The 242,036-nt window shown below is 45.1% G+C and overlaps 2 protein-coding genes and 1 long non-coding RNA gene across 3 annotated transcripts; 2 read left to right on the plus strand and 1 right to left on the minus strand.

Moving 5' to 3' along the window:
• Nucleotides 1–28,954: 28,954 nt before the first annotated feature.
• UBASH3B (ubiquitin associated and SH3 domain containing B) lies at nucleotides 28,955–184,314 on the plus strand. Its single transcript, XM_069554213.1, has 14 exons — nucleotides 28,955–29,517; nucleotides 146,381–146,434; nucleotides 147,175–147,361; nucleotides 148,871–149,069; nucleotides 152,561–152,730; nucleotides 157,274–157,482; nucleotides 161,108–161,240; nucleotides 164,082–164,202; nucleotides 165,016–165,138; nucleotides 166,430–166,522; nucleotides 168,817–168,961; nucleotides 177,119–177,225; nucleotides 178,545–178,654; nucleotides 179,864–184,314. Exons 1-14 carry the CDS (start codon nucleotides 29,357–29,359, stop codon nucleotides 179,999–180,001), a joined length of 1,950 nt encoding a protein of 649 aa, XP_069410314.1. The 5' UTR covers nucleotides 28,955–29,356; the 3' UTR covers nucleotides 180,002–184,314.
• On the minus strand, nucleotides 161,916–168,604 carry LOC138420789 (uncharacterized). Its single transcript, XR_011249316.1, has 3 exons — nucleotides 167,537–168,604; nucleotides 166,321–166,972; nucleotides 161,916–164,704 (listed from the first exon to the last, which is right to left on the minus strand). It is a non-coding gene; the product is annotated as an uncharacterized lncRNA (long non-coding RNA).
• A 15,020-nt stretch (nucleotides 184,315–199,334) lies between the features above and the next one.
• CRTAM (cytotoxic and regulatory T cell molecule) lies at nucleotides 199,335–228,071 on the plus strand. The gene is made up of 10 exons (XM_069555455.1): nucleotides 199,335–199,617; nucleotides 207,421–207,564; nucleotides 210,502–210,654; nucleotides 212,631–212,774; nucleotides 214,174–214,335; nucleotides 217,323–217,403; nucleotides 220,051–220,128; nucleotides 222,499–222,645; nucleotides 224,764–224,850; nucleotides 227,201–228,071. The coding sequence occupies exons 1-10, from the start codon at nucleotides 199,572–199,574 to the stop codon at nucleotides 227,329–227,331; spliced, it is 1,173 nt and encodes a 390-aa protein (XP_069411556.1). The 5' UTR covers nucleotides 199,335–199,571; the 3' UTR covers nucleotides 227,332–228,071.
• Nucleotides 228,072–242,036: the final 13,965 nt, after the last annotated feature.

Consider the following 242,036-nt stretch of genomic DNA (forward strand, 5'->3'; position numbering starts at 1 on the left):
CCCATAATTAACATTAGAGCTAAGCAAAGGCCTAGAGAGGGGGGGGAAAAACTCCAAAAAAAAAAAAAGGGCCTGGAATAAAAATGGGGGCATTTCTCTGGTTTTACTGTCAGGGAACAAAAGACTATTAATTTTTTTGGCTGCATTACATGTCATGCAGGATCTTAGTTCGCTGAGAAGGGACCGAACCCACATCCCTTGCAGTGGAAGTGTAAAGTCTTAACCACTGGACCACCAGGGAAGTCCCCAGAAAATAATTTAAATGTTATCTCAAGAATAGCTTTCAGTTCAGTTCAGTTCAGTAGCTCAGTCATGTCAGACTCTTTGCAACCCCATGAATTGCAGCACGCCAGGCCTCCCTGTCCATCCCCGACTCCCGGAGTTCACCCAAACTCATATGCACCAAGTCGGTGATGCCATCCAGCCATCTCATCCTCTGACGTCCCCTTCTTCTCCTGCCCCCAATCCCTCCCAACATCAGAGTCTTTTCCAATGAGTCAACTCTTCACATGAGGTGGCCAAAGTATTGGAGTTTCAGCCTCAGCATCAGTCCTTCCAATGAACACCCAGGACCAGTCTCCTTTAGGATGGACTGGTTGGATCTCCTTGCAGTCCAAGGGACTCTCAAGAGTCTTCTCCAACACCACAGTTCAAAAGCACTAATTCTTTGGCACTCAGCTTTCTTCACAGTCCAACTCTCACATCCATACATGACCACTGGAAAAACCATAGCCTTGACTAGATGGACCTTTGTTGGAGGTTGCTAAATACTGAATGTATGTGAAAGTGAGTAAAAGTCGCTCAGTTGTGTCTGACTCTTTGCAACCCCATGGACTGTAGAGTCCATGGAATTCTCTAGGCCAGAATAGTGGGTAGCCTTTCCCTTCCCCAGGGGATCTTCCCAACCCAGGGATCAAACCCAGGTCTCCCACATTACAGGTGAATTGTTTACCAGCTGAGCTACAAGGGAAGCCCACAAATACTGGAGTGGGCAGCCTATTCCTTCTCCAGCAGATCTTCCTGACCCAGGAATCGAATCGGAGTCTTCTGTATGCCAGGTGGATTCTTTACCACCTGAGCTATCGGGGAAGCCCTGACTGAAGGTATTGTGTCCCCCCCAAATGCACATGTTGGAACCTAACCCCCCAGTGTGATGGGATTTGGGGGTGGGATCTTTGGGGGTGATAAGTTCATGAAGTAGACCCTCATGAATGAGATCAGTGTCCTTATGAAGGGGACCCCAGAGAGCTCCCCCACCCCTTCTGCCACATGAGGACACAGAAAGGAAACAGCCATGTGTGAACAAAGCAGCAGACTCTCATCAGACACTGAATCTGCCAGAGCCTTGATCTTGAACTTTCCAGCCTCCAAAACTGTGAGAAATAAATTTTTGTTGTTTATAAGCCACCCAGTCTATGGTATTCTGTTATAGCCACCCAACACACTGAAACAGCTGTCAAGGCAGGTGAGATTTGATCTGAAATTATTTGTCTTAGAGGTTTGGATGTCCTGTTTTTAGGTTCCTCTGTCCATGGGATTCTCCAGGCAAGAATACTGGAGTGGGTTGCCATTCCCTTCTCCAGGGGATCTTCCCAACCCAGGGGTTGAACCCATATCTCTTGCATCTCCTGCACTGCAGGCAGATTCTTTACTGTCTGAGCTACCAGGAAAGCCCAGATAAGACTCAGATAATGCTAATTTTTACTGTTTTAGCTCCTTTTTTCTTACAGTCCCAGAAGACCATGTATTAATTCTCTATGATCTGCAAGTCTATTCCCCATTAATGTTAACTATTATAATTTACATTTAACATTATAAATATTTTATATAGTAACATAATATTAATGTTAAATATTAATGTTTAACATTAATTCTGTTCTAGGCTTTTGCTTGGATTTGGGTCATATTCTGATTGTCCTAGGACAGATGTAAAAAAACCTATTTTAGGTGGACTAATGTGTGCATAGTAGAGCTTATATTTGTTTAATCAGATTCTAAGTCACAAGGTAACATTGTCCAATTCTGTCCTATCTGTGCGAAGAGAAGACACGACCATAGTCAGGATCGTGGACCTCTGCACACCTCATTCATACGCCAAATGGGGTCGTCAGAAAGCCAGACACCTCTGTTCACTTTCTAAATCATTTTAAAGCACCTCCTCAGGTGCTCAAAGCACTGAAGAATGCTTAGGATTTTTCCAAAAGTGTGATTCTGAACCCTCTTAAAACTAGACAACATTTAGTTTCGGCAGGAATAGCAGATAGGAATTTTCGCCAAATTGTGTAGGTCATTCTTATTCTAGGGCTATTAAGGCATAAATTATCCACTCCCCCTGCCCTTCTGGCACCCCCTACACACACTCAGCACTTCCGTGCTGAGACAGACACAGAAGAGAAGGAAGAAGTCAAAGTCTGGACTCTGAATCCCTAGGGTGGAGCCCCAGCTCTCATGCTTACAAGCCCAGTGGCTGGAAGAGAACAACCCCTTGCTGAACTGTAGCCTTGTTGTTGTTCCTGTTTTTCAGTCACTCAGCCTCATCCAACTCTTTGTGACCCCATGGATTGTAGCCTGCCAGGCTCCTCTGTCCATGAGTTTCTCCAGGCAAGAATACTGGAGTGGGTTGCCATGCCTTCTTCCAGGGGATCTACCCAGCCGGGTGATCAAACCTGAGTTTCTTACATCTCCTGCATTACCAGGCAGGAACTGCAGCCTGTCACCTGTAAAATGGGGGTAACCACAGCAGTAGCCCTTCTGGGGTCTCACGTGGTGTCACAGACATGGAACAACTGTAAAGGCACCTTGATGTTCAAATACTCCTGAGGTTGCCATTATTTCTTCCTTTTCTTTTCTCTCTGTTTGCATAGCTCAAGTGAAGCTGAGTTGGGAGGAAAGGTGTGCGAAGTGGAAGAGCAGAGTCCGGGGCAGTTCAGGATCAGAGAGCATGTCAGGGAAAGATGCCGGGCAAGCAGAGCAGAGGCCGCAGCTGGGCTCAGTCAGAGGAAAATTAGTCCTCCCTCCTGCGTTCCTTTGCCCCTCCCTCCCACTCCTTCCTTCTGTCCCATTTGGTTGCACTTGTAGAAGGTGATCCAAGAGTAGACACCTTGAGTCTTCCTTTGGGGGTCTTTACAGTCAGCTGAGTAAAGCTAGGAGCACAGAGGGACCAGTGGTGGGGGGCAATGTAGGGGCTGAGCAACATTGTGGACACCCCAGTGAAGACCTGATGCCCATAAGGCGGGAAAGCGCTGGAAAGGCAGGTGAGCTGCACAGGGCGGGGGGATGTATACTTACTGGGTTTGTTGAACCAGAACTCTGCCCATCTAGAGGCCACTCCGACCCTCATTCTGAGACGGGCTTGGGACCTGGGACCCACTGCGGCAATGCTGCAGTGCTTGCAGCTGGACACACCTTTCCTCGAGCAACAAAACACTAAGAAACTGTACAGAATGAAAAGAACTGGACCCCAAAGATACAAAGAGACCAAAAAACCCTAATGCCACTTTTGGGGAGCCTGGAGCAAAAACGGAGCTGAGAGCAAAGGCAGGGTACTGCACATGCCCCCTGTACACACCACCACCTTCGGGGCAGATGAAACTCCTAAACCACCCCTCCAGTCTGGACACACCCCTCCCCTCAGCCCATATAAGGAACAAGCTTGCCCCTTTTTTTCTTGCTTTTCCCTGGTGTCATCAGGGGCATCAGTAAAGCCTGGCCTGAATTTCCTATCTAGCCTCTAGACCATTTCTATTGACTGGGGAAGGCCAAGAGCCCTGGTTGGTATCACTGCCTTCTAGCCATTTCTACAAAGCCCTAAGAACAGCTTTGTTGTTTAGTTGCTAATTCGTGTCCAGCTCTTTGCGACTCTATGGACTGTAGCCTGCCAGGCTCCTCTGTCCGTGGGATTTCCCAGGCAAGAATACTGGAGGGGTAGCCATTTCCTTCTCCAAGAGACCTTGCAGACCCATAGGTGTCTGTGTTTCAGTTTGGAAGGCATTTCATTTCTCTTCAACAACTTGATGCTCTGTGTTGCTGTTCGGTCGCCTAGTCATGTCTGACTCTTTGCGACCCCATGGGCGGCAGCATGCCAGGCCTCCCTGTCCCTCACCGTCTCCCAAAGTTTGCCCAAGTCCATGTCCATTGCATCGGTGATGCCACCCAGCCATCTCATCCTCTGACGCCCTCTTCTCCTTCTGCCCTCAATCTTTCCCAGCATCAGGGACTTTTCCAGGGAGTCAGCTCTGTGTAGTAGCAGCCATTTGACAGGTGAAGAATCTGAGGCCAGTGTCAAGCGACTTCTCCAAAGCACACTGCAGGAAAGCCACAGAACCTGGCCCAACTGTGAAACCCCACGATGAAACCCGGCGATCATAGCAGGACAGCATCCAGCACACTGAGCTGAAACCTTTGGACCTGGGCGAGCAGGGAAGCAGGCCCGATGGGAGGGGGGAGACGGTCTTACTCATCCACCACCTGCTAGATCTCTCCCTGCCTCCTCCAGTCCTCTGCTATCTCCCCCAGAGAGCATCCATCGCCCACGCCATCCCCCTCCAGCTGCAGTTCTTCAGACCACAAAACACTTCCCACTTCACATCCTGCCCCAGAACCTAGAAGTACAATAGCCGCCACAGCAAAAGGAAGCAGTTAAAGGGCTGGCTCTCCCCTCCCTCTCTCTTTCTCCCCCTCCTCCCCTCTCTCACCTTCTCTCCCCCGACCCCTTCTTCATCCCAGCCTAACATGGTCAGGTTTTTAAACCCATTCAGACTACTATTGGGGACCTTCTAGAACTGGATTCTCCCCTTCTGATGGGCCCAGGAGATTTGAAATTGCCAAGCATTTCAAGAAATTTACTTCTTTTCATTCCTTGCAGACCATCCCTGTGAAACCAGCACCAGCTCTCATTTTGTGGTTGTTCCCCTGGGGAGGTGAATAACACACACAGAGGCTTCCTCTGCAGGCTTTCATGAGTAAGAGCAGAAGCACTTAGGAACTGAAGGGGGATGGGCTTGCACTGTTTCTACGTGTATCTATTTTGTTTTCTCTTTTCCTGTCCTCCTTCCCATTCTAAGTCCAGGATTACAGGTAGTCCGCTGGTGGGCTAGACCCAAACCCACTGCAGAGAATGACTTTTCTCTACAGCAGTCATAGGCTGACTGTTAGGGACAGTCTGACTTTCAATATTGTCTTATTGTCAGGGCCTGTGAGCTGATGCTGGGTTCAAAAACCATGATCACTTCATTTAATACCTTTCCCTGGGGACTTTCAAGGCTCATTTCCCAACCATGTTTCTTGGGGAAGACAGCCAGCCTGCCTGTGTCCATCTTGTCTTCATTTCTGTAGCATGTGCTGAACTCCCCTACCCAGTCCCAAGAATTTGGAGGGATTTGAGCACGAGAAGAGGCTGAGACGACAGACCCTAGATGACTACCCAGAGTCCAAGCCCCGATGGATGATGTCCTTGCCCTCACGTGGTCCTCGCCTGGTAGCAGGGACAGTTAGCTGCCTCAAATGTGAGCGCTGTTGCTGCAGGATGCTGTTAAAGGTGATTCCCAATTTGGCCACCTGATGAGAAGAACGGACTCATTAGAAAAGACCCTGATGCTGGGAAAGACTGAGGGCAGGGGGGCAGGAGGCGACAGAGGATGAAATGGTTGGATGGCATCACCGACTCAATGGACATGAGTTTGAGCAAATGCTGGGAGCTAGTGAAGGACTGGGACGCTTGGCCTACTGTAGTCCATGAGGTCGCAAAGAGTTGGACACAACTTAGCAACTGAACAACAAACAAATTTCCTCATCTGTCAAATGGCAACAATACTCAAAAGTTCCCAAGACTACTGTGAAACAATTCATGTGATAACTGGAAAGCACCCTGTAGAAGGCTATTCTGATGCCCACCCAGTTGCAGGCTTCTTAGCAGAACTTCATCAACTCTGAACAAGAATGAGGAAATAATGGAAGAAAGAGTGAATAAATAAATGAATATAATGCTTTACTGTCAGTGTAAGAGTGATGGGCTAAGTCACCTTTTGTGGGATTTGACAGCCTGCAATCAAATGTATACAAACAATTCTATGTGAATCAAATGTCCATACAAAGATGTATGCCCTGACTTCTTTTAATCTTCACATTCCTTTAAGTAGCTTTTCATTTCTTTTCTCTTAAAAAAAAAAAGTTTCATTGCAATATGATTGCCTTACAATATTGTATTAGTTTATGCTGTACAACAAAGTAAATCAGCTATGTGTATACATGTATCCCCTCTTTTTGGGATTTCCTTCCCATCTAGGTCACCACAGAGCATTGAGTCAAGTTCCCTGCACCGTTGCGAAGCTCGCTCAGTCATGTCCGACTCTGCAACCCCATGGACTGTAGCCCACCAAGCTCCTCCGTCCGTGGGATTCTCCAGGCAAGAATACTGGAGTGGGTTGCCACTTCCTTCTCCAGGAGATCTTCCCAACCCAGGGATGGAACCCGGGTCTCCCGCATTGTAGGCAGACGCTTTACCATCTGAGCCATGAGGGAAGCTCCCCTGTAGTTAGGTAGGTTCTCACTAATTATCCATGTTATGCATGCATGCGTGCTCAGTCTCTTCAGTCATCTCCAGCCCCTTTCGACCCTATGGATTGCAGCCTGCCAGGCTCTTCTGTCTGTGGTATTCTCCAGACAAGAATACTGACATGGGTTGCCATGCCCTCCTCCAGGAGATCTTACCAACCCAGGGATGGAACGCACCCACATCTCCTGCATTGCAGGCAAATTCTTTACCATTGAGCCACTGGCGAAGCCCTATCTATTTTATTGAGAGCATCAATAGTGTATGTATGTTAATCCCAGTTCATCCCACATCCTCTTTGGCCCCTTGGAATCCATACATTTGTTCTCTACCTTTGTATCTCTATTTCTGCTTTGCAAATAGGTTCATCTGTACCATTTTTCGATATGACACATATGTGCAATTAATATATGATATTCATTTTTCCCTTTCTGACTTACTTCACTCCATATAACAGTCTCTAGGTCCATGCATGTCTCTGCAAATGGCACAGTTTTGTTTCTTTTTATGGCTGAGTAAAATTTCATTGTATATATATTTCACATCTTTATCTATTCTTCTGTTGATAAACACTTAGGTTGCTTCCATGTCCTGGCTACACTAAATAGAGCTGCAGTAAAGGTTGGGGTACATATATCTTTTGGACTTACTGTTTTCTATGCTATTTATTTTTTCTTTTTGCAAACCAGGAATGTGAGGTTCAGACTTGCCTACAGTGCACTGGGGAAGAAGTAACAGAATAGAAACTTGAACTCAGGTCTTCTCCCTCTAAGCCCGCACCACTGCCATTTCCCTCTGGAACGCAGTCTCAGCTTCGACTTCTTCACCCCTCTCATTCATCCAGTTAAGGTGCCCTCTTCCCCCTCATTCTCTTTCTTGCATTCACCTATTTCCTTCACCTCATGTATTACTTCCACTACTGGACATCATCTCATTTGTTCTTGTTGCTTTTAAGTCTGTCGGCTGTCCTGTGAGCCCGGCTCTGTGCTGAATTTGACCTTCATTCCTTAATAAAACAATCACAACAGCCTTATGAATTTAATATCACTTTTATCTCTATCTTATGTGTGAAAAAATGAAAATTTATAGAGTTTAGGTTATCTTGCAAGTTTTCACAGAGTAGCAGATTTGCTCTAAGTAAGAGAGTTCAGATATTTGGTATCTGACTGCAAATGTTTACACTTTTCAATTCTGTGCTGTCTCCTAAAAGTGCTAGGTGACTGTTTTTTTAGGATAGTGGTGCTTTTGTCACTGTTATCATTGTTTTCAGAATTAATATATAACTTCTACAACATCTCTTAAGAAAATTGGTGATACCCTAGTTTCTACTGACTTCAGGAAGATTGAGACTTACTGAAATAAATGATATAACAGATGTGTACAATAATGGAATGATTCCAGTGTATTTTGCAGACTCTTGGAGACAAGTAGCAGTGTGAGCCTCATTAATATCTGGCTTGAAAATGCATGTCCTTATACTTCTCTGCAGATTTTACCAAAGATCATTACCGAAGAGCATATGCTGCCTGGTCATGAGAAGGAGATGGCCCAGATGTGTATTTGGGGCTGAAAGGAACTTAACAGACTAAAATCTGCTAGCTATCACCTATCACACTAATACTAGCCTTGACTATAAATGGCTGGAGATAGTAAACAGAGCATGGGTTTCATCCTCTGAAACTTCTAACTGTATGGTTTGGGTAAGTCTCTTAGTTCTCCAAGTCTTCATTTCTCAAAATGAGGAAACTAAAAACTTTATTTTCAGAGATGGTATAAGACGTGGGTTTGATGCCTGGGTCAGGAAGTTTCCCTAGAAAAGGAAATGGCAATCCACTCTAGTATTCTTGCCTGGGAAATGCCATGGACAAAGAAGCCTAGTGAGCTACATTCCATGGGGTTGCAAAGAGTTGGACATGACTGAGCAACTGAGCATACACACACACATAAAGGAATAAATGAAACAATTCATATAAACTAGCTGGTGTGCTGCTGGTAATAAGTAGACTTTAGTCTCCTTCCACTATTCTCCTGGTTTATAATGATTTACTAGTCTGTACACAAGACTTGAGTCTAACGTAAAGAATAAGATCAATACTGCAAGTAAAGAGACTGGAATGCTAACATCTAAAGAATGCTGTCCCCAGCATAGCAGTACGTCTTGGGACATTACCCACTTGGCCTAACTATGCTGTGTTAGCTCAAAACATTTTTGGAATGCTTTTCTCTACCAGTCAGCCCTCTGTGTAGAAGACATGCGCAGGAAATGAAATCAACAACTTGCTTATTTATCCATCTCGGATTGTTACTCATCCTGAACAAGTGAATGAATGATTATTTTCGGACAGATAAGGAACAAGCCATAACATTACATTGTTTTGTGGAGTGGCCGACTCAGCTCTCTGGTCAAGCATCGCTCAGCTTCCCAGAACTTTTTCCAGAAATACTCAGAGAAGCACTTGTTAGCAGTTTTACCAGTAGCCACTTTCTAAAAGGGGAAGTGGATTGGCTCCGAGGGACAGTGTGTATTAGTCACAGGAGGCGAGGGATGGTAACATTCTTAAAAACAGAGGGGACCAGAAATAGTATTGCAAATACCTACAGCATTCCTTTCTCTAAACAAAGGTTTAACACTAGCTTTAATGAGGGTGGTGTGTAACAGGGCTGGTGTGGGGGGTGAGGCAACTCCATTTTAGGGAATAGCACTCCCCAGGGAAGAACTCAAAAGCTGTTATTTACAAAAAATTTTGCTTTGATTGTGAGCTTCCTGAACGACTTTACTTAGATTTCAAAGGCCAATGACGTTGATACTCTTCATGAGTAATTACTAGCTAGATGTGTGGATTTATGGGCCTTGGGGCACTTGCTGCCTGTGCCGGAGAGTCTTTGTTGGAAGAAGGCCTGCGTCTCCCATTTCATCTCTAGCTGTGCTAACTCTGCTCCAAGGCCATCGGACCATCCCCTGCTCAGGTTTGCCAGCTTTCTTATAAATGCATCACTACTATTGGACAGAAACCCGAAGTCCTTTGTAATGTGAAAGGCTTAACTGCAATTCCTTCAGTCCAGCTCTCTATATACTTATACAAACCTTTCCCTTTAGCCATATCATCCAAAACTACACTTCCTATTCCATGGCACCTCACCCTTAGAATCTTCAGCTTGCATCTCCCAAGGACAAGAACATTCTCCTTCATTATCACACTTAGGAAAATCAACATTAATATAATAACAGCAGACAACACTGAGTCCGTATTCAAATTTCCCAAATTGTCTCAAAATATTCTTTTAGGATTTCCCTGGTAGTCCAATGGTGAAGAATCCGCCTGCCAATGCAGAGGACGTGGGGTTCGACCCCTGGTCCAGAAAGATTCCACACAGCACTGGGCAACGAAATGCATGTGTCACAACTACTGAGCCCGCACTCTAGAGCTCAGGAGCTGCAACTGCTGAAGCCCACCACCCTAAAGTCTCTTCACAAGAGAAGCCACTGCAATGAAAAGCCCGCACATCACAACTAGAGAGTAACCCCTGCTTGCTGCAACTAGAGAAAAGCTTCAGCACAGTAACCAAGACCCAGTGCAGCCAAAAAATAAATAAATACAAATTTAAATGTCCTTTCATAGCATATTTTTTGGATCCAGGATCCAATGAAGGTCTAAGTATTGCATGTGACTGTTCTGTTTCTCTACTTTTTCCCCATGTAGAGCACACTGCCTTCTCATTCTGATCTTCACGGTGCTAGGGTCTTTAATAAGCCTCAGCTACTTGTCCTGCAGAATGTCCCATGCTCTGGATGAATGACTGTTTCCATGGGATTAGATTCAGGTGACATTTCTGACAAGAGCATCACATAGGCTGTGATGTGTACCACCCACTGATTCTTATCTCAGGAGTCATAAGTCAGTTACTCCATGATTGGCATTGCCAAGGTCTAACTCTTGGTTAAGGTAGAGACCATAAGGTCTCTCTTTTCTTCTTCTGTGAATTAATAAATAAGGTATGGGTGACACTTTGAAACACTGTGAATACACCCTACTCCCCAACAATCCTTTTACCCAGTGAATGTGAGGCTGTGTGCTTAGTCGAGTCCGACTTTTTGCAACCCCATGGACTGTAGCCTACCTTGCTCATCTGTCCGTGGAATTGTCCAGGCAAGAATACTGGAGTGGGTTGCCATTTCCTCCACCAGGGGATCTTCCCAACCCAGCAATCAAACCCACGTGTCTTGCGTCTCCTGCATTGGCAGGCAGAGTCTTTACCACTTCGCCACCTGGGAAGTCTTTTACCCAACGACTTTAACATCTATTAGTGATTCTTAACAGAATCTGCCATTGTTACACTGAAGGTTGCCAAATGGTGATTTTCTAATTCTGTCATTGTTCCTTCACTCATTTGTCAGCATTGTTTTGAGAAAAACTGTTTTTTCTTCCCCCTCCCTTTTCCCCCTCTTCTTTTTATCTTTGCAAGTATCACCATGGATTTATGGGTTTTATTTGCCTGCTATAATCCAATATCACCATTGGAGGGAAGCGAAGGGGGATGTTCAAATTGGATTTAGCTGTGGGAGCTCCATCAATCTGGCTCCTGTATACTCTTCATATAATCCCATTCATTTGGGGACAGTTCAAGCTTTGTGACATGAGATGTTCCAGGCCAACTTTCCCTGCTTGTGACCTGGAATCAGCATCTCTCCATGGAGCCCTGCCTTTTTTTAGTAGGAAACGGTACTTGGAAATCAAAATCTATATGCTAGGAGTGCTTTCAACTACAATTTTAAGATACAATCTTAAATCAAATTTCTAGACCACTGCTAACCAGGTCTGGGATTACTCAGACATTATTATAACAGTCAATAGCAATACGTCATGACCCCAGAGGATGCTTAAACTTTCCTCCTGGGAAAATCTCTGCCTTAGATGCCCTTCTGAGGCTGACGGGTGATCGACGCCTTCATTTGGCCTCACCTGAGAGACTTCTCTACACCAGAGGTTCCCAGCCTCCAGGATATAATGCCTGATGATCTGAGGTGGAGTCAGTGCAATAAGAGAAATAGTGCACAATAAATGTAATGAATTTGAATCATCCTGAAACCATCCCCCATCCCCTGGTCCATGGAAAAACTGTCTTCCACAAAACCAGTCCCTGGTGCCAAAAAGGTTGGGGACCACTGATCTACACTACTTTTAGGAACTTTCCTTGCACTTAAGAGTGCCAAGTCATAAGACATTTTTGGTCCCAGCCCAAGAAAGACAGAAGAAAATTACCAGAATGGCTCTCATTTCTGCAAAACCTGGGTTTAAACACCTCATGCTTCTCTCATGCATCATTGCATTATCATAGTACGTTGCATAATTTTTTTTTTCTGAGCCTCATTCTTTTATTTTTGTCACTAGGAAAAATGTATGTAATGTAACTTCTTAATATTGTTCTGTTTTCTTGGGGGGGGAATAATAATTAAACAAGGTATTATGCCTAAAAGTGCTTGAAAATTGTAAGGAGCTATGTGAACACTATTACTAAAGAGGAAGTGAAAGTGAAAGTTGCTCAGTTGTGTCCGACTCTTTGCGACCCCATGGACTGTATAGTCCCTGGAATTCTCTAGGCCAGAATACTGGAGTGGGTAGCCTTTCCCTTCTCTAGGGGATCTTCCCGACCAAGGGATTGGACCCAGGTCTCCCTCATTATAGGTGGAGCCACCAGGGAAGCCCAAGAATACTGGAGCAGGCAGCCTATCCCTTCTCCAGTGGATCTTCCTGACCCAGGAATCAAACTGGGGTCTCCTGCACTCCAGGAAGATTCTTTACCAGCTGAGCTACCAGGAAGAGGAGGGTAAAATTCTCAGTGGGTGGAAGCAGCATAGATAATAGAAATCCAAGAGTATCTCAGTCCCTAGTTCTTTAATTAAAGTCTTTAACCAAGGGGTGGTTTGCACTTGCAATTCTTCTCTTGGCTTCTCTTTACAGGAGCTTCTAACTAATAAGAGAACCAGCCATGAGGAAACTTCTAGGATTGGTCTGCAGGCTCCATCCACACACATGCTGGACACAGCCCCAGGAGCACCCACAAGTAGCTAGATGGGGGTGGGGGTGGTCGTGGTGCAGTGACTAATGTCAGAGCCAGGGCCTAAAAGAACAGAGTCACTTGTCATTTAAAGACATGTGTTTCCCAGGACTTCCCTGGTGGTCCAGTGGCTAAGACTCCATGCTCCCAATGCAGGAGGCTCAGGGTTCCATCTCTGGTCAGGGAACCAGATCCCACATGCTGCAACTAAAGATTCCGCATGCCACAACGAAGATCAAAGATCCTGAGTGCTACAGTTCAGACCTGGTGCAGCTAAATAAATAAATAAAATATTTTTTAGAAAAGACATGTTTCCCAAACCGTCCTTCCACTGAACATTGGAGGTTTGCCTAAATATCACCTCTCTTCCTGGTTCAGGTCACCTATTCAAAGAAGGTCATTCTTCCCTCTATAACCCCTACAAGCCTCTGGTCACAGAAGCTCCACTTTTGGTGGGTGGTCCTTGACAGACTTTTCCGTAAGGATGGCTTTAAGGAGCCTTGCTTTGAGCTTACTCACAGCATGAACTGGAGATGTGAACTAGGATCTGTTTAATCACCTAGGAAACTGAAGGAGAGAGAGGCGAGGTTCAGGACAGGGCTCTGAGCCAGTCCAGCCAGTGGGGTGGAAGACAGAGTTTCTTAGCCTTGGTCTCAAGATCAGGGAAGCGAGGAAATGCAATTGCACATGTGCCATCAGGGCATCTCTTATCTCAACTGGAATGTGATTCTAGTCAATTCAAGAGCATTTATTAAGTGCCTACTGAGAGCACAGCTCTGGGTAAGGCACATTGAGCCTTATGGAGCTCACACTATCCCCTGGAGGTAAACATTCAGTGTACAAAATGCCGTTCGCTGCGCTTAGTGCTATGATAAAAGGGAAACAGAAGACAAAGTGAGTTGCAGATTTCATTGATGCAGTATGCGCAAGGCAGGCAGGTGAGCTCAGGTAAGTCCCCTTAAGAGGTCAGGGGAAGGAAGAGCTGCAAGCAGGGGAAACAACATAAATAAGGACAGGGGCCTTTTCCAAAACTATTGGGAAAGTATGACTTTTTTACTCTTTTTCTGCCCTTCCCCATTATCTGTCTGCTCCCATTAACCCAGATCATACAGTTGAAAAAGCTTCTCTGTCTCTCTCTTTTCACTTTTTTCTCTTTATTTTGGCTGTGGTGGGTCTTCATTGCAGCACATGGGCTCTTCACTGTGGCATGCAGGCTTCTGTCTTGGGGCAGGCAAGCTTAGTTCCCCAACCAAGAATCGAACCCATGTCCCCTGCATTGGAAGTGAAGTGAAGTCGCTCAGTCGTGTCCGATTCTTTGCAACCCCATGGACACCAGGCTCCTCCATCCATGGGATTTTCTAGGCAAGAGTACTGGAGTGGGTTGCCTTTTCCTTCTCCAGGGAACTTCCCGACCCAGGGATCGAACCCAGGTCTCCCACATTGTAGACAGACGCTTTACCGTCTGAGCCACCAGAAGGCAGATTCTTAACCACTATAACACCAGGAAAGTCCCCATCAAAAGGCTTCTCTTGAACCTTGAAGTTCATCCAGCCTCACAATGAATTGCTCTAAGAACTACTAGTGTAGGACTAAATAATGGCCACCCAAAGGTATCAGGTCCTCATCTCTAGAACCTGTAAAATGTTTCTTTGTGAGGAAAGTAAGAGGTTTCACAGATGGAGTGAAATGAAGGGTTTTGAGATGGAGATATTATCCTGCATTTTCCAGGTGGGCCCTGAATACAATCACAAGGGTCGTTATAAGGGAGAGGAAAGAGGAGATTTCAGACAGACAAGAGAAGGTGATGGGAAGACAAAGCCGAGAGAGATTTGAAGATGCTGCCTTCAAGACTAGAGGGATGCAGCCGCAAGCCAAAAAATGCCAGTAGCCACCAGAAGACGGAAGAGGCAGGGAATGGATTCTCCCCTAAAGGATCTGGGAGGGGTACAGCCCAGCTGACACCTCGATTTCAGCCCAGTGACTCTGACTCAGGACTTCTGGCCTCTAGAACCATGAGAGAATACATTTCTCTTGTTTTAAGCCACCCAGAGTGATAATTTTTCATAGCAGCCGCAGAAATGAACAACATTCTGATTTCTCAAGAGATGGATAATCTGTTTTGCTCAGGGGACTTTAGGAAGAAAGAAAGAGAGGAAAAGAGGGTGGTCTGTTCCTTGCCATATTCATTTTGCTTTTATTTTTCAGGTGACAGTCTGGTCATCCACCCTCAGAGATGGATCCAGAATCCCCACAAGACTAGCCAGCACAGATGGTCTCCACTCTAAAGAGCCACATTTGTGGAAAGACTTGTCCTGTAATTTTGAAGATGACAAGGCTGACTGTGTCATCTTTTCTGGGCTTTTTTTACAACACTGCTCACTCTGGACACAAATTTTCAAGCAAATCTATCTTAATAGACTCTTCAGGCTTATGCCATGCTCCCATCTAGCTGGGAGCTCTTAATTCATTGAGAATTGTCTCCATCAATGACAAACATTTAAGAAGTTCACATGGGAGGTAAAAATATATAATGTCCACATGCCACAACTAAAGACCCTGCACGCCACAACTAAGACTCAGCATAGCCAAATAAGTAAATAAATATTTTAAAAAAGGATATAGTGATAGTGAGCAATCTCCACTCTCAAGTAATTTATAACTAATTTGCCTAGGCCTGAGCATTGATCATTTATTTTACTAAAAATCAATGGAAGAAAATGTAACTGTTGATCACTTCTGTCTGAAGTGATTGTTTTTCCTTCTTTATCTGACTGACATTAATTTTATGATTAAAAAAATCTCGCTGTATTGCTTCTATATTTTATAAAGCATTTACACTTAAGTAGAATGAAAAAGTGAAGGAAAAGAAAGGGTAGGATATTGTAAATTATCCATGAGATTTTAAGTTTGAAATGTGCTCTGAGTTTCAGAATTTGGGGGCCTGAGAAGACTTCTTGGAAATTTCAGTATTTTGATTGAGCCTGAAGAATGAGTAGCATTTTGAGATGTCATGCTGGTTTTCCCTTGGGTCTTCATTTATTTGAGCTGCTGTAACAAAATACCATATACTGGTGTCTTATAAACAACAGAAATGTACTTTTCATAGTTCTGGGGGCTGGAGGTGCAAGATCAGGATGTCAGCACGGTCAAGTGAGAGTCCTCTTCTGGGTTGCAGCCTTCTCAGTGTCCTCACGTGATGGAAGGGGCAAGGGAGCTCTCTGGGGTCTTTTTTATAAGGGCAGTAATCCCATTCATAGGGCTCCACCCTCATGACCTGATTACCTCCCCAAAGCCCCTCCTCCTAATCCCATCACTTTACAGATTAGGATTTCAACTTATTAATTTTGGGAGAACCTGCTGGGAGGGATTGGGGGCAGGAGGAGAAGGGGATGACAGAGGATGAGATAGCTGGATGGCATCACCAACTCGATGGACATGAGTTTGGGTGAACTCTCGGAGTTGGTGATAGACAGGGAGGTCTGGCGTGCTGCAATTCATGGGGTTGCAAAGAGTCAGACACAACTGAGCAACTAAAATGAACTGAACTGAACTGAAAATTTCAGACCATAGCACCATGGTTTCTAAGTGGTTTTGTATTATTCATCCAGTCATTGGATGGTGATGAATTTCCCAATAGGGTATCAAAGCTGGGCTTACATCAGCCAGGGAAATATTACCTATAAAGAAGTCTGGTTCTGCAGTAACCCAAATTCTCCAACCCTGATCTATTATCTGAATCTCTTCTGTTTCCTCCAAGCCCTGTGCTTCTTCCATGCCAGTCTTCCAAGATGATCTTTCAAGATGACCAGATCTCTCCCATCTTTGGTCTTTGCACTTGGCAGTTTCTCAGCCTAGAACATCTTTTCTTTCCTTCTGTTTCTACTCAGCCTCATCCCACCCCTACTTTCTCATTCCACTTCTGATGTACCTTCATTCATCTTTCAACATCCAACTCAGACATCACATTCTCTGGGAAGCTTTCCCACCCACCTTTCCACCATTTGGCCCCTGTCACAATTTAAGGAAACCTCTGTCTCTCAATCATCCTGTTTTCTTATGGTCTGATCATGCCTGTCTCCCACTAGGCTTGGCAAACCTTGAACCTACTTCTATTTTTGAGCCCATTGCATATAGTAGGTAGCCACTTACTGTAGAAGGAAAGAACTACTGAAAGGAAAAATTTTGTCTTTTACTTGTTAGTCACCTGATGATAAGTTTAGCAAAGGTTACTTCAATTCCCAGAACTGCTGCAACCCCTTTTACTCACACATCTTCCAACAGTCTCAAGCAAGTCTGTGGTTCATTTAATAGTATATCCAAATAAATTATCCCCTCAAATGAGTTGCCTATTAAAATGTTTTAATTGATATCAATGAATTAAGGTTAATTGTAATATGCCCTGAAGCTAGATTCTGATGTCTTATTTTTCCTTTTCCTTTTAAATGGAGATACCAGTTGCTTTTATTTTTTTATAATTTTTTTTAGATATTTATTTTGGCTGTGCTGGGTCTTCACTGCTGTGCAGGCTCTTCTCTAGTTGTGGTGTGCAGGCTTCTCATTACAGCAGCTTCTCATAGCATAGCAGAGCACAGGCTCTGGGACACACGGGTTTCAGTGGTTGGCGGCATGTGGGCTCAGTGGTTGCAGCACATGGGCTTAATTGCTTCGCAGCATGTGGGATCTTCCCCAACCAGGGATTGAACCCATCTCTCCTGCATTGGCAGGCAGATTCTTTATCACTGAGCCACCAAGAAAAATCATCTTTCTTTCTTTTTTAAAAAGAATATTTATTTATTTTATTTGGCTATGCCAGGATCTTTGATCTTCACTGTAACATGCAGAATCTTCAGTTGCAGCGTGCAAGATCTAGTTCCCTGACCAGGAATCAAACTCGGGCCCCCTGCATTTGGAGCACGGAGTCTTAGCCACTAGACCACTGGGGAAGTCCCACTGATGTCTTAGTTTTCAATGCCAGTTCACTGCTTAGCAGCTGTGAGACCTTGGGCATGTTACCCAACCTCAGCAGGTTTATCAGTGAATTTCCCATGTAGTTATCTCCCTGAGAGTATTGCTGATGGTGTGAAATAACAACATGTGAGAGTCCTGGCCTATAGTGGCCACTCAACATATGTTTGTTCTTTTTCCTCCTAGGAGCATCATGACCAGATGGTTGCAGGGTAGGGAAGCTGGAGAAGGAATAGGAAAATCGGCAGGAGCAGACAAGTGCTCTGCGGTCACTGAGCACTCCTCCTCCGCCTTGTGCTTTAGATGAACCAACTCATTTAATTCTCACGGTGACACTTTGAGATTGGGTGCTGAGAGGTGAAGCAACTCTTTAACTGTATCTGTTCAGTTGTCTTTTCCCTTCCCCCACCTCACCCTGCCACATGACTCTCAGGGCCATGGGGAACAAGCCCTGGGGAAGCATTTGCCAATTTCCATGGTGTAAATACTCCCACCATGGCTGATTTCCTGCTAATAATGATTTGATGAATGGTTCCAGGTATTCCTGAAACAATGAGCTCTGCCCTGGAAGCGGGAACTGGCTCTGCACACCCATTGCAGGTCTTCATTCTCCCCTCCTTCCCTGTGCTTCAGCTTCTCTGACCTCTTTTACGTGCCTTTGAGTATTTTCACCTTTGAAGGGTTTGCATTTTTCTGTGCCTGCTGCCTGCAAGTCTCCCCTTCCACCTCTTCATTTGGCTGCCTCCCTCTGATCATTCATATCTTAGCTTTGAGGTCACCTCCACACAGGTGACCTTCCCAACTCGCTTTTGCTAGAGGAGTTTCCCACCCTCAGTTACTTCTAAGCACATCACTCTGTTTTCCTTCTTTATAGCCTTTATCACAGTATGGAATTAACATTTACTCACTATCTGTCGCTTCCCACTAGAATGTAGGATCCTTGGGAAGAGAAACTTTGTCTTCAGCACATATATAGTAGGTGCTCAGTGAATAATTGTTAAATGGATGAATTTGTTCAAAGTTACATGGCTCATAAGAAAGAAAGTGAAAGTCAAACACAGAGCCCATACGCTTGAACTCTCTGACTACATTACCTCAAGTTCACCTCAAGTGGTGTGTAAAATAGTCCGGAATACAGAATAATTATGTAGCCACAGGCAACCACAATGCAAAGAAATCTCTTATGTGCTGGTGATGGGAATATAAACTGGTGTAACTACTTTGGAAAACAGTTTTGTATTATCTTCTAGGTAGAAAGTGCCCCAGCTTCTACTCCTAGAACTGAGTTTCCCTGGTGGCTCAGACAGTAAAGAATCAGACTGCAGTGCAGGAGACCTGGGTTTGATCCCAGGCTCAGGAAGCTCCCCTGGAGAAGGAAATGGCTATCCACTCCAGTATTCTTGCTTGGAGAATTCCATGGACAGAGGAGCCTGGCAGGCTATAGTCCAAGGGTAATTCTTGCACAGATATGATTGGAGACTTATAAAGAGTGGTGTTTACAATAGCTAGGACATGGAAGCAACCTAGATGTCTATTGGCAGATAAATGGATAAAGAAGTTGTGGTACATATACACATAGAATATTACACAGCTATAAAAATAATGCATTTGAGTTAGTTTTAATGAGGTGGATGAAACCGGAGCCTATTATACAGAGTGAAGTAAGTCAGAAAGGAAAACACCAATACAGTATATCAACGCATACATGTGAAATCTAGAAAGACAGTAACAACAACCCTATATGCAAGACAGCAAAAGAGACACAGATGTAAAGAACAGACTTTTGGATTATGTGGGAGAAAGCAAGGGTGGGATGATTTGAGAGAATAGAATTGAAACATGTATATTGCCATATTTAAAATAGATGACCAGTGCAAGTTTGATGCATAAAGCAGGGCACGCAAAGCCAGTACTCTGGGACAACCCAGAGGGATGGGGTGGGGAGGGAGGTGGGAAGGGTGTTCAGGATGGGGACACATGTGTACCTGTGGCTTATTCATGTCAGTGTATGGCAAAAACCACCACAATATTGTAATTAGCCTCTAACTAAAATAAATAATTTTTTAAAAAGAGTGGTCATAGCAGCAGAATCAAAAAAGCAAAAACTTGGAAATAATCCAAACATGACATAACAAGAGATGGACTATTGTATAGCAACCAAACCAATGGACTACCCGATATTCAACAGTATGAATATACCTTAGTTATACACCTTAGCTGTGTACTATTGAGCAAAAAACCAAAAAGCAAATCTCAGAAGATTACAAACAGCATTGTACTCTATTATATCAAAACAGCTAACAGTACTATATATAAAATAGATAACGAACAAGGGCCTACTGTATAGCACAGGGAACTGTGTTCAATATTTTGTAATAAGCTATAAGAGAAAAGAATCTGAAAAAATAGATACATATGTATGTATAACTGAATCACTTTGCTGTACACCTCTAAGTAGTACCACATTGTAAATCAACTACAGTACACTTAAAATAAAAAAGTTTCCAAGGGACTTCCCTGATGGCCCATTGGTTAAGACTTCTTCCAATGCAAGGGGCACAATTTCCATCCCTGGTTTGGGAGCTAAGATCCCACATGTCCTATGGCCAAAAAACAAAACAAAACATAAAGCAGAAGCAATACTGTAACAAATTCAATAAAGACTTTAACAAATTCAGTAGAGAGTGAAAAAATTCTTTAAAAATTTTTTCAAAAAAACAGCTAAAAATTTCTTTAAGAATATTCTTTATGATATTTAAAGATTCACTAGGGCTTCCCTTGTGGCTCAGCTAGGAAAGAATCCGCCTGCAATGCGGGAGACCTGGGTTCCATCCCTGGATTTGAAAGAACCCTTGGAGAAGGGAAAGGCTACCCACTCCAGTATTCTGACCTGGAGAATCCCCAAGGACTGTATAATCCATGGGGTCTCAAAGAGTTGGACACAACTGAGTGACTTTCACTTTCACATTCATAGATTCAATAAAATTATATGAAAAGGAAAAGAAGGGAATGATGAACATAGAATATAGAATGAAGCCACCTAGAATATGGGAAGGCAAGGAATAGGCTTGTTGGAGTAGAGTGTGGTCATTTGGTAAGATATTAGTTACTGTCAAGGTCCTAACTTTTGTTTCAGGTGAGAGTTTTGTGGGTGCTTATGGATAGGATCACCAACTCAATGCCCATGAGTTTTAGCAAGTGCTGGGAGTTGGTGATGGACAGCAAAGCCTGGCGTGCTGCAGCCCATGGGGACGCAGAGTTGGACAAGACTGAGCGACTGAACTGAACTGATTGTATTATTCAAAATGAACTGATTAAATAAGTAGCTAGGTGGCTAAAATTGAGCCACATATGGACCATGGATTATGATTAATCTAATTCTACAGTCCTAAATTCTAATGAAACAAAGGAACTGCACAAATGTCATGAGAATAGGAAGGTGAGTAGGACACTGGGATAAGCAGTTTCATTAAGGCTTCAGCAAGCATGTGTCACTTTGGTATGTTCATATTCACAACGCACTTAAGTATCACAAAACCCTATGAAGTATGTCTTGTTATTTCATTTTAAAGATAACAAAACTCTATGAAGTATGTCTTGCTATTTCCATTTTAAAGATGAGAAAATAGAGGTAAATTATGTTTTATTCCCAAACCTTAACTCAATCCTAGAAGGGAAAGTGTCATAAAATACAGCTAAACACTTTCTAGGGTGGCTGGGGAGACAATGGGTCAGGCAACTGGGCGGAGAGGCAGCAACTGGCACTTTTGGTATTTTAACTTCCAGAATGAAGATGGAAGAAATAGCTAACTGGCCAGAGTATTATTCTAAAGATGGCCTGGCATTACAAAACTTCCCCTCTTTGTATAGGTCATAAGTTATTTATGTTGACGTTATGTATTATGCATGATTTGGAAATACATCTAACATCAATGTACACAGCCTCACAAGGATTCATTAAAAAGCATTCTATGAAGTTTTAAGCTTCCATTTTTAAACAGAAATATCCAAAAATGGCATCTTGCAACCCCTGAAGCCATTCTGAATTTTTAAATGGTAAAAATTATTTTTCCAAGTATTTCGGTCCATGGCTGCTGTTTCCATGCTTTTAGGGCTTGGAGGTTACTTTTGCTTGTTTTGTTGTTGTTGTTTCCACATACCTAGGTTTTTATAGCTACTTAATTTTATTCTATTTTTTATAAACAAAATTTCCCCCTTATGTTGCCCGTCGGAGTTGCTCAGTAGTGTCTGACTCTTTACAACCCCGTGGACTGTAACCCACCAAGCTCCTCTATCCGTGGATTCTCCAGGTAAGAATACTGGAATGGGTTGCTGTTTCCTTCTCCAGGGGATCTTCCTGACCCACATCTCCTGCACTGCCGCCAGATTCTTAACCACTGAGCCACCAGGGAAACCTGTCCATTTGTATGTTGCCTATACATTTCTTTTTTTGGATGGCCCACATGGCATGAAGAACTTCCCCAGCCAGGGTTTGAATCCATGCCCCTGCATTGGCAGTGTCAAGCCTTAACCACTGGACCACCAGGGAAGTCCTGTACATTTCCTTTTGTATACAAAAAGAGAAGTTGTGTGAGAAGGGGAATAAGCCTTTTTTTAAGCTTGTACTGTTTATTTCCTAACACTCCTATTGTCACGTGGCGAGTCAGGGACACAGAGCCTTCAGCAGTGACATTTGGGATGAGGCCTATCCAAGGAGGAAGCACAGACCATGGAGTATCTCCTACGAGGATTCCAAAATAGACCCACTGGGACTATTGTTCAGAGATGGATGAAAAATGAAAATAGACTCCCTGTGCTTTCTCTTCCTTTTGCAATTGAGGGAGAGATCTTAATTTTTTCAACATATGAGAAAAATACAAGATTTTTGTTGGGTTTAGAGTGATGCTCCAAACTTTGTTTCAGTCTTACCTTTTCCTACCATATAGCGTGGCTTCGCTATTCAACAACCCATCAATAACTGGGCAAGCATAAGCACTGTGCCAAGTCCTATGGGCAAATTCAAGACTGTGGAGTGGTCACAATCTCCAGGTCCTTCGAGCCATTGTAACTCTGCTTTGGGACACAGTAGAAATGATATGACTCTTTTAAATCTAAATTTCGTTTTTATTGAGATATAATTAACATATAGTATACATTTAAGGTATACAAACATACTGATTTGATACATTTATATTGCAATATGATATCCACTGTAGCAGTCTACCAAGTCACACAACTATTATTTCCTTTAGTGGTGGAAATAATGTGACCTTTTTTTTTTCTTTTTTATTGAAGTATAGTTGATTTACAAATCATGTTAGCTTCACATGTACAGCACAGTGATTCATCCATACATGTATATTTATATATATATCTTGCTTTTCATACTCTTTTCTCATAGGTTATCACAGTGCATTGGGTAGAGTTCCTTGTGCTATACAGTAGGTCCTTGTTGTTTACTATTTTATAATAGTAGTGTATGTATGTTAACCCCAACCTCCTAGTTTATTCTTTCCCCCTCTCCATTTCCCTTTTGGCAACATAAGTTTGTTTTCTATGTCTGTGCGGTAAAGCATCTGCCTACAATGCAGGAGACCCAGGTTCAATCCCTGGGTTGGGGAAGATCTCCTGGAGAAGGCAATGGCACCCCACTCCAGTACTCTTGCCTGGAACATCCCATGGACGGAGGAGCCTGTTAGGCCACAGTCCATGGGGTTGCAAAGAGTCGTACACAACTGAGCGACTTGACTTTCACTTTCACTTTCACTTTCTATGTCTGTGAGTCTCTTTCTATTTTTTAAATAAGTTCATTTGTATCATTTTTTTCAATTCCACACATAAGTGATATCCTATGATACACACCTTGAGTTTTTAAAGTCTGTTTCACCTTAACATTTGACCTGTGTGGACCTGTCTCCTTTGCCCTCACCCCATTCCTCACCTGTCCCTCCCTTCCCAGCTACTTTGGGCCCTCCCACCCCCCGTCCCCCTGGCCGCTGCTCACCAATCCCATTCCATTCCCCTCTGCTTTCTCTCCTGTTAAATTATGGTCTCTCAGAACTAAATTGGGCATTAAAGATCATCTAGTTCAGTCTTTTCCAAAATGTTTTTTGATCCTGTAAACCATCTTCCCATAGAAAACCTTACATAAAACCCCCAAGACATACAACTGATCAAATGTATCCAATTCAAAAAGAGGAAGGGAGGAGAGGACACCATGCTTTGCCCACCCTGACTTTCAGTTGATAACACCATCCTCCTCCCACAAGAGTCCCTGAGGGTCCCTGGGTAAAGTCCTGGGAACCCCCAGCTTAAGTGAAGCCCTCATTTGGCAGATGAGGAAGCTAAGGCCCAGAGAGGGGCAGAGAAAATATCTTAAGTTACAGCCTGACTCCCAGTTCTGGAACCTTCCTCTGGTGCTTCTTTTCTTTCCTTACCAGACAGTGTCAAAATCTTCTGATCATGAAGAATCCCCTTGACCTCAAGGGCCCAGTGGCATCCTAGAGATTCAACATCCCAACTCTGGGGACCAGAGACATTCTGCAGACTTTACTGCCTGTGCTTGAAGGGATCATGTGATCTTTTCTCAAGGGCAGAGAGAAGCAGAAGGGAAAGACACAGGACTCGCTTTCAGAAATTATGAGCTCAGTTATTAATAACTGGGCCCATCCTGGCATCCTTATGGCCATGTCGAAAGGGGTGCCACACCAAGAACAGAAGGGTTTGTGGGGACTTACCTGGAGGTCCGGGCTTTCCCAGGTGGCACCAGCGGTAAAGAACCTGCCTGCCAATGCAGGAGAGGAAAGAGACGTGGGTTCGATCCCTGGGTTGGGAAGTTCCCCTGGGGGAGGGCATGGCAACCCACTCCAGTATTCTTTCCTGGGAAATCCCATGGACAGAGGAGCTTGGCAGGCTACAGTCCATAGAGTCGAAGAGCCAGACACAACTGAAGTGACTTAGCGCGTACACACGCACCTGGAGGTTCAGTGGTTAAGACTCACAGCTTTTGCTGCACAGGGCCTGGGTTCGATCCCTGGTTGCGGAACTAAGATCCCACAAGCCATGTGGCATGACTTAGGAAAAGAAAAGAGAGAGAGAGAAAGAGGTTTGTGGCTCAGGGTGGATTCTGACTCGACTGGTAGATACAGGGGAAATTGACAACTTGCTTCCCTTCTGAAGGAGCTTGAAGCTGATGTGTCAGCTTCCTCACGGTGCAAGGGCCCCTCCCACCTCCCACTGCTGTCAGATACCCTGTCTCATGAATAGTCATTCCTCTTCTCTGTGATATAACAACATGGACTTCTATAAAGCTTTCCCTAGCTTTTCAAAGTCAATACAACTGAAGCACAATGCATCTTAATTGCCAGCACCTTATTCTGTGCAGAACTGAGGACAGCTGTCTTAAATAAAATGATGGCTGGCCCCTGGCTGAAGGATGAGGTCGTCGGATGGAGATGTTGGTAAAAGTGCCCCAAACGCAACTGTCCATGTCTAAGATGCCTGGTTTTCCACAGTGCTTTTCCCAGGCTACCTAAAACTATATACCCATCATTTCCTCTCACAGTTTGCCTAGAGGAGGGAGAAAAACAGTTCAGCTTTTCGAGAGGAAACAGAGATCCACAATTCTGTGTCAAGGGACAGAGGAGTGAAACTGAGTCTCCATAAAACCAAGTTCCCTTACCAAGCAGTAGTAGCAGTGTTAGTTGCTCAGTCATATCTGACTCTCTGCGACCCCATGCACTGTAGCCCATCAGGCTCCTCTGTCCATGGGATTCTCCAGACAGGAATACTGGAGAGGGTTGCCATTGCCTTCTCCATCCCTTACCAAGTTTACAACTAATTTCTCTATACAAAACTTTATTCCCTTTCTCACCCCTCCAACCTCAGTTTTGGGCTAACTGAACCCTAGTCAACCAGAATCTGCTGCTGCTGCTAAGTCACTTCAGTCGTGTCCGACTCTGTGTGACCCCATAGACAGCAGCCCACCAGGCTCCCCCATCCATGGGATTTTCCAGGAAAGAGTACTGGAGTGGGGTGCCATTGCCTTCTCCGCAACCAGAATCAGATGACTAAAACTGCTGTTATTGATAACATCGATGTTGATAAAATCGCTGTTTTATCATTAGATACCATCATTAACAAACAAACTCGGGTTTCTCCAGGGCAAGATGAGCTAAAAAGCCTCCCCCCCACCACCACCCCCAAGCCATGGACCACTTGGCCAGAGAATTGTAAAACAGAGATATCCTGACTCCGAGAAATGCCACAGAAATGTCATAAGATGACGATTAAGCGCAGTATTTTTGTTCTTAAACACAAACAAAAACAAAAAGTTCTAACTCAAAGATCAGATTGGAGTGGATCTGGGGCTTATCTCCCACTCCCTTGCTTGGCGCCTTGCAATAAACGCTATACACTAAGTCCCCTACCTATGAACCTCCAAGTTGAGAACTTTCAAAGATGCGAATGTATGTACATTCACAAGTCCAATCATGTGAGTTAGTTCATGTGTCTGGCGTACATGGTCCCGTGTGTGTATCCTTTATAAGTGGTTGTGCTTTTGTGTACTTTACCATACGGTACTGTATAGACTACATACCCTAGTACAGCATATTTCAAACCCAGGATGTCCAGAAGCAAGAATAAGAGCAGCAAGGATGTAGCTGGTGCTGCTAAGAAGCGCCAACTGTTGTACTACTGTACTTTTCAAGGTAGTGAACTGTAAGATTAAAATTATTTTACTTTTGGTGTTTGTTTTTATGTATTATTTGTATGAGAAATATTATAACCCTATTACACAGTATAGTACTACATAGCCAATTGTATTAGTTGGGTACCTAGGCTAACCTTATTGCCTTATGAACAAATTGGACTTACTCTTGGGACAGAACTCATTCGTATGTCGGGGACTTATTATACTTTCCTTTACCACAACCCAGTGTCAGTAGAATGGCTTGGCTACACGTTTAGTGAGTCAACTCAAATTCAGCTTGGTAACAGGAATCAAAAAGGTTATTATTTGAACATATTATTTTACTGGTTGGCATCTCTTCATCATCATCATAATGGCAGTAAGTGGTTGTATGGACAAATTTTAAGAGTTCAAATCACTTACTGGGCATGCGATCTTGGACAAGATTCTTGCTCTCTGTCTGCTTCAACGTCTTCATTTTGCAAAGTGGCCAATGATAATATGGTGGTACCTACTTTATTGTCTTATCAAGGGATTAATAAATTATTTGTGTAAGAAGCTAAGAACAGCATCAATGTGTAGTGAATTTTCAGTAAATTTCAGTTATTTATGTAGTATCGATACTTACAGTTTATAAACTGCTTCCACAAGACAGTATCGCTTGACTAGGTTTCGGATCATTTATCTCTCAAGCCAAGGTTTTGAAAGAAGTTCAGAATATCAGGTAAGATCCAGTGCCCTTTACCAAACGCATCCCAAGGAAGCTAGTCACTAGATATAGTTTCCCCAGCCCAGTTTTGTCTCTTTGATCTGTGCCCAGGAGAGGCCCTCTACATGGCTTCGGGACACTTCTGCTTAGGCAGAAGCCCCCACCCAGGAAGTATGAACTTTTTCCTCATCCCTTACACAATAGCAGATAGAACTATGCACCTTGTTGCTTAAGCCCCAGTAGTCCTTATCTTCCCACTTCCAAACACTGCTGGATATTTTTTAGAAAACTATATTCTGGGCTAAAGAGAATTAAGCTGTGTCATGTCCCCTGGTAAAACCCTTAGATGCTTTAGAAAGCAATATCAAAAAGCTGCTCCTTGAGAGCTGGTCATCAGCCCTCCCCCCACGCTCCAGGCAGGGGAAGGAACTAACATTTTTGGAGAGCCCAGCCCTGTGTAAGGCTAGTTACTATGATGCATACAGATAAGGACTTGGGGCTGTAGAGGGCAAAAACAACTTGTCCAAGGCACCAAAAGCTCTGGCTCTGACATGTCATCTGTACCATCTTCCTCAACCTCTCTGGGCTGTTTTCTTGTATGTAAACTGGGATAATAATTATACACACACCATAGGGTCATAAAAATTAAATGAATTAATTCATTTATCATCCTGAACACAGTGATTGACACATACAAGAGCCTAATAAACAAATGTTAGGTGGTAATATAATCATTACCTGAAAAAGAGCAGCTATCACTGACTCGATGAGTTTGGACATGAGTTTGGGTGAACTCCGGGAGTTGGTGATATTAGGGAGGCCTGGCGTGCTGCAATTCATGGGGTCACAAAGAGTTGAACACGACTGAGAGACTGGACTGAACTGAACTGAGGGTTACTCTGTGCCTTTTCCATTACACTGAGCAGGGTCCCCCTAGCTAACTGAGGACCATAAATGTGTCTCTGAATGAAACAGCTTTAATATCCCCAAGCCAAGTTCATGGGGGCTGGTCATCAGCTCTCCCCACAGCTCCACAACTTGAGAGCTGGTCATCAGCCTTCCCCCCAAGCTTTAATATCTCTAAGACCAGCTCTCGTGAGGGCTGATGACCAGCTCACAAGTTGTGGTGCTGTGGGGAAAGAGGGGTGGCTAGGACTTCCACCTTCTTTGAGGTAGGAGTAGTTTGGGCAAACCTATGATGCAACTTACTTGTCACTGCTGAGCAGTGATGAAGCGGTCTTTCTTAGAATGCTTTTACTGACAGGGTGCTCATTCGCTATTGAAAATCAACCCATTCGGTGCCGAACACCTCTTACAATTACAAAGTGTTCTTTCTCAGTTCCTGCTCCCCCACCCTCCTTCACATCCCACTTCCTTCCTCGCCTCCTTCTTCCTCCTTTCATCTTCCCCTTCCTCTTCTGTCTGCAGTTTTATCCCTCCCTTGTAGCTCAAATTGTTAAGAATCTGCCTGCAACGCGGGAGACCTTGGTTCGATCCCTGGGTTGGGAAAATAGCCTGGAAAAGGAAATGGCAACCCACTTCTGTATTCTTGCCTGGGAAATCCCATGGTCCATCATGGAGAACACAAAAGGTCTTCAGCGTGATTCCTTGGCCAGCTGATGGGAACTTGGTCTCCAGCTGCTATTAACAATTCTCTGGGTCTTGCACCGTCTCTAGGAAGCAAAACCTTTTATCTGGATGCTATGACTTGGCCTTCTGGTCCATTCATGTCGTCCATCAGTTTGCCCAATTTCCACTAATAACCCCATCTAGAACCACAGGAAACTTGAAATGGGTTGATCTGGCGTCTTGAGGCCCCACTGGCTCCGGATGGAAGCCATGGAGAAGCTAGAGCGCTGGAAGTGACTCTCCTGAACCAGTGTGCACAGGCAGTGCTGGTTCCAATTCTCTGCCCAGAAGCACCTGGACTTTTACAGCCTGCGCCCAGCCGGGAGCAGTCACGGGCCGCGCTGCCGCTTTAAGAGAGGGGCGGGGCCCGGGTACAGGCGAGGCAGAGCCGGCCCACAAAGCTCCTTTTCCTTTTTGATCCATTCAAAAATTACTCATTGCAAATTCCCGGACTGCTGGGAGCGCAGAAGGAAGGGGGCGGAGGAGAGAGGGCTGCTGCGGGCGCCGAGCAGGGGGCACCCGGGGCCCGAGTGGCGGCCGGCCGGCCGGGCAGAAAGCGGCTCGCAGTTTTGGCTCCGGTGGCCTCACCAGGAAGCGTCAGTCTCGACACCAGGGAACCTCCGAGCGCCGCCTGCGCCTCCGCCTGCGCCAGGCTCCGGATCCCCAAGCCCCCCTCCCCTGCCCCGGGCCGGCCCTCCGCCCTCCAGGGCCCTCCGGCTCGGGTGCCTTCCCGGGAGATGGCTGGCCGCTGAGCATGGCTCAGTACGGCCACCCCAGCCCGCTCGGCATGGCTGCGAGAGAGGAGCTGTACAGCAAAGTCACCCCGCGGAGGAACCGCCAGCAGCGCCCCGGGACCATCAAGCATGGATCGGCGCTGGACGTGCTGCTGTCCATGGGGTTCCCCAGAGCCCGCGCGTAAGTGGCCGAGCTCGCTGCCCCGGCGACCCCTCCCGCCCCACGCGGCCAGCCCTCGGCTTCGCTCCGGCTCGCCTCCCTTGCCCGGCGGGAGGCGCGCTCCCCGCTGCCCACGACCTGTTGGGGGCAGGCTGGGCGCGCGGGCGGCCCGGGACTCGGCTCCTCCGGGAGGAGGGTGCAGGGGAGGGCGATGCGCCCGAGCGCTGGGCCAGGGGCTGGCTGGGCATGCCTACGATGAGGCGTGTCCCAGGGCGCGGGATGCCTACGGCAAGGGCACCGGGTTCGAGTCCCCGGGACTGTGGCAGGCGCCAGGCCTCCGCGGGTGTTGCTAAGCCGTTCTCTCCCCGGGCTCCCTGAGGTCTCTAGCGCCGAGTCCCCGGGGGAGGCGGGGCCCCACAGAGGCTTCGGGCACCCTCTGGATCCCGAACGCCGGCCTGGCTGGAGGATCCACTGCTGACCGGGAGAGGGCAGGGACGGACGGCGGGGCCGGGAACCCGGCGCTCCCACCGCTGCGGCTTTCGGCTCCGGATGTCGTTCTGGGTTCTGTCTTCCTCCAGAGTAGGAGCAGCGGGAGCGTAGCGGTTGCTGCGTGTTCATTGATGGGGAGGTTGGAATGAGAAGGGGAAGCAGTGCCCCCAGGGGACCTGGGTTCTCGTCAGTGGTGACGGCAGCGCAGGAGTCTGTGGGTGCCTGAGAGTAAGGGGGGGGTGGGTGCGTCCTCTCTCATCCCTTTTCCTCCTGGAGGGTGGGGTAGGGCAGAGCTGAGAGCGCGCAGGTGGCGAGCCCCGGCAGCCTGCTGGTAAGAGGCCTGGTGCCAGGGCAAGGTGGCAGTGGCCCTAGGAGATTTCGGAGGCTGGCCACCCAAGTCTGGACCTCTGCCTGGAAGGAAGCCAAGGTCGGGTGGTCAGGTCCTTCTTCCCCCTTTATTCCTCGCATGCAGATTTCTTAGGCCGGGACGCAAGGCCTGGGATCCTTGCTTCTTTGAATGACATCACCTGCACAGGGAGTTAGGCAAACTTTATCAGAAAGGGCCAACTTGATTAAAGTGTGGGGTTTTTTCCTTCCTTTTTTTTTTTTTTTTTTAACATGATAGCTCTAGGTTTCCCTTACTTGGCCTCTGGGCAAATCTTTATTCTTACTGACTTGACTGTAATCTCTTATCAAAGCTTATTCCTGATTTTATCATTCCACCTAACCTGCTGGGACAGGTTGGTGTACCCTATGGTTGGAAGGCCATAAAATGGACTTACAGTTCTGCCTCCACACTGAGTTCCAATCACTGGGGCTCCATTTCCTGATGCCAGAGTTACAGGGAGGAGATGCTCTGAGCTTTGCAGGGGTGTGCCAGGCTTGGAAACTGCAAGTCAGGTCCTGCTGTGTGATGGATGTGCATAGCTGTCCTTAAGAAGGGGAGATAGGGGTTGGAAATCTGTGGGTCGAAGCTGCAGAATTAGAACAGCCCCCAGCATTTGCCTTTTCTAAAATGAGGCCAGCATTCAGGACCTAAATTGCTTAATTAAGGGAAGAAATACTTAACTGAATTCTTCAGACTGTCACATTCGCTCTCCGAAGTGTTTAAATAGGACATATTCCTTCCTGTACTGATGGGTCTTTCCTACACAGATGAGTCCAAGAGGCCTCATCTACATCCTGATGGATTAGGATGATGGTTTAATTTTGGCTTGTTCAATCCTTGAGATCTCGTACAACTAGCATTTACTTGTTGTTGGTGGTGTTTAGTCGCTAAGTTGTTTCTGACTATTGTCGCCCCCATGGATTGTAGCCCTCCAGGCTCTTCTGTCCGTGGGATTTCCCAGGCAAGGCTACTGGAGTGGGTTGCCATGCCCTCCTCCAGGGGATCCTCCTTCATCCAGGGGTTGAACCTGCATCTGTGTCTTCTGCATCGGCAGTCGGATTTGTTACTGCCAAGCCACCTGAGAAGGCAACTAGTCTTTACTTTGTGGTGTTCTAATCATTTCATGTTTATTATCCATTTTATCCTCTCAGCAGCCCAGTGAGAAGGGTTATGTGGCCCTTTTATGAACTGGGAAAGCTGTTTTTTAGAGAGGTCACATAACTTGCTTAGGCTCACCACCATGAACAGTGAATCTGGGATTCATGCTCAGAGCAGGCATGTGTCTGCTCATCCCAGGCCTCAGAGCCAGGACCAGGATGTAGTGAATTTAAGTGGATAAAGTACTTAGAGTGGTGATGTCTGGTACGTAGTGAGTGATCTTTAAGTGCTCCCTCGTAGCTCAGTCGGTAAAGAGTCTGACTGCAACACAGGAGACCTGAATTCGATCCCTGGGTTGGGAAGATCCCCTGTAGAAGGAAATGGCAGCTGAATGCGGTATTCTGGCCTGCAGAATTCCATGGACAGAGGAGCCTGGCAGGCTACTGTCTATGGGGTCTCAAGAGTGGGACACAACTGAGCAACCAAGCGTGCACTGTATTAGCTTTCGTGGCTGTTGTAACCAATTACCACACTCTGGGTGGTTTTGGAAAAAAAAAAGCAGAAATATATCCTCTGACGGTTTTGGAGGAGGCCAGAAGGCTTAAATAAGCATCTCTGGGCTGAACTCAAGGTGTTGGCAGGACTGAGCCCCCTCCGGACGTTCTAAGGAGAAGCTGTCCCTTGCCTCTTGTAGCTCCTGGTCTGCCAGCATTGTCTGGCTTGTGGCAGCATTCCTCCAGTCTCTGCCTCTGTGGCCACAGTGCCTTCCTTTCTTTCTCTGTCAAATCTTCCTCTGCCTCTTTCCCATAAAGACTCTGTGATTGCATTTAGAGCCTCCCCAGATAATTCAGGACAATCTTCCCCATTTCAAGATCCTTAACTTAATCTTATCAGCAAAACCCTTTTTTAACCATAAAGTAATATGCACAGGTTCCAGGAATGAGGGCATGAAAATTTTGGGAGGAGCCCCTATTCAGCCTATCAGAGCTACTGTTTCTACTAACATCACCTCTCTTTACTGAAAAGGTGAGAGTGGGTCATGATGAAACATCCTGGGGACGGAGGTGGGTTTACTGTTCCGTCTCCTCAAATTCTCTGTCTCAGGGGTCAGAGCCCTTGGTGATCACGTGATCTAGTCCACTTCCTTCCTGGGCTGACATCTCTTATACTTACGCCCGGGGAGGCTGACGTGGTCAGCCTTCCTCTTCATAACTTAATCAGGCCAGTAAGAAGAGGGTCTTTCCCCGGGGGCATCTGAGGTTCCAGAGAGCAGACTTGGAGCCTCATGTTGGAGCACTGTGAACAAAGGGAGCAAGGGTATCAGACTTTGCTTAGGCTGCCATCTGTGGGGCCGCACAGAGTCGGACACAACTGAAGCGACTTAGCAGTAGCAGCAGCAGCAGCCTCTTTCTTAGCCCTAAGCCTGGAGCGTGATGAAATGGCAAGCGGGAGAGAGCAGCTGGCAGTTCCTTGGATTCAGGAAGAACTGGCTGCGGTGATGCTTCCTGAAGAGATGAGACCGATGGCTGGAACTTGGCCCTTTGGAGGGAACGGTGGCAGCCAGGGCTGGCGGCTCTGGTTTCCCCTCTGGGTGTGACTGTGTCTGGTCTTGTGCAACAGCCAGAAGGGCCCTTCCACTGGGCTCTGGGTGGGCTGCAGGGAGCTCCCACACCAGCAAAGCCCAGGTCCCCTGCCAGCCTGTGTTGCGCTCTGGTCTTGAATAAGTCACCCAAGCCCTCAAGGCCTGGCTGGCTTCCTCTTAGGGGAACAGGATTAATTAACGCTTGCTTGTTAAGTGCTTGACTGAGAACAGTGCTGAGCAAGCAGGGTGACCTCGGGGTATGTTTCTCCAGCTCATTATACCCCTGGAGCTGTGTTAGGTTTTTTCCAGTCCAACCCTGTGACCTTTGGTCCAACTCAGACACTGCTGTAGAAGAACCCCACTGTGTGAGGAAGGATTGAGAAGTGGTCATTTTTATGGCACGCGCGTGTGCACGCACACATACACGAACGCAACCACAATGCGAGGAGGTGTCAGGGAAGCCTGAGGAAGGAAGGTTTCAAGGGGCCAAAGTGACCTATTCCTTCCTTTTTCCTTCTATGTGCTTAGCTCCTCCTTTTCCCCAAAGTTCTAAAAATAAAGTCTCAGCTTTGTCAAGACTGGAGTAAGCTTGGTTGGAAGGAAAAGGAAGAGTGTGTGTGTGCTGGGAAGGCCTGGGGCCAGGACAGGGCCGACTGTATCACCCAAGAAGGCGGGAGGAATTCTGATGGAATGTTGCTTTTATGGTTTGTTTTTGTCTTTTTTATCTTTATTTTTTTTTTTTAACTGGAGTATAGTTGATTTACAATGTTTTGCCAGCCTCAAGCGTCAGCCACACAACACAGAAATCTATCCCCTCCCACATAGGCCATCCCAGAGCTCCCAACAGAGTTCCCTGCACCATACATCAGAGTCCCATTAGTTACCTGTTTTATATATAGTCGTGTGTATATGGCAGTCCCATCTTCCCATTTATCCCTCCCCCTACTCACCCCCTTGGTGTGTTGCTTTGCATTCCCTACTTGCTTTCTGTGGTTCTGGGGGACAGTGAGGCTCTTTTTCTTCTCTCCTCTGCAGCTGGAGGCCAACTCTGGGAGCCGTCACCCTACAAGTGAATTTGAGGAGGCCCCCTCAGTTGGTAAAGAATCTGCCTGCAGTGCAAGAGATGTGGGTTCGATACCTGGGTCGGGAAGAACCCCTGGAGAAGGAAAGGGCAACCCACTCCAGTATTCTTGCTTGGAGAATTCCATGAACAGAGTAACCTGGTGGGCTGCAGTCCATGGGGTCGCAAGAGTTGGGCACGACTGGGCACGACTGAGTGTCTAAACAACCACCACTGATACCACTCTGGCCTTTTGTCTTGGTTCCGTTTATTTGGGGCTGCCTGCGGCTAATGCTTTGTCTAGAGCACGTGGGTTCTCTAATGATCGAGAAATAGAATCTCACAAAAGAACACGAAGGCCAGGGTCTGATGCCCTGAGTCCTAGCCTAGCTTCTGACCGACACTTGGAGAATTTAGGTCTTCTGTGGCATCCCTTTCACTCAGTATCCCGATCATCCTGTTTGGTGTAACTCAAAATAAGGCTTTGTGAAGACCAGACAAGCTGATGGGCAGGAAGGGACTTAGAAAAGTTAAAAATGGAATCTGGACCAGGTAGATAGGGTTGTTGTATTACTGTGTTGTGTTGGATTGAAAGAAAAGGAAAGAGGTTCGATGGTGGTTGGGGTCTCCAGCAAGGATTTACATGTGTAGTTCAGTTATTGCTGTTTGAACAACACCCAGCTAAAGAGCAGGACAGTGGCAGAAGGAAAGAGCTAGACTAAGCGCCTTTGACTTTGGATAGTCAGCTGCGTTAGCTACGCTTCACTGCCCAAAGATAAAAGCAGTTCTGAGCTGGTGACACAAGGAATTGAGACGCATCTTCCAGAACCAATGAATTTAAGTATCCAGTTTCTCTGGCCTTCTCCAGCTTACCTGCTGCTGGACATTGGCTCCCCTGAAAGTACCTGGTCAGCTCAGCATCTCTGTGCGCACGTGTGCTCAGTTGCTTCACTCTGTGTCCATCTCTTTGCGACCCCATGGACTGTAGCCCCCAGGCGCCTCTGTCCATGGGCTTCTCCAGGCAGGAATACTGGAGTGGGTTGCCATGCCCTCCTCCAGAGGATCTTCCCAACCCAGGGATCAAACCATATTTCTTGTGTCTCCTGCATTGGCAGGCAGATTCTTTATCCACTGAGCCACCTGGGAAGCCCATCATCTCTGAATCATGGTCAGTTCTGGGTGGGGGCTGCAGCTGCTTTCCCAGGGACCTTGGGCAGAATGAGGAGACCAATCAGGGCCCCCTTGGAGTGAAGGGATCTTAGAGGTAGATGGGCAAGAAAGTCTCTACTCCACCTACAGTTACCGTGTGCCCACGCACCACCCCCTTGAATTTGTATGTTACTTTGTGGGTGAAAATTGCTCTCCTGTGCCCTCAGCATCCCTCTTGATCTTGAGAAAAGCTTCATTTTAACGATGAGGAGACTAGAGGCTTAGAGGGACTTAACTCTGTATCTGGTTCGTTGCTGTGACAGCCTTAGGCTAGAACTGCAAGTCCAGTGAACTTCCCATACTACCCAGAGCAGGGGTCCCCAACCTCTGGGCCATGGACTGGTACCTCCTGTCGGGTGAGCAGTGGCATTAGATTAAGAAATAAAACGCACATTAAATGTAATGCATGGAATCATCCTGAAACCAGCCTCCTGCCCCTCCCCCCGTGTGTGAAAAAATTGTCTTTTATGAAACTGGTCCCCAGTGCCAAAAAATTTGGGGAGCACTGACCCAGAGGATTTGGCTCCAAAGGAAACATGCATTCTTTTTAAAATTTACTGAGGTCTAATTTATGTACAATAAGCTAAACTTGTTTAAAGATTGATCAGTTTTGACAGGTGAATGAATATACCATATAATCACCTCTTCTCACCTCTTCAAGACAGCTTGTATCCTTCACTCCTGTAAGTTTCCTCATGTCCCCATTGGTCAATTCCTTTTCCACCCTTATCCCTGGGCAGCCACCAGCCACCAACCTGCTTTGTGTCACTGGATATTAGTCTACATTTTCTAGACTTGCATATAACTGGAATCATACAATGCCTACTTCTGGCTTCTCTCCTGATGTTTTTGAGACTCATCCATGTTGCATGTAACAATAATTTGTCTCTTGTTTTGCTGAATAGGTCTTATATATTCAGATGGGCTGGTAATGTAATTATAATTCCTTGGACCCAGCATCTGTGAAAATTCCCTATTATGCCCTAATACTACTTTCCATTTTTAGACCACTTTAGAGATTTCAAGGGGCTTCCTTAGTGGCTCAGACGGTGAAGAATTGCCTGCAATGCAAGTGACCCGAGTTTAATCCTTGGGTCGGGAAGATCCCCTGGAGAAGGGAATGGCTACCCACTCTAGTATTCTTGCCTGGAGAATTCCACTAGACAGAGGAGCCGGGTGGGCTACAGGCAAAAGGAGAAGAGGGTAACAGATGGTTAGATAGCATCATTGACACAATAGACATGAATTTGAGCAAACTTCAGAAGACAGGGAAGGGCAGGGAAGCTGGCATGCGGCATCCCTACGGTCGCAAAGAGTCAGACACAACTTAGCGACTAACAATGACAACAAAGAGATTACAAAGCTGATTTGTACACATAATCGCTATTAAGTTTCAGATATGGATAATTTCATGAGAAAACTGAGGTTCAGTAGATTAAGTGGCCCAGAGAGTGAAGAGAACCCTGCCTCATGACTATCCTGTGGTTTTTATCAGTACCCTGCCCTTGGTGACCTCAAACTGCTTTTCACTGAGTGGATCAGAATGCTCAGAGCTAAGGGCTTTGCTTTTCAGAGGCAAGAAACTAAGGGAACCCTGTCGCCCGCCAGCTCTCTTCCTGCCAACTGTGGTGGTGGTGGAGCTCAGCACCACCCTCATCCCTACAGGGATCTGGTGGGGATGTGTGTGAGGGGGAGTCCCTCTTCTTGGGCAGCCAGGAACCGAAGAGACCCCACTCTTCGAGGGTCTCACTCATGACAGCTGTTGGCACCACCTGGGTTTGAAGTCCAGCTCCGCCTCTTCTCTGCTGGTTTCCTTGGTTGAAGAACACTCTGAGCCTCAATTCTCTGTCTTTATACTGTTGACGGTGTTGACTGGAAAAAAGTGCATGAGACTTCCCTGATGGTCCAGTGGTTAAGACTGGGCACTTCCACGGCAGGCAGTATGGGCTCAATCTCTGGTCGGGGAACTAAGATCCCACATGAATTATAGCAAAAAAAAAAAAAAAAGTATAGCCAGGAGTTGAGAGGTATGTTTTTTGGGGGGGGGGCGCTTGCTGAGAACTCAAGCCCAGGAGGCAGCCTCTCAGATATCTCTGGTGGACCTCATTGAAGAGGTAAGGGAGCACTCAGGATACAAAAGAATTTTGTAGCAAATAACCAGGTAATACGAACATCAAATGGCAGTGAAAGTGTTAGTCGCTCAGTCGTGTCTGACTCTTTGCGATCCCATGAACTGTAGCCTCCCCTGTTTATGGAATTCTCCAGGCAAGAATACTGTAGTGGGTTGCCATGCCCTTCTCCAGGGGTTCTTCCTGACCCAGGGATCAAAACTGGGTCTTCTGCGTTGCAGGCAGAAGACCTGCAATACTGTCTTACAGCTTACCAAAGACCTGCTTACTGTCTGAGCCATGGAACATTAAGAGATCACTATAAATTAAAGAAAATCAGACATCTCAAGTTAATGAATGAAGTGCTTTTCTGTGTATGGGAAGACGCAAGAATCGGGGCTCACTGAAATCATTCCTTTGATGTGCACCTCAGCTCTCTGGGGCTAGCATCTGGCCTTTCTCCATCCTGAGTCCCCTCGGTGCACCGTTGGGGGCAGCTACAGTGTCTGTTGGCTTGATGGCTGTAGTAGCCTTTGTTTACTGATATGGCAGGTGACATTCTTTGTCCGCAACCATAACTGTACTTACCTTGAAGGAAGGACCCTTGTGAGGTTTAAGGTTGCTGAATCTTTGGGGAGTGCCTGTAACGCCTCAGTGAGGAAGGAGAGTGACTCCTGCTCTGGTGGTGATTTCATTCTGCATGATTCCCTTTGTCTTGGGGTTCCCAGTTGCCCCCCACTTTTATATCTCTCTGCTCCTCCCTGAGCTGTGGCCGTGAAGTCTTCAGTGTGGAGCAGAGGTGAGGCGGATAACCACCTTCCTCGGCATCTTGTCTTTGCAGAGCGCCCCAGGGCTGCCAGCCAAGTGAAAGCAGACCTGAGCAGAGCCAGGGCCACCCAAACTGCTGACTCCAATAAGTGGCCAGGCTGGGGATTTGAAGGAGGGCCATATGGTTATCCTCTGATTCATCTCAAATGGAATCAGACTCCAGCCTTGGAGAGAAAAAAAAAAAGCACACTGAAGAATGGCTCCTTCATTGCGAAGTTCTCTGGGTGCCAGTGGAGGTTTTCTTGAGGCTTATGGGAGAATCTCTGGGTTTTCTCTTCCCTGAAGGATGGAAGATAGATGAGGCAGTGGCCTGAGTGCTCTGGATCTTCTGTCAGGAGCTCAAGCTATGATAGGTGTTGTCCTTCCTTGCTGGTCCCTCTTGCTAACTTCCCGTTTCCCTGGTGACTTTGCTATCAGGTTCTTTGCCACCTGCTGCTTAAGAGGTTGAGGCTTATGGTATAGTGCCTCAGATGGACATCCAGAAATTTTCTAGCCCCTACTGTGCACACAGCATCCCATTAAATTCTGTGCAGGAAAAGATGAATGTCAAGTTCTGCCACCTAGCACTCTGAAGTCAGCCGCTGGCTCTAGCTGGCTGCAGATCCTCTATGGTGACCCTCTGAGGAGCAGATGGCCTTTCCTCCACCTGGGTGAATAATCCTCTGCAGATAACTGACAGGCTCTGGGTTCAGTTCACACCCCACAGGGTACAAGAGTAATGCACAATGAAAGCAAGCTCTGTGTACCTTTCTTTCAGACCCTGGCTTTGGGCTCTCACTCTGCTCTCACTTGTTGGCTCTTTGGACTCACATACATCCTTTTCCTTCCCTCGGCCTCAGTGTTCCCACCTGTAAAAGGGGCTAAGGTCAACCACCCCCTCGGATCCAAGTTCTGGTGACACAGTTGATGTGGACAGTGTTTTCATTCTACCCAAGGATGTTTTCACTGCCTCCTGTGTGCTTTTCTGTTCTGGAGGTTTGGCTTCTCTGTTTTGTTTTGCTTTGTTGGTCTTTCCCCAGTGCTATATGGTCAAATTCTTCTCCTTTTCAAGGAAACTCTTTAGGACTATTGATATTCTAAAGAGTAAATAAGTGGAAAGAAAGAAATGAGGCAATTACAATGGTGGGGAGTCATCTCACTAGTATGCATAAGTATAATTTTTAAATTGATAGAATGTGCAGATTCTTGCAAAATACAATCAAAATGCTGGTGAAATGAGAGAGAAGCTTAGTGCCTTGAGTTCAGCCCCCGGGGGCAAAGAAATTGCTCCTTGGCACCTTTTTAATTAAAGGGACATCAGCAGCTGTTTTTGCAACAATTCCCATTGTGTTCTGTTGCCCCAGTGGAAGCATAAACATCCTTGTACAGAAAGCATGCGTGGCAATGAACTCCACTAGGACCAGCTATTGCCACCCACAGTGGGAAGCTGAGAGAAACACCAGCATCACAGCTCACAGCAGTCCGGAGCACGCCAAGGGGAAGCTGAGCACACAGATGGCCAGAGGCAGCCAAATGTTTCTGATTTCTTTCCAGCTTTTGCTGGATAAACCTTCTCTTGAATCAGGTAGCAGGATTGTTTAGAATCCTGCTTCCAGGTCGACGGTGCCCCATTCAGAAATATTTACTGTGAGCGTTTGCTCTCTAAATGTTTATTCTCTTCTCTTGGGCAAGAAGCACAGAGAGAAGGAAAGATACCTTCCTCCAATGGCTGCTTCTGTGTACAGTCCCTTTAAATACAGGCAAATACATGCAGAACTGCACAGGGTTGCTGGGTTTCTGAACCCCAGGCATCTGCTGTCTCCTTTCTTCATCAACCTGTCCTTGAATTGCCTGCATGCCCTTCCTTTCTCCTCTTTCTGCCTAATCAGATTTCCCCCGCCCTGGAGAACTAGTTCAGCCACAGAACAGCTGACTTCCCTTCCCTTTGCTTTCTTCTCCCCCTCCCCGCCTCTTTTTGTCTCTCTTATCCTCTTTCTTTCATCTCTTCTCCCTCAAGCCTTCACCTTGTGAAGTAAACAGAGTAGAGAGCATCATCTTTCCATCACTGATGACGCGCTTTGTCCAAGGTCTTCAGCCACTTCTGCACAGTTGTCTTGGGGACCTCTTATATCTTGACAATCTAAATCTTTGAAAAACAAGACTAAGAAAAAAAGAGTATATGTTTTTATCTTCATGAAAAATTCCTAGTAAAGCCATTTAAATATGTATATATATATATATATGGAGAAGGAAATGGCAACCCACTCCAGTGTTCTTGCCTGGAGAATCCCAGGGATGGGGGAGCCTGATGGGCTGCCGTCTATGGGGTCGCACAGAGTCGGACACGACTGAAGCGACTTAGCAGCAGCAGGAGCAGCAGCATATATATATATATATATATATATATATATATATATATATATATACACACACACACACACAGATATTTCAGAGTGTATTTATGGGCAACTTTTGTAGCCTATTATAAGAGAAGTGGGAGTACAAAGATAATTAGATGTAATCTTTGCCCCCAGGGGACTGATGATCTAGTGTGGAAGATAGAAAATTATAAGATGTCGAAAATGTGATGTAAGTAGTAGATGCAGTATCTAAGTGAGACGAGGAGAAGGTGATATAACCAGACAAGGGGGCCCCGAAGTAAATTTAAAGGACAAATAAGAAGGGAGCAATGCTTTGCTTTGATTTGAGAGGTCGGAGTCAGGGAGATCAGCAGACAGTTCAAATGATTTCATATTACACTACAAATGAAGATAGAGGCAGATTTTAATTTAAATTAGCTGTCATCTTGCCACCACCCCTTTCCCCTAGCTAAGTGAATAACTTGTTACTGTTTAGCTTAGAAGAAAAAGAAAAAATCCTGACTATGAAAAGAAACAGTTGGCCCAATAGTTGAGCCCAGCTTTATATCTGGCATTCTTTTTATTCATTCTTCCATTGGGCATTTGTGTTGCTTCTGCTGTGCTGCTCGGTCACTCAGTGGTGTCCGACTCTTTGCACCCCCATGGACTGTGGCCCACCAGACTGTTCTGTCCATGGGATTTTCCAGGCAAGAATACTGGAGTGGGTTGTCATGCCCTCCACCAGGGGATCTTTTCGACCCAGGGATCGAACCCATGTCTCTTATGTCTCCTGCATTGGCAGGCAGGTTCTTTACCACTAGCACCACCTGGGAAGCCCATATAAACCATAAACATGATTTAATAATGCAATTAGTGCCATGTTAGAGGTTTGGAAAGAAGCTCTGTGGGACCGCAGAGAAAACAATTAGTGTAACTTGAGAAGCTTGAAGAAAGCAGAGGAGGTGACAATTAAGGCAGAACTTAAAGAATGAATAGAGATTCTTTAGGTACAAAAGAGGGAGGAGCATTCTGGGAGAGAACGGCATGAAATTCAGAGCGTAAGGCACCTGGGGGCTGCAGACTGATGAAAAGGAGATAGAAAAGAAGTCATGAGACATGAACGTGGACAAATTATTGGAGCCTGATTGTTTCCTAGAGATTATGGGGAATAACATTGGAAGGCAGAGAAGTCAGTATAAAGTGGAACGGTGCAGAGAAAAACTAGCCATGGAAGGCAGTTAGAAGGCGGTTGTAATAGTCCTGGTGAAAGATTAATAGGACTTGGATTAAAATACATTAAGAGCCAGATGCTAGACAGGTTCTTGAAACTGAAGTGACAGGATTTATGATCTGTGGGGTGTAAAGAGTAGGGGAGCATAAATGTAGCTCAGGATTTCCGGCTTGGGAAACTAGAGAGGTGGAAACGTTATGAATTGAGATAGAACATATGGAAGATAGATAAAGAGCAGGGGTCCACAACCTTTTTGTACCAGGGACCAGTTTCATGGAAGACATGAGTTCATTTTTCCATGAATAGGGAGGAGGGATGATTTTGGGATGATTCAAGAACATTACATTTATTTTGCACTTTATTATTCTTATCTCAGCTCTACCTTAGATCATCAGGCATTAGGTCCTGAAGGTTGGGGACCCCTGGTTTAGAGGATGAGGCAATGAATTTGACTTGAGACATGTTTTAGGTATTACAGACATACAGGTAGAGATGCCGCTGGAGATGGGATTCTGAAGCTCAGAGGAATGGTTATGGCTAAATTTGGATATTTATGATAGTAGAAGGTGTGGAAGTAGGTGTCATGAACCAGGCAGGGTACAAAGAAAAGGAAAGTGGGGTGGGAGGGAGGTTCACTAGGGAGGGGACATATGTATACCTCTGGCTGATTCGTGTTGATGTATGGCAAAAACCAACACAATATTGTAAAGTAATTATCCTTCAATTAAAAACAAATAAAAAGAAAAGGAAGGAAATCAACCCCCATGGGTAGAATTCTAGGGCACCAATTTTGGGGTCGAGGAAAGAAAAAAACAGGTGAAGGAGTCTAAGAGGCATGGTTCAAGGGGCAGGAAAAAACAGAGATGTCCTGGAAGAAGATAAGGAAAGAGAATTTCACATAAAAGATTTAGGTCAACCAGATGTTTCTTTCCCTTTGTGTTTCCAAAGTGAGTAAAAATCATTGGAAGTGAATGCAGTGGGTTGTGAATGAGATGTTCTCAGAGGATTCTAAAACTCTCTGTAGGGTGTCTGGTAATTCCCTTCAACTTCCCCAGACTCCATGACCAGGCCCCTGAGATGCTGCCTAGCTCTTTTGACAGCTCTTTCCACAGAGAGCTGGAATCTGTTCTCTGAAACTGATATCACTGACAAAGCTGACTGAATAGACAGATGATCTGGGATTTCTGATGTAAGAATCATCTGCCCTTTAGAATTCCCCTGCTGTTAAGTTCCACTTGTAGATTCTACCTCCCCTCCTCCCATCCCTACCTCAGTACCAAGCTTCAGCCCAATTCATATGACTGTGGAACTTACTTGTTCTCACTGGAGACCAGGCTGAAGTCACCTGATTATCCTTGCTGGTGTGACCCTTCATTTACTTATTAATTGGCTGCTCTAGGTCTTCGTTGCTTTGTGAGGGTTTTCTCTAGTTTCAGTGATCAGGGACTATCTTCGTTGTGGTGCATGGGTTTCTCATTGCAGTGGCTTCTTTTTTTGTGGAGCACAGGCTCTAGGTGATCAGGCTTCAGTAGTTGCAGCACACAGCCTCAGTAGTTGTGGCGCACAAGCTTAATTGCTCTGCAGCATGTGGAATCTTCCCAGACCAGGGATCGAACCCATGTCTCCTGCATTGGCAGGTGGATTCCCATCCTCTGCACCACCATGGAAGTCCTGACCCTTCTTTTTTCTTTTTTTTTAATTTTTACTTTATTTTACTTTACAATACTGTATTGGTTTTGCCATACATTTTTTCAATTCAACAAATCTTTCCCCATCCTTGCTATGTGCAGGCAATGAATTAAGCACCGTGGATAAAGCATTGAGAAACTGTCTCAGTTCCTCCTGTTTTATATCTCGAGAAGCTGAGATCTCAGCCTGCCATGTGCTAAGCTCGTTTTCTATCATTTCCTCTCTCTGGTAAGTCACTGCCGCCGCCACCTCTCCATCAGGAAGAGCTCATGTCGAGGAATGCTGGGGATCCATGCTCGGTCTTTAAGACCTCAAGATTCAGGAGGTGGCTGTTGGTCAGGGGCTGGACCATCCTCTGTGTCCCCGAGAGAAGGTTTTCTCCAGTCTTCTAAGTCCTTGCAAGTTGTTCTGCATACTTGGGTCTGTCTGTACTCAAGTACACCAACTCAAGTTGGTGTCTGTTGTACACCAACAACCTGGAGATGAGTAGGGAGGTGTGGAATCTGGATGGGTGATGGGTGATTTAGAAGGAAATGATAGGGGAAAGAAGATGGGGGAGGAAATAGCAGAAGATCTTGAATGGGGAGGAGGGAACTTGAATCAAGGTTGGATAAAGTAGATTTACTCCCCAAAAAAGGAGTTGTATTTTTTCATGGTAGGTTATATGTTTCTGGGAATTGAATTTCTAAGAGCTGACAGACCCAGAAGATGTAAGCAAACTATATAGTTGTTTTTTTTTTTTAATTAAAAACATATATTTATTTCACTGTACCGGGTCTTAGATGTAGCACACGGGATCTTCAATCTTCATTGTGGCATGCGGAGTTTTAGTTGAGGCATGTGGGATCTAGTTCCCTGACCAGGGATAAAACCCTGGGCTCCCTGCATGGGGAGTGCCGAGTCTTAGCTCCTGGACCACCAGGGGAGTCCATGTAGCTTTTAAATTTAGGTGATTTGTTGAGTGATGGTTCTTCATGAGTTACAAAAGGTTGTTGAGGAAGGAAGATAAACAATATCCTTTGTGAAAGATGTAGATAGAGACAGGTGCTCAAGAAATGTTAGTTATTATTCATAACTGAGACAGTTCCTAATATTTAGCTGCATAGTAGCAATCATTTGCTCCTGACTTGAGAGTCATCTATGACAGAAGAAAGGTTTTGCATCAGAGTGAAGAAGCTCAGATCAAGTTCCTGACTTTGGTTGAGAATGACTCGATACTCTTACAAAATAGAGTATTTCTACTTGTAAAAAAACCTGCAGAGGCAGAAGCTCAGAAGTGTCTAGTTGGAATTGCTAGTAAAGATTATCTATTCCGGCTCCCACGTTTTACATAGTGTCAAATGAGACGAGCAAATGAAGTGACTTTTTCAAGACCCATATCTGGCTTGTGGCCAAAGCAGAGCTGAGGCCTCTCAGTCTGACCACGGTTTCCTTTTTTTGCATCGGGTTACCTCTCTGAGTCCAGGCTCTGCCTCTAAAAAATCAATTTCTGACAAGGTTGTGGCTCTGTTTTCTGAAGGAATGGATTGGTCCGCTGTCTGGATTAGCCTTTTCATATATTGTGTTGGTTTTTTTTTCTTTCCTTTTGATTCCCCTTCTTCTTCCTGACTTGTTTGCATCTCAGCCCATAGAAGAGGAAGCTGATCTGTGGAGAGGCCAGTTGGCATGGTGACCTCTGAGATGCAGGGTGGGGTGGGTGGGTGAGGAAGTGTCATACCAGGAACATTGTAGGTGTTGGAGGTGATCCTTTGTTGTCTCAGTCACCCACCCATGAGGGGTATTCTTCTCTGGGGGAAAGAAAATTGGCTTTAGAGACAAAAGATCTGGCTCACATTCTGAATCTGTTACTTTCTGAGAATGTGGCTTTTAATTATTAGGTTTTTTTTTCTTTTTTTTTTTTTTTTTTTGTACTTTTGGCCATACTTCGAGGCATGAGGGATCTTAGTTGCCCAGCCAAGGATCAAACCCACACCCCCTGCATTGGCAGCCTGGAGTCTTAACCACCAGACCGCCAGGGAAGTCCCGAGAATGTGGTTTTCGAACAGATTATTTTTATACGTTGGATGAATCAAAATAAAGCAATGTATATAAATGTAATAAAAACCACAAAAAGGCAGGCACATGTAAAGCGATACTACTATTTGTTATCAATGGTTGGGTCCTGGTACTTTGAGGCTTTTCCAGAAAGTCTGTGACCTGTTGGTTTTATGTGACTTCTGGTAGGTTGTTCTAATCTTCACTAACCAAGCTTCATTCTCCCAGAGAAGCTAATTCACAGTGGGGAACCTGAGAAGCCCTTTGAGAGGCCGGTTCCGTCAAAGTAAACACTTCCTTCTGGAAACTTGAGTTTTCACTTGACCTTTTTTAGGAAGCAGGAACATGAATCGTAATGAGTTAGAAAGTGTCTTTTGTGAAAATGAGGGATTTTGTGAAGTAAAGCACATGTGACCAAAGACATGTATCGTAGTTTTCTATCGCTGCTTTAACAAGTTCAGTGGCTTAAAACAACGCAAATTTATTCTCTTAAAGTATGGACAGCAGAAGTCCCGACGGGGCAGTATGGGCTCAACTCAAGATTTCAAGAGAGATGCATTCTTTCTGGAAGCTCTAGGAGAGAATGTTTCTGGATGTTTCCAGCTTCTAGATCCACCTGCATTCCTTGGCTAGTGGCCACTTCCCCCGCTTTCAAAATGCATCACCCCAACTTGTGCTTCAGTCATCATATCTCCCATCGGTCTCTTTCTCCCTCTCTCTTTCCCTTACAAAGACCATCATGAGTACATCTTTCCAGCTCAAGGTCCTTGACTTATTCTTCTGTGAGGTTCTGCTTGCTGTGCAAGGTCTGGAGATGAGGATTGTTGTTTCCCATGGTGGGACCTCTTATGCTGCTTTTACTAATACTCACCTTTGGCCCATGCTTCCTCAACAGGCTCATTACATTTATAAAAGAGTGTATTAATACAGTTCAACTATTTGTGCTTAGACAGCAATATCAAACTGTACCCCAAAACAAAGAGGAAGATTCCTCTATATGATTTAAAGACAGGGGGGCATGTTACAACCTCACCAGAGCCATGACAGGCTCAGAGAGGTGCACTAGGCCAAAAATAATCCCTGAGTCATGCTTCCGGGGCTTCCGGGGATGATAACTCTGGCCAATCAGAGGGATGATAACTGGCCAATCAATAAATACCAGGAAACCCTGCAGCCAATCAACCCTTGCCAACTCCCTGTCTTTATTCTAAACTTATAAATACTGCTGTAAATCTGGGCTCAGGGCTCTTGTTCTACTCCACTGTGTTGGATGTGACAAGAGCCCTGGCTCGAGCTAGCAATAAACCCCTTTATGCTTTTTTGCATTGCTGTGGATGTCTTATTCTCTCAGTTTTGGGGACTCGGACACTGGGCATAACAAGGATATAAGCATCTTTATCTACCATGGCGTGCACATGTGTAAGCACTTTGCGTGTGTCCTTAGTTCATGCTACTTCCCACAGAGCAGAGGTCTGCTTGGCTCTCCTCACCTGCAGTTACTATTGTTCACTCCTCATCTGCTGTCTCATCACCCTCACTATTCCCAGTCCATGCACCAAATATTTATAGCTTACTTTTGCTGAGTGCCTACTGTGCACATTTGTGTTATCATTGTTTAGTCACTAAGTTGTGTCCAACTCTTTTGCGACCCCATTGACTATAGCCTACCAGGCTCCTCTATCCATGGGATTTTCCAGGCAAGTATACTGGAGTGGGTTGCCATTTCCTTCTCCAGGGAATCTTCCCAGTCCAGGGATCAAAGTCTTGTCTCCTGCATTGAGAGGTGGATTCTTTACCACTGAGCCATCAGGGAAGGCCTGCTGTGTACAGACAACATTTTAAACAGATGACGCATGGGTTATTTTGTTTATTCCTCATAACAGCTCTATGAGATGGGAGCTATTATTATTCCCTTGTTACAGATGAGAAAACTCAGGCACAGAGGGTTTTTTTTTGTTTTGTTTTGTTTTTAAAGTTGCCCAAGATCATACAACTAGCAAGTGGTAGAACTTAACTTGGATCAAAACTCCAGGCAGTCTGACTTAGTGTGATTTCGTAACCAGCCCCCACAGAATTGACATGCAACTGATGTATAGTAAAAGTCAATGAATTGCAGGAGGAAAGGAGGTACGAAGAAGCAGTGTGCCATTGGTAGATTACACAAAACTAGGGTCCAGAGGGCAACCTGCCTTGCCCCTTGGTTTGGTTGGGGCCCCAAGTAACTGCAATGTGGTTGACTGTGTAGAAATGTGATCTGGAGTTGCAATGCTGTTATCACCCTTTCTGAAAGAGTGTGTGTGTGTGTGTGTGTTTACTACTCATCTTGGTTCCAAATTGAGAAGACAGGATTATTCTCAGGAATTACGATTACTTGACATCCACCTCTCCCAGCCACCACAGGCTGCTGCCAACTGAACCTCCAAGAGGAAACAGGAAGCCTGCTCCTATTCCTGTGGCCCCCCAGCAGGGCTGCTTGGACAGAGTGCAGAGTGGTTTGCTTTGTACTTGAGTTTGTGGTCAAAGCAACATACATTTGAATTCCTGTTGCACTCTGAGCAGGTTACTACACTCCTCTAAGCCTCAGTTTTCTCATTTATTAAATGGGCATAATGAGACCTGCCTCAAGGGGTTGTTATAGTGATTAAATGAGATAGTAATACATAGAAAAGAGTGCATAGTAAATGGTAGGTATATTGGTTAAGATCAGTAGCTCTAGCGCCAAAGGCCGTGTAGTATAGGAGGCACAAGGGTACTCCAGGGGTAAGTTAACAAACCAACCAACCAACGTGCACAGTCACTCAGTTGTGTCCACCTCTTTGTGACCCCATAGACTGTAGCCAGCCCGCCATACTCCCTGGTCCATGGGATTCTCCAGTCAAGAATACTGGTGTCAGTTGTTACTTCCTCCTCCAGGGGATCTTCTGGACCCAGGGATTGAACCCAAGTCTCTTGTGTCCACTGCATTGCAAGCAGATTCTTTGCCACTAGTGCTACCTGAACTCTGGAGTCAGGGTGTTGTGTAGGGGGCATGAGGGGACTCCAGGGGTAAGGTAATAAGCCGACCTAAATTTTTGGTGAAAGTCCGTTTCCAAGTTTGCTCCCCAGCATCTTCCTTGGGATAATTTAAATAACCTTTGTTCCACTGGGTGAAGTTCTATGGGAGAAGAAGGAGCTTGCTGAGGAATGTGGAATGGCTCTTCTCCTAACCTCTCCTGCGTTCTTCCTGGCTTCACAACTCCGCAGAGCAGCTCCCCTCATCGAGATGACCCCTGACATGTCAGCAGGGTGGGGAGGATGGCAGGGGATGCCAGAGGAGTCCACTTGTAAGTAGGCCTGGAGAATCAATCGATCCATCAGGAGGAGCCTTGTAGGAACCTCGGACCTCACGCAGACCTGCGGCAACTCTGCACATCAGAACATCTGAAGTTCTTATTTCCCTCGGAATGTGAGATCACAGGCTCACAACTGATGGCTGGACAGACAGCCGTACCCCCTTTGCTTTGCTGTCTGGCTGCTTCGAGCAGCAACCTGGATGTCACTTCATCCATCAAGGGAGGTGGCAGGTATGGTTGTCCTCTTAGGGCTGCAGCTGCCCGCCCTGCTGGCCAGTAGGGAGGGGACATGGGGCAGAAACAGAGCGACTGGACACCAGGAAAGCCAGTTCAGCAAGATGGCCAATCTCATATGTGACCGGTGAAGACTTTGGAAGGGAATGACTCTCTGGGGACCTTGAGCAAACAAAGAAGGCTACTGTTTGCTAGACAGCAGGCTTGGAACAATGCGGAGGATAAAGGGAAATCTCAGTGAATTTCTTATTTGTGTCTCCTTTCCCTCTATTGCAGGCTGGCAAACGAGCCAACTGTTTTTCCTTTTGAATTTATTTTTTATTGACGTATAGCTGATTTACAGTGTTGTGTTAATTTCTGCCGTATATCAGAGTGACTCAGTTATGCACATATATACATTCCTTTTTATTGCTCTATTCTTTTCTATGATGGTTTGTCCCAGGATAGCGAATATAGTTCCCTGTACCATATATACAGTAGGACTGTGTTGTTTATCTTTTCTATAACTAGGAGTCAGTCGTCATGGCTGTCTGGGTTGGCCTGGGAAGCAGGTAGCGTGGGGGCTAAATATACTTAGTCTGAAGAAGACCTGAAGGGATAAGGAAGATGCTGAGACAGGGCAGAAAGTGAATGCTATTAATTCAACAAGAATTTACTAAGCGATGACTTTACGCTGGGCACCTGGGATTTGTGCTGGGTGCTGAAGATTAAAAGATGGGTAAGACCCTAGTCCTGACTACAAAGGGCCCCCCAGCTCTTGGGGAAGACAGACTCAAGCAGATGACTTTGATATAATGTGATAAGATAGTGAAGGGGGGAAGATTTCTGGAGGGCTGCCATGTGAGAAGAGGGTGTTTGTGTTGGGGACTTCAGTGGGTGGCTAGAGTTGCTGGCAGGGGCAGGGGGAGGCGCTGATTTCAATTCACCAAGAAAACAACTTTTGCAAACCAGGGACCCAGGTCCGGTATGCTCTGCCACCCAAGGGAGTGCCTTCTGTCTCTGGTTGGGATTGATTGTAAATAAGCTTCCATATCAGCCTCCTCAGAAGGACTCAAACCTTCTAAGTTGGTGTTAAGAGTGGATCTGAAGTCCCTGGGGGGTGAGGTGGACCCGCATAGGATCTGAGGTCTGTTGGGAAGAGTATGGAATCCAAGGGGTCCTTTATAAGCTTTTGGATGGGTACTTTCACACGTGTGATTCTCTTCACAGCTCCAGCAGTTAACAGATAGCTTCTCCTACTTAAAATATGAAAAAATAATGAAGCTCACGGAACTGAAATACACACAAAGCTATTAAAGAGTGTAACAGGGTGGTCCCAGAACCAAGAGCATGAAGATAGAAGGACCCAGAGGCACCTCACTGACTCCCCGAGGTATTGAACAGCCAAGGTGGAGGGAGGCGGTTGGAGGAATCCCACAGCAGAGGTGTGTAGACCTTCCTTCTAAGCCTGCTGTCTTTAAAGTGTCTTGATGTGAAGTCTCTGGGATCATCCTCTGAGCATCCGACTCCCACGCATCATCTTTTGGAGCAATCCCTCCAAGGTTAGTTAAGCATGGCTTATCCTCACAACAGGACTGAAGGAACATGCATTGATGAACTGAGGGAGTGGAGTACAGACCTCAGGGGGGTGAGCCTTGACACTCACTTGCTGGGCAAGTGGTACCCACTGATGGGCATTTTGGGATGCGGAGATGGGCAGAGGCTGAGAGAAGCAGTAGCAAGCAAGATGCAGTGAAGGACATGGCAGATGAGTCCACTGTAATCTCGCAGGGCAGAACAGCGGCTGTAAGAAAGAAGAGAAAGAACTGTTAAGCTGGGGAGAGAGGAAATGAAGTGGCTTTGAGCTTCTTAGATTTGGGAGACTGGAGTTTTCAGCAGTAAATGGAATAGCTTTAGGTCAGCCTTTCACTCCTTACAAGAGAAAATTCCAGAAAGGCTGATCCTCTTCCTGTTTTCACTGCAGTTTCTGGTGATGGAGAGAATGTATATTGCAACACTTTTTTGCTGAAGAATCCAAGGCTGTTTCCTTGTTTGGTCCTCTTCGCTCTGGAATTGCTTCTGTTGCAGAGGGAGTTTGCTTCTTTAAAAGAAAAAGGTTATGATAAAGGAGGAAGTGTTATCATGTCCCGTTAGCCTTTCTCAGCTCACTGCTAAACTCTGCAGAATACTGAAGCACTGTTTTAGAGCCATATGTCAAGGGTTTAGGATTCCTCTCCTCCTTCCACTGATTTTCTTTTAATAGGGTGGTTTGTGCTTGTGTGTATGTGTGTGTGTGTGTGTTTCAACACACATTTATTGGGCCTGCATGGTGCCAGAAGTGACCTCGGGCTGCCTTGGTGCTTTCAGTCTGATAATGAAGAAGAAGTCATCAAATAAGTATGTGGCACTCTGCTGCGTGCCTAGAAATGCAGAGATATGAATGGTGTTTTGGAGGAATCACATAGGAGCAAGAAAATATCTCTACTTGGAAGGTCCTTAGTTCTTCCAAAGCTCTGGATATTGTCAAGTGAATATTGTATTAGGTCCTCAAAAGTGTTGGAATTACATACACTTTTCTTAAGCTTTATTTAGAGTGGTTTTAGGTTCATAGTAAAATCAAGAGGAAGAGCGACTTCCCTGGTGGTCCAGTGGCTGAGACTCCGCTCCCAGTGCAGGGGGCCCAGATTCAATTCCTGGTTGGGGAACTAGCTCTCACACGCCGCAACTATAGATCTCGTATACTGCAATGAAGTTTGAAGATCCCAAGTGTCACAACTAAGACCCGGCTCAGCCAAGTACATATAGAAATAAAAATAAATATAAAAAACTAAATGGAAGGAACAGAGATTTCCCAGCTGCTCACTGTCCCTACAATGCACAACCTCCCCCCTAATCAACGTCACTCACCAGAGTGGGACATTTGTTACAGCTGATGAACCTGCATCAACATATCATAATGGCCCAAAGCTTGTAGTCTACCTTCAGGTTCACTCTTGGTGTTGAATGTTCTACGGGTTTGGAGAAATGTCTAAAGACAAGTGTCCATCATTGTAGTATCCTGCAGAGGATTTTCACTGCCCTAAAAGTCCTCTGTGATCTGCTTGCTGCTTATCTATCTCTCCATCCCCTGCAGCCTCTGGAAACCTTTGATCTTTTACTGTCTCCATAGTTTTGCCTTTTCCCTAATGTCTGGTTGGAATCAGACAATATGCAGCCTTTTCAGATTGGCCTCTCTTATACTTACTAACGTGTTTAATGAGGACCTCCTAGGTGGCGATGTGGTAAAAGAATGACGTGGTAAAAGAATCCCCCTGCCAATGTAGGAGATGCAGGAGACATAGGTTCAATTCCTGGGTGGGAAAGATCTCCTGGATGAGGAAATGACAACCCACTCCAGTGTTCTTGCCTGAAAAATTACATGGAAAGAGGAGCCTGGCAGGCTATAGTTCTCGGGGTTGCGAAAGAGTCAGGTATGACTGAACATGCCTGCATACATGTATTTAATGTTCCATGTCTTCATGGCTTCATTCCCTTTAGCCCTGAATAACATTCCATTGCCTGGATGTACCACAGTTTATTTATCCACTTACGTAACAAAGAATATCTTGGTGGCTTCCAATCTTTGGCAATTATGACTAAACTGCTGTAAACCTCTGTGTGCAGATTTCTGTGTGGACAGAGTTTTCAACTGCTTTGGATAAACAGCAAGGAACATGATGGTAAATACCATTTTTAATCCTCCTTTATGTGCCAGTCACTAGCCTCAGCTCTTGCAAACACTGTCACTCTTCACTGAAAGCCTATTATTAATAAACCTGTTGACAAATGAGAAAATGGGAGCTCAGAAGGTTATCTAACATGCATTTAAATGGCAGAGCTGGGTTCCCAACCTGAGTTTTTCCATTAGAACCACAATCAAGACGCCTCAGTTTCTACTTTACTGGTTTATTTTCATTCCTGGATCACTGCTTGAAACTCACACACAGAGCTCTAGCACCCTGACTGGCAAATAAATCTTACCCGCAACCCAGCCAGCTGCCGTTTCCTGTGTTTATAGACCACATAGCAGGAAAGTGTTTTAAGAGCCGTTTCGAGTGTTGTGTCTGATTCTCCATGCGAAAGTGTGGATGCCGCCGCTGAGAAGGAGGGTGGGGACATGGGATGCTCTGTGTCGGGTGGCAGTTCCCATTTGGTGCACATTTGGAAAGGAATGCGTACGCCCCTGGATGAGATCAGAGTCTTTGTTCTGTTTGGTCTGACACCAAGCGGTCGCAAAAAATCAGTGGACTGTGAGGTCAGAGTTCTAGAACTGACTCCACTGTCCATCTGTCTTGTGACTATGGTTAAGATGGTTGGCATCTGCTTTGCACATCTGTGCAATTGCATTTCAAGGACCTCCCGTAAGCTAAGCACTGTGTAGATCCATGGGCCCCAGAGACTAAGAGGCTTCCTGACCTTCTGAATCCCTGAGATTAGGAAGGACGGAGGTACGGAGGCAACAGATAATCAAAGAGGTGCATTGTGCTGCCGCCAGGCTTCCTCCAAGCTTTCAGTGGCCGTCTTGGAATTGTAGAGTGTTTGGAGCTGCTGCTGCTTTTTAAAATTATTTTTTGGGGTTGCGCTGGGTCTTTGCTTTCTCTAATTGTGGTACAAGGGCTCAAGGGCACTCAGGCTCAGTGATTGTGGCTCGAAGGCTATGTTGCCCCGCAGCATGTGGGATTAAGATCCCTGACCAGGGATTGAACCTGCGTTCCCTGCATTGGAAGGCAGGTTCTTAACCCCTGGACCACCAGGGAAGTCCCTCTGGAGTTTCTTAGGGACAAAGAGACAAATAGCTGGTGACAGCTTACATCTGTTGTGAACCTACTGTTTGTTGTTTACTTTACTCTTTGTTTAATCCAGAGGAGATTTGTAAGTAGTATTTCCATTTTACAAGTGAGGAAAGTGAGACAGATTAATTTTTTAAAATAATCCAACTGGTAACTGACTGCAGCAACATCCCAGAATTCATCTGACTTCAAAGCCTTATGCCTTTCTACCTCACCTAACAGCCCTTTGAAGATTTCATTTCTTGAGTTCCAAGATAACAGCAGTCCAGCATTGTGCCACTATTGAAATGACTTTTGTTTCTTTCCCTTCAGTGTTTCTGGGTATCAGTGTCAGTCAGGAGTTGATCACTGCCTGGCTACTGCCTTTCTTGACCCTTCTCTCCCCCAACCTTCCTCTCTCTTTGACCACTCAGCTGCCATTGACCACTTAAGTTCCTGCATTTTCGAAACTGCTGGGTCTTGCTCAAATTTGTTAATGAATTGACAAATCAGCAGCTATCTTCTTCTTGGGTGCATTTTTCTCTAAGGTGCAATTGTATGCAGTCTCTTCAAGTATACGCTCTTTTGTGACAGTTTATCAAAAGATTGTATCGCCTGTTTCTCATTCCTCCACCCACCTGTCTGCTCTCACATCAAAGCAGAATGTGTGTGTGTGCCTCAGCACATTAGATGTGCCCCAACCCACATCTCTGTGAGAGTGCTTTTCCTATCACATTGTCATGGTTGGTTTACATTGGTCTCCCAGGCTAGACTGCGTCTCCTTGGGGTGATAGTGCCCTGGTTTTTTATTTCTCTAGCACTTTGCATGGTGCCTAGTACATGGCAGGAACTCAGTTCATTCATTCGTTTCTTTATTAACATTTGTTATTCTTATGCCCTGTGCTGGGTGCTAAGGAGACAGTTCAGTCACTCAGTTGTGTCCAACTCTTTGCGACACCATGAATCGCAGCGCTCCAGGCCTCCCTGTCCGTTACCAACTCCCGGAGTTCACTCAGACTCACGTCCATCGAGTCAGTGATGCCATCCAGCCATCTCATCCTCTGTCGTCCCCTTCTCCTCCTGCCCCCAATCCCTCCCAGCATCAGAATCTTTTCCAATGAGTCAACTGTTCGCATGAGGTGGCCAAAGTACTGGAGTTTTAGCTTCAGCATCATTCCTTCCAAAGAAATCCCAGGGCTGATCTCCTTCAGAATGGACTGGTTGGATCTCCTTGCAGTCCAAGGGACTCTCAAGAGTCTTCTCCAACACCACAGTTCAAAGGCATCAATTCTTCGGTGCTCAGCCTTCTTCACAGTCCAACTCTCACATCCATACGTGACTACTGGAAAAACCATAGCCTTGACTAGACGGACCTTAGTCGACAAAGTAATGTCTCTGCTTTTGAATATGCTGTCTAGGTTGGTCATAACTTTTCTTCCAAGGAGTAAGCGTCTTTTAATTTCATGGCTGCAATCACCATCTGCAGTGATTTTGGAGCCCCTCAAAATAAAGTCTGACACTGTTTCCGCTGTTTCACCCCATCTATTTCCCATGAAGTGATGAAACCGGATGCCATGATCTTTGTTTTCTGAATGTTGAGCTTTAAGCCAACTTTTTAACTCTCCTCTTTCACTTTCATCAAGAGGCTTTTTAGTTCCTCTTCACTTTCTGCCATAAGGGTGGTGTCATCTGCATATCTGAGGTTATTGATATTTCTCCCAGCAATCTTGATTCCAGCTTGTGTTTCTTCCAGTCCAGCGTTTCTCATGACGTACTCTGCATAGAAGTTAAATAAGCAGGGTGACAATATACAGCCTTGACGCACTCCTTTTCCTATTTGGAACCAGTCTGTTGTTCCATGTCCAGTTCTAACTGTTGCTTCCTGACCTGCATACAGATTTCTCAAGAGGCAGGTCAGGTGGTCTGGTATTCCCATCTCTCTCAGAATCTTACACAGTTTATTGTGATCCACACAGTCAAAGGCTTTGGCATAGTCAAGAAAGCAGAAATAGATGTTTTTCTGGAACTCTCTTGCTTTTTCCATGATCCAGCGGATGTTGGCAATTTGATCTCTGGTTCGTCTGCCTTTTCTAAAACCAACTTGAACATCAGGAATTTCACGGTTCACATATTGTTGAAGCCTGGCTTGGAGAATTTTGAGCATTACTTTACTAGCATGTGAGATGAGGGCAATTGTGCAGTAGTTTGAGCATTCTTTGGCATTGCCCTTCTTTGGAATTGGAATGAAAACTGACCTTTTCCAGTCCTGTGGCCACTGCTGAGTTTTCCAAATTTGCTGGCATATTGAGTGCAGCACTTTCACAGCATCATGTTTCAGGGTTTGAAATAGCTTCACTGGAATTCCATCACCTCCACTAGCTTTGTTCGTAGTGATGCTTTCTAAGGCCCACTTGACTTCACATTCCAGGATGTCTAACTCTAGATGAGTGATCACACCATCATGATTATCCAGGTCATGAAGATCTTTTTTGTACAGTTCTTCTGTGTATTCTTGCCACCTCTTCTTAATATCTTCTGCTTCTGTTAAGTCCATACCATTCCTGTCCTTTATCGAGCCCATCTTTGCATGTAAATATTCCCTTGGTATCTCTAATTTTCTTGAAGAGATCTCTAATCTTTCCCCTTCTGTTGTTTTCCTGTTTCTTTGCATTGATCACTGAAGAAGGCTTTCTTATCTCTTCTTGCTATTCTTTGGAACTCTGCATTCAGATGCTTATATCTTTCCTTTTCTCCTTTGCTTTTCACTTCTCTTCTTTTCACAGCTATTTGTAAGGTCTCCCCAGACACCTATTTTGCGTTTTTGCATTTCTTTTCCATGGGGATGGTCTTGATCCCGGTCTCCTGTACAATGTCACGAACCTCTGTCCATAGTTCACCAGGCACTCTGTCTGTCAGATCTAGTCCCTTAAATCTATTTCTCACTCCCACTGTATAATCATAAGGGATTTGATTTAGGTCATACCTGAATGGTCAAGTGGTTTTCCCTACTTTTTCAATGTAAGTCTGAATTTGGCAATAAGGAGTTCATGATCTGAGCCACAGTCATGTTTTTGTTGACTGTATAGAGCTTCTCCATCTTTGGCTGCAAAGAATATAATCAGTCTGATTTTGGTGTTGACCATCTGGTGATGTCCATGTGTAGAGTCTTCTCTTGTGTTGTTGGAAGAGGGTGTTTGCTATGACCAGTGCATTTTCTCGGCAAAACTCTTATCTTTGCCCTGCTTCATTCCGCATTCCAAGACCAAATTTGCCTATTACTCCAGGTGTTTCAAAACCAGAATTGTCCCTGCCTTCCTGAGCTGAATAAAGATTCACTGGAGGAAACTGAAATTGATCAATTTATCTGTGAAAGACGACTGCTGTCTTAGTCTGTTTGAGCTGCCCTTAAGACAGCACCATAGCAGGGAGGGATAAGTTGAGAGATTGGGATTGACATATATAACATAGTTAACTAATAAGGACCTATTCTATAGCACAGAGAACTCTACTCAATACTCTATAATGACCTATATGGAAGAAGAATCTAAAAAAGAGTGAATGTATATGTATAACTGGTTCACTTTGCTTTACAGTAGAAACTAACACAACATTGTAAATCAACTATACTCCAATAAAATTTAATTATATATATATATATGTATATATATATGCGTGAGTGCTCAGCTCCTCAGTAGTGTCTGACTCTTTGAGACCCCATAGACTGTAGCTGATCAGGCTCCTCTGTCCATGGGATTTCTTTTTATTTTTTAAGGCAAGACTGCTGGAGTGGGTTGCCATTTCCTCCAGGGGATCTTCCCGACCCAGGGATTGAACCGAGGTCTCCTGCATCTCCTGGCTTGGGAGGCAGATTCTTTACCACTGAGCCATCTGGGAAAGCCTACATACACACACACCATACACACACACACACTTACACACAAAGTAACACAGACTGAGGGGCCTAAACTACATGCTTTCTTAGACTTTGGAGGCTGGAAGTCCAAGGTCCAGGTCTAGGAGGTTTAGGGTTCTTGTGAGGGTGCTCTTCCTGACTTGCAGAGGACCACCTTCTCCCTGTATCTTCACATGGCCTTTGCTGGGTGGGTGCTTGGGGTGAAGAGAGAGACCGGGAGCTCTCTGGCTATCTCTTCTTATAAGGAAACTACTCCTGTCAGATCTGTGCTCCACCTCACGACCTTATCTGACCCTCATTCCCTCCCAAAGGCCCCATCTCCGATTACCATCATGCTGGAGGCTAGGGACTCAACAGATGAATTTGCAGGGCTGGCATGAGGACACATTCCATCCAGCCCATTGCAACAGCTATCAGTGACCTTCTGGAGAGAGTGCCTCAGTGAGTTTAATGATAGGAGTTTGGGGAGAAGAAGAGGTGGGGAGGATGTGTGTAGAGCAGGTGGAGGCACATTACAGGGTAATCTGTAGCTCCCTCTACACACTCTCTCCTCCATACCCCCCTCCCCCAGCCTGGGCTGACAGGGGATCATCCTCGCTACCCTTCTTTCCCTTATAGCTGCACTCAGCCTACATCTGACTGTCTGATCTACCTGCCTGATCTACCTGCCTCTGAGTGTGGGTGGCTAATAAGGAGATAGAAGCCATAAGAAATGAGAAGGGAAATGCACGCAGCCTCAGAGAGAGAAGGTGGTGATGGCTGTATCTCTTTTCCAGGCCTTTCACTCCCCACTTATCCGAGCTTTGCATGGGGCGGTCCCAGGATAACTGACTCACTGTAATGGATGGTGATTCTGCCAATACTGCTGCCGGGACCTGCCCCAGAGAGGCTATAAGCTGTGTCTTCAGGCTCTGCCCCGGGCTTAGAAGTTCTCTCTCCTCCACAAAGTGGCAGCCATGGAAAGGGGCTGCTATTCCCAAACCCTCAGAGAGCCTCAGAGCACAGGCAGGATTTCCCTTTGTTTGAAATGCCATGAGACTAGTTCCTCCATCCATTTATAAGTCACAGCTCAGGGAAAAGGAAACACACACCAGGATTCTGAAAGTATGGGCTGTAGTCCCAACTTTTCACATGATGGCCTGCGTGATCCTGGACAATTCATTTGTCTCATTTCAGATAACATGCGTGATACCCCTGCCCAGGTATCAAGAACAGTGTTTGGTGAGTGGGCATCTAGGAACAAACAAAACTACTTACCTGTTTTTGAATATTTCTTTTTATTTACATATTTATTTGGTTGCACCAGGTCTTAGTTACAGCACATGGAATCTTTTAGTTGTGGCATGAGCACTCTTAGTTGTGGCCTGTGAGATCTAGTTCTCTGATCAGGGATTGAACCCAGGCCCTCTGCACCAGGCCTTAGACCACTAGGGAAGTCCCAACAAAATGACTTCTGCCTTAAGGACGTCAGTGTCATAGGCCATGTGATTCAGACTTCAAAGAGGAGAATGAGGTGGAGACTCAGGGATTGCACTAAAGAACCACTTAGCTCAGCCTCAGGGAATCTGGGAAGGCGCCTTCCAGAGCTGAAGGACAGAAGGTGGAGGGATGTGGAGAGAAGAGGATGTTACAGGTGAAGAGATCAGTGTGTGCACAGGCATGTGGATGAGAAAGGTGGGCACCAGGGAGCAGCGGGCACAGGTGTTCGGACATGGAGTGCGTTTCCTGGTATGTGCGTGAGAGGCACTGGGACCAGCGAAACTGGACAGATGGGCAAAATTCACACTGTAGTAAGGATCTGAGTTAATTCAAAGGCTCTGGAAAGGCACCAAAAGATGTTAAGCAAGTCCACGGCGCAACCACATTTGTCTAATAGAGCCGAGCTTTGCCGCACAAAATGTGGTCCCCAGACCAGTGGCTTTGGCACGACCCAGGAACTTGCTAGAAATGCAGAATCTGAGCTCCACCGCAACTCACTAAATCAGAATCTACATTTTAATAAGATCCCTAGGTGATCTCTAAGTATGTACCTTAAAGTTGGAGCCATACTGAACTATAGTAAGGGTCAGCAAACTTTGTAAAGAGCCAGAGAGTAAATATTTTAGGTTTTGCTGGCCGCACGGTCTCTGTGGCAACTACTAAGCTTTGCCTTTGTAATGTGAAAGCAGACAGACAATATGTAAACAAATGAGGAGGCTGTGTTCTGATACAAGTTTATTTATGGGCACTGAAATTTGAATTTCATGTCATTTTCACTTGTCACAAAATAGTCTTCTCCTTTTGATTCTGTTCAACCATTAAAAAATCTAAATACTTAGCTGGGGGGTTGTATAAAAGTGGGCAGCAGGCTGGATTTGACCATAGCCCATCATTTCCTGACACCTGATCTGTAGGATTCTGATCCTCAGCTTTCACATAATACCTCCTGATCGTTATGCTTTACTGTGAAAGTCCAACAAGCTGGAAATGACACCCAAACCAAACCTTTATTTTTCAGATGAAGAAATGGAGGCCCAGAGAGGGAAAACTGACCTGCTCATAAGAAACACAGCTACTTACTGGTTAGAACTCAAACACAGACTTGCTTATTACCAAGTGCTCATCCTTTGCTCCATATAGAGCTGCTTTGAAAGAACTAGAGCCCTGTTTTTTGCCCCACAACTGCAGCATAAATAAGGAATGCTTAACAGGCAAATTAACTTTTTATTTCTGATAAGTTACAACTACTTAAGGGCTTTTTAATGTCAAAGCTGCTTTGACAAAGCCAAACACTGTGAATGGCCTGTGTTCAGAAAGTGTATTATGCAGAGCAAAACTGTAGACTTTTCAACACCTGAAATAAGATAACAAAGCTCTTTTTTTATTTAGCAAAATTAAAGTTAGATTAGGTGCTGATTCATAACAAAGGAAGTTTGGCTAGACGTTGTTTCAGGTGCACCTATTTGTTTTCTTTTAAAACTTGTTTGTTCGTAGTCTTTGATGTAGTTCATTATAATAGTTATCTGAAAGTATAATAGAATGAGTTTTGTGTTCCATTTGTCTTCTTATCCAAAACTGGAGCAATCCTAAGGGATTCTTAGAGCAAAATTCAAGACACTGTAAATGAGAAGAAAGAGTCTACTGGGAATTCCCTAGTGGTCCAGTGGTTAGGACTCTGCCCTTTCACTGAAGGGGGCATGGGTTGGATTCCCTGCTGGGTGGGGTAACTAAGAAAATAAAAAAATTAAAAAATGATAGTGATGCATTAAAAAAATTGGGTTATGATGTAATTCTGCTGAAACTATTTACCACATTCAAATAACAACAAATGATCGAGGGATAAAAAAAATATATATATATCAATGAATTCCACATTCCCCATAAATACATATCCCCAGCTGTGGCCCTTGGTCAAACAGAAACTGTCACTCACAAAGGAACTGGAGTTTCTGCCTTCTCTACCTCTTGTGATTTGTCTTTGAATGTAGCAAGATGGTGATGAGATTCAGAATGTAAGTCTCACATCCGGCAAACTGAATACTGCTGCTGCTAAGTCACTTCAGTCATGTCCAACTCTGTGAGACCACATGGATGGCAGCCCACGAGGCTCCCCCGTCCCTGGGACGCTCCAGGCTCCAGGCAAGAACACTGGAGTGGGTTGCCATTTCCTTCTCCAATGCATGAAAGTGAAAAGTGAAAGTGGAGTCACTCAGGCGTGTCCGACCCTCAGCGACCCCATGAACTGCAGCTTTCCAGGCTCCTCCGTCCATGAGATTTTCCAGGCAAGAGTACTGGAATGGGGTGCCATTGCCTTCTCCAGGCAAACTGAATACTCCACTTGCAAACAGTACTACAGGGAGGTCCTCCAGAAACATAGCTGAGCACACCTCTAAATAAAGCGGGGCCCAGGCCAGTGTCGTCCTGCCCCCTGTTCTTCCACCGTGGCACTGGGACAGCGCACTGCCCCACTGAGGCACAAGTTCACTTGCATCCTCTTAGACATGCATATACACATACACACAAACACGCGCACGTCCACATGCCTCTTGTTAGCCTAATCCCCGCACAGTTGGGGAAAATGTGCTTCTACTCAGAGGCTGGGAGAAGCCTGTGAGGTTGCCGGGTGCTGCAGGGGATGGGATCACAAAGGATGGTCGTCTGTGGCCATCACACAACGAGGCTTGGGCGGAGCATCCTAGATGCCTGGGCTCGTCTGAGGAAGCCTCTGTCCTGAAGGTGGCAGCGGCAATGCTGATTCATCACTGCCCCTGCCCACCGCAGAGAGGGCGGGCCAGCTGTCAGAACACCATTCTCCTGCTCCTGCTCTCCATCCTGCCTGCTTCCTCCCCAAAGTGACCAGTTGTGAATCAGCCGTGCAGATAGAGACAGGAGGGAATCTCAAAGGGTGAGAGTGAGGAGGACTGGCAGAGCACAAATTCTCCTGCTGAGTAGTGCCCTGCTGACTCACTTTGAGGCCTTGAACAAATTGCTTTTTCCTGAATAATTAATTATGATAGTTTTCATTTATTTACAACTTGACTGTGTGGATGGTAGCATGGAGCCACCATTCAGTGGCCCTGATCTCCAAATCTCTAATCTACCACCTCACACTGCCTCTCATCTTCCCAGAGGAGATCCCCTCTCACTCTCAGCACAGTTCTTTGATATTGAGGTGGTCATAGTCCCATTTTAGAGATGAGCATATTGAGACACTGAGAAATTCACAGGTGCTAGTTGGGGGGTCAGGAGGGAATCCAAATCTTCTGACTCCAAATCTCAGATTCTTCCCAGTCTGCCTTTCCCAGGCTTTAATTTTTTCACAGAAGTGAAGAAATATTTCTTTTCCTTTTCTTGGGTTCCCAGAGCCTGAGATACACATTTCTAGCTAACTGGGAACTTCTCTGAGGAAGATGTGAATCAGGATCTCGGGGTCTGCTCTCTGTGCCGGGCTGAGGACTCACCCAGCCCTGGGCTACCTGCAGCCTGCCTGCCCCTCCAATAGGCCCAGCACAGCACTGTCACGGAGGAGCCTGCTCTGTAGAACTTGCCAGATCAAAAATTCAATAAAGTACTGATTTTTTAAATTTTAATAGAAATCTTCAGATTTACCTAAAGGTCGCAAGAAGAGTAGAATGAAATAACATATCTAGCCATTCCTGCCTCGTTGCATTTCATCTGCACCACATACTTGCCTACCTATTCTCTACCCTCCTCCAGGTTATTTTGAATTAACTCCTAGATATATCATTTCATCTGTAAATAGTTCCATATATGCCACTAATAAGAAGAGATTACAACTCTTCTTAAAATATAACCACAGGATCATAATCACACCTAAAAAATAATCATGTAATGTCAGATATCCAGTCAGTGATCACATAACCTCTATTGCTTGATAATGTTTTTTTTAAATGTGTTTTTGTGTGAACCAGGATTCATATAAGGTTCCTACATGAATTGACAGATATGCTTCTTAGCATGGATACCCTCCCTTCCCGCCCTTCCCTTATTTTGTTCTTTTGAAATTTTTTTTCAAAATTTTTGGCTGATTCATGTCAATGTATGGCAAAAAACCACCACAGTATTGTAAAGTAATTAGCCTCCAATTAAAATAAATAAATTAAAAAAGCCCCACCAAAACCATATTAAATCCTCAGCAAGTAGCAAAAACTATTTCATATTAAATAATATTATTTAAGAAAAGGAATGAGTAAAAAATAAGGAAAATTTTTTTTTTTTGGTCAATGAAACTAGGTCATGTGTCTGTGGTTTCCCGTAGTCTGGATTATGCTGGTGGCAGCCCCAGGACATCATGGGTCCTCTTTTTTTGGTGGTTCTTATAAATTGATTATTATATCAAGATGAAACTACCCTTTTTTAGTGTAGATTTCTTTTTGCTTATCTATTTTATTTATTTTCTTTTTTAAATTTTATTGATTTATCTATTTTATTATTTCTTTCTGGCCGTGCTGGGTCTTCGTTGCAGCGTGAGGACTGTGTCTAGGTGCAGTGAGCAGGGGGTGGGGGCTACTGTTTGTGGCAGTGCTTGGCCTTCTCATTGTGGTGGCTTCTCTTGTTGTGGAGCACGGGCTCTAGGGTGTGTGGGCCTCAGTAGTTGGGCGCAGAGGCTAGTTGCCCCGCAGCATGTGGGATCTTCCCGGACCAAGGATCGAACCTGTGTCCCCTGCATTGGTAGGCAAATTCCCAACCACTGGGCCACAAGGGAAGTCCAGAACTATCCATTTTTAATGTAGATTTTATTTGGCTCAAAACTTCACCTGACCAGGAACTCTTGGTGAGACACCAGGTGAAGCACAAGTCCTTATGAGAGAATCACTGATGACCAAGTGAAGACAGAACATAAGCCGCCTTGCAAAGTGTGTCCTGGAGTTTGTGTCCACGTTCACACTGGCTATAGATACACAGTGGGCCAGTGAGAAGTGATCTCGTGAATAAGCGTGAATGGAGTATCTGTCATGTTTGACCTCCGTGATACTTAGGTGTTGGGAATTCAAGATTAAATAAAGCACAGCCCTGGCCTGGGGCTGCTTCTCCTCTGGAGAGGACAAACCAGTAAATCAGGGATGATAGGTGGGATATTGTTTAAGTGCTGTGTGGAGTTACTAATGGATGCTGGAGCTGCAGAGAAGATGGGTATTCATCTCAATGGGTGATGGGAGGCTCCTGGAGGAAGTGAAATATTATGAAGGATGAAGTATGAACAATTTTTAAACTGAAATTGTTTGGTTCAATGTTCTGCATTTGGAAAACTGGAGAGGAACTCAAAGTGATACAGGCTTATATTCCCTTTTTTAAGACTTAGACAAGGATTCCCAAGGCTTGAACTTATAACTGAAAGATCATTTATCCAGATCTCTTATTCCTAAACATCTCTGGATCATCAATGTTTCATTGTGCTGTTATTTTGCCAAGCATATAAAGAACAAACCTATCTTCACATGTCCCAGGTCTGAAACTATGAATCTTGTCCTGTTGGAAAAAGTAGCTTTTTTCTTCATTAATTCTGGGTCTTCTTGGATTAACACTGAGTTTGCAGCTAGCATTCCTGCATCCTCGGAACAGGAAAATGGGGAAGGCAAAGCCCACTTGTGCCCACAGTGGGAAAACAACTGACCTTATTTTCTGTTTGTTTGCTTGTTTTTTCTCTGCTAACTCTCCTAATAGAAAACAGCTTCCTGGTTACTGCCTTTATCCTTATCACATACCCTTGCCTAACTATATAACCTCGCCCTGTTCACCAGGGAGGGGGACACAGTTCTTGAGGCACTAGCCTACTATGTTCCTCCCTCCATTGTCTATACTCAGTCGCTCAGTCATGTCTGACTCTGCAGCCCCGTAAACTGTAGCCCACTAGGCTCCTCTGTCCATGGGATTCTCCAAGCAAGAATACTAGAGTAGGTTGCCATTTCCTCCTCAAGGGGATCTTCCTGACCCATAGATAGAACCTGTGTCTCCTGTGGCTCCTGAATTGCAGGCAGATTTTTTTACCCATTGAGCCACCTGGGAGGTCCAAAGTGTTTGTTAATCGCTCAATTGTGTCCGCTTCTTTTCAACTCCATGAACTGTAGCCCAGCAGGCTCCTCTGTCCATAGGATTTCCCAGGCAAGAATACTGAAATGAGTTCCCTTTCCCTTCTCCAGGGGATCTTTCTGACCCAGGGTTTGAACCCAGGTCTCCTGCATTGCAGGCAGATTCTTTATCTTCTGAGCCACCAGGGAAGCCCCAAAGTTGCCTGGCAACTTTTTCTTTCTCTTCCATTAGAAAAAAAAAAAATCAGCTTCCTGAGAGCAAGGACCTTGACTGTCTCCTTCGTCACCCTGATCCTACTATCTAGAGGGGTTTGCCAGAGCATGTGCTGCATAAATGTTCTAGAATTAGTGTATTCATCTTTGTCCATTCCCTATTCGTCTAATTCGAAGTAGTCCCCTCTGAACGTCTCCTCCAGGAATGGGCTCATGAGCATGTAATGTCTTCTGGCCAGTTGCATCCCCATTATAACGATGGCACCCGCATTCTTACGTGCACTGCAGCTTGCAAAATAGTTCTGCCTGTATTGTCTTCCTTGAGCTTCGTCTCAGCCTTGTTAAGGTGAAGGCGGAACAGATACTGTTACCACTGTTTCGTGATGAGGAAACTGGGGCTCTGAGTTGCACCAGGTCCCAGGGCGGAGCAAGCAGGCACTGACCCCAGGCCTTCCTGGTGCCCCTGGTGCAGCTCACTGCAAACCATCAAGCCCGTCTCCTGTGTCTGCTCATGGGAAACAAAACCAACAAGGAGTAGAGTTCATCCCAGGCCAGTCTGCGAGCCCCCTGGGGAAGCTGCATCCCAGCTTCAGCCTGATGTGGCTATGATCCAGACTGCTTATGTGCCCTGTGGAAAATCAGCCAGATGAAAGCTAAGGAGAGCCTGGAGAAGCAGACTTCTTCCCCAGTGAGCTGAGTCATGTCAAATTCAAGACAGTAAACGCCCATGAGAAACTGTAAGAAAACCGGCCAACACATGACCTAGGGTAGAAGCAGCAAGACTGGCATCCACTCTGTGAGGACATGCAGGAGCCTGCCTGACTTCAGGGCTTGGAGCCCAGAGCGCTGGTCCCTTTCTTGGAAACCAGGGGCGCCATGCCTGCAGTGGGAGATGTGTAACAGAGGTTGAAAGGGGGCTGCTGCTGCTGCTGCTAAGTCGCTTCAGTCGTGTCTGACTCTGTGCGACCCCATAGACAGCAGCCCGCCAGACTCCTCCGTCCCTGGGATTTTCCAGGCACTGGAGTGGGGTGCCATTGCCTTCTCCAGAAAGGGGGCTGAGGGGCTCTTAAAAGTTCAGAAAACAATGACAAACCATTTGCTAGCTGGATGTATGCAGGGTGAGTGAGGCTCAGTTCTTAATGTACAGAGAAAGAGCATGGCCTTGAAGGAAAGGCCATCTAGGCAGAAGATAGAGCCGGGGATGGTGGATGATGAGGGGAAAGTAGAGACTAGAATGCTCTGTGTTCCTCTCCCTTTCCTGCCACAAATGCCTCGTTGAAATAACCAGTCCAGGCATCTTCCTCCTTCCCTTACAGCCCTTCTCCCCCTGCCTCCACTCCCACATGCCGACTGATCTCAGACAAATCCGTCAAACCTCTCTGAATGAGCCCTATTTTTCCTTAAGTAAAATGAAGTTCTTTTTTTTTTTTTTTTATTCCACCAGTGAGGCAAGCATCTAATAAATAGGAGGAGGTCAGGGCATCTCCAAGTGTTTGTAGCTTAGCAGTTACCATCTGTTCGGGATCCTGCCTAAATCTCAGGTGACTGTTGCTGCTGCTGCTAAGTCACTTCAGTCGTGTCCGACTCTGTGCGACCCCATAGATGGCAGCCCACCAGGCTTCCCCATCCCTGGGATTCTCCAGGCAAGAACACTGGAGTGGATTGCAGGTGACTATTATGACTGATTAAATGGCATGGCACTTGGATTCAAAAACTTTCCATTTAAGATGGTCCCTCACAACTCCAGTTTCCAAGGGAAGGTTTTTGCTCTTCTTCTGCAGTACGGAGATTTTAGAACTTGAGGATGATGGAGTACAGATGTGTTGTGTCAGGGTAAGGATGGGTGAAGAGAAGCTGGGAGAAATATATGAACACATTATTGATCAGAGACATATTAATACATCTTTTGTTACCTGAAAAAAAATGACTCCGCTGGCTCAGATGATAAAGCGTCTGTCTACAATGCGGGAGACCTGGGTTCGATCCCTGGGTTGGGAAGATTGCCTGGAGAAGGAAATGGCAACCTACTCCAGTACTCTTGCCTAGAAAATCCCATGGACGGAGAAGCCTGGTGCAGGCTACTGCCCATGGGGTTGCAGAGAGTCGGACACGACTAAGCGACTTCACTTTCACTTTCACTTTGTTACCTGAACGTTATGGACCAGAAATGTATCGATATCACTTACATAACAAATTGCTGGTCACAGGTGTCAGTTTCTGTAAAAAATTTCCCAGTCAATAATGAGTTAAGCACCAACTACACGTTTCCTACTATGCTTTCAAGAGCCCCTTCAAACCTGTTTCACAGATGAAAACATTAGGGATTTGCCCAGTGTCACTCAGCAAATGGGATCAGGATTCCAACGCAGGTCACCCTGAAACCAGAGCCTGTGTTCTTTCTCCTAGTCCTCAGAGTCTTGGCACTTCTCTGTCACCACTCTCTGGGCACTCCCCGGTCTCTAAACTTAAGAGAATTCTCCAAGTCCTGAAGCCAACTCTGAATTATCTCTTCTCCCTATCCTGACACAAGTGCCTCATTTAAATAACTACTCCTGCTAGAGATAATGATAGCAATAATAATAATAACTGAGCAGAGAGTGATCATGGATTTTGTTTTATTTGATGGTTTCATTTTAGGTTCACTGCCTGACTTCTTTAGGGCATAGTGATCTGGGTAAAATGGCATCACAGGAGCCACAACCTTAAAGAAAGAGTGATTCATCTGCCTAAAAGTTCTACTCAATCCCACACTCATGCCTGAGGAATAAGCTGAGGGGACCTCTTGCTTCTGACTGGGGAGATGTCTGCTGTATAGAAACTGAATTTGTTAGAGTATCCTCTCTAGAATCCAGACACTAAGAAGGATGGGGATGGGCTTCTGGTTATTTGTGATGGGCCTTTGCATAGCCCCACAATTAAAAAAAATGATTTATATGTTTACTGTATAAATTTTGGAAAACACAGAAAAATACAAAGAAAAATAAACAAATACCATAGTATATATAATCAGATAGAACTTAAACACAGTTGGGTTTAGTAGTCATTTGTTGCAAACATTTTTTTTATGTCATTAATTATTCTCACATGATATCTCATGCATTTCTAGAATGCCATTAGATGAATATACCATTTAATCAATTCCCTGTTTTTGGAAATCTGGGTCATTTTGTTGTGATGAACATTGTTAACACAAAAATGTCTATGTCCTGAAAAGCAGAACGAGACGAAAAGCCTTGGTTTTATCTTTTGTAGCAGGGGGTTGACAGTACTCATTTCAAAGCCCTGCCATGAGGATTATATAGTATGTATAAAGTACTTTGCACAGTACCCTGCACTTAGCGAGCTCTTCATAAACAGTAACTTATCATTGGCTTACTTTATGTCTGATTATTTTCTTAACTGCCAAAAAGTAGAATTACATTCTCAAGGTTTTTGAGGCTTGTGTGGTTTAACTGTGTTAGCCTATCTGAAGGTCAGTGGAAAGAAGGTTATACAGGAAGCCACGGTGGCACGTCAGCTCAGACAGTGAGTAAGCTGATCAGTTAAGGCAGCCAACGACCCCCAGATGGGGTCCTGCTGTCCCCAGCATCCCTGACCAAGACCCGAATTTCTTTATTTTTAAGATTTTTTTTTTTAACGTGGACTTTTTAAAAAGTCTGTTTTCGATTTGTTACAATATTATTTCTGTTTTATGTTTTGATTTTTTTTTTTTTTTTTGGCCGTAAGGCATGTGGGGTGTTCGTTCCCTGACCAGAGATTGAACCTGTGTGCCCTACATTGGAAGGCAAAGTCTTAACCACTAGACTGCCAGGAAGTTCCAAGACCTGGGCTTCTAATGTGCCAACATATTGAGTGACCCAGCTGCCGCTCAAATTTAAACATATGCCCAGGAGGGCCATCGAGAGCCAAGTAAGGTTGCCCCTCCCACTGAAACTCATCCTTGTCCCCTTATTTTGCATCTTTGTGCCTTAATTGATAAGGAACAGTGGCTGAGTGTGGTCTTCTAGTCTGTGTAATTGTTGCTACCACTGGGAACAGATTCGCCCCAGGACGTGACACCCTAAGAATAGGTCGGATGTGTCTTCTCGCTCTGTATAACACATTACCGAGTTTCATAGAACTTCAGAGCTGAAAGAAAACTTAAGTGACGGTTGGGCCTGATCCTCTTACTTCTGTGAAAGGCTGAGGCCCAGAGCATTTAAATGATTTGTTCAAGGTCATAAAACAAACAAGTGGCCAAGCCAGAACCAAATCCCAGGTCTTCCGGATCCCTCCCTCTTCCAGGATTTTTCTCCCTGGACCGTGCTTATTTCCAGCAAATTTCATTTGAAACCCAGCACTTGAGGTCACGGTTAACTTGTTGTCCAGATATGTCTGCCTCTCTTCCCCAAACTGAGCATTTCTCCTGCGGGGTTCATCACTGGGAAAATGAAAGCACATGGCTGCGTGTCTCACCGTAGGCCTGTGCTGGACCTTTCCTGCAGAGGATTCTGTTAACATCATCAAGAAGCAGGAGGGGGCTTTAGAAGGTGGCTCTTATTTCTTTTCTTCCCTCCTAAACATTTCGTACAAATATTTGAAACTGATTTTTTAGGAGAAAGTCTTTCTTTTCTGGACCGAAACTAGTGTAGCCAAGCAGCATTTCTCTCACTTCTTTGGGTATGAACTAGAGGAAGCTGGCCTTTCTTACCCTGATGCTTTCAACACAGGACTTTGAGTGAAGAAAGAGCAGCCGTGGTCCCATCTCTGGTGCAGAGGATGCAGTTAGAAACATTGTCCTAAGCCCCTTGCCCTCTCTGGGGTGCAGCTGGATTCTTATTTCACTTCTCAGTCAATTTCAAGTTTAAAATCTTTATTTTAAAAGTTTTTATTGAACTTTCAAAGAAGTCAGTTCATCATCTGTTATGATTGTAGTCACCCCACCACTGAAAAATCCCCAAATGCCAGACTGTAGATTATTTTACGAACGAAAGAGATACCTCTGACATTTATTATTATTAGCCATGCCGTGCAGCATGCAGGATCTTAGTTCCCCAACCAGGGATCCAACCCAAGCCTCTCTGCAATGGGAGCACTGAGCCTTAACCACTGGACCACTAGGGAAATCCAGAAAGAGACACCTCTGGAATCAATGAAAGGCTGCCTAGATTTGCCTTCCGATGGGTGAGAAACTGGTGATTTTGTCCAGCCTCACAGTTCAGGCCTTGTGCTTTGGGCAGGGCCTGTCTGCTGGCTTCATTGCGCTCTCAAACTCCACAATCAAAGCTCCCCACAGCAGACCTGGGTCCGTCTGCCCAGGACTGGACTTCTGATCCTAAAGGAGGGCAGACAAAGTAAGGTCTTAGATCAAGCTGGACTGGTTGTTACAAACATCAGAGCTTTTCAGGCCTGGGTCCATTTCTTGGCTCTGCCACTTATGTAACCTTGGGCAAGTGACTTAATCTCCTTAAGCCCAGGCTTCCTCACCTGCAAACTGGCATCAGTTCAAGTCCCTACATGATGAGGTTGTATAATAATTAAATGAGAGAGTGCTTGTAATGCACATGGCAGATCGTAAGCACTCTATAAATGTCAGCGACCAATGTCATGTTTTCTTGCTTTTACTGACCATGACTCCTGATCTTTTAAAATGGGTAAGAGGAGAGAAGTGATAAGAGGACAAAGCTGTTTTCTTGCTAGTCATCAATTCCTTTCATCAGAAAATATTTATTGATTATGCATCAGACATTCTCTAGACCTTGGGGACCCAAAACCGAGAAGCTTATAGTCTACGGAACTGTGGTGGCATGGAAACAAAGGATTGTACTGAGGGTGGGTTAAACCCTTCAGGAAAGTGTATGGGTCGGGGAGGGGGGCAGTGTTTTTGTGGAAACAGGCAGCAAGGACTGTCACAGCCAGCCTGGGGAATGGGCCCTGAAAAGCTTCTCAGAGAAGGAACATGGAGTTTGAAGATTGTCAAAGGCATTCCCAGCAAAGACACAGTCTATACAAAGACTCAGGAGAGAGGAAGGCAAGTTCTGTCTGGTATAGCGAGAGTATATGGGAGAGTAGCCAGAGACACTTTCATTCAACATCAGGGATAGAAGGCACATTTTTAACCCTCATGGAGTTTAGAGACTGGTGGGGAGAGAAAGACAAGCAAATTAGTGATTATCATGTGATAATTGTGATGATGAGGGTACTCATGTAGTGGGCACACTAAAAAGCATGGTTAGTCTCAGCCTAAAGTGGTAAGGGATAACCATGCAGGGAAGATGACACAACCTGAGACTTGAAGATCTGAGACTAGATGTCCCAACTCTGTTGGAACATAGCAGAGGGAGGAGGAAAAAGATTCCATAAAGGATACAAGTAGAAAAGGGCATGGAGGTTTATGAGTGGGCATGGATTCTTTGAGGAGAAGTAAGCATATAGGTATGGCTGGGATAAACAATGATGAGGCTAAGATATGCATACATAGACTCATTCAACAAATATGTGTTGAGTGCCTCCTGAATTCCTGTGGAATGTTCTAGGCTCTGGGGAGAGGACCAATCATGAAGTGGGCTAGAGAGCACAGATGGGGTTTTTAGTGGACCATGGAGTCTGATTTGAGTGATATGCAGATGTGACCCCAAGAAACAGTGAGTCACACAGTGATCGATGAATCACTTTTCTGATTCTGAAGAACTAATGAAGGATCTTCAGGATCAATGAGCCCTTTTCTGATTCTGATTACAGGGGGAGGGTCTCAGCTCAGTTAATCTTTAATAAGTCATTAATCTATCTCTTTAACAGAGAGCTATAGGCCTTAGCTTCAGAACATTCAGACAAGAATGTATAACAAGATAGTTTTGTGTTTTGTTTTTTTTTAATTACTGGATATTTTCTATTGATGGCAAGTGAGACTAGTTTTCCATTTATAGACATTGTAACAAATTTTCCCTAAAATGCGTTTGAGGGAAAGTAAATGAGCCCAACCCTCCAATCTAGTAAAGTACAGATGCAGATACAGCAAAACTAATGAGCTGATCTAGAAAGAGCTGAGGCCCTGAAAGTACTGCTGATGGCAAGCTGTTGCAAACATTGGGAAGGGAGGGAGAGCTGCTAAGAGATGTGTTTGAACTGGGGGTTCCTTGGGTGCCAAAATTACATGTGCCATATTGATGTTTTTTGGTTGGGCCACGTGACTTGTGGCATCTTAGTCCCCTGACCAGGAATCGAACCTGCACCATCAGCCAGTAAGAGCCCAGAGTCCTAACCATGAGACCACCAGGGGATCCCCAAGTGTGCCGTATTGGTTTTGAGGTCCCAGCACCTGGCATAGAGCCTGGCACTTAGCATGTGCTTAACTTGGGGCATGCCATTCGCAACTAACAAGTTTGGGATTTTAAAATCCAAAACTTGTGTTTATTCCTTCTATTCCATCCACATCTGTCATCACTAACTTGCATAGATGCTTGGAAGGAGCTGGAAACTCTGGCATTATCTGACAGGAACCTGTGGATGGACAGGAATTCCCATACTCGGACCAGCATGCTGAGGAGTGTATGAACCTGGGTCTCCCCTTGAAAACATGTTCTTGCTTACAGACATGGACCTGGGTCTCCCCTTGAAAACATGTTCTTGCTTACAAACATGGTCTGCCCTTGCAAACGGGAGTTCTCCTGACTCTTGTGATGACACTTCCATTTCTCCCGGGACTGTCTCCTGGAATCCTATGGTATCACTTCATTAATCTCAGAGACACGACAACCGGAGATGGTGGATGCTGATAGCATCTAATTCTGTCACTGTTTCAGTAGTTCTAAGAGACTTTTGTGGTTTCTTTCTTACTTCTTAAAAAAAAGTTCTTTTTTCACTACTCATAAGCATTTATGCTTGTCATGTCTGATCCTCTTAGCTCTTTGGATGTGTTGTTTGGACCCTTGTTTACACTGTGCCTCTCTTTCTGGAGGTCTGATGATGTTCAGGAAAGACAGAAAAGAAATGCCTGGCAGCACTTCTTCATCAGTTCATCAGTTCCTGCATCCCAGCCATATCAAAGGGGATTTAAAATGGAGTTTTCAAATACATCATTTAGACCTGCCCATAGTATAGAGTGTTGGGAAGTTTCTAAACAGGTACATTGTGCTTACAGCCCCTGGCCTGATGACCAAATGATTTTTTTTTTTTTTTGGGTCGCTGCTTTGTGGCATGTGGGATCTTAGTTCCCTAATGAGGGATCAAACCTCCGCCCCCTGCATTGGAAGCACAGAGTCTTAACTGCTGGACTGCCAGGGAAGTCCCCTAAATGATTTCAAATTCCTCAGTTCTAAGCATACAGAATTTTTTTAAATTTTATTTTATTGAAGTATAGTTGATTTGCAATGTTGTGTTAACTTCTACTGTACAGCAAAATAATATTATATATCTATACAGCAGAATATATATATATATATATATATATATATATATATATGCTTACTCCTTGGAAGGAAAGTTATGACCAAACTAGATAGTATATTCAAAAGCAGAGACATTACTTTGCCGACTAAGGTCCGTCTAGTCAAGGCTATGGTTTTTCCAGTGGTCATGTATGGATGTGAGAGTTGGACTGTGAAGAAAGCTGAGTGCCGAAGAATTGATGCCTTTGAACTGTGGTGTTGGAGAAGACTCTTGAGAGTCCCTTAGACTGCAAGGAGACCTAACCAGTCCATTCTAAACGAGATCAGCCCTGGGATTTCTTTGGAAGGAATGATGCTAAAGCTGAAACTCCAGTACTTTGGCCACCTCATGTGAAGAGTTGACTCATTGGAAAAGACTCTGATGCTGGGAGGGATTGGGGGCAGGAGGAGAAGGGGACGAGAGGATGAGATGGCTGGATGGCATCACTGACTCAATGGATGTTGAGTCTGAGTGAACTCTGGGAGTTGGTGATGGACAGGAAGGCCTGGCATGCTGCGATTCATGGGGTCGCAAAGAGTCGGACACGACTGAGCGACTGAACTGACTGAACTGATATTCTTTTTCATTATGGTTTATCACAGGATATTGAATATATAGTTCCCTGTGCTATACAGTTCAGTTCAGTTCAGTCAGTAGGACCTTGTTTATCCATCTTGCATATAGTAGTTTTAAGCAGGTAGGATTTAAACCTTAATGATGATTCTTACAAGGCACTGTGTCACTAAAGATATATCTTAAAAAACGGCTACATGCTCGAGTGAGATGCACGTGTCTTCAAGCCACTGTCCGGCCTTCCTGAGGTGTGTTCAGTACCGCAGCCGCATCAGAGCAGCATTTGCAGGTGACTTCCCGTCGGTGCAGGATACACAAAAAGCAGCCCTGCTCTGGGGGAGGCCTGAGTCTGTTGACAGACGTTTCTCCTTATCTTGGTTTCGCATCAGTTGCAACACTGTGTCTGTTCAGAACAAGCGTGGGTGGGGGTTCCTCCTGCCCTGCCCTACACTAGCTGGTAAAATAAGAGGGTGGTTTATCACATTGTTTTTCAAGCTAATATCAGGCCACCTGTAGTTGGTGACTCCAGTGGGTCATGGGAGGGATCTGTTGATGGCTAAGGGAAACAAGCCCTGCTCTTTAGAGGGGTTACATCAACAATGCACTTGATAGTCTTTCGATTTTGGAAATGAGAATTTGGGGCAAGTTTGAGGTTTTGTTTGATTGCTAAGGTCATTGCTAAGTCACTTTAGTCCTGTCTGACTCTTCAGACTATAGCCCACCAGGCTCCTATGTCCATGGGATTCTCCAGGCAAGAATACTGGAGTGGGTTGCCATGCCCTTCTCCAGGGGGCTAATGTCATTAGGTAGCTCTCAAAACAGTTAAACTACATTTTCTTTCTTTCTTTCTTTTTTAAAAACTTTTTATTTAGTGTTGGAGTATAGCCAGTTAACAACATTATGATAGTTTCAGGTGGACAGCAGAGGGACTCAGCCATATGTATATACCTGTATCCATTCTCCCGCAAACTCCCCTCCCATCCAGGCTGCCACATAACATTGAACAGAGTTCCATGTTCTGCATAGTAGGATCTTATTGGTTATCCATTTTAAATATAGCAGTGTATACATGTTGATCCCAAATTCCCTGATTGTCTCTTCCCCTCTTTCTTCCCCACTGGCAACCATAAGTTTGTAAACTACATTTTCAAACTCATGTAATTGGACACATTTTCAAATCAATCACCAGGAATTGTGGCAGGCAACTGACCACTAACACTGTAATTGCGCTTCCTACTCCACAAAGCACCTACATGTATACAATTATTCCCATAATACAGATGAGAAAACTAAAGATCAGAAATACTGAGAAAATTTTGACCGAAGTCATGTGTTTTATGGCTAGTGACTGAGGGAGCTAGAAGTCAGCCCTGGATCCAAGTATCTCTTAGTTCTGGGTCCTTTTACCTTCACCATCCTGCCTCTTGTTTGTTTCCACCTTCTTGTCCAAGTTCATTTTTTGCTGCTGCAGTGGACAGCACCTCAGTGCCTTGATAGTTGAGGTTTAGGGAGGGCAAGGTAGCCATGTAAGATCACTGGGGCCATGTAAGATCACTCATTGGATTGCACCATGGATTCATACGTTCACAGCAATTCAGAGCTAGAATTAAGGAAACAGACCAGTATTAACTGAGAAGGCAGCTGCTGTGCTGGGAGCTTCATGGACCTGTCACTGTGCAAGAGAGAGATACTTATCTACCTACCTCCTCCCTTAATTCCCTACCAGCTTCTTGAGACAAGGTCTCTCATCCCATCTGAGAGAAGAGAACACTGGAGCTTGGGGATACAAAGAAAGTTGTTGAACAAGTAAGAGGAGCCTGAATTTGAGCCTTGGCTTATCTGATTCCAAAGCCAGTCTGGTCCCACCACCACATTCCATGGATGAGGAAACCAGAGCAGTGGAATGTGATCTCATGGCAGTTACAGAGTTGGGTCTCATCAGCCTTATCCCAGTCTTCTCAGCACATCTGGCAGACTTCATCTCTTAGGGTTGGGATTCTCCTCTGTTCCATCAGATGAAAAGTAGTCAGCATGTGGATGACGTCCCTTTCCCCCACCCATGACTCTGTAGTCATGAGAACTTTTGGTTGCAATTCACCCCAGCCATTGATTTCTACCTCCTGGTCCTTGTTCAGAATCCACCATGCCCATCATCCAGGCTCTGACAAAAGTTGTTCATAAGTGATACCATTTGATTCTTTGATTTTTCCCTAACTTGCAAGAAGATAGGAGCCCAGGTAAATGATAAATAGGCATCGGCTTCGAGGATACTAGAAACAGGGCCCTGGGGCATCCTGAGTGCCATGTGTGGAGGTACCCTATGTTGCTACAAAGGCCAGAACCTACAGTTGCCCACACCCCTACCCCTCAACCCCAGTGTCCCCAGAGCCTCCATCCTCTGCTTCTTACACTCTGCACCTTTGGAAATCCATTTGCTTCAGTGCTGTCACTGATGTTCATTTTAAGTTGTGCATAGAAATATATCATGGGAGGAATAACTATAAGATGCCTGCTCTACGTAGTTATTGCATTTAATCCTCACAACTCTAGGAGGTGGGTGTTCCTTCCATTTTCCAGAGAAGATTGGGAGATTCGCACTGGGGTGGGTAGGGAGGTTTGCTTATCAAGGTTTCCCAGCTATCGAGCAGTAAAGTCAGGATTATAATTCAGCTTTCTCTTCAGAACCAATACTCTTCTCTCTTTACTGTGTATCAGCTAGAGCATCTTGCACGGAGGGGATAATACGACCCCTGAACTTGAAGGATTTCTGTGCGTGGCATGTGGAGCCACAGAATGGGGTCTGAATCCTGGTCCAGCGGAATCCTAGCTGTGTGTTCTCTCTGTGCTCTCTATTCTTTCCCAAAATCTCTCAATAATATTTGAAACACATCAGATGACCTGTTTTCCTTATCTCTAATAAGCTCTACCATTATTAATTCCTTGACTCACTCAAGGACCTCATAATGGTACCCACAGGAGAAGGTGGAGCCAGAGGGAGAGAGTGGCTGTCAGGAACTCTACTCACCTGGGCCAGCCTGGCAACAAGTGTGCGGTGTTAGGAATCAGGCGAGGTTGCTAGAGGAGGCCAAGCCGCATGCGCCTTGGAAGCCGGAAGACGCTGTAGTTGCCATGATGCTTCTTGGAGCGGTTCTGCAGTGTGAGTGAGAAGTTAGTCCCCGGTGGTTAGCTGGGGAGCCAGAAGTGATTTTCTGCAGATTTGGTTTGAGCTCTGACTCCTCAAGGCCTGGAAGTAAGTGTGGGGGCCGCAGTACTGAGTGGACAAGAGAACTTTGTCTCCACCTTGGTTTGGGCCCTGACCAGAATTAACAGTTGGTGAGTGCTTTTTTGGTTTTTAAATCATTCTCTAAGTTAAGGATTGTTTGTTAACCTTTAGAGTTTAGCGGATAAACCACATTTTTTTGCATTTAATTTTTTCAATTTAAGTTTTTGTGTGTTTATCCTGTTAGCTCTCGAAATTTACTCCTGACCTTGAGGTAGCAGTTTTGAAAAGTGGTTTGGAAGCGAATCGTTGACAGGTGAGGGGAAGCTTAACCTTGGGGTAAACTGTAAACTGCTCCAAACAAGGGGCTTTGTGCCTTGGGGACAGGCCCTGGGAGATTGTTTGCTCCAGTTTAACCAGAATCATCATGTCTCATCACAAAAGGAACATTAGTGCTATACACCTATGGCACTGTTTTATATTAAAAATTTTTTCTGTTTTATATTAAAAATTCCCGGCTCCCAGAGTATTCTGTCCAGCCCGCGGGCCTGTACAAATCTGCATGGTTGTATGATTCTGCTCCATCTGCGTTGAATTTCTTCGCATCTTTGTTCAAAGGCATTAACAAATCTGGTTGTTTCTCGGGAGGGTCTAAGGACAGGATCCATTGTTTTTGGATTATAAAGAAACAAAAAGATGGTGGGAAAAGTTCTAGTTGGTCTTTTTATTGTGCCCTGTAGCCTGGAGGCTCCCCCATGTCATTAACACAAGTGTGGAAAGTTAACTGTTCCATCTAAAAGGCGGTGGGAGAAATTACAGAGCATGGAAATAATAAAATGAAGTCTTGTTAATAAGTGCAAGGCTGTTGCAGCGGCAAGTTTGCTGATGACTTGATGGGATGGAAGCCTTTTCAGGTGGCTTTTTGGGCAATACTCACAGTTTCCGACATCACAGGGCTTTTCACAAGGAGATCTTCTTCTGACATGCACCTCAAGGCCCTGAGTTGCATAAAGGTTTCCCCAAAGTCACAGGGTTGCATCTACATTCACACCGTAGAACCTACCCACCAGCCCACTGCTGCTCATAAGGAACGTAGGGTGGTCAGAGTGGGAGGGATAGAGGGCTGAGAATTGGACCAGTTCTCTCCTTGTGACTTTCCACTGGAAATGTCCCTCCTCCACCTCAAGACTGTCCTGACGACCATTGCCCACAGGGAGCCATGTCCCTCCTCTGAATTCCAAGGGCACGCGTTGGCCTCTTCCCTCACAAGGCCTGTACCACCATTGAACTGTTTCCTGTGTTTTAATCTTGATGCCCGTGGAGACTGCAGTATCCACAAGGGCAGTAATAGCCTTGCCCTTAGGCATCACATGTGGCTTGCGTACACTATAGTGTACACTCCACAAAGAGACTGGCAAACACCTCATGAGGAGAAATGGCCTGTTTGTTACTTAAGAAACCAAAATTATTTGCTTTAGAAATTAATCCAAGTCTTTGAAAACATTTCATGCAAGACACTAATGATAGCTGCATGGAGAGAGAGGTAAGATTTTAAACTGAAGACGTGGTGAAAGTTCTTACAGGAGGGCAGAGAATATCATCCCATAAAATAAAAAAGACTCTATCCCAGAAGGTCTGAAGACTCCTTGCCTTCATCATTCAAGATCAGATTGGAGACTTCAGAGACCCCCAAATTGCTAAAGATTCTAGAAACCAAAAATGCGGATGGGGTTTGGTAAAACATGAAGCAGGAAGAACCATCATATTTTAACTCAGGAAAATTTTTGTCTGATTCTTTGAACCATATTAATGCAATTAAATGAAGGAGTAGAATTGCTCTCAAACTTACTACTAATCCTGATTTTGCATTCATTTGTTATTTGTGTTCATTTATTCACTCATTCCTTTGGACACGTCACATGCTTCCTGAGGACTGAAGCATGTCTGGTTCATTTTTGGAATGTCCTCTTCCTTTCCATTCCCATGAGCTTGGCTCATGGCAGGTTTTTCTTCATATATAGTTGTTGCATTGGGTTACTTGTAGACATGCCACATACTTCCTTGAAACATCTCTTTACTTTTCAAAACAAATATCATGCAAGTAATTCTTGAAAAATCATGGGAAAATCTGCCTGATTGAGAGTCATGGAAATTTTGAAACTTGGGCAGTTTATTGATTTTAAAAAGAAGTTTCAATCATGTCTAAACAGAAACTTTTTAAACTATGTTTTTAAAAGGTTACGCTCTATTTACAGTTATTACAAAATATTGGATATATTCTCCGTGTGGTACAGTACATCCTTGTAGCCTGTCTTACACCCAACAGTTTGTACCTCCCACTGGTAACCATTAGTTCTCTCTCTCTCTGTGAGTCTGCTTCTTTTTTTGTTATTGTATAGAAACTTTTAGACCTTGAGAATAAGTGGGGCCATCTGAGACTCCAGGGTGCTTGGCATGAGTATAAAGTATTGTTTATTGTTCATTTGAGCCCCTCATTTGTGAGAGCAAGCGTCCTGCCTCTCAGAGCACAGGAAGGGACTGTCTGAGGTGCTTAGAGAAAGAGGACTTGGAATCCTGTTAACTGGTTTCGGGTTGATGGAAAAGCACATATTTCTAGGGTGGAAGAGAGTTGAGCAACAGCAAGGGGCCAGGCAGGTGTACTCTAGGGACCTGGCATCCTTGGAATGAGTCTTTTTTACTTCAGAGTGGTGGTTCTTCCCTGTAGTGGCAGATAGGAGGATCTCTTGGCTCAGGGGCCAATGTCCCCTACAGGCTAACTCCTGGCCTTGAGAATGACTCACTAACCTGACTTGCTCAAGGATTCTGTGGCTTACACTTACTCTTAGAGATCAAAGCAGAGTTTCCAACAGCAGCAAGTGCTTTCGTAAGCTGTGTGTGAACTCAGAGGAACCAAAGTGGGTTGATGTTTTACGTTGGGACTTAGTCCCTTGCTCGAGAAACCTGTCAGTTGAACCGTCTAATTTGGCCGAATATAGAGCATTCTCCACCCCTCAGGGCTTGCCTCTGAGAAGTGGGTGTAAGAAGTTTTGACTTTGAAAACACCTGCTGCGCTTCATCTTGGTGGGCAGTTGTCTTGTGAAAGGTCAGACAGACCAGTGGGGATGAGAACAGTTTACGGGGACCTGATGACAGGGTTCTCTCTCTTTTTTTTTTGGAGTAAAATTGCTTTCCAATGTTGTGTTGGTTTCTGCTATACAACGAAGTGGATCGATAATATGTATACATACATCCCTTTCCTCTTAAACCTCCCTCCCACCCTCTAGGCCATCACAGCGCCCCAAGCACAGGGGTCTTAAGAGGCTTCAGTTGGAGTAGATGTGGAGCCCGATTTTAGGGCTGGTGGAAAGAGGAGGCATTCTCCCTAGAGGGATTATGGACCGATGCCCCCAGAAACTGTTGTTTAAATTATTTTTTAAATAGAGAACTTTATCCCAGGGTTTCTATTTAAGGACCACACTTTCTAGAGGTGGCAGTGGGTAGAAACAGGCCACCTTCAGGGCATAGAAGAAAGGAAAATAAAGCCACCCAGATGAAAAGACCTATGGGTAAAGAATTTGTATTAGGACTCCAAATCTAGTTACTTTAGTGGAGGGAGGAGGCAGGGGCTAACCTGGCTAAGATGACACATTTGGCCACATCTCAGCTCTCCAGCTGAGCCCCACCCAGAGAGACCCAGGCGGCCCTCCCAGCTGCCAGCCAAGCTCACAACTCCTTCCAAAGGGAAGTGACTTTGAGGCTGCAGCTGGCTCAGCCTAAAATCCCCTCCACCACCACCACCACCACCAAGCAACCCAAGAGCCTGCAGTCCACTGTCTGAGGGCCAGTGACCCCTTTCCTCTACACACCATGGTAATTTTTCATAAAAACTGTAGAAGCAAGGGCTGCTTTCCTAGTCCTAATGAAGAGAGACTGTTTGCCAAAGAGCTACCATCCCTGATGTGCTTGTGTGGCCCAGAAGCTTCGTTGCCAATGATCTTGAATGTCACCAACCCAGGGGCCATCGCCATCACCAGCTACCTCATGTGATCTGTTAATAGAGAGGTTGAGAGGCCTTGTGAGCAGGCAAGTGGAAGTGGATTCTTTCTGACCTTTCCATCCACACTGGCCATCTCTGTCACCAGCCTTTGTGCTGCCCATGCTCTGCCCTGCTCAGTCCTCAGAGTCTGTGAGGGGAGCAGATGACCGACTGGAATCCTGTGATCCCAGGTGTGGTGTCAGTCTCCACAAGTCACCCTGAGGCACTGGTGTACAAACTGGTGACCAGGTCCAGGCCTCAGGCCACCGAACACCCCAACGGCTCTTCTTCAGGAATCAAAAAAATGTTCATGGTAAAGAAAAAAGATACAAACACATTCTCTTATTTGCCAAAGCTCTAGTTTTTAATGCTGCTCCCAAATTCAGATCTAAGGCATGGGACTTGAGAATGTGTGAGTTATTTGGAAGAATCCATCCATCCGTTTCTGAACAGAGCTGAAAAGGTAAATTTAAGACCTCTCTTCTCAATGTTAACCTAACCCTTACGGTGGCATCTATAACCTGAGCATTCACAGGCAGCCAGAGGTCTTGTTTGCACATCTGGCCAGCTGTGGGAAAGTTCCTTCCATAAAGATCTGGAGAAGAGGCTTTGTTGCGAACAATTTGGGATATGAAGTGACAGTGTACATTTTGCATTTTACTCTGGTACCCTGGATACACGATTCCCTCAGGGAATTGCTGGTCCTCATCAGAGTGTATTGGGGTTGAGGGGTGTGTGTGTGTGTGTGTGTGTGTGTGTGTTTGGGGGATGGCCTTTTTTGGGGATAGACTTCAGAACAGTGAATTTTAGGCTTGTTGTTCTCTTAATGTTGGAAGCTAAAGAGGAGTGGAAGTCTTTCCGAAGACCTGTGTAGATGGATAGATCTAAAAATCTTGGCTAGAAGGAATACCAAGAAGTCATAAAGGTATAGAAAACTAATAGCTTACAGCTTAGTTCATGTTCTGAAGAGGTACGGTAAGATGGGGAATTTCAGCTGCACATACCTATATATTATTTTATGTATGCCACGCAGAAGATTTTACCATTCTAGATAGAAGAAAATGGTTTGCCTTTGTCTAAACTGGTCTAAATCTAAATTTAGGACTGATGGGCTGTGTTCTTCAACTCTGCCTTTGGTCCCAAATCTTATCAGAGAAATAATGAAGCAAGCACTGGTGGAAAGCTCCCAGCTGGTCTGCCTTGGGTAGAAGTGCCTCTTATTCTGAGATTGTATCCTTCCTCCTTTTTTTGAAATTAAAACCTCCTTTCTGTTATGAATCATGGTGTTAATTGGTCGTGGGGACTTGAGAATAAGATTCTCCGTAAATGAAAAGTTAACAACTCCATGAGTCCACTCAAACCCCACTGGCCCCTGCTTTCAAAACGCATTGGGCCATAAAATGCAAGTATCTGGGACCAACTGACCTACCCATCTTCTTATAAGCCATCAGGCAGGTAAGATTTTTCTGCTCATTGTGCTAAAAGATTCTACAAACCGGTTCTGCGGGCTTTTCCCATACAATTGGCGGTTGACCAGCATGGGGTTTAGGGGCGTTGATCCTCCTTGGATCCATCGATTCAACAAATAACTGTAGTATTTACTATTGAAAAAATATGCTTATGCATGGACTTATGCAGTTCTAACTCGTGTTGTTCAGGGATCAGTTGTGCTTTCTTCCTGGCCCTGATGGGAAGTCAAAGCCTTTTCTGGCTTGTGCCTTCTCTGCTTGATGGCCTCCTATCTTCTCAGTGAAATTCCTGACGAGAGAGCTGATGTGCCCCTCCTGCCTCTGGGCCACTCAAACCCCTTGTTCATGCTTTGTTCTGGCCCTTGCTTAGTCATGATCATGGTCCTACTGATGACCACGTAAATGATCATTGTGCCTGACTCTTCATGACCCCATGGACTGTAGTCTGCCAGGCTCCTCTGTCCATGGGATTTTTCCAAGCAAGAATACTAGAGTGGATTGCCATTTCCTTCTTCAGGGGATCTTTCCAACCTGTGGATCAAATCAAACTGTTGTCTCCTGCTTTCGCAGGTGGATTCTTCACCACTGAACCACCTGGAAATCTCTGCTTACCCTGATAGAAGATAATTATTTGATTGAGCCTCTTTCTCGCTAGACTGGGAGGTCCCTGACAGCTTATCTTTTTGTCTTTTTTTTTTGTCCTTGCTAAATACAATGCCTGATAAATATGTGTTTGTTGAATGAAGAAGTATCCTAAATATCAGGTTACAGTTGGCGTCTGCTAGACTCCTTTGCCTCCCTCGGTAGGGATGAGCAGCTAGGCTCCTTTATAATAATCCTCATGATTCATGGATCCTGTGATGAATCCCCTCTTTGGCCATCACTTCTCCTGACATTATTATAATACTAGTAGAGAGGCACTGGGCCAGGAATCTGCACACCTGGTTTCTAGTTCCGACTCCATGTTCTCTTTGGAGACTCCATGTTCTCTCTGTTAAGGAAGGGGACAGAGAGCCAGGGTCTTGAAGGTTCTCATTATCCTCAACATCCTACAGAAGAGCAGGCGGGAGGGAGGAGGGCCTCAGATGTGAGACACATGACTGTTCTCCAGAAAATTTCCCTCAAGTCATTTAAACTTGAGTTTGATTTGGAATAACCTGTGTGTTCATGCATCCAACAAAATCTATTGCCAAATAGACAGTGCCATTCACTTTACGTCTCAAAAGGCCCAGTGGGTTTTGAAATCAGAACGTCTCAAAGTTGGATGTTCTGAGTTTGGTCTCCATGTTCTAGGAGACATGTAACATGGGATAAGTCTCCATCTGGACTTCAGGTTTTCTCATGGGCAGAGCATGTATAATGATCCCTCTGTTGTAGTTGTTAAGAGAGCGTAATGGGAAAATGTAACGCATCCAGCATGGTGCCTGGGGTACACATGTTTAGCACTCGATCATTCCCCATCCCCTCTCCTGAATGTGGGGAGCCTTCTCATGACAACCCCAGACCCAGCCTACTTAAACAGGAGAAACTCATCCTTGAAACTTTCCACCTTCTTTCCCTGTCTGTACCTTTATGTCTTGTTGTTGTTCAGTCCCTCAGTCATGTCCAACTCTTTGTGACTGCATGGAGTGCAGCACCCCAGGCTTCCCTGTCCTTCACGCTCTCCCGGAGTTTGCTCAAACTCATGTCCATTGAATTAGTGATGCCATCCAACCATTTCATCCTTTGTGCCCCCTTCTCCTGCCCACAATCTTTCCCAGCATTGGGTCTTTTCTAATGAGTTGAGTCTTCGTATCAGGTGGCCAAAGTATTGGAGGATTAGCATCAGTCCTTCCAATGAATATTCAGGGTTGATATCCTTTAGGATTGATTGATTTGATCTTGCAGTACAAGGGACTCTCCAGAGTCTTCTCCAGCACCACAGTTTTCACATCCATGCGTGACTGCTGGAAAAAATGTAGCTTTGACTATACAGACCTTTGACGGCAAAGTGATAGCTTTGCTTTTTAATACGCAGTCTAGGTTTGTTATAATTTTCCTTCCAAGGAGCAAGCGTCTTTTAATTTTGTGGCTGCAGTCACCATCCACAGTGATTTTTGGAGCCCCCCCCAAAATAAAGTCTATCACTGTTTCCATTTTTTCCCCATCTATTTGCCATGGAGTGATGGGACTGGGTGCCATGATCTTAGTTTCTTGAATGTTGAATTTTAAGCCAGTTGTTGTTGTTTTTTTTTTGGGGGGGGGGGAGCAGAGGGGTCTACTTTTTTGTCTACCAGACCTTTGTGTTTACTTTGTAAAATGTAGGCTGCTTGAAGAGAAGCTTCAGTCAGAGGGCAACACTGATATCTATCCCACAAGAATTTGGGAATGATGGGATTTCAGGAGTGGAGGTTTCAGGGAAGAGCAGGGATTCATCACTTACAGGTCAGTCCCAGTAGAGCTGACCAGGTGTGCTGCCTGATACATGAGCTTCAACTTCAGTAACTCAGAATGAGAAGGCCAGCAGGTGTGGATGTGGGAAGGATTAGAGAGTCATCGTGTGTCCCGCTGCTTTGAGTCCTTGTTAAGGGTGGTGAAAATAACTTCAGCGGCTGATAGTTAACATGTCCAGGTGTGTGCCCGTGCTCAGCAGTCACCATGAACTGCTGGCATCCTGAGTGGAATTCTCTAGTCCACGGCTTTTGCAGATGGGGAATTTGAGTCCCCACCCAGCTTTTTCTCCCAGAGACTTGGTAGAGATTATCACAAGGTCTCAGAAAGCTGGAGCTTCACGCCATTTTTTGTGTTCATTCATTCATTCACTTGTCTGGGATTGAGAGAGAATTCTCACTCGTAGATGTCAGATGATGGAAAATAAATGACACAGTCTGGCCTTCCAGGTCCCCACAACAAGGGAAGGTGAGACCAAGAGAAGTAAAGGTAAAAGATATAAAAGCAGTTTAGGGAAGACACCTGGGAGCAGGAGGAGGAACAGGTCGGGGTTGTGCTGTGCGCTGGGGAGATCAGCCTGCGCCGTTTGCAGGCTGATGCCCTGCCAGGCCTGGTGCTGTCCTTCCCATGTGTTTTCTCCCCCTGTGTCCCCACCCCTCTGCTGGGCAGCTACAGCCTCCTCCCATTTTTCGAGGAGAAGGCTCAGACATGTAGCCCCATACCTGATGCTTGAAATCCTTGTCCGGCTGGTTGTAGGGTCCCCAACCTTTGCCTCCAGAACTCTGTGATCTTGAGCCGCAGTAATGGTAGCTGACCTTGGCCAGGCCACAGCTGGGACAGTAAAGGTGCTAAAGCGGAAGTGATGAGGGTGGAGGTGGCCCCAGGAAGTGGATCCTGGGGAAGTTGGGAGGCGGAACTGGTGGGCTCTGGAAACACAAAGCTTGTGCTGCACACCACTCCCCTAGAGCTCATGCGCTGTCTTTCCACAGGCAAGGGAAGCCCAGGAGGAGGCTCTGGGGAGGGGGGAGTCGGGGGAGGTGGTGGAGAGGTAGTGGAAACAGCTAAGCACACCTTCTGGGTTTTTTGGGACAGTCTTCAGCTGTAAGGCTTGCCTTTCGTTGGTAGTCTATAAGGGGGAAAAAATTATCTTGACAACTGCTTCTGAAAATGAAGAGCCCAGTGAAGCCATAGGGTCAGGAAGGAGGTGAAGGCAAGGGGAGGTGACAGTTGATTGAGGGCTTTTGGAAGCAAGATTCATAGAGAGCGAACTCTGAGCAATCCTGACTCCGGGCCTCTGTGTGCAGGCAGGATCCCTCCAGCCAGGGTTCCCAAGGAAGCCCCTGTCCTCCCTCGATAAAATCTCTGGCAAGGAAGCTTCTCAGCTTGCAGTTCAGATTCCAGGAATCTCTGCAGCACATACATTTTAGCAGGGAGGATGCCATCCTCAATCTCAGCCCTGGAATTCTTCATGTTTTTAGTGCTTTAGTGCTTAGGGGAAAGAGAGGAAAGCAATTGGATCCCATTCAAATCCATCTCCTTCCTTCCTTTTTCCTAGCCTCTCTCTCCAGAGAGGTGGGTCCCCCTCCGGTGTCATCAGTGACAAGGTTGTTGCCCACAAGTCCTAGGCAGGCTCACAGGACACAGGCAGGGAGGAGCTAAGATCAAACCAGGATGGGTAAGGGGGAAAGCAGGGCTGAGAGGTGGGCAAGGAAGGTTGGGCGCTGGCAACCCTCCAGTGCATTGTGAGGCCACCTCCTAGGAAAGCATCCACCCAGGACACATTTGAGCACATTCCCTGGAGTTGTCAGCCTGGCCTTGGCCTTTTTGGCATCTCACTCTGCACACTCGGCACAGATGTGGAAAAAAAGCCGAGGTTTCTAACAGAACTGATGTCCTGTGTTTAGGCAGACCCCCTGCTTGCCCTGGTGGCTCAGATGATAAAGTGTCTGCCTGCAGTGTGGGAGACCTGGGTTCTATCCCTGGGTCGAGAAGATTCCCTGGAGAAGGAAATGGCAATCCAGATAGAGGAGCCCTGTAGGCTACAGTCCATGGGGTTGCAGAGAGTCGGACACGACTGAATGACTTCCGTTTTTTCAATTTCTTGTCCTGAGCCTTTCTTCTTCACCTTCTAAAGTGGGAATGGTGGGACTTCCCTGGCTGTCCAGTGGTTAAGATTCTGTGCTTTCAACGCAGGGGGTAGAGGTTTGATTCCTGCTCAGGAAACTAGGCCCCCAGATGCTGCAAGGTCTGCCATAAAATAAATAAAATGGGGAATACTGATCTCGTCCCCAGGGTCCACACACCCTCCCTCTCTGGGATACTGTAAGGACAGAGTCAAAGCAAAGAATCTCAAGGCTAAAAATCACCCCAGGATTCATTTTGCCTATCCTCCCCCTCCAGTCCTCTCCATACAATACCCACAGCAGACAAAGGAATGTGCCAGGGCATAGAGACCACCTCGGAGGAAGAACCCACAGCTTCCCCTTGGTTGGGAGCCAAGTTACAAGTTGTCATGCCAGCTTTTTTGTGTGTGTGTGCTGCATGGCTGTTCATCATCAAGTAATTCAGGCTACTCAAAAAAAAAAAAAAAAAAAAACTTCCCTCAAAATGAGGGAGTGATTTGCAGCATCTGTTACTTCCTTTTTAATTGAATCTGTCTTCTCAGATACCAGGAGCAAGTGCCAAAGTCAGCAGCAGAATTCAGCTGTGTACATTTTGAAGGCGCTGGAAGATAAATTTCTGTGCGCTGTACGGATGCAGATTGTACAGAAACCAGATGGCCGCACTGTCCTCAAGGTCCTCTTGCGGGCAGTGACCACTCTAGGGTGAGGTCAGTTAGTTCTCCTAAGGAGCTCCCTCAGTGGATCCATGCCCAGGATGGACTTGGAAACTTCCTCCAGAGAGCGGGGCATGGCTTCACATGAGACAGGCTTTCTCAGCAGCCCAAATGGACCCAGAGGTGCTCATGCCTCCTTCCATTCTGCTCCCCATCCCCCAGCAATGGGTTGGCATGGCCAGGATCCAGTAGGTTCTCATATATTGATTCTCCAGCCTTGTTGAGAACCAGGAGGGCTACCAAGGTGGTGCTCTGGAATTCTCTGCCCCACAGAGTGTCCCACCTGGAAGAGTTCAAATGCTGGGAGGCAAGGAGTCAGTGGGTCTGCAGGTCCCTTCCCACTCGTGATGTTGAAGACAGGTGCAGACATACATGTGCATTTATATACATGTGCACACACAAACCCCAGAACTGTGCAAAGCTTCAAATACAGCTTCTTAAAAACAGTTGTTTCCGGAAGAATTGGGGATTTTGCTCCATTCAGGAGGGGTGAGCCAGAAACATACAGGAATGTACGCTTTTGAGCTGAGCCCCAGAAAGTTCATTAGAAAGTCATCCTTTTTCTCTATAAGTGGTGACTTTCTGAGCCTTCTTAACCAGAACTGGGAGATCATGATGCCCCAGCAGCTCAGCCTTCTTGTGCTGTGAGACTGGACAAAGGAGCTTGGTCAGTGTTCCCCATTTCAGGCAGGGAAGTCGGGGCTCAGGGTGGAGATGATGCTTTCCCTCGGGTGCACGGAAGGTACGTGGTAAATTCCTCAGCACAGCATCAGTGAAGGGAGGCCTTGTTGTGGGAAGTCAAAGGCCTTCTGGTTGGCTGACGTTATAGCAGCTCTTGAAGGCATGGAGCAGTACCAGCAAAGGTCAAGATCTGTAGATGCGAAAGCCCTTGGGGAGAAATATTCTGTGACAGTAGAAGGAAAATCATAGCCTTAGCATCTGGAGAGTGTATGTTACTTGTCCAGGGAGCTAAGCTTCTTGTTAGCAAACGTAAATACAGACATCCTGCATTTTTCTGAGAGCCCTGCCCAAATTCTTGGTAAGAAATGTTCAGAGAATCAGAGTATTTTATTTTGGGGACTTAGAGTTTACTATTCTAGTCGCTGACTAATCTGGCTACATGTCACAATCACCTGGGGAGTTTTGAAAAAAAATAGTGATGTTCAGAGTGTTCCCCTGAAGACTCTGATGCACTAGGTCTTGGTGGACCTGGGGATGAAAGTGTATTTTGACTGAGTGCACTGGTAACCCAGATGTGCGGCGAGCTCGGTGACCTGATCTACCATGTCTGGCTGGTAACAAAACAGATTCCGTGTAGCTCACTGCACTGGCCTGGAACCTGGATGACCAGGTTCTGAAAACAGGAACCAAGGACCCTGCTGCCGTCATCTCTGTACTTGGGGTCACTCCTTTAAGGCTCCAGGTCCTTAACTGGAGGAGTTGATTTGGCTAAGTCCAGGCCATTTGTCTGGATATCATCTGACAGAAAGTCAGAAGAGAACACCTGCCCTATCGCTTACTTAGGGGGCTCCCCTCTCACCCTTATTAAGATGCCCCCTAATGAGAATGGTGCTCAGATACTGGACAGCCAAAGCAACAGCGATCCCTGCAAGTTCCCTCTGTCAAGGGAATACCACCAAACGTTCATCAGGACTGTGCTGGGAACACCCACCCCGCCATGGTCGGGGAGCTCTCCACCTTTCAAGATTATCCATTCTGTCTCTGGACAAATTCCATGATTAGGAAGTTCTTCACAAATCCACCTCCCTAAAATGGCTGCCGACTGGCACTCAGGTTCAAGTCTTTCTCCAGGTCGCAGCTAAACATACATAAGGGATATTTAAAAGAAATTTCCGAATTTCCTCTTCTACTTTCACTTTAACAGTTGAAGCAGTTGAGAGGCAGATCCCTTCCTCCAGGAGTCTGGTCCAAAGACAGCATGATGAAAAGGAGAAAGCACAGGATCACACTCGGTCCTGACTCTGAATCTGGCTCTGCTGCTGCTTCATGGTGGGACTTGGGACAAATGTATTCAGCAGAAAACTGGAGATACTAATGCTGGCAGATTTTAAGCTCAAACTCTTCACCAATGTGTTTCCTCCTTCTAGCCTTGCTCACAGCAAAGCCATGCCAGCTGATGACAGGGAGGCAGGGTGGGATAGTGGTTAAGAGCAGAAGTGCCAGGCACACCTGAGCCTGACTCTGGGTCCCTCTTATTGTTTGCATAACTGTGAACAAATGACTTACCTCTCCTTTGCTCATCTGTAAAATGGGCATAATAATAGTAGCCACACCATAGAGTTGTTCTGGAGGTTAAGTGAGATAAATGTCAAAGGCTTACATGTTGCTTGGTATATAAATAACACTCAGGAAGTGTTATTTCTTATTGATTGGCAGTTGTGGGGAGGGGGCCTGTATAACTCCTTGACTTGGACTCACTGCTGTTGGGGAAGATGTCTGCCTCTTGCAGGAGAGTCTTCACTCTGCTGTCATTGTCCATGAGGAAGGAGACTGGGCACACACTGGTTTTTTGTGCTTTGGCAGCGACCATCCAGGAAGCTTCTGGATCAGTGGGCACCTGTGACTGGTGGGGTTTTGGCTGAGCTGTTGTTGAGGGCCATTGACTCCATCTTTTGCCAGAGGAGAGACAGCACATCTCGTGGGAGAAACGCTGATCAGAAAGTCCGTGATAACTGCTCCTCTCCTCCTCCTGCTCCCCTCCCCTCCTTCAAAGCGTGCACACTCGCGCACACACACGCACACATGCACGCACACACACACACACACACTCACTCCTTTTCTCCTCTCTCTTTTTTGAAACAGGGAATAATTAAAAAACCCAAATCCAAACATCCAGCAGAAGTTTATGCTTGAATCGCAGAATACAACATATGGCTTCCCAACCATTGCCAGGTTCTGCAAACCACAGAGAGAGAGAGAGGCCTTCAGCCTCTGCCATGGCCTCCCTAGCTTGGGGACCGTTTGCCACAGAGTCAGCACCCCTCCCTCAAAGACTTGGGGTCCTGGAGTTCAACCCCGTGAATTTTACTCAAGATTATATTTCCTGCTCCTTTGAAAACATTCCAAGAACGGCCAGGATTCAGATGCTTTTCTTCCCTGTCTTTACTACTTTCTCACCGTCTGCATGGAGTTTAGAAGCACTGGGGACCTCAGAGAGGGGATTTGGAGGTGGAATTTTATGGTCATGTTCCCCTGTTGGGGCAGAAAAGCTGTGTGGGGGTGGCAGCAAGCTGGAGCTGGTGAGAGCCCATAGAGGAATGGGATTCTGGAGACATGAGGAGGGTTGGTGCTGAACCACAGTAAGGATTCCCTGTCCACCCTGAGTCTTGGGCCATTACGAGGCCCTTTCATTTTCTGAGGCCTAGGGACTCTTCCCTTCCAGTCTTGGCTGCTCCATAGAGAAGTCTAGGTTCTAGACACATAATCTCTTCACTGGGCAGATAACACAACTGGAATATGGCCCGATAGGATAAAATTCTTGTCTGTGAAGTCCGGATATCCAGATCTTTGGGTATCAGAACAGGCTGCAGGCTGTGTCCCAGAATGGTTGAGGGGGAAGGGGATGCGGGTATGGATAAAAGGAAAAACTCCCCCCTTTCCTCACAGTGAAAGACTTAGGGCATGGCTGGCCAACCTCCTCATTTGTGTGGATTGCAGAGGAAGTCAAGTCGATTACAGACTCATGCCTCCTCCTCCTCTCCTGCCCAAGTAGAGAGAGAGGTTCAGCCCAAGTTTCCCATAGCACAGCTGAGGCCACAGTGTAACAAGCTGCGCAAGACTTGAGCAGCCTCTCAGGATCAGGGCGACTCTTAGGTCCAGCCCAGTCTCATGGGGTTCCCTCGAGGCTGCCTCTCAGCCTGGGCCTGGCTGCCTCCATGTGGTAGAGCCCTCTACTCCCTCAGGTCCCAGGATAACCTTCCAATATTGCCAGATTCCCTGCAGTCTCAGCAGAAGCGAGCACAGCCCAGCGACAGGATGATTCTCTCTCCCCTTCCCTCCCCTCCCTTCCCTTCCAAGACCTACTTTCCAAAAATCTTCACTGCCTGCCTGGGAATGGCTACAGCCTGGACTGAGAGTGGGAGTGTTGGGTCCCTCTACCACTCCTAAGAAAGTGATCCTACCCACAGCATCCCATCAGAAGCTAAAGGACCTGTCACCGTGGAAGAAATGTCCTTGCAGGAGCTGACATCTCCGCTCAGGATTCTCGGGAATGGGAATCCTCTCCCCACCCCAACGCCCCACTAGGCCATCTGGATCCTGAGGGCTCTGCCACATGCATGAGCTGTGGCTGGAGCTACCAATCAGTAGAGGGAGAAACATGGCAAACAGCAAAGGCACTTGTGAGTGTCCACTGCCCTCTTTGGGGGTTGGGGTGTGGTGGCTATAATTAGCTTTCTAGCACTCTGTGTTCACAGAGGGGGAATCGCGCCCTTGGAGATTGTATATTTTCCACTGCTCTGCCCCATGATGTCACTACAGGTGCCTTCTGGCCGACCCCAACCTTTTCGTTCTCCAGGAACTGCTGTGACTGTTGGTGGCAGTTTTGTAACTGAGAAGTCACTGGGGGCTTGGTCAACCACCAGCAAATTATTTCCTGTTCCCTTCCCCACTACACCACCACCCCCTGCCCCCCCACCAGTGGCCCAGCCCCCATGACACCAGGCCAGCACTTGCTTGGTGAGAATGAATTCAACTGTAAGTGGATTTCTCACCCAAGTTTCAAATACCTCCAGGAAAGTAGATGTACACGTATCTAATTGGATGTGTAAAATATAAGTCAAATAGAACTCCTTTTCCTGTTCTAAAATGACCTATCAGAAAGCCCCAGGCCCTGGGTTCCTGGCAGCTCCCTGGGACGTCAGTACATGATATCAGCATTGAGAGCTGTGTCGGCTTGTGGAAGGAGTGAGCATATGGAGTCCGATGGCCTTGGGTTTTCTCAGCCCTGCTGCCTTTAGCTGTATGATCCTGGACAAGTTATTTAACCCTTGAGCACTGACTTCCTGGTCTGTAAAATGGGGGTAATGCAGGTTTGTGTGAGGATTAAGTAAATGTGTTAGTCGCTCAGTAGTGTCTGACTCTTTGCAATCCCATGGACAGTAGCCTGTGAGGCTCCTATGTCCATGGAATTCTCCTGGCAAGAATACTGGAGTGGGTTGCCATTCCCTTCTCCCAGGGATCTTCCCAGACCCAGGGATCAAACCCGGGTCTCCTGCATTGCAGCCATATTCTTTACCATGTAAGCCATGAGGGAAGCCCAAAGTAAGATATATGTAAAAGCAAATAATGAAGGGCTCCTGGGACACTCAGTCATGGCATTTGTTGTGTTAATAGTAATAGCCTGGAATAAAGTATCTTTGTGATTAGAATGAATAAAGGGATGATAGAGAGTCAGAGGTGAGAAGCTAACCATGGAGTGTGTCTTTTTTGGAGAGGAAGATGAGGTTCTTTGTCAGGATTTGCATCAATTTGGAGTAGAAAGAAGATGGTACTGCCATACCTTGCTCCTCCAATGTGATGCCAATCCTCTGATGGACTTGCTTAACTGCAATTAAAAGTCATGGTTTTTGAGCATTTACTGCGTGCCATTGTTCTAAGACTCAAACATGTATTGATTATCTTAATCTTTGTTACAACCCAAGGTGGTGGGTATTATAATTGTCCATTTTACAGATGGATTAACTGATGCATTGAGCTTGGTTAAAAGAAACTTCCCCGTACCACACAACTAATAATTGGAAGAGCCAGAAAGCCACTTCCCTCTCTGAGCTTCATTTTTCTCTTCAAAGGTTGGGTGAGGGTTAGAGATTCACTAATGTCCAGTTCTGTGTGTCCTAAATTTACTTGGGGAACTTTCTGGAGTATGTGGAAATTTGAGTTACTTTAGTGATGTTGGTGATGGAAAAAGAAACCATTTAGGAACCTTTCAGTGACCTGAAACTCTTTTAAATATTGCATATTCACTTGCCTCCTTTTTCACTTCTCTTTCCTCGTCTTTCCTGTTCCCCTAAATGGGTCTCTGAGAGGGAAAGACCTGAAGTATAAGCACATCATTAGCTCTTAGAGCCAAGCTCCTTTCCCATCATATAAGTCATGGAGTGTCTGAAATTGTTAAGAAAGCCAATCCTATGAATTCTCACCGCAAGCAGAGAAATATATATATATGTACATTTTTCTATTTCTTGAATGTTGCATCTGTATGGAGTGGTGACTGTTCACTAAACCTATTATGGTCTCAGTTCCTGATGTATGTGAGTCTAATCATTCTGCTGCACACTTAAACTTACACAGTGCTGTATGTCGATTACATCTCAATAAAACGGAAAGAAAAGAAAAAAAAGAGCCTCTGATCAGAGGTTGTAACAGTCCAGCCTAGCATCTTTTTTTTTTTTTAAGATTTTTTTCATGTAGACCCATTTCTAAAGTCTATTAAATTTGTTACAATATTGCTTCTGCTTTATTTTTGTTTTTTTTGGCCTCAAGGCATGTGGGATCTTAGGCCCCACCAGGGATTGCACCCCTACCCCCTGCATTGGAAGGCGAAGTCTTAACCACTGGACCTCCAGGGAAGTCCCCAGCTTAGCATCTTGAGAGATCACTGCAGCTCTTTCTCTCGTAAAGCCTAAAGCATTAGAAACAGATCCTTCAAGAATAAAACTTCTGGAAGAGTCATTTGCTCTGGCTGTTTCTGCTTTGTTTCCTCCTCTTGTAAATTGAGTCCAGCCATGGTTTTGGTCCACCTTCTGCCCAACAAACTGCCCTTGTCACGGTTGGCAGTGGCCTTGGCACGTAGATTCAGGCAGTTCTCAATCCTCCGTGTGACCATCATTGGTGTTTGAGCCAGATGACCCCTTCTTCCTTCCTTAAGGACACCTGCCTGCCAGGAGACTCTTGTCTTGATCCCCCTTCATCAGTTGCTTCTGCTCTGACTTATCCCCTCACCTCTAGATGTTGAAGGCTCCCGGGCTGAAACACTGACCACTTCACTTTTCAACCAACGTAGGATGGATTAGATCACTCCGCGGCTCACAACACCCCCCTCCCCCCCGTCCCCCCCCCCCCACACACACACACACCGTGTTTTTCCCATCAGGGGCCAAGTAAAACCTAAAGTCTTCAAGTTCCTATCTGGTGTATTTCCTTGGCATTTCTCTGAGTTTCATCTCCTTGTACCCTCCTCCTCGCTCTTTGAACCAAAGCCACTGATCTGCTTACTGTTTCTTGAATACACGAAACATGCTCCTGCTCAGCCTTTTGTACTTGCCAGGAAGGCTTTTCATATAGAGGTCCATATGATTCCTTCCCTCCCTCGTTCATTTATGATCTCATCAAACTGCCTTATATAAAACAGGAATCCCTTCCCGTTGTTCGTTGCTTTGTTCTTTTCCAAAGTTCTTATCATAAGATGCAGATATTTATTTATGTATTATCTGTCCTCATAAACCACGTGAGGGTGAAGATTTTTGTATGTTTCATTCACTGCTGTATCCCCAGGACCAGAACAATGCCTGGCACATGGTAGATGTTCCACTAATACTTATTAATAAACGCTATAGGTCAGTTTTTACAACAGATTCCTAATGACTAGCCCAGCTCTTTATTGAACTCTGTTCACTTAGAGTGAGAGAACTTTCACACTGTTGAGGATAGGAGCGGGAGCATGGTGTTTGGGAGGGCCGCTCATCTTTCTCTGCCATAGATTCTTTTTCCATCTGATGATATTTACCATCCCAGGATCTCAGCTCTAGCTCAGATTTGCCTGAGGATATTTGTCAGGATGATCTGGACTAAGAATTCAGTGATGCTCAAGATGGTTTCCCTGAGAAGATCCTCATTGGAACACCATCCCTTTAAAAGTCCTGAATCCAGACTGCCTGTTCTGTAGACATTCTCAGATGCATTATTTAAAGTTATTTCCAGTGGTGCGTGGGCTGGAGGTGGGAGCTACATTTGTTACTTAGTGGTTTCGAAAAGCCTTCCAGGATCTCTTTCCTCTTTACCCCAAAGAATTTGCTCACTCTTAACCCTCCTCTGTTGTTACCTAACATAACCTCTTAAGACTTCATAGCTCCCCAGCAAATCTTAGTGCATTTCATCAGCATGCCCAACTCTTAGTAGGTGAAATTTAGGAACATGCCATCCCTTCTTTGGGGATGTCTCTTAGAGTGAGACTTCTTTTCCTTGGGGAGGCTGAGAATGATATTCATAGAGGATACTTTTTACTGAATGAACCAGTTGCACAAATTTTAATTCCTTGGAGAATGTTCCATATTCACGGTACAGCATATTAGTCATAATACTTTTAAAGAATAAAAACATTGCATTGAATTCACGTGATTTTCCATCATACTCTGCAACCCTTCACGTCTGTTATTTCGTTTGATTCTCATGTAGCTTCCTGTAATAAACAAGTAGTATCCACATTTTACAGGTGAAAACAGAGGTGCTGATGGGGGAATGACTTGATTAAGACTGCTCTCGGTCAGTGGTCCAGTTTGTCTCAGGTCTCTGGTGCTCCCACTTCCGGGCCTGCAGCCTTTGGCCTCCCCTCAGTAGTGACAGGTGTTGTCTGGTTCTCCTCTGCACCCCTGGAGCTCAAGTATCAAACCCTTGATGATTGCCTTTTCCTGCGGTAGTCCATTTCTAGCTTGCAGGATCCTACTGTGGATTCTGCCAGGTTCTGAGGGGGCAGCGTGGGGAATGTCTGTGTGTCTGGGGACCATTCTTTCCCCAGAAGGATGCTCAGTGGCAGAAGGGACCAACACAAATGAGATATAGACCCATGGAGGGCTGCCCTTCCCGTGTTCATGGATACCCAAGCTTCAGCTTGGTACAGAGTTGGGCTTCTTCTCTGGACATCCATCAGGAAGTCACATCCCTTAGAAATCTTCCACTTGTCTGATGGGGAGCTCCTGAGGGGTACTCCTGAAGCATAATACTCAGACTAGTATTTCTTTGACCATAAAATTACAGTAATGGCAACCTTTGTACAGTACTTTAAAAGTTACAGCCATGCTTCAGAAGCACCCAGGGAGCTTTTTAAAATGCGGGTTCCTGTGCCCCGCAAGAGACTCTTAATTGAATAGGTTTAAGAAGGATCCAGAAATCTGTAGTTTCTTTTTAAAGGGAATTTCTTGGCAATTCTAACAGTTAGCCAGGTTCTGAAATCACTGTTCAGATTACAGAGCCCTTTTGTTTATAGTATTCCATTTGTTCCTCACAACACATGAGGAAGCTGTTAACCTATTTTGCAGATGGGGCGTGATTATGATAAAATGACTAATTCCAAATTCCTAACTTAGGGAATGGCAGGGCCAAGGCTCCAGCCTAAAGTCTCGGTCTCCAAACCTGGTTCTCTTTGCACTCGATTCTCCCTTAAACTCCTCCCCTCTCTCAGTTGCCCTGGGGTACTGGTTTTCTTCCTACTCTGATTGCGTGCCAAGAGTCTCACTCACCAGGCCCAACAACTGTTCTTCCCTGAGTGCAGCTCTGAGCAGGTTTGGGGACGATGGTGGAAACCCAGGCCCCGGGGGGAGTTTTTCAGACCATCCTTCCATGTCATTTATCTGGGAATATCAGGCACCGACAGTGGCCAGGCCCAGCCCCATCCTGGAGGGACCCCACCACCAGTTGAGGGTTTCAGAGGCCCCACTCTGGCCTTCATGCCCAAATAAATCTTCAGCCCACTTCCAAGAAAGAATTCTGGAGAGCAGAGGCGAAAACCACTGGCTGCTGGCCTGGAAAGATGGTGGTAAATCTCTCTTCGTTCCATGTGCCTTGTGTTTGGAGCTAGCTCATCATGGAGAAACCTCAACATCTCAGGTTTCATTGTAATAGGAAGGATGCAGGGTGGCCCTGGGGGTGGGGGTGGGAAATTTTGAATGAATTTTCTGGTGTCTGTGGGTGAGGAGATGCCAACGTGTAAGGGTCACGGGAGGGCAGTGCTCCCTTGTTCCAGCCATCCCATACCACTGGGCACACTGTCCTGTGGTTGAAAGGCTTGCATTAGCTTTGGAGGGTCCCCTCCTTGGCCCCGATCCCCAGTGTGCCTGCCGTCTTTGGAATTTCAGAAGTTAGATTCTGGAGGACCTTTGCTTTAGGAACGGGGGCTTGATTTCCAGTTATTTATTCACTGATTATAGGTGTCATTACATCATGGTTAAAAGCATGGGCGCAGTCTGGCTGTGCCACATGCTGGCCTTGTGGCTATGTTGCAGTGCCCGTTTCCTCATCTGTAAGATTGTGACACTGGTTCCCACTTCCTAGGGTGGTGAGGATTAGATGGACGTGAAGAGCACTTAGAACAAAGGCAGGCACTTAGGAGGTGCTGCCTACTGCTCTCCAAACATCCGGCTCTGTGGCCTACCCTGCTGTGACGTCGAGGAGAACAGCTGGGGTCCCGCCTTGCAGGAGTTCACAGTTTACTGGGAGACAGACACGGAAGCAGACACTGACATCAGATGGGAAGTCCTGTAATAGCGGGACATTCAGAGTGTCATGGGGGCACAGACGAGGGACCAGCTGTGTACTGTTGATACCCAACCAAGGTTCTTGGCCTTTCCCGGTCAATAGAAATTGACTAAAGGCCAGACAGGAAATTCAGGCAAGGCTGTGTTGGCGCTTCTCCTGCTCCGGCTGCAGGAGGGAGCAAAAACATGTAGTAGGTTTCTTTGCTGGCTCCTTATATGGGATGAGGGTAGGGGTGTGTTCAGAGGTCGAGGAGTGGCTTAGGTGGTTTGCTCACCCCTCTGATGGGGTTGAGTATCAGGGGCATGCACAGTACCCTGTTTTTGCTCCCAACACCCAGTTTTTGCTCCTGGCGCTTCATAAATGGCAGTTGGGAGTTTTTGTCTTCGTATCTTTTGGTCCAGAATTTGCCCCAGCTGCACGTGCATATAGTTACTTTTAGTCCCATATAGTTTCTGTGTGTTATGTAGCTAGAGGAGAAATGTGTCCTGGGCGAGCTTTGTCTCAGGTCCACGTCTCCATTGTGTCTCACTGCAAGGGGCTGGGGCGAGGCCAGAGCTGGAGGCGGCTTCCTAGCAGAGACGGCAGCATTTGATTTTGAAGGGTCAGTAGGAATCCACCCAAGGGAGAAAAGAGGGAAAGGCATTCCAGGCAGGGGCAGCAGCGTGAGCAGGGCCACAGAGGTACAAAAATTCCAACTAGGGAGGAAATTATATCAAGTGGAGAATGTGACGCCTCCAGAGGAGGCAGGAGCTGAGACAGCCGGTCCGCGAGCATGGTCTTAGGAACCGTAAATGCCAAGGGGTTTGGACATTGCCTGAAGAAAGGGCACTCGGTGGGGCCATTTGAGCAACGTGCTCAAGTCTGTATTTTCACGAAATCATTCCAGTTGTTGGGAGAAGCATAAAACAATAAAAAAGGAAACAGACCAACTGGTTGACTTGAGTCTCTCACCCTCGTTAAAGATGAATGGTGGTCATCCACCCTTTCAGAAAGCACCCAGCTCCACCTGTGGCCAGCAGACAAAGGCATGGAGAATCCAGTGCCAGTTCTGTCTATAAGTCTCAGGGTGGCCTTGAGAAGGGCCTTAAGTGTCCAGCCCTCGGTTGCTCTGTAGGTCAGCGGGCTTGCCTGCTCCCTGTCCTTCCCCATCTCTAGATCATGGGAAGCAGGGTGCTGCACTCTGTTTTCTCCAACTGTTCCCCCCGCAGAAGGAAAACTGTGGGTTCGGTGCCTGTTTTATCTTTCTCTAGAGTATATTTGCATTTGATTTCATTATTTAATAGGTAGCATTCTCATGATGCAGAAAGCATCAAGATAGGAAAAGTTGCCCATTCCTAGTCTTGCTCTTACTCCTGTGCCCACCCCCCACCTGCCCCCATCCCTCCACAAGAATCCCCTCTGCCTAGTTCCTTGTAGCATTTACTTATGCAGATAAAAACAAACACAAATTTAGATTCTTACTATACTCCTTTCCTTATATAAGTGTGGACACTTCTAGAATATATATAATTTTCTTCTTCAGGTCATATACCAACAAGCTCTTTGAAAAATAAAAATCATGTTTATCAAGGGCTTTCTGACTAGGCCAGTTATTTCCTCCAGAATTTATTAGCGGAGAGTTCTGCTGTGACTTTATTTCCCTGCTCTGTAAAATAGGGACAGTCTTCTGTCTGTCCTGACTGCCATGGGGGAAAGTGATCAATCTTTTCACACATAAGTCACTTCATGCTAGTGGAAGGGCATCTCACACTGGGACTGTTCTGATGATTTCTCAGTGAAATAGTCCCCTCTTGTTCTGGTTCCAGGATTTTCTTTTTTAAAAAATTAGACTACTAATTGTTGGGGTTTTTTCCTCCCCTCCAGCTCTTCCTCTTAAAACTTGTAAGCCTTAATGGGCAGCCTGTGTCTCCGCCAGGGCCGTGCGGGGCTGCATGCAGCCGCGTCCTGCCGGGGACGCCTGCCTGCACACATGTGGCTCCCCGTGTTTCTCCTGGTGTCTGGTGTACAGTCTTCTCTCTCTCTCTCTTTATTTTTTCACATGTGCTGAGCCACACAGAAGCTTCAGGACTTCACATCACAGCACAGCAGTGGGCCAGAGCTGGCTGTAATTAGCTAGAAGTGCAGATTCCTCCCAGTCGGCAAGACATCGTATCTTTGCCTTTTCGCTTACGGTGGAGGATTTTTCTGCTTTCTCTAAGGTCGCTGGAGAGGCTCAGAGGAAGGAAGCTGTCTGTGTGAGGGAGGAGGGTCTCACTCGATGACATCTGAAGATCTCCGCAGGCCTCAGATTACCCTTTAATGACATCTTCCCTGGCTGCCTGTCCCCAGGTCAGGAGGTAACTGTGACACACAGTAGGACTAGCAGATGGTGGGAATGGAGGCCTCCAAGACGTGCACCAGAAGAACAAGGGCAGTGATGCTATTGTCTGGAAACCACAGAATCTGGTGCATGTTTTGAAAGGGATTTGGTTTGGTTTTACTGGCAAGCTTCCTGGAAGTCTTTTCTCGAGGCAGAGAGTTCATGTTAGTTCTTAGGTAGAGCGTAAAGCCGTTGCCTCTCAGATGTGGACATGGTAATAGAGAGCCTAATTCTGAGTCATGGTTCAAGACTTTGTCAGTGCCAGCTTTGAGAATTTGAGAAACTCAGGTCCCACCCAAGGGCCCAGAGGGCTTTTGAGCAGCCCCTTCACCCTCCCTGCCCAACCAGGCAGGACAGCAGCCAGTGCGTCTTCTCTATCCAGAGGACTACCAGCCCTTACCTAAAGGGAATTCATGCCTTAGGGACTGCCTTCTGCTCTGTTGTCTTAGCACATGTTGAAGAAGAGCTGCGTGGTTGTCCTGGGTAAATTGAGGATTTCAGAATCACTGAGTTCCCTTACAGAAGGTTTAGCTGTAGACAGCATGTTAAAAAGCAGAGACGTCACTTTGCTGAAAAAGGTCTGTATAGTCAAAACTATGGTTTTTCCCGTAGTCACGTACAGGTGTGAGAGTTGGACCATAAAGAAGGCTGAGTGCTGAAGAATTGATGCTTTCGAACTGTGGTGCTGGAGAAGACTCTTGAGAGTCCCTTGGATCTCTCAAGAAGTTCAAACCAGTCAATCCTAAAGGGAATTAGCCCTGAATATTCTCTGGAAGGGAAGGATGCTGAAGCTAAAGCTCTGATACTTTGGCTACCTGATGTGAAGAGTTGACTCATTGGAAAAGACCCTGATGCTGGGAAAGATTGAGGGCAGGAGGAGAAGGGGGCGACAGAGGTTGAGATGGTTGATGGCATCACTGACTGAGTGGACATGAGTTTGAGCAAACTCCGGGAGATAGTAAAGGACAGGGAAGCCTGGTGCGCTGCAGTCCATGGGGTTGCAGAGTCGGACACAGCTGAGCGACTGAATAACAACAACAGATCATTACCATGGTGGCCCTTCAGGAAGACAGACGCCTGAAAGGACTCTGGGTGCTGCTTGGGAGACGTTCCCCTTTGTAAATTGGCACAGACAGCTTTCTGCACTTTCTTTTGCCAGGACCACTCTCTGGTATTTCTGTTGGAGCAGGTGGGGTTCAACTTGAGCAGGAAAATCCACAGGTTGGGGCCACCAGCCCAGGGCCTGTATCGTAGGTCTGAGCTGAGAAGACCCAGAAGCACTTTGTTACAATAGGAGAACTTTCCTTTTCCATGAAGCAGCTCCCTGTTGAAACACTTTTAGCTTCTCCAAGGAGATACAGGTGAGCCCTAGCCCAGCACCAGGTCCGGCTCCCTGGGAATACACTGTCATTGGTGGTTAGATTGGACCCTTCATTCAGCAGCATTACCAGAGTGCCTAGTATGTGCTTGGCACTGTGCTAGAATCTGGCAGTGCCAAAATAAGATTAAGCCTCTGCTTACTATCTAGAAGGAGAGGCACCAGTGTTCACCCAAAAACTAGCACAGTGCCAGACACATGACGGTCAGTTGATGGCTTTTGAGCTTGGAATTATGGAATAACAGAGCTGGAGGATCTCGGGGTCGCAGTGTCCCTCCCTCTCATGTCAGAAATGAAGACACTGATGGGTGAGGGACTTGCATTCAAGGCCACCCAGACAGGGGCAGAGAGAGAACTCATCCTCAGTTCCTGCTCTCAGCTCTTTGTAGCACCCCACACAGCTTGCTTTGGGCCTTTAACTAGAAAGATCAAATCCTGAGAAGTAGAGGCAGTACCAGAATGCATAGGAGCCCACTTGTGCTTCACGCCAGCTGCTGCTGGGCGACCTGAATCTGTAAGCACTCAGGAACTCCTGACACTGGTCCTCAAACCAGTGGACTCGAGTGGGCTCCTTGGAGGCAGCAGGGGCCCAGCCGCCTCCAGTTCCCACTGAGATGGTGTTCTTGGGAAGCTAGAGCTCCCAAGCTGGGAAGACCTCAGTTTTGACCTCGCGGCTCTCTGAGCTGGAGTACCAAATGGTTATCAGGATAAGGTGTGTGAGAGGGACTGGTTCTTAAACCACACCGAAGGGCTTTTCATCCGGCTGAAATAAGGCTGGGACCTTGTTTGACCCTGATTCAAACAGAGTAACTGTAAGAAGATGTTGTCGAGATAACCAGGGAGAAAAGAATGTGGATTCTCTATTTGATGATATTAAGGAATGATCATAAATGGTAGATATGACCATGGCCCAGTGCTTGTGTTAAAAGAAAAAGTCATCACCTCGATATACTGGGTTGTTTGGAATACTCTAGGGAAAAATACAAGTTTTAATAAGTGTTTGGGGTAAGGTGATATGATGTATGACATTTGCTTTAAAATATTCCAGGAAAAAAATTGAGGCCTAGATGAACAATTTGGCAAAACATTGCTCTTTGTCGTTACTGAAGCTGGATGGTAAATGCACGGTGGTTTGTTATACTATTGTGTCTGCTTGCATATGTGTTTGGAAAATTCCAGAATGAAAAGGTAAAGAAATAGGGCCTAGATCTCTCTCCCTGCCCTCCATGCCCACCAGTGCAACTCTTCCCGTGAAGCTGGAGGCTGGCACTGCAATGACAGGCCACACGAGGAGGATGCTGCAGGGACCCTGAAGTTGTTGGCCAAGTTCCTGGTTGGCTTAGAGACACACGGAAGGGCTGGGCACTCCTTTTAAACCGGGGTGACTTTGTGCGATGTCACCCCACACCCCTTTGTCATCCCTGTTGTGTCTTTGGAAGCTCTTTCCTCCTCAGCCAGAGGGAACTTAATGCCACCCTTTGTGTTTTCCATCCCCTGCCATCAGACCAGAGTCTCCTTAGATTCAGCCAGAGAGGCCCACCTAAGGCAAACTCCGCTGAGCAGTTAACACAGCACGTTGCCAGAACTGCACGCGCGGGCATGACAGCTTTTCTCCCCAGTACCCTGTGTGCAGCTGTCTGAATCCTTATTCATCCTTGGTCCATATCTGTCCCTTTCTTCTCCCTCCCTGACAGTGGGGCCATTGTTGGATCTCCCTACGATGGTCTGCAGGAGGCTCTGAAGTTGCCCACAGCCATTATAGAGTGGGCATTTCACTGTTACTAGTTTGTCTCACTTTTTTCCTCTCTTGTCTTGTACATGAAGTCGTTGTACCCAACCTTCATCTCAGACTGGAGGGTTACAGCCTGGTTTTCTGTGGCTTTGCCCTTTAGAGGACAGTGAAGACTCCCTAGATCCAAGGGATTATGCTTACCTGGAGCCTGCATCCTTCCCCCCACATACCATACACACCTCACATGCTCTGGGTATTAAGGATCCAAAGGACTAGGAGGCTGCTTCCTGGGTGTCTCCCCTATGTCCAGCCTCCTAAGGACAGACACCCCTAACCCTGAAGGTGAGCAGGGAGCAGCTCTTTGGTGTGTGGACAGAGCTTTGATCTGCTCCTGAGCCGTGCGTGCACAGGCATGTGAAGTCACTAACCAGGAAATCTAATGTGTCTAGTAGGAGGATAGTGTGGTGTTAGTCCCTTAGTCTTGTGCGACTCTTTGTGACCCCATGGACTGTAGCCCCCCAGGCTCCTCTGTCCATGGCATTCTCCAGGCGGGAATACTGGAGTGGGTTGCCATTTCCTTCTCCAAATAGGACCTATTTTATTTACCAGTTTGCTTGCTTGATTTATTACTTCTAAGCATGAGACATTGGATAGGTGGGTCTCCTTTTACGTTCTTGCCCAGGCCCTGCACATTTTAAGTACCTGCATCCTAACTGAGATGCAGGATTTTTGCTCATGCCTGGAGTTCATCTCATTTCGAGATAGGCTCATGTTCTCGCATGGTATTTCCTGCGGCTTGTAAAATACAACTTGTGAGGCCCTACTGTAGCACCACTTACTTCCTGTGTTTATAATGGAGGTGAAATCATGGTTTGTCTTTCCACCACCCTGCTTCCCATTCCCAACAAGCAGGCCTCAGTTACATAAGCGAACGAGCTAATCTAAAATAACCTTAAAGCGAGGGTCACCTATGTGTGCCAACAACTTTATCATAAAAGTCTTCCCTTGTAATTTCCTATGCTTGTTCAAAGGGACTGGCAGTGTTCTGGCCTCTGTTCAATGGGAATTAGCTGTAAGACCTAAAAAGCTGAGTGATTTTTTAAATTACAATTTCCCAAAATGGCTTTTCCTCTTCAAATAGGTGCTAGAATTCCACTTTCCCTGCCTCCCCCCCGCCTCCAATGAAACATTTTCATCTCTCTCAATGAGTTCTATTGAAATTCCTGACTTAATATGATACACTCATCGCTATGGTACCGACCAGAGTTCTTGGCTCCTTAATCAGTAGAAACTGTTAAAAAGCCAGACAAGAAATTTAGGCAAGGTTTTATTGGGTCCCCTACTGCAGCAGGAGGGAGTGAGAACAAGAACAGTTTCCCTTGCTCATTCCCAAAAGGGGTGCAGTCTGGCTTCCTATATAGAGTGAGGAGTGTCCAGGAGTCAGACCAGAAGGGTAACTTAGGTGATCAGCCCACCCCTTTGGTAATGTGTGCAGGGGACATGCACAGTACCCTACTATTGCTCTAGCCTCTTCAGAAGTGGGAGTTGGGTTCCTCTGGTCTTTTTGTATCTTGTCCATAATTTGTTCCCACTGCTCATACAGGCAGTTATTTTTAGTCCCTTATAATTTCTTTGTATTTTATTGCTGCAGGAGACATTTGTTCAGATGCAAACATTGCAGTAAAGGATCCCAAGTTCCAGCCTGTCTCAACTATACCCAAATAATATCCAACAGAAAGGTTTTGAAGGTCTTTGGGAATATTAGAGCCCATGTCTCCCACCCATATTGGTTGCGTAATTGGCCTCTCTTGCTTTAGAGACACTAAGCCCTCTTGTTAAATAGAAAATAGAAATATATTTAAAAAAGAAAGAAAGAAAATGTCTATATGTATGTAACTGAGTCACTTGGCTGTATAGCAGAGATTGGCACAACATTGTAAATCAACTATACTTCAATTAAGTAGGAAATAGAGGCGGACTGTGGATGTGGGGAGGGAGAGTTGGGGTCAGAAGAGGAAGTAGGTGGCTTCACGCACACAGCAGGTGTGTTCTCTTCCACACCAGAAGACCCGCCTTGGCTGCTTCCCCCCTCACTCCATCTCAAACCCCACTTAAATTTCAATCCAGATCATAGTGACTGCAAAGTGTTTTCTTCAAGCTCCTTGACTTCATGGAACTCCCTGTTGCCCGGTTTAACATGTGCTTCAGAGAAAGATGTCTGGCAGGGATTGGATGCCGGTATTGACTTTGGAAAGGGGAGTCTTAACGTCCTCAAATATGTCTTCACATGCCTGAGTATGTCAGCGATCAGTCCCTGGAAACATCCCAGCCATGCAATTTGCTTGTTTCTGTGGCTCGGCTCAGGCACCTTGCCCCCAGTCTTGGCCCCGGTCCAAGTTTCACATTGCCCATCCCTGACATTTGACGTGTTTGGTTCCTGTCCGTAAATGGGTGTCAAGAGACAAAATCTATGCTCCTCCTTTATTCAGAAATGCATTCATTCATACATGTATTCTACAAATGTGCATTGAGGAACCCTGCATGAGGCGTGGGGGAAGGGAGACTGGTGACAACGCAGGCCTTGCCGTAAAGGCAGCCAAGGTGTATGAGCAGATTATCACAGTGATCAGAAGAGTGTGTGATAATAGAGGTGGGTACAGAAATATATGAATACAGAAGTAATGTCTTGTCTGGAGGAACGGGGTGAGATATCAGAGGAGGGAACACCTGGTGCGGACGTCGAAAGATGCACAAGAACCAGGACGGCTGAATCGGGCCCTTGAAATCTACATTCTCCTCTCTTGAGACTTCCTGTCTTCAAAGGCATTTGGTTTTCGTGAGCACAGAGAGGGCTGGAGGCCTGATGATCCACTGGGGGCCTGGTCCACAGTTGCTTTGAAGAGAGGGAGAATGGAAATGAGCTTTAGCTGCTGAGCCAAAGAAAAGGACTCTGCCCAGGCAGGGGGGGATTTACCAAGGAGAAAGGAAAGGGTTCAGGGGCTGCGCCCCTTTTGCTTGGGCAGCATTCGCAGATTTGCTGGTTGCTGGTATGCCACTGGGATGAGAACCAGCTGTCCCAAAAGCCTAGTGAGGGTTGTAGTCAGCACTGAATATCTGAAGATGTGGCATACTTCACATACAAACCTCACTGCAACTACGCCTTGATTCACAGCTTGAAATAACTCATCACTGGAGGGGTATTTTAAGATGCAGCTTTCATCAAGAAGCTTCCATTAAAGCAGTTCTAGTAGAGTGAATAATCATTTTCCCCCTTCATCAGACATGCTTGTCTTACAGAATTATGAGTTCAATTCTCACTTTTTTTAGTCCCATCTTTTAAAAAAGAAGAAGAAGGGAAAAAAAAAAAAACCCTCAGAGAAATGATCCTGCATCTGTATCAAAAAGTTTCCCTTTGCATTTTCAGATCCGTCTTTTCTGGGTCAGCATTTCTCTTTATGGCTTCCTTATCATAGTTTTTTTTTTTTCCTCTTTAACTTCCTGTTTCCTATCGAGCTTTGTACAAACTCATTTTGTCTTAAGCTATTCAGGAGTGAACTTTTCCCCTTTTTGTAGGCCAGTGCTTTTTCAACAACTTCTTATTCACTGTACACTTGAAGGTCATGCTTGTTCCAAATGTTTTGACAACCTTCAATTATTTGCACTTAAGGATTTGAGTAGAAAAATAGAGCTGCATAAATTACCAGCAGAATGACATTAGAGCCTGACATAGATGACACCCAGTGACGTTTTCCCCATGTGTTTATTTGCCCTTGGAATGTTCTTAAGGCCTTGTGTTGAGCACACTACACTGCTTTAAATGCAGTTGTTATGCATAGAGTAGATGGGCAACAAATCTTACAGTGGAGAACCAACCCCTCACTATGTAGGTAACGGTAAGCTAGAGTAATGAAACTCTTCTGTAACAGGAACTACTCACCATAAAGAGAGGCCAAGTAATCTAGTTGAGGAAAGAAATGAAAGCCAAGATAGATACCAAGCTGACTCACAAAGACCTTGGCTTCATTCCTTTACTATTAAAAAAAAAAATTATATTATTTATTTGGCTGTGTTCAGTCTTAATTGCATCATGCGGGATCTTTCATTGCAGCATGTGGACTCTTAGTTATGGCCTGTGGGCTCATTAGTTGCAGCACGTGGGCTCTCTAGTTGTGGCACATGGGCTTAGTTGGCTCCGTGGCCTGTGGGATCTTAATTCCCCAGCCAGGGGTTGACCCAGGGTCCCCTCCATTGCAAAACGTATTCTTAACTACTAGGCCACCGGGAAAGTCCCCTTATTCCTTTATTTATTCAACACCTGGTATATGATGGGCTTCCCTTGTAGCTCAGTCAGTCAAGTGTCTGCCTGCAATGCAGGAGACCTGGGTTTGATTCCTGGGTCAGGAAGATCCCCTGCAGAAGGAAATGGCAACACACCCCAGTATTCTTGCCTGGAGAATCCCATGGACAGAGGAGCCTGGCAGGTTACAGACTATGGGGTCACAAGTGTCGGATACAACTGAGTGACTAAGCACACAGCACACAGATTTAAAGAAGCAAAAAGACATTTCCGTGTCTTTGGGTCGGTAAAGGCAAACTGCAGCTTGACAGAAGCCAAACACATCTGTGAATCCCTGGTAGGAACAGCTAACTCCACTATACTGCCCAGAGTGAGTGCAGAAAAGTATGTGAAAGGCATATATGTCTGGAAATGGGGAACAGTGCTCCAGGCAGAAGGCCCAGAAAGTGTAAAGACAAGGAAGGAAGCAGAGTATTAAAGGGGAGACAGTTCTGGGTTGTCGAGATGCACGGGAGGGAAATTGCAGGGTTGAGCTGGAAAAGTAGATTTGGGCAACATCGTGTAGCTTTGGATGCCAAATGGAAAAGGTTATATCCTGTAGGTAACAGTGAATCTCGAAAGGCTTAGGTAGAGGTAATATGATCCACTGTCGGTTCTAGGCTAATAACTCTGACAGCAGTGCAGACGGTGTATCAGAGAGGAGAAGGACTAGGGGAAGCCAGAGCAGACTTGTCAGGTGAGAGCTGAAGCTGTTCTGGCCCAAGACAGAGTGCAGCTGCCACAGTTAATGATGCTTAGGTACCTGGTAGAGAAAGAGTCATGAGGAAGATGGGCCAGTCGAGAATGGTTCAAGATTTCTCCTTATTGCAGTGGCGTGGCCCATTTTTGAAGTGCGTAGATTTAAAACATCTACTGTTGAAGTACAGCTCCTACTGCTTCCCAGAGTTTCTCCATCTCCTTTCAGAAATGGGTAACTCATCTGCAGAGTTTTCGGGCGACACCACCTCACTCTGCATTCCTGACTCTTTGGTCTGAAGACGTATAACATACAAGGCTCAGGCTTTTAGCTTTTCCTCTTTAATCAATACCATTGGCATCCTGCTAGAAGGTAAGGCATGTAGAATGAAGACCTGGTCTCTTCCCACCATAAGTTTATGAGCTTATGGAGGACGAAAACAGGTACAACTGAATACAACTAAATGCTAACCCAGACAGACTGAAGAGCCTAGGACTGTGTGAGGCTGCAGGAAATTTCTGACACCTGGTGGTGTTGGAGCCAGGCTGTTCGTTTTTGCTGAGCATCTACCACTTACCCTGTACTTCTCTCAACACTGAGACTAACAGTAAACATATGCTATAAGGAAGGGGACGCACTGAAAAAGTAGTTACAAGCACAGTGAATACTGGGAGAGAGAAATGCAGCATGTGTTGAGAGTAAGTGAGAACGTAGTCTAATGGATCGGGGAAAGCAACCCAAAAGATGTGACCTGGGATGTAAGAAGTGAGCGGCAATACTGGCGTTGGAAAAGGAAGCATGTTCCTGAAGACAGAAGTACATGTTCACTTGCTCCGTTGTGAGAAAATGTGTTCAAAGAAGGGAAAGAAATCTAATGTGACTGGAGTACACAGAGAAGGGGGAGTGGCCTTAAGTAAGACTGGGAGGGGCCAGAAAATCAGAGAGGCTTGTTAGCCATGGTACAGTCATGGAACTTCATCCTAAAGGAAATAGGGAGGTTTTAAGCAGAAGAGTGGTGTGATGGCTGCATATCTGGAGAATAAATTGGAAAAGGCAAAACTGGAAGCTGCTGCAGTCATCAAAGTGAGCAGTGATGGTGGTTTTGCAGAGAGAGGAGGTGGCAGCTTGAAGAGATCAGGGATGGAATAAATTCAGAAGACAGACTCGGACATGAGAAGAGAGAGAGGGGAGAGGTCGGGGTTGATCTTCAGCTTCTCACATGGGAAGTTGGTTGGATGGTGTGTCATTTACCAAGAGAATCTGGAGAGAAACAGATTTGCAGGGGGCAAAGGTTACTTTGGTGTTTGAACACGTGAGGTTTAACACAAGCAAGATATTCAGGTAATGAAGGGACTTCCCTGGTGGTCCAGTGATTAAGACTTCCTTCCAGTGCAGGTTTGCTCGCTGGTCAAGGTCTCACTTGCCATGGGGCCAAAAAACCAAAACATAAAACAAAAGCAATATTGTAACAAATTCAATAAAGATTTTTTCAACGGTCCACATTAAAAAAAAATCTTTAAAGAAATTAAAAACAAGAACATGTTGCGGAAGCAGGAAGTTAAGAGGGGGAATGGACGGCACACAGAGCATCAGTATGTGGAGGTGGAAGTCACAGCTGTGGGATTGGCTGGGATCTTCCAGCGAGAGCAGAAAAGGGAAAGAAAGACTGGACAGGTGCCTGAGGAATACCAGCAATGAAAGGGCCTGTAGCAGAGCCAGAAATTACAAAGAAAGCTGAGAAGGAACAGCTAGAGGAAACAGCAGAAAACCCAAAGGGTAAAAAGCAGAGAGCATCCATAATGTGAAATGCTGCTGAGAGGCCCTGAGAGTCGGAAATGCAGGAAGCCCACTGAATGGACTATAGTCCAAATTCTCACTGCTGCTGCTCCCCAGTGACCTGAGACAAGCTAGTAAATTTCACACTGAGCCCTGTCTATCAACTGGAGTTACGGTATGGTATTCAGCATCTAAAGGCTTAGTCCATATTAGCTGTTATTTTTCACATGATTTTTGACATGGAGATCTCTTGGGGACTTGTGGGGGAGCAATTTGAGTGTCGAGGCACCCAATCAGAGTTGAGCTAGAGGGACATGTGAGGTTGATGATTTAGAAGGGATTGTCTATGTGTCAAGGAGAACTCCATGGGGAGGGAGAAGCAGAAGATCAAGGGAAAGGATGTATTAGCTTTCAATGAGAATAAAGTGAAACAGCCAAGAATGAGAGGACCTGAGGTGTGTTGTGACACAGTGTGATAAGGGGGCACATGGTCAGGAGGATGGGAAATGGAAGACAGGCCAGTGGGAATTGAGTCTGCAAAGAACGTGACATTCATGAGTCTGAGTATTTGCATTTTTATTGTGAGTGTTAGGAAACCATTGACAGTTTTAAAGGAGTGGAAAGTTTAACTCAACTAGTTTTAGGAAAATTACTCTAACAGTAGTGAGAAGGATAGATTAAAGTAAGAAAGATTTATATAACAGCGATCCACACTGATTGCTGGTGGCAGAATTTTAGTACAGAGCATTTTTGCTCTTGACTTGGTCTCTCAGCCTCATCGAGACTCCATTTCCCCATCAATAAAATGGGAATGATAGTGTCTCTTAGGTTCTTTCGAGCATTGCGTTTCATGTCGAGGACCTAGGATGGTGCCTGGCGTATGGTGAACAACCAATGTCCTTCTACTCCCCACCCCCACCTCCCCTACCGCTTTTGGTAGCTACTTGAGTGTCTTGCTGTCGCCTGATGCTCAGGAGATATTTGTTTCTTATCTTTCTGGGCTCCGCTAAAATAGAACAATTTTATCTTCCAAAAAGTATCCTTTTAGGAGTGGGACTAATTTGTCATCTGTGCTCACCCCCTGATTTGACATTGACACAAGTTATTCACCAGTTTGTCCCGATACAAGAGTTTCTGTGTTTGGGGCTGGGCAGTGGTGCAAGAGTATTGCTCTTCCATTAAGCTTTCAAGGCACTTATAACCTCCAAGATGGCTAACACATCCTTCCTGGACAGATGGCAAAACCCTGAAGTTGTTCCCCTAATTTCTCCTCTAATTTCTCCTTTTATCCCATCTTCTATGACATCTGATTTGGTTAAATTCATTTCCACACAGAAATAGCTGGTTTCTGGAAAAGATATAATACAGATTATATTTCTCTAAAGCCATATGCTCCATATATCCTGGCATCTGCACAGATGCCATTTGATTCCATTTCATTTTGTTCATTCAATAAATATTTATTGAGTGTCTGCTTGGTGCCTTGGCATCTATAATGCAGAGAGGAAAAATACTCAGTTCTGCACTCTGAATGCTCCCATATTTTGTGGAAAAGTAAGTCTCAAAGACCTAATTTTAGTAGACATGGCTAGGTTAAGTAGGAGGTACCAACCAGCTTTCAAGTAGCAGAGATAGACAGACAAACGGGTTACAAGAAAAAGCTTTAGCAAAGCTGGGGTTTGAACTGAGTCTCGAAATATGAGATCGATTTCCCCACGTGAAGAAAAGGAGTTCAGCTTTCCTGACATGTTTCCTAATGAGACGGTATGTAATTTGAAAGAGGATGGCTGGCCCTAACAAGGGTGATTCGTTCATTGTCCCAGGATGAGGATGCCAGCCATTGTTCACTGAGAGCTCAATATATGCCCTGTTAGGTGCTAAGTACCTTGTGTTTTACTTCACTTGAATCACAGAACAGCCATGCAGAGCAGGTCCTATTACTATTCCCAGTTTACGCAGGAGGCAGCTGATGCCCAGAGAGGTTGTGTAACTTGCTCATGATCACACAGTGACACCGCTGTGACTGAACGTAAGCCAGAGACTGGATGCTGTGAGCCACCACCAGCCACAAGCTGGGTGCCGGCTGTGGTGCAGAGGACGGGGCAAGGGGACAAGCAGAAGGGTGGGCGGAAACAGCTTTGAGGAGCTGCGCACTAAGATAGGGCTAGTAGATATATCTTTGCATGTTTATTTTTTATAAAAATGTTAATAGTATTACTTTCAAAGTGAAATAAGATCCATTATTTAGACACTTTTTTTTAAAGCAGAAGTCCTACTTTAGTGGAAGATAATAATTGTAAAAGAAACACGAGAACTGGACTAGGAAATCTAACTTAAAAACTAATTGTTCTTAGGCATGTTTGTTCTTGCTTACTTGAAAAATGCACAGTGACACATAAATTGATTTCTAGTCATCATCAAAGTAAACCCCAATAATGTAAAGGAACTTATAAGTTACTCTTTTCACCTTCATAGTGATGAAATTTATTTTGCATTACAAAATTAAGGAATGAAGATTGGCTTTAACTGATATTTTAAGGACTAATGTTGTGATGTGATTCAGATTTCTGTGGGAGCTTTCCCGGAAAAAAATGCCTGTTCAAATTTACTTTCAGTTCATAGAACACTGTAATGTGTTCCGGGTACTCCTCCCCTCAACAAACCATGTTCTGGATACTCCCCCTCCCCCAAAAAACCCAGTGAATTTTAAGAATTATCAATTTGAACCTAGTACCAATATATTCATGAAGTGTTTCAAAAAGCAAAAATAAACCCAAACAAGCCACAATATGAATCAGACACAGAAATAGCACCCTTGTGTTAGTTGTAAATGAATGAAATTTGGTCTCGTGACAGAATTCCGCTGAAGGAGAACGACTCCAGATCCTGTTTGCTTCATTTCAAGCCCCTCAGTTTAAGGGCTAAGTCAGTTTATGTAGTGGTTATTCTACTTCCCGTCCCGCACGAGCTGCAAAGGAATTGAATTCTCCAGATTTACAGTCTTGGCCGGCCTCCCGGGAGGAGTGCTGACCTGTTTGGATTCTGAGATCTGGAGGTCTCTGCTTGGAGGAGCGCAGACCCTAGCAAGGAGCCCAGCTGCTCCTCTTCTCTCCCCAGAGGCTCTCATGACTTCCGGGTCCCACGAGCATGAACTTGCCGGACTTGGGTGGCCAGGCTGCTCCGGAGCCTCTCCCAGAGTGAGCAGCCCAGTTCCCCTACCATGACTTCTGCTTCCTGGACCCTTTTGCTGACCAGTGTAGCCATCCTCGAGCAGTTCTCGGTGTGTCACCCAGCCCAGGCAGGCCGGCTCCCAGATGACGCCCCTCCTCCTGCCAGCTCTCTCCTGGAGCCCGGGCCGCATCCACTACCAACACAAGCTGGAGTTTAGCCTCTCAGGTCTGAAGGTGGAGAATAACTCTGAGGACCCCCTCCACACCCCCAACGAAACAGCACAAGGATAGCAGACAGCGGACTTGAGTACCATTCAAGGTCATCTCAGGTATCCATCCGCTTTCTCACTTGTCAATCAGTGGGACTTCATTGGTCAGAGTCTCTGACCTCAGGGAGTGTAAAGTCCTGGAAAGGTCAGGAGAGGCTTTTAAGGAAAGGGTGGGACTTGGAGAAAGAGTGGTTTGGACCATGCTCCAGACAGGAGGGGCAATGCAAGCCAAGGGGAAGACCAGGACATTCTTCCAGTGCAGGCGTCTCTCATTTCGGTCCCAGAGAGCTCCAGGAAAGGAAATTGCAGGGCTTCCCCTGAGCCTGACCCATCCTTTTCCTGTGACCTCTGTTGTCCTGTTTTATAAGTCCCGGCTGTTAAATATATGAAACCTACAAGGCAGGGAACGTGACAGCGGCGGGCGCGGTCTGACAGAAGTGCTAGCCTGGCGGAAAAAACCCGGGCTCGTTTTTCGTCCCTTCTTGTCTCTTTCCAGCCACACACATGCTGTCATCACTCGATCCAAGTCTCTTAGGCTGGTTCGGGAGGACAGCCTGCCACCAGCAGCCCCCCTCTACCTACCCTCCAGAGCATCCTTTGGCAGGAATACAGCACAAAGGGCTGTGTGTGTGCCCTCCCTCTCAGCTACAGAGCAGTGAGGCCAATTTCCTTTGCAAGGTCACTGCTGAAGGAAAAAAGGGTTTTAATAAACACTTCTCTCAGAGAGAGAGAAAGCAAAGTTCCAGAAATGTCATCTCGCCAGCCGCTTCCCCTCCATCTTGCTCTGTGAGTTGTGGAAATCAGTCCCAACTGCCCTGGACGATTGAAGTTTATATGTGGACCTACCCCAGCTCCTGGCGCCAGGCCAGCTAGTCTGTTTCTGGGCCTGTGGTTTGGTGTGTGAGAAAGAGGGGAACAGGGACGGAGCCAAAGGTGGGGAGTGAAGTCCACCGGCCTGTGACAGAGCTTCAGCCCTCTCCCTCCTCCGTCTCAGACACACCTGCACTCAGCTCCACGGTGGCAGGTGGAGTGCTAACATTCCTGAGGACGGTGCCTTGAGGTCGGAAGGCACCTCCTGGGACAAGTGACTAATCTCTTTGCCCTCAGTTTCCTCATCTGTAAAATGGGTATAGTATTTGCCACATCATGGAGCTGTCTTGATTGAAGGAGATGCTGGTTATGAAAAACTGTAGAGACTTACCTGGTGGTCCAGTGGTTAAGATTCCATGCTCCCACTGCAAAGAGCATGGGTTTGATCCCTGGTCAGGGAAGTAAGATCCTGCAAGCACATAAAGAAAAGAAAAGAAAATACACGGTGTTGCAAGGATTTCATTTTAGAAAACAGGTCCCTGGTCTGTTTCATCTTGGAGTGCAGGTGCAGGAAAGGCAGGAAACTAAATCTTTCCCTGGTATAAAGGAGCATGGCTGAGTAGGTAGCAGAGGACCTAAATGGTGAGGTAGAACAGCTCTTAGGGGTTAGTCCTGGGAGAGGGGGTTTCCAAAAAAGAGGGGGCTCTATGTCTGCAGACAAGAAGGCAGAGGGCATTCCCTTCTTCCTCAGAGAAAACCCCTCACTCGGGGAGAGGTGCGATTTGACCTGGGTGACTGCCCTGGCCAGCGGAATGGTCCAGCTGCTGCGCCCTGGAGAGGTGGGCCCAGGCTCCACCCCACTGCTTGGCCTGAGCCTTGTGGCTGTGAAGGGGATGGGCACCCGTGAGGCTTCCCTTTTGAATCCAGCCTGTGCACGTGGGCCCCTCACATAGCACTTGCCTCAGCCACACCACCCCTCCCCGCTCAGGCTTCCTGTTTTGAAACTACCAATAGATGGAAAATGTGAGTGCTGTCACTTTAACGGCTCAGGCTGTGTGTGTGTGTGTGTGTGTGTGTGTGTGTGTGTGCATGCATGCTGTGTGAATGTGTGAACCAAGTGTGAGTGGGGGCAAGTGTGTGAGTGTCAGCATGCGTTAGTTGTGATTCTGTGTGCATTTTGTGTGAGCACATGTGTAAGAGTGTGATTGTGTGAGCCTGAAGTTGTGAGTGTGAGCATGTGTGCTTGTGTGTGTGTGTGAGAGAGAAGGCGAGAGCGTGCGCATGTGTGTGCCGCATGGCCTGGGAAAGGCAGCTGAGGCCCAGAGCTTGCCCTTGCCAGGACACCCGTGGGAAGAGGCCTGCCAGGAGCTGTACCCTCCCTGCACACCTGTCTGCCCAGCGACACGAGAGAGGAGCATGTAAAGTTAGTGTCTGCGAGAGTTCTGGGGAAGGTGGCTGAGGCCCTTCCTGTTAACTCTCTAAAGCTCATCTCTCAGCTTGTAGAAAGATCTTTTGTTCCTCAAGCTTTAAAACAGAAATAATTTCTTGTCAGTCCAAAAAATGGCTTCCTAAGGAACTAGTTCATGTAATCGACCTCACTTAAAGGGCAGGCAGTGTGTCCAGTCCGTGCCTTTATCCCCAGGCCTGTTATAGTTCTGGCAGGTAGCAGAGTCCAGTGGATTCATTATGCAGATACTTGTGGGGTGTTTACTGTATACCATGGGTTGCTCAAGGCTCTTGGGATTCAGCACAGATCATAACCAAATGTCTGATCTCAGGTAGCTGAGGGAAGACAATTGCAGTTCCACATAAAAAATATGGCAGGTGCTGTTAGTGTTGGATGGAAGAATGGATTCATTTTAAAGCTCTTGGCTTTTGCTGGATTCTGCAGTGTGAAGGTCATAATCAATATGCTTTTCTTCATTTACTAAGATAATAAAATTGACCCGTGATATTTTGAGAAAAGATGAATAGACAGATTTCTCTTCCCTTCTATGCCCCTCCCTCACCTCACTGTTGGCCTTCCTAAAGCTTCCCTCCTTCCCTAAATCACACCTGCTGTTGCTTCTGTCTTGTCTGGATGGCAAAAATCCACTCACCCATCAAGACTCAGTTCAGATCCTGCCCACTCTATCAGCAGAGTTAATTTCTCCCTCTTGGTGACCTTTATTTTTTTTTATTTATTTTTAATTGAAGGATAATTGCTTTACGATATTGCTTTGATTTCTGCCATACATCACTAGGAATTAGCCACAGGTATACATATGTCCCCTCCCTCTTGAACCTCCCTCCCACCGCCCACCCTTTCCCACCCCTCTAGGTTGTTACAGAGCCCTGGTTTGAGGTCACTGAGTCTTGCAGCAAATTTCCATTGGCTCTCTAGTTTACATATTATAGTGCATATGCTTGCACGCTGCTCTCTCATTGGTCTCACCTTTTGCTTCCTGCCCCCTGCCCATAAGTCTGTTCTCTATGTCTGCATCTCCATTGCTGCCCTGCAGATCAGTTCATCAGTACTGTCTTTCTAGATTCCATATATGTATTGGAATATAAATAACTTTCATATTTATTTTAAATATTTATATGGAATATAAATAATATTTATATAAAAATATAAACTATAAACATAAAATATATGATGTTTGTTTTCTCTTTCTGACTTACTTCACTCTGTAATAGCTCTAGGGTCATTAGAGGTGACTCAAATGCATTGCTTTTTATGGTTGAGTAGTATTCCATTGTATATATGTACCACAGCTTCTTTACCTGTTGATGGACGACATCTGGGTTGCTTCCATGTCCTAGCTATTGTAAATAGTGCTACAGTGAACATTGGGGTATATGAATCTTTATCACTTTTGGTGTCCTCATATTTGTATGCCTAGAAATGGTATTCCTGGGTCATATGGTAGATTTATTCCTGGTTCTTTAAGGAATGTCCATACTGTCTTCCATAGTGACTGTATCAATTTACATTCCCAGCAACAATGTAAGAGGGTTCTCTTTTCTCCACACCCTCTCTAGCACTTGTTTTTTTTTTGTGGATTTTTTTGATGATGGCCATTCTTGTTGGTGTGAAGTGATACCTCATTGTAGTTTTGATTTACATTTCTGTAATGAGCAATGTTGAGCATTTTTTCCCGTGTTCATTAGTCATCTGTATGTCTTCTTTGGAGAAATGTCTGTTTAAAAACCCACGTTTTGATTGAGTTGTTTGTTTTACTGGTATTGAGCTACACGAGCTGCTTGTATATTTTTTAAATCAGTCCTTTGTCAGTTGTTTCATTTGTTCTTATTTTGTCCCATTCTTAGAGTTGTCTTTTGACCTTGTTTATAGTTACTTTTACTGTGCAAAAGCATTTAAGTTTAATTAGGCTCCACTTGTTTATTTTGTGTTTATTTACATTTTAGGAGTTGGGTCATAGAGGATCTTGCTATGATTTATGTCATACAGTGTTCTACATGTTTTCCTCTAAGACTTACATAGTTTCTGGTCTTACATTTAGGTCTTAAATCCATTTTGAGTTTCTTTGTGTGTGGTGTCCCTTCTCTGGCGGCTCAGACGGTAAAGCGTCTGCCTACTCTTCGGGAGACCCAGGTTCGATCCCTGGGTCGGGAAGATCCCCTGGAGAAGACAATGGCACCCCACTCCCGTACTCTTGCCTGGAAAATCCCGTGGACGGAGGAACCTGGTAGGCTACAGTCCCTGGGGTCGCAAAGAGTTGGACACAACTGCGTGACTTCACTTTCACTTTCATGGTGTTCAGTTCAGTTCTGTTCAGTCGCTCAGTCGTGTCTGACTCTTTGCGACCCCAGGAAGTATTTTAATTTCATTCTTTCACATGTAGTTATCCAGTCCTCCCAGCGCCACTTACTGAAGAGAATGTCTTTTCCCTATTGTATATTCTTGCCTCCTGTGTCGAAGATAAGGTGCCTGTAGGTACCTGCACGCTTTAAATGACCTCCACAACATGTGTATTACGGTGCATTGTGATTATTTGTTCCATGCCTGTCTTCTGTCCCAGCTGAGGCCAGGAACTCTGTTTTTGTCTGTCAGTGCATTTCCCAGAGCCTGGCACGTGTGGGATGGATGATGGATGGGTCGCTGGGCACATGGGTTGTCAGATGGATGTTCCCTCCCCTTCCTTCGTGGAATGAAAGACAGACAACTAAAGAGATGTCACCCCAGGATGAGGAGACCAAGACCCAAAGAACGCGCAAGAGATGGAGTTTCACTCTTGGGTGATACTGAGTCTGGGCTTCTTTTGGCATTTTTATAGAGGATCCGGAAAAGGAAGTTCAGAGTGAAACTCACACATCTGTGGATGACACAGAGCTGTTTGGTAGTGAGGTGCCAAGCCATGGGAGGATACCCCAAGATGTGAGTTGGCAGACAAGTAGAACTGGCTTGGGTGTGAGCAAATCAAGCCACTGCGTTTAGGTAGACGTTATCTGAGGTGTGTAAGATGAGCTTCTTGGCGATTTGCACTGTGGGAAAGAGTGTGGAGCTGGTGGTCACTCCATTCACCCAGTTAATTGAACTCCTGCTGTGTGTTAGGCTTTGTGCTCAGGATTGATCTCAGTCTAAGGAAGGATAGTTCCAGTGTATAGGGAAAATAGACATGGAAGGAAGTAGAGGCAGACATAGAAGGGAATAGAAAGAGGCCAGAAGTGCTCATGAGTGAGTGAAGTTGCTCAGCCGTGTCCGACTGTTTGCGACCCCATGGACTGTAGCCTACCAGGCTTCTCCGTCCATGGGATTCTCCACGCAAGAATACTGGAGTGGGTTACCATTTCCTTCTCCAGGGGATCTTCCCAACCCAGGGATCGAACCCGGGTCTCCCACATTGGAGGCAGATGCTTTAACCTCTGAGCCACCAGGGAAAGAAGTATATTATCAAGTGCTGTAAGACCTCAGAAGTCAGCTGATCTGCTGGGGTGGGGCCATGGAGGGAGGATTCATTCATTCCTCCCATATTGAACTGCACATTCCAAGAATTCAGTGTGTGCCATATCCTGAAGGCACACAGTTAAACAGATAAGGAGCTTACAGTCCAGTGGGGGAGGTGGAGAAGTGAAGTGTTCGAGGGGCCGCCAGCAGAAATGTGTGATTCAGAAAGGAAATTCTGGTAGGATTCCACTAAAGAGATGAAATCTTGACTTAGACTTAAAGTCGTCCTCTGAGTGCATTAGACAGAAAAGCGGAGGTGTAGGTAATCCCACTAGAAAAAGGAGAGTAGGCAAAGCCTCAGGGTATTTTGGGCAACTGCGGGACTCCTGTGGCTGAAACTGAGACTGCATCAGTTAAGGGCTGGGGGATAGCATGGTGGGGGAAGGTAATGGCAGGAGAGTCAGCCAGGCTGGCGGGAAGCACCACAGGCTGTGACCAGGGATTTGGGGGTTGGTGGGGGGTGGGGGAGGGCAGGGAGGCAGTGCTCTGAAGGATCTTACAGACAGTGGCATGATCCAGGTTAGTGTTTTAGAAAGATGATTCCGGCCTCAGTGGAGGATGGACTGGAAATTGGGGGACAGAAGAGAGGGTGAGACCAGCAGCCAAGAGGATCTCTGAAATCATCCAACAAGAGCTTATGTGGGAGAATAGAATGAATGAATGGACCCAGCATGACCTAGGGAGTGGGATTGGCCTGGTGACATCAGCCAATACGATTTGGGCAGTGTCATTCCACAGGGTGCCCTGTAGGGGCAATTCTAAGACCAGCACTGGACAGCAGAGGGCAGAGTTACTGGAGGCTGAGCTGTGGCTCCGTGACCTTGGACAATTGTCCAAGCCTGCCTGCGCCCATAAACCGTAGGGTCAGCACCTTGAGTGATGTTGGGTCGTTTGGGCTCTTGCACATTAAGAGATGAAAACCAAGGCTGGAGGAGCTCCAGGGAAGGGCACTGGGATATTAAGGGATTGGAAAGTTTTCTTTATGGAGACACAAAGAAAATATGAGAACTATGCAATCCAAAAAGAACGAGGGGAGTCTGGTAAAGCTTAGGCTTTATAACCCAAATAATTAAAATATAGGAGAGGAGACAGAGGCAGGCAGAGTGCCTGCGTTCAAATCCTGACTCTTGGGACTTCCCTGACGGTGCAGTGGTTGAGACCCTGGGCTTCCACTGCAGGGAGCACAGGTTTGATCCCTGGTCAGGGAACTGGGATCCTACATGCTGCCAGGGGGAGAAAATAAATCCTGACTCTACAATTTGAGATCCTCTCAGACGGTAAAGCATCTGCCTACAATGCGGGAGACCCGGGTTTGATCCCTGGGTCGGGAAGATCCTCTGGAGAAGGAAATGGCAACTCACTCCAATATTCTTGCCTGGAGAATCTGATGGATAGAGCCTGGTAGGCTACAGTCCATGGGGTCGCAAAGAGTTGGACACGACTGAGCGACTTCACTTAGGCTTTGGGCAAGCTCCCTAAAGCCTCAGTTTTCTTATCTAACTGGGATGGTGATCCTAAGCTGATGACATAATGATGATGTAAGCAGTGGGCTGAGTGATGGTAAAGAGCTTAGTGCAGGGAGTGACGAGCACTGACTGTGAGCCATTAGCAGGAATTGGAAGAGGGCCTCTGCCCAGTTAATCCCATGCCCTGCAGACAGAGGAATCCCTCCCTTGTGCTTGAAAAAACCAGTTGTGGCAAATAAGATGAAGTGGAGGGCTCTCCCACAGTGGATGGGAAGTGATGAGATTCATCAGGCCAGGAAAGAATCCAGGCAACTCTAGATTCTCATCCTGCAGGCCGCTGGGCAACTCTGGATTCTCATCCTGCAGGCCGGCTGTCGGCTGTCGGCTGTCGTAATCCCTGTCACTCTCACGCGTCAGTGCTTAGTGCTGATTGACTACCTAACTGAACCTGTTGTCCCTCAGTGAGGGATGGAGCCTGTGGAGGAGGAGGGCGTGAGCCCTCAGCTTTGACTGCTTACAGCCCAGGACAGCAGTGCACTTTCTTGATCCCGGAGTGGTCTCTGCACAGTGTGTGCCCCAAACCACACATGGCACTCGCTTTATGCTCCCTGGGAAAGGAAGAGCCTCCTGGTGACACATAGAGGTTACTCAGGTCGAATCTCTTGTGGCTTTCGCTGTCACCAGAAACCCTCCCCCGAGAGGCAGCTGAACCGTGAACTGCCTGTCTTTAGTTGGTCTCCTCTGTAGGGCTGGCAGCCTGGAATGTTGCTACTGTAAATGACACTAATCTCCGAGCTGAATTCCAGAGTGAACCTACTGCTATATGGATGCCATAATTACACGGAGCAGGTACTTATGCTTTTACCAGATGCAAAGCACTTCATACGTAGACTGACAACATTTGCCCAAAGCCTAGAAAATAATCACAGTTGACTACAGCTGTGTTGTGCGTTGCAGCTGTTATGGGCGACACTAACAGGAAGAGTTTGAGTGTGCACTGTGCACCAGGCACTGTGTCAGTGAAAAATCTCCAGACGACATAAATGCCATTTTCTAGTATCTCGTGGGAAAACCAGGGGTTCACTACACTCGGTCCATTACCCGGGAGATGCACATCCAGGCTTGTTTCTGGAGGCCACGGGTGTGGCCACTATTCCATACTCTCTTTTGTTGCGGTTTGGTTGCTCAGTCATGCTCGACTCTCTTGTGGCCCCATGAACTGAAGCCTGCCTGGCTCCCCTGTCCGTGGGATTTCCCAGGCAAGAACACTGGAGTGGGTTGCCATCTCCTTCTCCAGGGGGTCTTCCTGACCCAGGGATTGAACCCATGTCTCCTGCATTGATAGATGGGTTCTTTACCCCTGAGCCACCTGGAAAGTCTTCATACTGTCTTTTATGTCTAACAATAGCTTTGTGAAGTAGTGGTTATCTCTCCACTTTTATAGATGAGATGCCAATGCCCAGAGAGGTCTTCCCTAAATCACAGATAATACACAGCAGAGCCAAGCTCAAAGCCAGATCTTCTGACCCTGTTTTCAGTGTCTTTATTAGTGCAGTTCCTGTCCCTCCATCAAAGAATGCCTAGACTGCTAAGGGAACAGGCTTGCCAGCACAGATGCCCTTTGTTGAGGTGGGGTTCAGTGGCAGGGGTCTCCCTTCTGGCATAGTGTTCAGGCTGGTGTTTCCCCCCTTCGTGGACACAATGTACTCTGTTATACCCTCATAAGGTGGTGGTATACTTTTGACCTAAACCCCTAAAGCTACAGAGACCTCTGCTCAGCCAGTGCTATGTGAGCTAAGGACACTTGAGTGACAGTATCATCCTGCATGAGTTAAGGGGTCACATCTCATCCTTTTATTGTGTAAAAGAAACAAAAAGTCTTCTCCACCAAAGAGGCTAGGAAAATGATTCCAGAGAGGCCGAAATCTGGACTCTGCCTCAGTTCTGATAGCATCCACTTCTTGCAGTGCTTTGAAGGTTCACCTAGCGGGCTTCAAGGTGATGGCCTTGATGCCTACATATCAAGGTCCCAGTCCAAGCTGTCATCCTAGGTGGAGCTGGGGGAAAGTCACTTGAACACAAAGCACCCATTCTCCACCTGTAAAATTCAAATGTTCACCCCTCTTATCAACCCCTTGGGAAAGTTGGAGTAGTAGATGCCTGTAAACCATGCTTTCAAATCCTAGGAGGAAAGGCGTCATAGAAACTTATTTTATTATCAGTATCACTGCAAAAGGTTTATTTGTGTAATGGTTGAGGTAAAGTTGAGAGGGATGAACACCTGCAGGAAAAACTCTGTGTTGTTCCCAGATTTTGGGCCGCTGCAGTTCAGAGCACATCTCTGCCTCTGGCTTTTTGGGAAAGCATGTAATCTATTGCAGTGCTCAGCCAGGAGCAGAGAGCTTTTAGATTACACCTGGCTACATTTGTTTCATAATTATCCCATGAACTAGGTATCCCTTTCCTTAGGTGAGGCAGCTGGCTTCCCGAAGTGAAATCCCTATTCCCCTGTGCTAAGGAGCATCCCCCCCACCCACCCCCACCCCCGCCCGCAGCCTTCCAGAACACTGCCTGTAGGCTCCTTGGGAGAAACAGTCCCACAGCCCTAGGGGTTTCTCCCCTCTTGGAGGGTTCTGTCCACTTGCAGGTTCCCTCCAGTCTGAGACCAGTTGTGGCTGATTTGGGAGAAGCTGGCAGCCTGGCTGGCACCTGGCTTCGGGGCCACCAACAAAGCCCCCTCCTGGTTGTAGCCTGCCCAATAATTAGGGGTTTTAATTGGGCACTCCATTTATTTATACTCAGCCAGGACTGTTGTGCTGGCTTAGGTCTCACGCAGGCAGTGACCGCCTGGCTGCAGCCCTGTTCTCCCCAGGGAAGACATTGTTTACCATAAAGAGAATGAAGTCTGGGGCCACACACCCTGGCCTTTTGCAGTGGGTTCGGATCCCGGTCCCACCTTCCGGGATGAGCTTGACTAATCAGTGTGCTCGACTTTTCCCTCAAATGTCATTTTAAGTCACCGGGCTCCACATGACATCCATCCTTGCTGTAACTCCTCCTCAGTCCCTGTGAGAAGCCTCCTGAGGAATCGTAGGGTTCATGGAGGTCTGATTCAGGGTGAGACCGTTTACTGAAACCGAAAGGAGTCAGTTCTCTGAAGGAAAGCCTCATTTAACTAAAATTCTGTTCCTGTGGGCTGAAGTGATATCAACCTAAAGTGTAATAAAATGGGGAAAGAAATTTATTATTAATAAAAATAAGACATTTGAAGTGTGTGTACTATTAATAAAACATGGAATCCACTGAAGGAAAAGCATAGTCCACTTTTACAAAGCTGGTTGGACTGTCTTTTCAAGCCTAATCTTCTTGGCTTACCCTGCCCCCTATCTGTCTGGCCCTATTTATACCCAGGCCTCCAGGGCCAGGCACCTCATCCCCAGCTCTAGGTTCCCCTAAAAACCCCACTGCTGCCTAAGAACAATCCACTCTTTTGATTGCGGTTCATGTGGTGGAGGAGCTAAGACACAGGAAGCGACCAGGACAAGCCCATGCAGGAGAGCTTACCATGTACAAAGACGGGAGAGGCACTCAGAGTGCCTGGGTTTGGGGGCCTGGAGCTCACAGATAGGGTGAACGAGGGGAGCAGGCGCAGCTTGAAGAGGTGGGAGGAGCAAAGGCACACATGTAACAGGAATAATGGTTCTCATCTCAGGCACGTCCTCTCGATAATCACAGAATGGGAGCTTCCTAAGCAGAGGGGACATGTAATACTACCACATATTAGAAGATGGAGATTGGTCTTGATCCCAGAGACAGTAAGGAGCCATTTCAGTCTTTGGAGCCCTGGGGCATGGTAATAGTGGTGTTTCAGCAGAAATACATCCTTGGAGGTATGCACAGTGGGTTAAGGTGATCCCAGGGCAAGGAGAGCAGTTGGGTAAGGCAAAATACTCTTAGGGATCACGGCAGTGGTACTCAAAAGCAACTTGAGGGCAGAGTCAATGACATAAGCTCCAAATATTTTCTGTTATCCATTTGGTTCATATAAACAACTCCTTGGGGAGAGTATTATTACTCTCATTTTACAACTTACGAGAGAGATTTAAAGGAGCTGCTTGACTGACCCCTGCTTGTCCCTGTGATTGGAATCTGGACTAGAACCTTTTCCAGTCCTCTGCCCCTTCCAGTACATTGATTGGCCTTCTTGTTGTTTTTCTATTCCTTTTTAAAAAATATTTATTTATTTGGCTGTGCTGAGTCTTAGTTGTGGCACACAGGATCTTTGATCTTTGTTTCAGCATGTGGGATCTTTAGCCACAGCACATGGGATCTAGTTCACTGATCAAGGATGGAACTCGGGGCTACTGCACCAGAGAAGTCCCTTGTTTTCATATCCCTCTTAGTACCCAGGCGAGGGATGCACCAATGGGGGCTCAGAATCTTCTTAGAGAATGAACACTAGTGGAAATCAGAGTTTCTTGGAATAAGTATGCCACATAATTGTAGCTTACCAGCTAAAAGAACTGGCACTACCATTTTCTTCGCCCTATCCAACCTGCCTATCCATGAATGCAACAAATGCGTTCAGTAAAGTGCCAAGTATGTGCCAGACGCTTCACTGGGTACTGAGATCAGAAATGAGCAAGGCCAAGTCCCTCTGCGTGTGTTTTAATATTTGTTTATCTGGCTGCACTGGGACTTGGTTGCGGCATGCAGAATCTTTAGTCGAGACTTATGAACTTTTTTAGCTGTGGCATGTGGGATCTAGTTCCCTGACCAGGGATTGAACCTGGGACCCTTGCACTGGGAGCAGGGAGTCTTAGCCCCTGGACCACCAGGGAAGTCCTTCCAAGTCCCTGCTCTTGGGGAGCTTGTGTTCTAGTGTGTCACTGTCCGCTTGAAGGCTCTGTGGTGATGAGAAAGTTCAGGTCTGCACAGCCAGCTTGGTAGCCACCAGCACCTTAAATGGGACTAGCGTGATGAGGAAATGAATTTTTAAAACACTGAGTAGTTCTATTTTGCATGTGGCTAGCATATTGGCCAACACGGTTCCCAAGGAATGGTTTTATGGACAATAGTGAGGGGTATTCCACGCTGACACTCAATTGCTAAGAAAGACAGACAGACCAGAGGGTGAAATGTCTTTTCTTCGGGCTAACAGAGACTGCCTTTCTAGAATGTGACTGCCACTCCAGAAGTAGAGATGGGCCTTTGGCCTTCCCTGGTAGCTCAGATGGTAAAGAGTGTGCCTGCAGTGCAGGAGACAACGGGCTCAATCCCTGGGTCGGGAAAATCCCCTGGAGAAGGAAATGGCAGCCCACTCTAGTATTCTTGCCTGGGAAATCCCATGGACAAAGGAGCCTGGCGGGTTGCAGTCCATGGGGTCGCAAAGAGTCTGGCACGACTGAGCGACTAACACTTGTGTGACTTGTGACTTCTCCTCAAGGAAACTGTCTTCCTAAGATGTTAAAAAGGGCATCTCATTTTCCTGAAGCATCATTCTCTTGAGGCCTTAACTACTGAATCTGTGTTCAGTGGTTGGAGGAACCCAACCTGTATTGCATCTGGGAGAGCAGCCAAAGGGGGCGGACAAAGCAGGAATGGCTGCGAGCCAGAGACTGTGGTCCTTTCCCGCTGGGGTGAAGCACAGCGAGGCTTGAGGCTGCCGCCCGTAGACAGGGCTGCAGTTTGAAGTGGCTGCTTTCCCTTGCTTTGGGTATTTGTTAGCGTGACTCCTGCTTTGGTATTTGGTGTCACCTCCAACTGAAGATTCTCCATGACCCCTCCATCCCTCCTCTGCAGGCCACTCTTCATGATCAGCCTACACCTGGCACTTCTTTTGACCCATCATTGTCATCTAAGGGTAAAGAAACAACTGCCTCCCCTCAGTGAATGGAAGGGAAGAGAACCCACAGGACATGTAACTCACAGGCTGGGGGAACTGCAAGGGGACTCCGAGATCCATCTAAACCTTTCCATTTTCCACGATCCAGAAGGGCTAGGGCCTTGCCCAGGGTCACGTAGTGATGGAGCCAAAGCCAGAACTGGCTGTCCCACCAGGTCTTTCTTCTGGGGATACTCAGTGGACAGAGGGACAGAAAGAAGATCATCGGTTGGAGTAGTAGGATGGGTACATGATGAGGATATGGAAGTCCTGGGTTCTTTTTATTTGGCTGCACTAGGTCTTCATTGAGGCATCCAGGGGCTTCTCTAGTTGCAGTGCAAGGGCTTAGGTACCCAACCCAGAACTGAACGTGCGTCCCCTGCATTGGACGGCAAATTCTTAACCAGTGGACCTCCAGGAAAGTCCTGGTCCTGGCTTCTAAGTTGACTTAGCACCAGCTCACCGTGTCATTAGGGAACTCACTTTTCTTCTCTAAGCCTCAGTTCCTTGCCCTATGAAATGGAGAAGTTAGACTCTGCCTTCACAGTCCAGCGGTGAATAGGAGTTTCAGTGAAGCCCCAGAGCTCTGAGCACATTTAATGGTTAATACCCTGTCGTCTCACACTGCACAGCACTCTGAAAGCACTTTAATACTCAAGCATGAGGAACGTGCAGTCCTTGCCCCTCTCAGCTTCTCAGTTTCCCACCTCTTCCATAAAAAGACTGAGATAACAGTTGACTTTTTGACTTGTAGCCTTATGTGTAAAGGGCCTGAACACTTTTCTTTCTTTCTTTTTTTTTTAAAGAAAAGTGAGGATCAAGTTGTTGGTTCTGGGGAGGCAGCTGGGGTTAGAAAGTGTGGCCCTTCAAGACTGATGTCTCAAGGAGTTTTGCCTAGCCAGCTTCAGAAAAGCTTCCAGTGTGAATGGGAATGACTCCGGGAGCCAGGCTTGCTCCCTGCTCCCAAAGAATAATGCCTTCAACTGTTATCTCTCCCTCCCACCCCAAGAGGGAGGCTTATCAGCTCAGGGGGAAGCCGGCAGGGGGAAGTGACTCACTTAGGATCCTCTTCTGAGCTGAGGACTTAGCCTTTGTCAGCTGATGCTCAGGGTCCTACCATTCTAAGACTAGATTTATATGTAGAAAAAGAGAACAGAACAGAAAGCAGTTTTGTAAATCTCGTGCCTAAAGACAAACCCGGTCCAAATATAGGTAATTAATTATAATCTACTTTGGTTTCCTTACTCACTGGTTAATTTGATTGTCGTGTTTCCTGGGGTTCAGAGCTAATTTCAGAAATTGCTTGTATTCAAACACTGCAGCGCCCCAGGCCCTGGTACCGTGCTGGTGCTGAACACAGGACATGGGTGTTGCTGGTTAAGGAAGAGGGTCAGTTAATGAGGCCGGAAGGAATCAAGCCCCACATTTCAGCATAGACAAGCTTGCGGTGGCCCGAGAGGAATCAGGGCCCACTGCGGTCAGGGCTGACAGTGGAAGGTGGCAATAAAAATAAACGGTGTGAAAAGTTCTTCAGCGCTTTTGGCCTTGCCGGTCACATAGAGCCACCTAGCGCTGAGTCAGGCTCTCTTGGTGCCTTGGAAATGTAGCGCTGTGTCTTGCTCACTGGAGCCAGGGACTGGGCTGGATTCTTAAGCTCCCATATTCATAAACCTGAGTAGTAACCCTGCCTTCCTCTCTAAGCCTCAGTTTCCTCAAAGACCTGCCCTGAGGATTCGGTGCGGTGGCTTCCTGACACTTCCTCCTTCCGCTGCCTCCTCCCGAAGCAGCCATGCATCCCCAGGGTCTAGTTCGCGCATCCCAGGGAAGGGGAGCTTGTGGGCTCTCTGCTGACTCCGCTCTCTTCGCAGGAAGGCTGTAGTGCCCCGGTGTGGAGGGCCGTAGTAGGGTGGGGGTGCAGGGGGAGCAGTGGAGGGGGACGATCAAAGAAGGAAGCTGGACCAGGGTAGGGAGGGCTGCGCTGCCTAGACTGCGCTGGGGGACCCGAGGCAAACCGAAGGGTCAAGCCTCAGCGCTGCTCCCTGTGAAGTGGGTCCCAAGGCCCCTCAGCACACTAGCAGCTGCCCAGGGGCTCAAGAAATGGTGTCAGATCAGAAGGAACCGAAGCAGCAGGATCTAAACAGAAGAGGCAGTGGCGCCACCCAGCAATGCGCCAGGAGCACAGTTTGAGCCTGAATTGTGCCTTTTGTCTGTCTCCGCGGGTCTTAGTTCCTCACCTGTAACACAGGAGGATTGAGCTCAAAAGCCTGAAATTCTTGTGTTGTGTTGTGTGTTAGTTGCTCAGTTGTGTCTGACTCTTTGTGACCCCATGGACTGTAGTCCACCAGGCTCCTCTGCCCATGGGATTCTCCAGGCAAAAATACTGGAGTGCCTTGCCATTTCCTCCTCCAGGGGATCTTCCCAACCCCAGGATCAAACCCAGGTCTCCTGTATTACAGGCAGATTCTTTACCACCTGAGCATCCTAAATGTCATATCTTAGTACACACACTGTTAGCAGAATCTCAAATTATGAATGGACAGACAGACACACACACATGCTCAGGAGCACCCAACACAGTCCTGGATATTCGTAGACATCTGATAAGTCTAGGTATTCTGGGCTGTGAGATACTAGACAAGTGGGCTGTGTTTCTCTATGCAAAAACATAAAATGAATTGTTGCCCTCTGCTCCCTGTTTTGGAGAAGGCAGTGGCAACCCACTCCAGTGTTCTTGCCTGGAGAATCCCTGGGATGGGGGAGTCTGGTGGGCTGCAGTCCATGGGGTCATGAAGAGTCAAACATGACTGAGCGACCTCACTTTCACTTTTCACTTTCATGCATTGGAGAAGGCAGTGGCAACCCACTCCAGTGTTCTCGCCTGGAGAATCCCAGGGACGGGGGAGCCTGGTGGGCTGCTGTCTGTGGGGCTGCACAGAGTCGGACACGACTGAAGCGACTTAGCAGCAGCAGCAGCCGATCCCTGTCTCCTTCCCTTCACAGATATTAAAGGAGGAGGGTTTTGGAGGTGGAAGGACTCAAAGCTCTCAGAAGCCTCATGGGGAAACACCTCATTTATTTAAAAACAAACCATCCAGCCCCTCCGTTGAGTGAAGCTTCCTCAGGGTCCCCAGGGTGGCAGCAGGCTTTCTTCCTGTCCAAGGGGGCCTCGCCTGGTTTCCTGAGCTCTGGGGGCAGAGGGGCAATGGTCCAGGGGGTGGGAGTTGAGACTGCTGTTACTTCCCAGCGTGTTTGGTAAAGGCCCACTTATGTACAGAAAGTGCCCCTGAAAGGGGAAGCAGTAAGTCATTGCAGGAAATTGGCTTGATCACTCAGCAGCCTCTTGGCGTTGGAGCAGGCAGGGTAGAATTTTCTGGGATTTCAGCTGCACCGTCAACCTCTCAGGCTTCAGCCAAGAGCCGTTCAGTCCAGGAGAATCCCAAAGCGGCCTTAACATTAGAGCTAGGGAACGTGGGGGAGGGCCGTGGGGGTGGGGAGGGAACCAGTGGCCGCAGAACATAGACCTTGAACTTGTCACTTCTTGCCATTTCATACAATGGCAGCAGAGCCCTGAAATCAGCCTTGGTTCCCCAGGGGACTGAGCTCAGGGAGGTTAGGTCATTTACCTGGAGCGCCTCGTCTTGAGAGGAGCCAGCTGCAGATCCCGCCCAGCTCTGACTCCAAGTCTGTGTCTTGGCCTCTCCATTCTGCTCCTCTGTTAAGTACCAACTTGTGACCCTTGGCCTTGTAACAGCCTCAGTCAGGTATGAATGATGGCAGGAAAGAAATGGGATGTATGTGCGATGAAAGAATGAGATCGGCCAGTTTCAGGTGGTCATGGAATTGAGGTGTCCCGTCTCCTCAGTTAAATACAGAGGTGCCACCTTTAATGCCGAGGTTGGTCTCACCAGCCTCTACAGGCCAGTGCTCACTTGATGTTACTTTCCTGCCTGTTTTCCCTGGACATCCATTTCTTTTCTATCAGGCCACACTAGAAACTTTGTGACTTAAAACACACACCTTTTTTAATCTCCCAGTTTCTGTGGCCCAGGAGTCCAGGCCTAACTGGGTTCTTTGCTCAGAGTCTGGTTGCAATTAAGCTGCTGACCAGGCTGTGTTGTTATCTGGCAGCTCAACTAGGACCCACCTCCAGCCTCATTCAGGTTGCTGGCAGAATTCATTTCCTTTTGATCGTAGGACTGAGAGCCTCAGCTTTTTGCTGGATGTTGGCTAAAAGCCACTTTCTGGTCTTAGAGGCCACCCGCATTTCCCTGCCACATGACTCTCCCCATAGCAGTTTACAACATGCTGCTGCTTCAAGGCCAGAAGGGCAGTGAGTCATTTAGAGTCTTACATGTGTATCACAGTGGATCACAGCAGTAACATCTATCACCTTTACCGTATTCTGCTGGATGGAAGCAATAGAATTGGACAGACCCGTATGTTAGGTCTCACCTACACTCTGTAGGAGAGGATTATTCACTGGAGTGAATGCAGGAAGACAGATTACTAAAGCATCACCGTAGATTCTGTCTGCCGCCCTGGATGTCTAGACCCTTAACATCTTCATGAAGTTCACTTTTTAAAAAAATTTATTTAGCACCTAAAGAGTCGGACGCAACTGAGCGACTGAACTGAACTGTGCCGAATACGATATCATCGGTTAGGACTATGGTCTCAGCTTCATGTAGCTCACAGTCTGTTGCACAAGATAGATCATTTACATGTAATGCAGGAGGTGCTGGGATACAACCACAACCAGGGTGTTCTGGGGGTCCAGGCCAATCAGGGACAGCTTCCAGAGGAGACAAAACATGTGGAGTGTTAAAGCATAGGTAGGAAGCAGCCAGGTGGCTGAGGGGAGGGCTGACCTTGCAGGAAGAGGGCCACACAGGAGGCAAGTTTGGAACATGAGACAGGATCCAGGGAACAGCATGCCAGGGTAAGGCTGAAGAGCAGACAGGGCTGAGGCCATGGAAGGTGCAGGGTGCACGGTAAGGAGTTTGTACGTGTTCTTGGAGGTGACAGTCTGGAATAATAGGATGGGCATGCTTTGTATTGAGCCCTGAGTGGCAGCAGGTGCCTAAACCAGCCCCCTTAGCTCTGAATACCTTCTTTCTGCCTCTTCCTACCGTGGGTACAAGTGCACTGGTGGTTGCCCACACAGTGGACTCCAAGATCGTCCAGTTCTTTTGCCAGCCTGGATTTTGAGCTCCACGAATAGCCTCTTCTGGTGGCTCAGATGGTAAAGTATCTGCCTGCAGTGCAGGAAACCCGGGTTTGATCCCTGGGTCAGGAAGATCCCCTGGAGAAGGAAATGGCAACCCACTCCAGTACTCTTGCCTGGACAATTCTATGGATGGAGGAGCCTGGTGGGCTACAGTCCATGGGGTCACAAAGAGTCAGACACGACTAAGTGACTTCTTTTCTTTTTTAGTGTAAATTACTCCTTTTTTTTCTTTTTTAGAAAATTGATTTTATTTGAATTTCTCATTTTCTGCACTTTAACTTTTCAAATTAAACCAACAATGTAACAATACAATAAAGAAAAACTACTAGAAAAACAATCCATCACCGTAATACAGCTTCAATGTGTTTCTTTTTAAAGTCACCTATTCTTTTTTTATTGAAGTACAGTTGATTTACCGTGTTGAGTGCTACATAGCAAAGTGATTCAGTTATACATATATTTGCAGTGAATTTTTTTTACCTTCTTTTCCATTATGGTTTATCGTAGAATATTGAGTATAGTTTTCTGTGCTATACAGTAGGACCTTGTTGATTATCCATTCTATATGTAAAAGCTTACATCTGCTAATCCCAGTCTTCCACTGCGTCCATCCCTCAACCCCTTTCCGCTCCCCTTCCCCCTTGGCAGCCCCAGCTTGTTCTGCACGTGCATGATTCTGCTCCATAGCTAAGTCCATTGTGTCGTATGTTAGATTCCGCATGTAATGATGCCCTGTGCCATTTGTCTTTCTCTTGGCTTCAGCTGGTATGTTCCTCTCTAGGTCCATTCATGTTGCAAATGGCATTATTGCATTCTCTTTTTGTGGCCACGTAGTGTTCCATTGTATATACATGTACTACGCCATCTTTATCCATTCTTCTGTCGATAGACATTTCGGTGGCTTCCATGTCTTGGCTGTTGTAAATAGTGCTGCAGTGAACGTTGGGGTGCATGTATCTTTTTAAATTATAGTTTAGTCTGGATACATGGCCAGGAGTGGGGTTTCTGGATCATACCTTTAGTTTTCTGAGGAGTCTCCTCCTGTTTTCTGCGGTGGTTGCACCAATTTACATTCCCACCAACAGTGTAGGAGGGTTCCGTTTCTCTTCACCCTCTGCAGCCACAAATACCTCTTCAAATAAGTGGGCAGCAGAATGGGATTGGGTCTAGTAGACTTTGGCTCACACACAAGACTCAGTGGTGTGTCTGCCTTACATCCTCCTTCACAGGTCTTCTCAAGCATCCCATGATAATAACGCATCCTCCTGGTAGAAGACCCTCAACTTAATTCTTCAAGTCCAAGGCTTATTTTTGTTTATCCACATGGTAACTGACTTCCGTCATTGAGTGGAGGGAGCGAATGGGAGTGGAGCAGGGAAGTAGGGTGCTCCAGAAGAACGTGGGTTTGAAAACAAGACCTGTTTTAATGCCAGAACTATCACTGACATGTGTGCCTTGAGCCACGCTCTTAATCTTCCTACACCACGGTTTCTTTGTGTATAAGATGGAGGCAGTAATATCCACTCCATCAAGTTGGTTTAAGAATCATTCAAGCTGATACCTGCAAATGCATGGCATATATCAGGAGCCCCATTAATGCTGGCTTCCTCCTCTTTCTGATACCTGCTTGTTGAATTGGCCATAGGGTGACTTCCCTGAAGGGCAGTGGCCATGGTTTCCTATCATGATATTCACCGCCCTGGGCACAGTGCCCAGCAACAGAGCTGGCTGTGATACGTGTTGGTGATGGAATGTTTAACTGAGTGAATGAACAGACAAACAAACCATCACAAGTTGTGAGAAGTCAGCACCGTTGTGTTTTGTAGCAAGTTTCCATGGAAGATCATCACTGCCCTTCACCTCGTCGTGATCCAGAAGCAGGGTGGCTGCACTGGTCCTGATGTCTGTCTTCTCCGTGGACGTGTGTGCTCCTGAGCACGTGCTTGAATGCCGTACCTCTCTTCCTGGCTTCATTCTGTTATCCAGTCTCTCTAAGCCTCACTTTTCCCACCTGCTCGGTGAGGGAATTGAATGAGATCATTTCTATTTAAAACGTCGGTACAATGCCCGGCTCCTAGTAAACACTCACTCCATCTTGGCTGTGTGAAGAGGTACGCTGCGACGGTGTGAAGCAGCAGCGGCTCTGTTTGGTCTGTACTTTTCTCTGACCCCCACACACTGTGAGTCAAAGCCTCTTGTGAAGCTTTGGGCTGAAACTGTTTCAGAGGGACTAAAAGCCATCCGTGTTTAAGTATTTTTAGCTGATGCTAGTGACTTGGAGAGGAAGGGAGGTGGAAATGGGAGGAGGAAACAAAGCAGGCTCTGCAACTGGAGTGACTCCTCCTGTTCGTCTGTTTCTCCCAGATCCTTTTCGGTGGCGGTGGAGGTGGGGCAGCTCCCTCCGTATGTGATAATCCCCGCTTGCCAGTCGTTGTGGCCACAATTAACCTCATAGACTCAGTTGTACCTCAGAGCTCATGAAAAAGCTGGTTAAATAAGGTCCTACTGTGTAGCACATGGAACTCTGCTCAGTGTCATGTGGGAGCCTGGAGGGGAAGGGAGTTTGGGGGAGAATGGATACATGTATATTTATGGCTGAGTTACTCTGCTGTGCACCTGAAGCTATCACAACATTGTTAATCAGCTATACTCCAATATAAAAATTTTTTAAAAAGCAAGCTAAAGCCACAGTCATGCTGCTGTGTCAGCTGAATAAGAATTTTGACCTCTCTGGTGTCGTCTTCTCATCAGTGAAATGAAAATAACACAGATGCTCTGTCTACCTCTCAGGGCAGTTAGGAGGGTCCAAGAGTGATTGTATAGAAATCTGGAGCAAAGCCTCGGCACTGCCATCCTGTTTATCGGTGAGCCATGTCCTTCTCCAGCCCCCGCAAATCCCGCCTCCCCAGGGGCAGTCCTTTCTCCTGTGTCTTCCTGCAGGAGCTTCCCTGTCCACCTCGGAGCACTTTCGCATTGGGCCTCCAGCCTGAAAGGCGTCTGGGGGCTCCCTGTGGCTCTTTATTAACTGCCACCCTGACCCTCCACTGTACCCTCTTTTATGCAGGGAGACAGAGACTCTTCACAACAAACACTCCACCCCCCCACCCCACCCCCTCCCAGGGGTGCCTGATCTCCATGGTTTTCTCTAGAACCCGTAACCTAGAAACAGAATCTTCTGGACTGACAGATTCAGAGACCAGTGCCTTAATGTGAAAACTGAACTCAGCAACTTGTTAGAGCACCGACTCGCTTCTCTTCCTCCTGTCTCTCTTAGAGGAGGAAAAGTGTCTGAAAGCATGCAAAAATGGTTAAGTCCCAGAGAGGACAGAGGAGATTGTCATCAAAAGATAAATCTTGGCCATTTTTATCGAGAACTTGTTCCAGGCAGGGGACTGGGCCACATGTGACTCTAACGTTGGTGATTTCCTTTCACCTGATTCCGGAATCCCTGGGTCCCCAGCTTGCTGTGTGTCTTTGGCCTGAACAGAGGTGGCGTCTGGTCTTGTTTCTCAGGGAATAATAGTAGTTCGGCACGCACAGAGGATTGAACTTTCCATACTTGTGTCCTGTTCCTTTGGGGTGTGGTTCAGCTCGTATTCCCCCTTGGCCTGGGGAACACAGGCCCCACAGGGAGAGCCAGTAACAGGATCTCAGAGGAGGAAGGGAACCCTGACAGGTCTCTCCCCAGTGCCTGATGACCACAGACACCCACAATGGGGCTGGCTGTCCCTCCTTCCCTTGGATTCCTTCCGTGAGAGGAAACTCTGTTCCCCCCTGCTCGGGGCCTCTCAGTGGCTCCCAGCCCCCTTTCTGATGGAGGCTGAGCTTTCCTGCCTGCCTCCCAGCAGTCTGGGCTGTGTCCCCCTTAGTGAGAGGTCCCCTGTGGACTTTCTCTGTAACAGCCGCATATCACTGGCTGGTTTTCCTTCTGCGCCTTTTCCTGTGTTACTGCCTTCTCTGGGAAGATTTCTCTCCTCTCTCTAATCTCATATGCTGCTCACGATCTTCAAAAATGGTTGTAGGTTGTTTTTAGCCAGAGAGGGTATCTGGGTCTTCCGTTGCCCAGTCTTGAAATATTCCTATTAGCATGGAACTCACAGACATTTATTCTGGGCAAATAGCAAAGATTGTTAGATAATGTGCATAGGCGTCTGTGCAGATGTTATTTTTAAGCACCGAATATATGCCAGACGGCTGTGCCGAGCTCTTCAAATGGTCTGATATTGATATTAATCATCGTTATATCGCATGGTAGGTATTGTTAGCCCCGTTGAAGAGACTAGGAAAATGAAACTTCTGATAATTAACTCTTCCACAGTCCCACAATTAGTAAGAGGCGGGCTCCTGTGAATGTGCCCCTTTTTACACGGCAGACATTCCCTCGTTGCCTCCGTGCAAAAACGCATCGATCTCAGTGGGAGGAACCGTCTTTGTCTAGATCCCAGGGAGACTTAGAGGCAAAGAGAAGTGTATTTTCTTATGTCACCACCCATGGTCTAATGGCTGGTTTCCCAATTACAAACGGCTGCCTCCCTACAGCAGAGGCCAGAGCCCCTGCCCCTTCTTAGCAATAACAAAATAAGGCCTCTCCAGGCGGGCTGCTGGGCCCCACCACATAAAACATCAGGGGACCCAAGCTGCATTTCTCCTGCTAACCGCCCCCTGAGGAGAGCTGCCTAATAGACTCTTGATGGGCTGGGAAGTAGAGCCTTGTTGCTGGAGAGACAGAAGGGCATCACCGCAGGTTGAAGTTCTTCCATTGGAAGGCCTTCTTAAAGCCCCAAAGAGCTCAGCAGTTTTTTTCTCCTTCTCCGATTAGCTCTCTATAAAAGCCCACAGGTTTTTCCTCCCATTGGCCGGCCTCTTGGTGGTAGCGTCCCTGGCCCCCGGCAGGCGTGTTGTCCCATTGATTGTTAGATGCACCGCTCTCAGACAGGCCATTAGGCCCTGGCCAACTGAAAGGGTTCACCACCAGGAGACTGATCATGAAACTGGGTCTTTATGATCAATATATCTTTCTCCATTAGTTTCATTTCCTCTGAAGGAAATGGGTTGGCCCATTAGGGTTTATGTGTATTGACAGGCCTCTCACTGCCCTCCTTCAGCTTCACAGGGAGGGGGCCAGAGATGCACTTGTTAGACTGAACTGCCCGGGTCTTTGCAAGCCTATCTTGCTGGCTGTGATGACAAAAAGTAGCCAGAATCCCTTGTGTAAAAGTGACAGAATCCATGGTTTTGTTATATAGGATAGAGTGACTAGGTCTCCTAGGTACAGAAAATGTGGCCTGAGTTTGGGCACAACTGGAAGAACTTTCCGAGCACAAAGATGATTGCGTGAAAAAGAAACACTGTTGTCCCCTTTTCTTAAGGTCTGTAAGGACAGACAGGAAAGATCCCTTGAAGGAATGGACAGGAATGGACGGGATGGTCCTAAGATGCTTTGCAGCTACAGAATCACTGTGTATCATTTTTTTGTTGCTTCTGAGGACCTCAAAACACTTTTCTAAAGGTCCCATCTCTCTTTCTCAGCCTCCCTGTGTGTGTGTTCATCATCTCCCCTTTGGAGATGAAAGAAACTAAAGTTCCCGGGCAGCTGAAAACCAGCACCTATGTTCTAGATCCTACAGGGACCCACTAGGGCAACAGTACTTGGCCAGTCCTTGATTTTTATTTGACTTTTTACTAAAATGCCACCTCTTCCCCCTTCTTGGCTTGTGTGACTCTTAGCTGCTCCACAAAGCTGCTCCACTAAGCTAAATATGGTCCCTCATATTTGTTTGACTTTTGATCAAATAAAAGTGGGTTTAAGTCTGTATGGATCTTACTAGCCACTGGTAGCCGTGAGAGTGGGCTTCTCAAGTGGTGCTAGTGGTAAAGAACCTGCCACCAGTGCAGGAGACGTAAGAGACGTGGGTTTGATCCCTGGGTTGGGAAGATCCCCTGGAGGAGGGCATGGCAGCCCATTCCAGTATTCTTGCCTGGAGAGTCCATGGACAGAGGAGCCTGGCAGGCTGAGTCCGTAGGGTCACACAGAGTCGGACACAACTGAAGTGACTTAGCACAGCACAGCAGAGAGGGTAACCATGTCAGAAACCAAAGTCTCGGTTAATAGGCAGTAATGGGTGTGGAGGCTACAGGATGTAAGGGGGTTACTTTGTTGCTCTCAAATCCTCTCCATCACTGGCCATAGAACAGCCTGGACCCTTGTCTGCTCTGTATTTTGTGTTCCTCCACCCCATCTTCATACCCTGCTGGTCCTGATAGGGGGCACTGCTCACGGGGGATACTTTCTCTTGCCGAGAAGTCCCATTCCAACCTGGAAGGCATCCCGGATCTGCAGGATCACACCCAGTGAGGCTTAGGGTCCACTCTTCCCCGAGTTTCCACAGAGGATGGAGTTGGAGGCTGCTTGCCGGGATTCTGTCTCATGCTTTGACTCCTCAGTATACCGCTTTGATTCATGCAGACTTTGGTCCCTGTCTCCAGAACCAACCTTTGGGTTGGGACAGCCACAGAGATGGCTGGACAGCTGACCTATCAGGGAAGAGCCACCCAGGTCCAGAGAGGCTCCTCACAGTACCGACTTCACCATTTGTCACAAGGCTTAACATCTGAGTGCCTGGTACATGGAAGGCCTTCTGCCACTGACATCCTTGTCCTTATTTTTCTCCTACGAGAAACAGAGATGCAGAATTACCCGCTTGCCCTTTGTTCTCAGGATAGCCGTCAGCTTCAGGCAGGCTCAAGCTGCCGCAAATCATCCATGAAGGAGCTGGCACTGAGCGGGTGACTCTTCATGGAGCACAATAAAAGTCTCTGTATCTCTATCTAAAACCACATTACAAGACAACGTCTGTTTTGCAAATACAGACACCCTTTGAAAATTCCTCAGTTTTGCTTAGTGGCACCAGTGGCTTCTTTATATGACTAGACTCTCCAACCAAGAAAAATAGAAGTTGGATTCCAAGTTTGCCCCAGTCTGGTGCAGATCCAGGGAAAAGAATGAGATATCTGATTAAGTAGGTCATCTTTTAATTGAATTCACAGTATTGGATGTGGAAAATTTAACAACTGGTATCTTGGAAGTAGAGAGCATTTTTTAAAAAATCCTGTATTCGCTATAAATGTTTCTAAGTTGAGATTGTCTTAGCTACACAAGAGAAAGATATAATTCAACTTTGGTTGCCCAGGGAGCCTTATCCACTTGGAGGATTATACACTTGACCTCTTGTCTCTTTTCTTCACAAATGAGTAGGTCACAGGGAACCACTGCACAGAGCTTATGGGATGCTGAGACCATGAACACACACCTACCAGCAAACCAAAGCCAAGGGCTGCACAACCTCAAGTAACTGGAAAGCTCAGCAAACTCATTTTCTACTCAATTGAATCAAAGTCTTACTATTTCGAGGGAATGTTATTGCCGTTTCCATTGTGTGTATGCTGCCTATTGTTTTTCACTGCAGGTGTCAGATATTTGAGAGTTGTCAAGTGCAATAAAATAAAAGATAAGCTCTCCTCCGAGAGTGAGGGATGAGTCAACCTGAAGAACCTGGGGCTGATAACCTATCTGCCTGAGCCGGGATGGCATTAATATTTACTTACGGCAGTCCTGAACAAGTTGGGAACTGAAGGTATTCCTTAGACAGGAAATAGGAATTCAGTAGGTAGCCAAAAAGAAGTGTCTGGCTTTCAAACAGAGAGACAAGGAATCATAGTCAAGCTAACAGAGAAAGCTTTGGGGACACGGCACGCTATACCTAGACCTGCTGTCTGTTAATGGTGTTGGGTCTAGCTGTAGTTAGCCGAGCCCCCCAGGTTCTCCAGGGGACAATAACAACTCATCACTCACCACCCCAGGCCAAAGTTGTTCTACCCTGCTTTCTCACTTAGGGGTGTCTCCACCGTCCATATAAGCCTGTAAGCTACAATTGCTAATCCATCTCCAAGCTTCACTCAATCAACAATCCAAACATCTTTCTATTAATATCCCCATCCTCATTATAGTTCAGTCTCTCAATGTCCCTCTTCTGATCGATTGTCAAGGCCTTTTAAATTGTCTCCAACACTTGGTTTAGTCTCCCTTAAATCTGCCTCTCATACGCATATCTGATCATGCCTTCATTGTTCCCCACTGCATAAAGCCATGAGGTCAAAGCTAAAAAATGGCGCGAAGACTTTTGTGAGCTGTCCCCTCCAACCTTTCCAGCTCCATCCTCATCTTCAAGTATTACCATTTTTGGTTTAGTATCACCAAACTCCAACTTCCCTACCCATACAGTGCTCTCTCTCACCTTCATATGGTAGCTCTTGACATGGTCTTTGCTTCAGAAACCCAACTCTCTGTGAATTTCTCTAGCTAGCTCTGACTCTCAGTTTAAGATTCAAATCAAGCATTGTTTCTTCTTGGACAGATTGCAGCTTTCTCAATTCATAGCATCCTAGAGTGTCTGAGTAATTTTTACATAGAGCCTCTAGACCAACAGAAATACCTAATAGTTTTATGTATTTAGTAGCTAAACCCAAACAACTCAATTAATTGCTCCTAACAACTTAAAGGCCATATGAAAAAATAATACACAAAATTGAAAGAAAAATATTTTAATTTCATTCTTAAAGAACCGCAACTACTTACTAATGGGATATGCATATCTGTTGGGCACTGCACAACTGCTCAAACCTTGGAAATAGGTTGGATGTTGCCACACTTATTTCCTGTTCCCCATTAGGCCACACTGGGTACTTGCTTTTTACTACAGCAGTTGCCAAAACCCCAGCTTCACAAAGATAAGACACCAGGGGAAATACAAGAAAGTGATCTGTTGAAACTGTGACTTTGGAATTGACATGTACACACTGCTGTATTTAAAACAGGTAACCAGCAAGGACCTACTATATAGCACAGGGTACTCTGCTCAGTGTTATATAGCAATCTAAATGGGAAAAAGAGTTTGAAAAAGAATAGATACATGTATACTTGTAAATCAATCACTTTGCTGAATCATATCTCAAACTGAAACAGCAGCTGTGCTCCAATGTCAGATGAAAAGTTAAAAGAATGAAACTGGAACTACATTGAGCTTGTAGCTTATGAGGGATGCTCAACAGATAATGAGGGTGACTTTGTTGCATTCAAAAGTTAACAATTTCCTGTGGCATCTCTGAGTTGGCTGTCGTGTGCTGACCTAGAGTAGCTTTGTGGACAGTCTGAGACCCTCAGCCCCCCTGCCTGAGTCAGCAGCCCCCTAATCCGAGCTACCCTAGCACTAGCACAGTTCTTTTATCACGGCCATTAACATGTCGCCGTGTAAGCCGCTTGTGTGTCTTGACGCTGTGAACTCTTTGAGGATGAGGATCGTCCTTCCTCCTCCTTCACTTGCTGATGAGAACACAGTGCCTGGCACAGGACTGGTGCTCGGCTGGGAGGACCTGATCTACTGGGAGCATCAGAGACACTGGTGGAACCCAGAGCACCAGAGCGGCTGCAGGGGAAGTCAGCCTGGGTGACAGTTAAGCAGGAAATTAACAGTCGGGCTCAGAACCTGTGTTTCGGAGAGAGGGGCTGAGGATCCTGCTGGGCCTAGGCATGGGACCAGCCGAGTCCACTCATCAGGCCTGAATTCAGCCATGGGCCCCAGAGACCATGGTTTCTGAGCGGGCTCCAACCAAACTTCAGATCAGAAAGCGACACCGAATAAACTCTTTGTTTTATTCTTGGTTTACATTTGGTTTCCTGGTAAGAGTTTCTTGGGAGGAGAAGGAGATCAAGAGAATGGAGGGCAGGTGGCTTTGGGGGAGGAAGGAAGGATGCTGCTCTGCCTGCCACGACTGTGACCGTGGTGTCTGGATAGAGCCGTGGTTCTGGGACCAGATCTACTGTGGACCCGAAACTCAGCAGAGCTGCGGGCAGACAGGGATCCTGGCCGTCCCGGCTGTGTGAAGCATAGCCGTCCATGGTGCTGCTGGGTTGTCCCCATCTGGCTGATTTCCTCACAGCTGCTTGCCTGATTTTTTTGATGAGCCATTGCTTATATCTGCTTTGTGCTTTTCTTGCCCATCATTAGCATGCATTAGAGTTTGCATCATTTTTTTCCCCCTACACTCTGCCAAGAATGAACCCTAGACATAACTGGGAAGGTTAGAACTAGGGTCCAAAGTCAAATTTGTGTTCTCATGTAACATAATAGCAAAACCTCAGTGGTTCACATGTCTCTCTGATACTAAACCACGAAAGTCCCATCTAAATAACAAGCGGCTGTCATCCGGTGACTAGAGTGCAGTTCTTGGAGTTTAAAGGGGTATTTCCCCCTTTATCTGCCCAGTGCACGCTGCCAACTTCTGAGTCCCTCTGAGGGGGTAGCAGCTGTTCGAGCTCAGCCTGGTGTTTGGGGTCTGCCCCCCATGCCCCGCTGTTTGGCACCGGCCCCACCAGTGGGCCGTGGAGGTGGGAGCTCTATGGCAACAGGCTTTCTTCAGCGGGCTGGAGTGGGGAGACGTTCTGCCACTGCCGTGTTCAGTCTGTTCTGTGGGCAGAGTTCTGGGAACAAACAGCCCAAAGCACTGTCAGCCTGGCAGTGGGCGATGGAGCAGCAGAGCTCAGGACCCTGGGGAAGCCACGCTATTCTTCCTCCATGGCCTCCTGCCTAGAGAATCACACGCCTGGGTCAGATCGGTAACTACTTTCTAGAAACTCCCCAAGCAAAACAAAACCAAAAAGCCACTTTAAAGCATGTTGTGTTTGTGAATGTGTGTGTTTAGTTGCTCAGTTGTGTACGACTCTTTGCAACCCCATGGACTGTAGCCTGCCAGTCTCCTCTGCCATGGGAATTCTCCAGGCAAGAATCCTGGAGTGGGTTGCCATTCCCTTCTCCAGGGGACTTTCCCAACCCAGGGGTAGAAGTCCTCAAAGCATGTTACTGCCAAAAAAGTTCTTCCTGGTGTCTAACTTGAGTCCCTTCTGATATGGCCAAAAGGCGTTTTACTTTAGCTGACCCTCACGGGAGAAGGTACATCAGATATGATAACCTTCCATAAAACTGAAGACCTCTCAGTCTTCTCCAGAAAGAAGAATTTGGGTTGCCTTAGCCTTTCACCACAGCCTTAATACCCAGACCTTTTGTTATCTTTCTCAGTTGTATCTGATTCCTCCCCAAAACTTGGCTTTTGAATTGCAGGGACCACAACTTAATGAGAGCTTTCATTTCCAGAGGATATTCCTACTGCTCAAGGAAAAATAAACTTCGGATAGGATATATTTCACTGGAGGAAGAACCTAGGGAAAAATGGATCCTTGATATAAATAGCACATTGTACGAGTGAGCTTTCCTTTTCCCAATTGTTCTTGAAGTGATGGGCTTTTTTTTGATGAGCTTAATCTCTTGGAGATTCTAACCTCTAACAGACCATGTGACCTCTGTCTAGGAAGTGGTAAAGGAAACAGGGCTGGCATCTTGGCAACAATTAATCACCTTATCCAGGTGTGGGGAAGTGGGGGTTTCCTACATTTCCAGCGTTTTTCTGCACCAGCCTCTGTTCCAAGGGGTCTGTCTTGCTTCTCCATAACCTCATCTTACTGTAAGGAGGCTTGTCTTCTAGAATGTTGTTGTACTTAGCTGTGCAGATTTTTTATTCTGATCATTTGGTATTTGTGCTTAGATTTTTGTGGGGGAAAAGGCATTTCTCTTTGGACCATGGAACAGAGTAACTGGGGCTGGCCTTGAATCAGGCTGGAGTCTGCCCTTCACCCGGCGCTCACTGATTGAATCTGGCTGTCCTGATTACATGACTCGACTTCCTGAATTTCTCCTCGTTGAGTGAAGCAGTTGGGCCCCTAGTTGATGTCTGAGATCCCTTCCAATCTGACCCTCTGTGATTGTCACAGTGACATCGGTTCTCACTGCTCCGTACAGGGACCAGGAAAAGAAAGGAGGAGGTGGGCTCAGCAGGCAATCGGGAAAAGGATGCTTGGAAAGCGCATCAGTTTAAACTAGAAACTCCTCCCCTCTCTCTTCTCTCCCAAAGACCCTGAATTGGGGTAGTATAACCGGACAGGCGTAATTATTATTAGTCACCTCCAGCGTGTGGGGCTCTGTTGAAGGCTTCTTGCTTGCAGAGGAGCGGCACTGGGCGAATTCTGTCTCCATCGCCCTCACGCAATCCGCCACTCCCTGCCCAGGTCACGTGTCTCCGTCCATGCTCTTAGGGTTCCCTGTGCCCTCCCCTCGTTGCACTGACCACCAGTGTGATTCAGTAGTTAGCCGTGCAAAGACCCCGTGAAAGTCATTGCCATTCAAGATGTGTATATTAAAGTCATAAACTTGAATGCATGAATAGATGGACAAATAGCAAGACTGGCTACAAACCCAGAACTTTGGCTTTTGAAGACCTGTCTGACATTTCAGAAGGGCTCTTCTCGGATGCCTGTGTACAAGGCTGTGACCTGCTGCCAGAACCACCCTGTGAGACCACCCCACTGCACACAGAACTCATGAGTGTTTCTCCAGCAATGGGCTTCCCTTCTCTGGCCAGTCCCCTTTACCATGTGCTGTGTGTTGGACTCTCTGCATCCTTTTGGACTGTAGCCCGTCAGGCTCCTTTGTCTATGGGATTCTCCCAGCAAGAAGACTGGAGTGGGTTGCCATTTCCTCCTCCAGGGGATCTTCTCGACCCAGGAATTGAACCCTCGTCTCCCTGGCAGGCAGATTCTTTACCACTGAGCCGCCTGGGAAGCCTTTACCCAGTGCTGTGTGTCCACAAAAATGTCTGTAAAGTCGTTGGAGACTCAGGATCCAGTCTGAGAATGCTGGTGGTGATTGGCAGAAAGTGGAAGGAGGCCTTGGATTGAACCAGACCAGTTGTCCTTGTGGGCATTTAGCCTCAAGTCTTAATAGCCCCAGCACCACTTTCTAACACACTTTGCCAAAAGGCTGCAAATGAGAAAGTGCTCTGCAGGGGATCTGGGTCAGGGAAAGAGAGTGGGTGAAAGGGAAGGGAGAGAAAAGCAAGACATGACAACCTTTAGGGAAGCAAAAATAAAAGTCTAATGTGGAAACGGCTAAAAATAGATGCCATGAGCTGTCAGGCTGCATGCAAATCGAATGCTAATGACATGGAAATTAATCACAGGTTCTAAGGTTCACACGCTTTGCTGTGACCCCTGGGAGGGACACTCTGCAGCAGGTGTCTCTCCCACACCCCTGAAGAGGCTTCATCATGCCTGCTTCACACCCAGCTTTGTCACTGTAGTGGGAAAAGCTGATAGGAGGTTAAAAATACTAACAATAGAAATCTGATTTCTCCTTCCAGACAAAAAGCCTTGGCATCCACGGGAGGAAGAAGCGTTCAGGCAGCATGTGACTGGTTGGTATAAAATAAATAAATTGAGCAAATAGCATGTAATTAATCCCAAGTGTGTGTGTGTGGTTGAGTGGGGATGTGCAGCCTGTCTCTAATGGACCCTTCCAATGAGGAGAGGAGGCCGCGTGACAAGCCATTTGCCCCCTGTGCCCTGGCCCCAGAGTGTGCTTCCCTCAGAGCTGTTGAAAGAAATTCAGAGCATTTCCAAGATGCTGTCTCTGTCATGATATTCACCCCTGCTCCCCACTCAGTCACTTAAAGATATGCTGTAGATACTGGACAAATCAGTTGACAAACATCCGCTGACCTCGCAGCAGGATAGGGCTACCCAGGGCCGACCCCACAAAGTGGCCCCCTCGAAGTTTCTCTTGTCTTCGGAGGCATGTGGGCTTAAGCGTAGACTGAGCTGGAGGGACAGGCAGGCTGGACCCATGCTGGTGGCCTAGGAAAGGATCTAGAGTTGATCCTCAATGCTTCCTGGAGAGGGTGGCCTTAGGTTTTTGGGGGGTAGTTGTGGGAGGCCAATGCGATAGGACAGGCAGGAGAAGAGATGTTGGTGCATCTGAGAGTTGGTTACAAACGGTGCACCTCAGGAGGTAGATTTTTTAAAGTACAAAACCGAAGACCCTCTCGCTCGCAGTGCGTGACGGGTAGAGGCTGCAAAGGATGGATCTTGATTTCGGTTCCCCCTTGGCTTCCATGGTCCTCAAGTGAGGCCGGCTCGGCCGCCGTCTCTCTGGCAGGTTGTTCTCCCACGTCGGCGACCCCTTCCTGGATGACCCCCTGCCCCGGGAGTACGTCCTCTACCTCCGCCCCACCGGGCCCTTAGCGCAGAAGCTCTCCGACTTCTGGCAGCAGTCGAAGCAGATCTGCGGCAAGAACAAGGCGCACAACATCTTCCCCCACATCACCCTCTGCCAGTTCTTCATGGTGAGCCACAGCCCCCGCCCCCACCCCAGGGCGCCCACATCCCCCCACCCCCACCCCCCCGCCCTGAGGGGCTGGAGTCAGCGCTGGGAGCCTCGCAGGATGTTGGCAGAAACAGTCACGGTGCCAGAGCAGGGTGAGCCCTGGGAGAGTCAGTGAGGCCGGCCGCTCACCCCAGTCGTCCTCCTCCTCTCTTTATTTTGAGGATGGGGTGTGCAGCATACAGGATCTTATGTATCCCATCAGGGATTGAACCCGCAGCCCCTGCAACAGAGGTGCAGATCCTTAACCGCCAGATCACCGGGAAAGTCCCTTGTCCTCTTTCTAATATCTGCCAAGACCCAGGAGCACGCCAGGTCTGGTGTAGCATCGTGGTGACCATGTGCTCCTCAGGACCCAGGGGACAAGCCTGACCCACTGCATGACCCCTGTTGTGGCAGCCATGAGGGGAATGGGTTCTCTAACCTGGCTTCCCCTAGTCGATCGTCTCCCTTCCCTCTGACCAAGAGCAGGCATTAGAAAGCTGGGGATGAGAAATGTAATCTCTAGACAGGGAAGTGACTTTGGCCTCCTGCACACCGTCTACAGGTTTTGCCACATTAGAGGTCTTTCTAGAAATGGAAGGAGATACCTTTCTCCTGACATTGTTACTTGACCCATAATTCTAGCCTCATGAAGCTTAGGTAGTGACTGAATTAAATCCCTCTCATTCCAGTAAATGTAATCACATTTCATCTCCTTTGGTTCTCTGCGGAGATGGAGAATAACAGATGTATCCAGCTATAGTCAGGATAAGGCAGAATGATCACACTTTAAGACAATATGTTTTTCTAATATTTGGGGTGGTTTTTCCAGAATCTCTTTCATATTCTCCATCCCCCACGCCCTTTTATAGGTGAAAATATGTTCCTAACACCTTGTCTTTCACCATTCACGCTGAAAATTAAAATGATGATCGTTTCCTCTTAGTCACCCAGGATCTTTCTCAAAAGCATGTGGAGTTTTAGACACTCGTTCTCTCTTCCAGTGCTCAGGGGGTGGGGGTGTAGGAGGAGGAGGATGTCACAACTCTTGGAGCCTCATTCTCCCCTAGTATCGTGGGGTAGAGGTGGCATCAGCTTTGGATCATTTAGGCTGCAGAGAAAAGGCGCAGATGATGCCAAACAATAGAAAACACACAGCAACTTACCTTGGGGAGCTGCATGCTCTCCTGGCGTGTCCCTCACGCTCCATTTCTGCTAGACCAGCCCTACTGCATTCTGGCGGGGCTCCAAGCACAGCTTGGAGGGAGGGCAGGGGGAGGGGGTCCATTGCCCTGGTTTGATCTACCCACTGGATAATCTGTCTCCAGATAACGGGGAGGCTGCAGGTCTTCTCCCTCCTTGCAGACAGGAGCGATGGTTCCAGGGCTGCCTCCTCAGCCCCCAGTGTTGGGCAGAGGATACAGAAGTTAAGCAGTGGCAGACACTGCCCCTTGGCTCTGAAAGAAGCCTCTTGTTTTTCCCCCACCAGTGTGAGGACAGCAAGGTAGACGCCCTGGGGGAGGCCCTGCAGACCACCGTCAGCCGCTGGAGATGCAAGTTTTCAGCCCCGCTGCCCCTGGAGCTCTACACCTCCTCCAACTTCATCGGCCTCTTCGTGAAGGAAGACAGCGCAGAGGTCCTCAAGAAGTTTGCTGCCGACTTCGCAGCAGAAGCTGCCTCCAAAACTGGTGAGCCGCCAGCCGCCAGGCCAGCCAGCCCTGGAAATCGGGAAGTCAGGAAGGAAGGGGACAGAAAGTGATGGTGGAGTCGGGAGGTCCCGCAGGAATGGGCAGAATGTGACCAAGAAGACAGCCGTTTCCTGCAGACCCCACACCTCTTGCCCCTTTGAAAAACATTCAACTGCAGTTCTGCTGACCTCCTTGAGAGCAGGTGTGATGACACCCATGTTGAAGGCACGCAGGTGACTGTTCCTATTGATCTGTAACTGTGTTCCTTCATAGCCCCGCCATCGGCTCCTCCCTTCAGTTCAGGAAACTTTTGCTTTTTTTTTTTTTGCTGCACCTCTTAGCTTCAGGGATCTTAGTTCCCCACTGGGGATTGAACCCAGGCCACAACAGTGAAAGCACTGAGTCCTAACCACTGGACCGCCAGGGAATACCCAGGGAACCTTCTTTTCCTCCTCCCAACCCCCCTCGCAGGCAGGCATTTATCTGGGTTTCCCTGTCCCCTCCATGAGGACTGAGGCCTTTGTTCAGGAGGTCGCACGGCCCAGAGAGGAGAGGGGAACCACTTAGCATCCAGTAATAAATCCACTGAGCCAATGACATCTTTTGTTCGACCAGCTGAAGCCCTGTAGACAAGCCCCAAACATTATGCCTTCACGATGCCACCTGCTCTTTGCATGGAAGGCCTCAGTTCAAGCCAGCAACTGAGGTTTGCTGTCAAAGGAATCTGCTTGGAGGGGTGCTCAGGATGTGTATCGACTCAACGGCAGGACAGCAGGCAGCACAGAGAGGGGGCAAGAGACCGAGGTTTGCAAAGCTTTCCCGGGTGACTGCAGGTGCAGACAGCTCACTGAGCTCCACAAGGGCTTCACCTGCCATGGGACGGACAGACAGACAGGGGTGGGGGAGTCTACTCGCTCCCCTTAGAATGGAATCACAGTCAGCAGGTGTTTATTGGGCACCTACCGTGTGTTTCTCCGTGCAGAGTGCAGCAGGGAAGAAGCAGTGGTTTCTCCTGGCAGAGGCATGCTTGGGAAACCCTATTCGTGTAATGAGAGCTATGAGGAGAGAGGCCAGTGTGCCCCTGCGGGGTGGAGCAGGGCCCCCTTCACAGAGGAGAGGAGAGTCACCCCAGGAAGGTGTCGATCCTCCAGACGGGTGTAGGGCCCTGCAGAGGGGCAGCACAAGCACAGGCAGGGAGGAGCAGGGTGTTTGGGGGGCAGCAGCGGGGAGAGCACCCTAACCAGAGCCGAGGCCGTGAGCGTGTGCCCACCAGCGCCCTGGGTGTTGAGTGCGGAGCTGGCGGAGCCCCACCATCTGGTCCCTGGACCCCTGGCCTTGGCCTGCACCTCACCTGCCCATGCCCGTAGCTGCTGTTTTCATCCCCAGCTCAGGCCCTTTTGGGCCTCCCTGGTAGCTCAGCTGGTAAAGAATCCACCTGCAATGTGGGAGACCTAGGTTTGATCCCTGGGTTGGAAAGATCCCCTGGAGAAGGGAATGGCTACCCACTTCAGTATTCTGGGCTGGAGAATTCCATGGACAGAGGAACCTGGTGGGCTACAGTCCATGGGGTTTGCACAGAGTCAGACACAACTGAGTGACTGACTTTCACTTCAGGCCCTTTTGCTCAGGGTCCTTTAGCAGAAAATCTCCAAACAGGGCCCAGGACTCTAGGAAGAGGGTGGTGAGAGCCCAGACTCGGTGAGCTCTGCACTCTCAGAAGGACCCGGGCCCTTAGGTCACCTCTGTGAGCTGGGAACCGGGTCTTCTTAGACCCCTACCCCACCCCTCACCCCCCAGGGCTCATCTCTGCTGACTTGGGTGGAGCCTGCCCGCTTCACAGACGCTTAATGTTTCAGACAAATGGCATCATCGGCAGATTATTTCCTGTTCCCATCCCTCCACCCCAGGGAAACAGCTCTTTTTCATCCCACAGTAGCTATTGTCAAAACCACTAAAACTCCCACAAGAACCAAGTCTGATGTTGTAGCCACAAAATCCCAGTCCCTCCCAAATGAGTAAACCAGGTCTCGGCCAGGACGCGGCTGATTTATAAAGCGCATATGGTGGGCCCTTGCTGGCTTTCCTGCCAGGAAGGGGGAGAACCAGCTCCCCTCCAAGTGCCTGAGCCATCTCCCCGAGAACGGGCCTGCCAGGCCGGCATCTCAGCCCTGGTGCTGCCCCCTGGTGGTGATTCGGAGAACTGGCTGGCCCTGCCTCAGTCCCTGGCCCAGCCTGGACAGGTCTTTAGAAATTGTGCCTTGGTATTCAGAGGTGTGGCAGACCCAGCTTCCACTAGTGAGTGAGTAGATGAAGTGTCATCCTTCATCTTTGGTGGTGTATGGAGATTCATTTGTGTGTATTCAGTCATTTAATAAATACTGAAAATCCACAGGGGTGCCTGCTGAGCAAGAGAGGAAGGGTGCTTTGTAATATACAAACAGGACACAGAGCCCTCGCCTCAGAGGCTTTTATACCAAAGATACACAATGCAGTATAACAGAAAAAAAACTCAAAGCCACTGACCCAGGGACGATCCCTGGTTGGGGAACTAACTCTCACATGCCACACAGCATAGCCAAAACCCCCCAGAGACCCAAACCTACTTCCATCTCTGTGTGACTAGAGCAAGCCCCTTGATTCCTGGAATTCCCTTCTGTCGTATCTTCTTCAGTGTTCTAACTTGGACAGTAAATGACTCTCCCCAACTGAAAACACATACGAAAGACAAAAGGCACCGCCTTGTGTAGGTAGTCTGGTTTGGTTTGTTTTTTCAGGGTGTCTTAGATAGCCTGCGTACTTGAAACCTATGGCTCTTAATCAGAGGTGATTTTGCCCCACCCCCACCCCCCCACCAGTACACTTGGCCGTCTCTGGAGTCGTGTTTGATTGTCACAACTTTGGGGGTGCTGCTGGCATCTGGTGTGTGGGGGCCAGGGATGCAGCTAAAGACCCAATAATGCACAAGACATCCCTGCTACAAAGAATAATCTGGTCCAAAATGACACTGAGAAACCCTGTTTTAAAGTTTGAAAGTAATCCATCCCCCCCCCCCCCCCCCCCCCATTTCTCCATCAGGGCCACCCAGGAGCTAAAAGACTTGATTTCAAAACGGAGACAATTCAGCTTTGGGAGTCACGGGATGGAAAAATTTGCTCCATACTTATCTCATCCCTTTAGGTCTCGATTTCCTCATCTGAACGATGGGGCCAGTGATACTCATCTGGATTTGTTGTGAGCAGCCAGCAATCAAAACGATTGCCTCTCAGCTGATCCAGAAAAGCCAGATACATGGCTGCTTCTCTCTCGGACTGTGGGTTGTTACGTCCCCACCCACCCTTATTCAGCTGCCGAGGAGGAAACAGCTTTTGTCTGACCGAGGGGCTCCCTCCTCTACTTGATGGGAAGCAGTTTTATCAGGGCGCCATTCTGTGTCCTTCCTCGTGTCTCCACCATTGCAGTGCACCAACTGCCTGTCTCCTCCCTTCCTCCAGAAGTGCACGTGGAGCCCCACAAGAAGCAGCTGCACGTGACCCTGGCTTACCACTTCCAAGCCAGCCACCTGCCCACCCTGGAGAAGCTCGCCCAGAACATCGACGTCAAAGTCGGGTGTGACTGGGTGGCCACCATATTCTCTCGGGATATCCGATTTGCTAACCACGAGGTAACGTCTCACTGGGGCTCCTGCCCCTGCCAGGGGTGCCAGGCGCTGTCAGCACCAGCTGCACTTGCTGCTGAAGGGAGACGGACACCCGAGGAAGGCAGTGGGGCCAGCGCTGGACCAGGAGTCAGCCGGCCCGGGATTTCGTCCAAGCGCTGGCTGGCTCGCTGGGAGTCTGTGCGTCTCTCGTCTCTGGGTCCCACGTGGCTGAGCTGTGTGATATTCCCCACTGTTCTGTCTGCCCTGCTAACCTTACCAAAATAGGATAGAAATGAAACAGAATAGATAGAAACGCATGTCGGTAAATTTTAAAATATTCTATCTGTTCACGGAATGAATAGGTGGAAAACATCGTCCTGATCTTAGGTGAGAAAGATAGCTAAATCCAAAAGAAAATCTGTGAACACATAGTTAACAGGTATTTGCTGTGGCATGCACATTACCCTGGAGCATACTAAAATTTTAAAATGTCCTCTGCTCAAGGAGTTTGAGTCCAGTGAGGGAGAGAGAGAACAGATGCATATGTAATGAAGGCATGGACCAAATATCAGGAGAGTGTCTGTGCATCACATAGGAGGCCTAAGAGGGACAGGCGGAACCACTGGCATGGTGCTGGCATCCTTTTGAGGGAATCCACATTGCTTTCCAGGATCAGCATGTGCCACCTCTAAAGAGTCTTGCTGTCCTTTTTCTCCTGAAAGAGAAGCTGAGACACAGGGATTCAGTGACTGGTCCAAAGCTAAAGAGCAACTTAGGACCAGAACCGAAGCCAAAAACCAGAGGTTCTGATCAGTAAAGATGGGCAACTCATCTAAAAAGAGACCAGAGTCTGCAAAAATTGTCCTCCGGTTTAACTACATTTGTGAAACAATTTATTTCCTAGTTTTTCAGCAGTAAAAGAACTGATATTTTTGTTTATATAGACTTGTAACATCTTTTAGACATTTTAAAAAAATTATGAAGAGATTCAGGGTCTAGGTCAGGCGACCTCATTGTTGATTTGAATGTGGTGGGAAGAGCCAGCCCATGATTGAGGTCCATGGGGTCCGAGAGGGTCAGGGATGTGCAGCTTTGTCTGCCTCTGCTGATGGGATCATCACGTCCTCCTTCCAAGTCATCTGATGCAAGTTTCTGTAAAGACACAGCAAGGAGACTGAGCTTAGCCTTCCTTCAAAATTCTGATGTCTCCTGGAGTTGCTTAGCGTGAGCCTAAGTAGAACAAAAGAGGTGTGGCTGAATGGATCCCTTCCGAGGGCAGGGGAAAAACTGTCAAGGGTGGCATGCCAATGGGCTGTGAGAAGTCACCTTTCTAAGAGAAGGGAGGTGGCAATGGAATTTTCCAAGGAGTATCTTCTAATCAACACTGCCCTCCAGTTAACTCATAGGGTAATTGCTTTTCTGCCTGACCCACATTCTGCTCAATTGGCACCGAGGGAATGAGGCAGCTAGTGCCCACAGGAATTATTTTCTAAAAATAACATGTCCTCTTTTTATCTCTTATTTGTAAAAGCTCATTTATTACTGCGCCCTCCTGGGTCATCTGGCTTTACCTGAGCCCCCTGCATATATAAACTTCACCTTGCCTTCTACCTCCTGTGCTCAGGAGGCAGGACTGAGTGATCGGTCCAGTGAGGTAACAGATGTCCAGACAAGGCGAGTGGTTTAGGCAGGGACAGTCAGCAGGTGACGCCTAGGAATCCTCTGAGGTCTCACCCCTCTGCTGTTCAGGTGCTGACTCGTGGGCTTGCACGTGCCTACTTGTGCTTCACACCGTCTCTTCCACGTTCAGTGTGCCATGCTAGTGTTAATGTGCCAAGTTCTAGGAAAAGCGTAGATTTTGGCGCCTAGCACACATGGCTTCAAATCCTGACTCCCTATTTTAGCAGTAGATTCGCTTTTACAGCTTCTAGATAGTAACCCAGTCCTTAGTTCTCTTGGGTGCAACACAGTGATGACATTTTGCTAGACTGTTGGTATGGACTAGAGGGCCTCCCATAAGAGAGGTTGCAGCAACAACAGCAAAATTGCCACAGCTGTAAAAAAGGCTTCAAAGGCAAAGAGGGTCAGTTCCTATCATCACAAAGGGCTGTACCTGCCCTTCCCAGGGTAGCAAACTTTGAGCTTAGTCCCCAAGTAGGAAGGGGGGAAAACATACTTGAAATAGACTCTAGAATTCTTACAAGTAGATGCTAGACATAAGAGAGTAAGTATCATGTAGGACAAAACTTGGAGAAGGGAATGGCAACCCACTCTTGTCCTTGCCTGGAGAATCCCACGGGCAGAGGAGCCTGATGTGGGCTACAGTCCATGGACTTGCAAAGAGTCAGACGCAACTGAGTGACTAACACTTTCAGGACAAAACTAGGCAGTGTGTCCTGAGATCTCCCAAACTTGGGCTGACTTTTGCATGCCGTGCGGTTTCGGTGAGCAGGAAAGAACTATGGGGACCTGAGCACCGGTTATAATTTGAGATTTGCTGCAGTACATTGATTTTCTTTATTGCTCATTCGGTAAATCAAAGCTCCTTGTTGTGCAACTGCTCTCTGCCTAGGAGTTGTACCTTCGGCTCCTTTCTGTACCTCAACCTCCCTGGGATCTCGTAGAGCCAGAAGACTCACCCCCAAGTGAAAGGAGGGATGAGATCTTCCCTGTCATTTTTGAGTTTCTCAAAGGAAAGGCCTGCCGCTGAGTCAGAGGCATCATTACCCAAGACTGTGCTGCGCTTGAGCATCTAAGGAACCTGAGTTTAGACTTGTTTCCTGTGACTCGGTGCCTGTCTCCACCCTGTTCCAGGAAAAGGAGCATTGCTTCTGGTGTCTCATCACATACCTAGCTTAGAGATTTAAGTGGTTGGTTGTGAATTTTTTTCTTTTTCCTTAAGCTGTTTTTAAACAACCCAGCAAAAAAACCTTCCTGGTTCATTTGAAAATGTAATTTGAGCGTGTATCTGACAGAGGAGTGGGGAGTCGATGGGATGGAAGAAGATCTCGAGCCAATAGATGCTGGAGTGAGGATTCGGAGAGGAAGTGGGTGCCCTAAATAAAAGGGATGTCAGAAATCCAGTGGGGCATTCGAGTTCTGTGCATTATCACATTCATTCTCTGGTGGGGGGAAATCATTTTTACTGGTTCTTCTCGTTAGAGATTTCCAGAAGGAAATTCTTTATGATATCTGATGGATCACCTTGACCCCAAGGAGCCGATTAGCTCACAGGCCTACCTAGCATAGGCTTTGGGGGTTAGCATCAGCTTGATGGAAAGATAACCCCTTGAAAGCCAGGAGTCATGGTTCAATAGAAATAATTACACCTCTTCTGTGTACTAGAGTCCTCAGGAGTTTTCTTAGATTGTCTCATTTAACTTTTATAGTCTAAGTATTATTTTACAGATGAGAAAATGAAATGGTAGCCGCTCAGTCGTGTCCAACTCTTTGCAATCCCATGGACTGTAGCCCACCAGGTTAGTCTGTCCATGGGCTTCTCCAAGCAAGAATACTGGAGTGGGTTCCCATACCCTCTTCCAAGGGATCTTCTTGACCCAGGGTTTGAACCTGGATCTCCAGCATTGCAGGCAGATTCTTTACCATCTGAGCTACCAGGGAAGCCCCTGCAGATGAGAAATAACAGAGGCCAAACAAAGTTTAAAACCCATACATGGGAACCAAAATACTTAGCTTTCCTCTAGTGGCTTCAGGATTGAAGGAAAAGCTGATAAAACAGCTCCGTCTTAGTGTCCTCTTATGAAACACATAGAAAAATATTTCCCTTAGTATTGAGGTCCCCTGCTGTTAACAGAAAAGTAGTAAAATATTAATAGATGTTTTCCAGAGTATCTTCATACGTCTGCCTGTGAGGCAAAATAAATAAGGAGGCAAAATATGGAATAAATCAGACAAGTGACATGGCCTGGGGTTGGCCCAAGGGGCTTTTTCTGAGCCCAAAGAGGGAACACGTGGTCTCCACCTGCTGACTGACAAGAGCTGGTTACACACAGGACACTGATGGCTGTGAAAGATATTTTTCTTTCGAGGTCTTTGTTAACTATGGAGGTTTAAAGAAAGCTCTTTGAAGGCAGGACCGTGTCTTATTTGAGCTGCTCAGTTACATGGAGAGGAGACATTTCGTCCCCAAAGCCTTCCTAGCAGAGTCTCTCATCTGGGTGTTGGTGACATTGCATGGAAGACTCCTTTCCATGAGCTGTGTGTCCAGGGTCTCTTACGGCATCAACGTGGCAGACAGGGCAGGGAAAACGAGGTCCAAACCCGTCTGTAAAGCAGTTTACTGGAGAACCTACAGGTTTTCGTATGAATTTCTAAAAGCCATGTCTTTTGAAGCAAAGCTATGCCTGAAGGAAAGTCTGGAATGAGCCAGAAGCACTAGCATATCCTGAGAGGAGGAGAAACTCCTTCTGATCTGAATCCAGATCTACGCGGAGCCTGCAGACTCCAGAGGTGCCCGTGAACGTGAGCAGAGCCCACAGGCGGGCCCTGAGCTCTCAGCAGAGCTGGTCAGGCGTGGGCCTCACGCCTTCCTCTCCCCCTTTTCCAGACATTGCAGGTGATCTACCCGTACACCCCGCAGAACGACGACGAGCTGGAGCTGGTCCCCGGGGACTTCATCTTCATGTCGCCCATGGAGCAGACCAGCACCAGCGAGGGCTGGATCTACGGCACCTCCCTGACCACGGGCTGCTCTGGACTCCTGCCGGAGAACTACATCACCAAGGCCGATGAGTGCAGCACCTGGATATTTCACGGGTGAGCCCGTGCCGGGCTCTCTGCCTGCTGCTTTTCGAAGGACACTGTGGCCCTTGAGGAGGTGGCGGGACACGCAGGGTGGCAGTGCGTGGAGTCCAGCGCTCTTGGCCCCAGACGTTCAGGGAAGGGCGGAGCTGGGGCATGGGAAGAGCGGGATGCCCCTTTTTACCCCACCTGCCACCACGGCTGGAACATCTGTCAGAGTTCTCCATCAGAGACCAAACAGGCTGCTTAGGGGACATGTCTTCTGGCCTCAGTGTGGGTCAGCCCACCACCGAGTCTTTATGGCTTTGGGGCTTCTGTGCACTTTGTCCCGGGTCATTGCACAGACTCCCCAGAGAAGCAGGACAGATTCCCACTATGCCAGTCAGCCAGTAGAGAACAGGTTTGCCAAGGTCAGGGGACCTAACCGCCTGACCCAGTCCTCAGACCTGGCACATGAATGCCTGGATGACAGAGACCATTTCTATGGAAATGGGTAACCTCCAGAGGCTGAGAGAGGCAGGCGGGCCCTTCCCCACCCAGGTCTTCTGTGGAGTGCCCCCAGACCAGCCTGTTCCCACGATGAGTGGCCTGTGCTGTACGACCAGCTTTGTCCTGATGGGTGCCTCTTGTTCCTCTTTTGTGCTTCTTAATCCGGGAAGTTCAGAGCCAGCCCTTCCCTGGTGCATTTTGGGCGCCTGGCCAGGGCGTGCGTGCTGGTTTCCCTCCCTCTTGTTCTTGCCATGTGCCAGCGTGGCTGAGAGCCGGAAGCTCTGAACACCAGCTGCACAGCGTGCAACGTCGTTATTACTGTCATAAAAGAGAAGCAGAGACGGGCAATTTCACTGAGTGTTTTGCCTAAAGGGAGAAAAGAAAAGACAGTCCCCTCCCCTGATTAGCAGCGGGCAAACCACAAACCCGATGATGAGAAAGAGTATCTTCTTCCCTAACAACCCTCCCCAGCAAGCCTCCCTCTTCCTTCCCACCCCCACCCCATGAACATCCAGCATTTTGTAGCTCAGAACGGAAGGTCAAAGCTGCCTCGTGTTCCCCAGACCATTGCTTCTTCAGAAATGTTTCTAAGTTGGGTTTCCAAAGTCACCATTGTTTTTTGTTTGGTTGGTTGGGATTTTTTTTTGGCCATGCCATGTAGCATGTGGGATCTTAGTTTCCCAACCAAGGATCGAACTTGTGCCCCGCTGCCTGAATCCAGGAAGCTCAGAGTCTTAACCCCTGGACCACCAGGGTAGTCCCCAAAGTAACCATTTTATGCCTATAAAAAAACAAATGCCGTATTCGTGAAGAAACATAATCAAAAGATTTGATGATACCCAGCTCCCAGATCATTCTTACCAGTAGGGCTCGCTGTGGAAGGAGGGCATGCAGGGGGATTCCTGCTGGCCCCGTGCAGGTCTCTGCATCCAGACCACTCCTGCCGAAACAGGGGCAGCCTCAGCGCCCTCAGTCCACAGACCCCAGGGAGGTCAGTGTGTCACCTCCCTTTATTTTGGGAACTATGTCTGAAATTTCCGCTTTCACAGCCAACCTGGCTGAGAATGGGGAAATACTAATGTATTAGGTGTTAGGGTGCCATAATTACGAATTGAGTTTTTATTCTAGTAGTCTTGAATTCAAATCCTAACTCTCCCACGCACCAGCTGTGTGACCTTGGCCAAGTTGCGTGACCTCTCTGAGCCTCGGTTTGCTAATCTATGAAGTGAAGACAATGGTTGCATTCCCCTCGTAGGCATCTGTGAACACTGCTGCTTAGGGGTCAGTGCCATGCATAAAACAGCACGGGGTCTAAAACAGCCGTCAGCTTTACGGTTATTTTTCTCTAACTCGTCTTTCCTAGTCCTCTTACATGCTCGCCAAATCAGAGGTCCCTTCCACTGCAGTGGCCCTATAGAAGAGTGGTGTTTTCCTCTTTACCCCAGAAGTAGAAATGACTCAGGCTATCAGATGGCCTTGTTTCACTCCTAATCCCAGGTAGCCTGGGGGAGGGAGAGTCACAGGGCTCCTCAAGTAGGACCTGCCGGCTTGCTGAGAAGTTGCAGAGGGGATTCCAGCATCAGGGAGGGACTTGGGGGGGGTCAGCGACCCTTCACGACTCTTCTTCCTCCGTCCTCAAGTTTTCTGAGTCCCTCCTAAGGAAACATTTTCCTACCACCTTTGTGAGAGCACCTTGCTTGGTTCTGAGGATCTCCAGACATGTCGGTTGGCGGAAGCCTCTGAGTTGGAGTGGGCTAAGCAGTCCTCCTCAGCTGACCCCCAGGTCTGATGTGCCCTTGGGAGGTGTTTCCATGGTAATTACAGGTGTCAGGTACATCATCCTCTCTACTCTGCACCTGATCGGACTATGGTCTGACTGGAACTGTCGGCCTCACGCTGTCTCCGGGAGTCGGGGCCTTTGATTCCAGTGACGCCTGAGAAGAGGAGGAGGCCGGCAGTCTCCTTGCCAGCTGAGCTGAAGGAGAAGGGATCCTGCCAGTGTCTTCACAGCTGCAATACAGTGCAGAAATTAGGAAACATGTACAAGCATGATGTCAGGACGATTCCATAGATCCAGACATTTCAGGCCCTGGAGCTTTGATGAATCAGACAGTGAAACTGAATTTTCTTTAACTCTGTGATGTTTAGGAGGGTCTCCGTTTAAAATGAAAACAGGCAGTCTATGAGACGGTGAGTGGCATAAGATTTTCTTAGAAATAACAAAAAGAATAACCAAAAAGCTAATGGCTGTGTTAGATTGAGTGCTATTTTGTACATATGGAACTTTACCCTGATTACAAAGCAGCAAGAAATCTAAAATTAAAATCTTCTCCCTTGACACCACCCATTGATGCAGGAGGGGCTGTCCATCACATTTGCCTAACAACCATATTTGAATTGCAGTGTTTTATTAGATAAAGCTTTTTGGAAGCTTTGCTAATGAGAATAATTTAAACATGGCATGATCTGCTGCCTGTCTTTCAGCGAGACCTCTTTGAGGGGCTTCTGTAGTCAGTGTTATATCCAGAAACAACAACTCTTGGCTCATAGCTCCACACAGCTGGTGAGAATGGTGTCCTCTGGAAAAATGCTGTATTTAGTCCTCTTGTTGGAGGTGTGATTGAGACAGAGAAGGGTTTGGAGACGGGAAGGAGGTGCCGTAGCGGGTGATGGCCAGGGACTTCTGTGGCTTCACTCGGAGCCACAGGCAAAGTGGTGGGGAGGGTCAGAATCTTCCCTCTCCTTTGTCAGTTCAGATGGAAATCACTGTGGAAAAGATTAAAGGCAGCAGGAATTGTTTATTTCTTTGGAGCCAGGAAAAGAGCTGGAAACAATGGTACAGAATTGATACCTCGTTATTCTGCAGCATGCCTCTGGTGCCAGCCAGACCCATGGCGCCCAAATAAGCACGGCATCGCAGGCCCCACCCCTGCCCAGAGGGATGAACACATCTGCTCCAAGCACGGAAATCCATCCATCCCTAATTTATTAACTGCAAGACTTCAGTATGAAACAGGGCGTTCCTTATAAAAATATCCAATCACTGTGTTGTGTACTCGAAGCTCATAGAATATTGTCAATTACACTTCAATGAACACATTTTAAAAAGACATTCCTCCTCAGCTAACATCTTCCTTGTCTCCCCCCGCAGCTCTTACTCCATCTTAAACACATCCTCTTCCAACGCACTCTCGTTTGGGGATGGCATCCTGGAGAGGCGGCAGTATGAGGACCAGGGCCTGGGGGACGCGACGCCCCTCACCATCATCTGCCAGCCCACCCAGGTAGGGCTGACCGTCAGGGCCCCATCCTCAACTCTGCTCAGGAGTCACTGAGCACCTTTTTTTTTTTTTTCCACAAAGGGTGAGGCATTGATCTCTCTGTCCTGAAAGGGTTACCGATCTCTCAGGGCACACGATCCTAAAAGATAGACAGAAATTTAAGCAGAATAGTCAGGTGCGTGGCGCTGACAATGATTACCAGCTTCTGGGTCTAGACTAGTAAGGAAGACTGCTCCACAGAGCAAGGGACGTGTTATCTATAAAGAAGTAACACAGTGGACCCTTGAACAGTCCAGGGGTTAGAAGTGCCAAACCTCCAAGGGCTGGAAAATCTAACTGTAACTTAGAGCTGGCCCTCCATCTACCCAGTTTGGTACCCTCATATCCACCATTCTGCAACCTCAGATTCAACACTCTGCGGATTGTAGAGTACTGTAGTATTTACTTTTGAACAACAAAAAAAAAAGCCGTGTATTAGTTGGGCCCCGATTGCAGTTCAAACCCAAGTTGTTCAAGGGTCACCTGAAGTATCTATTTCACAGGGCATTGTGAAGATTAAAGGAAATAAGAAAATGGTTCTTAGTACAGTACCTGGCACATAGTGAATGATCAGTGTATGTCTGAGATATATATACCAGAAAGATTGCAGGATGGGGGAGTGGGGGAAGGGGGTTGGGGTTTTAAAAGAACTTTTTATTTTGGAGTATAGCCGGTTAACAATGTGGTAGTTTCAGGTGGACAGCAAAGGGACTCAGCCATACACATACATGTATCCATTCTCCTCCAAACCCTCCTCCCATCCAGGCTGCCACATGACATTGAGCAGAGTTCCCTGCACTAATACAGTAGGTCCTTGTTGGTTACCCAGTTTAAATACAGCAGAGTGTACACGTCCATCCCAAGGGCTTCCCAGGTGGCGCTGGTGGTCAAGGACCTGCCTGCCAGTGCAGGAAATACGAGAGATATGGGTTCGATCCCTGGGTCGGGAAGATCCCTGGGGGAGGAAATAGCAACCCACTCCAGTATTCTTGCCTGGAGACTCCCATGGACAGAGCCTGGTGGGCTTCAGTCCATGGGGTCACACAGAGTCGGACACGACTTAAGTGACTTAGGATGCACGCTCACACATCCATCCCAAACTCCCTAGCTATCCCTCCCCACAGTGTTCCTCCTGGCAACCATAAGTTTGTTCTCTTAAGTCTGTATGTCTGTCTTCTCTTTTGTAAATAAGTTCATTTGTACCATTTCTTTTCAGATTCCACATGTAAGGGATGTCATACCATATTTCTCCTTCTCTGTCTGACTGACTTCACTTAGCATGACAATCTCTGGGTCCACCCATGTTGTGGCATATGGCATTATTCCACTCTTTTTAATGGCTGAGTAACATTCTATTGTATATGTGTACCACGTCTTTATCCATTCCAGGGGAAGGGTGGTTTTGAACAGTATTTATTAATACAAAGCCAATTGAAAGTTCAAGTGTGTTAGGCAACAAGAGACTAGCTGACGTTGGCTGGAGTCCGGAACTTGAGTTAGGAAACAGCAGGAGAGGCAGTGGGAAAGACCACACCACCATCCCACATACCAGCCTTGCCAGGGCAGCAGGAAGCACATGCAAAGCGTGTGTACTGTACTGGCCAAAGCCCACAGGAGTTGGCAACCCTTGAGGAAGCTGGCAAGAGCTGCCTCCATCAGAAAGAAGAAATCTAGAAACATCCACAAGGATCCACCCAGCAGTGATAGAAACCAGGGTCATTCGGACAAGCCTTTGACTGGACTTGCCAGTTTCATCACCCAGAGGTAGCTGCTGTCCTCCCCGAGCCATTTCCAGGAACGTCATCATGCAGGCAGCCGGACAACAGGGCCTAACCTGTGATTAGAACTGGCAAAGCAGGACCTTCTGGCTGGAGGAGACTATGGACCACGTGGCCTTAACACCACGTGAGGGAGATGAGGCAAGGGAATTTGTGGTAATGAAACTTCTTGCCTCCTGATGAAGCATCTCCTTAGGAGAAGAACCTGTCCTCTAGATGGCGTCTTTCCACACTGGCTAGTTTTGCCTCTGAGCTATATGTAACTAAGGTTGCCTTCCTGTTCAGTAGTAGCTGGGTGTTAATACCTATGAACAGCAACAGTAACGATACAACCATTTTCATAACCCTTCTTATTTTGCAGAGCACCTGTAATTCATCTCATTTAAGCCTCAGAATAGCTTTCGAGGTCAGTAAATGAGGCTTACTATCCCCATCTTATAGACAGGCTGGCTTAAATCCAGGGTACCTAAGGGACTTATTGCAGTTAAATATTCAGTTCAGTTCAGTCACTCAGTCATGTCCGACTCTTTGCGACCCCATGAATCGCAACACGCCAGGCCTCCCTGTCCATCACCATCTCCCGGAGTTCACGCAGACTCACGTCCATCGAGTCCATGATGCCATCCAGCCATCTCATCCTCGGTCGTCCCCTTCTTCTCCTGCCCCCGATCCCTCCCAGCATCAGAGTCTTTTCCAATGAGTCAACTCTTCGCATGAGGTGGCCAAAGTACTGGAGTTTCAGCTTCAGCATCATTCCTTCCAAAGAAATCCCAGGGTTGATCTCCTTCAGAATGGACTGGTTGGATCTCCTTGCAGTCCAAGGGACTCTCAATAGTCTTCTCCAACACCACAGTTCAAAAGCATCAATTCTTCGGCGCTCAGCCTTCTTCACAGTCCAGCTCTCACATCCATACATTAAACATCAGTGAGATTTATTCCAGAGCCCGGCTCACCCGGCACCCAGCCCCGAGACATGTCTACTTCCTTGTGTTCCCCACCCTTGCTTACAGCCTTTCTTTGTCCGCAGCCTCTGAGGATCAGCAGCCAGCCCGGCCCTCAGAAGAGATGCCTCTTCGTGTGTCGGCATGGTGAGAGGATGGATGTCGTGTTTGGGAAGTACTGGCTATCCCAGTGCTTCGACGCCAAAGGTGAGTGGTTGGTTGGCCTGCTCAGCATTGGGACACCTCTCACAGCCTCTAGGGGGCAGAGTCGAGCTACATTTATCTAGATGGAGTCATTGTGTCGTAGAAAATGCCTCTTACCTGTTACACTCTAAGTCCTTCCTGGTAGTCTGGAGAGTTAGGGGAGAGAGAATTGTCCTCGCCTCCAGTCTATCCACTGGGACACCGTGTACCAAAATAGGCAGATGTCTTGCCCAGAGCCATAGGACAGAGGCAGAATCAGGTGTCCTGATTCCATGTCCAGAAGTCCCTCCAATAAGTTACCCTGGCTTATTTAGTTCCATTTTCATGTGTCTAAGATGGGCTTGCATCTCAGAGAATCCGACCTGCTTTGGAGTGTCTGGTTGTTACTTTCACTTAAAAACCATCTCTTAGGACCTTCCCTGCTGGTCCAGTAGTGAAAACTGCATCTGCCAAACGCAGGAGCTGTAAGTTGGGTCCCTGGTCCAAGAACTGAGATCCCAGATGCCTTGTGGCAAAAAAAAAAAAAAGGCAAACATTAAACCGAAGCAATACTGTAACAAATTCAATAAAGACTTTAAAAAGAAAAAAGAATACTAGTTATTAAGAGAAAAAGACTTAGGTCTTGTTACTTTCGTCAGAATGGAAGCATGGATTCAAAGACACTCTGTCAAAGGAAGAGTGTCAGTATTTTCTAGAGAGCTCAGTTCAGTCTCTTTGGCCAAAAGGGAATGGAAGTGGAGGGGCCAGCAGAATCAGCACTAGAAGTCCTAAGGAAACAAGAAACTCAGGTCGCCTTGGTCTGACATTTCTTTCCAGGCCGCTACATACGCACCAACCTAAACATGCCTCACAGCTTACCTCAGCGGAGCGGCGGTTTCCGGGATTACGAAAAAGATGCTCCAATCACGGTGTTTGGATGTATGCAAGCCAGACTCGTGGGTAAGTGTCCCACAGTGACCACATAGCCTTTCCTGGCTACTTCTTCCAAAGTCTGGCTGCGGCAGATATGCCAAGGACATTGCTGATGGCTTTCCTACACTGCATTTCCTCAATTCAAAAGAGATTTATTAAGTAACCATTAGGTTCAGGGCACTGGGTTGGTTTACCAAAGTGAACAAAGTAGGATCCCTATGGAGGGGTGTGTGGCATAGTGATGGGGCGAGGTCAGGCTCAGCATGGCAGGTAGGTCAGCTTCTTGCAGGAGGGTGAGGAGGAGGCACCCAGGGGTGGCTGAGAGTGTAGAGGCCAATCGGTCTCCAGGATGCTCAGCTCTTTGCAAGTCTGGTCCTTACCCGCCACGCAGAGCCAGCAGCCTCGTCCCATTCAGTCATTCAACACACATGGATTGATCACTTACCTTGTGCAAGGCACTACGCCAGGTAATAGGGATCGAGTCCCCGCCCTTGGGGAAGCTTGTAAGTGGATGAATATCATAGAGTATGCTTTACTCAAGAATGCAACCATGTACAAAATGTTATGGGAGCACAGAAGAAGACATAAGCCCAGAAGAGAGCAGAAGTTAGCAGGAGGGCGGGAAGGCATCTCAGTGGGAGGATCAATATCAAGTCTTAGACGTGAGAAGCAGCATCTAGAGTACAGAGGAAATAAGCCATCTTGTTTCTAGAGCATCTATTGTGAGCAGAGACTGGCAGGCTAGAGACAGAAAAGTTTGTGGAAGACTTTGGCCACCATGGTAAGGTGTTTGCACTTCATCCAGGAGAGAAAGATGGGCATTTTACTGCTTGTAAAGACAACGAAAGACAAGAAGGGGTGTGTCCCTTGGTCTTCCATAGAAATACTGGGCAGGAGAGTTGTTGAAAATGAGACTGGGGCTTCCCTGATGGTTCAGTGGTTAAGATTCCACTTGCCAACGCAGGAGACACAGGTTCAACCCTAATCCAGGAAGATCCCACAGGCTGTGGAGCAGCTAAGCCCACATGCTGCAGCTGCTGAAGCCCAAGCCACCTAGAGCCCATGCTCCACAAGAGAAGCCACTGCAGTTAGATGCCTGACCAGTGCAACTAGAGAAAGCCTGAGCAGCAACGAAGACCCAGCACAGCCCAAAATCAGTCAATTAAAAGAGAAGGAGACTGAAACCGCTGGCCCCACGAGAGCCCCCACCTGAGAAGAGAGGTTTGCAGGGTCTGCCGGGCCTCCTCTCTTCCACACTGAGAATCATCCTGAGACTGTGTAAATTATCAGATTGATTCTTCTCTGGTTTCCTTTGCAGGGGAAGCCTTACTGGAGAGTAATACCATCATCGACCACGTCTATTGCTCCCCGTCCCTGCGCTGTGTCCAGACTGCATACAACATCTTGAAAGGTGAGACTTGATGAAGGTCAGCTAGTCCATCCCTCCATCACTAGACAATCTGACACTTACTAATAGATTACCCTAGATTCAGGCGAACATCAGCCAATTGGAAGTTTTGAATTTGAGATGTTTAACAATGATACTTTCAGAAGATGACTTTGCAAAAGTCCCAAAATCATACTCTGACAGCAGAAGCAAGATGAAGAGAATATACAGATAATGTTTTTCTTGAAAATCTGAAGCTCTTTTCAGTGACTTGCAGGCTTGTAAAATGTTGTTGTCTGGCAATGATTTAGAGCCTACAGAGCACGATTTTTTTTTTTTTTTTGGCACTAAAACAAATTGTCTCCTCCCACTCTGCTCTGTCTGCTTCTCCTTTTCAGCAGCAGTAGTTCTCCTAGGTGTCTGGAAATATGAATCGTCCTTGTTTTAGTTGATTGGAGATATTCAGCTTTTGCCCTAAAATCCACAGAATCCTGTGTTACAGAAATCTCCATTCTCATTTCACTGAAAGAAAAGCTATAAGAAACAGCCTTGATTGTTTACTTGTACCAAACAACAAATAAGCCACAAGTAGCTGAGCCAACAAGGAAATTACAGTATATCTGAGACGTCTGTTCGTTTACTTTAAGTAAGCCAGAATGCATCTATGTATTCAAATGCATTATCTATTCCATTTGCATAGAAAAACTGGGCTAAATGCAATACAAAGGGTTAAACAGTTCCTACTCCAAGAACAATCACACTATCATAAAACACAGGAGTTGTGCACTGGCAAATATTCAACACTCGATTTTCTAGTAGAGAAAATGAATATATGATATGCAAATATAATATAAGCCATTATAATGAATGCTAAGAATTTCTAAAGTCAGTTGCAAGATGTTCTTATCAAGAAACTTCAGAAAGAAGAATTATAGTAGTCACAGAGCTGTACAAACTATACAAATAATGATTTTTTAAAAAATCAGAAACCATTCAGAGTGTGCATCCATCCTGGTGGTGTCGCCAGAATATACTCACGTGTTTATGATATACAGCAATGAAAAACACTTGTCTATGGAGAAGGAAATGGCACCCCACTCCAGTATTCTTGCCTGGAGAATCCTATGGACGGAGGAGCCTGGTGGGCTACAGTCCATGGGGTCGCAGAGTCGGACACGCCTGAGCAACTTCACGTTCATATATGGATGTGAGAGTTGGACCATAAAGAACGCTGAGTACCAAAGAACTGATGCTTTTGAACTGTGGTGTCGGAGAAGACTCCTGAGAGTCCCTTGGACTGCAAGGAGATCAAACCAGTTCATCGTGAAGGAAATCTGTCCTTTAGGATTGATGCTGAAGCTGAAACTCCAATACTTCTACCACCTGATGTGAAGAACTGACTCACTGGAAAAGACCCTGATGCTGGGAAAGACTGAAGGCAGAAGAAGGGAATGACAGAGGATGAGATGGTTGGATGGTATCACCGACCCAATGGACATGAGCTTGAGCAAGCTCTGGGGGATGATAAAGGACAGGGAAGCCTGGTGTGCTGCAGTCCATGGGGTCACAAAGAGTTGGACATGACTGAGCAACTGAACAACAAAGTATTACTGCTAAAATTCTAGCAATCTTATTATTTTAGTGATTTTAAAAAAATCTTGAATGAGGCTTGAAACTTTTAATCCAATTCTGAAAATATAAGGAAATACTGTGTTTAAGTAAGCCAGAAAGAAAAACACCAATACAGTATACTAACGAATATATATGGAATTTACAAAGATGGTAACGATAACCCTGTATGCAAGAAAGCAAAAGGGACACAGATGTGTAGAACAGTCTTTTGGACCCTGTGGGAGAAGGCGAGGGTGGGACGATTAGAGACAGTAGCAGTGAAACATGTATATTATCATATGTGAAACAGATCGACAGTCCAGGTTCGATGCATGAGACAGGGCGCTCAGGGCTGGTGCACTGGGATGACCCAGAGGGATGGGATGGGGAGGGAGGTGGGAGCGGGGTTCAGGATAGGGAACACATGTATACCTATGGCTGATTCATGTCAATGTATGGCAAAACCACTACAATATTGTAAAGTAATTAGCCTCCAATTAAAATAAATAAATTTAAAAATAAATAAATAAAAAGTACTTTAAAAACCAAAGTAAATAAATAAATAAAAAATCTTGAGTAAAAAAAAAAAAAAAGAAAAACACTTGTCTGAACCTGCATGCTTCCACCGTCCTTAAGCTATATATAGCATCTGACAGGAAAGAGAAGATTTATCAAATTTTTATACCTTGTTCATCTTCATCGCTAAGGTTTACAACAGGAAAATCACTTGAAGATCCGAGTGGAGCCTGGCTTATTTGAATGGACAAAATGGGTTGCTGGGAACACCTTACCTGCGTGGATACCTCCATCAGAGCTAGCCGCAGCCAACCTAAGTGTTGATACAACCTACAGGTAACTCTCTGAAACCTCTGTTTCCTTGAGGTCAGTGTGGAAGTACTCTTCACCAGGCCAGGTAAGGACATGAAGGACCAGATGTAGACCATAGATAGTTGTCCAAATTGGTGGAAGTCAAGCTACAATAAAAAAAAAAAAAAATTGGAGCAAGTCAACAGTCCCTTGTATTTGGCACTACTATGGAGTATGTCTCCCTCTGACACACATTCACTAGGGTTTTCTGGTTTTACTGCATCCATTTCAGTGGCTAATAAAACCACCTGCAATGGCAGAAGCACACACCAGCTAGTGATCAAGCGGTTCAGAAGTTTGTTGGGGAATAAGGGAAATTGCAGTGCCTTGACTTGGACCGTCACTTTCGATTTTTCAAAGTACTTTTAATTATCTTTTTTCATTACCGCCATAACCCCAGGATGGCAGCAAGCCACTTTCATACATGAGAGAGCTCAGTGACCTCTGAAAGTTACCCATGTATTGGACACATATGACAATAATAATAACTTACCTTTACTGATCATTTTCTTCGTGTCAAGCACGGTGTAATCAGCTTTATAGTAGTCCTTTGCTTTTTCCATTAGACTATTGTTGAAAATAAATATTTGTAGGTTGTAGCATAAGTACATTAACCATCAGAAATCCACTCAGAGCTTCTTAGTGACGTGATAGAAAAGGCTTTTTGTGTTATTACATGACTTAGTGACTAAACAATAACAACAAGCCATATTTTAACTATTTTTAGTAAGCAGTGAGATTTTCCTCACCCTGTATTTGGTTTAAATATTTTTGTTAGTTGTTGTTATTACCTTGTCAGTTTGAAGTAAAGTTTCAGGTTGAATGTAAGAAAAAAGAAATCCACTCGAGCATTTGTAAAATGTCTTTGAGGAAGGATAGATACTCACCATTACCGTGGGGAATTAAATTCATAGTTCTTAAGACAGAATCTGGAACAATTCTTGACTAAGAAAGCAGAGCTTTCTTCCTTGTGACATCCCATGACCTTTCACTTCTAATACTTACCCAAACCTCAAAGCATTGCCAGTTTCCAGCTAAGGTCTAAGAGGCTTATCTTTTCTTCCATCCTCATTTTTGGCTCTGCAAAGACCTCAGGTAACCCCCTTCATTAATAAATATGAGGAATTCTCATTCCTCAGAAATAAGATTAAATCAATTGGATCCCCTGCTGAAATAATTCACATTTTGTCCTGTCCACACTATGGTCACTATTTTCCTGTTCCTTGGGGAAACAGCAGTAAATTACTGTCCCCACGCCAGCAGGCGTCACCCCTATGCCCTGGAAAGAGAGCAGGTTACTGCCAACATGGGTGAAATGACTTTCCTCACATACCACCCAGCCCCTCCCAGGCCGTGTCTTCAGTCCATCCCCCCTTAAGTGCATCCTACAGTTCTTCCCAAGCTTACTCACACATGCCCCATCAGTAGTATGAACAGAAGGATGAATGCCAACCTTGGGGTCAGGACATGGTTCACATTCCAGAGTTTCTTTTCCTCTACAGAAAATCAAAAGGTAACCGTTTTGTGTTTGAGGGAGGGGAGTGGGGTTAAGCATCTAATTCTGTAAATTAGTTGTGAAATTCACCCATCAAGCATGTGAGAGGCATAGTCCCTAGAGTCAATTTCCCTCTGAAAGTAATTATATCAAGTGAGCAGTTCTTTTAAAGCAAGTAGTGGTACCCAAATGATTGAAGAAACATGGTGATGGGCAGAGAGACAAGGACCAAGAGCCAGAGTATTGTAAGTCAAGCAGGCACAGCTGCTAGACCCATATCACCTTGAAAAGGAGGGAGGAGATGCTAAAAGGTGGATTCAGGCTGGTAACTAATATACAAGCCTCATCCATGGGTAACAAGACCCGCCTAAGTGTAGAAAGCTGCCCCAGTGGAGCTGGGTGGGAAGCACCAAGACAAAAAATGAAATACACACCAGTTGGATAGGGCATTAGAACAGGACCCTGATGACTGGGGAAGGTAGCAGAAAGGGGGTGTGGAGCTTTGGATCTGGAGTATTAGAGGAACAAGTCATACTTTGGTGTGGGACTCAGGGCAGAAGCCTACTCTTCTAGCCTGGACCAGAGTAGGCTGGGGAGTGGAGAGTGTACCGGGAAGAATACTGTTCCAGGGATACTACCTGAGTACCCAGAGATGTGGGCTCCAGTCTAGTTGGTGGTTGGAAACCTGCCTGACTCTGAGAACAGCACGTGGGTCCTGCAGGTATGGCTGGAAGCGTGCTGCTGATGGGAGTGAGAAAGCTGTGACGGTCCCATCCTCATCAGGACCCATTCAAACATGGAAGCCATTCACAGGTTCAGCTTCAAGGCAAGAACTGATCAAAAGGAACTGGATCCCAGCATCTCCCAACTCTTCACTTATACAAATCGTATACGTTACTGTGTGGTTTCCCCTGCAGTGACTCCTGGGCCATACAAAGAGGCCTTTTGTCAAGAGTGCTGGGGGCATTCCTGGGAGACCAGGTGCTATGAACGGTATTGGAACTGGATGACAAGGAAAGAGGAGCAGAAAGACTTTGCTTCTGAACAGGAAGGCACATCTTCAGCGAGCATCGTGTTCCTCCCTGTTCCCCAGGCTGTTATGAGATTCAGAAGGTTGTTTCCTAGGAGAGAGATGCTTGCTATGAGAATGTTATTTAACTGAGAGCGGGTTTCCTTTAATTGGAATAGCATCCTTCCTCTCCAGACAGTAAACCCAAGTTCACAGAAGGGCAGTTTTGAGGAGGACATTGTCAGAAGCCATCCAGGATGGAGGATAACTTTACAGGCATCAAGTTCAGCCTCAGGTTCAAGTCCCTGCTCTTAAGAGTTCTAATGATGTAAACAGGTCATCTGTAGCCTTTCCAAACCTTCTTTTTGTCATCCATAAACTCAGAATTTGCAAAAGTGTTGCTAGATGGGATGTGTTCAAAGAACACAGGTGCTTTGCACAGAGGCTGACACATGGGAACCTCTCAGTAAATCTTAGCAGCAATGCCTGCTGATGAAGATGTCATGAGAATTCACTTCAAGAACACACTAGCTCCTCCATGTACTAAATACCAACAACAAAAGACAAGGAAGCAGAAAATATCATATAGTTGTACTTTAAAAAAACAAGATAAACACCTCATAGCCCAGAAAACTAAATAGTAAAGGAAGGTGGAAGCAGACAGAAGTGACTGGGAATGAAGACATTCAGGGTCACCAGGATCGGAGGGCCCTACTTTGAACATCCTTTTATATGCCATGTACTTTGTCATAACTATCATTTATGTCAATAGCCTACTAACCCTTCACCAATCTTTCTTAGTTTTAACAGAGACCGTACACACCTGGCCCGAGGAGAACCCGGTTTCTGTGTTTGGGGTGATTACCTCACAAACCCAGTGGACCTAACATCTGTTTTTAAAACCTATCCTTAACAACTTGAGGCTCCAGTCCATGGGGTCACTAAGAGTCGGACATGACCGAGCAACTTCACTTTCACTTTTCACTTTCGTGCATTGGAGAAGGAAATGGCAACCCACTGCAGTGTTCTTGCCTGGAGGAGCCTGGTGGGCTTCCGTCTATGGGGTCGCACAGAGTCGGACATGACTGATGCGACTTAGCAGCAGCAGCATTACCCTGATACCAGATAAGAATACTGCAAGAAAAAAGAACTGCAGGTCAATACTCAACAACAAAACAGTAGCAAACCAAATTCAACAGCACATCAGAAGGATCATATACCATGATCAGCTGGGGTTTATCCCTGGGGTGCAAGGATGGTTCAATATGTAAAAATCAATAAATATGATATACCACATTGAGTAGAATAAAAATTATATGATCCTCTCAATAGAGAAAAAGCATTTGACAAAATATACCATCTTTTCATGATAAAAATGTTCAAAGGACTGGGTACAGAAGGAACATATGTAAACATAATGAAAGCCATATATGGCAAGCCCACAGCTAACATACTCAACAGTGAAAGATTGAAAGCTTTCCTTTAAGATCAGGAACAAGACAAGGATGGCCACTCTCACCACTGCTGTTCAACATAGTTCTAGAAGTTCTAGCCAGAGCAGTTAGGCAAGATAAAGAAATAAAAGGCATGCAAGTTGGAAAGAAATAAAACTCTGTTTGCAGATGATGTGATGTTATGTATACAAAATCTTAGAACTGTCAGAACTAATCAACAAATTTCAGTGAAGTTGCAGGATACAAAATCAACATACGAAAGTCAGTGATGAACAAAAGGAAATTCAGAATGTATCAAAGACCTAAATGTAAAGCCAGACACTTTAACACTCTTAGAGGAAAACATAGGCAGAACATTCTTTGACACAAATCTCAGCAATATCTTTTTTAATCCACCTCCTGGAATAATGAAAATAAAAACAGAATAAAGATGTGATATATATATACAATGAAATATTACTTGGCCATAAAAAGAACAAAATAATGCCATTGCAGCAACATGGATGGACCTAGAGATTATTATCACACTAAGTGAAGCTCCTCTGTCCGTGGGATTCTCCAGGCAAGAATACTGGAATGGGTTGCCATGCCCTTCTCCAGGGGATCCTCCCAACCCAGGGAATAAACCTGTGCTCCTGCATTGCAGGCGGATTCTTGACCATCTGAGCCACCATAGAAGCCCCCAAAGTCAGTCAAAGAAAGATATCATATGATATCATTCATATGTGGAATCTTTTTTAATGGTATAAATGAACTTATTTATAAAATAGAAATAGAGACCTTGAAAACAAACTTATGGTTACCAAATGAGAAACAGGGTGTAGGGGGAGGGGGGCAGGCAGGGATAAATTAGGAGCTTGGGATTAACATATATACACTACTATATATAAAATAGATAACCAGCAAGGACCTACTGTATAGCACAGGGAACTCAATATTCTGTAATAGTATGTAAGAATCTGAAAAGGAATGAATATATGTATACCTAAATCACTGTACACCTTCAACTAACACTGTAAATCAACTATATGCCAATAAAAAATTTAAAACAATACATTTTTAAAAGTCAACTAACAATTTCAACAACAACAAAAAGTCAGCTGTATTTTTATACACTAGCCTCGATCATATGAAATAGAAATAAAACAAACCCATTCACAATAGCACCAAAAACAGTAAAATACTTAGGAATAAATTTAACCAAGGAGGTGGAAAGATCTGTACTCTCAAAACTACAAAACTTAGGTAAAAATTGAAGACGATACAAAGGTGTGTCCTATACTCTTTGACCAGAAAAAATAATATTGTTAAAATGTCCATACTCCCCAAAGCCATCTATAGATCAAACATAATTCCTATCAAAATTCTAATGGTATTTTTCACAGAAATAGAAACAATCCTAAAATTTGTATGGAACCACAATAGATGTTAATAGCCAAAATAAACCTGACATCGCACTTCAAGATTTCAAGTTATACTACAAAGCTATCGTAACTGGCATAAAAATAGACACACTGACCAATGGAACAGAAGTGAGAGCCCAGAAATAACCCTCAAATATTTGATAAGGGAGCCAAGAATACTTGATGGAGAGAGGGTAGACTTCAATAAATGATGCTGAGGGTCTCCCTGGTGGCCCAGTGGTTAAAGATTCACCAGCACAGGGAAGGTTGGTTTTGATCCCTGGTCCGGAGCATCCCACATGCCTTGGAGCAGCTAAGCCTGTGTGCCACTACTGCTGGGCCCAGGTGTCACAGCTGCTGAAGTCCGTGCACCCAGAGCCTGTGCTCTGAAACGAGAAGCCACAGCGATGGGAAGCCCACGCACCGCAACTAGGGAAGAGCCTGCACACAGCAACCAAGGCCCAGTGCAGCCAACCTTTTTTAAAGGTGATGTTGGGAAAATTGGATAACCACATACAGAAGAATGAAATTGGACCCCTATCTTACACCACTCTCAAAAATTAACGCAAAATGGATTAAATTATGGCAGAAAGTGAAGAGGAACTAAAAAGCCTCTTGATGAAAGTGAAAGAGGAGAGCAAAAAAGTTGGCTTAAAGCTCAACATTCAGAAAATGAAGATCATGGCATCCGGTCCCATCACTTCATGGGAAATAGATGGGGAAACAGTGGAAACAGTGTCTTGGGGCTCCAAAATCACTGCAGATGGTGACTGCAGCCATGAAATTAAAAGACGCTTACTCCTTGGAAGAAAAGTTATGACCAACCTAGATAGCATATTGAAAAGCAGAGACATTACTTTGCCAACTAAGGTCCGTCTAGTCAAGGCTATGGTTTTTCCAGTGGTCATGTATGGATGTGAGAGTTGGACTGTGAAGAAGGCTGAGCGGCGAAGAATGGATGCTTTTGAACTGTGGTGTTGAAGAGGACTCTTGAGAGTCCCTTGGACTGCAAGGAAATCCAACCAGTCCATCCTAAGGGAAATCAGTCCTGAATATTCATTGGAAGGACTGATGCTGAAGCTGAAACTCCAATACTTTGGGCACATGATGCAAAGAACCGACTCATTGGAAAAGACTCTGATGCTGGGAGGGATTGGGGGCAGAAGGAGAAGGGGACGACAGAGGATGACATGGCTGGATGGCATCACTGACTCGATGGACATGAGTCTGGGTGAACTCTGGGAGTTGGTGATGGACAGGGAGGCCTGGCGTGCTGAGATTCATGTGGTCGCAAAGAGTTGGACACAACTGAGTGACTGAACTGAACTGAACCATAAAACACCTGAAGAAAACATGGGAAAAGCTTTTTGACAATGATTTTTTTAGATATGATACCAAAAGTGTAAGAAATGAAAAACAAAATAAGGAAGACTAAAAACCTTCTATAAAGCAGAAGAAACAACAATATGAAAAGGCAACCTACAGGATAGACGATATCTATGTACCTGATAAGATACAGAATAGGATAAGATACTTGGAGATCATATACCTGATATTGTCACATACTTAACATCCAAAATATGTGGACAATTGATGCAACTCAATAGCTAAAACACAATCTGATTAAAAAGCGGGCAGAAGAACTGAATAGATATTTTTTCCCAGAGAAGACATACAAATGACCAAGAAGTACATGAAAAGACATTCATCATCATTAATCATCAGGAAAAATGCAAATCAAAACCACAGAGCTGATCTGTTAGAACAGCTATCGTCAAAAAAAAAAAAAAAAAAAAGGTAAGTGGTGGCGAGGAGATGGGGAAAAGGGAGCCTTGCGCACTGTTAGTGGTAGTGTCAGCTAGGACAGCCACTATGGAAAACACTATGGAGGGCCCACAAAAAATAAAAAATAGAACTACCATATGACCCAGCAATCTCACTTCTGGGTTATATCCAAAGGAACTGAAAACGAGATCTCCCAGAAAGAGTTCGACATATCACGTGTGCGAAACCCAAAAGAGCCAGACTCAGACAGACAGAGTAGCAGGGACCCCCACAGACATCCCACATGACCGCAGGGAGAGGTTGCTCAAAGGGGCGCAGACTTAGAGTTGCCAGATGAAGAGTCTGGGGATCTGGTGTGCAGCACTGTATTATATACTTGAAAGTTGCTAGGAGAGTAAATGTTCTCACCATAAAAAAGAAAATGGCAATTATGTGACATGATGGAGGTGTCAGCTCAGACATGAGATCCCCAGAATGTATTCATCTTATAACTTAGGTTTGTGCCTCTTTGTTTTGAATGTATATTTGTATCAAATCAGTACATTGTACACCTTAAACTTAGACCACATTACTGCTTATATATCCTGTGTAAGCCTACAGAGGCTTGGGAAATCTCTGATTACTTAAATAGATAAAGAGATCTAACCTCTGCTTTGCTTCCTCCTACATGGGTGACCTAGGACAGATTGCCAGTAAAGGCAGCTCAGCTGCTCCGGGCCGTCCTGCAAGGGAAAGCTGCTCCGAATGGCTCATTTTTCAGCTGGTCACTTTGACGCCATGCACACACGGCGTTCATTTCTGTACATCCTGCACATTTGAACCCCACTTCTGCAGAGTAGAAATACTCTTTCCTATGCCTCCATCCTTTCTAGGGAAATGGATAAACAGAAACATGGGAACTTTCGAAAGGTCTTGAAATAAAGCTGAGAGTAATGTGAGTTGCTTTGTCTTGAGATCAAAATGTTTTCAATGCCTTGGTTCATTTTTCTATTGCAGACCTCACATTCCAGTCAGCAAATTAGTGGTTTCCGAATCCTATGACACCTATATCAGTAGAAGTTTCCAAGTAACAAAGGAAATCATAAGTGAATGTAAAAGTAAAGGTAGGTGTTACCTTGGACCATACTTAAATCTGTGATCATTTCTCCCTCACGGTTAGTCCGCCATTCAGGATGGCTCAGCATGCTTTCTCAAACTCATTTAATAGGAAAGAAAATTATGTCTAGACCCTGTAGTAGATACTTTCATGTAAAATTTGTCATATTCTGAGTACTTCAAATGCTGGATATTCCATGGAAATACATCAGACTTAGTTGCTATTTGAAATAACAGAATTTTCTTTCTCAGCTATATATCTTGCACTCTCAGAAGGAGGTTCCCTATTATAATTTCCATAAATTCTTTAGCATAACACAGTTTTGCCTGTAATTTGACCCAGGAGCATGAACACACCTACACAAACACGCCTACCATCATTGCTGCCACCAAGAGCAGTGTTCTATACAACTCAAGTCTGCCACTGAATTTTATAGTCCTTGAACTCAGTATTTAATGATATGTAAGATTACAGTATTTTTAGTAAAGAGGGCAGGTTTCAAAAGAGTCTGCCCATTTCCAGCCCCCCCACCAAAAAAGAAAAAAGTTAAAAATATTCATCTTCGTAGAGCAAAGGCTGGATTTACATATACCAGAACATTAACGGTGGGGAGCCCTGGTTAACAGTATTGTGGATGGTCCCCACATTTCAGTTACCACTTATAAGCCACTCACTCTATTACCACCCCTGTAGGACCACCCATTCCCCCTGTAAAGAAACCCAGCATGTTCTATCAACCAGAAAGCCTCATGTGCTCACCGTTCTACGAGTAGCAGCATTGAAAACTGCATTAGAGGTGATAGCAGAGAGCCCTGCAGACTTAGAATGGTACTGTGTCTTGATTGAGGTGGTGGTTACAAAATGCTGCACGTGTGATCGACTTGGGAACCTGGTAAAATCTGAATAAAGCTATGTGGACTGTTCCAGTGTTCATTTCCTAGTTGGGATAGTATACTCTAGTTAGGCAAGATGTTGCTATGGGAAGAAGTGGGGTGAAGAATACTTGGGACCTCCCTGGCGTGCACATGTGTACATACGTACATATTGGTAATATGCATACACAGTGTATATAAAATATACATGCACATATATAATATGTAAAATATATATTTGTAACCTGTGCATCAAATTACTTTAAAAGTGTTTGTTTTTTTAATGACATCAGCCTGCCTTAACAATACAAAGCATCAAAATATTGCTTGGCCAGATTGTCTTATTTCTTGAGAATGTTTGCCCCTCCCTGGAAAACTTGACTTTAGTACTTACAAGGTTTACATGCGTCTTTATAGAAACAGATTTTCCAGTCCTTGTTTTTTTTGCCCCCAGGAAATAACATCCTGATTGTGGCTCACGCATCTTCCCTGGAAGCATGTACCTGCCAACTACAAGGCCTATCACCTCAGAACTCCAAGGACTTTGTACAGATGGTCCGAAAGGTAATCCCCACTTGCATTTCAGGGGCCTGTGGTGCCTTACAGTTTCAGAATGGTGCAGTGCTGACTGATAGCAAAGTTCTCTGGAGCTGGGAAGGTGATACATTGGTTCACTCAACCGAGATGTATTGAGTGGGACTCTTTAAGGCACTTTATCAGGCCTTGGGTAAGAGAAAAAGATGTAGCTAGATGTAGATCTAGCTTCTAAGAGCTAAAATTTAGTAAGGAGTTAAGAATTATAAGCAAATTGTCTGGATTTCCCTGTGGGACGGTGGATTGGACAAAGAAGAGGTTTGTGGGCCAAATCAGACAGCTCAGCTGGAAGGGAGGTCCTGGCGGGTAGGCCAGAGGAAGCAGTGAGTCAAAATGAGGAGGCTGAAAGGCAAACCTGGGAATAAGGCAGCAAGACAGAAAATCCACCAGGCTGACTAGCACATCTGGATTCCTCCTCCTCCTGTCTGTGGAAGGTTTTCCATCAGCCATCCTCCCACACATGCTTCCCTCCAGCCTGAGTTACATGCTTCCTGTATCTGTCCCCAGAGAAACCGGTTCAAACTTGATTGAAACTCTTTTCTCATTTTTAAAAAGCTTGTTCATGTGTCATTCCTTCCTGTTAGTCTGTAAGCTGCTTGAGGGCAAAGACTTTTGTCTTATTCATAAATGCAACTCTGGACAGACAGACAGACACAAATAAGTCTTGAAATGCCATGCCTACTGAAGGTAGGAAGGACAGAGCTTCAGTTTTGAACATTAGATACACATGCCAAAAAAAAATGATAATAAGACATAAAGCAGGATGAAACATTTTTAAAACTCGAATAATCTTTCCCATTGTCCGAGTATAATTTCAGAAACTTTTGAGCTGCATTTTCTGCCTGGCTTGCAATCGAGAATGAACTCTTAGAACCTTAGCTTTATGCGTGATTGCTTTTGTCTCCCACGCTATTAAGAAAGCATCTATAAACAGTTACCTGTCTATACTAGGAGAGCCCACCGTTTAACGAATCCCTTCCAAAGACTCCTCTTGCATTGTAAATAGTCTTCCTTCTAACTGATCAGTTGTGTCCATTTCATTCTCTTTAGTGATATTTTGGAGGGGATACTTGCCTGCAAAGCCGCTATTCATTCCTTTGAAATTTCCTTCTTCCAGGTAAAAAGTAAAGCACTCAATCTCTGTTTTCTATTTTCCCTTTCTTTTCTGTCTTCCTTCAGATCCCCTACTTGGGATTTTGTTCCTGTGAAGAATTAGGAGAAACTGGAATCTGGCAGCTGACAGACCCACCAATCCTCCCTCTGACCCATGGACCAACTGGCGGCTTCAACTGGAGAGAGACCCTGCTACAAGAGTAACCGGGCGAGCAAACGAGAAGAAAAAGCTTGAGGAAGGCATGGGGAGAAGGGTCTGTATGTGTGTTTAGTACCAGTGGGGAACTCTGCACCACATCCTAAGTGGACAAAGAATAATTTAGCATCTTTCAGGCTTTAAAGTTCTTAGGATGAGACCGTGTCAAGAAGAGAAAGACTTGATTCAGGGATAAAATTCATTCTCTCTGGACCCTTTTGAGAATTGTCTTCCTACATCAGGGCACCTGCTACCATGGAGGGTGTTTTCTCGCTTCCGTACATGCTAGCTAAGGAGCCTGGGTCTTCCCAGAGGGAGCCGCCAGCCCACCCTCAGGAAGGATGCAGGAAGGTCCAGCTGGAGGGACTCTAAGCTGCCAGGCTGGGGATGGGATTTTCTTCTAGACTCCGTGCTCCAGTGAAAGCCAAGCTGCAGGATTCCTTCAAGATTACTAGAAAACATGTGGCTTCCCATCAGTTCCAACGCTCAGTGAGACCCACACACTAGTGCTGCTGGCTCAAGACACCTGCTCGGGGACCCTAACCTTTACGCTGGTACCACCCATCACATTTTCTCTACAGCTGACTGCAGCTGTTTGCTACAGTCCTACCCTCTTGCTTCTGTCTGTGAAATGGAGAGAGAAAGCATTTTTGCTCTCCAGAGCACTTTTGGATACTCAGGAGGAAGATAAGATGCACGTGTGAAGCATTCAATTGTAGGCGCAACAAACTTGTAAAACATCAAGTGACTTGGAGTGACTCGCGTTGTAGCCTAACAAGCCACAGCACTTCTGAATCATTTGCGATTTGCTCGCCTTTGCCCCAGGAGTCTAGACCATGTTAACCAGTTAAGCATGTTGACATTTTCAAAAGATGTATATCAGATACATCCTTTGAGTCAGCAAGACGCTCATTCTTGTGCAATATGGACATCTTCCCAAACCATACCAAGAGTCAGGTCATCATACACTTGCAGTACTTGTCAACCAGAACAGAACATCCACAAGCGGCGTCCATCACAGCCAGGGACGTACTGCGAAGTCAGGGAACGGACTTAAATGATGACAATCACGACCGCACTGCTGCTTGTGCCGTTGTGTTGGTTGGTTTGTTTTGCTAAGATAATTTAAAATCGGTAGGCAGGGCTACTTGAGGAAAGTCGGGAGAGCCACATCCCGTGGTAGCTCGTCACACCTGCTTCCTGAATTTAGAGGGAGTTTATTTAAAAGAAAAATAAACGACAATCAAACCAAAACATCAGTTATTGATGTCTAGTTAATTGTGTGACTAGCTGGCTGTCGATGGTAGCAGACAGTGGTCTGGCACGGTGTAGTTCACTCTGTAGGATATACCTGCAAAATGAAATCCCAGCCATTTGAAGAGAACATTCATGTAAAACAGATCAATGTATATTGTAGCATTAAATAAGCTTCAAAACCCAAATGCAGAAAACACATGGTATATAAAAACAGATCTGTGCTCGTATTTGGAACCAGAATTTGATGATCCTTGAAAACAGGAGGAGGTGAAAGGATGCTGGCTACGTATGTCAATTAGCAAGAGGATCACTGTTGGGTTTGAGTCACTTAGAGAACGATGTCATGAATTTTATATTTTAAGAAACAAATCTCTGATTTCTTCCAGCACTGCACACTGATCCATCTTCTGGATCTAGAAGTAACTGTGCTGACATGATTGATTAAAAGTTTTCAGCTCAAATGGGGGGAGTGCATTAAAGGTGTTAAAAGTCACATTATGGCCAGTCATTCTTTTATTTATAATGAGGTAAATCCACTGTCACCAGATCTGTAATGTTTATTAGATTCTCCACAAACTCTCACGGACTTTCGGTGCTCAGAATAATGCTTGAACATCTCATATCCGATTTCCTTGAAAAGTGTGGCAGTGTGTGCTGGGCAGGATCTGTACTTGTACAGAAGAAAGTTCAGAACTTACCCTCTCTCTCCCTCTCCGTGGACTTAGGCCTTTGATGACCTGACAGGTTGGTTTAGGTGGGCTGCAGTCCTATGTGTGAGCAAAGGAAGGCAGAAATCTGAAATAATTTTCTGAATAATTTTAGGTGGAAAACCTTGAGTGAAAGAGTTAATTCCTCTGATGACCCAGATTGTTGATCAGAATGGCCTGAATGATCTTAATTCACATGAAATTCTCCTTTTCCCCATAATACCTACTTGAAAAACTAAACTCGGACGACCCCATTTGAGAAATTCTTTGGAAATTACATTGCATCTATGTATATACGAAAGAGAAAAGACAACTATATTATGTGATTTCATATCCATTTAAAATTCTCAGTTGCTATCTATCACAACTCAAAGTTCAGGCTGGTTCTTTTTGATCTGAGGCCGATGCTTATTAACAAATATTTTGGGGGGTTAGGAGAAAGGAGGAAGGGGAGACGGAAGGAAATGCCAGACAGAAGCAGCAAATGGTTGCTTGTAAGAGGAATTTTTTTTTTAATGTAGAAAGTTATCTGAAATAGATGAAATTAAAGGATTTAATCTGGGCTTGAAAGTCTGAAACAGTCAGCTTCTCTCACACGTGTGCCACACCATCCCGCTGACAACCCAGTATTATTCACAGATAGACTTTGGTTTCAGTGATTTTAAAATGCCACGTCGATTCCTCTGTGGACTAGAATAATTGGCACATTTTAATGCAGAAGCTGGGGGTTTCATTTTCCCAGGCTCCTTCTCTCTCACTGCAGTGGCAGCTAGGAGCACATTCCTTCACCCTAGCAAGGAGTTCAGAGTACGGTGTTTTCCATTACATTTAGATTCTTAGAATCTGAATGGCTGATTAAATGGCCATCTGATGGCTGAAAGAGGGGGTATTTTTCACCCTGTACTGAAAGGCTTGGAGGAGTTTCTAGTTTTTATTTTCATTATACTTTAACCAAAGAATTATTTTAAAGTAACCTTATATTTGAAAGATGATTTTGCAAAAAATAAAATAAAAATAAAAAATATCTTCTGGAGTGATGTCAGTTTGGTAAATCACTGTTGATAATTTTCTTGCATTTTAGGCTGATGTGGTCATTTCCTGTCAGTGGAATCTGAAATGCATATAGATTGTCATCCAGTTGTGCTTAGTATTATCATAAATGTATCTTTTCCACTCAACTAGCTGTGTTCATATTAAACCAAGTCTCTTATTTCAGTCACCTACTGTCATCGGGACTAATTGAAAAACCACAGTCAGAGAAGTTCCTATTTCATTGCCTTTGTAGAAAGGCGGCCCTATGTGATCAACGGGGAGGCATTCCACGTAACCTAGGCACTCGGCAACTCCAGTGTTTAATTTGAAAGCAGTGATGAATCGCTCTTTTGAATGTACTCTTAAGTCACGCGTGTGTCAGAATACAGATGAACCCCCTTTAATTTTCGCAGGCACAGTCACAACTGTGCTGTGTCTGCACCAACTCCTCAGATAATGTGGCTCAGGATTATTTGCATTTAAATTGCAGTCCTGCACGCGTGTGAACGCTCAGAGATGCCGGTGGGGCTGCCTCCCCAGGAGGGATGTGATCTGCAGAGGAGGGTGGGGAAAGAGCAATTTAATGTCTATACTATTTAGCTTAATGTTCACTTTAGAAAGGTGATGCAGGATATTTTGTTAGTGATGGCAGATGCTTTTCATGAAAAACTTTAAGGGAAGGGAGGAAAAACCTCTGTGCAGAAGAAATAATTCGATTTTTAAATACATATATTTTGTTCAGTGTATGTAGGTTTAAAATTATGATGGATAGTCAGACTTAATATATAATCAGTTCTTACAATGGTTTTATACTGAACCATTTAGCTGCCATTACACAGAAATTTGAATTTTACAATTGCTCAACTATTCTTGGACTCTGTACAGGATACATATATATATACACACACATATACATATATGTATGTATCTATAATGGGAAACGTACTGGTTCTTCCTTTGGTTACCACTCAAGATGGGAACAGCACCCTGAAGCATTTTGGTTACGCATAGACTATTCTAAACCTGCTGTTAGGGGAGGTGTATTGGTTTCTTTCTCCTTTATAAGGCTATTGTATCATTAACTTTCTGTGTGATTCAGGTGTATTTATTTGTGACAAGGCTTTGTAATGATAAAAAAGGGAACCCACACCTGACTGTATTGCCAACTCCCTTGTAAACTACCTGTGGCGTCTCGTTTCCTGGTCGCGTGCTCTTCTCTCCTCGACACAGCTCTGGCACCATTGTAATTAGTTCATCCACTCCATTAGCATCTCCGTTTAAGTGGTTCCCAGATGATTTAATAAAGAGAAACTGTGTCCTCAGTCGATCCAGAGCAGTCTTATATTACACTGAGTGGTCTCTACTCCTACCGTATCTTCAGATGTTACTATGGTCATTATTATTTCGTCAGTGTCCATTAACAACTTATTGACCAAAGACGTGTTATCAATAATATGTCTCGTTGCCCAGATGTTAATGACCAGAGACGTTTCAATATTCACTTACATAACAAATCGCCAACCACAGGTGTTAGTTTCTACAAAAATCCTCCCTGGTCAATAGCGTCTTAAGAGTGAGACCCCCCTCCCTCAGAGGACCAGAGGGGCACTTGCTGCTGATGGAAACGAAGAGGATGCTCCAGCAGCATCGTGGGCCTCCAGTCCCTTCTGGTTGGGCATCTCTCTGAGATATCCTGGCTGAAGAGGTGAAATGCCATCCAGGAGTGAAAGAGTGAGCTTGAAAATGGTTCCTCTGCCCCACATGTGAGGCTTCATCCCTCATCACTACCCATCTGGAGGAGGGGTACCAGGAACAATGCAGAGAAAGAATTTGGGTAAGAGAGAGGGCAATTCCAGTTCAAACTGGGTTCCACACTATTAAAACCACAGACTCCATTTCTGAAGTCATGATCATCATATCAATCATAATTGTGTTTCTCTGCTCAGATGCTCAGTCGTGTCCAACTCTTTGCAACCCCATGGACTGTAGCCCGCCAGATTTCCCCTGTTCGTGGGATTTCCCAGGCAAGAACACTGGAGTGGGTTGCCATTTCCTCCTCCAGGGGATTTTCCCAACCCAGGGATCAAACCCACATCTCTTAACATCTCCTGCATTGGCAAGTGGATTATTTTATCACTAGCGCCACCTGGAAAGTAATATGTTGAGCTAATAGGTTTTAAAATAAGCCATATATGCAAACTCATACCCAGAACATGAACACAGGTTTCGCTGGCACCACTAGGACTACCCCGGTAGGGTCGGGCACTTAACAGCTAGTGTTCATATCTGACAGAAGACCAAGTTACGGTTCACCTTGTGGCTAGTTCTTGGCTGTTCTCTGCCTCAGAGATTCCCAAGCTCACTTTGCCCTTTTGTGATATGTGTGAAGGCTGCCGATACATCCACAGAAAATCATTGTGCTTTTAATCAGCAAAAAGGCCTTTTTTTTTTTTTTTTTGAAAGTTGTTTGAGAACCAAAAAGCCATCTTCCTTTGGAAGAAACAGAATACATCATTTTGCCGAAATAAACATGTAAAACCCAGATGGCTTGCTCCTGGCCACGAAAGGATGCCAAGATTTATGTAGCCTGCTGGTTGTCATTGTGTTGATGGAACAATCTGGAAAGTCTTTGTAGCAGTGGAGAGGAACTTGATATTGTACCACAGAAGAAGGCCAAATTCCAGAGTCAGATAGAGCCAGGTTCTGATCCTGCCTCAGCTGCTTTTTAGTTTTTTAGGTCCCTTAAACTCATTTCACCTTTAAAAGTGGGCATATAATAATTCTTTATAGCATATAAGCATATAGCATACTTATGCATGCATGGGCTACTAACTCCAGTATTCTTGGGCTTCCCTTGTGGCTCAGCTGGTAAAGAATCTGCCTGCAATACAGAAGACCTGGGTTTGATCTCTGGGTTGGGAAGATCCCCTGGAGATGGGAAAGGTTACCTACTCCAGTATTCTGGCCTGGAGAATTCCATGCACTGTACAGTCCATGGGGTCGCAAAGAGTCGGACACAAGTGAGCAACTTTCACTTTCACCTCACTATGCGTGCATGCTAAATCACTTAAGTCATGACCAGCTCTTTGCAACTCCATGGACTAGCCTGCCGGGTTCCTCTGTCCATGGGATTCTCCAGGCAAGAATACTGGAGTGGGTTGCCATTTCCTCCAGGGGATCTTCCTGACCCAGAGATTGAACCAATGTCTTTCAAGTCTCCTGCACTGGCAGGCAGGTTCTTTACCACTAGCGCCACCTGAGTGTCAAATGGGATAACATAAAATACCTAATACTACATGCTAATAACAAAATCACTTCTGCTAAGGCCAAGGTAAAATCACAGATCTAGCCATTCCTCTTGTCTATGGGGAGTATGAGGGAAAAGGAATAAAAATGGCCTCATTCATACTGATGTCATTTTCCTATTTGCCCCATAATTTAGCTCCTGTAGTAAAAAGAGTAAAAAGTGGGGGTGCTGCTTGAATTCTGTGATTTGTCCAAGAGGCTGCCCTAATGATTTCCATTGGTATAACCGTTTATAATTTTAAAAGCACATTCGCATTTGATCTGCAAAATGATTTTACAAGGTAAGTGAGATCAGGTATTACTAACTTGTATGTGAAAAGATACTGGTGGACCTAGAGATTGTCATACTGAATGACGTACGTCAGAGAAGAATATCATGTGGCATCTGTTACATGCAGAATCTAAAAGGAAATTATACAAATGAACTTACATACAAAATAGGAAGAGACTCACAGACTTTCAGAATAAACTTATGCTTGCTGGGGGGAAGGATGGGGGAAGAGATGAGGAGTTTGGGATGGACATGTACACACTATTCAAAATGGATAACCAACAAGGACCTACTGTCTAGTACAGGGAACGCTGCTCAATGTTATGTGGTAGCCTGGATGGGAGGGGAGTTTGGGGGAGAATGGATACAAGTACATGTATGGCTGAGTCCCTTCACTGTTCACCTGAAACTATCACAACACTGTTAATCGGCTATACTCCAATATAAAATAGTTATTTTTAAAAAGTAGTGCAAAAATGAAAAGAAAAGAAATATACTAAGATCCTGAGGTAGTGAACTTATCCTTCATTCTACAACACTGACTGAATGCGACGTTCCTAGCGGGTGGTGACCATGAAGTACCTTCACGAACATGGCAGGAAGTGGGCAGAAGTGAGGCCGGAGAGCAGGGCAGACCCAGAAGCAGGGTCATGGATACCAGGGCTCGGCAAAGCATGGCCCACAAGCAGAATCTGGCCCACAGCCTGCATCTGTCATAAGCTAAGAATGTTTTTATAATTTTAAGTGGCTGAAAAGCATCAAAAGAATTAGATGTGAAAAGATACATGAACTCCTATGTTCACAGCAGCACTGTTTACAAGAGCTAAGACATGGAAACAAGCTAAATGTCCACTGGCAGATTCATGGATACACACGGGTGCATACACACAATGGAATACTACTCGGCCATTAAAAAGAAGACAGTGCCATTTGCAGCAACATGGATGCAACTGGAGAGTATCATACTGAGTCAGGCAGAAAGACAAACACCATGTAATACCACTTATGCTGCTGCTGCTGCTAAGTCGCTTCAGTCGTGTCTGACTCTGTGCGACCCCATAGACGGCAGCCTAACAGGCTCCCCCGTCCCTGGGAGTCTCCAGGCAAGAACACTGGAGTGTGTTGCCATTTCCTTCTCCAATGCATGCAAGTGAAAAGTGAAAGTGAAGAAGCCGCTCAGTCGCGTCCGACTCTTAGCAACCCCACGGACTGCAGCCTACCAGGCTCCTCTAAGTGGGATCTAAAACATGGCACAAGTGAACCTATCTACAAAACAGAAACAGACTCACAGACAGAGAGAACTGACTTATGGTTGCCAAGCAGGGTGGGGAGAGGGACGGACTGGGAATTTGGGGTTAGTAAGTGCAAAGCATTATATTTAGAACTGATAAACAACATCCTACTGCATAGCACAGGGAACTATATCTGGTCTCCTGGGATAAATCATAATGGAAAAGAATATTAAAAAAGGAAAAAAATATGTAAAACAAATCATTATGCTGTTACAGCAGAGATTGGCACAACAATGTAAATCAACTATACTTCAATTAAAAAAACATATTATCAATGTATGGCAAAACCAATACAGTGTTGTAAAGTAAAATAAAGTAAAAATTAAAATTAAAAAAAAAACACATATTATGTCAGGGCATAGCTCTGTAACTGTAGGATAGCCAAATTCCAGTGCCCACAATAAAGTTTTATTGGCAACAGCCATGTTCACGGGTTGACATATTACTTATGGCTGCTTCCTGGACACAAGGGAGGAGGTGAGTGCAAGAGGACACAAGACCCACAAAGTCCGAAATCTTTGCTGCTTGGTGCTTTACAGAAAAATCTGCCCGCCTCTGCTGTGGACCAAGGTGAAGCATTTGGATTTTGTTCTAAGCCCAGAATCCAACACAGAAACCATTCCCACTGCATAACAAATGAACAGATCAGTGATGTCTAGTAGCTGGTAAAGTGACAGCCAGCATTCTTGGGGGGGCTGATCTCTATCAGGCACTTTTCTAGGTACTTTACCTGTGTTGTTCAGTTGCTAAGTCATGTCTGACTCTTGCGACCCCATGGACTATAGGCCGCCAGTCTCCTCTGTCCATGGAATCCTCCAGGCAAGAAAACTGGAGGGGGTTGCCATTTCCTTCTCCAGGGGATCCTCCCGACCCAGAGACTGAACCGAGGTCTCCTGCATGAGCAGGCAGATTCTTTTCTACTGAGCCACCAGGGAAGCCCTATCTTACCTGTGTAAATGTCCTTAATCTTCTCAACAACTCTATTCACGATACTATTTTTGTTCCCAATTTACAAAAGAGGAAGGTGAGTCTTAGAATCAACAACCTGCCCAAAGTCACATAGCTGGATTTGCCAGATCTGAGATCCCAGGCATTTTCAGCCTGGTTCCACAGCCTGGGCAAAGAGTTTTGAAATTTTTTTGAAACAAGTCTTAAGGAAATTATCTCACAACCCTGAGGCACCTGGTGAATACTTGGATTCTTCAGAACACTGCTCTCATCCAACCCCCCTGTTTACACACAAAGATACCAAGGGAAGTCACTTGTTCTGGGAGATGTGTGAGCTAAGACCAGAAGCTGGCGCAGGCTGTTCTGCGGTCCATTCCCCCAAACCACAATTTCCTTCTGAAACTGGCTCTTACTTGGGTTCTGTTTTCAGAATGATCTGTTTGATTACATTAAGTTGTAGGCAGAAGCCTTAAGAACGAAAGCTGAGCTGGTCCTTTCCTTTTCCAAGTTCATCTCGCTTGCTGTGGTTCCCATGGGGATGAGATGCAGCCCCAGTCCCCTGAGGTCTGCAGATTTACGAAGCATCTTCAATGTGCTACCCTGTTGGCCACATTGGATTCTGTTTGATTCAGATCTCCCAGTCACCTTATCCTGTGATTATTCTCCCCAGTTTACAGATGAGGATGCTGATTCCAAGAGACAAGTAGTTTTCTCAGAGCTACAAGGCTGCTAGTGACAGGATCCAGGTGAAAAATCCGGGTCTGTCTGCCTCCTGCCCCCTTATTCCACTAAGTTTTGCTGCTCCTGCTGCTGCTGCTGCTGCTAAATCGCTTCAGCCGTGTCCGACTCTTAGCGACCACATGGACTGCAGCCTACCAGGCTCCTCCGTCATGGATTTTCCAGGCAAGAGTACTGGAGTCAGGTGCCATTGCCTTCTCTGTTGCTGCTCCTAGGAAGTCCTTTTCTCAATCAGTAACCAGTTATAGGGACTTTGCTAATGATCCAGCGGTTAAGACTTCACCTGCAGGGGGTGCAGGTTTGATCCCTGGTCTGGGAGCTAAGATCCCACATGCCTAGTGGCCAAAAGACCAAAACATAAAACAGAAACATTACTGCAACAAATTCAACAAAGACTTTAAAACTGGTCCACATCAACAAATTATTAAAAGAAAAATAACTAGTTGTAGAGGCTGCTGCTCTGGTTTAGAAACTCCCCAAGCACTCCAAGTCAATGACAGTACTTGGAGAATTCAGACACAGCATGATGGGGCATCCCGTATCTGCTGGGAAATGCAAGTCAGGTCTCACCTCTGGGCCTGGCACTGGGAAAGTCCACGGATTTGTCACAGGAGCCATGAAAGGTCAAGAAGAAAGTTTAGGCCCCTCTTGTAATTGCAACAAAAACCCCAGAGACTTCTACACATGGGGAAATCCCCTGTCTTTTCTGACCCTTCAAATAGTCCATCTTTCACCTACTTGATAAATCTTTTCAGATTTTTTTTTTCTTCCTGACAACCTAGGTTGACCAGGATGATGATGTTTATTTCTCTCAAATCTGTCCCCCAACACCACCACCCTATCAAATGCTACTTCCTATGAATACAAAAGCATACTATGGGGATTTCATAAAACACAGATCAAAGTGACAAATGGGCTTTCAGTGCTGAGACCTCCCACATACGAAGTGGTCAGTAGACACTTTTCCATTAGAAAATAATAGGTAGATGGTCACCCCTTGACCACTATGCTCCAACCTCACCTTTTCCCTCCACTCGCTAAGCGGCCACAGCTTGCTACCTTCCCCTGCTGAGCCCCCTGTGGGTTGCAGGCTGAAGTGAGGGTGTTGAGAGTGGGAGGAATGATGCAAACCACAAGGACATGTCAACTCAGAGCCTGCCTTGCAGCGTTTCCCCCACGGACCATTTGTCATCTCTGAGTCCAGTGGACTACTGTGACATTTCTCAAGGTTGGCGACCAGTTGATAGCACACCCGGGGGTGAATACAGTTACATTCATCATCTTCCAGAAGACAATTTAAAGTAAGATCTTCTTTAATGCTCTGAAAAGTTGTAAGACAAACATCCTTTCAGGCTCAGAGAAAAAGAGCAGTGTTTCTATCTCAAACGGCGGATTCAGTCATCCTTTCATTCACTCGCTCATTTGACAACCTATTTCAGATGCTGAGACAGAGGTTTGTGTGCTGGGGTTTATAGCCGTGGCCTCAGAACAACACTTGTGAAGGAAGTGAGATGAGGCAGAGAGAGATGCTCAGCTCAGTTAGTGGCAACAAAAGTCTCAGCTAACCGTGATCCTGAAGGGAGCTCTGGAGCTGGACCATTTCTCTTTAGAGTTGCTCCACCTGCAGGCAAGGGCACAAGACCTTTCAGGCCCTCTCAGGGGCCCCTTGGAGGAGGTAATGTCTGGGATAAAATGGTCCTCCCCACTGGAAGCAATTCTCAGAGAAGGACCCAGCTAACATGTCCCAGTCTCTGGGGAATGGAGGAGGAATCTGGGGAGCTCTCCTGAGTGTACATTCCAGGTGCCAACTAAGGACCAGCATTTACTTAACACCTCTTGCTAACCTTGAAATTTTTCTGTAAATGGGAAGATTATCACAGAGAGCCAGTGTAGTTCCTCTTATTTTACAGTTTTGCTACAACTGATTCAATAATCAATTATTTAGCCTTGTCTCATGGTAAACAAACCAGAAGTCCATCTACAGGTGGGTAGGCAAGCTGCTAAATTCATATCATGAACTACTACCCAGCCATAGAAAGGAATGAACCCTCAATACATTACTTTGAGATGAACAGTGATAGAAGGCAGATCAGTAGTTGCTGAAGAGGGGAGATAGAGACGGACGAGAGAAAGGATTACAACAGGCAGGAGGAAACTTTCGGGGTGCTGGGTATATTCACTGTTTTGATAGTGATGATGACTTAACAGGTATATGCATATGTCAACATTTATCAAATTGTCCATTTTAAATATAGACAATTCATTATGTCAATTACATCTCAATAAAACTGTGTAAAAGATACCTATGATCTTTGACAAAACAACAAAGCCACAGTAATCAACACAGAGTACAGTACTGGCACATGGATAAATGAAACAAGAAAGAAAGCTCAGAAATAAACCCACACACTTATGGCCAATTAATACATGATAAAGAATGCAAGAATATACAACGGAGAAAAGACAGTCTCTTCAATAAGTGACACTGGAAAAACTGGACAGCTACATCAGAAGAGTGAAATTAGACCATATTCTAATATCATATTCAAAAATAAACTCAAAGTGGGAGAAGAAAGACCTAAATGTGAGACCATATACTGTAAACCTCTTAGAGGAAAACATAAGTAGAATACTCTTTGACATAAATGGCAAAAATATTTTTTGGATCCATCTCCCAAAATAATGAAAATAAAAGTAAAAATAAACAAACGGGACCCAATTAAAAGTAAAAGTTTTGGCACAGGAAAGCAAGCCATTCAAAAATGAAAAGACAAGCTATGGCCTGGAAGAAAATATTTGCAAACGACACAAGCAACAAAGGATTGTTTTCCAAAATATATCAATACAAAAGCTCATACTGCTCAGTATCAAAAAACAAACAACCCAATCAAAAAATGGGTCAGTTCAGTTCAGTCACTTAGTTGTGTCCGACTCTTTGCAACCCCATGAATCGCAGCACGCCAGGCCTCCCTGTCCATCACCAACTCCCGGAGTTCACTCAGACTCACGTCCATAGAGTCCATGATGCCATCCAGCCATCTCATCCTCTGTCGTCTTCTGCTCCTCCTGCCCTCAATCCCTCCCAGCATCAGAGTCTTTTCCAATGAGTCAACTCTTCGCATAAGGTGGCCAAAGTACTGGAGTTTCAGCTTCAGCATCAGTCCTTCCAAAGAAATCTCAGGGCTGATCTCCTTCAGAATGGACTGGTGGATCTCCTTGCAGTCCAAGGGACTCTCAAGAGTCTTCTCCAACACCACAGTTCAAAAGCATCAATTCTTCGGCACTCAGCTTTCTTTACAGTCCAACTCTCACATCCATACACGACCACTGGAAAAACCATAGCCTTGACTAGATGGACCTTAGTCGGCAAAGTAATGTCTCTGCTTTTCAACATGCTATCTAGGTTGGGCATAACTTTTCTTCCAAGGAGTAAGCGTCTTTTAAATTCATGGCTGCAGTCACAATCTGCAGTGATTTTGGAGCCCCAAGAAATAAAGTCTGACACTGTTTCCCCATCTATTTCCCATAAAGTGATGGGACCAGATGCCATGATCTTCGTTTTCTGAATGTTGAGCTTTAAGCCAACTTTTTTGCTCTCCACTTTCACTTTCATCAAGAGGCTTTTCAGTTCCTCTTCATTTTTTGCCATAATAGTGGTTCAGTTAAGTTCAGTCACTCAGTCGTGTCGGACTCTTTCTGACCCCATGAATCGCAGCACGCCAGGCCTCCCTGTCCATCACCAACTCCCGGAGTTCACTCAGACTCACGTCCATCGAGTCTGTGATGCCATCCAGCCATCTCATCCTCTGTCGTCCCCTTCTCCTCCTGCCCCCAGTCCCTCCCAGCATCAGAGTCTTTTCCAATGAGTCAACTCTTCGCATGAGGTGGCCAAAGTACTGGAGCTTCAGCTTTAGCATCATTCCTTCCAAAGAAATCCCAGGGTTGATCTCCTTCAGAATGGACTGGTTGGATCTCCTTGCAGTCCAAGGGACTCTCAAGAGTCTTCTCCAACACCACAGTTCAAAAGCATCGATTCTTCAGCGCTCAGCCTTCTTCACAGTCCAACTCTCACATCCATACATGACCACTGGAAAAACCATAGCCTTGACTAGACGGACCTTTGTTGGCAAAGTAATGTCTCTGCTTTTGAATATACTATCTAGGTTGCTCATAACTTTTCTTCCAAGGAGTAAGTGTCTTTTAATTTCATGGCTGCAATCACCATCTGTAGTGATTTTGGAGCCCCCAAAAATAAAGTTTGACACTGTTTCCACTGTTTCCCCGTCTATTTCCCATGAAGTGATGGGACCGGATGCCATGATCTTCATTTTCTGAATGTCGAGCTTTAAGCCAACTTTTTCGCTCTCCTCTTTCAATTGCATCAAGAGGCTTTTTAGCTCCTCTTCACTTTCTGCCATAAGGGTGGTGTCATCTGCATATCTGAGGTTATTGATATTTCTCCCGGCAATCTTGATTCCAGCTTGTGTTTCTTCCAGTCCAGCGTTTCTCATGATGTACTCTGCATAGAAGTTAAATAAGCAGGGTAACAATATACAGCCTTGACGTGCTCCTTTTCCTATTTGGAACCAGTCTGTTGTTCCATGTCCAGTTCTAACTGTTGCTTCCTGAACTGCATACAGATTTCTCAAGAGGCAGGACAGGTGGTCTGCCTAAATAGACATTTCTTCAAAGAAGACATACAGGAAGACAACAGGCACATGAAAAGATGCTCAGTGTTGCTAATTATTACAGAAGATAAATCATGTCATACAGGTCAGAATGGCCATCATCAGAAAGTTGACAAATAATAAATGCTAGACAGATTGAAGAGAAAAGGCAACCCTTACATACTGTTGGTGGGAGTGCAAATTGGTACAGCCACTATGGAGAAAAGTATGGAAGTTCCTTTAAAAACTAAAAATAGAGCTACCATACGATACTGCAATCCCACTCCTGGGTGTGTATCTGGAGAAAATAATGGTTTAAAAGGAAATATGTACACCAGTGTTCATTGCAGCACTGTTTACAACAGCCAAGACAAGGCAACCACCTAAATGTCCACTGACAGATGAATGGATAAGATCTAGTATGATAAAAAGAAACTATCATGGGGGCAAAGAAAGTAGAAAATTGATTTTTCCCTCCCTGGGAGAGCAGAGGATAACAACAGCTAACTCATATAGTATTTACAGTGCGCGCTCAGTCGTGTCCCACTCTTTGCGACCCCATGCACTGTAGCCTACCAGGCTCCTCTGTCCACAGGATTCTCCAGGCAAGAGTACTGGAGTGGGTTGCCATTTCCTCCTCCAGGGGATCTTCCCAACCCAGGGATTGAACCCATATCTCCTGTATTAGTAGGCAGATTCTTCAGCACTATTCCACTCACTGTGTGTACTCAGCCACTTCAGTCACATCCAACTCTTTTGCAACCCTATGGACTGTAGCCTACCAGGTTCCTCTGTCCACGGGATTCTCCAGGCAAGACTACTGGAGTGGGCTGCCACGCCCTCCTCCAGGGGATCTTCCTGACCCAGGGACTGAACACACTTCTCTTATGTCATCAGCGCTGGCAGGCGGGTTCTTTACCACTAGCGCCACCTGGGAACCTCTACACATCCTTTAATTCTCATGTCAACCATGGGAGTGACTGCTGTCATTCTACCCATTTCACAGATAAGAAAACTTCAGGCTTTGATTCCAGCGAGATGGTTCCAGAGTCCATATTCTTAAACACTAATTACTATTCCTCTTTGGGAAGTGCTGGATCAATTTGGGCCTCAGAAGACAAACAGAATCTCCTCAGAAAAAGAAGGTCAGTTTAAGCAGATAAGGTGGTGTGAGCTACCACACCGTAATCTGTGAGCATGAAAATGTGTTGTGTGCTTGAACTGGGACAAGAATTTTCTATGGGTACATTTGGGGCAAGGTGGAAAAGAAGGCTGAAACAGTAGATTGGGGCCAGAGTGTGAATGGCCTCGAATGACCTGCTAAACAATTTGTTCTGTAGCCTTCAGGCAAAAGGAAGCCACTAAAAGCTTCAGAGCAGAAGAACATCAAATTTGTGCTTTGAAAGAGAATGAGGAAGTCGACCTGCCTACGGTGAAACAAACACCTGGCAAATTTCATATGTCTCCATTCTCAAGCAAAAGACCATTTGATTCCTGAATATTGTACTAAAACCATGTTACATCAACAGATTTGGGACAAACTGTGCTGTAGATTTAGGTTTCAATCTCAGAACTTCTTTTTTAAGATAGCGGAAGATTTTTTAATCGAAACACAAAAAGCACCAATCAAAAGAAGAAAAAGTGACAAACTGGAGTTACCTTAAAATTAAGGACCAGGGCACCACACTGCCACAGCAGGGAGCAGAGGTTCCACTCCTGGCTGGGGAATGAAGGGCCCACATGGAGCAGAGGTTCCACTCCTGGCTGGGGAATGAAGGGCCCACATGACGTGAAGAGTAGCCAAAAGAGAGAAAGAGGCTTTTCAGAGAGTAAAAATGTAAGCCACATACATGGAAAAGGTATTTCCAACACCTATAACGGACAAAGGGCTTATTTCTAGAACATACAAAGAAGTTCCATTAATTAAAAGGCAGACAATCCTATAAAGAAAATGGGTTAAAGACTTGAATGAATACTTCACAAAAAGGTTACCCAGGTGATTATTGAACATAGAAAAGCTGTCAACCTCATTAGACATCAGAAAAATACAAATTAAAATTACAATAAAACAAATAGCTGAAATGAAAGACAAACATGGGTGATAAGGTGGAATAAAGAAACCCCCCATGGACTGCTGGTGGGAGAGTAAATTAACAGAACTTTAAACAGACCCATAATTCCTAGGAAAGTACCCAAACAAAATGTACGTGCTTAAGCTCCAAGGGCCATGACAAAAAATGTTGAGAGCTTTACTCTCCGTGACTCCAAAACTGGAGACAGCTGTAAGTGTCTACAAAGAAGAATAGACAAAAGTGATAAATTTATAAACTAGAATATTCTACAGCAATGAAAATGAGAGTAGTATATCTACATGCAAGGGTACGAATAAGTCTCAAAAACAGAAGTCATGTTCGAATGTATGAATAAGTCTCAAAAACAGAAGTCATGTTCGAATATATGAATAAGTCTCAAAAGCAGAAGTCATGTTCCAATATTTGCGACCCCGTGGACTATAGTCTGCCAGGCTCCTTTGTCCATGGGAGTCTCCAGGCAACCATACTGGAGTGGGTTGCCATTTTCTTCTCCAGGGGATTTTTCTGACCCAGGGATGGAATCCATGTAGCCTGCACTGGCAGGCAGATTCTTTACCACTGAGCCACCTGGGAAGCCCTGCTGCGGCTGCTGCTAAGTCGCTTCAGTCATGTCCGACTCTGTGTGACCCCATAGACGGCAGCCCACCAGGCTCCCCCGTCCCTGGGTTTCTCCAAGAACACTGGAGTGGGTTGCTATTTCCTTCTCCAATCCATGAAAGTGAAGTCGCTCAGTCATGTCCTAGCAATGTTCTATTTTTTGACCTGGGTTATGGTTATTCTCCGGTCACCTGAGTCTTGTATTTAGTAAGTTATTTCTACTCATTTTTCCACATTTTTACCAACAGGAAATTACAGAAAACCATGATTAAACAAGAGAGACGCAAAGTGACCCTTCTCCAGGTCCTGAATTTAGTTCCGAAGAGGTCAAAGTTTTTTTTCTACTGGCTTAAAATGAGAACTTCCATGATGACACTTTTACTTTTGTTTCTTGTTAAGTGATTTTTTTTAACCTCTTAAATATGTTCGAGTTAAATGACAAGCTCAAGATCTGAAAAATCAAGCAGTAACTAAGTCCAGACCTGCTTCTGGCTTTATCAGAGCACATCTGACACCACTGTGTCAAGAGGAAAAATAAAGCCTTTTCCTCTTGTGCTCTAACAGGAAGGTTAGAAAATTCTATAGGGAATAGCATTCTTCTAGGGGAAAACAGAGTCGGATACGACTGAAGTGACTTAGCAGCAGCAGCAGGTGAAAACAAGCGTGAGAAACTACTTACTAGCCACAGGCAATTCATACCTTTAAAGAGAGGCCCTAAGACACCTTACAGCAGTTCCCCTGGGCTTCCTTAACGGGGGCAGATTACGTGTCACTCCAAAGCAGAGACAAGACATCAGTGGGAAAATCAAATGCTTAGAGAGCCATGGAGCCATAGCAGGAAAAACCTGGAGTTCCTGGAGGGAATCTTATACAGGAGGGGCGGGGCAGAAGTCAGACCAAATACTCAACAGTCTTGGTTTGTACTCTCAGTTCTGCCACTGACTGTGTCACCTCAACTAAACCCTTCAATTCTCTATTTTGAAAAGTGGTACAGTGCAACCTGAGCACCAAAGAACTGCTGCTTTCGAACTGCGGTGCTGGAGAAGATCTTGAGAGTCCCTTGGACAGCAAGGGGATTCAACTGGTCAATCCTAAAGGAAATCAACCCTGAATACTCACTGGAAGGACTGATGCTGAAGCTCTAGTACTTAGGCCACCTGATGCAGAGCCGACTCACTGGAAAAGACCCTGATGCTGGGAAAGACGGAGGGCAAAAGAAGAAGAGGGAGATGGTTGGATAGCCTCACTGACTCAATGGACATGAACTTGGGCAAACTCTGGGAGACCGTGAGGGACAGGGAAGCCTAGTGTGCTGCAGTCCATGGGGTTATGAAGAGTTGGACACGACTTAGCAACTGAACAACAATGCGACCTACTGATTCCCCACTTCTAGAAGCAAGTCCATACATTTCAATATATTCAACAAGGAGAACCTTCTATGGTCCTAGTCACACCAGCTAGTGGCAGAGACAGCGCTACTTCCCATATCTCTTGGTTTCAATTCCAGAAAACTCTCACCATCAGTGCAGAAAGCTCACGCTTGCCTTCTGATACCTGGAGACCTTGTTAAACATACCAGCAGCTACTCATTCCAGTGAAATTCTCATTAATCAGTCTGGAGTGGACCCTACCAGTCTGCATTTCTTAGCTGGGGGCCCAAGACATTTAAATCTTCAAACTTTAAGAAACAGGACGTTATATTCTACTAAACTCCAAGCAAACTCAATTTTCTTTATTTTTATTCTCTTTCTATCTGTTAAATTAGGGGAAACATTTTAAAGGTGTTTTTGATGGATATAATGTTCCCAACCTAAACTATCAATACATTTAAGAATATTAACATTAATTTCAACTAGAACCAGTAAATATTATTTCCTTTACAATTCTCTAAACATTGCAGACTAATCTATTTTCTAAACATAAGTCTATTTGTATTGTGCTGTGTGTCCCTGAAAAAATGAAATAAAGCCTATCTCAATTCATCCAGTTAATGTAAATCAAATACCAAAACTGCATATCGTCACCCCACTAAGTCATATTCTCCTTAAACACAAGGCTCTATCTTTCATATCTGGTCATATCTTAGAGCAGTACTTGAAAAGATGGCTAGGTATGGATGGTGGATGAATGATGGAAGGGAGGATGGGTGGGTCAGTGGGTGGAGGGATACATAGATTTTTCAAATGAGCAAATATATGAATTAGTGAATTCTGCCCCCTGATAACTACAGGAAATTGTTGCCAGAGTTAAAACATATTCACAAGGGTTCAGCAAAACTTGCCTGATTTAAATTGTTTAATAAACTAGAAAAGTGAAAAGAAGTTGACATCACTACACAGGAACCTTTTCATTTCTCTCCCACCTCCTCGCTCTCCAAAAGCCCTCCAATTCGTTGACTTATAAGGACTACCCACGTGCGGTAGAAAGATCTGTGCCACCAACACATCACTCACCCCTCTCCACCACTGGGGTGACACATGTGGTCCCCTAAATATTCCACCTGGAGGTATTTTGAGGGCAGCTAGCTAAAAGGGGGCTTCCAGAGCCAATGGAGGAGGCGTGACATGAGGTCACAGAGCCACTGCCTCCCCCTCTCAAGAGAAACCACTCTGCTCTATTTATTTCAGAATCCAGAGGAAGTCGACAAGGGTGGCAACAGCCGAGCACAGCATGTGGTGGAGAGTCTGCAGCTTGCTGGCGTGGTTCCCCTTACAAGGTAAGGACTCAGCTCATGCTTTTTTTGATGCTCAGTTGACCTAATGTTTGGGCACTGTTTTCATAGAGGACTGACTGCAGAAGCAACTCAGGTAAATCTCTCACTTTCCACGTAAATCTCTCAGATTCCACTACAATTACACATTGGAGGGATGTTACAGGATTAATTGAATCTCGTGTTCAGTTGTTAAAGGGTCTATAGAAAGGGTCATTGTAGTGTGTGTCTCTGTGGAATCCGTGTTATGGCAAAGTGTAACTAACAAGTGTACTGTCTTTTAAGGGTATACCCGTTGAAAGAGCATCAGTTTGGCATTTTAAAACCATTTTGCTCTTTGGTCTTACTGTACAGCACAGGGAACGCTGCTCAAACTTATGTGGCAGCCTGGATGGGAGAGGGGTTTGGGGGGAATGGATACATGTATATGCATAGCTGAGTCCCTTTGCTGTCCACGTGAAACTATCACAACATTGCTAATCGGCTATACTCCAATACAAAATAAAAGCTTAAAAAAGCCAACAACAACAACAAAAACCCTCCTTGTTTAAGCCTGAGCCAAATAATTTCTCTGAAACAGTTTCTATATGTTGAAATTAAAATGATAACGATGTTTGATCTACCAAACCCTATTGTTATAAGGATCAAATTTCAATTGTAAAAGTACTTTGAAAATGGCAAAATGCTAGACAACCCCTAATTAGTTCAGAAATCATGATTCCCATGAAAACATTGTGCTTATTTTTTGAGTCACTTTACCTTTCCTTATTATTTGAAAATGTGATTTTGGATGCTTAAGTCTAATGTTGCACTATGAACATTAAAGAAAGACACATAGTTCTTAGCACAGGTTAAATCATTCCTACCTCAAAGTGGGAGCAGGATGTATTGTCTCTGAATCTCTGATTGCAACTTGTATCATTTTCTTGCAAAGAAAATCACACATATACAGCATTGCTTGCTTGCTGGGTGCTTCTTGTTTCCAAATACCAAATCTACAGCTATCTTCCAAGTGAAGCATCTCTCCTTCTAAATCTTCCTTCACCATAGAACTGCATCTGGAGAATGTATCTTTTAAAACTAGATTTCCTTATGGCTACCGAAGGGGAAAGGGAGGGGGATGAATGAATTAGGAGTTTGGGATTAACATATTCACACTACTTTATATAAAACAGAGTATCAACAAGGACCTACTGTAGAACACAGAGAACTACTCAATATTCTGTAATAACCTATAGGAGGAAAGAATTTGATAAATATGTATAACTGAATCATTCTGCTGTACACCTGAAACCAACATAACATTGTAAATCAACTATACTCTAATACAAAATAAAAATTAAATTAAAAAAAAAACTAGATTTCCTATTTTACACAGTATTCCAATTTCCTACTTTATACACTTCAATATGTGCTCTCTTTTTTGGTCCCTGTACCCTGAGGCACTTAATAAAGATTCAATTTTGGTAATAAATAAGTTTCTTCAATAAGTGGCTTGAAGAAGAGCTAACTCATTCATAAAAAGTACAGGTAAGTGGCTAAAATTAGAATGCTTTCTATTGTTCCAAAATTTAAAGCCTTTAACTGACCTTCACTTTTTCAGTACTCATTTCCTTTCAAAAACACCTCACAGAAATAATGTTTTAATAAAAACTACAATAATCATGCCCTAAAGTAAACCTAAGATAAGTCTTTTAGAATATAAATTACTCAAGTACTGTTTATAAAGAAAGGGGAGAAATGTATTTATTGCATCATGCACAGTGCCGTGTATTTTATGTTAATTTCATTTATCCTAGCCAAAAAAAAAATGAGAAAGGTATTCATATCCCTAATTTATATACGATAAAATTGAGGTTACAAGAAGTTAGAAAACCTGCTAGTAACTAACAATGTAACTATCAGCAAAGCACATAGTAGAAGTACTATCTCAAGAAAGTTTTCAGGGAGAGTATGAATTGGATTGTGATAGAAAATATGTTTCTTGATGTGGTTCAAAAGTTTGAAAGCCAGTGATTTGCACAATATGGAAGATTCCTTACTGAAAAATCCTCAACTGAAAACTCATCCAAAGGGGCCATCCAGAGGGCATCTAGGGTCAACGGTATCTGAGAACCAACTGCCCACTGTGTGCGTGCTGTGTGTTCAGTCCCTGCAGTCATGTCTGACTCTTTACAACCCTGTGGACTGTAGCCCACCACGCTCCTGTGTCTATGGGATTTTCCAGGCTAGAATACTGAAGTGGGTTGCCATGCCCTCCTCCAGGAGATCTTCCCAAGCTGGGGATCGAACCTGAGTCTGCCTGTGTCTCCTGCATTGCAGGTGGGTTCTTTACCCCCTGAGTCACCTGGGAAGCCCACTCTAACCTAATCTTACTCATGCCCATCAGGGTCCCAAACAGGATAGGAGCTGACCATGCTGCTTTCTTATCAGCAAAAAGGCAGGAAATCATCAGTTTGGGCAACATAAATTGCCAGCTGTTTTTAGCTAATTGAATTATGGGAAGATCATGACACCTTCTTTTACTGCACAGCTTCTATGGGTGCCAAAAACTTATAGACCGAAAAAAAAAAAAAAAAGGACCTATAATCTTGGAACCTGCCCTCTTTTCAGGATTGCTACTGGCAGCCCCTGCTGCTGTTGCTGCTGCTGCTAAGTTGCGTCAGTCGTGTCCGACTCTGTGCGACCCCATAGACGGCAGGCCACCAGGCTCCTCCGTCCCTGGGATTCTCCAGGCAAGAGTACTGGAGTGGGTTGCCATTGCCTTCTCCACTGGCAGCCCGTAGGATGGGTCAAACACAGGATCAATGGCGAATTTTTCAAAATTCATCCCATTTTCCTATACTGTGGATGATGAAAACCCACCAATTTGCACCCTCTATTCTGGTTGTTTCATGGAGAGTGGGATGCATGAAACAGTCCAGTTGCAGATGGAGTAAGGTCCTCTCAATACTTTCTTTGACCAGGAAAGAGTCATCCATTTACCGACACGTTGAGACAGATTCTTTAAAGCTATACTGGAAATCATTCAATTTTGACAAAATTTGATTCATTTTCACACATAATCTTCTCTATTGAGTCTATCTAAAGAATAACAATGATGCTTTTTTTTAATGATCTGAATCCAAGCATGTTTTGCCTGCTAACCTCAAAAGAGGAACACAAATAAGGCTCTGATCTGAGACTTAACTCATCTTGTGTCTCTGATTCTAACTTAGCTCTAGGCTTTATAATTTAATGTAAAGTGAGCATCCTATTAATATATTTATTAGTGAATATACATTTACTCATATTTAGCCACTGATTGAAAAAATACTTAAAATCTGAGATTGTGCTCAGCCCTGGGAATACAAACAACTTTTGTATGAGGAGTTTGTAATCTATCTGCAAGAGACATACTCGTAACTGAAAAAGTGATGTGTGAAGTGCTGTAAGAGAAGTCTGTCTGAAGCCTTCGGGGATCTGGAGGAGAGAGGAAGTCACTGAAGGGGAAAGAGAGGCGAAGGGCCAGTTGAGTTGGGCAGGTTTGACAAAAGTGGTATAATTTGACTTAAGTCTTGAAGGAGCTAAGAAAGGCATTCGAGGCTAAGAACAGCGTGGACAAAGGCAAAGGATCTTCTTGAGTCCAAAATTTCTGGAGTTTGCAGGTGGCCATTTACATAGGGCACCTGAAAGGGAGTATCAGCAAATAAACTGGAGAAGATAGAGGGTCGAAGTATCTGAAGTACTGGCCTGATTCATACAAGCAGTGGGAGCCACGGCAAATATTCTAATGAAGGGATCAATTGAATTTGTATATTTTATATGTAATTTTTTTTAAGAATCTGAGTTTTAATTTTATTTTTAATTTTTGGCTGAACTGCAAAATCCCACAGCTTGTGGGATGTGGAATCTTAGTTCCCTGACCAGAGATTGAGCTTGGGCCCTTGGTAGTGAGTGTACAGAGTCCTAACCACTGGACCACCAGGGAATTTCCTTTCATTGTAATGCTGAAACAGATGCAAATGGTTAAGTTAGAGGAAGCAGAGGCTAGAGGGAGGTTACTGCAACGGTCCAAGAGAAAAACAATGGAGGCAGTGATAGTAGTGAAAAAGAAAAAACGGAATGAATTGATTCAAGAGATGTTTTGGAGAGGGAAGAGGCTGGGGTGCCTCTCAGATACCTGGCATGCAGTGGCTTGTGATGACAGTTATGACCACAAAGACATGCTGGAATGGAGCAGGTGGTGTGTGTTGCAATTCAATAATTGGGCTACTAAGAAAAAGAATCCTTTCCTTTCTTCAGCCTGCCTATAGTAGGGTGGATACACTGCAACTCCCCAAACCTTGGGAAAAACCAAGGACTCTTAGGAACTGCACAAATTTTATCTACAGGTGCTCTGGTAGGTGGTTATGACTGCTGCTTGCCCTTCAGCTTCAGAGTCAGTCACGTGTGCTTTGGTGTGAAGCTATCCCACTCCTAGGACAATTGGCTCACGGGATGGGGGGTGGAGATGATGGTGAAGGTCATACGTTCCCTTTCTACATATAAACCAACCACACAGACACAATCTATAGCCTTTGACTTAACTAGTGACCTCATGACACACGGCGGTACATGGATGGATGAACCCAGTCACGGAGATAATGACCAAGCCCAGAAGTCAATAATCCACTCAATAAACACGACCTACCAGTAGTAAGTGGTGACCTCCTAGGAGAGACACCACAGGGATAGACCAGCATTTGGGAGTCACATCAGGGAACTCTGAAGGCTGACAGAGAGAACCAGCAAGTAGGCACAGGGCACTTGCTGTCTATGTTAGAAATGCTAAGGTGAATATGAATATAATGTAAATGTTTTTAGAGCCTGCAGGGGAGGAAGTGGTGAGCTAAGAAGATACCCGACACCCAACCCCTCTGACAAAGAAGGTGAAAGTTTGACTCTAAACTTGGGTGAAAAAAAGATTTTAAAGACAAATTCCACTGTAGTTTTCAATAGCAGCAAGAGCATCATGGGGAACCTTTTTCTTAGAAGATGTGGCATCAAGACTTAGGTACCACCGTCCTTCTCTTCTACTCTTTGACATGACTTAGACACATTAGCCAATATTTTTAAGTACTGCAGCTGAAGCCGTGTGGTGCAGTGGCTTCTCACTGAGCTAGTCTTCCTTTCTACAATGATTTCCTGTCTCTGAATCAAACATGGACTCCACATGACAACATTGCAAGAGAAACAGGCTTAGGAAGCCAAATGCAAGGCTAGGAGCCAAGAGCAGAGGAAATGACTGGTGTTCTAAGCCTCAGATGCAGTCCTTTCCATCTGGAACTCGGTACCTCTATCTGTGGTCAGCAGCCTGACTCTGACATCGCAACAGCAAGAGCAAACACTCCTCTTGGGAGATAGAATTCTTTGCCATATGCTAAAACACCATATTACATTTTTATACAATTTTTAAGACACTGTAAGGATTAAATGACATGATTTAATTCATAAGCATGCATTCCCAAGAAAAAGACCTTTAAAATGAGAGACATTTATCCATAAACAGAGTGCACATATATCTCACCTCTCCCTTCTCCCCCAGTGTGGGCTTCCTGTCTAAGACAATCATTTTATCAAAGGTAAGAACATTGGCAAATGTTCTGAGTGTTAACTTCTTGCCTGAAAGATGAAATCAGGGGATGTTGCTTAACACTAGTTTTATCCTATCATATATGTATGTAGTAGCTTTCCTCTTCTCTGTCAATATTCTTATGAACAACAGGAGAGCAAAGATAGCTATGCAATGCCTGTATTACAGTGTCATCATGAAAGCTGGCATTAAACCATTACTTTCCAAGCTTACACTGTGATAGTTTCTGTTAAGAAAGAATTGCAGATAAATATAAAGCACAGTCACTGCCCTCTTGCAGCTTCAGTCTGTGGGAAGCAAGATCATGCACAAGGGTTAGAGATAAAGCAAGAATCATATAATGGAATGATACAATACAAGTTGGTCTCGATTCAGATTCTTGCCTCAAGAGTTGCTTACCCTTAGAAGAAATTCCACTGTCATTTCAATGCATCTCTACTAATACTATCCTTATTACCCAATCATGGGTTGATTTTATAGATGAGAATATTCCCAAATGACCTGCCTAAGCAGAATTCTGGCCTATGCCTCAATGGTTTTTTTTTTGAAAACAATCTCTTTTTATTGAATCCTTGTTGTTCATTATAGTATTGGCTGATGATATGAGTATTTTTCCACCAGGACTCAAGCTAACTCTTTTCCCATGAAAGTCAACATATGAATACAATAATTTTGGGTGATTATTGCTGGAGGCTAGGTTGAAATTAATGACTTCAAAATGGAACAAACTAAAAAGTCGGTAACAATTAATTCCCAGACCTCTTCAATGTGCTTTTCCTAATACTTGAAATTTATCACAAGGAAATAAAGTCATTTCTTTTTCCTTTTTTTTAAACAGCTAAGATGATAGTGAAATTCATTGCATTTGCTATTCATATTTTATAACCCCATGGTATTCTTCTGTTCATAGACATGTTTTGTACTTGTCTATGATATTTTTTCATCCTCAGGAAAAAGAATTAAAGTTGAAAAAATAACAAATGGCAATAAATGTGCCAAATCAGCAGTAGAACCAATTTATTCTTCTATCAATTTCTTTTTTGGGAGGATAACTTTGCAGCTGCTTAGAACTATTGTTTCTCATTCTCTGGGGGTTATGATTTGGGGAAATTACAGACTCTTACATGTGCCCAGGGAAAGCGCTGCTGTGGAATATTAAATCAGAAGAGATCCAAGAACATCCACCCTCTGGTGGAGAAGCTCTTCTACCCCAGGGGCTTACCTACTCCCCAGGAAGAGCAGATCTGTAATTCACAAGAGCTCCAGAGGATATAACATTCTTTCTTAGAATCTGAAACCCACCCCCCCCCCCAACGGTACTCGAAGACACGAATCAGCCTTTTTGTAAACAGAGGCCAGAAAAGCTGAATTTTCTGGGGTCTCATCACTTAGGTAGTCCGACCCAGTTATACAAGCATGGGCTTAGAAGCCCACAGACCTGGGCACCAATGCCGTCTTGAGGACCTCTGTGACCTTGAACCTCTACTCCCTCATCATCAAGTGAGCAAAACCACTCTTCCTTTAGAGCAGGGCCACCCAATCTCTGGGATCTAATGCCTGATGATCTGAGGTGGAGCTGATGTAATAATAATAGAGTGCACAATATTGCAATGCACTTGAATCATCCCAAAACCATTGCCCCCTCCTCCATGGAGAAATTATCTTCCACAAAACCAGTCCCTGGTGCCAAAAAGGTTGGAAACTGCTGCTTTAGAGCGTTAGTTTGAAAGTTGAGTTCAATATCAGTAACATGGAAGATACAATTTCCAGCATATGGCAAGGCAAGTGCCTCATAGACGCTGTTCAGCTTTCATCAAAACCCACCCCTTCATTCATGCTCCTTCAAGAGACATCGTGATTGCTCTAGCACACTGCTTCCCTCCTCTCCTTGCAGTTTTCGGTGTTGACTTTGGGTTCTGTTTCTCTAACAAATGTCTGCTGCTGCTGCTGCTGCTGCTGCTAAGTCACTTCAGTCATGTCCGACTCTGTGTGACCCCATAAATGCCAGCCCACCAGGCTCTGCCATCCCTGGGATTCTCCAGGCAAGAACACTGGAGTGGGTGCCATTTCCTTCTCCAAACGTATACAAATGATCAAATGATGAACGAGGTTGCCTCGAGTCTAAGCCCTTGCCTCAATTCAGGTGTAGTGTGGCCCATGCCAGTCTGACGGTCCACAATTCTCTTCCTCCACAGAGGCCTTTCGGACCAACCACATGGAAACTGTCCCCATAGGGGAAGGCCAGACACTCACTCTAAACTGTACCGTTTCTCAGGAGACCACTTCTCTGCAGTGGCTGGCCCCCTCGGGCTTCACCATTTTCTTCAATGAACAACCTGGTAAGTGAAGAAGAGAGAAACCACCGCCAGACCTCAACCCGACGGATTTTCCAGACAGACAGGCTGGTGGGCCAGAAAGTCAGCATGAGTCACCCCAATGGTGGGCTTGGCCCCACCTACTGTGACACGTAAATCACACCCAGAAGCCTGTGTTTTACACACGGCTGCTTTTTTTCTGGCAGGAAGTCTGAAATGGAAACCCCACCAGTATGGTTGGTAAAGGGGGCTCAAATGACAAAGCCCGTTTCCACCATCCCACCTCACCCCCAGGTCACTTTTTGACTCTCAGTGACCATGAAGCAACCGACAGCTCGATGATAGGTGGCCGCAGACAGACAGGTGGGGGGCCCGCGGTCCTCGGGCAGCCAACACGTCACCCCCCTTCTACAGCCAGGAGCTCTCTTTTCCACCTGAGCAACCCAGAGTCACACATCAAAGCCCACCCCAAAATGTCTCCCCTTCTCCCAATGGTCTTAACAAAAACTCAGGATCGCTGAGCAATAGGAATTGGTGGCATGTTTTACTCTGAAAAGGACAGTAGCCTTCCTCTCTCACAAACACACATTGTAGTCCTAGATGCCTAAGATGGGAGGGAACTCTTTTTTCATTGTATTCAATGCATTAAACATTGTATTGGTTTAATGTGTACCATACAATGCTTTGATATATGTATATATTGGAAAATAATACCCCAATAAGTTTAGTTAATATCTGTCACCTCACGTGGTCCCAGCTTTTTTTTTTTTTTTCCTTGTGGGAAGGGATTTTTTTTAACTCTATTTAGTTCATCTCTTTGGGAAGTATTTTATGAAACCCTTCCTTTATAATGAGACTATTTTTTTTAAACACTGGTTTTTTTTAAGGTTTTTTTTTTTTTGTAATGTGGACCATTTTTAAAGTCTTTATTGAATTTGTTACAATATTGCTTCTGTTTTTATGATTTGGATTTTTGACCCCAAGGCATATGGGATTTTAGCTCCCTGACCAAGGATCAAATATTGTATCTGCTGCATTGAAGGGCAAAATCTTAACCACTGGACCACCAGGGAAGCCCTGATAATGAGACCATTTTATATCTCCATTTAATACTCCTAATTACCAAATGCTTGGGAAAGTATCCAACACAGCAAATTTCATTCTGCTTTGTAAAAGCAGACCCTCTAGAAAAACTTGATGTGCTTTAGAAAATATGATAACAATTGATAGGTTCACTGTAAGATAACTAAATATATTCTTTTAAGCTAAACCAACTAGATTCCAATAGAATAAGTACATATTAATTGATAAAAGTTCTGAGAGGAGACCTTTAAGGAGAATTCTGTTAAATAATGCTTTCTGTTGCTTTTGTTTTGGTTAAACTGGGCTTCCCTGGTGGCTCAGCGGTAAAGGATCCATCTGCCAAGGCAGGAGATGCAGGTTCAGTCCCTGGGTTGGGAAGATCCTGTGGAGAAAGCTATAGCAACCCACTCCAGTCTTCTTGCCTGGGAAATTCTACAGACAGAGGAGCCTGGCGGGCTATAGCCCATGCGGTCACAAAGAGTCAGACACAACCAAGCAACTAAACGACAACAGTAACACTGGGAGAAGATGGACGTTCTCAAATGCCCTGATCTAGCGTGATGGTTCTCCCTCAAGGGTATTTTTTTGCCCTCCACGGGATATTTGGCAATGTGATAGTTCTGGTTGTTATAACTGAGAAAAGGCATGGGGATCTGGAATCTAAGGAGAGAGGCCAGTGAAGTGAAAGTGAAGTCGCTCAGTCATGTCCCACTCTGCAACCCCGTGGACTGTAGCCCACCAAACTCTTCCGTCCATGGGATTCTCCAGGCAAGAGTACTGGAGCGGGTTGCCAGCCAGAGACGCTGCTAAACATGCATAACGCAGAGTATAGCCCCCCGTACTCTCACCCAGGAGAGAATTATGGACCCAAATGTCAGTAGTGCTGAGGCTGAGAACACCTGGATTCAGGGAACCTCAGTGTCCCAGGACACCATAACCATTATTTCAGATGAGAAACAACCTTCCTTGGTCAGCCAATTGAGGTTTAACGATTTTAGGCTTGTTCACATTATAAATCTTAACATTAGAAAAAAAGAAACAAAGAAAACCACTCATTTTGGGAGCCTCTGATTCACTAAGGGACCTTTGATTTGAGATGGAAATCCCAGATCAAGACAGAATCAAAAGGAATACTTACTGTTGGCTAGAACTTTCTGAAACTGTGGGAGATTTTATGTTCTTGTGGGGTTTTGTTTGTTTTGTTTTGTTGTTGCGTTTGTTTATTTTTGCCATTCCCTAAACATTTGAAAGTACTACATACTCTGGGAAATTTCAAATAATAATGAACTTTTCTTCTAAACATATCTTGGTTATTCATTGTCATATGAAATCGTAAGAACAGTAGATTTTACAGCTTTGTCATCAAATCAATTTGACAACTATTTTTGTTCCAATCTTATTCATATGACTATAAAATTTAAATAGTGATAATTATGGACAGCTTTCTAATAGTTTTTAAAAATTTAATTGGAGTATAATTGCATCACAGTGCTGTGTATGACAAGACAGAGAATTGGATTTCTAAGACAAATTACACTGGGGCATTTACATAATGTAAAAAAAATTATTTAAGATCCTCCTGCCACCTAAGCCCTTTGCAAACCCAGGGTTCATAACTTCCTACCAGCATAAATTTTAAAAACTGCTTATTTCACAGATCTTAGTATTAAAATACTTTATTTCCTAAACTAACTTCGAACTATTGAGAGGTCTCCAGTTGGTAACACTAGAATTTGGAAGGCAGCTCAGTTAAAGATGAGACATCCATTCCCTTAAAGTGTGATAATCAAAAGCTATTCCTGTGAAAAATCCATCCACTGAGAGTCTGCATTCATCTGATACTTCTCCTTATAACAGCTCTTGTTCCCTCTTGTACAGCTTTAAAAAGTTCCAAATACCAGCTTCTTCATCACTCCTCCAATCAGCTCTCCATCAGCGTGCTGAAGGTAACACAGCATGATGAAGGCGTGTACAAGTGTCTGCACTACGGCAAGTCCGTGAGAACAAAGGAAGTGAAAGTGATCGTGTTAGGTAAGTGCCTGAAAGCCAGTAAACCCAGCCTGGGAGCAATACACTTAGGAACGGGATATCTCATTTTTAAACTCAATATTATAATTAAAAAATGTTGCCTGCAGCAAGGCATTTCCTGGCAACTCTGCCATCTTTGTTGAGACAAAACAGAAAGGAGCAATTTGAGTGGCAAGTCCCAGAGTAAATGTGAGTTTGTGAAAATCGTCTTTGGCATCAACTAAATTTTCTCTGCAGGGAACTAAAAGGAAAGAGAATTCGTATTAGCTGGACTGTGACTCTGTGCCAGGCACTGTACTGGGCTGCAAGGAATCAAAGATGAATTAGGCACAATCTCTGCCCACAAGGAGTTTGCACAGTTGTTCAGGAAGGCAAAACACATACATACATCTAGCAGAAACTTCTGACAGCATATCCTAAGATCAAATATATTCAGATATAACTCTGCTGGACAGTCGGCTCACACCCTCTGCAAAACAAGTTCCTCTCTTCTGTTGGGGGATGGGGTTGGGAGGCTTGGCTAGGAAGTGACAGCTGGAACTTGCTCAGTTCTGCAGATGGTCCTTTGTGTTCAGTGTTAAGTCTTACTATCTTGACTTTTTTGCTTTTTGTAGCAGAACAGATCAATTTTAAACACTGCCTTTTATTGATCTCTAAATACCATAATTCTACATATCACACAAGGAGTTCCTAAGACTCCTCTTCTTGCATTAGTTGAGTATGGTACCTGCCATAAAATAAAGGCACAGTGACAAAGTCTCTGGGAAGGAGTGGCTCCCTAGGGGTTCTGAGAAGCAATGAGACTCAGCTTTGGGGTCACCTTTCCCTCATGTTGCTGGTCACCCGCAACATCACTCTGGGTCAGGCCAAGTCTGTGCTCTACTGGGGCTCTCATAACACCTCTCACAACACCTCATGCCTACCTCTGTCACTGCACCTGACACGTGATCTTTCAGTGAGCAGTTTAGGGGGCTGCTCTTATCACCATGTTCTTCTTTGAGGGGCCTCATCTTTCCCACATTTGTATTGCCAGCATCTAGTACATACTTGGAACTGACTTCATAATGTCTTAATGGCAGATGGATGAGTAAATAGATGCTAAAGGGTCCCATTCTGTACCCCACAGTGTGAGGTAGAACAGAGAAGATATAAGCCTAACTGAAAAAACTTTCCTGCTGCTGCTAAGTCACTTCAGTCTTGTCCAACTCTGTGCGACCCCATAGATGGCAGCCCACCAGGCTCCCCTGTCCCTGGGATTCTCCAGGCAAGAACACTGGAGTGGGTTGCCATTTCCGTCTCCAATGCATGAAAGTGAAAAGTGAAAGTGAAGTCGCTCAGTTGTGTCCGACTCTTAGCAACCCCATGGACTGCAGCCTCCCAGGCTCCTCCGTCCATGGGATTTTCCAGGCAAACTTTCCTAGACAGAAGTAAAAAGAAATCAGGCTGATGGGCCCTTTAGAGAAATGCCTCTTTGATGGGAGGAGGGGACAGGAGTAACTTATACTGAGGTGAGTCCTAGACTCATGAAAGTTTAGAGCTCACACAGCCAACCCATAAACCAACTCCTTTACGACTCAGACAAGGAAACTGATACACCAAGAGGTTGTGGGACTTACCCAAGTTCTTACAAATAGTTGGTGACAGAGATGGGACCAGAATTCCAGCTTCTATTCCTCACCTCGTGTTCTACCACTCAAATATACTCATCTATAAAATTTAAGAATTACTGTTGTAACATAGTCTACTTGGGAATTTCCAGAGACTAATCACACACTGGGTGACAAATATTCTGATGACAGCCAGCGTAGCTTTACAAGTACATAAAAGCCCCTTAACTATATTCTGAGAAAGGTCAAATGAAAAAATATGCCATTATTTAGACCACCCCCTACAATGATCCCTACAGATTATCAGGCTCTGTGCTTTGCTGAGATATGTAGAGCAGCTAATTAAGCAGAGAAAAATCAATTCTCTTCTAGCAACTCCTGTCACGCCAACCCTGCAAGTTTCAGTTATCAAGACGCACAATGGAGAAGAACACGTCATACTGAAATGCTCCACCGTGAGAAACAAGCCCCCTCCACGGATAACCTGGCTCTTAGGGAATGGCATGGAGCTCTATGGTAAGTGAAGAAACCATTCTCTTTTCTCCTTTGTTTTCCTTCCTATTTATATTTTTAAGGAATTTTTAAATGTTCTGGCACCCTCTGGTGGCAGAAAGTGCCAGAAAACCCCATTCAATATTTCATCCATCCTTTTCCAGACAAATTATCCTTATAAACCAATCAATACTATGCCTTATTCTTGAAAGCCTCAACACAAATAACATGGTTACATGCTTTTGTTTAAAACAAGGTAGAAACCTAAAATGGTACATGTATTAAATATTATGGTTTCATAGACTCAATGGACATGAGTTTGAGCAAACTCCGAGAGATAGTGAAGGACAGGGAAGCCTGGCATGCTGCAGTCCATGGTGTCACAGAGTCAGACACAACTGAGCGACTGAACAATGTCACTGCATACAATTTCATTTTATGAAGAGTGGGAGAGGATAAGATGGTTGGATAGCATCACTGATTCAATGGACATGAGCGTGGAAGATAGTGAGAGACAGGGAGGACTGGCATGCTGCAGTCCATGGGGTTGCAAAGAGTCAGACACGACTCAGTGACTCAATAACAACAAAATTTCATAAAAGACATAATATAGCTATTACCTGTACCTCTGAGCATGAACTCTGTATCAGACACAGAATTCAAAATATGTTTAGGACTTCCCTGGTGGTTCAGTGGCTAAGACTCCATGCTCCCAATGCAGGGGGTCCAGGGTTCAATCCCTAATCAGAGAACTAAATCCCACATGCTGCAGCTAAACATTCTGCATGACTCAATAAAGATCCCACATGCCAGAACCAAGACCTGGCACAGCCAAATAAATAAATACGTTTCTAAAAATATATATGTAACATAATACATGCAATTGGAACAGATAAGTTCTTGCTTGAACAATGGAGTATCATGTCATACTCCCTATGGCAGATAAAATTATTTTGATAACAGCAGCAACAACAAAAACCTAAGCTTTGAGCCTTTTAACTGAAGCAGGATAACCAACTGTCATGCTTGGGAACTGATTCAACATACATTTCATTCAATTTATAGGTTCAGTCCACTGCCAATTCTAGACCTTTCTTTAATCTGCCTTATTCATTCAACCTGAGTAAGGTCTTGGGTCTTTGTGTTCCACAACATTAGGCTGTCTTTCTTATGTAACGATGATAAGCTTTGGATTTTTTTTTTTCCCATAGTACAGGGTTTATAGGAAATTATCCACTCTTGTTCATCTGCTTCTCTTTGGGAATGGGGCCAAGCACGTCCCAGGTGGCTGAGGGAAATTAGAGTGAGGTTAGAAGACTAACAGGTTTGCCAAGATGTCAAGGGCATTGGTTTCTCAGAGAACCATGCCACCCAATATCATTAAACTGTCACGACCTCACACACACTTCAAATTGTTTCACAGGTGAAACCCACCATGAATATGAAACTGATGGGAAGAAGTGTAACAGCACCAGCACACTGACAGTCCACTCATACGGCAAAAACTCCACAGCAAGTTGCATTATCCGACACAAAGGCCTGCAAGGAAGAAAACTGGTAGCACCTTTTCGGTTTGAAGATCTGGGTAAGAACCACCAATGGCTGTCTTTGATTATCTTAAATTTACCTTATATCACACTATCAAACAAGATGAAATAGATTAGGAAAAGTCCTTCAGAGTGAGCTCACTGTCCACAAAGCTTTTTTAAATAACAAATTTCTTTCATGATTGAAATTTCTCCAGCTGGGCGACAGAGTTACTGTTCCAACACAGAGGAATCCCAGTTGTGTAGAAAGCCTAACAGAGTGCCATATGCAAGCAGGGTCATGCTTGTTTTTTGATCATGACAGCTGGCATAACTTGACCTAAAATAGTTTTATTGCAGTCATGTTTTTGGAGAGACCATGTGAAGCTTACTACATCCCTGTACTTAATCCCCAAGGGGATAAAACTGACTGAAGTAAATCTAAACTTGTCAATATCATTGTATGTTAACAATCATGTACCCACATTAAGTCATGACTATGCTTTAGATTTATTTTGTTATAACTGTTTTAGAGAACATAGTCTACCCATGTTAATACTCTGAGCAGGGGCTTCCCCGGTGGCCCATTGGTTAAGAGTTCAGCTTCCGATCGATGCAGGGTGTGCAGGTTCAATCCCTGGTCGGGGAGATAAGATCCCATATGCCTCACAGTCAGAAAATGAAAACATAAAACAAGCAGTATTGTAACAAATTCAATAAAGACTTGAGAAAATGATCCACATAAAAAAATCTTTAAAAAAATATTTTGAGAACACCAAAAATTAAGAATAATAAAAATGAAAAGAAATCAAACATTAAATGTGAAGAAGAGTTGCCTCCATTTTCAGAATCTCTGTTCCCTGATCCCATCACCAAAGGTTGAAGAATCAGTTTAAAAACTATATAAAACGTTTTGAGCCAAGAAGCGGCCTCTGAGAAGTAGCGGGCATCACACATCTATCATTCATAGGACCCCAACCTTCATTACTTTATAAGGTACTTCTCAGTGTGACCCTGGAAAAGGGCATGGCAACCCACTCCAGTGCTCTTGTCTGAAGGACCCCGTGGACAGAGGAGCCTGGCGGGCTAGTCCATGGGGTCCCAAAGAGCTGGACACGAGTGAGCACTCTAGGTGTGAAAAGAGATTCCTGAAGGATAAGCATTCCCTCACCCTAGTGAAAGAGGAAGCTGCTGGATGACCATGAGTTTGTTGAAAAAGCTCTGTATCGAATGAAATAACGGATGAGGAAAGGTGCTTGTGAACAGGAACCTCACTGTGAGAAAACTGTCCTGCTGCTCTGCGGGGGCTGGCGCTGTGGTTAGCAACTCCCCACTCGCTACCCTGTGTTCTCTGCCGGTCACTTTCCCATCAAACCAAAAGTAGGTCTTGAGGAAGCTGGGTTTAGAAGAATCACGGCCCCCAGATTGGGCGGAGCTGTAATCTGACGTAAATATTCTTTCCTCTCAGTCACTCATCCCCCTCCTCATTCTCCACCCCCAGCCACGGAAGGGAGTCTAGGGCACAGGGGGAGGCGGGAGGGTCACCAAAGAGAAAATGAGGCTTTTTTTTACCTAAATGGCTCTGAAAAATGTTCAGATTTTAAATAAAAGAACCAACAATATCAATAAATATATATTTTAATTTTCAGCAATTGTTCAAACCATCTACCAAAATTACTGCTGAAGGAGAAATCACAGCTTCTCCTCCTGGATGGCCATAGTTCTATACATACACAGAGTGTGTGTGTGTGTATATATATATGTATGTATGTATATATATACACATACACAGACTATTGAAAATATATGTGACAATTGTATGCACACACTATGGCATATACACATAATATATACAATGTGTATAGAATATAGTATATGTAATATATATATAACCTATTTTGTACATAATTATGTAATTATATGAACTCATATAGTATACATTATTCTAGATCTTAATCATTATTGATAAATTTTATTCTCTGTGTCCCCAGTAGTTGCCACATTATTCTTATCTTGTAATCTGCTTCCAGCTCTTCTATTTGACTTGTCTTCGAGCTTTTCACTGCAGGCGACTTCTCCTCTCTTCAATTTTCTCTGGCCTCTTTGTGGCCACAGAGCTCACTTTAGCCTTGTGATCTGTTTTACTATTTCTCCAGTGTCTCCTTAGTGGTTCTTCTTTTCTCAGAGCCGTTGGCATGTGATTCAAGCATTTTTATAGTTTTAAATTTTTAGTGTTTGATTAAGAAAATAATTTAAAAGCCACAGAAAAATCCTTTGATTAAATGAAAGACTGAAAAGCACTCACAGATTCCATGAAGATATTACAGATCAGTATCAATATTTGTAAATTAACAGGCATTGTTTTTATAAGCTCCCTGGTTGCAGGCCTGTTCGTTGACTGATCAAACCTATGCTAAGTTGAACCTCTAGGTACATTCCTAACCATTGATTTTATAGTCTACAAGAGCATTTGGTAAGCCTCTTAATGAATAGTCAGGTTTGGGGCTACACATATCATACAAATGAAATCATTTATTCTCACCAAAAAACTCCGAGAGGTGAATGTATTAGTACCTCCATTTTACAGGTAAGGAAAAGCCTTGCATATGAGAGATTAGGGACCTGGTCCAAATTTAATCATTGGCAGGCAAGGATCAGCATTGGAATTCAGCCCATTCTGACACTGACTCCAAAGCCACCTAATAAATAGGCAGGTAGATATGCGATTAAGTAGATAGACAGATTAATAAGTATTAATAGGGAGATACAGATAGAGATGAACAGTCTGCCCACCACTGCCCAATGCACTGCTCCACAGAGGTCCAGCCTGTTACGCTTCTAAGCCAGGCAGTTTAGCAGATGGACAATCAGCGGGATATAGATTCAAACACCAGCACAAGGGCTGCAGAACACCTAATTCTGCGGTTTCTGCAGAACCTCCACAAGCAGGTAGCAGCCAAGCATATTCTCCAATCTGCTGTACTGAGCACAATGTGGGTAAAATTGCTCTCTGTAGTTGCGGAATTCTGTTTTTCCCCTTTCCTAGTTACTGATCAAGAGACAACGTCAGCTGCCCTGGAGACAAGCTCTCTATCCTCTCAAGACCCTCAGCAGCCCAATAGCACTGGTAAGTATCAAAAACATTAAAACTTTAAAAAAAAATTATGATTCTCTGGAAGGTCACTTTTCCCATTCTAAGTTTCAAGAACGTTTTTTTCTTTTAATTTGTAATAAGACCATAGAAGTCTCCTTCCAACTGGCTCCAGCTTCATGGTGACCAGGAGAAGCACCGTATTCAGAGAGTTCAGTGAGTGGGAGGGGCTTTAGAGTAACTAACACCTTGTAAGTTCTCTTTCTCTCTCTCACACACACACAGGCATGCACACACAACTGTGACATCTGAATCCCTCCGTGGTAAAAGGCAAGGTTGGATTCACTTATAGGAGACTCATTTCTTTGTTCTTCCATCTAGAACAGACCAAACACAAAATAAAGACTTGATAACAGCAAAGCGCAACATGCAGGATCTGGAGTTTAGCTGTTGTCATTGAATAGCAAAGTCACCCTTGAAGGCTCATCAGTTACTTGGTTGTCAAGAACTCAGATAGTTCTGTTTTGCTCTTACAGTTTTACTTATTTGACTTGGCTGTGCTGGGTCCTAGTTGCTGCGCACAGGCTTTCTCTAGCCGCAGTCAGTGGCGGCTTCTCACTGCGGTGGCTTCTCTTGCTGCAGAGCACTGGCTCTGAGGCACTTGGGTTTCAGTAGTTGGGGCATGTGGGCTCAGCAGGTGCAGTTCCCGGGCTCTAGAGCCTGGGCTCAGTAGCTGTGGCGCACAGACTTAGTTGCTCCACAGCATGCGGGATCTTCCTGGATCAGGGATCGAACCCGTGTCCCCTGCACTGGCAAGCAGATTCTTAACCACTGAGCCACCAGCTCCTGTTTTGTTTCTTCAACTTACCATATGCATTTTATTTTTTAAATTTCCTTTTCTTTCATTAGTGAGGTTTAAAAAAAAAAACCATACACACAGAAGCAAAAATGTGTGTTTTTCAAGCTTACTGTACACACCTCCAAAGTATAGAAATGTAACATTCTGAGTGCTAAAATATATTTAAGAACTCAGTGTTTGATGACAGGATTGAACTATAAAAGAAGGAGAATTTAGAAAACCTGGTTTATAATCCCAGCTTGGTTAGACAGTGAACCACTAGATGATTAACTCTGGGCAATGATCATATATTTCACTTATCTTTGTATGTTACCTAGCTGGATACCTGCCAGTAGCAGGTACTCACAAAATGCAGTATGCGTGAACGGATGAGTGAATGCGTGCATGCAGCTGTCACGGTGCTTTGAACACGACTGTAAGCTTCATTCAGAAAGGCATAAATCCCCACATATCCTCTTTCTGTTTCAACAGAGTCTCTCGAAAATTGTGTGGTGGGAGAAGTGCTTTCCTATCACTATCATGTCCACAGTTCTGAGTATCAGACCACATTTTTTAAATGTTTATCTTCACTAATACTTAGAAGTAAATGTTTAGTTTCTTTAAGCACTGATAAATATATATATACCATACATACATATATACTTTTTCTGCAGGGCAATGGAAATTGAAAATATTATGAAGTGGAACAGCCACATCCCTTGGTTAAATAAACCAATATTTTTAAACGTGTTTAGAATCTATTTGTCTTTAAATCGGCTTACACCACTACCGAATAACTCAATTTTCTCCTCTGCTTTTTCATATAGAACAGAAGATTTAAGAAATATGGTTTCTAAAATTCCTTTCAGCTTTCAATTTCTACGATTGTATTACTGTTAATAATACCCATTTTCAAGAGAAGGGGTGGTTTCATTCCTCTCAGGGCCCACATGGTGGCGCTGAGCAATGGGCTACAAACCAAGAGTGCAGAGGAGGGAAAAAAAACCAGGGAAAAGAAACAACAAAATCGGAAAAAAAGAATCTTATTTTTTTAATTTCTCTTACCTCGCAAAATCATCATAGCACACCCTATTTCTAAGGAGGAAGCAAGCATTGGGCTGAATGGCAACTGAGCCAATTTTCAACATAAAAATCACTGCTTTGTGCATTTCAGGTTGTAGGATTTCTATTCTCCAGGCTTAAGGTACCATTCTTCAATATTCAGTCCTGAAGCATCCTAAAACTGCTTCAACTAATAGACCTGGTTCAGGGAGGAAATATAATGTTTTAAATTTGGGATTCTGAGTTTTTATACTGGCTCTGCCACTTATCTGCTATAGAACTGAGACCTGTTTGCTCAGACCTATAGTGAGAAGTAATATATACCAAATGGTCAGTTTAAGGTCTGGCACAGAGAAAGTGTTCATTAAACATTCACCTTGAAAAAAGAAGGGCTTCTCTCGTGGCTCAGATGGTAAAGAATCTGCCTGCAATGCAGGAGACCCGGGTTCCATCCCTGGGCTGGGAAGATCGCCTGGAGAAGGAAATGGCTATCCATTCCAGTATTCTTACCTGGGAAATCCCATGGACAGAGGAGCCTGGCAGGCTACAGTCCATGGGGTTGCAAAGAATGGGATACAACTGAGTGACTCTTTAAGGAAAAAAAAAAATGAAACTGACCATTTGCAACAATTTTTGGAAGAAGTCAGTAGTTCCAAAGTGATATTGTTTTGAATGAGGATCTTTCAATTTGGTTTCCAAAGGTGCTTTGGGATGAATATGCGCATACATAGCACATACACTGTCATACGAATATCTCATGTCTTACTTTCATCTTGGTTGCAGTAATGGAAGATTCTAGTACGTCAGAGATTGACAAGGAAGAGGAAGAACAAACCACTCAAGTCTCTCATTTGGCCACTGGTAAGTGTCCCCAACACTTATTTACTTAGAACTGATACTTGATGTTTTAACCTCTTAATCAATACATCCAGTAGACTTTTTCAGTCCTCATTATGTTTGACCTTTTTATTGGTTAATCACTCCCTTATCCCTTGACCTGTTCCTTGACCTAGTCATCTGCCTGGCTTCCCTGACTTACTCTGTCTGGTCCTGTTACTTTGCTCACCACTCCTCCTCGTGTCCATTAGCTCACGTCCCCTCCTCCTCTGACTTCTTCTATGTAGATTTGATTCTATTTCTCCATCCCTGGTTATTGCCTTAATCCTTAAAGAGTTTCCCCCTTCCCAAGAGTATGTCTGTTGCTGTCAAACAGAAGAGTTACATACCTGCATTTCCAGAACATTCTCCCAAGCAAGAATCCCTGTTTTATTCCATTTCCCACATATCTCTGGCTGAGTTTTATGCCAGTTCCTCAAACATGGCTAAAAACTGAACAGCACCTTTTCCCACAAAATCGACTTCCCAAAACATCACACAGGCCCAAAACACACACATATACGTGTGTGTATATAGACACACACATATGCACACATATAAAATCAATAGGTTCCCAAAGAGTTTTGAGCCTTCTCTTTTGTCCACAAGCACAGCCACCTCCTTGATGCAGGCCCCCATCATGTCCTGCATAAAGTATTGTAACTTCAACTTCTCTTGCTGTGATTTTTCAGCATCCTACTATCAAAACACCCCTTTGCACCCTCTACCCCAGTGATCAGAAAACCGCTATGGCTCACCATTCACAGCGCAGAGCCTGAGCCTTCAGGCCTCCAGAGGTGCTCTCTACCACCTCCCTCTGCGGCCCTGTCTCTGTGAAGTCCTGACCAGAATACACGTTTTTCTCAGATAACTTTCCATCTCATTTTGATGGCCCTGCCCTAACTGCCCCGATGAAAGGAAATCCACGTCACCTTCTCCTTACCCCTCCTTCAAGACCAGCCTCCTCGCCGGACACTTTCCTGACCAGCTCAAGGACCCTGCCAGCCTCGGAACCCCTGAACACATTATTATACATAACATATGTGGGTCTAGAATCTGGCACAGTTATCTTACTGCTGCTTGTTTGTTTTTTTAATTGAAGGATAATTGCTTTACAATATTGTGTTGGTTTCTGCCATACATCAACATGAATCAGCCATATATATACAAAAGTCCCCTCCCTCTTGAACCTCCCTCCCCCCTCCCACCACATCCCATACCTCTAGGTTGTCACAGCGCCCTGGTTTGAGTTCCCTGAGTCGTATTCTACATATGGTAATGTGTATGCTTCCACTCTGCTCTTTCCATTCGTCCCGCCCTCTCCATGCCCCCCTCCCTGTGTCCATAGGTCTCTTCTCTATGCCTGCATCTCCAGTGCTGCCCTGCAAACAGGATCATCAATACCATCCTTCTAGATTCCATATATATGCGTGAATATACAATATTTGTTTTTCTCTTTCTGACTTGCTTCACTCAGCATAATAGGCTCTAGGTTTATCCACCTCATTAGCACTGATGCAAATGTGTTCCTTTTTACGGCTGAGTAATATTCCGCTATATATATATGTATCACAATTTCTTTATCCATTCATCTCTCGATGGACATCTAGGTTGCTTCCATGTCCTAGCTATTATAAATAATGCTGCAGTGAACACAGTGTCTTTATCTATAATGGTTTTCTCAGGACTGCTGTTTGTTTTTATTAACTTGTTTGTTTATATAGAGAGAGAACTACTCCCTAAATCATAGGATTGTGCCTTAGAAGCTCCAAGCACAGTTTTCTCTGAGTAGTTGCACTCCTTAATGGCATGTTGGTTGAGATGAAGGGGACCGTGAATGACATTCTGCAAATGCAGAGCCCCAAAAATAAGAGTACTAGAAAGATCTTTAAGAGCTCACCTGGTTTATCTCCAGATGCCTTCATGGAGGACCACATTTAACCTAGCCAAGATTAATGAAATTTCATTTTATTTGCAGAGTTTTTCAAACTCCGTAGTAACTTTTCTTGCTACTTAACTACACTTTGCTAAAAACTCCATTCCTTACAGCTAATTTGAACTCTGACTATACTTCAATATCCTCATGTTTCCTCTAGAAATGAAAAATAACTAGCCCAATATCTATGTAACTTAAAAACCTTTTTCAAATCATCCCATGAAATTGTTTTGTTTATATTCCTGTTTGCTTATTTTCAGAGAACGAATAACCTGACTCTCTTTACCTTCAGGGTAAAGCTCTCCCTCATCTTTTCCTCTCAGCTATTATCCTTCATTATATTTTGCAAATACTGTATATATTCCTCAGTGATCAAAAAACCCCTCAGCCTGTTTAAAGCCCTTGCATTTTCCCTGCAGAAGCAAATCGGCAATATGGGGGACTGACGAAGAAGAAGAGTGGTGTCCTGCTGCTGACCCTCGTGTCCTTCCTCATATTCATACTGTTCATCATTGTCCAGCTTTTCATCATGAAACTCCGGAAAGCACATGTGATATGGAAGAAAGGTGAGTGGGCAGAGAGCCTGACAGAGGCTCCAAGGTGCTGAAGCCACTGGCCAGCCCAAAGGGAAATTCTGTCAATTAAAGCTCTTCCATTCAATGCGGTACCATCTGAGCAGTGCACCATTCAATGCTATACCGTCTGTCTGAGCAGGATGTGAACTTCCAGGGGTTACAGTCAAAGAATGCATGACCAAGAGAAACTAGGGTAGCTCTAGGAAATGGCATTAAATTGTGGAGGCTTCTATTCACAAAAGGGTACCAAATAGAGAGGATATTCATCCATTCATTCAATAAGCATTTACTGAACACCCACGTGTGCCAGGCACTCTTCCAGGCACTGAGAACACATCTGCCAACAAGGCAGACCAAATCCCTGTCCTCAAGGAGTTCCTATTCTAGGACTGACTGACCAGTCAAGGGTTGAATATAATAGACTGTGTGTGGGCCCATTCTTACTCTATAAGAATGCACTCAGCTTCCGTCAACCACATGTTCGCAATTTTTTCTAAGTATTCAGATTTAAAAGTTATCATTGGAAACAAAAACAAAATTATTTAGCTAGCATAGAACATACCTATTAAAATATATAGACTCAACAGCAGAGACAGAAGGGACTGTAGAAGTTATCCAGAATAACCATCTGCTCTGTTCGTTCCATAAATGCGTGCCAAGATTAAATCCCTTCTTTAATTCTGAGTCGTTATTTAGACCTGAACTGTTCAATACAGTAGCCATAATACGGCTAGTCAGCACATGAACTGTGGCTAGGCACCCTTGAGAGGTGCTGTAAGGATTTGTATTTGACTTTAATATGCTGGACACATCCAGTTTTGAAGACTCAGTTCACACACATACACACACACACACAAGAATATGTCTAATAACAATGCATTGAATCTACTAAATAAAAACATATCAATTTCACCTGTTTCCTTTTACTTCTTGAAATGGCAGCTAGAAAATTGTAAATTATACACGTGCCTTGTATGATGGTGCTCTTGAACACTGCTGATTTAGCCATATATGTCTCATACACCTCCAATGACGGAGAACGCATTACGTTCTATGGCAAAATACTATTAACACATCTTTGACTGGCTCTGACCCTTTTACAAGTGTTGCTTCTCATGTGGTACATTTATATGATGGAATATTACTCAGCCATTAAAAACAATGAAATAATGCCATTCGCAGCAACACGGATGGACCTAGAGATTGGGTACTGAGTGAAGTCAGTCAGACAGAGAAGGAGGAGGAGTAAGTGCACATCTTTACAGTGAAGGACTTAATATGACATCCCTTATATGTGGAATCTAAAAAGAAATAAAATGAACTTACTTACAAAACAGCAAGAGACTCATAGCCTTAGAGAATGAACTTACGATTGCCAGAGGTTAGGATGTGGGGAAGGGATAGTCACGGGGTTTTGGATGGACATGTACATACTGCTATGTTTAAAATGGATCACCAGCAAGGACCCACTGTCTAGCACAGGGAACTCTGCTCAATGTTATGTGGCAGCCTGGATGGGAGGGGAGTTTGGGGGCGAATGGATACATGTGTATGTATGGCTGAGTGAGTCCCTTCACTGTTCACCTGAAACTATCACAATATTGTTAATCAGCTATATCCCAATACAAAATAAAAAGTTTAAAAAATTAAGTAATGCTTTTCCTAGTTTAATATCTACCTTTTGAGATATTCAGATGGACTAACATTTTTATCATAAACAGACCTACATATAGGGTCTGGCTTTCCAGTTGTACCCATACAATAGGCAATCGCCACAGTATTGTTTCAAAACCTCCCACTGATGCCTCCCCCACCATGCTTCTTTAAGCTCTACTAGAATTGTTTCTTCCCAAAAAGACAGTATTTGACTCTAATATGCTGTCATCTGACGTCTGCAACTTTTATACTGCACGCATGGCACAGTGCCTGCAGGAATCACAGTAAAACTGAAAAATAATTTACTGAACTAATGAGTACACGAGGTACGGGGGAGGAAGTGGTAAGTCTACTATCACATAAAAACAGGTACAATCTTACTCAAATGTACATTTCTAAATACAGATGATGTCTGTGGCACCAGAAATCAATAACAATTTTTTCTTCTTGCAGAAAGTGAGATTTCAGAGTACACTCTAGAAAGTTACAGATCGAGGTCAAATAATGAAGAAACATCATCCCAAGAGAAAAATGGCCAAAGTAAGTCAACTATGGGACCTGAGACATGAAAAATGAGGTTTATTCACTTGTTGCCTTTCATGAGGAGAGGAAAAATCAAAGTTTGATTTTTAGCTCAAGAAAAAGCAAATCACCTAAATCATTTCACAGAACTTAAGGAAATACACCTAAAAAACCCCCAAAAAGTAGCAGTTAAGTTTGCATAGCTGAACGTAAGCCCCTTTGAGGAGCCATCCCTGAGTCCTTGCTGTCACGCACAGGTACATCTTGGACTGTATGCCCCTCCTGTGCACCGCAGCATCCTATATACAGCTTTACCAATGAAGAACTTCCCACACCAGGCTATCATTTTTGGTGTGTTAATCTAGCTATCACAATACACCTCCAGGTGGTGAGCAATTGGGTCTACTCTATGTGTATCCTAAGATCCTAGCATAGGGCTTGCCACATCAAAAGTGGAGAGTCTGGTAAATTTGTATTGAATAAATGAATATAGGGCTTTTGAGGTGGTGCTAGTGGTAAAAACAAACAAAAAAACCCACCTGCTGATACAGGAGAGATGCAGGTTTAACCCCTGGATGGAGAAGATCCTCTGGACAAAGGCATGGCAACCCACTCCGGTATTCTTGCCTGGGAAATCCCATGGACAGAAAAGCCTGGCAAGCTACAGTCTAGGGGGTTGCAGAGAGTCAGACACGACTGACGCAACTTAGCTCTCATGCAAATGAATATAAGGCTTAACAAATTTAAGCAGAAATATTTCACGTCTTTTGGATTACTTTATTGCAGTTCTTCAAGCAAAATATGAAAAGAATAAATAGTCTAATAGTGTGTGTGTGTATGTGTTTGTGTGTACTCTTGACAAAGATAAAGTAGACAGAAGCTAGGAATAGAGCACAGCAAGAATCTTACACCTTCCAACCGCTGTTTCCTCCATGCACATTAACTTATTCCACCTGCCCAAAGTTGCAAGACAATGCAGTGAGCTTTGCCACTAGTTGCTATTGGTTTTCTTGAGGCTTTATAAGAAGCATTTATTTCTTTCATAACACCTCTGGCTTTTTTTTGGTTTTGACCTAGCAAGGTGTGAAATGGAAGAAAGACTAGCTGTTGTACTAGGAAGAGGGGCACGAGTGAGCGGGGTATGTGAGACCCGGGGTGGGAGTGGGAAGTGTGGGTCAGCTGCCCACAGGCTGTTACACTGCAACACATGTTTCAATGACGTCAGTATAATGTGTAATCAGGGTTGCTTCCTACACCCATTCCCCCAGGCAAGGGGGACAGAGCAGTGGGTGTAGCTTCGCTGTGCACCTGAAACTATCACAACATTGAGAATTGGGTATACCCCAATGTAAGGGCTCAGTTGCTCAGTTGTGTCAACTCTTTGTGACCCCATGGACTGTAGCCCACCAGGCTCCTCTGTCCATGGAATTTTCCAGGAAAATACTGGAGTGGGTTGCCATTTTCTCCTCCAAGGGATCTTTCCCACCCAGGGATGAAACCCGTGTCTCCTATGTCTCCTGCACTGGCTGGCAGGTTCTTTACCACTATGTATCAATACAAGATAAAAACGTCACAAAAAAAGAAGCAACAACCACAGTGGGAGTAGAACTGTAACCTTTAGCAGGAAAAGAAAAGCCTTCAGTTCAGCTGCTGAGCAAGCAGAAGCCCTTTCAATTCACCTTTAAGAAAATTTAAAATGAGCACCTACATAGAAGAAATTAACACATTATAAATCGACTATTAATATATTTCAATACACTTTTTTTTTTAAAATAGAATAAGCCTGTGCACTCAGGACTCTCTACCCAGAAAGGTCTGTCCCCCACCCCAGTACATACTCATTGGGGTGGGAGGATTGCCATAGCTGTGGGAGGTTGCACTGTCTCCTGGGATCTGATGCCCCACTTTCATCCTCCTTCCCTCAGTGCCCTCAAATCCAGCATTTCAACTCTACCATTTCTGCTCGTTGTCTTCTGGAGACACTTCTAGACTCCATGTACAGAGATGCATGAGCTTTCATTGGGCTGCCCCAAACCTCTTATTCCCATAAGCCCTTTTTCTTTCAGTATGAAATCATGTTAAAGGCAATGTATTTTTTTCCAGCAACACATCCGTTATTTGATAGCAGAGATGGCTATATATCTTATTTCAGGTTTATGAGCATAATGTTTACATAAGAAGACTTTTTGAAAATTAGGCCGTAACAGGGCATTCAAGACCATGTGTACACAGCAGTGAATTTCAGATTTGAGTTTTTTAACATTAACATTCAGACCTACAAACACCACAAGGCGATCTGCGTGTTTTAAATAAATGTGTGCAACATTGTTCAAACTAAATGTTTGGGTTTGCCATGTTTTTCTTTCAGCTTCCCACTCTAAGGGCTGCATAAACTACATCACACAGTTGTACTCGGAGGCAAAATCAAAGACGAAGGAAAAGGCACAACCTTCAAAATTAAAAGGAGAGCTGAGTTATATACCAGAAAGCATCGTGTAGGGAGCCTTGCAACAGAAAATAGGATTTCAAGGCAGCCTCATCATCACCTCAGTGGAGCAGCCTGGGAGAAGGCGCTTAATGACCGTCATATGAAAAACGTCCTTTGAGTGCAATGCAAGATGGCGTCCTCCAATAGTAAACCACCCCGGGACTCAGAGCAATAAGTGAGGACTAACCCATGGACATGAAGCTTTGTGGTTTAAAAGAAATGAATGGAACTTATTATTCCTGACACTACTTCAGAGCGGGAGGATTCTACTAAGCTTTGGGATCAGGGTCAATGTGATCAGCTAACATTCTTAGTGTAAAGGAAACAGGAGATTTTAAGATGCTGGGCTCTAGTAGAACTACTTAAATTTTTTTTAATTGTTTTTAATCTTTCTTTCTGGTTTCCAAATAAAGATCTTTGGGATGAAAAGGACCCAAAGAAGGTCTCTAGTCCTAGAAGCTGACTTTCAAGACGAACTTTAAGCAGCTGTAACCAGTCATGAATGAGTCAGATGAACATGAAGGTCCCAAAGTTCATGTCCTAAGACCTAAGGGAAGTTCAAGGCAGACCCAAAGATTTTGTGTTCTTAGAATTGTCTTGCTAAATCACAATAGTTGACCTGGTAGGCCATGTTTTTACCAGGACACTTCGTTCCAAAAACATGTACAAAAGAAAATAATGAGTTGAATTTCCTGATGACTAATCTAATAGATGCTTTTCAAAAAGTATTTAATAAAGAGCTGACTATGTATTTGTGTTTCTAGTGGTTGTTCCAAGGTGTACTTCCTCCCTTCGCTTTTACACATGAAAATGTGTGAAAACATTTAGGACATGTCTCATTCTTTGGGTCTGAATAAACTACTTCTAAAATAATACCACCTGCTGTCCCCACTTCTCCCTACACTGCTCTACCACACATAAAATTTATGAGTTTGTATTTGTTACAGAGGCCAGATCCAGCTGTGATTTTTTTTCTTGCGATAATTTTTTTTTAAAAAATCACAAAATTACTGAAAGGTATAAGGACAGAATGAAGTGCTTTTCCCTCTAATCCAGGGGTCCCCAACCTCTGGGATCTAAAGTCTGGTGATCTGAGTTGATGTAATAATAACAGAAACAAAGTGCCCGATAAATGTAATGAACATGAATCATCTCAAAACCATCCCCGCTCCCTGGTCTGTGGAAAGTCTTCCATGAAACCAGTCCCTGGTGCCAAAAAAAGTGGGGGACCGCTGCTCTAAACCATTGTAAGTTGACATGATGACTCTTTAGGCTGGAGTAGGATCCTATCTCATTCCTTACATATAACTTAAGGTAGTGTTTCATGTTTCCTCGTTTCTGCTCATTGGAAAATAGAGCTAAAGAATAACTAAGAAACCTCTATCCTTCTTAGTTTTACCTTTCGGGGATTAAGTCAAAAAGATGCTTATTTTACTTCTTCTCCAATGACTCAAGAAAAACCAAACCAAAATTCTCTGACTGCAAGCCTCTCTCATTAGGTAAAAATAACAGAGAGAAAAATCCTACTACCCAACAGAGTGAGCACACACCAAATAGGGAGGCTCTGCTCAGGGCAAGAGGACAGTTTGAACTGCTAGTCATTCACAAGGCCACTAATTTAACCCAATAACATAATTTCCTGTTACCTCCCCCAAGTGAAGTCATGGTACTTTGCTATATTTATAATAATGTTTTGATCTAGCTGAAATGCAATTCTATTTTTACAGTGTTGCACCTACTAAGAAGCCCTTTTCCTTCCTGTAATGCCTTCATGAGCAAATTCGTCATCACTGACCATTACTCTAGACCTGTTCAAATATGATAATTTTTCCCCACCTTTTCTGCTCTACATCTCATTTTCGTATAGAAGCAAACCAAAACTAAGGCAACAACAGCTTCTTATATTCTCCCTAAATGCCTCAGTTTATTTTGTTAAGAAGATATCTTGCCTAACTGTAGAGAGACTTAGCTTTGTGGAAGCAGATCTTTTGCAACCCCCTAAAAGAATGAGTCACAATTTTTAATTAAGATAGGATACCTCTTTTGAGCCAGGCCCTGATTTGTGAAATAAAATTTGTGTCCCATTAGAAAAATACTAGACTCTGTGACTTTCAGTGTGGTTTGAAGGAGACTAAGCCTCAGAGATCCAGATGAAATTTTCAAATGAAGCTACCCTCTTTACTAGAGATAAACATCAAACCAATAACTAATATTACACTGTATTATTATTATTTTTGGCCATGCTGCAGCTTGTGGAATCTTAGTTCTGACCAGGTACTGAACCCAGGCCCTCAACATTGAGACTGGACTGCCAGGGAATTCTCTAAATATTATTCTTTAAAATGGGGGTGCGCTCTCTTTCTTTTGTTTTTCCCTAGTTCTTTATTCCCAAGTTGTGGTTAGTTTTGGCCACAGAATAACTTCCTGTATCTTAAGCTTCCTCATCTGTAAAATGGGAATAAAAATTCCCACCACACAGGATTAGTGTGAAGACTAAATGAGATAAGAATACTACTTTCTCCCTGCACTAGTTTAAGACAATGGCACAGAGACCACTAAATCCTGGGTCTACTTACTGAGAACATCCTGATAACTGGATATACAGAATTTTAACTTTAAAGCTAAGAATGCACAATAGGCACTGCTATTGAAGAAAACCACATAGAAAAGCTTTTAATGAACCCTGTCACCTCATCTCATAATAAAATAAGCAGCAATTGGAAGAACATGTATTAATACTGATGCTATAAAATAAAAATTTTATATGCGATAAAGGTGGTATCTCAAATGATTTTCAAAAGAAAAGATCAACATTTTACTAACTGGGCAGCCATATAGAAAAAGACAAAACTTGATAAAGATATCATAAACCAAAAATAAAATCCAAATAGATGGAATATTTAAAAATACAAATGAAACCATAGAAATCCAGAAAAAAAATAGGTAATTAACCTTTAGACCTATAGGTAATTAACCTTTAGACAAATTAGGCCTATAACCTGGGAGTGGGATAAACTTCTCATCATGACTCAAAATTCAAAAATATGAAAGAAGAAGAGTGATAGCTTTGACTATATAAAAATAAATGCCTCGTGGTAATAAATAAATAAATAGCAAGTGAAAGGCTGGGGGGTGGAGAAAGTGGTAAAATCCTTAAAGACCTTCTAAAAATAAGAAAAACAATCAACACCACACCAGAAAAAGAACAAGGAAAAAAGGCAAATTGTTCTTAATATAAAAAGTATATAACAAGTATAATATATAAAAAGTATAAAAAAATAAAAAGTATATGACAAGGAAATTCAAATGGTTAATTGCAGGTTGGGGCAAGAAATGCATAACTAGAGCCTAGAACATTTTATACTGGAAAGTAAGAAAGTAATCAGAGACAAATCACTTTTAGAGATTGCTCAGATAAAAACTCTTTAACCTGAAATTTATTTATTTTTTTTATCATATTTCTTTTCTTTTTTTTTATTTTTAGTTTTTTATTTTTTACATTTTAAAATCTTTAATTCTTACATGCATTCCCAAACATGAACCCCCCTCCCACCTCCCTCCCCATAACATCTTTCTGGGTCATCCCCATGCACCAGCCCCAAGCATGCTGCATCCTGTGTCAGACATAGACTGGCGATTCAATTCACATGATAGTATACATGTTAGAATGTCATTCTCCCAAATCATCCCACCCTCTCCCTCTCCCTCTGAGTCCAAAAGTCCGTTATACACATCTGTGTCTCTTTCCCTGTCTTGCATACAGGGTCGTCATTGCCATCTTCCTAAATTCCATATATATGTGTTAGTATACTGTATTGGTGTTTTTCTTTCTGGCTTACTTCACTCTGTATAATCGGCTCCAGTTTCATCCATCTCATCAGAACTGATTCAAATGAATTCTTTTTAACGGCTGAGTAATACTCCATTGTGTATATGTACCACAGCTTTCTTATCCATTCATCTGCTGATGGACATCTAGGTTGTTTCCATGTCCTGGCTATTATAAACAGTGCTGCGATGAACATTGGGGTACACGTGTCTCTTTCAATTCTGGTTTCCTCGGTGTCTATGCCCAGAAGTGGGATTGCTGGGTCATAAGGGAGTTCTATTTGCAATTTTTTAAGGAATCTCCACACTGTTCTCCATAGTGGCTGTACTAGTTTGCATTCCCACCAACAGTGTAGGAGGGTTCCCTTTTCTCCACACCCTCTCCAGCATTTATTGCTTGCAGATTTTTGGATCGCAGCCATTCTGACTGGTGTGAAGTGGTACCTCATTGTGGTTTTGATTTGCATTTCTCTAATAATGAGTGATGTTGAGCATCTTTTCATGTGTTTGTTATTTAACCTGAAATTTAAAATACATTTGTGATAATTTGGAAGGTCACTGTGTAATAAAAACAACCATAAGTACATGAAAAGATGCTCAGTATCATTAGTCATTGTTGCAGTTGCTTAGTCACTAAGTCCTTTTGTGATCCCGTGGACTGCAGCCCATCAGGCTGCTCTGTCCATGGGGCTTTTCCTGGCAAGCATACTGGAGTGGGTTGCCATTTCCTTCTGCAAGGAATCTTCCCAACCCCGGGGTCAAACCCATGTCTCCTGCATTGGCAGGCTAATTCTTTACCAGTGAACCTCCAGAGAAGCCCCGCCATTAGTCATTAGGTATATGCAAGTCAAACCTGCAATAAGACAGAACCAATCACAAGGATGGTTATCATAAAAAGAGCCAGACAATAGCAAATATTGGAAAGGACATAGAAAAATGGGAACCCCCAGAGATTACTGACAGGAATATAAATATTTCAACCACTTTGGAATGCATTCTCAAAGTTTTCCGAAAGTTCAACAGAGAGTTTCCATATGCTCCAACAGTTCCATTCTGAGGTATATATGGCCACAATGATAACTAGGCTTACCATGGTAATCGTTTTGAAATGACCAAATCACTGTGTTGTGTACTAGGAACTAACATAATGTTGTAGGTCAGTTATACTTTAAAAAACAAATAAACCCATAGAAAAAGAGACCAGATCTGTGGTTACCAGAGACAGGGAACGGAGGAAGGAGGTACTGGATGAAGGTAATCGAAAGGTACACACTTTCAGTGATAAGATAAGTAAGCACTATAGGGATGTAGTGTACAACTTGATAAATATAACTAACACTGCTGTATGAAAAGTTCTCAATCCTAAGAGGTCTCATCACAAGGGGGAAAATATTTTTGTTTCTTTAACTGTATATATGAGATGATGGATGTTCACTAAACTTATCATGATAATCATTTCATGGTACATGTAAGTCAAATCATTAAGCTATACACCTTAAATTCATACTGCTATATGTCAGTTATATCTCAATAAAGCTAGAAGGATAAAAACTGCCTAAGAGAACAGGGGGGAAAAAAGAAAACATAGGTCCACATAAAAACTTGTACATGAACACTGCTATATCTAAAATGGATAACCAACAAGGACCTACTGTTTAGCACAGGGAGCTATGCAGACCTACTGTGTAGCTCCCTCCCAGGCTGGATGGGAGGGGAGCTCAGGGCAGAATGAATACATGTATATGTATGGCTGAGTCCCTTTGCTGTTCACCTGAAACTATCACAACATTGTTAACAGGCTACCCCAGTACAAAATAAAAAGTTTTTTTAAAAAATAACTTGTACATGAATGTTCATAGCAGCATTATTCACAATAGTGAAAAGGTGGGAACAACCCAATGACTATCAACTGATGAATGAATAAATAAGATACTATATTTATACAGTGGCAATAAAAAGGAATGAAGTACTGACATGCGCTACAATATGGGTGAACCTTGAAAATATTATGCTACAGAAAAAGCCAAACACACAAACACAAATTCTATGATTCCATTTACATGAAATGTCCAGAAAAGGCAAACCCATAGAAACAGAAAGTAGTTAGTGGTTGGCAATGGCTGACATGAGGGCAGGGAATGAGGAATGGCTGCTTTGGGAGAGATATTCTGGAATTAAATAGTTGTGATGATTGCCCAGATTATGAATATGCTAAAAACTACTGAACTGTGTGCTTTAAAGGGGTGAATTGTGCAATGTGTGAATTATATCTCAATAAAGCTGTTATTTTTTTTAAAAATCACTTTGTAGAACTTGTTTGGATCCTGATTCAAATTTACCGATTACAGAAAGACACATGGAAGACGGTCTGGAAATTCTGAACACGATTTAGTGTAAAACGATGTGAAAGAGCTGTTAATTTTATTTCAGATGTGACAATGCCACTGTGGTAATTTAGAAACTATCTCTTAGATGCATCCTAGGTACTTATGGATAAAACTGTATAGCAGCTTGGATTTACTTTTAAATAATGTGTTGGGAGTACAGAACAGTATGCGTAGAAGCAAGATCACTCACAGATTGATCTTGAAGCTGAACGAAGGTTACCTATGAGTTCATTATACCTTTCTCTCTACTGTTGTATGTTTTTAAACTGTCATAATAAAAATGCCTTAAAATTATTTTTAGACAAACCAAGGAAACAAAACAGAAGACAAAAAGCAATCATCACTTGTTAATCTGTATTCCTAAGAACCATCCTATGGGATCATCCTGTTCCTAAAGCTTTTGATGCCAGCAGGCAGAATTCACCCACCCTCACCCAGAATTCACCCACCCTCACCCAGAATTCACACACACACCCTCAGGCTCGCCTATAACTAGTTCTCCCAGAACATTGTTAGCATTCCCTGCACATCTGCTGGTTGAATTGCATTGTCTGTATAAACATATATTTATCACAACTTCACTCCTCTAGAATTCTCATGACGGGTTATTCTAAACAAGCAAATTTTGCTGCATGATTGAGAGTTTATCCCTTGAAATTTAAAACATTTAAATATTTTAGATAAAAATCTTTGTAAAATATATTACATGACTTTTACCTTTCTAGTATTAAACTGGCCTATTCTTTATGAGTTTTTAAAATTAATCATTATGAAAATTAATCATGCTTACTGTAGTACTGGGATTCTCACAGAGGGTTTTCAGCTATACAGTGGCTTGCTGCCTACACCAAAGGACCCTCAGGTGGCTTTGGGTTTTTCTGAACATCTCTTAAGTCACTTGTGTTCCTTCACTTCCTGGAACTGTCCTTTCTGTCCTCAGAGTGCCGTCTCTCCCCATTCCTAATTTATTACTTTGAATTTAACATGTAAGTGAAGGAACAAGACACTTCAACTTGTTAGAATTACAGATTAACCACACTTTCCAGCTACGTGCTCAGTTGACTCAATGGACGTGAATTTGAGCAGACTCTGGACAGGGAAGCCTGGCATGCTGCAGTCTGTGGGGTTGCAAACAGTCAGACCCACAACAACAGTCTAATTTAATAATGTTTGACCTGTTTTTCTCATTCTTCTTTGTTTTTCAGTTGGTTCAGCATCAGATTGCCAGCTTCAATCTGAACAGATGATACATGCAAAAGCACTTTGCAAACCCCAGAAATTGCTAATCATACATAAATTATCATCGTTATCTCCATGAAAGTCGCTCAGTTGTCTCTGACTCCTTGCGACCCCATGGGCTGTAGCCCGCCAGGCTACTCTGTCCATAGAATTCTCCAGGCAAGAATACTGGAGTGGGTAGCTGTTCCCTTCTCCAGGGGATCTTCCTGACCCAGGAATCAAACCGGAATCTCCTGCATTGCTGATGGATTCTTGACCATCTGAGCTACCAGGGAAGAGGGAGATAAAAACGATGCACTCTACGGCTTTATTTGTTCATACGCTTCCGCCTTATAATCCTTAAGAATTCTGCAGAACAGTGTATCATTGTTCTGCTTATTAATTCACTGTCTCTCAGCTTCAAACATATTCATGTACTTGGCTGTCATGCTGGGTTAGCATCTGCAAACCTTTTACCTTGGCCAGTCACTCCTTGTTAGGCTCTGCCAGTAGAGGGCAGTAGAGAGACACTACACTTCCCCAGCGTCCTCTACCTCTCAGAATCATCCTGAAGTTTCTTCACCCCCACAGCTCAGCCTGTTTCAGTGACAGCAGTTGGTGCAAGTTTCCCCAGTGCTCCCAGAACCAGCTTCAAAAGCCTCTTAAAGACACCAGCACTCATCAGCTTGGAATCTCCTTCTCCCAGCTCTGGCCCCTTCCTTCCAGCTTCCAGGTGATCATTACAAATTCTTCCCTGTGTCCTCACAGAAATAGGGGCGGTGGTTGATTCCTGTACCTACTGTTCCAAGGACACCTGGGTTCCTTTTTGCTACTTTTCAGGTAATAAATCTTCATGTTAAATTATTTTCATTAAAATTACTGCTGTGGGCTTCCCTGGTGGCTCAGTGGTAAAAAATCCACGTGCTAATGCAAGAGGTCTGCATATCTGAGGTTATTGCTATTTCTCCCAGCAATCTTGATTCCAGCTTGTGCTTCTTCCAGCCCAGCGGTTCTCATGATGTATTCTGCATAGAAGTTCAATAAGCAGGGTGACAATATACAACCTTGACGTACTCCTTTTCCTATTTGGAACCAGTCTGTTGTTCCATGTCCAGTTCTAACTGTTGTTTCCTGACCTGCATATAGGTTTCTCAAGAGGCAGGTCAGGTGGTCTGGTATTCCCATCTCTCTCAGAATTTTCCACAGTTTATTGTGATCCACACAGTCAAAGGCTTTGGCATAGTCAAGAAAGCAGAAATCGATGTTTTTCTGGAATTCTCTTGCTTTTTCCATGATCCAGCGGATGTTGGCAATTTGATCTCTGGTTCCTCTGCCTTTTCTAAAACCAGCTTGAACATCTGGAAGTTCATGGTTCACATATTGCTGAAGCCTGGCTTGGAAAATTTTGAGTATTACTTTACTAGCGTGTAAGATTAATGCAATTGTGTGGTAGTTTGAGCATTCTTTGGCATTGCCTTTCTTTGGGATTGGAATGAAAACTGACCTTTTCCAGTCCTGTGGCCACTGCTGAGTTTTCCAAATTTGCTGGCATAATGAGTGCAGCACTTTCACAGCATCATATTTTAGGATTTGAAATAGCTCCACTGGAATTCCATCACCTCCACTAGCTTTGTTCATAGTGATGCTTCCTAAGGCCCACTTGGCTTCACATTCCAGGATGTCTGGCTCTAGGTGAGTGATCACACCATCGTGATTATCTGGGTCGTGAAGATCTTTTGTGTACAGTTCTTCTGTGTGTTCTTGCCACCTCTTCTTAATATCTTCTGCTTCTGTTAGGTCCATACCATTTCTGTCCTTTATTGAGCCCATCTTTGCATGAAATGTTCCCTTGGTATCTGTAATTTTCTTGAAGAGATCTCTAGTCTTTCCCATTCTGTTGTTTTCCTCTATTTCTTTGCATTGATTGCTGAGGAAGGCTTTCTTATCTCCTTGCTATTCTTTGGAACTCTGCATTCAGATACTTTTATCTTTCCTTTTGTCCTTTGCTTTTCACTTCTCTTCTTTTTACAGCTATTTGTAAGGCCTCCTCAGACAGCCACTTTGGTTTTTTGCATTTCTTTTTCTTGGGGATGGTCTTGATCCCTGTCTCATGTACAATGTCATGAACCTCCGTCCTTAGTTCATCAGGCACTCTGTCTGTCAGATCTAGCCCCTTAAATCTATTTCTCACTTCCACTGTATAATCATCAGGGATTTGATTTAGGTCATACCTAAATGGTCTAGTGGTTTTCCATACTTTCTTCAATTTAAGTCTGAATTTGGCAATAAGGAGTTCATGATCTGAGCCACAGTCAGCTCCCTGGTCTTGTTTCTGCTGATTGTATACAGCTTCTCCATCTTTGGCTGCAAAGAATATAATCAGTCTGATTTCGGTGTTGACCATCTGGTGATGTCCATGTGTAGAGTCTTTTCTCGTGTTGTTGGAAGAGGGTGTTTGCTATGACCAGTGCATTTTCTTGGCAAAACTCTTTTAGTCTTTGCCCTGCTTCATTCCTCATTCCAAGGCCAAATTTGCATGTTACTCCAGGTGTTTCTTGACTTCCTACTTTTGCATTCCAGTCCCCTATAATGAAAAGGACATCTTTTTGGGGTGTTTGTTAGTTCTAAAAGGTCTTGTAGGTCTTCATAGAACCGTTCAACTTCAGCTTCTTCAGCATTACTGGTTGGGGCATAGGCTTAGATTACCGTGATACTGAATGGTTTGCCTTGGAAACGAACAGAGATCATTCTGTCATTTTTGAGATTGCATCCAAGTACTGCATTTCGGACTCTTTGGTTGACCATGATGGCTACTCCATTTCTCCTAAGGGATTCCTGCCCACAGTAGTAGATATAATGGTCATCTGAGTTACCCATTCCAGTCCATTTTAGTTTGCTGATTCCTAGAATGTCAGCGTTCACTCTTGCCATCTCCTGTTTGACCACTTCCAATTTGCCTTGATTCATGGACCTAACATTCCAGGTCCCATCACCTCATGGGAAATAGATGGGGAAATAGTGGAAACAGTGGCTGCCTTTATTTTTTTTTTTGAGCTCCAAAATCACTGCAGATGGTGACTGCAGCCATGAAATTAAAAGACACTTATTCCTTGGAAGGAAATTTATGACCAACCTAGATAGCATATTAAAAAGCAGAGACATTACTTTGCCAACAAAGGTCCATCTAGTCAAGGCTATGGTTTTTCCAGTAGTCATGTATGGATGTGCGAGTTGGACTGTGAAGAAAGCTGAGCGCCGAAGAATTGATGCTTTTGAACTGTGGTGATGGAGAAGACTCTTGAGAGTCCCTTGGGCTTGCAGGAGATCTAACCAGTCCATCCTAAAGGAGATCAGTCCTGGATGTTCATTGGAAGGACTGATGCTAAAGCTGAAACTCCAATACTTTGGCCACCTCATGTGAAGAGTTGACTTACTGGAAAAGACTCTGATGCTGGGAGGGATTGGGGGCAGGAGGAGAAGGGGACAACAGAGGATGAGATGGCTGGGTGGCATCACCGACTCAATGGACGTGAGTTTGAGTGAACTCTGGGAGTTGGTGATGGACAGGGAGGCCTGGCGTGCTGTGATTCATGGGGTCACAAAGAGTCCGACACGACTGAGCGACTGAACTGAACTGAATGCAAGAGATGCAAGTTTGACCCTTGGGTCGGGAAGATCCCTTGGAGGAGGAAATGACAACCCACTCCAGTATTCTTGCCTGGCAAATCCCATGGACAGAGGAGCCTGGCAGGCTATAGCTATACAACTTAGCAACTAAATCACCACCAATATCAACTGTATAATATGCTGAACAGGACTATCCTTGTGGTCCAGTGGTTAAGAATGTTCCTACCAGTGCAGGGAACACAGGTTCAATCCCTGGTCTGGGAAGATCCCACATGCTGTGGGGCAACTAAACCCCTGCACTACAACTACTGAGCCCGTGCTCTAGAGCCTGTGCTCATGAACAAGAGAAGCCACCACATCAAAACCAAGAGTAGGGCCCACTGACTGCAACTAGAGAAAGCTTGCACACAACAACAAAGACCCAGCACAACAAAAATAAAACTAAAAATTTAAAATGCTGGACAGAATAACATCAGTGCTTTCAGCACCTTGCTTTCATTTCTTCAAGCAACATTGAGGTCCTGTTGTATACTCACTCCCTGCTGTCAGAAACATTTTGTTTTTAATCTAACTCTAATATAAAGCAGAATAAAAAGGAGCAAAATTGAGTGCTCGAGATATTTTCCAACACTCTGTGCTTGCTATCATTAATGACACCACTAGTATTGAAGAATTTTTGCATCTTTGAAGATAGTTAATCAAATTTCTTTGTGGGTTTAACACTATTTTAATATGAATACAATCCTCAATCCTTCTTTACTCTTTGAACATTTTTAATAGTGAAACATTCTACACACACATAAATGTACGGCTTAATAAATTGCTATAAAATGAATATCTATGTAGCTAGCATTAAGTAAGGAAATATAATCTTAAATTGGCAAAATGGTTGTCTGAGGAGACCTTATAAATAGCTGAGAAAAGAAGAGAAGCAAAAGGTAAAGGAGAAAAGGAAAGACATACCCATCTGAATGCAGAGTTCCAAAAAACAGCACAGAGAGGTAAGAAAACCTTTTTATGTGAACAATGCAAAGAAATAGAGAAACTATACTTAATATTTTGTAATAACCTATAATGGAAAATAATCTAAAAGAAAATACAAATATCTAGATATATGGAGATGTATAAATGTATATAAATATATATATGATATATATGTATAACTGAATCACTTTGCTGTATGCTTGAAAGTAACATAATATTGTAAATCAACTAAACTTCAAAAGAATTCATTAAAAAAGTGCCACTGTGGAGGGGTTCTCTAGTGTCCAGTGGTTAAGAATCCATCTTGCAATTCAAGGGATACAGGTTCGATCCCTGGGCTGGGAAGATCCCACATGCTGCAGAACCAGGCCCTTGTGCTGGAACTACTGAGCCGGTGGCATTCTAGAGCCTGAAAGCTGAGACTTCTGAAGCCTGTGTGCCTAGAGCCTGTGCTCCACCAAGAAAAGCCTGCACGCCACCAACAGAGCAGCCCCCACTCACAGCAACTAGAGAACGCCCGTGTGCAGCAACAAAGACTCACCACAGCCAAAAAACAAATAAACAAATCTTTTTCAAATGCGACTGTTAAAAAAAAAATATTTCCAAATCAGTCAGGGGCCTCTTTGTCAGCTCCAACTATATTTATTTCAATACAATACAAGAAAGTGGAAGGAAGGAAATTACTTTAAGTTTTTGTAATGCAATTTGACCAGCAAATAATAAATCATTGTTGAACTAAAAGTCAAAGGTGACAGAAAATAGATATTTTTTAAAATAATAATAGCATCAACCACAAGCATATGAAACAAAATTAGGATGTAGCTTTTATCTTGGCAACAATACATTCCTAAGTCATAATCAAATCAAACAAATCAAGCAGTGTTGTAGGGTTCAATTATTTTACCATAATAAAGGTTATATTTCCCTCGTCAAAAAATCTAACTCTAATAAAAAGCAGAATAAAAATAGCAAAATTGAGTACTAATGATGTTTTCCAATTCTCTGTGTTTCCTGTCATTAATGAGGCAACTGGTATTGAAGAACTGAAGAATTCTTGTATCTTTGAAGACAGTTGTCCATATCTATTTGTGGTTTTAATGCTGTGTTATATGAATATAATTCCCAACCCTTCCTTTCTTTACTCTTCTTTGAAGATTTTTTAAATAGTGAAATATTCTACACATACATAAGTGTATAGTTTAGTGAATTGTTCTGAAATGAATATCTACATAACCAGCATTAAAAGTCAGAAAATACAATCTCAAAGGCACTCTATCCCCAAGTCCCCACCCTGCCCTGCCCACCAGAACTGACCACAATCCTAAGTTTATGAGATTCACTTTTTTTTATATAATTTTCTCCACTAAGTATCCCTGGAGAAGGAAATGGCAATCCACTCCAGTACTCTTGCCTGGAAAATTCCATGAACAGAGGAGCCTGGTGGGCTACAGTCCATGGAGTCACAAGGAGTTGGACACTTTCTTTTTCTTTTTTTTCACCTTCTTTTTCTTTTCCACTAAGTATGCATCCATAACCATAATGCAGTCCAATTTTGCCTTTTAAAACTATTTATGTGCAAAATCGTACAATGTATTGGGGTGTTTTTTAACTCAATATTGTATTTTAATATGCTGCTGTTTTATTGCATGTAGATGTAGTTCATTAATTTTTGCTATTGTATAGTATGTCAGTACATGAAATCAGTTCAGTCGCTCAGTTGTATCCAACTCTTTGTGACCCCATGGACTGCAGCACCCCAAGCCTCCCTGTCCATTACCAACTCCCAGAGTTTACTCAAATTCACGTCCATTGAGTCGGTAATGCCACCCAACCATCTCATCCTCTGTTGTTCCCTTCTCCTCCCGCCTTCAATCTTTCCCAGCATCAGGGTCTTTTCAAATGAGTTAGTTCTTCACATCAGATGGCCAAGTACTGCAGTTTCAGCTTCAACATCAGTCCTTTCAATGAATAGTCAAGACCTATTTCCTTTAGGATGGACTGCTTGGATCTTCTTGCTGTCCAAGGGACTCTCAAGAATCTTCACCAATACCACAGTTCTAAAGCATCAATTCTCTGGTGCTCAGCTTTCTTTATAGTTCAGCTCTCACATCCATACATGACTCCTGGAAGAACCACAGCTTTTACTAGACAGACCTTTGCTGGCAAAATAATGTCTCTGCTTTTTAATATGCTATCTAGGTTGGTCATAACTTTTCTTCCAAGGAGCAAGTATCTTTTAATTTCATGGCTGCAGTCACCATCTGCAGTGATTTGGGAAATATTACAATTAAATTAACTATTTTATTGTTGATGAATATTTCAGTTATTTCCAGTTTGGGTGCACCTAAGCGTACGCGGGTGGGAGGTAAACACCTAAAAAGCGAAATTGCTGAATCACAGGGTGTACACATCCGAGCTAATGTGAAGCCATTTTCCAAAGTATCTGCACGAACTCACACTCCCATCTGCAGTATATGAGGGATCTTAGCCCTACCATCCTCCCCAACCCTGGGCGCTGTCAAGTATTTTAATGTTTGCCCACATGGTGAGTGTGGCCGGTATGCACAGTGGCTTTACTTCATCCTCTTCTGATTATTAACCTTTTCCATCCACAACACATAGTTATTGGCCACTGGATTTCTTCTGTGAAATTTCTGTTCAAATCATCTGTC

Source organism: Ovis canadensis, chromosome 15 (genome assembly GCF_042477335.2).
Source record: "Ovis canadensis isolate MfBH-ARS-UI-01 breed Bighorn chromosome 15, ARS-UI_OviCan_v2, whole genome shotgun sequence".
Lineage (NCBI taxonomy): Eukaryota > Metazoa > Chordata > Mammalia > Artiodactyla > Bovidae > Ovis > Ovis canadensis.

Excerpts from the sequence above, each read along its gene's own strand:
- UBASH3B (XM_069554213.1), top strand. The coding sequence starts at position 29,357 with ATGGCTCAGTACGGCCACCCCAGCCCGCTCGGCATGGCTGCGAGAGAG. Across the intron at positions 146,435-147,174 it reads GTTCAGGCAGCATGTGACTG|GTTGTTCTCCCACGTCGGCG; the intron begins GTTGGTATAAAA and ends TCTCTCTGGCAG. Across the intron at positions 177,226-178,544 it reads AAGTGAATGTAAAAGTAAAG|GAAATAACATCCTGATTGTG; the intron begins GTAGGTGTTACC and ends TTTTGCCCCCAG.
- CRTAM (XM_069555455.1), top strand. The coding sequence starts at position 199,572 with ATGTGGTGGAGAGTCTGCAGCTTGCTGGCGTGGTTCCCCTTACAAG. Across the intron at positions 214,336-217,322 it reads TTTTCGGTTTGAAGATCTGG|TTACTGATCAAGAGACAACG; the intron begins GTAAGAACCACC and ends CCCCTTTCCTAG. Across the intron at positions 220,129-222,498 it reads AGTCTCTCATTTGGCCACTG|AAGCAAATCGGCAATATGGG; the intron begins GTAAGTGTCCCC and ends TTTTCCCTGCAG.